This window comes from Lepidochelys kempii, chromosome 27, assembly GCF_965140265.1.
Source record: "Lepidochelys kempii isolate rLepKem1 chromosome 27, rLepKem1.hap2, whole genome shotgun sequence".
Taxonomy (NCBI): Eukaryota; Metazoa; Chordata; order Testudines; family Cheloniidae; genus Lepidochelys; species Lepidochelys kempii.
Genome location: NC_133282.1, coordinates 8908099 through 9196456, shown reverse-complemented (window position 1 = coordinate 9196456; position 288358 = coordinate 8908099). Strand labels below are relative to the sequence as shown.

The 288358-nt window shown below is 49.7% G+C and overlaps 1 protein-coding gene across 2 annotated transcripts; it reads right to left on the bottom strand.

Annotated features, from left to right (window-relative positions):
• Positions 1–144935: 144935 nt before the first annotated feature.
• Positions 144936–269408, bottom strand: LOC140903899 (corticotropin-releasing factor receptor 1). Of its 2 annotated transcripts, XM_073325842.1 has the most exons (13): positions 268624–269408; positions 243506–243590; positions 203599–203718; positions 194516–194601; positions 184380–184486; positions 181851–181971; positions 178168–178321; positions 176659–176719; positions 175436–175508; positions 166016–166101; positions 160971–161106; positions 160299–160340; positions 144936–151306 (listed from the first exon to the last, which is right to left on the bottom strand). In XM_073325842.1, exons 1-13 carry the CDS (start codon positions 268657–268659, stop codon positions 151166–151168), a joined length of 1248 nt encoding a protein of 415 aa, XP_073181943.1. In that variant the 5' UTR covers positions 268660–269408; the 3' UTR covers positions 144936–151165. The 2 variants fall into 2 exon arrangements, with proteins under 2 accessions (XP_073181943.1, XP_073181944.1); XM_073325843.1 differs by lacking the exon at positions 243506–243590.
• Between the last annotated feature and the right edge of the window lie 18950 nt (positions 269409–288358).

Sequence of the window (288358 nt, the reverse complement as noted above, 5' to 3'; positions counted from 1 at the left end):
CCAGGAGTGTCCCAGTAGCCCCTGCCCGGCTGCTCCCATCCTCCCCAGATGCAGGAGGCCAGAGAAATGCCGGATCACTGGAGGTTTGCAGAGCCAAGTCCCTAAAGCTCAGCTGCTTAAGGACAGAAACTCAGAGCCTTTTGCCCACAATGCAGAAAATGTTGGAGTGTCAGTTCCAATCCCTGCATCCACCCCAGAGGAGATTAAGGCCCTGGGCAGGGAAGGGGAAGAGCGAAGTTGGGAGAGAGAGAGAGAAAGAGAGAGATGAGAAGAGAGAGTGAGAGGCAGGGTGTGAGATAGATGGGCCAAAAGGAAAAACGGAGGGGAGAGGAGACAGGGAAGGGAGCGTGTGGGAGGGACAGACGGACAGGGAGGGAGGGGCTGTGGGAGGGAAGGAAATAGCTTCCCCGCACACCGAGCAGGCCTGGCCCCAGCACAATAATTTGCTGCAGATGCATTGAGATGGAAATGGGTTTCTATTTAAAGTGCCCAAGCGCCGTGAGCAGCCTTACCGCTCCCCACATGGAAACAAGCCGGGTCCCCTCCCTCCCGCCCCCAGCCGGAGACATCTCTGCACCATGGGCACCCACCGCCTGGGTGATGGGGAAGCTGCCTGTGCTCTGAAATGGGGCGGGGAGGGGCCCAGATCTCCCTACCCCCTATGAAGAGCTCAAAGCCCCATGGGGCAGCTTGCCGGCCACATGAGGACCAAACAAAATCAGCCCTTGTCGACCCCCCACGTTACCCCTCTGGCTGAAATGCTATTTGGACCTGGCAGCGAGCAGCTGTTTATAGGATCTGCAGGTGCAGTGTCCCCAGAGAAGCGACAGGGATCAGGGCGAAGGACTCCCAGCACTACCACCTGCCTCTTCTCTAGGGCTGGGCCCCCATAGATCACCAAGTCCTTTGCAAAGCCGGGCAGGATCATCCTCCCCATTTTACAGAGGGAGAAACGGAGGCACAGGGAGGGGTCTGTACTGCTGGCCCTGCACCACCAGAGAACCTGCTTGATGCTGCAGCTGTTCCCTGGGGCCCGGGGTAGGGGGGATGATACGCTAGATTTGCAGCCCCTGTACACAAAAGAGGGGCTGCGACAGGGCCAAGAATTTTGCCCAGGCACTTTGCAGCCTGGAACTAGACCAAGACAAAGGCTCATGCCTAAGTAACTCTCCACCAGGGACAGCGCAAATCACCTGAAATCAACTAAGCGGAAATCTCCTTGTAGTGCAGGCCACCCTGCTGGGCTCCTGGTCCTTCTCCTTTCTGTCTCTCGCCCCCCAGCAGGGTAGTCCCAGGGGAGGTGGGATATTTCAGTGGGAAGCTGGAAAGGGGTGGACTCACCTCGGGCACATCCCCTGGTGGCTGGGCTGGTGCAGCAGGCTCCCTTCTCCTAGTGCTCCCTGCAGGCCTTGGTTGCTGCAGCTTTGGGGCAGGCGGCCGGCCTCTTCTCAGGTGTGGTGATCAGCCCTCCCACTGGGCCACCCTTGCCCGAGGAACGGAAAGTCCAACAGAAACCAACATCCCATCCCTGTGTAGGGGATCCCAGGCCTGCCTGCTATGCTGGGCTCCAGCCCAGGGTTCCAAGGACAAACAGTCCAGGTTCACTCTTCACTGCCTCCTCCCTGGAATTCTTCCTACCGAGCCTTTCCCTGGGCTTTCTCCACCCCCTGCCAGATCCTTCCTGTTCCCTGCAGGTCTCTTTACACCCCACAACTGGGGGAGCAACTGCAGATTTCCCCCCTTCAGCCCATTCTGCACCACACTTCCCTGGCCAGAGCACCACCCAGCTGCATTTCATCACTGATTAGGCCTGGCCTGGCCCTCCAGGTGCAACCAAGTGGGTTAATTGGCCTCCTTTAACTCTTTCACCACCTGTTTGGGGTAGACAACCCCTCACAGGAACACCCCTCCCCCCGTTCAAACACTGGCTTGACTTCACTGGGGCAGGGTCTTCTGCTTGGGACCAGCCCTCTAGTGAGATGGGGCCCTCGGAAGAGGACGGGTTAAAACAGGAGGAGAGAGACCAGAGATGTAAAGATACAAAACCAGGGACATCTAGAAGCTTGCACAGCATAAACCATGCCCTGCATCGCCCCAGATAGCCCCCAACCCTACCTTTGCCCCTTCTCCCTGCAAATTCCCTATCTCAGCCTCTTGCCAAACCCCATACCCCAGAACGAGCCTGATCATAAGCCCTTGGGGCTCTCTCTAATTGGGCTGTCTCAAGACGGATGGTTTGAGATTGAAGGCTGGGAGGCAGCCAGAGGCCCTGTGCCAGTTCCCTGCTGCTGGTGTGAATGGGCAGCTGGAAGGGAGAGCTGGACTGAGCATGTCCGAGGCTCAGAGTCCAGCAGGATGGTGGAGCTCTGAATGGCACCTTCCTGTTCTGGTCCATTTGAGCAAAGCTGGCTCAGTGTGTCACTAGTGGGCAGCAGCCCGCAGTCCTTGGGGAGCTGGCCTCCACTGGGCTAATTTCTTTTCTGCGCAACGCCCCTGTTAATTCAGCCGCAACAGGCCAGGATAAATGAGATCAGCCAAGCGCTTGGCTCTGTGGAGCCATGCATTTCCTGGCCTTTCAGAGCGATCTGTCCTCCTACGCAGCTCCTACCCTCCAGCGCTGCTCACCCCAGAGAGCCGTGCGTGTAATTGACAAGACATTGGCACCGCAGGGCAAGAGGACAGATGTTTCTAGGAATAAAGGCCTGCAATTAAATTTGCCAAGATAAGCATCTGCAGGGCCTGATTCTCCATTGTCTTGCACCGTGTGTAATCATGAACCCCGGTGCAATGACGGGGGGAAATGGAGCCCTGCAAATAATGGATGTTTCCCATCACTGGCAATTCTGAAAAACAAAAAGCAAAAAAATCCATTTCAGGTCGACCCCAAAACACTTTTTTTTTTCAATTTTTTCTGCCAATGGAAAAGTTGAAACGCCCCAAACCCAAACAGTTCCGGTCGACTCCAAGCTTTTTTAAAGTTGCTATAATTTTTTTACAAATAAAATGACAGGGACAGTTGGAAACAAAGAAGTGTTTTGAAGCAAACCATGGAAACATCCTGTTTTGAAAATGTTTTGAAAACATTCATTTTTTTCTGATTTTTTTTTTTTGGACTGAAACAATTTGGTGAAATCAACCCAGATTCGCCAAAAGTTGCGGCGTCACCGAATCTGTGGGGTTTTTCCCCCAGAAAAATGCTTCTGTCAAAAAATGTCGTCTAGCTGCAGGGTAAAAAACCGTCGGACTTTAAATCAGTCTCTAATTCAGGATAAGGCCGAATGAGGGTGCAGCTTATCCCACATCTGCTCCTGCAGGGCTCTTATGCCTCTGAAACAGCTGACTTTGCCTCCCTGTGCCTCAATTTCCCTTTCTGTCATAGACATGATACTGGGCCAGACAGACTGCAGATCCGGCAGTCTGGCGATTCCAGTCTGTTCCAGCGGCAGCTTGGATGTAAATCTATTGGCTTCGACATATTTACTCCCGTGGGAGTGAGATGAGAACCAGGTATGGCTTGTTTCTCCTTGCTAGGCTGGAGGGCCCCTGAAAGGGTTAAATGACATCTGGCAACTGGGTGATTCTATGATTAATGCAACCAACCCTTGTTATTGAGCAACTGCAGAGGAGCCCAGGTTCTTTGAAGTCAGGACACAGGGCTCATGAATAAGTGACTGTCAGGCAGGGAGAGTCTGAAGCCATCAGCACAGATAACCTAAAGGCAATTGAGTGGAAATCTTGTATCGAAGAGCTCCTTGCACTGTTCCATCCCCCTCCTCTCTCCCTCATGGCTAGCAGAAATGGAAATGGGCTTTAGGGGGATTGAACCCTTGGCTAATAGCACCAGCCTCTATAGTGTGAGTTAAAAACAGGGCTGGGCCCACTGAGCTGGAAATAAGAGCTCTGATTCAGCTTTGCACCTTGTCTACTTCCCTTGACCACTGTGTGACGAAGGAGGGAGATGCTATAGAATCAGAGGTGGTGTTTTCACCCCGGCTTTGCACAGGTGTAAGTGACTGCCCAAGATGCAGGGCAGCAGAGAATTGGGCTCCAAGTTACACCCTGGGCCAAACCCAGTAGGCACGCTCCCCTCTGGTGTGGTGGGGCTTCTGGGTGGCTTCTGAAATGCCGGCAGGTTATTCGCTCAGCATTCCTCCTCCAATGCTGCAGCATCTGCACTCCGCCTGGATGTGCCGAATGCTGGGCAGCTTCTGTGCCTGGTTCCCTTTTAAGAGAGGTAGTGTGACCTAGTGGATAGAACCCAGAGGAGACTGACATTGGCCAAGTCACTTCCCCTCCCTGTGCCTCAGTTTCCCCTTCTGTAAAATGGAGGGATAGCTCAGTGGTTTGTGCATTGGCCTGCTAAACCCAGGGTTGTGAGTTCAATCCCTGAGGGGGCCATTTAGGGATCTGGGGCAAAAATTGGGGATTGGTCCTGCTTTGAGCAGGGGTTGGACTAGATGACCTCCTGAGGTCCCTTCCAACCCTGATATTCTATGATTCTATGATCTTGACCTCCTTTGTAAAGTGTTCTGAGATCTATGGTAAGTGAGAGTTAGGTGTTATCTGCAGACACTGTCCCTCTCCTAGTTCAGAAACTTCTCCCTAAGACGGAGGCCAGGGAGCGACAAACTGCCCCTCTGTACCCTGCCCCTGCCCTGAAGCAGAGAGAGGCAGCTCACATGCCAGGAGATTGCTCTTTAATGCCACCTGGAGGCTGGGATGAGATGGCCGAGCCCCCCCATGCTGTGTCTATGGCTCGCTCCTGTGTCTGCCTGTCTGCCCACCTCCCCCGGGCCTGCTCAGACCACCCACCCGCAGAGGGTGACACACACCTACCCAGAGGGAGCACGTGCCCAGCGCTCCGTGCTGCTGACGCAGGTTGGGCTTGGTGTTATTTTGGGACACAACCAGTGTGAGTAACGTACCCAGAGTTGCCAATCCCCAATTAAAATTTGCTGCCAATAATCATGAACCTTTCTCGGATGGACAGAATTTCATACAGGAGAAAAGGCCGATGGTAAATCCAGCTCGCTCATCAACCCCTGTGGCCCAGGAAATATAGAATGCAAAATAATGCTGGGGATTCAGGCAAATTGCCATCGATACATGTTCAGGCACGTCAGCTATTACAGGATCTTCTTGGAACAATTAATAAGTCCCCTTCCTCTGGCCTCCTCCTGAGCCTGCAGTAATGGACTGTCGCTGACGGCTGGCAGCAGGCGAGAGGCAAAGACAATCACAGGCCTCGTTAAAATCTGCAGGGGGCTGCCAAACACTCTTTTTCGGGCTCAGCAATCGAGCCCTTTCCCCTAGTAAAGACAATGTTGGCGGCAGCCCAAGGCAAGAGGCTACATAGTGGGTCTGTGTGGACCAAAGGGCTTCCCTGGATGCAAACACAGGGGCTAGGATCTCAGGTGCAGGCTGAGTGTGTTGGAAGCCGACGGCCAGGAGAAGGAGTTGTGAGCATGGTCCTGAGAAGAAGCAGAGAGGCAGGGTTTCTTCGGCACAGAGCCTGCTGGAGGGGCAGATGTGGGGATTTCTGAGCAAGGAAGAAGCTGCCTGCTGTTGTTTGTTTCTATTGTGTGCAGGGAAACTGGGCTTTGTGGATGTTCTTTGTGACTACACAAGATCACCCCAAGACTAGACAGGACTTGTGTCCTCAGTTTCTCCTCCGAACTGGAACAACCCTGCTAGGCCCTGAATATTGGCTAGGCCGCTTGGGCCAAAGGGGCAACCATACTCCCCTGCCCATGCCACTCCCTGGTGCCTCCTGCAGGAAGGTTTGGGGACAGTTACAACTGGGGAGGCTCTTGCAAGAGCCAGGCTTTCCCAGGGTGGCAGGGCAGCGGGAGGCGGCCAGGCAGCAGGCTGGAGACAGTTTTGTCTCCAGCAGATTCACCACCCACAGGGGTAACTGTTGAAACCCTCTGTCCTCTGCTGGGAGGGCAGCACTCATGGGAGAAGTGAGTGGACATGTGAGTGGATGTGTCTTCGCTGCAGATCGGGCTTGTGTGTAACCTACACACCGCCAGGGCATGGTGTTCTGTCCCATCTAGTGGCACCGAGACCACTTAGAGAGAAAAAACGAGGAGTCCTTGTGGCACTTTAGAGACTATCAAATGTATTTGGGCATAAGCTTTCGTGGGCTAAAACCCACTTCATTGGATGCATGGAGTGGAACATACAGAGCGAGAGATTATGAGTCTGCTCTACAGGCAGTTGGCTTTTAGCTTATGCAGTAGAGGCTCATGCACTAAGCTCCAGAGGTCCCAGGTTCGATCCCGCCTGCAGACAACCGGGGTCTGTTGGTGTTACAAGTGGGTGGCAACCACTAAGGGACCTCTGGAGCTTAGTGTATGAGCCTCTACCACACGAGCTAAAAGCCAACTGTCTGTAGAGCGGACTCATGAGCTCTCTCTAAGTGGTCTCGGTGCCACTAGATGGGACAGAACCCCACACCCTGGAGGTGTGTGGGTTACATGTGCTTGGGTGTTGCCTCAACCCCCCTCCCGGCCGCACACAAAACCCAAGTTAAGTGGTGTTTTCTTTCAACCCAGACTAACTGGCCCTGTTGGGGCTAGGTGCCGCTCTCACTCGGGCTGGCCAACTACTCACTTTGCAGTGAGGACGCAGGCAAAACCCTTCAAGTGCTGACAGTCAGTGCTTAATTTGTGCCCAGGGATTGCAGGGCTGAGCCCTGGCATGTCTAGACTTGGCAATTAATAGTCCTGGCACCTCTGGGCTTGCTGCATTAGTTATGAATGTAAAAAAATGCTTGAGTCCTGGCACCTAATTGCTTGAGCCCTGGCACCTGTTTCATCACAAATTAAGCACTGCTGACAGTCCTCCAACGCCTTCCCACAATTCCCCCCCAAAAGGACAGTCGGGTTCTCCCACCGTTCCCTGGGAAAGAATCACAGACCTACTGCAGCACTAAGACCTATGGGATACGTCCCCAGAAGTCCTAGTGACACACCAGGGAGTGCAGCACCAGTGAGGACAGGGGAAGACTTGGTCTACACTGAAGAATTAGATCAACCTAGCTATGTTGTTGCTCCCCCTGAGTGCTGTAGTTTGGTTGACCTAATCCCTGCTGTAAACGCAGCTGGGCTAATGGAAGAATTTTTCTCTCCACTGAGGTACTGTCTCTCGAAGAGGTGGCTTATCTACATCTGCAGAAAAACCCCTTCCATCGATACAGGGAGCGTCTGCACTATGGCGCTATAGTGACACAGCTGCAACCCCACAGCTGTGCCGCTGTAGTGTAGACGGACCCTAACTTGGGTAGGGCTTTGCAGCGTAGCTGCTCGTGCCCGGACGAGGCTAACCCAGGGACCAAATCTGCAGTGAAGACACATGCTGTGGGTGTCTGCTCCTGTGTGTCCCATCTGAGTCATCCCAAAGCAGGCTGGTCGTTCCTTTCGGGGAGACAGCAGCACCAGGTGTCTGGAGTTGGGGTGCGCTTCTCATGGAAGAGATTCAGGGAGAGACGACACACAGTCTTGCAGCACCGGATTAGTTAAACTGGTTTAGCTAAGGGCTTGCCTACATGGGATAGTTTTACCAGCAGCCTCCCTGGCCTCCAGGGTAGCACCGATTCAGGAGGACTCAAAGGGCTTAGCTTCATTGCCTCTGGGAATGAGCCTCCCAGCCTGGGCCTGTTAGTGGGGCTGGTGGGCTAAGAGCAGCTGTGGAGACGTCCTGTCTCCACCTAGGGGGAGCCTGTCACCAGCTCCCTGCTCTCTGGGTCCCCTCCCCAAGCCTCAACTGCCCGGCTGCCCAGAAAAGCCAGTTTCCTCCGCAAAAAAGGCCACCCACCACAGCTTGCGGTAATGGGAACAAATTGTGGTGCCCCTTTTGCCCTCCCCTTGGCTGCGAGGTGGAAGCCAGAGTTTTGGCAGGTGAAAATCCACCCGCTGGTGCAGCTGTTATCACTTAGTTAAATATTAATGATAAAAAAAGCTCCGTTTGAGCACAAAGGTTTCTTCTCCTGCAACTCTCCGGAATCGTGTGTGCACGTTACCATAGCTACGGTGCCGGAGTTATTGTGGGACCCGGTTTCATCTTCATCTTCTTGCTTATTTGGTGTGTGTGTATGTGTGTAATATAAGAATATATATATAACTCCATTCCTCCATCTGTCTGCTCCATCTGCTTATTTCAAAGTGAAATCCAACCTAGCAGTTCTTCAGCTACTGCTCCGAGAGGCTGCCTGGCCTTCTCCGTGTCTAGCAGGAGCCAGATTCAACTGAGCAAAAGGAAATGCAGAGAGATGGGGGAAAAGAGGAGTCGGATGGTGGGACTTGGTAGACTGTGGAAGGCTCTTAAGAAAAGTAGTGGGAGAGATTTAAAACTAGACCTGGACCTAACACACAAATATTTTGGGGCAGGGAACAATCCTTCACTTGCCCAGCCTGCTGGGGGATGGGACAGCATTCAGTCAAGTTCTTCCTCTTCTTGTCCACTTAGCAAGTGTGGTTTAATGGTCGGGCACTAGACTGAACCTTGGGAGCCCTGCGTTCAATTCCTACCTCCCTGTGGTGGAAGGCCCTCCACCTTTCTGTTTCCTCTCCTACCCTTTGTCCATTTCAGCTCCTTGGGGCTGTACATACAGCACCTAGCGTGGTGGGGCCAGATCTCAGTTGCCTCCAGGAATTACATTGGGAGAGCAGAATCTGGCCCTAAAAAGTTCCAAGCGTAGGAGAGGGGAGCAGCAAGCAGATGAACTCTTCTGCGTTTTGATGTCTGTTGGCTGGGCATAGATGGTGACTGGTTTTCATGCAGTTCCATCTGGGCAGCAGTGGTGAGTGTCCAACCAGGGGTCTACGGTGCAGTCATGTGCCCAGAGGGGATGAGATGCCATCAGGGCAGAAAGGGAGCGACTGACACCCATGTTGCACAGGAGTGAATGACAACACGAGGGGCAAAGGCAGGTGGGTGGAGGGGTGGCAATCGGGCCCATCACGTGTCAGGTCCCAGCACAAAGGGAATTTTTAACCGTCCGTCCCTGCAAGGTCCTGAGCAGCTTCAGATCCCATCCAAAGAGCGAGATGGGCGTCCAGCCCCTGCTGGAGTCAGGTCCTGCTGGAGTAGGGGGAATTCTCCCGCTGGTGTCAATCTGGAGGAAGCCCACTGGCATCAGTGGGGGTAAGTCAGAGTGCAATCGAGCCCCACATATTTGCATTATTCTGATTCATCTCTTCTCCCACCGACCCAGACATATTAGCCGGGCCAAGCTGCAGGCTTCTGGCCTGTCACCTCCCAGGGACTTGGGGTCGTTTCCATGCAGCCAGCACTTGTCTCCTTAACAGGGGATTCCACGTCACACCGCATTGCCTGCCTGGAGACTGCCCAGAGCTCATTACCAGAGCGCCGGGAGGGAGAGGACATCAGGTCAGCAGTGGTAATGGGCAGCCCCACGGGCCTTCAGAGATTTTCCTGGAATTATCCCATAGGGGCGAGATCGGCCCCATCTGCCTGGCTTCCTGCCTCAGACAGTGCTTTGGGGGAGATGACATTCTAATGAAGCTGGAATTCACCATGGCAGGCGAGGCAGGCCCTGGACGATCCCCAGCAATGAGCTGTTCCCTCCAGCCCTTGCAGATCCCAGTGGGAGGCAGAGGATGCCCTCCCCACCCCCCTTGTAGGGGCATCATCTCCCAAACTGCATAGTCCACTCATCACTGCAGTAGGATGACATGGTGCCAAGACTCCTGTGCTGAACAGAGCCTGCTTCTCCCCTCCACTCCTCTGGCATGCACCAGGGCCTGCTCCTGTGGGCTGGCATTGCATGTCCTCTGGCTCCTAGGACAGAGGCGCTGTTTGTCTTTAGGGCTTGTCGTCACGTACCGCGCTGCACCGGTGTCACTTGAGGGAAGATGCTCGTCTGTTGACGGGATGGATTCCTGCCAGTGTAGTTAATCCACCTCCCCGAGAGGGAGTCGCTGTGTTGACAGGAGAAGCTCTCCCGTCGCCGTAGCTCTGTCTACACCAGGGTCAGGTCGGTGTCACTCTGTCGCTGGATTTTTCACACAGCTGAGCCACGTCGTTACACCGATGTAGGTCTGTAGTGCAGACCTGGCTCCATCCCCCAAGACACCCCTCTCCCCCACACTGATTGGGTAAAGCAGAGCATCTACTTCCAGACACTGTCTGCTTGGCATTCCAGTAACATGCCTTCAGCCTGAGCTTTCCCAGGGCCCAACCAAGGCAATGAAGAAATTAAAAGCAGCTTCTGGCCAGATCTCTGAAGCTTGTGAGGCAGAAACATTCCCAAGCCTGGCTGCAAGAGAGCAGGGACTGTTGTCTTGCTTTGTGTCTGTCCAGTGCTGGGCGCCATGGGGGCCCAGTGCTGGATGGGGCTCCTCGGTGCTACGGCAACACAAATAATCAATCAGAATCATTCTGCAGGCTCAGGGTAGGGGTCCATGCCACGGCAGCTTCCTGAATGAATGGTCCTTTGCCTTTCGCCAGCACCGTTCTATCCCAACAGCTTCCTCAGCCTATCTGTGGGGCAGACAAGATGGGGAAACTGAGGCACAGAGGGGGGAAGAGACTTGCCCAGCATCACCCAGCAGATCAGAGGCAGGAGCAGAATGCAGGTCTCCTGACTCCCAGTCCCACTTGACAAACCCCCACTCAATCCGTTCAGACCCAGGCTACGGCTACGCTCGGAGCTGGAGCTGTGATTCCCTGCTCACGTCGATGTACTCCTGCGAGTGCTCTTTGCATGCTCAGTATAGCAGTGGAGCCACGGTAATAGTGGCAAGCAGTGGCCCGGGTCAGTCGCCCTGAGGGCTCACCCAGGGGGTCCAGGCGAGTTTGTACTCAGCGTGGCTAATCCCTGCATTGTAAACCTGGCTCCGGTGGCATCTAATGGAAGTGCTGCAGCTCCATCCTGCTGGAGACTGCATATCCTGACAGGAGGGTGCAGCCATGAGGCTCATGGCTCTGGGTAACCCACACTCCCTGCCTCCCTCGAGCAGCTAGATGGAGTATGGTGGGTTTATAAGTCAGGGCCTGCTTCCCAGCAAGCTCCAACAGTAGCACCTCCTGCTTTTGGATTAAAAGGGTCATCGGGTTACAGCATTTAAAGCCATGTTTGCTAACTACACCCAAACAGGCCAGGCCTAGCTATTTCCCCGCGGCTGCTCTCACTGCCTTTCTCCTGGCAGCTTCCAAACCATAGAACACAGTGAGCACCAGCCACTCGAGAGCTCACAAATGATTTAAAGGGGACCCCACCCTATTCCAGGGCCCTCCAGGACAGAGAGTGGGGAGGAAAAAGAAGAAAGGAGACATGCAAGCGCGAAAAGGAGAGAGAAGAGGCATGTCAGAGAGCCGGGAACGGTCTCTCCTTTTATTGTTACGAGAACGGATGGGTAGCTGAGGACAGATCTCGAGGCTGGGAGGCTGTGGTTAAGCAGTCACTTGCTCTGCCCGATTTGCATAATCAACCCTCTGTCATGATAATTCTGTCTTTAATAGGTGTTATTTTAATTGGGACTTCTCCCTCCCAGCACCGCAGTAATTGGCGCCATGACAAAGGAGTGGCAAAGCGTGGAGGGTGCCGACAGCTCTGGCCTTTCCCTCCTCCTGCCCCAGCACATGCCAGAAGGCAGCCCGGCTGCTGCCTCTCAATTGGTGCCCGTCTGGCCGCTGCAATGGGCTGGGTGGGCCGGGAACCCCCTGGGAGGTGCTTTTCCATCTCTGCACCTTACTCCTCAGCGCAGCTTGCAGAATATGAACAAATCACATGGGGTCTGAACCATCGGGCGGACTAACCGTATGCAAATACCCAAGGTCCAGCTGCGTCTACACCAGTGGCCCCAAACTTTTCATGGTCATGCTCCCCGCTTACCTCTGTCCGTGTCCCACCCGGGAGCTGAGCCGGGAGAGGAGCGGGGGGAGTGGGGCATGGACAGGAGTAAGGGGGTCGAGGCTGGGGCCGCAGCTGGGGATGGGTCTGGGGCCGGGATGGAGCCAGTTGTTGCTACTGTTGGAGCTTGCTGGGAAGCAGGCCCTGACTTATAAACCCACCATACTCCATCTAGCTGCTCGAGGGAGGCAGGGAGTGTGGGTTACCCAGAGCCATGAGCCTCATGGCTGCACCCTCCTGTCAGGATATGCAGTCTCCAGCAGGATGGAGCTGCAGCACTTCCATTAGATGCCACCGGAGCCAGGTTTACAATGCAGGGATTAGCCACGCTGAGTACAAACTCGCCTGGACCCCCTGGGTGAGCCCTCAGGGCGACTGACCCGGGCCACTGCTTGCCACTATTACCGTGGCTCCACTGCTATACTGAGCATGCAAAGAGCACTCGCAGGAGTACATCGACGTGAGCAGGGAATCACAGCTCCAGCTCCGAGCGTAGCCGTAGCCTGGGTCTGAACGGATTGAGTGGGGGTTTGTCAAGTGGGACTGGGAGTCAGGAGACCTGCATTCTGCTCCTGCCTCTGATCTGCTGGGTGATGCTGGGCAAGTCTCTTCCCCCCTCTGTGCCTCAGTTTCCCCATCTTGTCTGCCCCACAGATAGGCTGAGGAAGCTGTTGGGATGGAACGGTGCTGGCGAAAGACAAAGGACCATTCATTCAGGAAGCTGCCGTGGCATGGACTCCTACCCTGAGCCTGCAGAATGATTCTGATTGATTATTTGTGTTGCCGTAGCACCGAGGAGCCCCATCCAGCACTGGGCCCCCATGGCGCCCAGCACTGGACAGACACAAAGCAAGACAACAGTCCCTGCTCTCTTGCAGCCAGGCTAGGGAATGTTTCTGCCTCACAAGTTTCAGAGATCTGGCCAGAAGCTGCTTTTAATTTCTTCATTGCCTTGGTTGGGCCCTGGGAAAGCTCAGGCTGAAGGCATGCTACTGGAATGCCAAGCAGACAGGGTCTGGAAGTAGATGCTCTGCTTTACCTGATCTGTGTGGGATGGCCAGGGGCTGCAGCTGGGGGCGGGGCTGGGGGCAGGAGCGGAAGAGGGGAGCTGCAGCTGGGAGCTGGGTCAGTGGCAGAGTTGGGGGGTGGAGCATGGCTGGGTGGCCCCATGGGGGCTGGCTCAAGGCTTGCCACTGGGATTAGCCACTGGGCCAATAGAGCTCGTGCCCAAGGGACCCCGCCAATTGAGGGGCCCCCAGAAAAGTGGGTGCCCCTGCACCCCGATCCACTATACCCGCTCGCCTGGTACTCCTGCTGGGGAGTGGGGTTGGGGCATGGGTGCTTCCCCCACTCCCCAGCAGGAGTGTAGGGTAAGGGGTTGGAGGGGGACTGCAGTCGGAAGGGGTGGGGAGGTGCCCCCACTTGCTCTGGCCCAGGGCCTCCCAAATCTGCCTCTGCCTCCAGCCCCCCCAAACATTCCTCTGCACCACCCGGGGTGGGGTTGCCCCAGAGTTTGGAGGCCACTGATCCGCACACTGCTGCAGCTTGGGGCTCATGGCCTCTGTAATAGAACTCTGTGAGTGCCGCCCGAGGGCTCCCCCAGCATTTAAAGGGATACTCCCTGGTTTCTCCATACCACAGTACTGACCCAGCTGGGGGTTGTGCCAGGGCAAAGGCAGCCTGGTGCAGTGGGTACAGCGCCAGCCTGAAAGCAGGGCTCTGGTTTCAGCTCTGGTATGTGAGTGCAGCCTAGCTTTCGCCTTGAAATAAGGAGACTGGATTGACTGGCCAAGAGTTGGCAGAGCTGATGTCCAGATGCCAGCTCAAATAGCACCGTCCTTTCCCCATGGGGATGGTGTCTCTGGGCTGGGGGACGCCCCAGAAGAGCAGGGTACAATCCCTGTGGCCCTTGTGATTCTGAGAAGCTGAATTGTGTTGTTTGAAGAGGGGCCACGGGGTGTATTAGGAAAAGGGGAGAAGCCAGGAAAGCGTCTCAGCTGCTTTCCACCCAAATCCAGGGTCACATGCAAGGCTGGATGAACCTTTTGTGGGCCCTGGTGCTGGAACTGTGGCCCTGCCCTGATGCTCTGCCCCCACTCCGGCCTTTCCCCGAGGTTCTGCCCACTGCCTGCGGGGGGTGGGGGGTGGAATGGGTTGGAGAGGAGCAAGCAGGAGGCGGGGAGGGAGCGGACAGGAATGAGCAGCAGGTGGGGGGGTGAGGCGAGGAGCGTGCGGGGGTCGGGGGGGTGGAGAGGAGTGAGTGACAGGTGATGGGGGGCAGAGAGGAGCAAGTGGGGGGGTGAGGTGAGAAGGGGTGGAGAGGAGCGAGCAGCAAGCGGGGAGGGAGCGGACAGGAACGAGCAGGGGTTGGGGGGGGCGAAGAGGAGCGAGTGGGAGGCGAGGTGAGAAGGGGTGGAGAGGAGTGAGCGGCAGGTGGGGAGGGAGCGGACAGGAGCAGGGAGTCCCCCGAAAGGGCGGCAGCCACCATCTGCTTTACACAGGCCGCTCTGCTGCGTTAGCCCATGTGTGCCAGCCTGGCATGATCTGTCTTGATCAGAGCTCAAACAGGTGAAGCCAGTGCCGGAGTAAGGCATGGGCAACTCAGGCATGTGCATAGGGTCAACTTCAGGATGAGGGCAACCTGAGCAGGGCTGCAACTTCATGTGCCAGGTCGCAACTCCACTGCTTCAGGTTTGGCCCCCTTGCCCCAGTGGAGAGGGCCTTGGGTCGGGCAGTGCTGGGTCTCCTTGCTGCTGCCATGGGGCCAGCTCCTGCACTAGGGCTCACCCGGCATCTGGCTGCCCACATCCCCTCTTCTCTGCCTGCAGGACTCACTCATCAACAGCTTCAAGACCTGCTACAAGCACAGGGAGCTGCGGTGAGGTGCATGGTGGGTTGCCCTGGAGGGGGGGGGGGAAGGGGGCAGACATGAGGGGGTTTTGTCGAAGGGCCCAGCAATAGGTTCATCCAGCCCTGGGTGGAGCATGGGAAAAGTGTCACCAGGCTGGATTCCCCATAGCCGGGCATCTTGCACCATCATTTACACTGGGGCAGAGTGGGCATCCTTGGTAGCCGTTTGCCCCCACTGTGCACTGGTGCGAATGACCAGGTGCAGAGAATTGGGACCAGAGACTGGCCTCCCATGAGCCACCAGCCCTGCTATCGCCCTGATGGTCACGCCTTTGCTCCGTCGGGTTGTAAAGCAGCAAGTGTCTCTCCTCGGGCTCAGCCAAGATGAACACAATGGCCTCTTCTAGCCTTCAAATCCCTGAAGAGATCCAGGAGCACTTCTAACTGCTCAGCCCTGAGGGCCGCAGCCAGCAGCCTGGCCCTGCCAGCACTCAGATAATGAGCTAAGCGCGGGGAGGAGATTTAGCCAGGAGAGGCTCGGTCTGCTGGGGAATCTCTTAGCTAATTCCACCAAGGAGTGGCAGGCAGGAGCACTGAGGTCAAAAGCAGAGCCAGATCCCCTGTGTAAATTGGTCTGACTCCAGAGTCCCCATTCCTCTGCTCTAAATGCTGGACCATGCTGCCTCTCTGTCCACTTATACCTCATTTCAGGGTGGCCGGAGGCTCCAGGTGAGATCAGGACCCTAGGGGCTGCACAGACACACAGGAAAAGAGCCTCCACCCCCCGACTGCTGAGAGCTGAAAGAGACAAGACATACAATGCAGTGAAGCACCTGGTCCAAGGTCACGGAGCAGACATAGCAGCCAGGTCTCCCCCATCCTCGCCTCGCGCTCTACCCATCGGACCCCCCTGCCTCCTAGAACCATTCCTGTCTCCCAGCTCTCTGACCCTGCTGGAGTAGGAAGCCTGTGTCCGTCCTTTGATTTCTGCCTGAGCAAGAGACCAAGTGAGTCCTGTTTACCTGGCTCGGGCTGCTGAGAGTGGATGCCAATGACTGATCATTAGTGAGCTTGGGGGCAGTTGCTCACGGCTCTCCCTATGTCATAAATATAAAGGAAAGGGCAAACACCTTTAAAATCCCTCCTAGCCAGAGGAAAAACCCTTTCACCTGTAAAGGGTTAAGAAGCTAAGATAACCTCACTGGCACCTGACCAAAATGATGAATGAGGAGACAAGATACTTTCAAAAGCTGGGAGGAGGGAGAAAAAAAGCCTCTTTCTCTCTGTCTGTGTGATGCTTTTGGCGGGGACAGAACAGGAATGGAGTCTTAGAACTTAGTAAGTAATCTAGCTAGATATGTGTTAGATTCTGATTTCTTTAAATGGCTGAGAAGATAAGCTGTGCTGAATGGAATGGATATTCCTGTTTTTGTGTCTTTTGGTAACTTAAGGTTTTGCCTAGAGAGATTCTCTATGTTTTGAATCTAATTACCCTGTAAGGTATTTACCATCCTGATTTTACAGAGGTGATTCTTTTTACTTTTTCTTCTATTAAAATTCTTCTTTTAAGAACCTGATTGCTTTTTCATTGTTCTTAAGATCCAAGGGTTTGGGTCTGTGGTCACCTATGCAAATTGATGAGGATTTTTATCAAACCTTCCCCAGGAAAGGGGGGGGGGGTAATGTTTGGGAGGATTTTGGGGGGAAAGATATTTCCAAGTGGACTCTTTCCTAATAAAATAATACAGGTTATTATTTTGGTTTGGTGGTGGCAGCGAAAGTCCTAGGGCAAAAGGTAAAATAGTTTGTACCTTGGGGAAGTTTTAACCTAAGCTGGTAAAAGTAAGCTTAGGAGGTTTTCATGCAGGTTCCCACATTTGTACCTTAGTGTTCAGAGTGGGGAAGGAACCTTGACATAGTGGGAGTGGTGGTATTAATTTAAAATCATTTTGAGATCAATTTGAGATTTTTTGAACCAGAAGCACAGATTTTAAAAGGGATTTATTTTTCCTTTGGGCTGCTGGAAAGCAGGTTTCCAACTGAAAGCAGTTAGAGTTTTTTACCTAAGAGCAACTAGAGGGGTTTTCTATCTATTTGCCTGGAGACAAAGGTGTTAGTTTAGGGGTTTTTTTTAAAGGATTTTGATTTTTTGAACAAGAAGCACAGATCTTAAAAAGGAATTTTTTTTCCCTTTGGGCTGCTAAAAAGCAGCTTTTTGGCTGAAAGCAGTTAGAGGTTTTTTTTCCTCTGCTTTGGGGCCAGAGCAGAGACAAAAGGGAATTGTCTTTTGTGAGCTAGAGTTTTCTCCACCTAAAGGCAGGGTAGTTAACTTCCTGCAGGGAAATTCACCAGTCTTCACAGACCTGGAGAAGTTTTTTTTTTTTTACCTAAGAGCAACTAGAGGGGTTTTCTGCCTATGTGCCTGGAGACAAAGGTGTTAGAGGTGTCTTTTTTTTTTTTTTTTTTTAGGATTTTTCTGTAGGCTGACAATCACTATCAGAGAATATAGGTATCATATTACAGCACAGCAAAATTTTACAAGCCAAGTTTTTTTGTTTTGTTTTCTTTCTAACTCTTGGGTGTAAAGTTAGTTAAAAACAGAGAGGTTAGGATGACAGACTCCATGGTTCAAAAAAGGCTGGAATTAGCCAGATTTGAGGCTGAGGAAAAACAAAAGGAACATGAAAAACAGATAGAACTCATACGGAAAGAAATGGAGGCAAGGGAAAAAGAAACTGATTTATGAGAAGAGGCTGAGGGAACTGGGATTGTTTAGTCTATGGAAGAGAAGAATGAGAGGGGACTTGATAGCTGCTTTTAATTACCTGAAAGGTGGATCCAAAGAGGATGGCTCTAGACTGTTCTCAATGGTAGCAGATGACAGAACGAGGAGTAATGGTCTCAAGTTGCAGTGGGGGAGGTTTAGATTGGATATTAGGAAAAACTTTTTCACTAAGAGGGTGGTGAAACACTGGAATGCGTTACCTAGGGAGGTGGTAGAATCTCCTTCCTTAGAGGTTTTTAAGGTCAGGCTTGACAAAGCCCTGGCTGGGATGATTTAACTGGGAATTGGTCCTGCTTCGAGCAGGGGGTTGGACTAGATGACCTTCTGGGGTCCCTTCCAACCCTGATATTCTAGGATTCTATATTAGGAAAAACTTTTTCACTAGGAGGGTGGTGAAACACTGGAATGTGTTACCTAGAGAGGTGGTGGAATCCCCTTCCTTAGAAGTTTTTAAGGTCAGGCTTGACAAAGCCCTGGCTGGGATGATTTAGTTGGGATTGGTCCTGCTCTGGGCAGGGGGTTGGACTAGATGGCCTCCAGAGGTCCCTTCCAACCCTGATATTCTATGATTCTATGAAATGGAGGCAAGGGCCAAAGAAATGGAGGAGAAAGAAAAAGAGAGGAAGCATGCAGAGGAGGAGAAGGAAAAAGAGAGGAAGCATGCACTGGAGATGGAGAAGGCAAAGGCTCAGCAGAATATACCAACAAACCCGAGCAATCCTTCTCCAGGTACCACTTTCCATCCCAGAAAGTTCCCCACCTACAAGGCAGGCGATGATACGGAGGCCTTCTTAGAAAACTTCGAAAGGGCCTACCTTGGGTACAGCATCTCTACAGACCAATACATGGTAGAGCTGAGGCCGCAGCTCAGTGGACCCTTAGCTGAGGTGGCAGCTGAAATGCCTAAGGAATAAATGAACCAGTATGAACTGTTTAAAACCAAGGCAAGAGTCAGAATGGGGCTAACACCCGAGCATTCCCATCGGCGGTTCAGAGCCCTAAGGTGGAAACCAGACATGTCATTTATCCGACATGCCTACCACATTGTGAAACATTGGGATGACTGGATATCAGCAGCAAGTGTTAAATCTCCAGAAGATTTGCCCTTCCTAATGCAAATGGAGCAGTTCTTAGAGGGTGTTCCTGAGGAAATAGAAAGATACATCCTAGATGGGAAGCCCAAAACTGTAATCGAGGTGGGGGAGGTTGGAGCCAAATGGGTGGAGGTGGCAAAAAAGAAAAAAAACTGGTCGCAGTTGGAGTGGATACCAGAAGGGACAACCTCAGACCACACCCTACTACCGGGGGCAGCCCAAGGCCCCACCTACCCCCAAGGAACCCTCCAGCCACCTTATCGTCCTGCCAGACCATTCTCCAGCAACCCACCTCGCCCCAGTGACCCGTCAGCTGGATGATGTTTTAAATGTAACGAGCCGGGGCATGTAAAGGCCAACTGCCCCAAGAGCCCCAACAGATTACAGTTCATTGCACCGGAATCACACCAGAGGTCCTCAGGCCCAGATACCTCCCAGATACCCTTGGAGCGGAGGGAAACTGTGAGTGTGGGCGGGAAGAAGGTCACCGCGTGGAGGGATATTGGAGCACAAGTGTCGGCTATCCATGCTTCCTTAGTGGACCCCAATTTAATCAACCTGGAGATCCAAGTGATGATTCAACCCTTCAAGTCAAACTCTTTCAATTTGCCTGCAGCCAAGTTGCCTGTCCAGTACCAGGGCTGGTCAGGAACATGGACTTTTGCAGTCTATGATGATTATCCCATCCCCATGCTGTTGGGGGAAGACTTGGCCAATCATGTGAAGTGAGCCAAGAGAGTGGGAATGGTCACCCGCAGCCAGGCTAAACAAGCCGTCACATCTAGCTCTGTTCCAGAAACTTCTACCAGGACCCAGTCAGAGGTGATGGACCTGGACCCCAGGCCAATGTCTGCAACAGCAGTAGTGGATCCAGTCCCAGAGACCCAGACAGAGCCAGTCCCAGAACTGGAACCAGCGGAACAACCAGCACCAGACCCATTGCCAGCACTGAATCCAGTACTTGCAACCCCAACACCAGAGGGCCCCACCGAACCTGAACCGGCAGCAGCCGATAACCCTACACAAGAGGCTCAGCCGGAGCCTGAACCCCAACATAGTGCACCAGCAGAGAGCGGTTCACAGTCCACAGAAACAGCCCCATCCCCTACATCGCTTCCAGAGGGACCAAGCATAGGTCCACAATCCAATGACGAACTGATGTCTCCAGCATCAAGGGAACAGTTCCAGACCGAACAGGAAGTAGATGAAAGCCTCCAGAGAGCTTGGACGGTGGCACAGAGCAACCCACTGCCTCTCAGCTCTTTTAATTGATCCAGGTTTGTTGTAGAAAGAGGACTTTTATACAAGGAAACTCTTTCTGGTGGACACCAGGAAGACTGGCATCCTCAAAGACAGTTGGTAGTTCCAACTAAGTACCGGGTCAAGCTCTTGAGTTTAGCCCACGATCATCCTAGTGGCCATGCTGGGGTGAACAGGACCAAAGACCATTTGGGGAGGTCATTCCACTGGGAGGGAATGGACAAGGATGTTTCTACCTATGTCCGGTCTTGTGAGGTATGCCAAAAAGTGGGAAAACTCCAAGACCAGGTCAAAGCCCCTCTCCAGCCATTGAAGTTCCATTTCAGCGAGTAACTGTGGATATTCTGGGTCCTTTTCTGAAAAAGACACCCAGAGGGAAGCAGTACTTTCATGGATTTTGCCACCCGATGGCCGGAAGCAGTAGCTCTAAGCAACACCAGGGCTAAAAGTGTGTGCCAGGCACTAGCAGACATTTTTGCCAGGGTAGGTTGGTCCTCCAACATCCTCACAGATCCAGGAACTAATTTCTTGGCAGGAACTATGGAAAGCCTTTGGGAAGCTCATGGGGTAAATAACTTGGTTGCCACCCCTTACCACCATCAAACAAATGGCATGGTGGAGAAGTTTAATGGAACTTTGGGGGCCCTGATACATAAATTCGTAAATGAGCACTCCAATGATTGGGACCTAGTGTTGCAGCAGTTGCTCTTTGCCTACAGAGCTGTACCACATCCCAGTTTAGGGTTTTCACCATTTGAACTTGTATATGGCCGCAAGGTTAAGGAGCCATTACAGTTGGTGAAGCAGCAATGGGAGGGATTTACACCTTCTCCAGGAACTAACATTCTGGACTTTGTAACCAACCTACAAAACACCCTCCGAACCTCTCTAGCCCTTGCTAAAGAAAACCTACAGGATGCTCAAAAAGAGCAAAAAGCCTGGTATGATAAACATGCCAAAGAGCATTTCTTCAAAGTAGGAGACCAGGTCATGGTCTTAAAGGCGCTCCAGGCCCATAAAATGGAAGCATCGTGGGAAGGGCCATTCACAGTCCAGGAGCACTTGGGAACTGTTAATTATCTCATAGCATTCCCCACCTCCAACTGAAAGCCTAAGTATACCATATTAATTCTCTAAAGCCCTTTTATTCCAGAGAATTAAAGGTTTGTCAGTTTACAGCCCAGGGAGGAGATGATGCTGAGTGACCTGAAGGTGTCTACTATGAAGGGTAAAGTGATGGTGGTGTGGAAGAGGTGAACCTCTCCATGACCCTTGGGCATATGCAGCAACAGCAGATCCAGGAGCTGTGCACTAGCTACGTGCTGAAGTTCTCAGCTACCCCAGGACTGACTGAACGGGCATACCATGCCATTGACACAGGTAATGCTCACCCAATTAGAGCCCAACCTTACCGGGTGTCAAGCTAAAACTGCTATAGAACGGGAGATCCAGGATATGTTACAGATGGGTGTAATCTGTCCCTCTGGAAGTGCATGGGCATCTCCAGTGGTTCTAGTTCCCAAACCAGATGGGGAGATACATTTTTGCATGGATTACTGTAAGCTAAATGCTGTAACTCGCCCAAACAACTATCCAATGCCACGCACAGATGAACTATTAGAGAAACTGGGACGGGCCCAGTTCATCTCTACCTTGGACTTAACCAAGGGGTACTGGCAGGTACCGCTAGATGAATCCGCCAAGGAAAGGTCAGCCTTCATCACCCGTGTCGGACTGTATGAATTTAATGTACTCCCTTTCAGGCTGCGGAATGCACCCGCCACCTTCCAAAGACTTGTAGATGGTCTCCTAGCGGGATTTGGAGAATATGCAGTCGCCTACCTTGTCGATGTGGCCATATTTTCGGATTGCTGGGCAGAACACCTGGAACATCTAAAAAAAGTCTTTGAGCGCATAAGGGAGGCAGGACTAACTGTTAAGGCTAAGAAGTGTCAAATAGGCCTAAACAGAGTGACTTACCTTGGACACCAGGTGGGTCAAGGAACTATCAACCCCCTACAGGCCAAATTGGTTGCTATCCAAAAGTGGCCTGTCCCAAAGTCAAAGAAACAGGCTCAATCCTTCTTAGGCTTGGCCGGTTATCACAGGCGATTTGTACCGCAATACAGCCAAATCGCCACCCCACTGACAGACCTAACCAAAAAGAAACAGCCAAATGCTGTTATGTGGACCAAAGAGTGTCAGAAGGCCTTTAACCAGCTTAAAGCGACACTCATGTCTGACCCTGTACTAAGGGCCCCAGACTTTGACAAACTGTTCCTAGTAATCACAGATGCGTCCGAGCGTGGTGTGGAAGCAGTTTTAATGCAGGAATGACCGGATCAAGAATTCCACCCTATAGTGTTTCTCAGCAAGAAGCTGTCTGAGAGGGAAAGCAACTGGTCAGTCAGTGAAAAAGAATGTTATGCCATTGTCTATGCTATGGAAAAGCTATGCCCATATGTTTGGGGACGGCATTTCCACCTGCAAACCGACCATGCTGTGCTACAGTGGCTTCATACCGCCACGGGAAATAACAAAAAACTTATTCGGTGGAGTTTAGCTCTCCAAGATTTTGATTTCGACATCCAACACATCTCAGGAGCTTCTAACAAAGTGGCTGATGCACTCTCCCGTGAACGTTTCCCAGAATCAACTGGTTAAAATCGTCTTTGAGATGTGGAAAATATTGTTAGTCTTTATATACTTGGTAGTATATTTAGAGGTGCATGTGTCTTATTAACTCTGTTTTCTCCTAGAGCTCCAGGAAGAAATCCCAGCCAGTGTTTCACCCTATCTGTGATTTGGGGGTGGTGTCATAAATATAAAGGGAAGGGTAAACACCTTTAAAATTCCTCCTGGCCAGAGGAAAAACCCTTTCACCTGTAAAGGGTTAAGAAGCTAGGATAACCTTGCTGGCACCTGACCAAAATGACGAACGAGGAGACAAGATACTTTCAAAAGCTGGGGGGAGGGAAAAACAAAGCCTCTCTCTGTCTGTGTGATGCTTTTGCTGGGGACAGAACAGGAATGGAGCCTTAGAACTTAGTAAGTAATCTAGCTAGATATGTGTTAGATTCTGTTTTCTTTAAATGGCTGAGAAGATAAGCTGTGCTGAATGGAATGGATATTCCTGTTTTTGTGTCTTTTGGTAACTTAAGGTTTTGCCTAGAGAGATTCTCTATGTTTTGAATCTAATTACCCTGTAAGGTATTTACCATCCTGATTTTACAGAGGTGATTCTTTTTACTTTTTCTTCTATTAAAATTCTTCTTTTAAGAACCTGATTGCTTTTTCATTGTTCTTAAGATCCAAGGGTTTGGGTCTGTGGTCACCTATGCAAATTGGTGAGGATTTTTATCAAAACTTCCCCAGGAAAGGGGGTGTAGGGTTTGGGAGGATTTTGGGGAGAAAGACATTTCCAAATGGACTCTTTCCTAATAAAATAATACCGCTTAGACATTTGGTGGTGGCAGCAAAAGTCCAAGGGCAAAGGGTAAAATAGTTTCTACCTTGGGGAAGTTTTAACCTAAGCTGGTAAAAGTAAGCTTAGGAGGTTTTCATGCAGGTCCCCACATCTGTACCCTAGAAGTCAGAGGGGGGAAGAAACCTTGACACTCCACGTCTGCAGTGTGCTGGGATTTCTGCCAATTGCACCGCTGCTTCCAGGATTCCCCCGAGCACAGTTTAATGACACCGGAATTAATCTATCGTGACCAAGAGGTGCCCAGGAAGCAAGAAGGTTGTTTGCTTGGGTGCTGTCTCAGGCTTTGGCGAGGAGCCTCTGCCCTGGGGCACATGGGGTGGGTGGCCCTGTCAGCAGCACTTTTACAGGTGGGGGACAGTAGCCTGTGTCCACTGGACACAGCACATGCCATATGAGTACACTGTACAGTACACAGCGCATCCTCCCCAAGACACAAAACTTTTTTTGTCTGCAGCCACCTCTTACCTGGTCTTACCTCTTACCTGGTCTGCACCCCCCTGCCCCAGAAGCCATGGTTGGGTGCCACCGTCGGGAGTGGGGCCAGCGCTGCAGCTGGGGCCTTGGCCTGAAGTGGGGCCGCAGTTGGGGCCAGGAGCCAGGGGCCACAGCCTGCAGCAGAGCTGCAGCTGGGAGCAGGGCTGGAAGCCGGTGGCCGAGGCTGGGGCTGGACCTGGGGCTGGGATGGGGCCAGAGTGGAGCTGGGAACAGAGTGAGGCTGGGTGGAGCTCCCTCCCCGTCATGGGGGTGGCCCGGGCCCTGCCACGCCTCCCCTAAGGGGGTGCACCCCACAGTTTGGGGACCACCGCAGTAGTCCCAGACAACAAAAATTGTTGTTATCTTACAGTTAAGCTGATTCAAGTGTCTTTCCTACTGAGGAATCCACTAGTTAAGCCCATATTCACACCCAGCCCCATTTCAACCCACCCATCTTATCCCTGCAACAGATACCTGAGCCTCCCAGCAAGCTTGCTCTCCGTGCTAACCCAGAATCGCTCCATCTTCTTCTTCTTCTTCTTCTTTCGTATGGCTTGGGTAGGTAGCAACAACTATAAATTTATATCTAAGTTTGGCAGCCAGCACATTGGCACAGCAGTGAGCTAGTAAATGTCCTTCAGGTCCCCAGCAAAAGAATGAAGGGGCTATTCAGATAGGTTGTGCTCTATATTTTGTGCCTGGTGACCACAGTCACATACAGGAGTTTGCCTCATTTTCCATTTAAAGAGGGTTTGTCCACATCTCCGATGAGATGTCCTGATGCGATTCAATCTGCACCAGTCTTTCTGACATCAATCAGAGCCTGGTAGGTCCTCAACAGGATCAAAGATGAGCTGTTTGTTTTGAGCGGTCAAGTGCTCCATGTGACTCCTCACAGAGCCTCAGCATCAAAGTTGGGTGTAAGGATCTTGATACAATTCCATAGAGGGTTGCTGCATTTTAATCTCATCTTTGATGGGTTCTGCAGGGCTTGGGGCAGTGGGATCCTTGTATTTGCATTGACATGAGTAAGAAAACGAGATGTCTGAGCAGCTCTTCTCATCTGTGGAGGCTGGATGTGTGATAGGACTGGGAGCCAGTCAACTGGAGTAGATTTGAGCATTCCCGACACTATGCGCAGGGCATTATTGAGTTGAGTGTCAAGGAGTTTAGTGTGACTGCTCTGAGACCACACTGGTGCACAATATTCAGCTGCAGAATAAAATCATAGAATCATAGAATATCAGGGTTGGAAGGGACCCCAGAAGGTCATCTAGTCCAACCCCCTGCTCGAAGCAGGACCAATTCCCAGTTATACCAATATACCAAGGCAGTTGTGGTTTGTAAGATCCGTGGACTGGAGCCCCATGATGTTCCGCCAACTTTCTGATACGCGTGACACGAAACCTGACCTTATCACAGGTGTTGTCGAAAAGTCAAACTCCAGTCCAGGGTAAAACCAAGATACTTTGGATTAGCTTTGTGGCTGATGCTCTCACCGCAGAACTGCACATCAAGTTTGGTATTAGCCATTTTATTGTTCAGATGGAAAGCAGTTCTCGTGGGGTTTTTTTTTGGATTAGGCCTGTTTCCAGCATTGGAAATAATCAGCCATTGTGCTAAGATCTTGGGTTAGGGTGATGCACCCTAACAGTGCAGCCCCATTGAGTTCCACTCAGTCACCCTCAACACACAATTTCTGCCAGGTGGTGTGCTCCTGCTGCCACCAGGCCCGCTGGAGCAGAGTCTGTGCCAGGGGGCTTGAGCATGAGGACACAAGAGGTCAGGGTTAAGGTTTAGCATTCGAGTGGGATGCTTCAGAGCCAGCTGAAACCCCCTGGGTCTGGCCTGCTGTCCAGAAGATAAGCAGATGCCCTGAAACACATCACAGCTATGGGGACCTTGCTGGTTTTGAAGTGACCCAGTCTTTTGTTAAACTGACCCATAGGACTTGGTTCTCATGCAGCCTCTGTAGGCATCGACACCTGGACCAAGTGCTGCCAGCTCGGGAGGGCTGTGTTTTACACCCAGCTTGTGCCAACCACCCGTGATGCAGGGGCAATGGAGCCACAGCTCCCTCGTATTGGAGTCCGACCCCTTGAGGCAGTGAGTCCACAGTCTAACCATATGCCGAGTGCCTAGGTTGTTCCCTTTGGTTGGTTCTGCAGTTCCCAGCCATGCATTTCAGTGCAGTGCTCACACCACGGGATAGGGGAAGAAGGGCTGAAGGATCAGCTGGTTTGATACCCCCTTGTGAGCTTAGGGGAGGGTAAAGGGGCCTCTCTCTCCTACCCTCTGGGTCTCTTTCATCGGTACCTGTCTGGGATCTCCTGGCACTCATAAGGGGAACATGTGATTCTCTCTGGATGCCACAGCCTTGGTCATCAGACCCGCCTGCCCACTCGCTCTTCAGAATGCCCGTTCCCTCCAGGTGCTAATGTAAAGCAAGACACTAGTTTTCTCCCTATAAATCCGTGCCTTCCCTGGGGACTAGGGCAGGGGCTGTGCTCCAAGAGGGGGTTGGGAGAGAGTCTTTCATGCATGTCAGGTGGCTAGGCCCAACCAGCACAGACATCGACCTCAAAGGAGCTCGGGCAGCAACTTGCCTCGTTAGCGGAGCCAGCGCGCGCTGTGCCTGGGCGAGCCCCCTAATGAGCCGTGGCACGGGCCCAGTGATCCTGCTGACATTGCTCCGGGAAGGGAGATGGGCTTCAAAGGCTGCTGTTTGTTTGCTCTGTGCTAACGAAGCCTCATCCGCATCATTAAAATCAGCCCCTCGGCGAGGTTCAGGGTGTCAGCGTTGCAATGGGCCATGTCATCGAGGCTGGGGGGGGGGTCCTCCACGGAGTGGATAATAATGAGCAAAATTCACACTGGGGCTGTGCTTGGCGGGAGCTCATGGGGGGCAGGCTGCCTGCCTCATACAGGAATGGGATGTGCATGGGAGCCCGCCTACCTGCTGGGGTGGCTCATACAGGCGCCTGGTGGGACTCGCATGGGGGCCTGCCTACTTGGGGAAGCATGCATGGCGGATCACCTGCTTCGGAGGGGTGGCTCACATGGGGGTCTGCATGCCCGAGGTGGGGGTTGCACAGGGGCCTACCAGCTGGCTGGAGGGAGTGGTGTGTCACACAGGTGCAGTAGGAAATTTTCTGAGCTGTCCAGCTGGAGAATGTGGAGCCCAGGGAGGTGACACTGTTACCTCAGGCCCCACAGCAAATCTGAGTTTGACAAGGGCCCGTGCTGTGCCCCTTGGCTGGCGTTTCCCCTGACAAAAGGAAACGGGACATAAGAATATAGGAACGTCCATGCTGGGTCAGACCAAAGGTCCATCTAGCCCAGTATCCTGTCTTCTAACAGTGGCCAATGCCAGGTGCCCCAGAGGGAATGAACAGACCAGGGAATCATTGAGTGATCCATCCCCTGTTGCACATTCTCAGCTTCTGGCAAACAGAGGCTAGGGACACCATCCCTGACCATCCTGGCTAATAGCCATTGATGGACCTATCCTCCATGAATTTACCTAGTTCTTTTTTTAACCCCGTTATAGTCTCAGCCTTCACAACATCCTCTGGCAAGGAGTTCCACAGGTTGACTGTGTGTTGTGTGAAAAAATACTTCCTTTTGTTTGTTTTAAACCTGCTGCCTATTCATTTTATTTGGTGTCCCCTAGTTCTTGTGTTATGAAGAGTAAATAACACTTCCTTATTTACTTTCTCTACACCAGTCATGATTTTATAGACCTCTATCGTATCCCCCCTTAGCCGTCTCTTTTCCAGTCTGAAAAGTCCCAGTCTTATTAATCTCTCCTCATACGGAAGCTGTTCCATAACCCTAATAATTTTTGTTGCCCTTTTCTGAACCTTTTCCAATTCCAATATATCATTTTTGAGATGGGGGCGACCACATCTGCATGCAGTATTCAAGGTGGGGGTGTACCATGGATTTATATAGAGGCAAGATGATATTTTCTGTCTTATTATCTATCCCTTTCTTAATGATTCCCAATATTCTGTTTGCTTTTATGACTGTCGCTGCACATTGAGTGGATATTTTCAGAGAACTATCCACAATGACTCCAAGATCTCTTTCTTGAGTGGGCACAGCTAATTTAGACTCCATCATTTTAAATGTATAGTCAGGCTTATATTTTCCAGTGTGCAGTACTTTGCATTTGTCAACGTTAAATTTCATCTGCCATTTTGTTGCCCAGTCACCCAGTTTTGAGAGATCCATTTGTAGCTAGCTCTTCGCAGTCTGCCTGGGACTTAACTATCTTGAATAGTTTTGTATCATCTGCAAATATTGCCACCTCACTGTTTACCCATTTTCCAGATCATTTATGAATATGTTGAATAGGACTGGTCCCAGAACAGACCCCTAGGGGACACCACTATTTACCTCTCTCCACTCTGAAAACTGACCATTTATTCCTACCCTTTGTTTCCTATTTTTTAACCAGTTACCGATCCATGAGAGGACCTTCCCTCTTATCCCGTGACAGCTTACTTTGCTTAAGAGCCTTTGGTGAGGGAACTTGTCAAAGGCTTTCTGAAAATTTAAGTACATTATATCCGTTGGATCCCCCTTTTCCACATGCTTGTTGACCCCCTCAAAGAATTCTAGTAGATTGGTGAGGCATGATTTCCCTTTACTAAAACCATGGTGATTATTTTCCAACATATTATGTTCATCTCTGTGTCTGACAATTTTGTTCTTTGCTGTACTTTCAACCAGTTTGCCCGGTACTGAAGTCAGGTTTACTGGCCTGTAATTGCCGGGATCACCTCTGGAGCTCTTTTAAAAAATTGGCGTCACATTAGCTATTCTCCAGTTATTTGGTACAGAAGTTGATTTAAATGATAGGTTACAGACGGCAGTTAGTAGTCCTGCAATTTCACTGTTGGGTGATACCATCTGGGCCTGGTGACTTATTACTGTTTAGTTTATCAATTTGTTCCCAAACCTCCTCTAATGACACCTCAATCTGGAGCAGTTCTACAGATTTGTCACCTAAAAAGAATGGCTCTGGTTTGGGAATCTCCCTAACATCTTCAGCCGTGAAGACCGATTCAAAGAATTCATTTAGTTTCTCAGCAATGGCCTTATCATCTTGGAGTGCTCCTTCAGCATCTCGATTGTCCAGTGGCCCCACTAGTTGTTTATGAGGTGTCCTGCTTCTGATGTACTTAAATTTTTTTTTTTGCTATTACTTTTTGAGTCCTTGGCTAGCTGTTCTTCAGATTCTTTTTTGGCCTTTCTAATTATATTTTTTACACTTCATTTGCCAGAGTTTATGCTCCTTTCTATTTTCCTCATTAGGATTTAACTTCCACTTTTTAAAGATGACTTTTTGCCTCTCACTGCTTCTGTTACTTTGATGTTTAGCCAAGGTGGCACTTTTTTGGTTCTCTTACCATGTTTTTTAATATGGGGGATACATTTAAGCTGAGTCCCTATTATGGTGTCTTTAAAATGTTTCCATGCAGCTTGCAGGGATTTCACTTTTTGCGCTGTACCTTTTAATTTATGTTTAACTGACTTCCTCATTTTTGTGTGGTTCCCCTTTCTGAAATTAAATGCTACAGTGTTGGGCTGCTGTGGTGTTTTCCCCGCCACAGGGATGTTAAATGTAATTATATTATGGTTGCAGTCCAAGCAGTCCAGCTATAGTCACCTCTTGGACCTGTTCCTTAGGACTAAATCTAGAATTGCCTCTCCTCCTGTGGGTTCCAGGACTAGCTGCACCAAGAAGCCGTCATTTATTTAAGGTGTCAAGAAACTTTATCTCTGCATCCTGTCCTGAGGTGACATGTACCCAGTCAATATGGGGAAAGCTGAAATCCCCCATTGGGGGACCCATTGGTAGTTGGCACCGTTGAGCTGCAGAATGGCACAGATGTTCAATGCCACACGACACCGGGGGCCACATCCTCAGCTGGTGGAAATGGGCCAAGCATCAGTGATCTCTATGGAGCTATGTTGACTCACATCAGCTGGGAATGTGGCCTTAGAGCTGAGCCACTAGGGTAGAGATTTGTGGGCTGCAGGCCTGGGGAGGTGCCCCAGTATCTGTGTAAGGTACTTACACCGCCCCCAGTTCCTAGAATACCTGCTCCCCTCACAATCTCTTGTTTATTTAGCCTCATGACACCTCCTGCGAGGCAGGGCAGCACTACCAGCCCCATTTTACAGATGGGGAAACGGAGGCCCAGAGTGCCTGAGTGACCTACCCAATCTGCAGCAGCACCACGAACTGAACCCACATCTCCTAAGCACCAAGTGAGCACCCTAACCACCGGAGTAGCCTTCCCCTCTGGACTGCTGCAGGCAAAACTGTCCCCCAAACCTCCATGGGCTTCCTTTATTGAGTAGGCTTAAAAGCAGTTTATGAATCATCTTTAACGAGGGCTCTGTGAGGCTCAGCCACTTTGCTTCGCGGAGCACCAGCTGCGCTGCAAGGGAAGCCTGCTGCGTCTTTTGCTGCGCACATTAGTTTGGTAGTGTCCTAGGTTTGGTAGTGTCCTCGGGTAGTGTCCTAGGTTTTTTTCAAATGAGATGATTTTATCCCCCAGCCCCTCCTGCCTCTCTCTCACATCTCAGTTCAATGGATGTTCAGCGTCAGACTGGCACGATTCACCTTTTGGCCCACGACTCCGGAGGTTCTAGTGCAGGAGATTTCCACAGACCGGAGGGCAAACACAGTTCCCACGGACTCCCAGGCACTCTTGGGCCTGATTCTGCAGCGCTCTCCTCCTTGTGTTGTGCGTTGTACTGGGGTGAAGTGCTCCTGTGCCGGTCTGCTGCCATTCGACACTCTCTCCTGCACTAGTGTCAGAAGAATAAGACCCCTTAGCTATAAGTGTGTGGCACTGCAAGTGCCATGGGGCCAGATCCTGCGCCAGTACGCTGGTGTAAATCCAGACAAACAACTTGGATTTCACTGGAGTGATTCGGATTCACACTGGTCTAAGTGAGAGCGGAATGTGGCCTGTAAGGCCAACAGCCGTCCCAAAAGGAGAGCTGGTCATTCCAGGGAGCCACAAGGCTGTGGGCGCCAGGTTTGTATAATTTTTGGTGGTGCTCAGAACGGGTCCAAGCAGAGCAGTTCCGTCCATAGGATGGACCGGGGCAACTACCGGACCCTGTGCTTTGGTGGGCCCCATCTTTCAGGGGGATGCGGGGTCCAGGGTGGCCTGGGGAATTAGTGGGGGGTCCGGCCCCAGCCCATCCTGCTTCACTCTGCTCCACCCTGCCCTGCTGGCTCCCGGAATCGCTTGGGGGAGGGAGCGTAAGCTGGAAAGAGGTGGGGCAGGAGCGGTTGCTTGGGGGAAGGGGTGGAATGGGGGTGGGGAGGGGGGGAGCAGGGGCGGGAAGAGGCAGGGTGGGGGGTTGGGGAAGGGGTGGAGTGGGGGCAGGGGCAGAGCAGGGGCAGGAAGAGGAGTGGCGGGGCAGAGCGGGGCGGGCTGGGGCCAGGTCACTTGCTGCTGCTGGCGCCAGGCCCCACGCTAACCCTCCAGGCCACCCTGGACCCCACATCCCCCTGAAGCACTGAGCCACCCCAAAGAGCGGGGCCCAGGTCAGTTTTCCTGGTCCATCCTATGGACGGGATGGCTCTGAAAATATAAGCTTGAACATTGGTGGAGCACGGGCACCATGGTCCCATATAACTCGCCACCTGTACACAAGGCTGGGATCTGTTTTGATGAGCAAAGCTGATGGGTAAAGCTCATGATACCACAGAGCCGGTTCCTCCGGTGCTCTGGTGTAGATTGGTGTTCGCTCCATTGAGGTGAATGGTACGTGGCCAATCTACACCAGCTAGGTGGCCTGCGGCAGTTTGTAATGGCGTGGCTTGATGTAGGCTGCTGCTGTGCAGGAGCAATGCATTTTGGGTAGCACACGACCCAATGGGCCCTTTGCTCGGGGAGGGAGCTCCAGCTCCTGGCTCCGCCCTGTAAATGTGTTCACACGTGTGTCTGTGTGTTTGGAGGGGCCTGCATGGGTGCCCGTGTGCTCTCACGAGTGCCCATTTGCTTGCGCAGCTGCCCACAACATGTCATGTATTTTGGTCTGGTCAAAGATACTGGATTGTGGGCCCTGGAGAGCGCAGCCTCCACAGAACAGGGTGGCAGGGCAAACTCTCCCCTGCCCCCTCCCATTCCAGCCCTGCTCCTAAGGGATCTGCTCCATTCAGTGCCTGGCCCTTGAACATGGAGGAGGCCAATGCAGGGCTGGTCCGGGAGCAGTTTGTGATAAAGTTGCAGGAGCCGGATGCCAAGAATGCAGTGTATCATGGGAAACAGGTTGTGTACCAGCCTTCCCAGCACCAGCCAGAAATGGTCAACCCCACCCTGGGAGAGGCTGCTGGACATGAGCTTCCCAGAGGAGCTGAATGGCTGATGGGGACCTGACACAAGGAGAGGGGGAGAGAGAATGCCATCTGTGCCACCTGTGAAGGATTCTGGATTGCTTCATGAGCCCACAAGCCCATGCTGTGGCTGGTGACAGAAGCCTTTGTCATCACACAAAAGTTGCCCCATTTGAAAAAACATTAAAACAATTTTAATCCAGTTCCCGTGTGGATGCTTTTAAATTGATTTAACCCTGGCTTAGATCAATACAGCTCCAGCAAGTAAGGAAGCAGCATTAGGCTTTTTCTACACACTAACCTGCAAGGGGTTCATGACACCATTTCAGTTACACTGGTTTAGTTGAACTGGTGCAGATCCCTGTGTGGACATGCTTATATTGGTTTAAAACTAGAGATGGTTTTCCCATCCCATGAACAATTTTGAGATTTTGGAAATTTTTCCCATCCTGAATCAGATGAAAAGTTAAGATTTTGACATGTTTGGTGAACTGAAAATCTGAAAAAAAATTCAGTTAATTGATTTCGACCACTTTAGTTTTTTTTTTTAAAGTTGTACTGTAACATGTTTAAATTTCAAAAGATAAAGTCACTTTGAACTGGAAAAAACAACATTTTTCCAAAAATGTCAAAATGGGACGACTTTTGTCCAAAAGTTTTTCAAGGTGAGACATGTATTGAAATGGTCCCTTTCCTGAGAAGTTCCAGTTTGGCTAGATTAGCATTTTTCAATGAAAAAACATTTTTGCTGAAAAATTCTCGACCAGTTCTATTTACACCTGTTTATATTGGTTTCGATTTCATGTTGATGTAATTCCACTTCACATAGGACTCCATCAGTGTATGCTAAGTACCTTTTAATCTTCACTAGCAAGATCTACACAGAGCATGTAGAGTGGGACATGTTAGAGCATTCTACCGGTCACACTCCCGTAGCCTGGACTCTGGCACCGTGTAGACAAGCCTTCAGAATCTTTTGCTAATATACCCCAGGCAGGCTGGACTGGCTTAATAAAAGATGTCATCCAAATATGGCAGAGCAGCATGAGCCGGCCAGGGGGAGTTTGCACAGCAAGTGATATTGCTAGACCCAGCTCCCGTCAGCCCTAGCTCAGTATTACCATATGAGAGACATTTGAGAGACCATATGAGAGACATTTCCCTTCTCCTGTCGATGCATCTCTGTACCTCATCCAGTGCACAGAATGCCTCAGTAACAACCAGGCAATACCTAAACTCTCAAATGAACTCACACAGGAAAATGATCAAACACCCAATCACCTGGGGGCGACCACTTTTCACAAAATGATCACTCTACAGCTGACCTCTCAGGCCTCATCCTCAAAAGAAGCCTGCATGACACTTTCAAAGGCTGAGCCTTGGAGCTTAAATTCATAACTTTGCTAGACACTAAAAATCATGGTTTTAATAAGGACACTGGATCTGTGGCTTATTACAACAATCTGTAACCCACTGACCCCCTTTGTGTCCTGTGACTACAGGGGAGTTAACGGGCCACTTCACCTTGAATGGTCCGTTAGAATATGTGCTATCTTCTCATGCTAAACTATCTGTTTGATCTTGTATTTAGCTGTGATGCTCTGAAGAAGAGCTCTGTGTGACTCGAAAGCGTGTCTCTCTCACCAGCAGAAGTGGGTCCAATAACAGATATTACCTCACCCACCTTGTTTCTCTCATTGCATCTCTGTGGCAGCATTAACACAGCACTGCTGTGAACCCCCAGCTGCCCTATGTCTGCTGCTTGCCGGGGGCTAAGATTCACGATGTGACGGAGAGACTGCCGAGACTCATCAAGCCCTCAGGTCGCTACCCCTTCCTGCTTCTCCACGTGGGCACCAATGATACTGCCAAGAATGACCTTGAGTGGATCACTGCGGACTACGTGGCTCTGGGAAGAAGGATAAAGGAGTTTGAGGTGCAAGTGGTGTTCTCATCCATCCTCCCCGTGGAAGGAAAAGGCCTGAGTAGAGACCATCAAATCGTGGAAGTCAACGAATGGCTACGCAGGTGGTGTCAGAGAGAAGGCTTTGGATTCTTTGACCATGGGATGGCGTTCCAAGAAGGAGTGCTAGGCAGAGACGGGCTCCACCTAACGAAGAGAGGGAAGAGCATCTTCGCAAGCAGGCTGGCTAACCTAGTGAGGAGGGCTTTAAACTAGGTTCACCGGGGGAAGGAGACCAAAGCCCTGAGGTAAGTGGGTAAGTGGGATACCCAGAGGAGGCACGAGCAGGAGCGCGTGAGAGGGGAGGGCTCCTGCCTCATGCTGAGAAAAAGGGGCGATCAGTGGGTTATCTCAAGTGCCTACATACAAATGCACGAAGCCTGGGAAACAAGCAGGGAGAACTGGAAGTCCTGGCACAGTCAAGGAATTATGATGTGATTGGAATAACAGAGACTTGGTGGGATAACTCACATGACTGGAGTACTGTCATGGATGGATATAAGCTGTTCAGGAAGGACAGGAAGGGCAGAAAAGGTGGGGGAGTTGCACTGTATGTAAGGGAGCAGTCTGACTGCTCAGAGCTCAAGTATGAAACTGCAGAAAAACCTGAGAGTCTCTGGATTAAGTTTAGAAGTGAGAGCAACAAGGGTGATGTCGTGGTGGGAGTCTACTATAGACCACCAGACCAGGGGGATGAGGTGGACGAGGCTTTCTTCCGGCAACTTGCAGAAGTTACTAGATCGCAGGCCCTGGTTCTCATGGGAGACTTCAATCACCCTGATATCTGCTGGGAAAGCAATACAGCGGTGCACAGGCAATCCAGGAAGTTTTTGGAAAATGTAGGGGACAATTTCCTGGTGCAAGTGCTGGAGGAACCAACTAGGGACAGAGCTCTTCTTGACCTGCTGCTCACAAACCAGGAAGAATTGGTAGGGGAAGCAAAAGTGGATGGGAACCTGGGAGGCAGTGACCATGAAATGGTCGAGTTCAGGATCCTAACACAAGGAAGAAAGGAGAGCAGCAGAATACAGACCCTGGACTTCAGAAAAGCAGACTTTGACTCCCTCAGGGAACTGATGGGCAAGATCCCCTGGGAGAATAACATGAGGAGGAAAGGAGTCCAGGAGAGCTGGCTGTATTTTAAAGAATCCTTATTGAGGTTACAGGGACAAACCATCCCGATGTGTAGAAAGAATAGTAAATATGGCAGGCGACCAGCTTGGCTTAACAGTGAAATCCTTGCTACCTTAAATACAAAAAAGAAGCTTACAAGAAGTGGAAGATTGGACAAATGACCAGGGATGAGTATAAAAATATTGCTCAGGGCTTGCAGGAGTGAAATCAAGAAGGCCAGATCACACCTGGAGTTGCAGCTAGCAAGAGATGTTAAGAGTAAGAAGAAGGGTTTCTTCAGGTATGTTAGCAACAAGAAGAAAGTCAAGGAAAGTGTGGGCCCCTTCCTGAATGAGGGAGGCAACCTAGTGACTGAGGATGTGGAAAAAGCTAATGTGCTCAATGCTTTTTTTGCCTCTGTCTTCACGAACAAGGTCAGCTCCCAGACTACTGCACTGGGCAGCACAGCATGGGGAGAAGGTGACCAGCCCTCTGTGGAGAAAGAAGTGGTTAGGGACTATTTAGAAAAGCTGGACGAGCACAAGTCCATGGGGCCGGATGCGCTGCATCCGAGAGTGCTAAAGGAGTTGGCGGATGTGATTGCAGAGCCATTGGCCATTATCTTTGAAAACTCGTGGCGAATGAGGGAAGTCCCGGATGACTGGAAAAAGGCTAATGTAGTGCCAATCTTTAAAAAAGGGAAGAAGAAGGATCCTGGGAACTACAGGCCAGTCAGCCTCACTTCAGTCCCCGGAAAAATCATGGAGCAGGTCCTCAAAGAATCAATTCTGAAGCACTTACATGAGAGGAAAGTGATCACGAACAGTCAGCATGGATTCACCAAGGGCAAGTCATGCCGGACTAATCTAATTGCCTTCTATGATGAGATTACTGGTTCTGTGGATGAAGGGAAAGCAGTGGACGTGTTGTTCCTTAACTTTAGCAAAGCTTTTGACACGGTCTCCCACAGTATTCTTGTCAGCAAGTTAAAGAAGTATGGGCTGGATGAATGCACTATAAGGTGGGTAGAAAGTTGGCTAGATTGTCGGGCTCAACGGGTAGTGATCAATGGCTCCATGTCTAGTTGGCAGCCGGTATCAAGTGGAGTGCCCCAGGGGTCGGTCCTGGGGCCGGTTTTGTTCAATATCTTCATAAATGATCTGGAGGATGGCGTGGATTGCACTCTCAGCAAATTTGCGGATGATACTAAACTGGGAGGAGTGGTAGATACGCTGGAGGGCAGGGATAGGATACAGAGGGACCTAGACAAATTGGAGGATTGGGCCAAAAGAAATCTGATGAGGTTCAACAAGGACAAGTGCAGAGTCCTGCACTTAGGACAGAAGAACCCACTGTACAGCTACAGACTAGGGACCGAATGGCTAGGCAGCAGTTCTGCGGAAAAGGACCTAGAGGTGACAGTGGACGAGAAGCTGGATATGAGTCAGCAGTGTGCCCTTGTTGCCAAGAAGGCCAATGGCATTTTGGGATGTGTAAGTAGGGGCATAGCGAGCAGATCGAGGGACGTGATCATCCCCCTCTATTCGACATTGGTGAGGCCTCATCTGGAGTACTCTGTCCAGTTTTGGGCCCCACACTACAAGAAGGATGTGGATAAATTGGAAAGAGTCCAGCGAAGGGCAACAAAAATGATTAGGGATCTGGAACACATGACTTATGAGGAGAGGCTGAGGGAACTGGGATTGTTTAGTCTGCAGAAGAGAAGAATGAGGGGGGATTTGATAGCTGCTTTCAACTACCTGAGAGGTGGTTCCAGAGAGGATGGTTCTAGACTATTCTCAGTGGTAGAAGAGGACAGGACAAGGAGTAATGGTCTCAAGTTGCAGTGGGGGAGGTTTAGGTTGGATATTAGGAAAAACTTTTTCACTAGGAAGGTGGTGAAACCCTGGAATGCGTTGCCTAGGGAGGTGGTGGAATCTCCTTCCTTAGAAGTTTTTAAGGTCAGGCTTGACAAAGCCCTGGCTGGGATGATTTAATTGGGGATTGGTCCTGCTTTTGAGCAGGGGGTTGGACTAGATGACTTCTGGGGTCTCTTCCAACCCTGATATTCTATGATTCTATGAGTATGCCCTTGTTGCCAAGAAGGCTAACGGCATTTTGGGATGTATAAGTAGGGGCATTGCCAGCAGATCAAGGGATGTGATCATTCCCCTCTATTCGATATTGATGAGGCCTCATCTGGAGTACTGTGTCCAGTTTTGGGCCCCACACTACAAGAAGGATGTGGAAAAATTGGAGAGAGTCCAGCAGAGGGCAACAAAAATGATTAGGGGACTGGAACACATGACTTATGAGATGAGGCTGAGGGAACTGTGGATGTTTAGTCTTCAGAAGAGAAGAATGAGGGGGGATTTGATAGCTGCTTTCAACTACCTGAGAGGTGGTTCCAGAGAGGATGGTTCTAGACTATTCTCAGTTGTGGAAGAGGACAGGACAAGGAGTAATGGTCTCAAGTTGCAGTGGGGGAGGTTTAGGTTGGATATTAGGAAAAACTTTTTCACTAGGAGGGTGGTGAAACCCTGGAATGGATTACCAAGGGAGGTGGTGGAATCTCCTTCCCTAGAAGTTTTTAAGGTCAGGCTTGACAAAGCCCTGGCTGGGATGATTTAGTCGGGGATCGGTCCTGCTTTGAGCAGAGGGTTGGACTAGATGACCTCCTGAGGTCCCTTCAAACCCTGATATTCTATGATTCTCTTGCAAACATGCTCCACTAGGCATCATTCACTTAGGCCCCGATTCAGCAAAGCAGTTAAACATGTGCTTACTCTTAAACAAGTGACAGGTTTCAAAGTAGCAGCCGTGTTAGTCTGTATTTGCATAAAGAAAAGGAGGACTTGTGGCACCTTAGAGACTAACCAATTTATTTGAGCATAAGCTGTTGTGAGCTACAATGAAGTGAGCTGTAGCTCACAAAAGCTTATGCTGAAATAAATTGGTTAGTCTCTAAGGTGCCACAAGTCCTCCTGTTCTTTAAACAAGTGAGTAATCCCATTGAAATCTGTGGGGCTGCTTGTATGCTTAAAATTAAGCCTGGATTTAAGTGCCTCAAAGCGCATGTAAGTATTTATGCTGGATCTGAGCCTAGCTTCAAGCTTAGCGATCCAGGAAATGCAGCCAGCTGCTAAATATGGTTCTGCTGCAACAGAACCTTAAAAGGAATGTCTTAAAAGGAATCTTTCGGTGGCGTTTCACCCCCTTCCCCAAAAGGGTGGTGAGGAGCTGTCCAGGTGCTGAAATCACACCCCCACGCATCTCCAATAACTATAGCCCACTCTGCTGGGTGTGAGGGGGGTAGGTAGGTGACTCCCCACCCACTGCTCCTGCCTGGGGGCTGCTAATTGTGTTTGGCTAAAGATTAGTCAGATATAAACTGTTTTCTCCAGTCTGGGGTTTGCAACTTGCCAACCAGCAGCTGTTCCTGCCTCATCGTGCCCAACCCATGCCAAGGAAATGGCTTAATTATGCATCGCCAGGCCCCACTTCTACCCAAGTAGCCTCCCTGGGTCCAGTGGGCCTGCGTTGCCCTTGCTTCATTCACTAACCGGATTATCACATGGGCTGTCAGACATGCAGGCTGATTCAAAGGGGCTTGTGGAGGGTCCATTTACACTCATTTTAAAATGTGGTCAACTGATCTGCAAAGAGAAAAGGAGGACTTGTGGCACCTTAGAGACTAACAAATTTATAATACATCTGATGAAGTGAGCTGTAGCTCAAGAAAGCTTATGCTCAAATAAATTTGTTAGTCTCTAAGGTGTAGTACTTAGAAAAGTACTCCTTTTCTTTTTGTGGATACAGACTAATAACGGCTGCTACTCTGATTTGCAAAGCAGGCCGCTGATGCTTCTTCCCTGCTGGCATCTCCTGCAGCTTGTTTTCTGAAGAGCTGCAGCCAGAAAGTGAATTGAATTTTTAACATCCTCCGCCCCCCACCCAAGAATGCGGTTAATCCATGTGATCGTGCAGGAACACCAAGAGTTATCTCTTATGGAGTTCTTTCCCTGGTCCCCCCTCTGTCTATGGAAGGGAGAAACTGAGTCTCACTGCCTTCCCACTGAACCACTGGGAGTAGTGTATAGGCACTCTGCCACTGGTTTTTTGGGTGACCTTGGGCAAGTCACGGGCCCACCATGTGCCTCAGTTTCCCCATCTGCAAAATGGGGATAATGATATTGACCTTCCTTGTAAAGTGCTTTGCAATCTACAGATGGAAAATACACGTTATGATGCATAAGGGATGGGATTGTGAATCATATGGAGAATATTGTAATGCCTTTATAAAAATCAATACTATGGCCTCATCTGGGATACTGTGTGAAGCACTGGTCACCCCATCTCCAGAATGATATTGCAGAAGCAGAAGGGGTTCAGGGAAGGGTGATGAGGATGATCAAGGGACTGGAGAAACTCCCCCAGGAAGAGATTGAAAAGATTGGGATTGTTACCTTAGAAAGGAGACAAATGAGAGGAGACAGGATACAAACACATATAACGACTGGGGTGGAGAAAGTAGAGGGTAGCTTCTGTTCTCCTGTCTCTTAACACAAGACCAAGGGAACATCTGATGAAGTTAAAAGCTGGCAAAGTCCAAACTGATCAAAGGAAATACTTTTTTCACTCAGTGCATAATTAGGTGGTGGAACTCCCCACCACAGGATGATGTTGAGGCCAATATCCAGAGTTATGAATAGAAAACGATAACATTTTGTAAGGGATTAACGTCATGCATCAGGGCTTCAGCCAATCTCTAACCATTAGGAGTCAGAATGAGATCTAACATGGGGGTCAGATTATCCTATGTCTTCTATGGTGGGGTTCTCACACCTCCCTCTGTAGCAGCTGGTCTTGGCTACTGTCAGAGACAGGGCACTGGGCTTGACGGACTTTCTGATCTGGTCTGGCAATTTCTGTTTCATTGCTACTAACTCCACTAACAAGCAGTTCCCTGACAGCCCACAGAAATGATGGAGGCATGCATACACATCAGGTGCCCCTGGCAAATCCCCATCACAACCTTCAGGGTCATGGAGCTTGGAAGCTGCAGAGTCTGGGGAGATGGAAGCAGAACTGAAGCTGGGTGCCCCTGCTCCTTTCCCAGCCTTTGTAACCTCCCATCGCATCTCCAGTTATTTTCATCCCCAACAAACTCTGACCATTGTGGTTTCCGATGCCCTCCCTGTCACTCATTCCAGCCAGTGCCTGGAAGCCAGAGACTGAGAGCCACTCTGGCTTCCCTTTGCTTCCTCAGGGTGTCTGAGCTCTGAGACACTACACGGGTAAAGCAAAGGCAGGGGAATGAACCAGGGGGACCTGTTACAATGAGACTCCTCAGCAGCTGTCCAGCTTTCACAGGCACCATCCTCCTCTGGAAAACATTCATCTCAGCTCCCTGCTCTCCCTTGTAATAAATAACTCCCTGGCTTGCAGAGTAGCTAGGCAGAACAGAGGAACGAAGGGGGATTTCCTGTTAACTGAATTCCTATTAGCGGTGTGGCACAGCATGATGATGGGTAGGGTGACCAGACAGCAAATGTGAAAAATCGGGACGGGGGTGGAGGGTAATAGGAGCCTATATAGGAAAAAGACCCAAAAATTGGGACTGTCCCTATAAATTCGCGACATCTGGTCACCCTAGTGATGGGGGGCATTTGAAGGTCATCTGCATTTTGATCTTTGGATGTTGTCATTTAGGCTGGGGGAGGCAGGTGGGAATCACTGTTCTTTGGGAGCACCTGTCCAATTGCCAGAGGTCTCTCTGGCTCAGATCCAGCCCTCCCCCCCCGCACCCCCACAATCACACTCCGCCTTACTTATTCACAACCCTATCTCCACACTCCCGGGCCTCTCCCCCTAATTCCCTGTCCTAGCTTTTCTCCGGTCTGCCCACTGAAGCAGACAGACGAAGCCAACTCCCCCCATCACTCGACAAACGCAGAACCCAGCCCCTGACTCCTGCGGAGGGTGCCCTGCATTCCTGCCTGCACCTTCGGCACCCTGCACCCACTGTCCGTCCGGCTAGCGCTAGACCGGAGACTGGACTCGCTCTCCCTAACCCAAGAGGAACTAAACCTGCCCCGCTTTTGGATCGGGAGCAGACTGGGGCCTTCTCTGCTCCAGCGTGAAGTTTCTCCAGCTTAAAGAGTTGGCTGGGTCTCTCTCTCCCTTCCTAGGGGTGGAACTAACTTGGGCTTGTTGGGAGCAAACTTTGTACTATGGGCCAAGCCCCAGACTGTTATGCTGCTCTGCTGCCCCCTCCTGGTGTCTTTGAGAACGTCGGGCAACCAGGCCAAGGAATTTGCTTTCAAATAGAGAAGAAATTCGTCTTCTTGGAAGATCTGAAAGTGGGAAGCTGCTCTGGCTGAGTCAGTGTGGCGGCAAAGGCTAAGCCCAAAGGAGAGAGCAGGCCAGGTACTAAACTAAGCACAACCGTCTTCCCCAGTCCCCACCTAGCAATCAGTGCAGAAACCCCAAACCTCGGGACACCCTGTTCTCTGCCTGAGGGCTTGCCTTGTCCATAGGAAGAGCACCGTGTCTGTGTGCAGGGACCAGAGACATGAGAGCAGGCAGGATGCACCCGTCCCACTGGCTGCAGGGAAAGGATCCTGCCAGATACACTCACCTGACCCCAAAGAACAGCCCTGCTCAAAACTCAAACCTTCCTCCCAGTAGGGTGACAGACGTGTTTCCATGGTAACACTGCAAGAGTTGGAGTATCTTCAGACCACCCATGGAGAACACTTTTCAGTTTAAGGTTCTGCTCATATGCCAAGGGAGTGAGTCCTTCCCCTCCCTGCAGGTGGGGATCAGTTAAACCTTGCATGGAGTCCCACAAGTCCCATTTGGATCCAGCTGTGTCTGTGCTGTTGATCACCACTGTTTCTAACCTCACCCCCAAAGCCCTTTCGAGAAACACAAACGAAACGTCCAGCTCACTTCGCCCCCCCGTGCAGATGCAGGCCCCTCTGGCTGTGTAACTTGGTGTGGGAAATAGACTGGAGGGTCCCATCTGGAGGGGAAGAGGTGGGAGCTGTCTTTCAGCATGTGCTACCCTAGGGGTTTATCCCCCACCTTGGCTTGCCAGGCTTCGCCCGCAGATGCTTCAGCTACTAAGGAACCAGCTATTCCAACAGACACCGAGTAGCTCCATTTGCTGAGAGAGAAGTGTATTGAGACTGCAAATCATGAGGGACGCCTTGTGTTCCCATTGGAGCTGGCTGGGGAGAAGACAGGAGGAGAGGGGAAAACAAACTCCCTATCGCTGAGTTCCTCTGCAGGGGAGGGAGCAGGAGGGAGATCCTCCATGCTGGCCCCAGCGGAGGCCCTGGCACCCAGGGGGAGGGTCTCACTGACAGCTGCAGCACCAGGTGCCCCAGCAGTGTTGGGAGCTCTGGGTGTGTCCTCCAGGCCAGCCCCTGCAGATGGGCTGCTGGCCAGGGAGATGATCTTGCTGGCAGGTGCCGCAGTGTAGGGGGTCCCAGTAGTGTATGGGCCTCTGGGTGTGTCCTCCAGGCCAGCCCCTGCAGATGGGCTGCTGGCCAGGGAGACGGTCTTGCTGGCAGGTGCTGCAGTGTAGGGGGTCCCAGTAGTGTATGGGCCTCTGGGTGTGTCCTCCAGGCCAGCCCCTGCAGATGGGCTGCTGGCCAGGGAGACGGTCTTGCTGGCAGGTGCTGCAGTGTAGGGGGTCCCAGTAGTGTATGGGCCTCTGGGTGTGTTCTCCAGGCCAGCCCCTGCAGATGGGCTGCTGGCCAGGGAGACGGTCTTGCTGGCAGGTGCTGCAGTGTAGGGGGTCCCAGTAGTGTATGGGCCTCTGGGTGTGTCCTCCAGGCCAGCCCCTGCAGATGGGCTGCAGGCCAGGGAGACGGTCTCGTTGGCAGCTGCAGCAGCGTTGGGGGGGCTGGCTGCATAGGGTGCTTTGGGTGCATGTGCCGTGGTTGCTGTCACCGCTGTCCCTCCACAGGCCTGGGGGGGCTTTCTCCCTTTCTGGCGGCCGCGATGGCACCAGTAGCAGCCCCTGCATAGAGGAGAGAGAATCCCATGGACCCACGTGGGAGAAACGGGGGCTAATGCAAGGAACCAGCCGCACACAGAGGGTGGCCAGCTCCTGGACATGCATCTCCCCCGCTTCCCAGAGCTCCCGCCTACGCAGTGCTCACACGCTGGGCCAGAATCCCCAAGCCAAGCCTCCCCCCTGCCGCAGATTCACCCATACACCCCGAGCTTTGCCACACAGGAGCTGGGGAGAGGAAGGGACCAGAGGGAAGAGACTCCCAGGCTTCTCCCAGCTGGCTGCCCAGGAGACCCCAGGGGCTGCCCATGCAAGAGACAAGCCCTCTCTTCCTTCTTCTGCACTCCCAGATCTAGCCCTGTTGGAGCCAGTGGGTGAATAGGGTTGGGCATGGGAGGAAGCCAGCCAAGAGCTGCTCCAGGTGAGTGGCTGAGACTGGAGATGTCCAGAGTGAGGAGCTGGGGTGGGGGTGAAGGTTCAGAGCCCGGTAGCTTCTTTCTAGTGTCTTATGGCCCCCCTCCCCTGCAATGGCCAAGGCAGCTCCAAAGATTTCCCCACCCACAGGCCCTCAGTGCCCCTGCCTGGGATGGACCCCCCTGCATCCCCTCCCCAGCTCTTCCATTCACACACTCAGCTGTACGAAGACTCGCCAGCCCCCTGGTGCGAAAGGGAGATGGGTCCCTGGGTGGAGCTGAGGGTCCCACCCCCAAACAACCCCTCTCACATGCAGAGGTACACCCCGGCCCTCTGCCAGGAGCCTGAGCCCGCCCAGACTCACAAGATAATGAGGCAGGAGCAGCCGAGTGGTGGCAAGAGGATGATGAGAACCATGACCGGGATCCTGAGCGGGACAGGGACTGCAGGGGACAACAGTGAGACGTCGTTGGGGGGTGTTGCCGAGGGTCTAAACAGGGGCGATGCTCGAATCATTAGATTGAGGGGTGGGACAGGGAGAGCAAGGGGGTGGTGAAGGCCCTGAGTGGGGAAGCCAGGGTTTTGCTATGCATACTTTACAGACCGGGGATGAATAATGTTGGTAACATAATTAATGCCAGGAGGGGTGGTGAGAAATATCTTGGGGGGGGGACGCAGGCGGGGGATATGGTAACATTGCGAGTGGGGCCCAAGCCCCCCTGCACTCTCCCTGCTATGAGCCAGAAACGCCCAAGAGGTGACTGCCACCAGCATGGGCTCCTCGACCTCCTGGGCACGGGGCAGGGGGAGATGGCGGGGGGCCAGGCCCGCTGTTACCCCAGAGTCAGAGCTGCCACAGTGAGAGACTCCAGCGGGCTGGAACAGGGTTCCTGGGGATGAATAAAGAGCAGAGGCTTCAGCCGCGGCCAGAGGGCAGTGACAGCAAGAGGGAAGGGACTGGGGTTCTCTGATCCTGCTGGGGAATCAGCTGCCCTGAGAACGTTGGGGGGAAGACAGGAGTTATCTCTCGACAGGGGAACCCCAGGGGGTGCAGAATGGGACACACAGAGAGGAGGTCTCTGGCAGTGCCCCCTGCATGGGACATGGGATCTGCCCGCTGAATGGTGGGGTCTGATCGCAGTGTGGCCCTGTGGGGTCAGATGGGAGCACCCAAATCCTCTCCCATCCCAGCGCTTGCCCTGGGATCTGCCCTGCGGCTCGGGGTGCAGATACAGTACAGGTACGCACCTTCCTCCTCCACACAATCCCCTGCGGAGGTGGCACCTGTGGCCCTGGTCACCAGGCCCGCCTTGCACCGGCTGCATGCCGCCCTGCCGTAGAGTGGGTTAAAGGTGCCGATGGGGCAGGCGGTACATTCGTTGGTCTGGGGTGCACTGAAGGTGCCCGGCAGGCACAGGACTGGCAGAAGGAAGAAAGCACAAGGGCATTTCAGAGCAGGCAGGCACTGGGTACCTGGGGAGGGGGGGGGGTCACACCCGGGGTGGGCTCTGGAGTGCCAGGAGCTCAAAGTGGTCGCCCCCTGCCAGCCCTGGCAGCTGCAGGTACAGAATTACACTGCGTGGGGCTCCTAAAGGGACCAAGGGCATGTGGGGCAAACCCTGGGTGGGAAAGGCCAGGGACAGAGGGGCAGCCCCAGAGAGGGGGAGGAAAGGGGGTTGCGGGGCTCACTGCAGCAGTCAGGACATGTCTCCAGCTGCAGGGACAGCCCATAGCCTCCTGCACAGCGCTCAGTCTTCAGGAAGCTGGTGAAGCGGTTGTTGAAGATGGCGCGGGGGGCCCCCGCCCCGGTGATGGGGAAGGTCCCATGCTCCTCGAGGAACCTGGTCATGGCGAGCTTGGCCTGAGTGGGAGCAGAGCAGATGGTGAGGGGGAGGGCCAGGCTGGGGGAATACAGTAATGACTGGGAGGGGGAGGGCCCAGGTGGGGGAAAATACAGTAATGACCAGGAGAGGAGGGTTCAGGCGGGGGGAATACAATAATGACCGGGAGGGGGAGGGCCTGGACAGGGGGAATACAGTAAAGACACAGAGGAGGAACACACAGACAGAGGACAGGTTAACATTGTGAGGGGACCCCAATCAGGAGACACCATAACGACAGGGCGCTGGAGGGCCCAGGTGGGGGACGGCCTGTGTGTCCTCTACCCCCCACTCATCCCCCTGTCCCCAGCGACTCACCTGCAGCAGGTTGTTCCTGACCGCTGCGCGGTAACAGTTTATGACCATTGTCTGGTTGTAGGGGTCGCAGAGTTTATCCCACTCAGGCCCAAAGGGGGAGACTAGAGAAGAGAGATGGCCCGATGCAGCTCAGACTCTGGGCTAACCCGGCGGAACACTGTCCCCAGCTGACGGAGCAGCCCAGCCCAAGAACAACCAAGGGGACCAGTTAACGGGATAGATCATAGAATCATAGAATATCAGGGTTGGAAGGGACCTCAGGAGGTCATCTAGTCCAACCCCCTGCTCAAAGCAGGACCGATCCCCAATAAAATCATCCCACCCAGGGCTTTGTCAAGCCTGACCTTAAAAACTTCTAAGGAAGGAGATTCTACCACCTCCCTAGGTAACGCATTCCAGGGTTTCATCACCCTCCTAGAGAAAAAGTTTTTCCTAATATCCAACCTAGCTCTCCCCCACTGCAACTTGAGACCGTTACTCCTTGTTCTGTCATCCGCTACGACTGAGAATAGTCTAGATCCATCCTCTTTGGAACCACCTCTCAGGTCGTTGAAAGCAGCTATCAAATCCCCCCTCATTCTTCTCTTCTGCAGACTAAACAATCCCAGTTCCCTCAGCCTCTCCTCATAAGTCATGTGTTCCAGTCCCCTAATCATTTTTATTGTCCACCGCTGGACTCTCTCCAATTTTTCCACATCCTTCTTGTAGTGTGGGGTCCAAAACTGGACACAGTACTCCAGATGAGGCCTCACCAATGTCGAATAGAGGGGAACGATCACGTCCCTCGATCTGCTGGCAATGCCCCTACTTATACACCCCAAAATGCCATTGACATTCTTGACTACAAGGGCACACTGTTGACTCATATCCAGCTTCTCGTCCACTGTAACCCCTAGGTCCTTTTCTGCAGAACTGCTGCCTAGCCATTCGGTCCCTAGTCTGTAGTGGTGCATGGGATTCTTCCGTCCTAAGTGCAGGACTCTGCACTTGTCCTTGTTGAACGTCATCAGCTTTCTTTTGGCCCAATCCTCCAATTTGTCTAGGTTCCTCTGTATCCTATCCTACTCTCCAGCATACCTAGCACTCCTCCCAGTTTAGTGTCATCTGCAAACTTGCTGAGGGTGCAATCCACACCATCCTCCAGATCATTAATGAAGGTATTAAACAAAACCGGCCCCAGGACCGACCCTTGGGGCACTCCGCTTGATACTGGCGGCCAACTAGACATGAAGCCATTGATCACTACCCGTTGAGCCCGACAATCTAGCCAATTTTCTACCCATCTTATAGTGCATTCATCCAGCCCATACTTCTTTAACTTGCTGACAAGAATACTGTGGGAGACCGTGTCAAAAGCTTTGCTAAAGTCAAGGAACAACAGGTCCATTGCTTTTCCTTCATCCACAGAACCAGTTATCTCGCCATAGAAGGCAATTAGATTAGTCAGGCATGATTTGCCCTTGGTGAATCCATGCTGACTGTTCCTGATCACTTTCCTCTCCTCTAAGTGCTTCAGAATTGATTCCTTGAGGACCTGCTCCATGATTTTTCTGGGGACTGAGGTGAGGCTGACTGGCCTGTAGTTCCTAGGATCCTCCTTCTTCCCTTTTTTAAACTAGCTCTTAACACATAAGACACCGAGGTGCCTGGCATGTGACCTCCTCATAACTCAGTAATACAGGGCAATTATACACTGCTGAGCTCAGGAAGCTGGGGCTAGAACCCAGGAGTCCTGGCTCCCAGCACCGCCTGCTTTAACCACCCCTGCCAGAGCTGAGAAGAGAACCCAGCAGTCCTGACTCCCAGCCCCCGTGCCTCACCCCCTAGACCCTACTCCCTTTCTAGAGCCATGGAAAGAACCCAGGAGTCCTGGTTCCCAGCTCCCCTGCCTAACCCACTCAACCCCATTCCTCTTCCAGTGCTGGGGATAGAACTCAGGAGCCCTGGTTCCCAGGCCTGTGCCCTGCCTCCATCTTTCCAGGGGCAGTTCCCTGAGGACCCTGCCATGACAGTTCCTTCTGGGTTTCTACCTTGGAATTGTACCTGGAGATTGAACTCATCCCAGGGCTCCTGCAGGGTGGGGAAGCAGGAGGACTTGCTGAGCACAAGCCGGCAGTGCTGGGCAGAGGCCACCCGGTCCAGGGCCTCCTGCAGAGACCACAGGAGCCTCCTCTTCAACGCCTCCTGGCAGAGCCGGCTCCGGAAGATGAGCAGGGCCTCCAGGCCGCCGCGCACGTGGTAGGCTGCCAGAGGGAGAGAGCGCGGCACGGCGCCACGTGGGGTCACCTCTGGCCAGACAAGGCCGTCCCACAAGCTCCCCACCGCCCTCCTGGGCAGATGGGAACGGGGTTTGCAGGAGGACCCCGAGTCTCCTACGGCCTCCCCACCCTGACAGACACCAGCCCCCCTCCATAGAGCTGGGGTGCGGGGAGACCCAGCGCCCACCCTGCCCCTCCCCGTGGGCTTCTTCCCTCACTGAGAGATCTAAACCCCATCCTGCCCTTCCCCTTCATGGAGCTGACAAGGGCCTCCTGTGGCCACCCTGCCCCCTCTGCTATGGGGCTCAGTCCCCCCATTGCCCACTTCCCCTCCCCTCCGAGGGGCTCAGTCTCCCCATGGCCCACACTGTCCCTCCCTTCCATGGGGCTCAGTCCCCCCATACCCCACCCTGCCCCTCCCTTCCAAAAGCAGGTCTCACCCATGACCTTGTAGTGGAAGGTTTGAGCCCTCGGGTGTCTGTGCTCCTTGTAGGAGATGGTGCAGGAGTAATTCCCACTGCTGCCCCCCTGGAAGTGGCGGAAGGTGAGGGCTCCCTGGGCGCTGACTGAGAGCAACTGGGATTCTAGCGCCGGGGAAAGAGAGAGGGGATGAGCCCCAGAAAGGGGTCACCCCAGGCTGAGCTGCCCCAGGCCCTGCCCCAGGCCCCTGCAACGTATTCCCAGGGTATAGCCAGAGCCATGCCCTTCTCTGTATAAACACTCACAGCCAAAGCAGTGTCCTGAGCTGTCCCAGCCCCCACGGGCACCCCCAGGAGACCCCCCCCTCGACAGACTACTCAGCTCTGCTCTTCCCTGAGAGGATGGGGGGGGATCACCCTGTTCTGACCTATCCCAACCCCGCAAAACTTGTGGCACCTTCCCTCCACCCCTCTTCATCACACGCCCAGAGGTGGGGAGAGCTCTTGGGAGAACATGGCCCCATAGCCTCCCAGGACATGCCCTTTTCCCTGGGGATGTTTCACCTTCCCTCTCTCCAGCCGTCTCAGCTGCTCGCTTCTGACTGTGTGGAATGGGGCCTGGCGGGAAGAGAAGGGCCTCACCTCTCCTGTCCTGGGCCCACCGGTAGGTGGGGTTCGTCACATGCATCTCCCTTTGGCTGCAGGGCAGGGAGTATTCAGTGGCGTCCATGTGGATGAAGATGGGGACTAGGACAGAGAGATGGAGAGAACCCTAGAAAGGTAGGACTGGAAGGGACCTCGAGAGGTCTCCTTGTCCAGTGGTTCTCCACCTTTCCAGACGACTGTACCCCTTGCAGGAGTCTGATTTGTCTTGCGCTCCCCCAGGTTTCACCTCACTTAAAAACAACTTGCTTACACAATCAGACATCAAAATACAAAAGTGTCATAGCGTACTCGTACTGACAAATCGCTGACTTTCTCATTTTTACCATATAATTATAAAACAAATCAATTGCAATATTAATATTGTACTTACATTTCAGTGTCTAGTATGTAGAGCAGTATAAGCAAGTCATTGGCAGTAGGAATTTTAGTTTGTACAGTAAAAGCTGTGTTATCCGGCACTTTACCAACCGGAAGGCTCTATAAACCAGCATTGCTGATTTTCATTGACAGTCTGGTTTATAGTCCGGTTGGTGCAGGGCTGGCAGGTTCCCTACCTGGCTCTGTGTGGCTCCCCTGAAGGGGTGACATGTCCTAGGCGGAGGAACAGCCATGGACTCCATACTCTGTCCACTGCCCCTGCCCCGCCCCAAGTGCTGGCTCCACAGCTCCCATTGGCTGGGAACCATGGACAATGGGAGCTGCAGGGGTGACACCTGTGGGCAGAGCCACCTGGCTGTGCCTCTGCCTAGGAGCAGCAGAGACATGTCACTGCTTGTGGGGTGCCACCTGAGGTGAGTGCCACCTGGATCCGACACCCCAAAACCCCTCCCGTGCCCCAACCCCCTGCCTTGAGACTCTTTCCGCACCCAAACTCCCTCCCAGAGCCCACGCCCTGCACCCCATCCCATGCCCCAACCCCCTGTCCCGAGCCCCCTCCCTCAATCAAACTCCCTCCCTCCATTGTTAACCAGAATTATTTAACCAGAATTTTTGACTAACCAGCACCCCTCCCCATTCCTCCAACATGCTGGATAACAAAGCTTTTACTGTACTGACTTCACTTTTGTTTCTTATGTAGCCTGTTGTAAAACTAGGCAAATATCTAGATGAGTTGATGTACCCCCTGGAATACCTTTGCATACCCTCAGGGGTACACATACCCCTGGTTGAGAACCACTGATCTAGTCCAGTCTCCTGCACTCAAGGCAGGACTATATAATAACTAGACCATTCTTGACAGGTGTTTGTCACCTGCTCTTAAAAAACCCTGGTGACAGAAGATTCCACAACTTCCATAGGTAATTTGTTCCAGTGCTTAACCACCCTGACAGTTAGGAAGTTTTTCCTAAGGTCCAGCCTAAACCTCCCTTGCTTCAATTTAAGCCCATGAAGAAGTGGGGGTCAGGTGCATCGGGGTGATGGGGGCAGAACCAGGGCAGAGGAGACCAGGGCAGCCTCAGATGCAGCCCAGGGACAGAGAGGGGAAGGACATGGTCCATCCAGGACCAACCCTTGGGCCCAGACTGGTGCAGGGGAGCCACACCCATCGGGGCATGAGTGGGGGAATCTCCCAGGCTAGGGGCTACTTCTCTTTCCTGGGCTGCAGGGAAAGATCCTGCACTGTGTCAGCCAGTAGCAGAGCCGGGCAGGAACCCTGGACCCACTATGGGATGGGGAACTTTGCAGAGTGACTCCCCTTACTGGTTTGCCCTTCCACGCCGAACCCTGCTGGCTGCCTGGGCTCTTCCCTGGCTTTTGCTGCGGTGCCTCCGGTCCCTTTCCCTGGGAGGACGCCCTCATCAGGAGAATAGTGCTTGTGGCCTAGGAAGGAAGCTGAGAGACACAGGCAGTTCCAGTCTCATCTCAGTAACAGGCTCCTCGGGAGGCAGGGGGCAGAGATGCCGGCTTTGCCATGGTCTGGGGTAGGTGCTCACAAAACCTGAGACGAACACACTGGCTGCAGCACAGAGAGGCACAATCACTGCCCCAAGGTGGTTATAGTCTGGATCAGACAGGCAACAGTGGAGAACCATCACAGGGGTCTGCCTGGATGGGGGTTCAGGCTCAGTCCCAGCTCACGAGGGGGTGTCCAGTTGGGGGGGCTGTTTCAGCCCACCCCACAAGGTTTGTTCAGATGGGGTTACCATGTCAGGCCCGCTGGATGAGGGGCTGCCCAGGCTGGGGTCTGGTCTCCAGCCCACCCCACAGGTGGGGCTCAGATGGGGCTCCCATCTCCGCGCTGGGCATGCCCAATTCTGAGTGGCGCTGTTTGGATCCTTGGCGCCATCTCACAGGCTTGCTGCTCCTGCCCAGCAGTGCTCACACCTCCCCTGGGCTCTGCTGAGTCCCAGGCTACCCGGGGCGCCTGTAACGTTGCAGAGATGGGCGGAGAGGAGCACGTTGCTGAGTTCTCTGACCGGGCACTGCCTTGAGGGTGCTCCCCGAGGCTGGGGGGTCCCAGCTTGGCACCTCTCCAAGGGCACTTGGCCAGGCTGAGGCCCCAAAGTGTTGTGAACCCTTAAAGGGGAAAACAATCCCCATGCTACCTGAGCAATGGCAAAGTATCAGAGCCAGGATCTCCAGTGCCCCTGAGACCCAGGGGCCCCTGCGGCCCAGCCAGAACTGGGGAGCACAGAGCATCCCGCAGCCCCTCACCCCGTGCCGTGGCTCGGAGTACCTTGTCCCGGTTACCATGGTGATGAGGGACCCCCCCCCCCCTTGTGATGTCACAGAGTCACTGCAGCTTGTGGTGTCCTGCCATGCTGCACTCAGGGCCCCCAGCCTCCATCTCTCTGTGGGGATCAGTCCCCTCAGCCCCATCTCTCTATGGGGATTGGGCCCTCTGTCTCCTTGTGGAGACCAGCCCCCATGCCTCTGTGGGGATTGGGCCGCCTGTCTCCTTGTGGGGACCAGCCCCCATCTCTCTGTGGGGATCAATTCCCCTCAGCCCCCTTCTCTCTGTGGGGATTGTCCTCCCGTTTCCTTGTGGGGACCTGCCCCCAACCCCCACCTCTCTTTGAGGATCAGTGCCCCCATCTCTCTGTGGGGATCAGCCCTCATCCCCATGCTGGGGCTTGGCGGTTGAAATGCAGGTAGAATTATGTCCAAAGATATGGGGAGGCCCATTCCCAGGGAAGGGGGATGAAGAAGGGACAGGAACATGGAGAGGAGCTAGGCACACCTGGTGCGAGCCTAAGGCCCCAGGGTACATTATAGCCCCAAGGGGAGGCCCTCAGGACACCTCAAGCTGCTGGTGGAAGCCCTGGGGGAGGCAGAGGCTACCTAGGGAGTCATTGGCATGCAGAGAAACAGCAAGGGGCAGGTCGATGCACAGTGTGGGAGCTGGGGTCTCTGGGGGTCTCAGGCCACCTGAACAGGCCCAGGGAACACCTAGAAAATAGGAGGGGCTTGTTTAGACTTCCAGGGAGGGAAACTGAGTCCCTTGGGGAGCTCGTGGCCATAGAGGGAACCCAGAGACAGGGGTGGCAGGTTTGTAGAAATTTTGGTGGTGCCCAGAACACCCAGAACCCACCCCTGCAAACTCCCCCCTCACCTGCCTAAGGCTCTTGGAGGGAGTTTGGGTGGTGGAGGGGCCTGGGGTGCAGGCTCTGGGAGGGAGCTTGGGTGCTGAAGGGGTGAGAGGTCAGGCTCTGGGAGGGAGTTCATGTACTGGGGGTAGGCTCTGGGCTGGGGCAGGGGGTAGAGGTCCAGTAGGGGGGTGAGGCGTGCAGGCTCTGGTAGGGAGTTTGGGGACAAAAGTGGGTGTGGGGGGTGGGGTGCAAGAGGCAGTTTTGGGGGAGGGGTGCGGGGTGCAGGGGAGGGGGAGGGGTGCAGGCTCTGGGAGGGAGTTTGGGTGCTGGGTGCAGGCTCTGGGCTGGCGCAGGGATGGGAGTGGAGGAGGGCGTGAGGGCTTCAAGCTCTGGGAGGGAGTTTGGGGGTGAGAGGACGTACGGGGGGTGGGGGTGCAGGAGGAAATTTGGGGGCTGGAGGGTGTGTGTGGGGAGGGGGTGTGGGTGCAGGCTCTGGAAGTGGATGGGGGGTTTGGTGCTTACCTGGGGCACCCCCTCTGGCAGCGGCTCCTAGGCAGGCCAGGCTGGGGGGATCTCTGCGCGCTGCTATCCCCAGGCACCACCCCTGCATCTTCCCACTGGCTGCAGGGGCGTTTGGGGCAGGGGCAGTGCGCAGCGGCACAGCGCCCCCACCTCATGGGCTGGAAGGATGGGCCGGCCGCCACGTGGAATGAGTGCACAGGAAGCCGCTCAGCCCCGCTGCGCTGCCAGGTGCTGGCGGGAGCGCCTGGGCTGTTTTAAATCGCCAGGAGGCTGCAGGCAGGGCCGGGGGATTCGTGTGGGGGCAGGTGGGAAGTGTTGCTGGAGCCGGGCCCTCGGGCCAAGAATATTCCTTGTGCCCAGGCACCATGGGCCTATAGAATTTGCCACCCATTCTCTGAGAAACAGGTGAGGGGAGAGGTGACAGATGCATATGCAGACTGAGCTGGAAAAAAGAGAGGCAGACATCAGCAAGGATAGCTGAACAGTGAGGGGACTAGCCTAGGGCTTGGGAGACCTGGATTCAAACTCCTGCTCTGCCACAAACTCCCTGTGTGACCCATCACTTAGTCTCTCTGTGCTTCAAGTCCCTGTTTGTTAGATGGAAATTATAGCACGCTCCTACCTCCCAGGGGTGTGTGAGTGTCGATAAATGCATTAAAGAGCGTGGCTGGGGAGCAGAAAATGCCACAGAGAATAGGTAGGACAGAGAAACCTATGTGGGGGATTAAAGCCAAGGCGCATTACAGACTCATTGCCTTCTAAAAAACTCCTCTCCCCATAAACTTGTTACTAGTGACACAAAGTGAACACAGAAGCGATTGCATATGGGTGAACTTGCTCAAATCTGTGCTTTTTGTCCTTAACATTTAAACCCTAAGATGACATTTATTCGTTTATTTGTATCATGGCAACGCCTTGCCGTCTCAGCCATGGTCCAGGCCCCTGTGGTGCTAGGTGCTGTACAAACACACAAGAAAACGATGGTCCTTGCTCCAAATAGTTACATCTTCTTCCACCTTGACCCCCCCATATCCTCTCTTAATCCCACCAGCACCCTCCACCCCCTGACACTCCACACTCCCCTGAGAGCCTCACCCTCCACTCACCCCCCCTGTCCACACTGACCATCATTGTTGATAAATTGGAAAGCATCCAGAGAAGTGTCACGAGAATGAATACAAGACCGGAAAACATGTCTTACGGTGATAGACTCAATCTATTTAGCTTAACAATGAGAAGGTTAAGGGGTCACTTGATCACAGTCTATTAGTATCTGTGTGGGAACAGAAATTGGAAATTCAGTCTTGCAAAGGTCTAACAAGATCCAATGGCTGGAAGTTGAAGTGAGATGAATTCAGATGGGAAATAAGGCACACATTTTTAACAGGGAGCCTCATTAACCACTGAAGGAACTTTCCAAGGGTCATGGTGGTGGATTCGCAGGCAAATTTTAAACCATTTTAAAAATCAAGATTAGATGTTTTTCTTAAAGATCAACTGTGGTTCAAACAGGAATTAATTCAGGGAAGTCCCACGGCCTGCAGGAGTTCTGATGAGATCACAGTGGTCCCTTCTGGCCTTGTAATATATGAGTCTGCACCCCAACATCCTTCCACACAGACACCCCACTATTACACAGCAGTCGACATCTCCATCTGGACACTCCTCCACGCCCACTGATCCCTCTAGCCTCTGCAGCACCCCCACAATAACCCTGCTGATGTTCCTTTATCACCCAATCCAGATGTTCAGTACAGGGTCTCTTGCACCTTCTTGTAATGCATCTGGGACTGGCCCCTATCAGAGACAGACTAGGGAACCAGATAGAGCATTGGTCTGCGCTGGCCAGTTTTTGGTACTATAATAGCTGGCTGAAATGTTTCAAATGAAGAAGTTTGTCATTAAAAAAAAAGCCTTTCCTCCCCCCAAACCAAAAGAAATTCATTAAAAATTCCCTTCTTTAAAAATGCCCCCACTTTTTTTGGCTTAAGTCTTTTTATTAACACTTCGAAATGGTCTGGGTCTTTTCAGTTGTGAAATAGGACATCACTGAAAATCTTTAAAAATGATTTTGGAAAGAATTAAAAAAAAATCCAAAGCCCATCATGAATAAAATTTCTAGACATGCCCAAGTGACTTAGGAGTCACAGAGTTTAAGGTCAGATGGAATCAGCAGATCATGTAGTCTGACCTCATATATATCGCAGGCCACCAGTGATTTAGAGTCAGAATTTTAAAGGTATTTAGTCACCTAAAGGCACAACTAGGGGCCAAGTGAGAGTGTCAGAAGCACTGAAATAGTATAGGTACCTTATTTCCCATTGGTGGTTAGAGACCCATGGGTGCTTTTGAAATAAAGAGCAGAGGCCTCAGCCACGGCCAGGGGGCAGTGACAGCGAGAGGGAAGGGACTGGGGTTCTCTGATCCTGCTGGGGAATCAGCTGCCCTGAGAATGTTGGGGGGAAGACAGGAGTTATCTCTCGACAGGGGAACTCCAGGGGGTGCAGAATGGGACACACAGAGAGGAGGTCTCTGGCAGTGCCCCCTGCATGGAACATGGGATCTGCCTGCTGAATGGTGGGGTCCGATCGCAGTGTGGCCCTGTGGGGTCAGATGGGAGCACCCAAATCCTCTCCCATCCCAGCGCTTGCCCTGGGATGCGCCCTGTGGCTCGGGGTGCAGATACAGTACAGGTACGCACCTTCCTCCTCCACACAATCCCCCTCAGAGGTGGCGCCCGTGGCCCTGGTCAGGTGCCTCTCTGCATTGTTACACACCTAAGTACTTTTGAGAAGAGGAGCCTGAGGTATGGTCTATGCCTAAAATTTAGATCGACTAAGCTACGTTGCTCAGGGCTGAGAAAGATTTTGCACCCTTTGTGATGTAGTTAGGAACGTCTAACCCCTGGCGTAGATGCAGCTAGAGTTGACAGAAGGATTCTCCTACCAACCTAGCTACTGCCTCTTGGAGAGGTGGACTAGCTACATCGATGGTGTAAAGGGCTCACTGCGCTTATTGCAGGTGTGCCTCCCTGTGGACAGGTCTGGGAATTAACTCTCGCCCCATATGGCGCCCCCTGTCGTCAACTACTCATGCTGTAGTCCCTCTAGCACTTCGTGACTCAGCCCTCCAGCCAGGTCACTATACAGTCCCTGCTTCCAGGGTTTCAAAGTCCCACCAGACAAGCTATCCGGATGCCATCTCAGATGGTCTTTGTGCCTTCTCTCGGGCCTGTGCCACTTTCCTGTAGTGGGTAGGGGAACCTGGGCCCGCCTGTAATGTTGTGTTCTAGCCCAGGGACCCCATGACTAGCAATCCAGGTCTCCTCACTCCCTGTTGCTGTTTGCCTGGGCTCCTTTCTGACCCAGCTCCCAGTCTGTCTCTGGGACAGAGCTGCCTCTGCTCCCTGTGGCTACTTCACCCCTCTCTGCTTCTTGCCAGACTCCCTCATCTAGGGCAGGACCTGAGGGCTTACTCTCCTCCTGGACTACTTCCTCCTTGTCCCTGGCCAACTCCCTTTCCCTCTAGAGAGTGACCTCCGAGCCCTTTCCTGCAGCCCCCTCCTGCTCTCACTTCCTGGCTTTATCACCCTTGCCCAGCTCCTCCCCAGCTGGGCTTCGTCTGCAATTAGGCCTTATCAATCCCTGGCTCCCCTCCCGGAGCAGCATCTAAGGTTCATAGATTCATAGATATTAAGGTTAGAAGGGACCATTATGATCATCTAGTCTGACCTCCTGCACAACGCAGGCCACAGAATCTCACCCACCCACTCCTGCGATAAACCTCCCACCTATGTCTGAGCCATTGAAGTACTCAAATCATGGTTTAAAGACTTCAAGGTACAGAGAATCCTCCAGCAAGTGACCCGTGCCCCATGCTACAGAGGAAGGCAAAAAACCTCCAGGGCCTCTTCCAATCTGCCCTGGAGGAAAATTCCTTCCTGACCCCAAATATGGCGATCAGCTGAACGCAGAGCATATGGGCAAGGTTCACCAGCCAGATACCCAGGAAAGAATTCTCTGTAGTAACTCATCTAACATCCCATCACAGGCCATTGGGCCTATTTACCATGAATATTTAAAAATCAATTAATTGCCAAAATCATATTATCCCATCATACCATCTCCTCCATAAACTTATCGAGTTTAATCTTAAAGCCAGATAAGTCTTTTGCCCCCGCTGCTTCCCTTGGAAGGCTATTCCAAAACTTTACTCCTCTGATGGTTAGAAACCTTCATATAATTTCAAGTCTAAACTTCCCGATGACTAGTTTATATCCATTTGTTCTTGTGTCCACCTTGGTACTGAGCTTAAATAATTCTTCTCCCTCTCCGGTATTTATCCCTCTGATATATTTATAGGTTAATTGGTCCCTCCTGACCCATGTTAACATGCACAGGGCTCGTGAATACCCCGCTCCCAGATGGAAAAACCCTTCCCTTGCAGTAGGAAGTGTTTACACTAGAGTGCTGCAGCTGTGCTAGGGGTTGCCAGGTATCTGGTTTTTGACCGGAACACCTGGTCGAAAAGGGACCAGGCCATTAAAAGTCCAGTTGGCGGTGCAGCAGGGCAGGCAAGCTCCTCATCTGGCTCCGCGCAACTCCCGGGAAGCTCCCGGGAAGCAGCCAGCATGTCTGGCTCTGAGGTGAAGGGGCGACCAGGGAGGCTCCGCACGCTGCCCCCGCCCACTGGCGCCCCCTGAGTGCTGGCTCCGCAGCTCCCATTGGTTGGGAACCACAAATGGCCATCCCTCCATCACCTGGCTGTCCCATTGCCTAGGAGCCAGAGCGGGGAACATGCCGCCGCTTCTTGGGAGCTGCCTGAGGTAAGCGCTGCCTGGAGCCTGCACCCTCTCCTGCACCCCAACCCCCTGCCTCAGCCCTGAACCCCCTCCCGCACCCAAATTCCCTCTCAGAGCCTGCATCCCAAACACCCTCCCCCACCCTAACCCCCTGCCTCAGCCCTGAGCCCCCCGTCCCCAGTCCCAGCCCAGAGGTCAACCCCCCAGCTGGAGCGTGCACTCCGTCCTGCACCCCAACCCCCTGCCCCGGGCCGGTGAAAATGAGTGAGTGAGGGGTGGGGTAGGTGTAACATTTGATAGACCAGCTTTTTAAAGAATCCTTATTGAGGTTACAGGGACAAACCATCCCGATGTGTAGAAAGAATAGTAAATATGGCAGGCGACCAGCTCGGCTTAACAGTGAAATCCTTGCTGATCTTAAACACAAAAAAGAAGCTTACAAGAAGTGGAAGATTGGACAAATGACCAGGGAAGAGTATAAAAATATTGCTTGGGCATGCAGGAGTGAAATCAGGAAGGCCAAATCACACTTGGAGTTGCAGCTAGCAAGAGATGTTAAGAGTAAGAAGAAGGGTTTCTTCAGGTACGTTAGCAACAAGAAGAAAGTCAAGGAAAGTGTGGGCCCCTTCCTGAATGAGGGAGGCAACCTAGTGACTGAGGATGTGGAAAAAGCTAATGTGCTCAATGCTTTTTTTGCCTCTGTCTTCACGAACAAGGTCAGCTCCCAGACTGCTGCGCTGGGCAGCACAGCAGAAAAGGTACTAGTGGAGGAGAGGTGGAGGGAGCTGGAGGCCAGTGTCACAGTGAGGAGGCAGAGTTGGAGCAACAGATGCCTGCGGATCAGGACAAACGCAGGCAGCTCAGACAGAAGAAGAGGGTCAAGTCACTCCCATGCAGGAGGGACAGACTGGGGTGTCTGATCAGGAGCTAGCAAACAAGCAGAAGTGGGTAGATGGAGCCTGTAGCCTGAGCCATTATGGACACTAAAGATTATTCTGTGGATGAAGGGAAAGCAGTGGACGTGTTATTCCTTGACTTTAGCAAAGCTTTTTACATAGTATCTCACAGTATTCTTGTCAGCAAGTTAAAGAAGTATGGACTGGATGAATGGACTATAAGGCGGATAGAAAGCTGGCTAGATTGTCAGGCTCAACGGGTTGTGATCAATGGCTCCATGTCTAGTTGGCAGCCGGTATCTAGCGGAGTGCCCCAAAGGTCGGTCCTGGGGCCAGTTTTGTTCAATATCTTCATTAATGATCTGGAGGATGGTGTGGATTGCGCCCTCAGCAAGTTTGCGGATGACACTAAACTGGGAGGAGTGGTAGATACGCTGGAGGGTAGGGATAGGATACAGAGGGACCTAGACAAATTGGAGGATTGGGTCAAAAGAAATCTGATGAGGTTCAACAAGGACAAGTGCAGAGTCCTGCACTTAGGACGGAAGAAACCAATGCACCACTACAGACTAGGGACCGAATGGCTTGGCAGCAGTTCTGCGGAAAAGGACCTAGGGGTGACAGTGGATGAGAAACTGGATATGAGTCAACAGTGTGCCCTTGTTGCCAAGAAGGCCAATGGCATTTTGGGGTGTATAAGTAGGGGCATTGCCAGCAGATCGAGGGACGTGATTGTTCCCCTCTATTGGTGAGGCCTCATCTGGAGAACTGAGTCCAGTTTTGGGCCCCACACTGCAAGAAGGATGTGGATAAATTGGAGAGAGTCCAGCGAAGGGCAACAAAAATGATTAGGGGTCTGGAACACGACTTATGAGGAGAGGCTAAGGGAACTGGGATTGTTTAGTCTACGGAAGAGAAGAATGAGGGGGGATTTGATAGCTGCTTTTAACTACCTGAAAGGGGGATCCAAAAAGGATGGCTCTAGACTATTCTCAGTGATAGCAGATGACAGGACAAGGAGTAATGGTCTCAAGTTGCAGTGGGGGAGAATTCGGTTGGATATTAGGAAAAACTTTTTCACTAGGAGGGTGGTGAAACACTGGAATGTGTTACCTAGGGAGATGGTGGAATCCCCTTCCTTAGAAGTTTTTAAGGTCAGGCTTGACAAAACCCTGGCTGGGATGATTTAGTTGGGATCGGTCCTGCTCTGGGCAGGGGGTTGGACTAGATGACCTCCTGAGGTCCCTTCCAACTCTGATATTCTATGATTCTATGATTTTTGACATAGTGGGATTGCGATTATTAAAACTGTTTCAAAATGTTAAAGAAAATCATTTTTAAAAAATTTCCCCATAGAAAATGAAGAACGATTAGAAATGGAAAAATTAAAGTTTTTCGATTAAAAATACAGTATTTTTAGAGTGTAAAAATAAAATATGGTCAACGAACAAAGCATATGAAATATGGTAGAGATTTTTGATAAATATTTCCTGAAAAATGGAAAATCATAAAAACTCACACAATGAAAATGATTTTTAAAATGTTTACTCCCCCCTATGTTTCAACCACTTTTGAATGGATGCAGTGACCATGTCTGCTAAGGGCTGCCTGTGGGCAGGCGCCAACTTCCTCCAGGCCCTGCTCCACCCCAGGCCCCGCCCCCTTTCCCCAGACCCCGTGTGGCCTTAGTCACATTGAGCAGAATGGGAGATGGCAGCCATTTTGAAATAGGGCAGATCTTCCTGATTTTCTCTGTAAGAGGAAGATTATTCTTTAGCCTCTGCTCATAGAGAAAGGTTCAGTTATGAGGGGTGATGGTGAAAATTGTCCATTCAGCCTCACAATGTGATCAATTGTTCTCCACGTCCAGTAGGGTAGGACAAGAATTAATTGTAGAACCATAGAATGTGGGACAGGCAGTGACCTCAGTAGGACATCTAGTTCAGTGCCTTGCACTGAGGCAGGACTAAGTATTATCTAGACCATCCCTGACAGGTGTTTGTCTAACCTGTTTTTAAAAACCTCCAAAGATGGAGATTCCACAACCTCCCTAGTTCCAGCATTTAACTACCTTTACAATTAGGAAGTTTTTCTAAGCTAAATTTCCCTTGCTGCAACTTAAGCCCATTACTTCTTGATCTATCCTCAGTGGATAAAGAGAACGATCTACCTCCTGCCTCTTTATAATGACCTTTTACATTCTTAAAAATTGTCACCATGTCCCCCCTCAGTCTTCTCTTCTAAACAAACCCAGTTTTTTCAATCTTTCCTAAGAGGTCATGTTTTCTAGACTGTTAATCATTTTTGTTGCCCTCCTCTATATTTTCTCCAGTATGTCCATATGTTTCTCAAAGTGTGGTGCCCAGAACTGGACACAATACTCCAGTTGAGGCCTTATTAGTGCTGAGTAGAATGGAAGAATTACTGCTTGTGTCTTGGTTACAACACTCCAACTAATCATATCCCAGAATGATGTTTGCTTTTTTTGTAACAGTACATTAACTCCTCACTTAACGTTGTAGTTATGTTCCTGAAAAATGCAACTTTAAGTGAAAGGATGTTAAATGAATCCAATTTTCCCACAAGATTTAATGTAAATGCTGGGGATTAGGTTCCAAGGAAATTTTTTTTGGGCAGACAAAAGGCATTATATACTGTACAGTACTGTACTGTACTGTGGTTGGGAAGTGCCTCTGGCTTACCCTACACAGGCACAGCCCGCTGCAGGCAAGGACGCTAGGAAGCACCTTCGCAGCAGCAGTGGCAGCTTATCTGGAGAAGAACCGGTGCTGACTTTGCGGGGGATGCTCCAGGCCCACTTCTTCCTGTCCCTGCTCCACTCCAGGCCCACCTCTTCCCACCCCCACTGCATCTCCTCTCTGGAGCACACCACATCCCCACTCCTTCCTCCCCACACCGAAAGTCCTAAGTGCTGCCCAACAGCTGTTTGGGAGTGCTTAGGATTTTCTGGGAGGGAGGGGGAGAAGCAGAGATGTGGCGCTTCCCCACTCTTCCCCCTCCCTCCCAGAAATTCCTAAGCGCCACCAAACAGCTGTTTGGCTGTGGGGGAAGCGCTGGGAGGGAGGGGGAGGAGGCGGAGAAGAGGAACTTTTGCAATGCTCCCTTGTAAAGTTGCTGCTCTTCCACAAAATCTTACAAGTAGTGGACAGAGTAGGCAGCCAAACGACATTATAAGGGAGCATTGCACAACTTTAAACGAGCATGTTCCCTAATTGAGCAGTGACATAACTTTGAAACAATCTTAAGCGGGAGGACGTTAAGTGAAGTGTTACTGTATTGCATTGTTGACTCATAGTTAGTTCCTTGTCCACTATAACATAGGTCCTGTTCTGCAGGACTCCTTCCGAGTCAGTCATTTCCCATGTGTGCAACTGAGTCTTCCTTCCTAAGTGGAGTACTTTGCCTTTGTTCTTGTTGAATTTCATCCTATTTATTTCAGGCCATGTCTCCAGTTTGTCAAGATCATCTTAGTTTGCAGCAAGGGAGAATCAGGTTGGATATTAGGAGGAATGTTCTAACTCTGAGGATAGTTAAGCTCTGGAGCATGTTATCTAGGGAGATTGCCTCACCTATTCTTAAAAATCTCTGATGGCAGGGATTCCACAAACACCTGTCAATGATGGCCTACGAATATTTAATCCTGCCTCAGTGTGGGGCGGTGGACTAACTGACCTCTGGAAGTCCCTTGCAGCTCTGCATCCCTGTGATTCTATGATACCCTTTGCATTAGATCTACTCAAGTTTCACTTTCTGCTAATTTCTGAACATAAACCATTTGGGAGAAAAAAAACACTATGATCTGAGGCAGGGTGTGACATTTTTTAATTTTGACTCATTTGAAACTGAGAATTCACAAGGAAAGCCATTAGAAAACACGTCTGGCATTCACGGGACACGGCTGGAAGTCTGGGGAGAGGCTGGCTTATCCTTCAGCCATAACAGAGGGGTTGAATCCTGTTTTAAATGCAAACCTCAGCCTTAAGTATGAAGTGGAGACCGCCACCTCCATAGTAAAATGCTCTGTATACAGATTTGCTCAACACAACATTTGTTATTCATTTGCTTGCCTTGAAGAGGAGACTGTAGTTGCATGAATAAATGGGTTGGAAGATAGTCTTATTTCTCTGTGGATTCTGCCTCCCTCTGCTGCTGGGATGCAGGCACTCTGGATAGCCAAGGAGTTTTTGGGGACAAAGGCATCCTATTATGTCTCCAGCCCACTAAAGTCACTGTACATGGGGGTCCTCTGCAAGGCCCCTTGGAAGCCAGAGCTCAGTGCTCCTGCACCAGCCTCTAGTTCTTTCCTGGGTGCAATTCGAGGTCATAGAGTTTCAGGCCGGAAGGGGGCACCAGCTCATTTAGTTGGATCTGTCTATCCCAGGCCGCTACAGCCCACCCCGTACCCCTGTGTTGGATTAGACCAGTGATTCTCAACCTGCAGAGCGGCCCAGTCAGCACACAGCTGTGGCCCATGTGACATCCTCAAGGCCATACAGGTAGTATTGTCATTGGCCCACATAACCCATTGTGGGTTGCATGTGTTTCTCACAATGGTAAATAGGTTGAGAACTACTGGATTAGACTAAAGTATCACAGCCCTCAGGAGACTCAACTCTTGTGTGCCACAGGCAGTGCATAGGAGGGACCGAGGTGCACCAGTGCCCAGGGTACCTGCCCAGGTGTTGATATCTGCTCACAAAACCTTCTACGCTTTGGGTCCTGGCTAACGGACAGATGCCCTCTCCTCCTATGTCAGGGGTGGGCAAACTTTTTGGCCCGAGGGCCACATCCGTGTTGTGAAACTGTATGGAGGGCTGGGTAGGAAAGGTTGTGCCCCCCATACAGCCTGGCCCGCCCCCTATTCACCCCTCCCCCTGACTGCCCCCCTCAGAACCCCCAACCCATCCAAACCGCCCGCTCCTTGTCCCCTAACTGCCCCCTCCTGGGACCCCCCCCGCTCCCTGTCCCCTGTCCCCCTGCCCCTTCTCCAACCCCCCCTGCTCCCTGTCCCCATGCCCCTTCTCCAACCCCCCCTGCTCCCTGTCCCCTGACTGCCCTGGGACTCCCACGCCTATCCGACCCCCCCCATTCCCCATCCCCTGACTGCCCCCTCCAGAATCTCCACCCCATCCAACCGCCCCTGCTCTCTGTCCTCTGATTGACCCCTGGGACTCTCTGCCCCTTATCCAATCCCCCCCCCCCCCGCTCTCTTACCGTGCTGCTCAGAGCGGCAGGATCTCGCAGCCACACGGCCGGAGCCAGCCACGCCACCCCACTGCTTGGCAGGAGTGGCAGGCCAGAGTGCTGGTGGTGTGGCGAGCTGAGGCTGCAGGGAAGGGGGGACAGCAGGGGAGGGGCCGGACTAACCTCCCCGGCCGGGAGCTCAAGGGCCTGGCAAGGTGGTCTCACGGGCCGGAGGTGGTCCATGTGTAACCCTTCTGCCCGTCAGAGTTGGCAGCAACAAGGGCCGGGTTCAATATCTAGGGGTTCCATTCCAATAACACAATGCAAACTGGCTCGAGCCCCCACCCAGTGACCTGGGACAAATATATACCACCCCCGCTGGGCGCCTCCAAGAGGCAATACTTCCCCTCTCGCAAGCACATAGTCTGAGTGTAGCAAAAGTCTTTTAATAACAGAGAGAAACAATGTGGCATTATGTTGGGGAAACACCACCAACCGGATTCATAACACAACCCATGAGCAAAAACAACCCACCCCAGGCAAATTGGGGCATGCCCTTTTCCCTTTGGTTCTGGAGTCCAGCAACCCCAAAAGTCCAATGCCCCAAAAGTCTCTGTCCCTGGTCAGGGCAGCCCCAGAGTTCGAAAGTTTATCGGCGGAGCTTTACCTCCCAACCTGGGTGGAAATGGGACGGGGGTAAGAGGCACCTTACGTGATCTGAAGCTGACCGCCCCATAGCTCCATAGCGGCGCTCCGCTCCGCTCCGCCAGCCGCCCCACAAAACTCCTTCGCGCAGCTGCACTCCGCTCCACCAGCCGCCCCACGAACTCCTTCACTCAGCTGCGCTCCGCTCCGCCAGCCGCCCCACGAACTCCTTCGCTCAGCTCCACGGCCCACAAGCAGCTCCTGCCATCCACACACTGCTCCGTGTCGAACTGCTTCGCCAGCCGGCCCGCAAACTGCTCCACAATATATCTTCAGGCTCCCCCACTACTTAACACAACACTCAGTGATTTCAGCGCTTAGGTGAATTCAGCTTATAATAGGGGAGCCCCAGTGCTGGTGCACTGTCAGCCCAAAGTGAGCTCAGCAGCCTAGGGTTCAAACTCCTCCTCCCCAATAACAGAGACACTGGGGATCCCACAGCAGCCAAAGTGACCATTTGGGCAGCTATGGTCTCATTCTAGGCGTGGTGGGTGTGCCTATGCAAATGAGATCGGCCCCTGAAATTCTTTTCCACAACTTGCCACACCTCACCACCAGATGTCAGGGTGGAGCTCATCCTGACACTGCTTACACATGGGCCGAAATTTGCCCAACTCTGTCCTACATGTTGCTGTGAGTGTTGAGATTGGCTGAGCTGCTTTGCAAAGAGGCCCTAGGCCTGAGTGACTGGGGAGAGTGTTTGCAGGGGTTCTGGAACATGGCCCAGCAAAGCTGGAGTCTGTTACCTTTCAGAGCACAGCCTGAGGACAGTCTCATTTCTCAGGATGTCTCCTGGGGGGTTGCGGGTAGGGAACATGCTTGGTTTCTCCTGGGTGAAGGGTGGGGCTGCTTGTGGTCTCATTTAACTTGTCTTGACATGGGTGTAAGGCCTTGGCTTGCAGCGACTCCTGACTTACCCCAGCGTGTGAGAGGTCCGAGTGCAGGCTGTCTGCTAGGCACAGCATGACCCAGAGGGCCATTGATGGTTCACTACTCTGTGTCGGCGGCTCTTGTCAGGCCTGACATACATTTGAAGACACTCGGGGTTACAGGACAAGTGGTGACAGCTTCTCACTGCTCTGGGTTGAACCCCAAAGCGTGAGGTACATTGTCCAACAGGACTGGCACACAGCTAGCTAGTTTACCTGAGCTTTACACTTTAAGCACTGGTGAAATAGTTTTAAGTGATTCTCCAGAGAAAAGGCAGGGAACAGTCAGAGAAAGCTTCCAGGTCAGGTTTATTGTTTTCTGTTTGTTTATTTCAGGGAAACAGAACAAAGGGAAGCCAAGTGCAAAGATGAGTTAGCAGCTGAAAAGGCCAGGGAAGCAAAGAAACAGTGGCTGAGCTCTCCAAGAAGTTAGCAGAGCCGTGTGCACGGTGAGGTCCACCAACAGCTGGTTAGAAGCAGTCGGAGCTAGTGGCCTAGCTGCACTCATACGCCATGAAGCAGGTTGGGGCATCTGCTCCAAGCCAGAGGCCAGAGTGGGTCCCTTTTTCTCCCATGGGGCATGCAGGAGACCAAGCAGGTGGGTCCCCAAACAATCCAGCAGAGGTAGCAGCAATGGCAAGAGGTCCAGAGCTGCAGCAGAAAAGGTACTAGTGGAGGAGAGGTGGAGGGAGCTGGAGGCCAGTGTCACAGTGAGGAGGCAGAGTTGGAGCAACAGATGCCTGCGGATCAGGACAAATGCAGGCAGCTCGGACAGAAGAAGAGGGTCAAGTCACTCCCAAGCAGGAGGGACAGACTGGGGTGTCTGATCAGGGGCTAGCAGACAAGCAGATGTGGGTAGATGGATCCTGTAGCCTGAGCCATTACGGACACTAAAGATTATTCAGGGATTGGTAGTGCAGGAAGGGTTTTTTCTTTGATATATTGTTTTGATTTCTTGACGTAACAGGCTTGAGCCCCAGGGCTCAGGCACAAGCCTGCCATAGCCAGACTCAGCAGTCAAGGGGGGAGACTGAGTCAGTGCTGAATGTGTCTGTCAAACAGCTAAAATGTGCTGAAGCCCAAAAAGCTGCTGAGTGCGGTAAGACACTGGCACAACGGAGGGTAGCTGTGGGCCACAGCGCTGCTGACAGCAGGGCAGACTCAGGGTGGTAAGAGATCTGGTTTCACACCGTTTACTGGCCTGGGTGACCCAGATGGGGGTAAAACAACTGCTGGCTGGGTGTGTCCCGACGGGGAGCTACAGCAGCAGACCATTTTAAGGCACTCAGGGTTACAGGACGAGGGGTGATACAGGCCCTTACTGGTCTGAATGGAAACCCCAAAATGTCACACACAGGTTTTACACATCACACAATAAATGTGTAAGGTTTTTTTAACCTGGAAAGCATCCCTCTGCAGTAGATCCTTCTACAAGCTGGCTACTGAACTGGGTAATACAAGTACCCTATGCTGGCTAGCTCCTTCCTCTCCAGCTCATTCAGGGTCCTGTGTGTGTGTGTGTGATGCTAGCCGGTGCATTGTGTTACCAGTGTGTGTGTGTGAGTGAGATGCAAGCAGGTGCATTGTGTTACCAAAGCATCCTGCCTCGTTCTGTGTTTGTACACAGGGCCCTGCTCCAGGACTGGGGCTCCCAGGAGCCATCGCAATAAATAAGAATATTAACAGGTGTCCCTCCTTTTCTGCTCTCAGCAGGTCTGGCAACGAGGAAGCCTTTACTTCCTTGTGTAACCAACAAGCCTAGTTAATAGTCCCAAAGAAATTGTTTTCTTAACCCGATCCCTGGCCTAAAAACTACAGACTAGACATCTGCAGCCATCCTCAGAAGAGCAGCTCACCTCAGTGACTACATTAAACAAGTAATTTCAGAGAAGGGTGACTCCAAATTTCAGAGTTTAGCTTGAGTCTTTAGAACATGGTTCATTAGGAGTGAATTCTTTCATGATCCCTGTTAGCACACTACATGAGGTTTGCAGCCATACATATCCAAAGAGGGGGTCTGTGGAGAAGTGATTCCATTTAGTCTTTGAATCTGGGTGATTTCACACCATTCAGAAGGCTCCTGTTGAGCGTCAGTGATTGTTAGTTAATGGGCAAGCAGTATTGACTGTCATCACAATTAACCCTTATGATACCAGCCTGTACTCAGGTGTGTGCAGAAGGCTTTTTGGCTGTGACCAGTTATTAATTTGATTTCTAGCTGGGGGACCAGCAGGGTGCTGGGGATGGTGCAGGTTTAGAGTCATGAGAAAGGAAAGCATGCATACACCAGATTGGGCCGCTATGGGAAGGAAAAGTGGAAGAGGGAGGGAATCAGCCCTATGGGCAGGTTAGGGAGGGGATTGGCTACTGCTGGAGAGAGGGACCAACAGCTGGCAAGGGATCTGGGCACACGTGGGGGGAAGATGGAGGGCGAAGGTGGGCAGCAGGCTCAGCCAAGGGCTAACAGGAAAACCTCATCTGGTGTATGCCCTGTGATGCAAAGGTGACAATACCAAACCACAGAGGCAATTGGGTCAAGCCCTCCTTGGGTGCCAGGATGGGGTGACCTCATGCCAGGTCTTGGATAGAAAGGAATAAAGAGGGGATGCCTTCTCCTCCAGAAACAGAAGATCTCTTGGGAAGGTGCTACATGTGAGCTGAAATAGCAGAAGGTGCACAGTAGAGGGCAGCAAATGCTAATTTCTGAAAGGCATAGGAACAGCCTTGCTCTGTAGGGATGGTGGAAAATGTTCGGATGGAGGGTTTTCCCAGTGGGAAATCCTCTTTCATTGAAACAGACATTTCTGCAGGCAGGTGTCGATTTTGACAGAATGTTGTTTGAAAAAAAATGAAAAAAAGTATACTGACAAGATCAAACCATTCCTTATTGGCACGGAGCATTTTGATTGTTCCTGGTGGAAGGCCTTCTCATTTAGAAATGTATTTTGTTTTGTAAATTATAATTCAACATAAAAGAGAGAGAGGGCAAAGTGAGAACAAAACATTTCGAGTTTATCAAAACGGAATGACTGACCCAAAATGAAACTTAAAAAAAAAAATCCTTTGGCAGGAAATGTTTGTATTTTTCATTATTATTCCGATTCATAATGAAAACCAATTTGGAAATGTCAGAATTTCCCACCAAATGGAAAGGTCTGTGTTTCAACCAGTTCTGTTGCTCTGCAGTGCCTGCCTCTAATGCCATGGACGTGTTTGCACACCCAGAGTGAGAGGCTGTTACATTCGCCTGGTCAAGGGGAACCGGTGTCCCTCTGAATGCTTTGTGTCTTGCTCCACAGTGGAGCCCCCGTCCCATTTGCATGGCCTGGTCTCTCCAAAGCACAGGGTCAGTCTTGCCAGAGGAGAAGAAGCAGGCCCTGATATGCACCTATGGCAGCTGTGATGGCAGCACAGAGAGCTCCGAGCAAGTCAAAAACCATTCCAGTGCCCGCAAGGAGTCCCAGGGCTTTGCATTTCAGGACTGGAGCCTCGGAGCAAGCTTCCGGTGCCTCAACCCTGGTGCAAAACATGCCAGCACTGCCCAGCGCAAAGGGTCCCAGGGTCATTCCGGGGTGCTTTAGGCAGGATTGGATTCTCCCCATGGAGGGCGTATTTCAAGGGAGACATGGGGTATCTGCAGCCACGGGTCAGCACATCCTGCTATGTGTGATCTTTCCAGACTTCAGAGCAGAGTGCGCAGCGGGAAGAGGGACACGTGCCCCTCAACCCCAGCGCACGGTGGCTACATGCTGCATTAGCTACCCAAAGGAGAGGGGTGTGCTGTTGAAGTTTGCAGCTCCTGGCTGCCGGAGCAACATCCCATTGAGTGGCAAAAGGAGCAGACTGACTGATGCATCCTTTTGCTGCACCCCAGAGGAATGGAGGGCACATCTGCTGGGAATGACCCAGGACCAGCCCTGCAGAAGATCAAGCAACCAGGCAATCCAGCACGGCTTTTCCAGCTCTTACATCTGTGATTCTCATGAGCTGGGAGAAGCTCTGAGTTGAACATCGGTGCCTCCCCATGGACTTGCCCCCCTATCCCTTTTAAACCAGCCTAGCGGATCACTGTGTGTCTTGGGATTACAGCCCATGGCACTTCAACATACACAGCTGCCCTGGCGCATTCTGCAACATCCCCATGAAACCGTGGCTCCAGTTAGGCACCTCAGGACTGTTAGAGGTGTCATTAGCAAGGCTGGGGAGAATTCTCTGGCAATCCATTTCCATCCTCTTCCTGTTAAAGGGACCAGCCATATCTAATCCTTCTCATCAGCCTCAATACCCTGTATCCGCTCCTCAAAGTGGCCCAGAGAGAGCCCTGGTCACTGGTTGTATAATTGCATCAAATAAGCTAATTCATCTTCATCTGGGAGTTGCCCTTTTCCTGTTGTATAGGCTGACATGCTGCCTTACTTTGGTTAATAGGGGGCAACAGAATTGTTTCAGACATGAGCCAGCTCAAAAAGGAGGAGCCTTTATGTTAGTAGTGAGTGGTGGACAGCTGTAGCAATGTGTTCTCATTTGGCGCTGCACAGCAGCTATGGCTGCCAGGGCAGAGTTAAGGTTATCCTTGCTTGTTGGAGTTCTGTGCTTCTCCCCCAGGGAATTTTCTCATGCTGAAGTAAATGATAGAATATGCTAAATATCTGACACCTCTATCGTGCCTCCCAGCTGAAGATCTCACAGCGCCGTGGGTGGAGTGGTCAGATGTGCCAAAGTAGCTTAGGGGCCACTGAAAGCCAGTGGCGCTTGTGCTCCTCAATGACTCAGGGGCTTTTGAACATTCCACCCTTATGAATATTAATCAGTTGAACCCCTGTGAGATAGGAACATAATTATCCCCACTTTACAGCGTGGGGAACTAGGTACAGGGAGACAAAGGCCATTTTCAAAGTTTAGGCTCCTAAATATGGATTGAGGTACCTAGTTTAGGGCACCCAAATTTTAAAATTGAAGCTTAGCTCATTTGTTGACTATCAGAGAGTGAGTCAGTGACAAAGTCAGCAATAGGAGCCAGGAGTCCTGATTCCTCATCTCTTGACCTAACCACTAGCTCATACTGCAGCCCTTTTAGATTTCTTTTACACCTTATTTTCCCTTTGAACAATGAAGGGAATTCTCCTCTGAGCCCAGTATATCAGAGTCACTATCTAGTGTAGCAGATTACTAGTAAAGTGACAGTTACGGCTGAATAGTTACTTTCGAGTTAAGTGTCTCTTTCAGGAGCTTATAACTTTTTGAAAGAAAAAATGACTTCTTGCATGACGTTTCTCATGGCTTGGTCTCCACTGAAAGGTGAGTTATTTCAGAAATATGGGGAATGATCTGCATGGCTGAGTGATATGGCTTTTTGCAGATGATTTTTTCCTGCCCAGGTGATTGAGAAACATCTTCTTATATTTTGACTTCTGATCTGAATTTGGTGCAGTTCTATATTATACTTCATACGGAGAGAAAATGATGAATTGATCACTAAACTAAATAGGAAGGCGTCACAGAGGCAGGTGAGATGATGGTTGAGTGGTTAGGCACTAGTTTAGGGTTTAGAAAATGTGGGGTCAAGTCTGTGCTCTACCTCTCTCTCTTTTCCATTTCTACAAGGGGGGTAATTGCCATGTCTCACACGGGTGTTGTAAGGATGAATGAATTAAAGATTGTGAGGTGGTCAAATATTATGTGTAGGAACTCAGAGGAAGGAGCACAGGTGCCCTAGAGAAGAATTTAGAGGAGGCACCAGAAAGTCAGTCTCTGTGCACATGGCTGGAATGTTAGGTGCAGTTTCAGCATCTCTGTAAATAGTTCTCTTAATAAGGAACTGGTTTCATTTTAGAAACACAGAGTCCTTGCCTGTTATTGCCCAGCATATGGAACGTGAAACACAATGGTAACGGGGCCCATCTAAGGCATGGAAATAATGCACCAATCAGAAATTCAGGGACAAAGTGTCTGGAAGATGGGAAATGCCAGCACCGTGCGGTAGGGGGCTGGACTAGCACGAGAGCTATAAATCCTCTTCTGGGGTGCATGAAGGGGCACTGAAATGTCTCTGTATATATATGGCCCTCTTCACTGTGGCATCTGAGGACCTTCTAAAACTGCCTTGATTCTACATGAGTGGGGGGTGGGTGGGAGCCAGTGATATGGCTCCAGGAGTGAGTTGAACTCTGTAGTTACCTCAGTGGTGGTCAAAGAGTTTTTGCTCCTGAAGTGCTTGCAAGAATAGAGTTGGGCATCTTTCATCCCCACCCCCTCTGCAGGCTGGGTCGGTTTCATTCATGCCTGGCTCAGCGCAGCTGGACGGAGCTCTTATTATTTTCTCTCCAGTCATGTCTCTTGACATCAAGGCCTTTTGCACCTGTAACTGGCTGCATCTAGCAAGTGCTGACACCTGAGTGCTTCCCCCAGATTGCTGCTTCTGAATCTTTGATTTTTCTGGCTTCCAAGGGGACCTGCTTCCAACCTTTGCCTCTGTTCTGGAATTGAGCAACTTTGCCCTTTTCCTCTAGTTCTATCTAGTGACCTGCCCACCTGGAGCATCAAGTCATCTTACACTCCAGGGCCGGGGTATCGCAAGGGATTCTGAGCTGCTTAGCTTGGCCTCGAAGAGCTGACGCTGGAGGCAGCCCACTGACCCAAACACCGGCCTTTGCTGTACCTGCCCAGTGGGGAACAAACTGGCAAGGTGTGACCGGCATGATGGATCTGTGTCTGTTTCCATTCCTGGGAGGACTTGGAGGTAGATTGAACCGTAATCAGGGAGTACAAGACCAAGACTTTGAGACTAGTATCTCCTATCCGTAGGCACTGCAGTGTGAGAACTCACCAGAGCTGTACTATAGTGGCCAATGAATGAATCTAAGGTTTTCAGGGGAGTTGTCTCTCCAGTGAGAAATAGAGTTTGTGCAGTATAGAGGTGGAAAAGCCTAGAAGATCTCTCTCTCTCCCTCCCCCAAAGCAGGATTGTTCGACACAGAGAATTCACTAGTGTTTTGTCCAGTTTAGTTTTGGGATGGAGCCACCTCTCCTCTTGGAGACTGGCCCACAGCCCTACACCTTTCATTGTCAGGAACCTTTTCCTGATATTCAGCCTAGATTTTCCCCTCTTTATTTTCATCCAGCCAGCTTGATCCTGCTGTCTTTGAAGTCAATGATAAAAATCCCATTGACTTCAGTGGGAGAAGATTCCACTCCAAATTCTAATTTTAACCTGCTTGTACCACCATGAATAATTCCTCGTCTTCCTTGGTGCTGAGACCTTTTGGATATTGGTTGGTTGCAATTCACTCTCCCAACCTTAGTCGTCACTCAGGCAAAGCTAGACATATTTGCTTCTTTGGAGCTGTCCTCCAAAGTCATTTCCTCTTTGTCGCTGATCAGTTTTGCTCCTCTGTCTTCTGACCACACTCCATTTAGTCAACGACCTGAACCGAACATCCTATTCCAAGTGTCTCTTCCAGGCTGGCAGCCACTCTGCTAGACCCCCTGTTGGCTGCTCACAATGCTGAGAATCAGTCACACATCAAGATGACCCACCATTGTTCTCTTTCTCGGTCAAGACTTCAGTTTGGTGTCCGCCTTATATCCTGCACGACATCGTGGTGCAAGGTGGGGACGTGGCCGAAACAGGAATCGGTCCGTGATATAGTGGCACAGCTTTGCACCAACTCCAGAACAGTATCTGGAGCAGCCCTGCAAGGAGTGGGGAGAGTCCGTGTCGCTGGGACAGGACTACCCCACAGAATTTGGGGTGGATTGCATGCTGTATGAAACACTACCTGTGGTTTCACTGGTTGTGTTTGCCAAGCTAACAGCAGAGCCCATTGTGTGTGGGTTAATTCCTCTTCTTCATTACAGGAAGAAATACCAATTGAGAGAGTCAGAGGGGAGCTCATGGGGATAGATGGATAGAAAGAAACAATCTCAGCAGATGCCTGAACCATAAAGGAGTGCCAAGGAATGTCTTTGGGATTTAGTGGCTCTGAGCTGTCGCTAGAATTGATGCTAATTTTCTTTGCTGTTTAATTACCGCCTGAAGGGCTGTGAATTGCTGATCCCCAGGAAGGTGGGGGGGGGGAGGGGAAAGACGCCTGTGTCTTATTTAGAAAAGTGAGACGAGATAGTTTGCCATGTCGAAACAAAGCCAAAAAAATGGTGGAGAAAGTGAAACACAATCGATTCACAGTCTCCTTCCCTTCCCATGAGCCTCTCCCCCATCGTGACATTGCCGTCCCTTCCACCTCTCCACTCCATGAAAATGCTGCCCTCAGTGGCGTGGGTAAAGGACAGCGAGTTCAGCTGAACTCTGAGTTCTTGGCCCTGCTTCAGTGGAAGCCCAGCTCAGTATGTTACTTGCACAGCTGACTTTCTGATGCTTAAGATTTTGCTTGAGCATGTGACAGATATCAGTCACGTTGTTTAATGCGTTACTGGAAGATGTGCTGATACTACGGTGATATAGGGTGACCAGGTATCTGGTTTTCAACTGGAAAACCTGGTTGAAAAGACAGCAGCACCGCTCACTGGGCCGTTGACTGTCTGGTTGGCAGTGCTGTGCAGTGGGGCTGGCAGGCTCCTTGCTAGCCTCCACGCCGTGCAGCTCTCGGGAAGCAGCAGCATGTTCCCCCCCCAACCCCCGGCTCCTATGCATGGGAGCAACCAGGGGGCTTCGCACGCTGCCCTGCCCCAAGTGCCGCCCCACAGCTCCCATTGGCCGGGAGCTGTGGCCAATGGGAGCTGCGGGGCCAATGCCTGAGGACGGGGCAGCATGCTGAGCTGCCTGCCTGCATCTCCGCATAGGAGCTGGAGCGGGGACATACTGCTGCTTCCAGGAGCTTCTTGAGGTAAGTGCTGCCTGGAGCCTGCATCCCTGACCCCCCTCCCTCAGGCTCCAACCACCTCCCTCTGAACCCCTCATTTCTGGCCCCACCCCAGAACCCACAACCCCAGCCCAGAGCTCGTACCTCCTCTCACACCCCAACCCCCTGCTTCAACCCCAAGCCCCCTCCTCTACTCCAAACTCGGCTCCATCTCCACCCTGGAGCCCACTCCTGCACTCCAAACCCCTCATTCCTGGCCCCAACCCACTGACTCAGCCTGGAGCCCCCTCCCGCACTCTGAACTCCTAATTTATGGCCCCACCACAGAGCCTGCACCCCCAGCCAGAGCCCTCACCCCTTCCTGCACCCCAGCCCCCTGAGCCAGCCTGGTGAAAATAAGCGAGTGAGTGAGGGTGGGGAGAGCGAGTGACAGAGGGAGGGGAGATGGAGTGAGTGGGGGCATGGCCTCAGAAAAGGGGCGTGGCATGGGAGGGGCCTCAGAGGAGGGGCAGGGCAGGGGCGGGGCAAGGGTGTTCAGTTTTGAGTGAGTAGAAAGTTGGCAACCCTAAGGTGATGGGCATAGTGTAAGGCTCTATATAGAATAGACTAGGACAGGCTCATTTAGGTTGTCAGGTGTATCCAAGATCTGCCTACACATAATCATAATGAACAAATCCCATAGTACATGTGTACACAGCCTGCATCATAGCACCCCCAGGGAATTTACAGAATGGCTGGAAAAGGCTAACAACCAACCTTGCTCATGTCTCCTCTGTTTCCCCTTCTCTTTTTATTACTACCTCCAAACTCTTTGTTCAGAATAATTCTCTTTAGAAATATAACCTTGTAAAGGTTTGGACTTACCCCTGTGGCGCCTCCTGCTGGTCGTTGCTGGGAATCAACTCATCCAGCCACCGGAGCGCCCTCTGCAGGCCGGTGATCCACCTTACCGCCAGCCCCCCATGTCCCTTTCTCTGGACTGCTGCCCCCCTGGCAGTACCCCCACACTCAGGTTCTGGGTCTTCCCACCCAGGGGAAACCCCACCCTCTAACCCCATCTCACCTCAGTCTGGGCTACTGCCAGTCCCCACTTAGCCCCTTGTATCGGGGGCAGACTGCAGTGTATACACCACTCATCATAGGCAGGGGGGTTTTGGACCTGCTGCCTCCGCCTACCCGTGGGCTGCCCCTCTGCAACCCTGCACCTATTCGGCCTGTAGTCAGGCCTGCAGCGTGAGGCTTTCCAGGCCGGAGCTCCCAGCTCCGCTGGCCCTTCCACAGACTCCAGTCTAGGCGTCCTGCTCAGCACCTTGCAGCCAGACCCTTCCCCCTCTCCAGGCAGAGGGAGACTAACTGGGCCCCTGGCTCACAGCCTCTTATAGGGGCCAGCTGGGCCCGATTGAGCTGTCCACAGCTGCGCCTGCTCCCTTCATCAGCCTGGGCTTTCCCCACAGCCCCAGCCCTCTCCTCGGGCCAGCCTCAGCACTAAACTGGGAGGAGTGGTAGATACGCTGGAGGGCAGGGATAGGATACAGAGGGACCTAGACAAATTGGAGGATTGGGCCAAAAGAAATCTGATGAGGTTCAATAAGGATAAGTGCAGGGTCCTGCACTTAGGACGGAAGAACCCAATGCACCGCTACAGACTAGGGACCGAATGGCTAGGCAGCAGTTCTGCGGAAAAGGACCTAGGGGTTACAGTGGACGAGAAGCTGGATATGAGTCAGCAGTGTGCCCTTGTTGCCAAGAAGGCCAATGGCATTTTGGGATGTATAAGTAGGGGCATAGCGAGCAGATCGAGGGACGTGATCGTTCCCCTCTATTCGACATTGGTGAGGCCTCATCTGGAGTACTGTGTCCAGTTTTGGGCCCCACACTTCAAGAAGGATGTGGATAAATTGGAGAGAGTCCAGCGAAGGGCAACAAAAATGATTAGGGGACTGGAACACATGAGTTATGAGGAGAGGCTGAGGGAGCTGGGCTTGTTTAGCCTGCAGAAGAGAAGAATGAGGGGGGATTTGATAGCTGCTTTCAGCTACCTGAAAGGGGGTTCCAAAGAGGATGGCTCTAGACTGTTCTCAATGGTAGCAGATGACAGAACGAGGAGTAATGGTCTCAAGTTGCAGTGGGGAAGGTTTAGATTGGATATTAGGAAAAACTTTTTCACTAGGAGGGTGGTGAAACACTGGAATGCGTTACCTAGGGAGGTGGTAGAATCTCCTTCCTTAGAGGTTTTTAAGGTCAGGCTTGACAAAGCCCTGGCTGGGATGATTTAACTGGGAATTGGTCCTGCTTTGAGCAGGGGGTTGGACTAGATGACCTTCTGGGGTCCCTTCCAACCCTGATATTCTATGATTCTATGATTCTAAGTAAGGAGTTGATACTGATTTTCGTCCCATGCCTTTAGTCGCTGAGTAATTTGTATCAGCTCATAGGATGCCTGCAGCCTGTGTCCTGCGAGTACTCGCTATGTGTGGTGGGGCTGGTCTTCTGAGTCACATGGTATCTCTTTTGTGTGCTGACTGGGTGATGAAACTTTGTAAATGGAAGAAAAATAAATAATATTAAATAGCGGGTAACACCCAACTCTTGTTCAGGCAAGAATTTTCAGATGAATAATCACTCATGTTAAAGTCAGTGAAACTTTCAACTTCATAGATTTAAGGCCAGAAGGGTCCATTAGATGATCTAGTCTGATCTTCTGTATAACACAGCCTCAAGCATTTCACCCAGTTACCTTGCACCAAACCCAGTAATTTATGTTTGGTTAAAGCACATATTCCTGAAAGGCCTCCAATCATGATCTGGAGACTTCAAGAGATGGAGAATCCACCACTTCCTTTGTAGTTTGTTCCAATGGTTAAGCACTTCAAATGAGGCAAGGTACCTTCATTCATTTGTAGATTACATTGTGTGGGGGAGTGGGCGTTCTGTTGTTTTCTAGCCACGCCATTCCATATTAGGGTCCTGGGTTTCCTTTTTTTCCTAAAACATAAAGCCCAAGGAAATTCCTCCAAAACAACTACTATGAGAATATTAACATTATGCGGGAAATTTTGGCATTTCCTGATTAGTTGGGTGCTTGACTTTGCAACCTAAATAACTTGTTTGAAATGTAATTGTTGGTATGTATAATAGATATAAACCTTCATGCTCCATGACACACTAAGTGTGAGAGGTCAGGAGGAAACTTCCCAAATGGTTGGTGTTAGTATATAGGCTTGTTTGCCAGCCTGAGATAGAATTTTAGGTTTGACTTTTTGAGACTCTTATGTCTTATACTAATCTATGTGAACAAAGGGACCCTTACTAATATGCGTAAACAAAGAACAAAGACACTGTGTATGTCACTTCTGCTTAGCCAGATGGGTTTGTTAGTATAATGGAAACAGGTAAGAACATTTAAAGTGTTACTGGGCACGGTGGGTATATAATATACAATCATACACTTGAAGACTGCCTCAATTCCTATCTCAAGGCAAGGTCAAGCAACCAGTTGGGAGGGAATGGGGGGAAACAGGCATAAGAAACACTAAAAGCCAAAGGAAAGCCTGGCCTTGGCCAGAACATAACCTCACTCCTTACCCCTCCCATGGGATATAAAAGAGGTGGGATGAAAACCCCAGACTCATGACCCTCCAAAACGGAACATGACCATAAGTTGTAAAGGGTGGACAGGGAGGTGCATTGCAGGTATATCTGGGCCTGCTAAGAAGGAAGAGGTAGGACTGGGGAATGGGGAACAGGGACACAGGCAAGGCTCTGTGGCATCGGAGCAGGAAGCGGGACACAGGGTAAATGCTCTGTGGCATCAGAGCCGGGAATGGAACACTGGGGAACAGACTTTGCCGACGTGTAGAGAAATGGATATGCTTGCTTGGAACTAACCCCAATAAACGTCTCATTGGCTGCACTTTGGACTTCTGGTCTTCTGCTTTCTGTCTCTGTGACAAGAACCAGGGGAGGGGGTGAAGGGAAAGCCCTCTAATAATTTGGTTATGCCATAACTGTCCATTTACACTTCCTCTGCAGCAGCTGATACAGGCCGTTGCTGGAGACTGAATACCGGACAAGATGGACCTTTCATCTGATCCACTATGGCAATTCCTGTCTTCATGGCATAATCCCACGTCACTGGGGGACAGATTGGACTGTGGGGGAGGAAATCATGGGAGCTAGATCCTGTTGCTGATGCTGTTGCTAGTTTGCTGAGTCACATATTGGGAAAGTCATTTGCTCCTTCTGCTCTTTGATTTCCCCAACTGGTGATAATGAAACTTAACTATATGGAGTACTGCTCTCTGCACAGCTGTACCCACCCGGTGCTACGGGTGAGTTATCAAGATTCCCTGTGCATATCACCCACCCGAAGCTGTGAAGGCATTCTAGCATGCAGTGAAATGCTCCCTGGCGCTTTGTGAAATCCCCTGTGTTCACTGCTTTTGCCATTCAGAGCTGTAACACCCTGCCGGCACTGTCAGTGTATCAGCAAGCAGCTGGGATCCCAGCTCTAATTAAACACTGTCTGCTATTGGGGTAATGAAGCTGGATATCAGTGTGTCAGCAGGTTTGCTGTAAGAGAAACAAAAGGCAAGCATAAACCAAAACTGTGGACATGTAATTGGCAGCACCGAACATGGGGAAAAGGTGGGGAAAAGTGGGGAATAGGCCAGTGCTTAGCACTCCCTATGGGGCCTGAGCTAGAAACTGATCAGGGTGGGAAGTTTATTTCCAGGTGGAAGCACCAGGCCCTAGATCAGTGGTTCTCAAACGTTTGTATTGGTGACCCCTTCCACACAGCAAACCTATGAGTGTGACCCCCCCCGCTTATAAATTAAAAACACTTAAAAATATGTAACACTATTATAAATGCTGGAGGTGAAGCGGGGTGGGGGTGGGGAGGCTGACAAACTCACAACCCCCCACATAATAGCCTTGTGACCCCCTGAGGGTCACAACCTCCAGTTTGAGAACCCCTGGCATAGATGAACCCAAACTCAGAAGCAAGTTACACCAAGGCCCCAGTTTAGGGTGAAATCTTGGTCCCGTTTAGTCAATGGGAGTTTATCATGTCTTCGGTGGCAGGGTTACTAAAGGGTAAATGTTCATCCCTAAGCAGACTCCCCCAAGCCTTTGCACTGGGATGGTGCAGGCAGGGCTGTCCTTAGGCATACGCAGCATACGCAGCTGCGTCGGGCACCATGAAATTTGGGGCACCAAATTGACCCAAATTTCATGGTGCCTTGACAGCTGTGTGCTGCATATGCGGCAGCCCCAGCGACCAGCCCTATCCCTCGGCTGGTCCCCCCGCAGGCTGTGCCCACTGCAAGGGGCAGGGCTGTCCCTGGGGGGTGTGGGACCCCGGACAACTCCCTCCGCCCCACCTATTCCCCTTCCCCGTCCCCGGCCTGCCCCCATCCCACCTCTTCCCCCAGCAACCCCGCACTCACTGGCAGTGGCGGGAAAAGGAGCAACCTGGCCCCAGCCCGCTCTACCCCACCAGCTCCCAGCCGCTGCGCTGGGTGCAGGGTGTCCACACTAGCCATCCTGCAATGGGTGCACCAGTGCAGCATGTGCCCATGCAGTGCCCCTGCACCTGTTGCAGGACCCTGAATTGTGGGTAGCTATCCCACAGTTCCCCTTGCCACTCCTGGAAAGGCTGAAGCCCAGGTGCGTAAAGGAGATGTGATTTATGGATTATCATGTATCTGTTGCAGTTTCTTGCATGGCACAAAATTTTTTCCTCTGGTTTCACTCAGCTGCAGGTCGGTATATTCACGGTGCTGCAGGAAGTGGTGGTGGCAATTTTGTCGGTGGGACTCTCCCCATGGAGCCAGGACTGCTCCAGACTGATATTAGGGGAGCTGTGACGTGGTAGGCCCAGTCTTTGGAAGGCTGGCAGGATCCAGCCTTGCTTAGGGATCTGAGCATACAGCAGAACTAGCCTCCAGCATGTGAGGAATGCAGGTTAACTGAATTCACGTGTCAGCAGACCCCTTTCCTCCTGGAATCACCCATCTGCCAGAGCTCCCTCATCTGGAGTGACATTCATCCACAGGGCATTCATTTTCGAGACAGTTTTAAAAGTGCCACTCTGCTCGTGGCAGAGGATTTTTGCATTGCGATTCAATGAGACATTTTAAATCTCACTCCTCATTTTTGAACTCTCACTCATTTAAATTGTCACAACTTGGGATCACCTGTCAGTCCTGTCTCCTAAAGCTAATGAATAACAGATTGGTCTGGCAGTGGGTTTTTATAGTACACAAGCATCTGGAAAATCGGAAGGGGGGGTGTTACAAGCTCTTTTAGCAGTGACTGATATTTTCATATCAAGCCGTGGGGGGAGCTGGTTGGAAAATGGGTTTTTTCTATGGAAAATTTTGACAAAAGCAATTTTTTTTCATTTTTTTTGGAGGGAGTGATTGAAGTGTTCTCCTACTGGTTTTTGAATGTTACAATTCTTGATGTCTAATTTGTGTCCATTTATTCTTTTGCCTAGAGACTGTCTGGTTTCCCTGGGCATTCAATAACAGACTTAAAAGTGGCAATTCTTCAACAAAAAAACTTCAAAAGAAGACTCCAACGAGAAACTGCAGAACTGGAATTAATTTGCAAACTGGAGACCATCAAATTAGGCCTGAATAAAGACTGGGAGAGGCTGGGTCACTACAAAAAGTAATTTTCCCTCTGCTGATACTCACATCTTCTTGTCAACTGTTGAAAATGGGCGACGTCCACCTTGATTGCATTGGCCTCATTAGCACTACAAAAGTAATTTTCCCTCCCTTGGTATTCACCCCTTCTTGTCAACTGTTGAGAATAGGTCACTTCCAACTTAATTGAATTAGCCTCATTAGCACTGACCCCCAACTTGGTAAGGCAACTCCCATCTTTTCATGTGCTATAATATATATTCTGCTTACTGTATTTTTCACTCCATGCATCTGATGAAGTGGGTTTTAGCACACGAAAGCTTATGCCCAAATAAATTTGCTAGTCTCTAAGGTGCCACAAGAACTCCTTGTTGTTTTTGCTGCTTAACATACTATTCCTTGTTCCTGCCTGAGTCCCTGGGCTAATGTGTTGCCAGGCGATAAGACAGGACTTCCGCCCTGCCCCAACTCCACCCCTTCCCCCAAGGCCCCACCCTCACCCCCCTCTTCCCACCCTGGCTCCGCCCCTCCCCTGAGGCCACGTCCTCACTCCGCTTCATCCCGCCACCACTCTGCCACCTCCCCCTTAGCACCTGTTGCTGAACTGTTGATTGGTGGGTGGATGGTGGGGGCTGAGCACCCACTAGTTTTTTTCCATGGGTGCTCCAGCCCCAGAGCCCCCACAGGGTCGGTGCCTGTGCCTGACAAGCTCCCTCGTCCAAGTCTGTTTGCCTTATACCACATGGTGTAATCACGCCCCAAACCTTCTTCAGTAGCAGGGTAGGGTGAACTTGGGGCTAAAGCAGCTGACTGGGAATCAGGGCTCCTGGGTTTTAGTCTTACCTCTGGTACTGGGTCCCTGTGTGGAATCAGGCAGTTACGGCCCTGCTCTGTTCCTCAGTTTCTCCAGCTATAAAAGAGGGCTAATGATACTGACCTGCCTTTTGGGGGTGTGGGGAGGGTTAACTCACATTTATAAGGCCTTGGAGACCTCACATAGATGAGGCTAGAGAAAGGGAAAGTTTCAAAGAAAATGAATTGCATGCCACTCTCAAGAACAGATAGCCTCTGCGGAAGGCATTTGGGACAGAAAACATCTTTGGTGGCATTCACTTTGTGATCCTGGAGCAGAAGTCATTTGTAGATTCATAGATGTTAAGGCCAGAAGGGATGCCTGTGATAATCAAGCCTGACATCCTGTATAACACAGGCCATAGGACTTCCATGAGTCAAACCCTGTTTCAGCTGGAGTAGATCTCTCAGAAAAAATGTCCAATCTTAATTTAAAAGCTTCCAGTGATGGAAGACGCACCACAGCCCTTGGTAAGTTAGCACTCTCTCTCACCTCACAGGGGACCTGACACTACAGTCAGAGGCTAGGACCTTATCCATTAGGCTACTGGGGTCAGAGCAATATGACATGGGAAGACCAATAAGGCAAACTAATGCTTTTGGAATTGCTGTGCCTTCTTTTGCCTCTACAGCAGCAAAACCATGCTATGCTCACGGGTTCTTAGACTTTGTCCAACCAAGGGCTGAATTGAAAACTTCCCCGAAGACCACACAATCTCCAGATAAACTGGAGAAGGTTGCAGTCGGCCTTACCTTTAATCTGCTTGGAGCAGGATGGAGACTGCCCTGTAGGGCTGGCAATTATTGCAAATTGGCTTGGCACATAAAATAAAGGTAGCCTCTGGCTGTATTGTGAAGCCCCATGGGGAAGCTCCTCAGCTGATGAGAATGGTGCTAGCCCCATGGAGTTATAACAATTTACCCCAGTTCTGTGGGCTACATTTTGGGTCTCTCCCTTGGGGAAGTGGCATGAGGCTATTGTAGAAGGAAAACATCACTATAGCCAAAATCTATTGACCCAAAGCCACGAAGGTCACAGTCAATTGAGAACAAAGTCTATTGAAAATGTCACCATAATCCATAGCGGTTGATATGAATCACTGTACTGGCTTTGCACAATAAAGCAGCTTTTCTTTTCAAAGAAAGATCATGCAACTCACATGTCAGCCTGACCTTTCAAATAACACCAATGACAGGTCATGACTGAGCAGAACACTGAAAGACCCAAGCCAAGAAGCTCGGCAAAGATAAAATTGTGCTCAGGTTCTTCCATGCTATTCCTGTCCCAAGCTACTACTTCCCTCTATCCTTTTCAAGAGTGCTAAACTCTCTTACAACTGTGAAACCCCCCCCCACTTTTCTTAATTTGTTTTAAACTGCAGAATCAATACAGGCAACAAAAAGAGCAGGAATTATTGACGAAAACCTTGCTCGGCCACAGAATCTAAAGCCATGTAAATAATTGAAAAGGAGTACTTGTGGCACCTTAGAGCCACAAATACTCCTTTTCTTTTTGCGAATACAGACTAACGTGGCTGTTACTCTGAAACCTGTAAATAATTGAATCATTTAAGAATTTTGGAGGCAGGGAAAAGTTGTACCTAATCAACCGGATTCAAACTAAAGCTTCCTGCAGGAACTATCAAGATCACCAATCTGCCCAAAAACTGAGTACATCCTTGACGATATTAATAAGGACAGAGAAAAGAGGAACAGTCGGCTCTTCTGATGGGTAAATCAACCTATAGAGCGAGTGACACAAAGGTCAGGAAAATACTGACTCATCAATTTTGCAACAGACTAACTAGAGATGGGTCTGAACTAAAGCCTGGATCTGAACATTAGGGAAAGGCAGACTGGAATCTGGATCCAGACTTTACCCTCAAAGGGATCAGCCTAGAACCTTGAATAAGAGCCCCAGAGAACTTTGGGACATCTTTGAACGTTGTCAGCTCTGGCCCTCCTCTACTAATATTCCTGTCCCGAGAGCTCATCTATGAGGGAGTTGGTAATAGGATACAAAGCCCAGGTCAACAGTGATGGAATGTCATTGCCATCTCAGATCAACCTCTGGGCTTATGTGAAATGAATTGGGTGGGTCACAGTCCACTTTCGAGGGAACAAAGGCCACAGCATAAAAACCACCATCCCAATTGGTCCCCAGAAGCGTGTGCACAATGGATCAATTGTTGTTGTTGATGAAGGTGATTACAGTGATGAGTGCCTACTGGCCCCAAGCTAAGCTCAGGTCCCCATTGCATTAAGTGCTGGACAGACACATAGGATAGGCCCTCTCCTGAGCAGCTTACAGTCCATGTCAACAAGATACACCAAGGGTGGGAGAAAAGAAACACCATTGCCCCATTTTACAGATGGGCACTGGAGGCACAGAGAGGGGATTGCCAGAATTATGCTCAGTGTGTGTGAATGCGCACGTGTGTGCATGCGTGTGTGTGTGTAAGAATTTACCATTGTTCTCAAGGGTGTGTTGGGAAGGAAGGGTGAATACTCCATTGTTCCCAATGGGTTTAGGGTGTATGTATTCTCCATTGTTCTCAATGGAAGTGTAGAGACTTCTTCCATTGTTCTCAAAGAGTGTGTGTGTGTCAATGGGTGTGGGCCCACTGCTTTACTTGCAGGTTTGCTCTGGATTGCTGGCTGTGCACTTTTTGCTTTTACTGCTGTGTTTCTAATGAGTGCCGCACGGCAGATTCTGATTTGTTATGGTAGGATGGCTCATGAGCACTGTTCCGCAAACACTGGCTTGTTAATTAGAAAATCTGCCTTATAGTGATCGACTCCAGGAGCTCACTCTATTTATCTTAACAAAGAGAAGGTTAAGGGTGACTTGGTTACAGTCTATATGTACTTACATGTGGAACAAATATTTAATAACGGGCTCTTCAATCTAGCAGAGAAAGATACAACAGATCCAATGGCTGGATGTGTAAGCTAGACAGATTCAGATTGGAAATAAACGGTAAATTTTTAATGGCGAGTAACTAATAATTGGAACAATTTATGGGTCAGGCTGGCTTTTCCATCACTGACAATTTTTAAATCAAGATTGCATGTTTCTCTAAAAGATCTGCTCCAGGAATTATTTGGGGGAGTTCTGTGGCCTGCGTTGTACACGAGGTCAGACTAAATGATCCCTTCTGGACTTGGAATCTAAGAATCTATGTTTTTAGGACACTGGGATATTCACACTACCTATTATTTGGTTGTTGGTTAAGTGCTGAGCTCTGTACAATGGCTTGTTATTGTAGGCTTGCACAAATTGTTTTTTTATTCCAGGGCTGGCAGTTATTTTTATGGGATTTTTTTCATATAAAAAGCGAGTGATTGAAATAGTTCAGTTGGAAAATCTTTTATGCTGCAGAAAACGGCATGGATTTAGCAAAGAAATAGAACGGGGAAAGCTCTTCAGCTGATGTTTGGACTGGCTGACCTTGGCTGTCTCCTTTCAGCTGGGCGAATAAAGCTCTGTCCTCTTTCCTCCTTTATAAGCATCACAGAGGCCTCCTGCATTCAGAGTAAACTCTGCAGTGACTGCTTGTTTTTATTAGTGCAGGCTTTATGTTCTACGCATTAAACAAAATATATATGGCGGGCCGGCTCCAATGCTGATTTGTGCCAGCTGAGGATCCAGCCTGGCAATTTTAAAGGATTGTACAGAGCACGTCACAAAGAAATTAATGGCAGGCAAATGCTGCAGTGGTAAAGGGCTGCGCTGGCTCCAGACTGGATCGCTGACATGGGTGAATAAAGAACAAACAGCATTCTGGCACGAAGGGCCCGATCCCGAAAGATGCTGGGCACCTTGCTGAGAATCAGCTCCAAAGCCGGCAGGGAATTTTCTTTTGAAATGATTTTTGTATGGAAAACACAGTTGCTGCACAATCAAAGTCCTCCCCCCGAAAATGTTGATTTTTCAGAAATGTTTTGATTTTCCCTTGGGATCATTTTTGTTTCAAGTCAGATTGACGTGAAGCTGCATTTGCCTCGGGTGCTGGGATGCCTCCTCGGAGGTGTAGTTCGGGTGCTTCATGCCCCCATTCTCTCAAATGGGCAGGGCTCCTTGGCTGGACTGTGCCTCCCATCATGCACTGTGGCCCTTGCCCCGACTGACCTGCGTGGTGCATCATGGGAGAGGCACACAAGAAAAGAAGTGTCAAGATTTGGGATTTTCCTCTAGGAAGGAAATTCTGAGTTTCATTCAGATCGAGTCAACTCTTACTGAACTGAGGGCTCAGCTTCTTGCTGGGCTGGGTCAAGGAGGACTGTGTCATTGTAGAGAAGCTGAGACTCACCGGCGTGGCGCCTCCTGCTGGTCGGCTGGGAATTAGCTCTTTTCCAGAGTACGGAGTGCCCTCTGCAGGCCGGTGTCTCACGGGCCGCTGGCCCCATGTCCCGGACCCTGGTGACCCTTTACCTTGCGGTTCTGCCCCAGCAGTGCCCCCACACTCTGGGTCTTGCCTCTCAGGGGAACCCCCAACCCTCTCACCCCCCTTGCCTCAGTGACTACTGCCAGTCATCACCTAGCCCCCGCTCACTAGGGCAAACTGCAGTCTGTCATGGCCACTCATCATTAGCAAGAAGGTTGGACCAGCTGCCTCTGCCTATCTCTGGGCTGCACCTCCCAGCCCTAGTACCTGCATAGGCCTTTACCAAGGCCTCAGCCTGGGGAGTTGCCAGACTGGAGCTCCCCAGCTCTGGTCTTCCCCCAGCCCTGCTCCACTCCAAGGACCCTTTTCTCCCCACAGCCAGGTCTTTCTCTCTCCACAGCTAGAGAGAGACTGACCCAGCTCCTCCCTGAGCCCTTATAACAGGGCCAGGTGTGGCCTGACTGGGGCATGGCCCCCGCTGTGGCTACTTCTCCAATCAGCCTGGCCGTTTCCCTCAGGAGCGGGGTAACTGCCCCACTACAGTCATGCTGGACTGGTGTCTCCTTCTGGTCGCCCTGGAGGCCAACACCCCTGTTCACAGTCTGCAGCCCATCACTCCTTCTCCATAGTCTGCCTGCAACCCCTCTTGCATCATCAGGAAATGCAATATCAGGAACTGCAGTGTCCTGTTTGTGGCTCGGCCCTCCAGATGTGTCACGGTCTGTATCACCCCCTTCCAGGGGAGTTTAGTGCCTCAATAGTTCAGCCGCTTCCCCAGCGGTGAGTGGGGGGGCCAGGGAGCAGCTCAGGGACCCTGCTCAGGGACCCTGTGGATCACAGCCTCCTGCTATGCCCTTTTTTTCTAGTATCACTGCATTTTCCTGAGCCACTTCCCCACAGTTACAAAACCCTCCTTAATCTCAGCAGCGCATCCAGAGCTCCTTCGCGTCTCCCCAGGTTCCTGCCTCCACTGCTGTCCAAGGTGCTGCAGGGTTGTGGCCTACCCCAGACACTTTGCTTCCTCCTCAAGCTTCAGGCAACTACCTACCCTGCTCTCCCTGATGCTCTTTTTATATGGGTCTGCTGGGCCGATTGGCTGCTCCTCACAGCCCCTCTCCTATTGGCTGCTTTCACGCAGCCTCCCTAGGGCTCTATTAACCCCTTACTGCCCATTGAAGGGCAGACGCCCCATCACAGACTGTAATGTCAGGTTTGCCAGGACGAGAGCTGGGTGAAGACTTTGCAGCAAATAAATCTCCCTTCTTTCTGATCTTGAGTGGACCCTGAATTCCACCAAATGTGTTTGTTATTCCAAATTAGTTATCAGATGTTTCATCTGGACAAACTACACTCTATTGAATGCCCATGAACTGGGTTTACCATTGGTTACTGCTCTTTGATTGGCCACTTTAGTCACATGGTATATTTCCTGTTCCCTGATTAGATGAGTGTAACTAATAAAGATGGGGAGGCCATGATGAAGTCTCTGTCTTTTGAATCTTTCAGGGAGAGGCAGTTATGGGTTATGAACAGTTAGACCAGCAGGATTAGGGAATGTAGGGGACACTTTAAACCTTTTCCTTCCTGGGTCACTTAAGTCAGGCACTTGAGTCACTGAGACATCACTTTGAGAAAGATTAGGAATACTATAGACTGAAGTCCAATTTAAAATGATTTTACTCTGGTTACATTCACACCAGTCATGGTGCGTGGTGCATACATATGTATTTCCAGTTCTGAAGGGTGTAGCCAGACCCCAGACTGGTTTCTTTAACTGCCTGTGGGGTTAACTGCCTCTAGGCTGGGGTCTTGCTAGTCCTAACTATTCAGAGTACATTCATGTTCTTTTGTCCCACCAAGACACTGGCCTGAGGATTAGGAATGCATTCCCTCTCTGTGATGCTGAGTTGAGAGAACATAAGAACATAAGAATGGCCCTACTGGGTCAGACAAGGGCCCAATCTAGCCCAGTATCCTGTCTTCCGACAGTGGCCAGTGCCAGGTGCCCCAGAGGGAATGAACAGACCAGGTAATCATCAAGTGATCCATTCCCAGCTCCTGGCAAACAGAGGCTAGGGCCACCTTTCCTGCCCATTCTGGCTAAAAGCTATTGATGGATCTATCCTCCATGAGAGAGCTGGGCAGAGAAAACCAATTGCTTTTCATGGACAATTAGAAATCTGGTTTCATTCCAATTCGGAACGAAAACCACATTTTGAAATTCTCAGCCATACAGAATGACCATGCTCCGCCCTGCTCTCCTGGGACCTTCGACTCCGGGGCAGTCTGCCTGGCGGGCTGCCTTAGACCCAGGGGCCCCAGGAGGTGTAGGAGCCTGGGCTGCCAGGGGGCCCTGGTCCGGGGAGCTGGGGCTCTAAGAACGTCCAGAACCTCAGCTTCGATCCACACGCTGGACGAGCTGCCGAGAAAGCAGCAGGAGTGGAACCAGGTTTTGTAACTAAATTGAACTGTGGGTCATTGGTGGCCATTTTTCAATTGAAAAATAAGCTTGAAAAGGCACCATGCCTAGACCCAAAGAGCATTGGGAGTGGGCAGGGGAAGGGACCACCCCTTCTGCCCCCACATTGGCCCCGCCACTGAGAGCCAGGTGGGTGAGCTGGCAGGAGAGGAGGCAGGATTCTAACCTGTCCTGCTGGCGGGGCTCCACGAGAAACCCGCCTGACTTCAGGAATTTTCCCAAAATTGACACGGCCCAGCAGAATGTTTTCATTCTGATGCCTCGGCAAATCCCAATTAAAAAAAAGTGTCACTGACATTTTTCTGCTCACCTCTGGGTGCGCTGTTGGTAAGCCCCAGGTGTAGGGTGAGCATCCCACACCCCCTAGAAGCAGAAGAGAACAGCCAGAGCAGAACAGCATGCCCGTCCAGCTCCACTCCGAACAAACTCCCTACACCAGGAGAATGGATGGGGTAGCCCCTTTCTGCTGGTGGGATCCAGGGGGAATTATTTTGGTCCTTTATGCTGTTGGTGTATCACGGGGCTGGAGTGCAATTCAATTGGCTTTGCAGGGCTTTTGATGGGACTAAGTAGTCATGAAACTACTCTGAACGTTCATAAAATCACCAAGAAAGACTAGAGCATGCCAGTTCTCTGGCCTGGTGAGGGATGTGGCCATGGCTGCGTCAGAGATGGCACACGGCAATGGAGGCCATTGGGAAAGTGGGACTAATGCAGAGGCCCCGCCTGGCTGGGGAATTTCTGCAGTGTGACTCTTGCAAGCCAGGAGGGACGTTTTGGAGCAAAGGGCTGGATCCAGCTTGCTAATGCAAATGGCAGGAAAGGACCCACAGGGGACATGGTGTGTGTTGAAAGGTGACTTGATCAGTGCCCAAGGGAGCTGTGGGCCATCTTGCAGTGCTCCCCAGTAATGCAGACAGGGAGGAGAGTGTGAAAAGCTCTGGTTCTTAGGAAAGTGATGCATGAGGCGGATAAAGCAACTGAGCTGGGAGATGAAGGGAGAAGTTATAGGGTGAAACTAACGTGAGAAAAGCCAAGGAGGGCAGGAATGTACACACGGCGTGAGGTGTATGATGAGACAAAAACAGGGGCAAGGAAGAAGACCTAGGGGGCATCACCAGACAAACTTGCACTGGTTTCGTTAAGTCCCTGTGCGGACACTCTTAATTCGGTTTAAACCTGGCATGTAGTGCCTTAGTTGTTCCCTAACTCAATGCTCACTAGTAAAGCAAGGGCTTTCCTTCACTGGAGCTGCACAAGGGGTACTGGCTTCAAAAAATGGTCTCAGCCACAGCCTGGGAAAAGGTTGGTTTTCTGATGGAAAATCAAACATTTTCGAGGGAGACGGACACAGTCCATGGATGTTCCTTGTGTAGCCGAAGACCCCAAATTTCCATTGGCAAAAACCATCAGTGGAAAACTTTCAGCCATCCTCAGGCATGAGGAGAGAGCTGGGTGAGAGGAAGGATTAAGGACAAGGAGGGTTGAATTCAGCTGCCCACTTCTGAGCGTGGTGATGCTGCTTGTCAAGTTCCTGGCCTCTGGGACATTCACACACTGCCCTGACCTCACTCACCCCGGTGCATGTGAAGCACAAGCCTGGAAGGGGTCTGGACAAGCATCCGCTAAGATTTAGTGACACACTTCAGAAAACCTCTGCCCGGCATGCTGGCTTGCTGCCCCGTGGTCTGATATAACTCACTTGCCAGATGAATTATGTTCAGAGGCCATGATTAGGCTCGAACATGCCCGGCAGGGGGCTGGATTTCAGAGGGGCTTTGGGTATTTCTTTCTCTCTTGTATTTTCACAAAACATTTTTCTGCCTGGGCTACCAGCATCTTTCCATCTCTGCTCCCTGCAGCTGTTAAACAATGCTGCAGCGCGGCCAAACTCGCGATGAGCTGTTTGTTATTAGCTAGCCTCCGACACTGCTGGATGGCCCCCCACCTCTTTCCTCATTCCTCCCCCCTTCTGACAATCTCCAGAGAGTTTCAGGAGCTTTATTAAGTCTGTTGCATTTATTTAGTCTACCCAAAGTGTCAGTTGCTCTCTCCCTTGGGGGCGTCGAGCACTGTTACATGCTGGCTCAAATGCAATTCATTATTCAGTTAACAGAGAAGCTTCCATTTGTCTGATAGATGTAGTCAACATGTAGACACAACAGCTCCTATATGAAAGCACATAGCACATACTGTGCCAAAACACCCGCCTTTGCACAACAGAGCAACACATGCATGCTCACATAGTACACACTGGCATCATGCAGAAACGCAACCTCCCCCAAACCACACACAGAATATGTGCACGTGCACCATACACACCCTCCTGTACGTGACCATCCGTCATGCACCCTGCTGACACAAGTTCAGCCACAAGGGCATACTCACCACGCACACAGGGGGAGACACTGGCACGCAAGCAGCACTCACTGGCTCAGCTCACACGGAGCCACATTCACAAGCACGCATGCACGCGTGCAGACACGGGTACAGCTGTGCACACGCAGGTGGAAATAGGCGGCATGTTGGATATTGTGCAAGTGCGTGCCAACAGATATTTCAGTCCCAGCCCATCTCAAAGCCACATGCAATTCCTCCTGAGCAGAGGTCCTTGGTACCTAGAATGGAATTAGTCATGATTGTGGCCACTGGGTGACGTGTACCAACCTAGCACAAACAGGTACGGCGCATTTTTCTGTCCCGCTCCTCCGGGAAATATTATACATGAGAGTATGAAAGTGCACCTGGCAGCTCCATTCCTCCCACAAGCTGCTTTGTGACTGACAACAATGAATTATTTGCAGGCCTATTTGACTGGGGTCACAAATTACTGCACCAGATCTCAAATTCTGGCTCCTTCTCCTCCTGTCTGCTGTCTCGTCATTGTCAACAAGAGGGAAGATTGATCATTTCAGGTCTTACCCTGGCATCTGAAGGCGTCTTAGTTCCAGCAGGGGCTATGCTGCGGTTTTCTTAAGTCTTTTGTGGCTGGGAAGAAGCAGCAGTGGAGGAGGCAAAGCTCCCTTAGCAGGTTTAAATTCTACAGAGAAGCCGTGGAGTTCGTTCCTGGTGTAAACAAATGCCGGGAAGACAGCACATGTAACTGTTACTTTATAAATCACACAGTGCCTTGGAAACTGGGACTAGAACTCTGCCCCGCCAGTCTCAAACACAGCTCTGCCGCTGGAGTGGAGATCTGTTGTAGCAGCTTGCATTAGCAAGTCCTTTTACCTCTCTGGGGCCCCAGCCACTAAAGGGAGACATCGCTCATTCAACTCATACAGAAACAGAAACAGAAATTCACGAATGGCGTGGAGAAAGTGAATGAGGAGGTGTTATTTACTCCTTCACATAACACAAGAACCAGGGGTCACCCAATGACATTAATAGGCAGCAGGTTTAAAACAAACAAAAGAAAGTTCTTCACACAACACACGGTCAACCTGTGGAACTCATTGCCAGGGGATATTGTGAAGGCCAAAAGTATAACTGAATTCAAAGAAGAATTAGATAAGTTCACAGAGGATAGGTCCATCAATAGTTATTAGCCAAGTTGGTCTAAGACACAATCCTATGCTCTGGGTGACCCTAAACCTTTGACTGCCAGAAGCTAGGACTGGATGACGGGGGAAGGATCACTTGATAATTGCCCTGTTCTGTTCATTCCCTATGAAGCATCTGGCACTGGCCACTGTCAAAAGACAGGATACTGGTACCATTGGTCTGACCCAGTATGGCCGTTCTGATGTTCTTAAGCCCCAGCAACATGCAAAATCTACTTCTTGCATCTCTGTGGAGGGGATTCCATGAAGGAGGTACCAATGCAACACTTCCTCAGGCCACATTCCCCTCTCATTTCCACCCCTTTGCCTCTTGGAGGCAGTAGGGGTGGCCTGCCCCAGCATAACTAGTGTGGCTAACGTACCTGTATAGAGTGCATGGCCTCGAATCAGTTTTGCAAAACCTTCTTAACCCTCCTAAAATAGGCAGAGACCCTGGAACCTCACTGAGTTTGCTCATCTCAAGGTCTGACACGACCAGGGGCAACTCGGTGGGGTTGGGTGATTTTGCTTTGAGGGTATTAAAGCCTCAGCCAGGTTGGGCCCCATGGTACTAGGTGCTGCACAAACCCATCATAAGTAACAATCCCTGCCCCAAAGAGCGAGCGTTCCTTCAGGCCCTGAATTCAGGGACAGATGAACTGAAATCAGAGAAACCTTTTTTTTAAAAAGAAAAGGAGTACTTGTGGCACCTTAGAGACTAACCAATTTATTTGAGCATAAGCTTTCGTGAGCTACAGCTCACTTCATCGGATGCATACCGTGATAATAGTATGATAATAGATAAGCTATTACCAGCAGGACAGTGGGGTGGGAGGAGGTATTGTTTCATATTCTCTGTGTATATATAAAGTCTGCTGCAGTTTCCACGGTATGCATCTGATGAAGTGAGCTGTAGCTCACGAAAGCTCATGCTCAAATAAATTGGTTAGTCTCTAAGGTGCCACAAGTACTCCTTTTCTTTTTGCGAATACAGACTAACACGGCTGTTACTCTGAAACCTTTTTTTTAAAGCCAGTGCCTCTCCAGTCAAGAAAAGGCCTGGTTCTAATAACGAGCATTGAACTGTTAAATGCAATCATCAGCTTCTCTGCCTTTGTCCTGGAGTCCGACTCTCTGCTCAGGTCAGAATCCCTAGCAGCAGAAGAGCTCCAGATGATCCAAATTCATTTATTAAATAGATGTCTAAGTGCTTCTGTTAATTAGTCAGATGGGTGATAGAATCAGAGGCAGGAGCAAGAGCGGGGTAGTGGTTTAGCTGGAGATTAGATGTGCCAGCAGTATGCTTAATTCAGATCCACAGCAAATGCTCTGTGGAAAAGTAATCCAGCTGCACTTTGGATCCAGATCACTGGGAGGCAGATAACACAAAAGTCAATTAGGAAACAGTCCGACACCCTGGCTAGATCCTGATCTGTTCCACTGGAGTAGCTTTGATTAGACCCATGGAATTATTCTGGGCCTGAGTCTCAATTATACTAATTCTCCTTTACACCACCCAGGCAGTACAAAGGGGCCTTCAAGTGGATGTAATTGTCATTGACTCTGGCAGAGTAGCATAAAGTGGTTTCAGCATAAATGAGAGCCAGGCCCATAGATTTCAAGTCCTATTAAGCCAGGTGGACTAACTGTTCCCAACATTATGTGACCCTATTGAGCCAGACGACTCAAAGCGATAGTGACCTGGGAAGGCTCAAATCCCGCCTGTTACGGGCTGGCTGGCGCTAGGGTCTGGAGAGCCTGGGGCTGATCCAACCTACAGAATGAGCCATATGAGGGGAATCAGGCAAATTTGCCGTAAAGAGCAGAAGGGGAGTAGGGCAAGGGAAACAAAAGTCCGGCTTAGGGGGTAATAAAGCCCAGCTGGGGAAGGGGCTGGGTGAGCCCTGGAGGAAATCAAGGAAGGCTCAACGAGAAAGGAAACGTCTCAGGCAGGGCGGCCTGGGGTAGGCCGTAAGAGGCTGGGTGGGAAGCGGCCTAGGGAAAACTGCAGCCAGGTAGCAGAGCAGACACATCAGTTCAGTACAGGGCCCTGAGCTGGGACCTGGAGTAGAGGGTGGGATGGGATTCTCCTACTTGCCCCAGGGCGGGGGCGGACAAGCCTCCCATAGGGGTTATCGATCCCAGCAAGGGGACCACAGGCAGAACCGAGGACAGGCTGAGGAAGAGCCCCAGAGAGGGGGAAGGATTTTTGTTTGTGTGTAAGACATCTTTGGGACTTTCAGTTTGGACAACTGTGACCCCAGAGGGGCTGGGTTTAAGATGGTGATCTCGCTGGAGAGTTGAGTCACTGAAGAGGAACCACTGGAGTGACTGCCAACAGGGGGTGCTACCTCAGCAAGAGAGCTGTTATGCCATGCCTAGCCACCAGGGGGCACCTAAAGGTGAATGAACGCGTATACACTGCCCAACAGCGTGAACAAGAAAATTGTGGCGATGTGAATCTAGCTAGGCTAACAGCTCAATAAACTGCCATGGCCTCCAGAAAATTGGACCCACACTTTGGCCCAAACTACCCTTCAGGGTGAGGATGGAACCAGAGATAAAATAAATTCTTCATTGTCAATGAGGCCCACTGAAAATAATCCAGACTTGGGAGCCAGATCATGAACCAGAAAGCCTCAGGATGGAGACTTCAAAAACACCTAAGTTATTTAGGAGCACCGCTTGCCATTGACAATCCCCTTCATTAGGAGTGGAAGAGCCCTGGAATAAGTATGGCTAGCCAGCTGCTTACCAAAGAGACTTTTCTGTGTTTACCATTAGTTATTAAAGCTGGGCAAAATCTTTTGGATGAAATGTCTGATTTTTTTTCCAGCTTGAAATGACTTCATTTTGACAAAGTATTAAAAATCAAAAACACTTAAATGGTTAAAATTGAAACCAAATGTTTTGCTCAACCTGAAACAATTTTCTTAAAACTTTTGGATTTGCCATAAATGTAACAGCTCTAGTGTTATTTGTGTTGTGGTAGCATCTAGAATCCAGGACCCTAATGCTAGGTGCAGTACAAACACAGAGCAAAGAGCCGGTCCCTGCCCTGAACAACTTACAATCTAAATGATTATCTTTGAATTTTTGTAGAAATCAGATCTAACTTTAACTTGAGAACTATCTCATGGTATTAGTACCTCCAAGCAAGGCATTATAGGTACACTTGGAAGGATCAGATTTTTTATTGGTAAATGTTGGTGAAAAATGATTTCACTGTACACATGCTGCCAAATTTTTTTTCCATTGACGATCACTGAAATTTACAGGCAGGCGAAGTAAGAAACATGCTGCTTGAGAACTTCTTAGAGTTTGATTTAAGGCTATTTCCTTTGTAAATTTTGACATGGAATGTTGACAAATTGTGTTTTAATGGTTGTGAAGCTTTGACTGTTTAAATCTCGATGCCTGCTATCGTTGAATAATTATTGTCTGACCTCTCCACCCCCCCAATTTCTCACAACTCTGAAAACTTATATTGATACTCGGGGGTGGAAAAATACTAACACCCCATAATTTGGTGCATCTGTGAGACTGTAAACAGATAAACGGAAAAAAATTGGTAAAAATAAGCCTCTATTACCCACTGAAATTATAGAAAAATCAAATTCCGCCAAGCCTAATTATAGGTAACGTTTTCAAAAGCACTTAAGTGACTGAGGAGCTTAAATTCAGTTTTCAAAAGTGACCTAGGTACTCAGGCCCAGATCCTACAAGATATTTAGGCTTCTAACTTACAGAAGTTAGGAACCTAAATACCTTAATAGACTAAATCTCATTGAAAGTCAATTTGATTTAGGCTCCAGAAATGGGACTTAGGCTCCTCAATCCGAGTTCCTTTTGAAACATTTGCCCTATGTTGTTCGACTTTCTGGAAAAGCTGTTTTATACCAAAACCTTCCTTGAATAGATGCAATGGCTTAGGGCTGCAGAGAAAAGAAACAAACAATAACTAATTTGCATCAGTCTTTGCTGACAACTACCCTGACAGTGAAATGTCTGTTAGGAAAAGTATTTGGTTAGACACATAACCCTAGAGGAATGGGGTTTGATTTGGAAAAGACAACCTGCAACTTCAGTTTGCAGCATAATAACATTTCTTTAAGAGACTGTCTAAATGGTACCTTACACCAGCCAAGTTGTTATTGTTATTTATTATGTGTACTTCCATACCACATTGGAGCCCCAGTTATGAACAATGACACCAATGTCCTAGGTGTAGTTAAAATTTGCGTATGGATTGAGGGGAGGAATTACTGGACACTCTGTGGGGAAAGAGGTAATTTTAAGCATAGATGGCAGATGTGCAGTTGTTACAGGGTATTAGCATGCAACTCATAGTAGAGTATTGCAAATAGTTGGATATTTATTGCCAAAGGATTCTTTTATAACTCCACTGAGGCTTCCTAAAATAAATGATCACACTTGTAGAAATGAATTAGAAATTAATAGTATATAGCTGCTAGATTCTTGGTAGCCTGTCATTGTGAAAAGGAAAATAAGTTAAAATTAGATATGGTAGGTTATTGTTATGGAATAATTAATGCAGCAAGTACATACCCAGCAAAACAGTGAGAAGAGAAACATAAATAAGTACATATTTGGGTGCCGTGTCTTCAGTCCTCAGACAGAAATTACTTGCCCTCTGAAAAATCATAGCATTTTGAATATCTCTGGAGTCTTAATAAGCTTGATAGACTTTCCTGGGTTTGTAAATATGAATAAAAGTAGAATTATCACTGAGTTTAAGAAAATAACCAGGGAAAAATGTACTCAGTGGGGTAAAGAGATTCATCCTGTTTCATAGTATTTCCATGCCAGATAGAACTGTCTGATAACTATATCAAAGCATAGAATCATAGAACATCAGGGTTGGAAGGGATCTCAGGAGGTCATCTAGTCCAACTCCCTGCTCAAAGCAGGACCAATCCCCAACTAAATCATCCCAGCCAGGGCTTTGTCAAGCCTGACCTTAAAAATATCTAAGGAAGGATATTCCACCACCTCCCTAGGTAACACATTCCAGTGTTGCACCACCCTCATAATGAAAAAGTTTTTCCTAATATCCAACCTAAACCTCCCCCACTGCAACTTGAGACCATTACTCCTTGTTCTGTCATCAGCTACAACTGAGAACAGTCTAGAGCCATCCTCTTTGGAACCCCCTTTCAGGTAGTTGAAAGCAGCTATCAAATCCTCCCTCATTCTTCTCTTCTGCAGACTAAACAATCCCAGGTCCCTCAGCTTCTCCTCATAAGTCATGTGTTCCAGTCCCTTAATCATTTTTGTTGCCCTCTGCTGGACGTTTTCCAATTTTTCCACATCCTTCTTGTAGTGTGGGGCCCAAAACTGGACGCAATACTCCAGATGAGGCTGACCAATGTCGAATAGAGGGGAACGATCACATCCCTTGATCTGCTGGCAATGCCCGTACTTATACATCCCAAAATGCCATTGGTCTTCTTGGCTACAAGGGCACACTGCTGATTCATATCCAGCTTCTTGTCCACTGTAACCCCTAGGTCCTTTTCTGCAGAACTGCTGCCTAGCCATTCGGTCCCTAGTCTGTAGTGGTGCATGGGATTCTTCCGTCCTAAGTGCAGGACTCTGCACTTGACCTTGTTGAACGTCATCAGATTTCTTTTGGCCCAATCCTCCAATTTGTCTAGGTCCCTCTGTATCCTATCCCTACCCTCCAGTGTCTCTACCTCTCCTCCCAGTTTAGTGTCATCTGCAAACTTTCTGAGAGTGCAATCTACACCATCCTCCAGATCATTTATGAAGATATTGAACAAAACCGGCCCAAGGACCGACCCTTGGGGCACTCCACTTGATACTGGCTGCCAACTAGACATGGAGCCATTGATCACTACCCGTTGAGCCCGACAATCTAGCCAACTTTCTATCTACCTTATAGTCCATTCATCCAGCCCATACTTCTTTAACTTGCTGGCAAGAATACTGTGGGAGACCATGTCAAAAGCTTTGCTAAAGTCAAGGAACAACACATCCACTGCTTTCCCCTCATCCCCAGAGCCAGTTATCTCATCATAGAAGGTGATTAGATTAGTCAGGCATGACTTGCCCTTGGTGAATCCATGCTGACTGTTCCTGATCACTTTCCTCTCCTCTAAGTGCTTCAGAATTGATTCCTTGAGGACCTGCTCCATGATTTTTCCAGGGACTGAGGTGAGGCTGACTGGCCTGTAGTTCCCCAGATCCTCCTTCTTCCCTTTTTTAAAGATGGGCACTACATTAGCCTTTTTCCAGTTGTCCGGGGCCTCCCCCGATTACCATGATTTTTCAAAGATAATGGCCGATGGCTCTGCAATCACATCCGCCAACTCCTTTAGCACTCTCGGATGCAGCGTATCCGGCCCCATGCACTTGTGCTTGTCCAGCTTTCACTAGGTTGCCTCCCTCATTCAGGAAGGGGCCCACACTTTCCTTGACTTTCTTCTTGTTGCTAACATACCTGAAGAAACCCTTCTTGTTAATCTTAACATCTCTTGCTAGCTGCACCTCCAAGTGTGATTTGGCCTTCCTGATTTCACTGCTGCATGCCTGAGCAATATTTTTATACTCTTCCCTGGTCATTTGTCCAATCTTCCACTTCTTGTAAGCCTCTTTTTTGTGTTTAAAATCAGCAAGGATTTCACTGTTAAACCAAGCTGGTCGCCTGCCATATTTACTGTTCTTTCTACACATCGGGATGGTTTGTCCCTGTAACCTCAATAAGGATTCTTTAAAATACAGCCAGCTCTCCTGGACTCCTTTCTCCCTCATGTTATTCTCCCAGGGAATCCTGCCCATCAGTTCCCTGAGGGAGTCAAAGTCTCCTTTTCTGAAGTCCAGGGTCCGTATTCTGCTGCTCTCCTTTCTTCCTTGTGTCAGGATCCTGAACTCGACCATCTCATGATCACTGCCTCCCAGGTTCCCATCCACTTTTGCTTCCCCTACTAATTCTTCCCGGTTTGTGAGCAGCAGGTCAAGAAGAGCTCTGCCCCTAGTTGGTTCCTCCAGCACTTGCACCAGGAAATTGTCCTCTACACTTTCCAAAACTTCCTGGATTGTCTATGCACCGCTGTATTGTTCTCCCAGCAGATATCAGGGTGATTGAAGTCTCCCATGACAACTAGGGCTTGCGATCTAGTAACTTCCATTAGTTGCCAGAAGAAAGCCTCGTCCACCTCATCCCCCTGGTCCGGTGGTCTATAGCAGACTCCCACCACGACATCACCCGTGTTGCTCACACTTCTAAACTTAATCCAGAGACTCTCAGATTTTTCTGCAGTTTCATACCGGAGCTCTGAGCAGTCATACCGCTCCCTTACATACAGTGCAACTCCCTCACCTTTTCTGCCCTGCCTGTCCTTCCGGAACAGTTTATATCCATCCATAATATTTCTATAAACAAAAAGTGATACATTCATTTCTGTTATAGTTAATATTATATATCTTATGCTTTTATGGTAATGATTAGTAAACTTATTAAGATTTGCTAGGTGAGCAGACATTTTTTTAAAAGAAAGAAATTAATATATAACAAATGGCAAAAGGGAAAGTAGGTGGCAATGAATATGGATTCGATGTTAAGAACTACAGGCAATTGATTAGGGAAGCTAACCGTACTGATGAAATATCTACGGATAACAGAGATAATGATGATAAGAAGGAATATTTAAAATATATTAGCAATAAATGGTAATTGAGTTTTGGTTAAACATATTTTAAAAATGCTGATTATTTCTGATATGTTGTGAAAAAATGAAAAATGTTAAAATCCAAATAGAGCAAAAGGGAAAAAGGAGAGGTAGATGTCAATGAATAAAGGTTAGCTATTAAGAAATGCATCCAGTTGATAAGGAAAGCTGAAGGTATCAATGAAATAACTCTGGACAGTAGGACTGAGAATGATAAGGAGGAATGTTTTAATTATACCAGGTGTGATGGGGTGCCTACCCCACCCATGCATAGAAGGGGTAAATCATGCCCTGCCCCAGAAGGAGCAATGGAGGTGAGTACTTTGAGGGGCCCAGAGAGAATGTGTGATGCACAGTCAATCTGGGTGGAGCTGCAGGGAGCAAATAATCTGTGACACTGGGAGCAAATGGTCACTGAATTTTGGCTAAAGAAACCATTGCAATAAGGTTTTGATGGTGACTTTTGATAAAAAGTTCCCTAAAAATGTTGTGAAACTTGTTTGAATTTTTTTTTTCCCAAAAATGTCAAGAGCTTTGTGTCATTTTTGAAAAAAGGGCCATTTTTGACCCCCCCCACAAATCCCCCCTTTTCATTCAAATAATTTTGACCAGCTCTCATGCCTCTCCCAGATGCTGCTTTTGTGCATTCCCCCAGCAACTGGGCAGGTTCTTCTGCTCCTTCCTACTTGCCGGCCCCACTCAGCACCAGGAGAGAAGGTGTCAACCAGCACCTGCAGAGAGGAGCCTGCTGCAGTGAGGGATGCACTCACGCTGCATCCTCTGCTGGCAGGAGGGCAGACGAGCAGGGGTTTTACATGTTGCCTCCTGGGAGTGCTGTGAGGAGTAAATGGGGAAAGGGTACCCCTGTGTGGCAACAAGCTGACTTTAGCCACCTCATTTAACTCTCAGGAGAAAGACCAGGGCTGATCAAAAATGTTCCATCAAAACTTTTTTTTGACAGAAAATGGAGTTTTTGACACTTTGTGGAAAGTGTCTGATTTTTTTCTTCAGGAAAAAAAATCCAATTTTCCTACAGGTCATGGAAATGGTGAATTTGAATAAAGTCGGTGAAATCTTGGAAATGGCTGTAAAAAACAAAACAAAACAACCCCCCCATTTAATTAGGCCCCCAAACTGAGTGGTGGTGTGACGTGGTGCACGGGGTCTCAGTGCCACACCATGAATGACACTGTATCACCGTCTGCCAGGTTACAAGCCCTGGAGCAGGAACCGGGCCCAGACCTGCAAGACACAGGGCCGGCTCCAGGCACCAGTGTTCCAAGCAGGTGCTTGGGGGGCAATCTGCAAGGGGCCGCAGTCTGTGTGCCGTTAGGGCGTTCCTGTGGCGGTGGCAATTCTGCGGCAGCTTCTTCAGCCGCTCACGGTGGGGGCAATTCGGTGCGCTGCTTGGGGTGGCAAAAAGGGTAGAGCCGGCCCTGGCCAGACAGGAGCTGTCACTGTAGGGTGAGTGCGGGGAAGGCTCCCCCTCTGACCTGCACACCTCCACCTCATCTTTCAGCACCTTCGCTATACTCTTGTGTACATCGGTGAAGCCAAAACGACATTACTTAGTGACCTTTGGGGGACTTAACTCTTTTTTCTGCATCTTTGTGGTGAAATTTTCTAAAAACTTCCAAGCCAAAATCCTCGCTTTAAGGATGTGGTGTGCTGGTTTAGTACCAGTGCATCTCCAGCAGGGGGAGCACTAGTGCACATCGGGGTGGGTGCTGTCATCAGAGCTCCATCTTCACCTGCTCTGAGGACAGTCATACAACATCTGTCAAAACTCTGGCGTGTTGTCTACACTATGGCTGCCACCTGTAAAGCCGCATCCCGGATAGATCGAGGGTGTACAGCACCTAACCTGGTGGGACAGCCTGGCCTGTGACTGAGTCTTCTGGGTGCTACTGCAATATAAACAACTGGGTGAACTCAGGAAGGCCTCGCGCTCAGCTTGGTGGCATTTCTCTGCTTGGCTGCAACATGCCAACTTTGAAGAGCTGCGTCGGATCAATTCCAAACGTTCCAAGTGACAGTGGCCAGAACTTACTGACTTTGGGGAAAAGGGGGGGCACACGGAGTCCCTGGAATGTATTCAGCATAGATACAGCCTCAGGCACCTCTGCAACTGTCGATAGATCTAACAACTGGGCGATGGTCCCCATTAATTCCCTCTAGCATAGAACACCCCATCTCTGGTGCTGGAGGGAAGAGAGGACTGTGTCCCCTACCATGAGGTTGTGTGAATGGGGGCCCTGCTATGTGGGGCGGAGAGAGTGGCACACAGGGAGTCTCTGGGTGGGTGGAGGATGGAGAGATGAAAGGAGCCCCTGGTGTATGCAGTGAGCTTGGCCAATGCAAGCTACCTGGTGTGCCACCCTCTAGCAGTAATCAAGGTGGAAGACTAGCTTGAAACTCTGCAAAGGCAGCTGCAGGGCATTCGAGCTTTGAGGTCAGGCTGGGTGGGAGTGAGCTACGGGCAAAGGAATTTCCTCACTTTTCCTTACCCTGAGCAGTGCCCAGCACAGGACAAAATAAACTGGCCCTGGTCCTTTGTTTTGTTTATTTGTTTGTTTGTTCTTAGAATCATAGAATCATAGAATCATAGAATATCAGGGTTGGAAGGGACCCCAGAAGGTCATCTAGTCCAACCCCCTGCTCAAAGCAGGACCAATTCCCAGTTAAATCATCCCAGCCAGGGCTTTGTCAAGCCTGACCTTAAAAACCTCTAAGGAAGGAGATTCTACCACCTCCCTAGGTAACGCATTCCAGTGTTTCACCACCCTCTTAGTGAAAAAGTTTTTCCTAATATCCAATCTAAACCTCCCCCACTGCAACTTGAGACCATTACTCCTCGTTCTGTCATCTGCTACCATTGAGAACAGTCTAGAGCCATCCTCTTTGGAACCCCCTTTCAGGTAGTTGAAAGCAGCTATCAAATCCCCCCTCATTCTTCTCTTCTGCAGGCTAAACAATCCCAGCTCCCTCAGCCTCTCCTCATAACTCATGTGTTCCAGTCCCCTAATAATTTTTGTTGCCCTTCGCTGGACTCTCTCCAATTTATCCACATCCTTCTTGAAGTGTGGGGCCCAAAACTGGACACAGTACTCCAGATGAGGCCTCACCAATGTCGAATAGGGCGATGGTCTTAGGACTTAGGGCTTAGGAATGCCCCTCAAACAGGTTTTTTTTAAAGGCTTCTTTCCCTTATTTGTTTATGTCAGCAATTCAGCTCTGATCCACCCAGCTGTTCCTAGAAGACTCTCTGGCTGACAAGGGAATTAGTAGGTAGATGACACCACAAATGCCAAGAAATGTAGCTGGCATTCAGACACCAGTGATCAGCATGGTGTAACCCTTAACCACTGCCCCACCCCATCTTTCCGCTTCCTTGCTCTCACGCAACTGGGTAAGGGATACAATTGGTGGAAAGAGGATGTGATTTTTGGTTCAGACTCCTTAAAACCTTTCGTGTTTGCTTGGTTTAATACCCACTTCACTCAAATGCCCAATAAACCTTTAGCAGAAAAGCTCTCTCTGCTAAAGATTAACAATTCTTGTGGGGAGGGAATTGTGGACAATTTTTGCATCTGTATCACAGTGCATCATGCAGATGGATCCACAGTGGTTTTTGCATGACTGGTGCACTATCTCTCTGCCATGCACCCTTCATCTGCTGCAGTTCATCTGTGAATTGTGGTGATCTGGTCAGTCGGCTCAGGACCAGGGCATCACTGGTAATGGCCATCAGGATCTTGTACTAACTTATCAGTGCCTTGGACTTGTATTTCAGTGGCTTATTCTCCAGAGCCGAGTTGAAAACCTAGAGGTTGGGTGTAACCGGGTGGCTCGCCCCTTCCGGGCTGGATGGCTGGGGCCAGCTAACCTGGATTATGAATGAGGCATAAGAGCCACATGGGGCTGCAAGGAAAGGAGAAAGCTCAGGACTTTATGGCAAAGTTTGCAGAGAGGAAAGAAAGCTCTCCAGGCGGGGGGGCCTGGTAGAGACCCTGGACTACAGAGGCCCCAGGCAGGAAGGCCTAGGTGGGGGAAAAGAAGACTGGGGGTGATAGTGTGGACTTATGAATGGACTTTGTCTGTGGGGGTTGAGGTTTATTTACAGTTTATTTTATATCAGCAAACCTAGTATTTTTTGACCAAAGAAAAGCCTGAAGCAAAGTTGATTTGAACACTCCAAGAGGGGAAACTGAAGCGGGCTGTCTGTAGCATGGCCCTTGGCCATGAGGGGGTGCATGGGAGGCACCTGGCCCGGTCATAGTGGGGCTATTCCCTGCTGGCTGGGAACATCTCGTAGGTTCCCAACACACCTTCTCTGGGTTGTTCAACTCCCAGCTGCGCCGTTGTCACTGGCTGTCTCCTCTGCGCCTACGTGAAGGGAGCTGGGGGGATGGAACACGCCACTGAGAACAAACGTTGTCGTCCTGCACAAACAACGAGACAACTGGTTGCGAGGGCTATTTGTCTCAGCTGTCAGGGAAGCTGTCACGGTGTCGCCCACCTAGCCCGTTGCAGTCTGAGCCGGCAGAGCCGTTAAGATCTCAGTGACAAGGCAACTTCTCTCTCTCTCTCCCTATTCAACGTCCTCCCTGGATGCCCTGGTGCCAGTCCCAGAGCAGGCCCAGGTGTTGCATCCCTGCAGATTGGTGCAAAGATCCAGCCTCCTTGCGAGATGGGTCTGTGCCCCTTGTGGAGGACAGAGCTAGCGAGGCCAGAAAGGCTGGTTCCTGGGCCCTTTCCCAGCGCTCTCGCAGGCAGTGGGACAGTTTAGGACAGGAAGTGTGGCGACTCCAGCTCCCCCAGCAGGTACAGATGGCAGAGCGGCACAGCTGCAACTCCCCAGCCTCAGCAGCACTGGTCTCACAACTGTTCCCGGGGTGTGGGGAAGGGGAAGGGATGAGGGCAGAGTGGGCTGCTGCGGAGGGTCCACACGAGGGGCCTGGGATTTGAAATGGGATCCTTCTGAACTCCCCCTCCCCCCTAAGATACAAGAGATCTCCCTTAGCTCGTATTCTGTGCCTCAGTTTCCCTATTGGGGCGAATAATGCTTTCCTTTCCTTTCAGAGACATCAGAGGGGAAATCTGTTAATATATGGGCAGCGCTTGGACATCCTGAGGCAGGAAGTAACATGAATTTGCCTCTCAGTGTCATTTTGCTACACTCTCCTCTCCTGCCTTATCCACCAGCTGTGGCGAGAGAGAGAGGCTGTGTGGGAAGGTGGCCCACAGGATCTGAGAGCCGTGGGAGGCTGGCTCGTGCTGAGACTCCAGGTGTTCGGCTGCTTTCAGCTGAGCAGCTGTGGTGAGTGGGAGGCTTGGGGATATGTCCATGAGGCTGCACTGCTCTAGCTGGCAGAAAGCAGCGGACTTTTCCCAGGGCGGGCGGTGCTTCCTCTCCGAGAAAGATTCGGATCCTTGTTGAAAAGCAGCAGTTGTGGAGACCGTGTGGAGGAGGGACAACTGCCTGGCACCTGCAATAATGGCAGAAGCATTCACCCCGCAGCTAAACGCTGATGGGCGTTCAAAGTGCAGTTGCTCCTGGAAAGCAGGGACGGCCCTGGCAGGGAATATTTCATCTTTGCTGCTGGATAGCCACTGAGGGCTCATCTCTCTCCTTGCACTGAGCTGCTGCACACATTCATGTGGGCCAGGCAGCAGACCCTGCCCTGAGTTCAGGATGGAGGGAGCCCAGGGCGTAATCCCGGCTGGAAGCAGGAAAGTCAGAAAGAACCACAGGGGCTCTCTGCATCCAGCAGCCTCCATCTGGAGTCCTGCTATGGAGTCCTGCCTCTTGACAGCACAGTTCATTACTCCAGGGAGCAGCGTGGGGCCTAATGGGGCAGGAGGAGGACATCCCTCCTTGCGCTCCTAGCCCAGGCCTTGGGTGCAGCCCGCAGCATGTCAATTGTGCTTACCCAACAGCTCTGACTGGCTTTGGTACCGGCGGTTCTGCCCTTCAGGAGTTGTGGTTCAATACAGTTACTCAAAACAACTTTCCCAAACCAAAGTGCTGTTTAATCTTAACAGTGGGAATAAAACAAAGCATCTGAGGAAAAGGGCTTTCAAACAATGGAAGCATGTCTGTCTTCTCCAGAGTCCTGCTGTGCCTCAATAAAGACATAGGCAGGCCTCAATGTCTCAAGCCTCTAGGGTCTGGGTCCCCCTCCCTGCTTGAAGGAGTGTGTCCTTTTAAATCTAGACAGGGTCTTCGTTTGGTCAAGTTTGGACCTCCCTGGGACAAGCCAGTCCGGTGAGCATTTCAGGGGGTCTGAGGTAGAACAGCGAAGTGGCTGACTTTTGCATTGCCTGTTACGTGTTAGTAGGTGGGTGGCTTACTCAAACCGTCAGGTTGCCTTCCTGTTCATTTCTGCAGTGGCCTGCTATTAAACCAAACCAACGTATCCAGCCAGCGAACAGCCCAATGACTAATTCATGTAGTCATAAATTATTACAGAGCAGGCCCTGGTCCATCCCCATGAGCACAGCAACTTCTGCACTGGGCCTAGAAGAAAGGAGGAGATAAGGATGGATAGATAGATTAGATAGGAGGGGATGTATGGGGATAGATAGGTAGGTAGATAGATAGATGGGGAGATCTACCTCCTGTTAGATATGATCCTAGGAAGATTCACAAGCCTTGTGGGGGAGTGAGGATGCTGAGCTACCAATGGCATGGAAGGCAGAACATTGGACCCCCAGGGGTCTCTGAGAAGCTGCAGACAATTGAAGAGCCAGGCCTGTGTCTGCTCAGTGCCTTGGACTCAGAAGTCCCCACCCTGCACGAATGGAACCACGTTGACCTCATTTAGAACCGAGAGGCTGGGGTCGCTGCCTGCAGGATGGGGATATGGAGACCCGGGCTGCCCACAGAAGTTATGCTCAGTTTAATTAATGGTGTAATGTTAAACCGGTGCGGCTGTGGGTGCGGGCACTCTTCCATCGCATTAGCCTGTCCTGGTAATTTACCAGTGTGAGTGTGCACAGACAGCTGCACTGGTTTAACTGAATGGTTTAAAGTGGCACCTTTACAGCCTGTGTGGGCCATGGTTTGTTGTGAGCATGTTATCCTGCAGAACGGAGCAGGTGTAACTGATGGGGGATTATCTTTGCGCATTAACTCAGCTTGCAAAGATAATTTCCCTGCACAGAGTTAATGAATCACCTTGGCACAAAGAGGTCCTACGTAAAGCCCACTGCCTGACTGTAAATCTAGAGGAAATTACTTTTCTAATGACACCTGCCATGATCTTCAGCTTGGTGTCTCTTCTCTCTGTCCCTCTTCAGTGTGTGTGATGCTGGTGTTAGAGCCTTCTTCTCTGCCCCACTGACTTGCCATCGCATTTTGGAGCTCATCTGCCAGCATCTTTCCTCCCTTCCTTGCCTGGGTTTTGAATGCCTCACTCCCTCTGCTATTGATTATTTAAGGCTGTCAGGCATTTTAGGATATATATATCCTAATGAAAGGTGCAATCCAGCTCTCTTGTGTAGCAGTCACATGCTTTTAGGCGTTCATGTCCAAGATTAAACTTGAAAAGTTTATGGAGGAGATGGTATGATGGGATAACATGATTTTGGCAATTAATTGATCTTTAAATATTCATGGTAAATAGGCCCAATGGCCTGTGATGGGATGTTAGATGGGGTGGGATCTGAGTTACTACAGAGAATTCTTTCCTGGGTATCTGGCTGGTGAATCTTGCCCACATGCTCAGGGTTCAGCTGATCACCATATTTGGGGTCGGGAAGGAATTTTCCTCCATGGCAGATTGGCAGAGGCCCTGGGGGTTTTTCGCCTTCCTCTGTAGCATGGGGCATGGGTCACTTGCTGGAGGATTCTCTGCTCCTTGAAGTCTTTAAACCATGATTTGAGGACTTCAATAGCTCAGACATAGGTGAGAGGTTTATTGCAGGAGTGGGTGGGTGAGATTCTGTGGTCTGCGTTGTGCAGGAGATCAGACTAGATGATCATAATGGTCCCTTCTGACCTTAATATCTATGACTCTATGAGTCTAACTGTTCATACATCAACACTGACGGTATATACATGATTACATCATGGCGCATGGTCTGAGGGTCTTCTGTGGGAGATTCCCACCCTAATACATGTGAGCACGCACACATGCACACGCACACACACACACACACACACATTTTTATCCCATTCAGAGGCCACGATCTGGCTCTTTAAAAAGAGGAACAGATGCCGGCTTCTTTTGGCTGCATCTCAGCAGCTTGTCGGTTGCTGCCATGGGTCAGTGGCATGGTCTGTGACTCATTTTTCATCAGTCACGTTGGTTGAACTGGCGTGGGGGGGCTTGTTTGCCAAGGATACTCGTACGAATCCCCAGTGGTGATTTCCTGTCTCTGCTCAGAATGCAGCAGATTCTCTGTGCTAAAGGGAATGGACTTTCTTTTTTCAGCACAAAGGACAGATGCTTCCCCTAAGAACTGCCACATCCAGAACTCTACAGGAGATCTAGCTTGTCCAGAAGCTCCTAATTGCAGGTGTCTCAAAATACAGTGTAACACCACAGAGGGCCAGGGGGAAATATTCCCTGACCCCAGCTACTGATCATCTTATGCTCTGAAAGCACAGAGTGTGGGAGTCCTGGTTCTATTCCCACCTCTGCCGCTGGCCTGCTGGGTGACCTTGGGCAAGTCACTTCTACTCCCTGTGCCTCAGTTTCCCCTTCTGTAAAATGAGATAGATGATACTGCTGTCCTTTGTAAAGCACTCTGCAATCTGCTGACAAAGAGCACTATATAAGAGCTAAGTATTGTTTCTATAATGTTATTAGCCCTTGTCCCCATGACCCAAGTGAGTCACGGCAGTTGATATTCATATAACACAACGGTTCTCAAACTGTGGGTTGGGACCCCAAAGTGGGTCATGACCCTGTTTTAATGGGGTTGCCAGGGTTGGCTTAGACTTCCTGGGGTGCAGGACTGAAGCCCGAGCCTCACCGCTCAGGGCCCAAGCCCCACAGCCCAGGGACGAAGCTGAAGCCTAAGGACTTTAGCCCTGGGTGGCCAGACTTAGGATGTAGGCCCCTTGCCCAGGGCTGAATTGGCTTTGGCCCAGGCAGTGGAGCTTGGGTGGGTTCAGGTTTCAGTCTCCCATCCTGGGGTCATGTAGCAGTTTTTGTTGTCAGAAGGGGATCGTGCTACAATGAAGTTTGAGAGCCTCTGATATAACGGGTACATATGCCAGTCTTGCTGTAGTGGTTTCTAATTGCTTTTTGCATGTCCATTCGGCTAGCTGAACAGCTAGTTCCTGTTGTGTGGCGGGAGCACTGAATGCCTTGGGGATGTTCTCCCAGCTCGCTGTGGACAGCTCCGAATGACTATACAAACTACTCTCAATGTGAGTGTCACAAGATCTCAGGCAGGCATCACGTCAATTACAAAAAGCAAGTTTCCTCCCAGTGACTGACCTCAGCATCTGGCATCCAAAGATCCCAGCATGCTCAGTTCCTACAATCCATTCGCAGGGGTCACTTTACTCATGACTGAAAGGCAGCTGCTTCTGGGGTGGAGTGTGGCAGCTGATTTATGGGCACAGTGATACTACACTTGTTCTGTCTTGTTTGCAAGGCATCTGTTCTCCACCCTCCACAAACTGCACCCTCTTCTGTACATGGGAGGCCCTCCAACAGAAGGGACCAGAACTTTCAGGGCAGCATCTTAGGATATGTCTACACTGCAGTGGAAGCCCAGAGTTTGAACTCAGGCTCAAGCCAAACTCCTGTTCTGTCTACACATACATCGCGCTAACCTTGGGCTCCCAGGGGTGGAGGGTCGGAGCGTCAGTCAAGCTGGGACCCAAGGTTCAAGCCCAATTGCTTTGCAGTGCAGACACAGCCCCCCCCAGCCTGTGCTCTGGGAGTTTGCCAAAAGTATCCCACAATCCCATGGGCAGACTCACTTTGTCCTCTGGACAGTCAAGTTTGGTGGACAATCAAATTTTCCCACAGTACACCATGAACAAAGGGTGGCCACATTTTGGGCAGGTGCAAGGAAATCTGGGATATGGGTGGTTGGACTTGGGCCTGCATAATGCAACGTAGATGCTGGAGCCCCAGGCTGGGACCCAGGGTTCACCAATTTCTAACCTGGGCTTACAAACGAGTGCAGACGCTCAAGCCCTAGGTTAACACTGCAGTGTAGACAGACCCGTATCAAACAACACATTTTTGTGGGACTTTTCGGCAATAGGTCTTGAACCTTGGGTGCTGTTTTGACTCAAGCTTGAACCATCCAACCCCTGGGTCTGAGCCCTGGTTTAGCGTGATTTGTGTGTAGACAGATGGGGGTTATTTGTGAGCATGCGTTACATTGCCGGCTCAACACCCTCCCTTCAAAGACTGGGTCGTGGGCATCACTGACTGTTTTTAAAACTAGGTTTATTTAGCCTTTTCCTGCAGAGAAAGGGGTTTGGGTTTTCTTTTCCCACCCTTCCTGTGTTTTCTACCTTTGCCGTTACTTTTTCTTTGCAAAGTGCCTGTCACCTTCCTACAAAGAGCAACTGGGGGGTCCGGGGCAGCACAGAAAGCAAGACAGGGACAGATAGTTGCAAAGATCTAAGCAAGCCAGGGACAGAGTGGGAGGTCCACAGCTCCCTGATATCATCTCTGGCTTCTCCACAGGGAATGCTGAGGCGAAATGGCAATTGAATGTCCTACATGCATCTGTACAAGTGCCCGAGCTTCAGGAGTCTCTCTCTCTCTCTCGGTCCTTAAGCTCCAGATGGATGGCTTGGAAATGGCCTCTTTGGCTGTTCAGGGTCAACTGGGTTTCTACAAGGTCACCACTTAACCCTGCAGCTCTTTGCAGACGCTGAAGTCAGGGCACGTGCTGTTAAGCCAGCTAAATGCACTGAAGCAGGAGCTCTTTCACAGACCTGCTGCTGCTAAGTGAGTCTGAGGCAGCTCCTGTTAGTCAGCACCACTGGGGAAAGCATCGACTTCTATTAGCAAACTTTCGGATGCTGAAGTGAAACCATTCTAACCTTTTCCCCCTGGGAGGGTTAGAGAGAAAAGAGAATGCAAGGGACTCCTGAACTCCTCTCCAGGCAGTGGGACACAGCTGCAAATGCTGCACTGGGCCTTCGTGGAATGAATCAGGCGAGGACAAGGCCCGTTAGATGCGTGGCTAAGAGGAGTCTGTCTTGATTGGGGCCTTCTCGGGTGAATGCAACAATACGCGCGTGATTGTGGATTGAAAACGGCTCTCCCTATGCTGTGTCCAGTGACTTTGACACTGAAGTGTTCGAACCAATCCTGGTGCTCCGGTTCGGGGCCACCGCCCACGGCTCTCCTTCCCTTTTGGGGACTGTCAGGTGGGGAGCTGGGGGACATTCACAGCTGGAACAGAAGAGTCTCAATGGGCCCCTTGGGGAAGCCTATCCCCATCTCACGACCTTGGCTATTTGGGGGCAGGGGCTGGACCTTCTCCCTCTTCTTTGAGGGTAACTCACCCCTCAGCCTCCTGCTCAGGAGGAGACCCAGGAGTGGGGCACTGCAGGGGAAGCCATTGCCACCCCCACTTCACCCGCTCTGTAGATAAACAGAGGCATTTAGTCTCCAGGGCCATTGTTATTATTTGTGTTATCATAGGGTCTAGGGTGGGTCTATACTGGGGACTTACATCGCCAGGGTGACAGCTCTCAGGGGTGTGAAAAATCCACCCCCCCAAGCGACCTAACCCCTGGTGTAGACAGCACTAGGTCAATGGGAGAATTCTTCCGTCACCCTAGCTTTTGCCTCTCGGGGAGGTGGATTAACTACAGGGTTGGGAGAACCCACCCCCTCGGCTGGCATAGGTTATGTCTGCACTGAAGCGCCGCAGCTGTGCTGCCATGGCAGTTTAAGTGTAGATATGCCCCTCGTCATGGCCTCTTTTTCCCCCCTTTTCTCTTAATAAGTGAGAATAAAATCTCCCCAGTGCAGAGATACTGATGTTCAGTCATTATCTTTCAATCCAAACGCAGTCGAGCTTCTCGGCTCAACCTAGCGACATGTGGCTTTGTGCTGTGCTGTGAATGTAAATGCTGGTGTCAGCGGTGGCACTGATGTGGTGTCTAAATGTCTCTCTCTTGGGGAGGGGAGTGGAAGCCTTTTATGAGGCGTTATTAAAAGGGGAAATTGGCAGCTCCGTGGATTTAATTCTGGCTTGCGCAGCAAATGAGGCAAAGAAATGAGCAAACAAACCAAGAGCTTGCTTAAAATTCAGACTAGGAGACCTGGGACTTCATGGGATCAGGCCTAGCCTAGCCTAATCCCATGAAGTCCCAGGGTAGATTGCAGAGGGAATGCAGAACATTTCAGGCTGATATAATAATAATATCTGGCTCTTATCTAGTGCTTTTCACCTAAAGTACTTTACTAAGGATCAGAATCATCACCAGCATGCATAGGAGGGGGTGAACCCACAAGTCTTGTTCTGCCACATGAATGACAGTTTTCACTGTAGCTCATTTTGTTTCCTACTGCTGGTGGGAGGTGCCAGAGCAGAAGGCTCCAAGTTATACACAGCTGAATCAGCGACTTTGAAAAAGATTTGGGGGTCATGGTGAATAAACAGTTGAACATAAGCTTCCAGTGGGACTCTGGCCAAAAGAGCTAATGTGATCCTGGGAGGCCTGCTGCTGGAGGCTTCATGGCCCTGCCACACCCAGCCCCAGAAAGGGCAGTATAGAGGTCCTCCAAGCTGCCTAGAGTAGCTGTGTGGGAAGCAGCCAATCCGGGCCCAGCAGGCTAGTATAAGAAGAGCTGCAGGGCCAGCCTGAGATCAGTTTCTGGCCAGACCTGGAGGTGTGTGGAGGGTGTACCTGGCTGAGGGAGCAACAGGACTTTGGACAGAGCTGTGCTGGCAGAGGTTGAGGGGAACGTGAAGGAGCTCTGGGCTGGCTGCTGGGACTTCACCAGGAGAAGGCTCTGAGGTAAGGGTGAAGAATGTGCTGGAGCCATGGGGAAGTGGCCCAGGGAATCATAGCAGCAATGTGGCTTAGTTAAAGGGACATGGCAGATGGCTGCTATCTTTAGGGTCCTTGAGCTGGTACCTGGAGTAGAGGGTGGGCCTGGGTACCAGCCACCAGGAAAGTGGCCTGGACTTTGATACACTGGAGAAGGGGAACTGAACTCTCTTTTTTTAGTTGTCCAGCTGGGGCCAGAGAGGTGAAGAGTCTCCAGGGAGGGAGCCCTGGGTGACATGGTCCCAAACCAGGACTCTTCAAGAGCAGGAACAATTTGAGGGAGCCCAGATGGGGCTAAGACAGTTTGTATCAGGGTGCTGTGATAGGCCCTACTGGACTGATTGAGGGGCAAGCACAGAGAGGGCTGCAGATCGAGGGAACCTTACAGAGGGTGCTGAGATAGGCCCCCTGTTGGACTTGTATCCTGGAAAGGGTTTGGTTTTTTGTTTGTTTTTAATCTCGCATACAGACTGCGTGACTTAGCTGAAGGGCTGAGGCACCGAAGATCCACCACAAACAGAGAGAGCATGCAGGCACATGCACTGAGATGGGGGAGCTCACCAAAGGTGAGTGCACCCCATTCTGGAGTGCTGTGTCCAGTTCTGGTGCCCACAATTAAGAAGGCTGTTAAGTTGGAGAGGATTCAGAGAAGAGTCACAAGAATGATCAAAGAATTAGAAGAATGTGCTTTATATCGATAGACTCAAGGAACTCAATCTATTTAGCTTAACAAAGAGAAGGTTAAGGGGTGACTTGATTAGTCTGAAAGTATGTACCTGGGGAACAAATATTTAATAATGGGCTTTTCAATCTAGCAGAGAAAGGTCCAACACAATCCAGTGTTTGGAAGTGTAAGCTAGACATATTCGGACTGGAAATAGAGAAAATAGGGAAAAGAGGCGTGTGAGCCTAGCAAACTGAAGGGTGAGAGGGCATGTGATTGCTCTCTATAAATACATTGGGGGGGGGGGGGGTGAACGCCAGGGCGGGAGAAGAGCTAGCAAAGCTAAAGGGCTATATTGGGACAAGAACCAATGGGGACAGACTGGCCATAAATATTTCTGTGATGGAAATGAGGAGAGAGGCTCTAGCCATCAGAAGGAGGGAGGTTGTGGAACAGCCTCTGGGGGCTAAACAACCAAGCTCATTTTTAATATGGAGCTTGGTAAGTTTGTGACCAGATTATACGACCGTTTGTGATAACAGGAGGCTGGTCTCAATGTTCCTTACACAGGCCTTGCCAACGTGCTATACTGCATCTGATTTGGCTCGTACGTGTGAGTGTACGGATAAAAGGAAAGTGGAAATTAGGGGAGGCTGGTACAATGGAAGAGGATGTCAGAATGTATTTCCAAGCGCACACAGTAATGAACACAAGCTCTGCCAAGGAGGCAGAGGAGCTACCAAGGAGATGGCAAAAGCAAGCTATGGTCCGAGGCGTGAGCGAGCCTGACATCTACAGTAACTCGAGAGCTAGTCTGAAAATTGCATCTCTTCCCCTGTGGACAATTTCAGTGAAAATGGTTTTTGTTGAAAGGTTCAATGGAAACATTTGAATGTTTCAAAATGTTCAGAAACTGAGAAACTTCTGCGGAAAACTTTTCCAGATCTGAAAAATGTTCTGGCTTTTGATTTGTCTAATGAAAACCTACAAATTGAAGGAAGCACACTCCCCATGAAAAGCTTCATTTTGCCAAAACCTCCTTTTCCCATTTATTTAAAGAGTTTTGACAATTTTCATCTGGCCCTGACTAATTCCTCCCCTTCAGTGTGGAGAATAGCTTTCAAAAGAGGCATCAATTACCCAAGGGAAGAAGAAATGCAGTCAAAAGCCAGGGTCATAGGAGAAGTGATCACTAACTTAGTAGCATGTTTTTTGTCACCAGTCCAAAGGGCCGGGTGAGCTGCATTCTGGAGGAAATGGGAGTGCAAAAGGTGTGTCTAAAACCTTGGCTGGGGAGGGGTAAATAGACAGAGCAGTGAATGCTAAGAAAGGATTGAGTCTCTGCCAAACTGATGCTCTGAAGTCCATCTTAATAAGAGCACGAGCATAAACAGAAGTGACATCTATTGGATTTTTCCCCCCTCTGCAAACTGCATACAAGAGACTCTTTGCCAACCCTGAAATGCAGCCAGTTCTGAGCGGGGGTGGGGGCCCTGGCAGCATGCAGCAACCGTTGTAACAGGAGTGACGAATGCTGTGTGCAGCCGATACTGCAGGTGGGATTTTAAAAAGGCAGAATGAGTTAGCCACGTTGGCGGACATCCAGGGCTCCGTGCTCTCTCTGTTCTGAGCAGCAAGACCTTGCGGCTTTCAATAGGCAGCTCCTCTGTTTTAGATGAAATCCAGAATCCACCCCAGCACTCCCAGGCAGCGTGCAGCAGGCATGGGGCTTGGCATGGTCCCTGTGAATCTGTGCCACCTGCCGCATTGCCAGGACTGTTTCCTGCAGTGTCCCAGTTTTCTTAGCCCATAGTATTAGCCAGTGCAGGGTCTTGGCAGGGAGTCTGGGACTTACAGTATCAGGGGGCAGCTCATTACTGCCATGCCCGACAGAATGGGGGTAGCTCTTCAGGGCAGAGGACAGAGTCTAGGACAGAGTGGCATCGGCAGGGAAATCTTAGTAGCAGCCACCCTGAGGCTCAAGACTTATCTGCACACGAAAGGTATTTGGATTAAGGTAGAGTGGGACTTTGGAGTGCAGCAGCTATTCCTGAATAACTCTGCATGTGGACACTCTTGCTCTAGAATCAGAGTGCCTTTTTCTGGATTTGCTTACTACACTTTTAAAGTGGGTTAAGCTAAACAGGAACCAGGCACTTCTTCTATAATAAGGGTGTTCACACCCACTGTGGCTCTGGAAGACTTATTCTGGAATAGCTGTTCCAGAATGGGTCCCTGTGTGAAACAGTCCGAAAGTGTATGATTGTATTACTGCTCTTGGAGTCTCCATTAAACCAAACCCAAGGGAAAGGGGCTGGTTTGCACTAAATAGACTGGCTGTAAACTGTTCAGAGAGCAGGGGGCATGCCCCCTGCTCAGTCTCTAATCTAAATATTGCCCTGACACAAACAAGCTTTCCCTAGCACAGTAGGTAAGCTCCTAGTCTGGCATGCAGGGTGTCTGCAGCCATGCTTGCCCTAGGGGAGGAGTTCACAATGGCTCATTTCTCTGAAATTTGATCTTCTCGCTCAGCGAAGACCAAGGGGATGTTAAAACTTGCTGAAGGGCACATGGGAGGGAGCAGAGAAGGTGGAGGGGACAGAGAAAGAGGATCACTAAGGACATCTTTATGTAGATAGTAAAGTCTTTAGGGGTAGAGGATGTCTTTTTTGTTCTATTTGTACAGGACCTAGCACCTGGGGCTGTTAACTCTATTGTCATTATTATTCACTATTTGTATTAATAGGAGGAAGTGTTTAATCCAGGTATACATCCAGATGTGTGCAGTTCTGGTCCCCCATGTTGAAGAAAGATGAATTCAAATGAACAGGTGCAGAGAAGGGCTGAGAAGATGATCCGAGGAATGGAAAACGCACCTTACGAGAGGAGACTCAAGAAGCTTGGCTTGTTTAGCCTAACCAAACAAAGGCTGAGGGGAGATGTGATTACCCTCTATAAATACATCAGAGGGATAAATACCAGGGAGGAGTTATTTAAGGGCCAATGTTGGCACGAGAACAAATGACAATAAACTGGCTGTTAGCAAGTTTAGGCTTGAATTAGAGGAAGGTTTCTAACCATCAGAGTAGTGACATTCAGGAGTAGCCTCCCAAGAAGAGCAGTGGGGACAGGGGTGCTGGAACAGTTTTTATAGTGGGGGAGGGTGCTGAGAGCCACTGAACCAAACCGTAAACCCTCTACGTGATGGAAACTGCATCCATCCAGGGGATGCGGCAGCATGCCTATTTCCAGCATCTGAGTGGGGGCAAAAAAATCTAACTGGTTTCAGGACTGAGCTTCATAAGTTTATGGAGGGGATGGTCTGAGACTGCCTGGGCTGATGGAATCAGAACATTCCCCAGGAACATGTCAATTCTGTTGAAACTTCCAAAGGAAACCAGGCATTCTGGGCTCCTCAGCTCCCCAAGCAGATTTCCCCTCCCATGATATTTTTTGGGGATCCCAATCTGAGAGGAAATGCTTTTCCAAAAAGCTTTGAAATTTTCCAAGGGAGGGAAATTCCATTTTCCACTCAGCTCTAGTCCACACAGATGTGCGATTAGCCTCTGAGTGGAATTTAGGGTGTTGATTTTTATTCTCTAAAGTCCTATACACCCTGGGTCTGTGCTGCTTCAGAGAGCTTCCCATCTCCCCCTATGATGCTGCCCAGAGTTGTGATTGGCACAGGCCCACATGCTAACAGCTGTCTGCTCGCAAAGGGCATGGGCTCATGTCAGGGCTTTTTTAGGGATGGGCCTTTGACTCTGATACCCAGTCCCCTTTGGGTCTCGGACAGCCTGGATTTTCTGAGCTTTAATGCATGCATTGAGGCATATCTGTTTCTTTGGTGTCCATCTAAGAGGCGGGTTGAGGGATAGATAAGATGTAATGAAGTCTTGTTATTTTGGAAAAAAGTATTTTTCTAGAAGAGCCAGGTACCTTTCTCTGTTCTCACATGCAATCCATGCTCTGTGTAGAATCCAAACTCAACCCCTCCTTGGGGTTTGGATTTATCAGTACAGAAAATAACAAATTACAATATTCAGCTCTCGTAAGGATCCTCCCTCAGGGCTGCTCAGCCCACACTCTAGGTCTTCTTTTTCCAGAGACCGACTCCCACCTCCTTACTATCCAGGTGGAGTAATGGGCTGAGATGATGGGAAGAAAAATGTTTCTTCCCATTTTTTTCCTGATGAAAAACAATTGATTTTCAAAGAAACTTTCATGAGCAATTTATCTTTCCATTGATATTTTTGATGTTTCAACAAAATGAACTGAAATGGAAAAAAATGCATGTTTTTGTTTTCCCCGTGGGCAGTACTTAATATTTTTTGATCAACTCCAAGACAGAGCCATCTGCCTCAGTGAGTAAGCAAAACCCACTTGACCCTTTCCTAGCTAACTAGGTGGGATATTTCAGGCAAATAGTGCCAGATAGTTCCCTGCATTTCTGAATATTTGTCTGTGTATATTTTAAATATTTGTAACTGCACCAAGAGCCTCTAGGAACAGGAGCTAGAAAGCAATCTCATTGAACTCAGTCAGATCAATGCTATGAACACATGCATTACAGTTTGAGCAATCCTGGGCCATACATATAGGTAAGGCCCATATGGTTGTAGGAGCAGGGACAGTCTTTTTGTTCAATGGTCATACAGTGCTGACCACAACGGGGTCCTTGAGTCATGCCTGGGGCTTCTGGGCAAAACCACAATACGAGGGTTGATTTGTATTTATGTCATTGCTCTTTCCAGCCTAATCTGCATCCATTGCCCTGCGGGCTGTTCTTTGCCAGCAGTTATAACCCCTGGCCTAGGTACAATGGATGTGGCTATAGAAGCTCTGTTAATGCTGTGCAGTCACATTGCAAAGACAAATGGACTCGGTGACCTTCTAATTCAAGTGAATTGCAGAATGGCAGCAGAAAAGCAAGTCCTGCTGTGATGGGCTGAGGAGATGGTGCTCCGTTCATGAAGACATTTTAACAATGACACTCCGAGGTGATTTGTCCTCACCCCTCTGAGACTTGATGGGCTGTGGGACTCTGATTTCCAGGCATCACACCTGGGGCGGCGCTGCTGATGTGCTTGGGGTAGGGGTGGAAATGAATGAAGCAGACAAAGTGGGGGATCATTTAACCGGGCATCTTGCCTCTGCATTCAGACAAACCAGTGAGGGATGGGAGCAGCCGAACACCCCTTCTTCCCGGTTCTCTAGCAATTATCCAGCCACCACCTCTTGGTGCATCAATAATGAACCACAGATCTCACAGCATGTTACAAATATTCATGAAATAAGCCAGGGGTGGTGGGTTGGTTTATTATTTTTATTATACTAACATTATAATGGGTAAACTGAGGCACGGGGAGGCTGAGTGTCTTGCCCAGGGTTAACAGGAGAGTTGGAGTAGACCCCAGGAGTTTCCACCCAGCAGGCTGTGCAGCAGACAGCCAGCTGGGACAAAGCTGCTTCTGCCAGATTCTGTCACCAATAAAGCACCAGCTGCTAAGTGGTGCTGACAAAGCATCTCTAATTGCCTGTTCAGTGACAGGAGCAGCTCGGCTTGACATTCCCACCCACATGGCATGTTTAGCACCAGGCTGTGACACCCTCTTGGGAAGAAAAGGCCTGTTCGGTGAGCGTGAACAGCCAGCTCAGCTTTCATGTGCTGGAGGTGATCAGATAATGGAGGAGCTCAGGGGTGAGAGGGGCTGGTTTTAGCGAGTCCCTGCGAAAGGCAGGTAAGCAAGGAACACCTGCCTATCTCTGGTGTGATCCAGGCTGTGGGTGCTGTTCAGGACCTGCTGGAAGACGCTGCACAATGGGCTGTCAACAACCTGCAATCTTCTTAGCGGAGGCGGAGCCTGCCAATCCAATCCACGTCTGCCTCCTCAGCGAAGTGTAGAGCCCTGGCATGGCCATGAAGTCTGGTATGACACTGTCTTTTTGGCCACAGACGCAAGCGGGATCCTCTCATTGGCCCCAAGGTGCGGCGGCTAGCTGTATGTAGACCCTGGCCTGTTCCAAAGCACTTCAGAAGGGCCCATGACTGGGTATACACATGGTCGAGTCACTTGTAAGACTCTGGTTTCTGATGTCAGACTATTCTTCACAGCACCTCAACGTTCCAGAGAAATCTGGGCAGGGCAAGTGGGCCCACAACAGGTGCCTGGACTGCAAGCTTGCTTTTGGGTGGTAGAAGAGGTCTGTGTACTGCAGTGGGCTCAGGTTTGCCCTGATCTTCTCAACTATTCTGGTTGTAGCATCCTCATGATGGACTTGTGGAGGAAGGATGTCGCTTAACGCGGGGCGCCAGGTCAAATCGTCCCACTTACAGTGAGCATGGCTGAGTATAGCTGTGCATCAGATTGCTTGATGTGAGCCGAATGGAGCCAGATCGGCCCACAGTATTCTCTGCAGGGTAACAGAGGGCTAAGCCAGATGATCAGAGTGTTTGAGCGTTTGCTCCCCAGGAAGTCCTCCCAGTTTGCTTAGAAGATTGTTACACATCCTCTGCTTAGCCCTCAGCTGCTTAAGACATGTGAGAGAACTCTCTAGGGTTACTCTGAGGTAGACTGGGTGGGATTCCAGTTTCAAGTGATGACCACTGAGAGAAAAAATGTCAGTTCTTGATCTGCTCTGGTGTTGTAAAGATGGGAGACACTCAGAACTGTCTTGGTCATACTTGGTTGTAATTGCCACTGGCTCCAGTATTCGACAATCTTAATCAAGTCTGCACTGATGGTGTCTTTAAATTCTGGGAATGACTGTGGTTGGACACCTTCGCAAATGTCATCTGCGTATGTGAACTAGCAGGAATGGCTGAGCGGAACTTTCCTTCCCTTTCCTAATGTTCTGGTCACTTTTTTGTCTGCTGCTGCACATTGACAAGATGTTTTTCAGAGAATTATCCACAGTGGCTCCAAGATCTCCTCCTTGAGTGGTAACAGATAATTTAGACCCCATCATTTTATATGGATAGTTGGGGATTATGTTTTCAATGTGCATCACTTTGCATTGTCAACATTGAATGTTGACATTCTGCAGAAAAGGACCTGGGGATTACAGTGGACAAGACGCTGGATATGAGTCAACAGTGTGCCTGTGTTGCCAAGAAGGCCAACGGCATATTGGGCTGCATTAGTAGGAGCATTGGCAGCAGATTGTTGGAAGTGATTATTCCCCTCTATTCGGCACTGGTGAGGCCATACCTGGAGTATTGTGTCCAGTTTTGGTCCCCCTACTACAGAAGGGATGTGGCCAAATTGGAGAAAGTCCAGTGGAGCGCAACCAAAATGATTAGGGGACTGGGGCACATGACTTAGGAGGAGAGGGTGAGGGAACTGGACTTATTTAGGCTGCAGAAGAGAGGAGTGAGGGGGGAATTTGATAGCAGTCTTCTACTACCTGAAGGGGGGCTCTAAAGAGGATGGAGCTCAGCTGTTCTCAGTGGTGGCAGATGACAGAACAAGGAGCAATGTTCTCAAGTTGCAGTGGGGGAGGTTTAGGTTGGATATTAGGAAACATTATTTCATTAGGAGGGTGGTGAAGCACTGGAATGGGTTATCTAGGGAGGTGGTGGAATCTCCATCCTTAGAGGTTTTTAAGGCCCAGCTTGACAAAGCCCTGACTGGGATGATTTAGCTGGGGTTGGCCCTGCTTTGAGCAGGGGGTTGGACTAGATGACCTCCTGAGGTCTCTTCCAACCCTAATCTTCTATGAATGTCATCTGCCATTTTGTTGCCCCATCACCCAGTTTTGTGAGATCCCTTTGTAACACTTCACAGTCAGCGTTGGACTTAATTATTTTGAACAATTTAGTATCCCTGCAACTTTGCCACCTCACTATTTAATTTTTCCAGATCGCTTATGAATATGTGGAACATTACTGGTCCCAGCACAGATCCCTGGGGGACACTGCTATTTACCTCTCCATTCTGAAAACTGACCATTTATTCCTACCTTTGTTTCCTGTCCATGAGAGGACCTTCCCTCTTATCCCATGGCTGCTTAGTTTGCTTAAGAGCCTTTGGTGAGGGACCTTGTCCAAGGCTTTCCAAAAGTCCAAGTACACTATATCACCCTTGATCCCAAACTAGCTCGACAGGGACCCCTGTGGTCAGGAAAGGAATTGTTGCTGCTGAGCTCAAATGGCGTCCTGCGAAAGGAGGGAACCTAGGATTGAGATCAGGAGTTGTGTCTGGGGAAGAGAAGCACAAATAAAGCACTGAATTCACATTGGAGCAGAACTAAACAACCCCCCTGTATCCAAATCTGTTGACCTGACTCATCCACTAGCCAGTTGTTTCCTAAATATTATTTATTGCAAGGCAGACCTATAACTCCTAATTCTTTGTTTGATCTCAGTGCTTTTGACTCACTGGCTTCAATCAAAGGGATTTGTCAGAGCTCCCTGTGTGCCTACCTGAGCCTGTGCTCTCCATCTTCTGCAAGGATGAGATTTGCCTTCTCTCTCTCCCACCGTCTCTCTTCCGCTCCCTCAGCAAAATCATCCTGGAAGGCCCTTTGCCTTTCCATAGCTAGCCCCCATGCAATCTGTCTGTCCACTCCAAGGCTTTGGTACTCAGGAAAATTACTGAGCTGACAGTCCCATCTCTTGTAACTGGCTAGGAACTACTCCCAGTGGGTATGACTGGTATATCTTGGGTGTGAACCTCTCTCCAGCAGGAGAGGTGCAGTGAACCACAGCTGCATACAGAGAGACACCATGGTGTAGTGGGGATCCCACCTACAGCGCCCCCCCCCCCAGCGACTGGCCTAACTTCAGTTAAAGAGCCAGGTCCGGCAGCTGTATGCAGTAGGTTGTTGTAGTCCAGGGGTTGGCAACCTTTCGGAAGTGGTGTACCAAGTCTTCATTTATTCACTTTAATTTAAGGTTTTGGGTGCCAGTCATACATTTTAACATTTTTTTAGAAGCTCTCTCTCTACAAGTCTATATATTATATAACTAAACTATTGTCGTATGTAAAGTAAGCAAGGTTTTCAAAATGTTCAAGAAGCTTCATTTAAAATTAAATTAAAATGCTGATCTTACGCTGCTGGCCCGCTCAGCCTGTTGCCGGCCTGGGGTTCTGTTCACCTAGGCAAGGGGCAGGCTGGCAAGGGGCAGGCAGCCAGAACCCCAGACTGGCAGCAGGCTGAGCGGGGCCTGCAGCTGGGACCTCGGCTGGCAAGGGGCTGGCGGCAGGGACCCCAGACTGGCAGGGGGCTGAGCGGGGCCTGCAGCCGGGACCCCGGCTGGCAAGGGGCAGGCAGCCAGAACCCCAGACTGGCAGCAGGCTGAGCGGGGCCTGCAGCTGGGACCTCGGCTGGCAAGGGGCTGGCGGCAGGGACCCCAGACTGGCAGGGGGCTGAGCGGGGCCTGCAGCCGGGACCCCGGCTGGCAAGGGGCTGGCAGCCAGAACCTCAGACCAGCAGCGGGCTGAACGGGGCTGGCGGCTGGGACCCCAGATCGGCAGTGGGCTGAGCGGCTCAGCCCGCTGCTGGTCTGGGGTTCTGTCCGCCGGCTCCTGCCAGCCAGGGCCCCACTCAGCCCGCTGCCGGTCTGGGATCCCGGCCCTGCCCACATAGACTGGGTACCTACCTTCTCCCTGGTTTTAGCCCATTCTCTTCCTCTCTCTGCACTGAGATGAGGGTGGGAGTGTGCTGAGAACAAGGCTGGGGGTGAAGGAGCAGGCTGGGGGTTGAGGTGTAGGGTCTGGCCAGGAGCTAGAATGAGGGAGGGGGCTCAGGGTTGGGGCAGGAGGTTTGGGTGTGGAGTGCTTACCTGGGCAGCTCCCATTTGGTGCGAGGGGTGCAGGTAGGAATGTGGGGGTAGTGGTGCAGGAGCTCCCGTTTGGTACTCAGGGTGGGGATGAGAATGTGGGGGGTGCAAGAGTCAGGGCATGGGGTGTGGGGGGGCTGGGTATGTGTGAGGGGTACAAGAGTCAGAGCATGGGGTGTGGGGGGAGTGCAGGGGTTAGGGTAGAGGGCTGGGTGTGTGTGAGGGGTGCAAGGATCAGGGCAGAGGGGTGGGGGTGTGTGAGGAGGGTGCAGGGGTCAGGGCAGGGGGCTGAGGTGTGTGTGTGTGTGTGGGGGGGTGTAAGGGTCAGGGCAGAGGGCTGGGGGTGTGGGCTAGGGTTGTGGGGGTGGTCCCAGCCCTCTGTCCAGAGTGGCTCACGGCAGGGGGCTGGAGGGGATATGCCCTGATTCCACCCCTCTTCCCCAAGGCCCTGTCCCCACCTCTTCTCTGCCTCCTCCCTAGAGCAGCGAGCGCGCTGCGGCTCCGGCTCCGCTTCTCCCCCTCCCTTGCAAGGGCCATCAGCTGATCTGCAGCAGGGAGGGAGAGGAGGAGGGGCAGGACCCCAGCAGGCTGGGGGAAGAGGCAGGGGAGGGGGAGAGGAGGAGGGGCAGGACCCCAGCAGGCTGGGGGAAGAGGCAGGGGAGGGGGAGAGGAGGAGGGGCAGGACCCCAGCAGGCTGGGGGAAGAGGCAGGGGAGGGGGAGAGGAGGAGGGGCAGGACCCCAGCAGGCTGGGGGAAGAGGCAGGGGAGGGGGAGAGGAGGAGGGGCAGGACCCCAGCAGGCTGGGGGAAGAGGTGGGGGAGGGGGAACTTGCCTGCCCTGCAGCAGCCTCCGGCAGGATCAAGCTTCTTCACCCTGCCCGCGTGGGGGCGGAGAAGAGTGGGCCGGGGCGGGCAGGATTTTTAATGGCTCTCTGCTGCCTGCCGGGGTCCCGGCCTTGGTTTGGCAGCGGGCTGAGTGGGGCTGGCGGCTGGGACCCGGCAGGCAGCGTGCCATTAAAAATCGGCTCCCGTGCCATCGGTTGCCGACCCCTGTTATAGTCAGTGGGGTCAGTCACTAGCAGGCCCCTCTGTACTAAGCCAGCATGTGCCACCAGTGTCCCACATGTTCCCCCACCCCTGGTAGGACTGTCCAGGGTTCTGTCTCCATTCCTGTTCAGTCCTTGGCCTCTGGGTTATCGAGGAAGCCAATCAGCACCACAGAGATGGTGATTTTTTTGTGACGTGGACATATCTGCATCCATGAAGTCATTCCACTTGAGCCTCCTAACTGCCATCAGACAGCCATGTCTCCTGCTTGCTTCTTGCTCTGGGATGGATTTGAACTGGTGACCTAGAAGCGAAATGCTCCATAGCCTAGACTTTGAGCTATGTTTGTAGAGCACACTGCCTTTTGTGGGTTTGCTTCTCAAGCTCACTAATCTCAGGTGTGAGATGCCCAGCCACCGCCTGGAGGCACTGTCTGTAGAGTGATCCTTGAGACACTGAGGCCATTCACACCTAGTGAGTGAACACTAGCATCCTGGCCAGATCCCAACTCGGGCTGTTCGGACGCCAGGACTGGATCAGGTCCGTGTGGTCCAGCATCTGGTTCCAACAGTGGCCGACCCCTGATGCTACAGAGCAAGGAGCAAGAAACGCCCTAATGGACACTGATGGAATAACTTGCTCTTAGGGGAAGTTCCTTCCTAACCTGAAGCAATTAGGCCCTGATCCTCAAAGGTATTTAGGTGCCTGACTTAGGTGTCTAAACACCTTTGAGGATCTGGCCCTCAGTGGCTGCCTTATGCCCCAAAGCAGGAGGGTTAATAGAGACATAGGGTTGCTACCCCTGAGATGCAGAAAAACTGGCCATCCCCTACTATTAAGATGATGTGGCCTTGGCCATTGGGAATGAAGAAAAAAAAGAAATTTTAAGGGGGAGGGATAGCTCAGTGGTTTGAGCATTGGCCTGCTAAATCCAGGGTTGTGAGTTCAATCCTTGAGGGGGCCATTTAGGGATCTGGGGCAAAAATTGGAGATTGGTCCTGCTTTGAGCAGGGGGTTGGACTAGCTGACCTCCTGAGGTCCCTTCCAACCCTGATATTCTGTGATTCTACCAACTAAAAGGGTTCTAGAGTTGACCCAGTTGCTGAATCTCAGGTCTGTCCTCCTTTCAGAGCCCTTGAGGGAACCCCACTACTGTCCCTCCCAGCTTTCTCCGCCGCACTGCTTATCCCTTCCTGCTGGCAAGCTTCAGGCCCATCCTGCTTCCTGGGCTCTGACACTGAGAGGAGCTGCCATGGTTGTGCAGGCGAGGGGCCAGCACGCAGACCCAGGTGCTGGCTGTGCGCCCAGCCATGTGACTTGCATCGCCGGTTGCATGCACAGCTGTGCCTGTGCACAGCAAACAAACGTCCCAGCATATTACATCTTTTGACCAGCAACCAGCAAGGCAGTACAAAAACCAGCCAGGCTGCTTAAAAACCAGCCAGGTGGCCACTATAGCATCTGCAATGCAGAGCAGAATTATGCCTGTAGATGTTGAACTTTACAGTTTCCTGTGCTTGCCATTTAGAGAGATACAACTGCATGCACAATGAGCCGGGCAACCTTGAAAAACACCCGGTGCTGGAGCAGCGTTGGCCGTGGGATGTAATGAGACAACCCCAGGCTTGCAGCAAGGACAGTAATTGGTGCAAAAGCACTTAGCAAAGGCTAATAGCTCTGCGAGAGGAGCTGTAGATCTGAGTGTCGGGTTGGGTAATTAGCTCCTGATTACATGGCCCAGGTAGGAGATTAGTTTTTTATTAATGCAATTAATGCCATAGCATTAGTTTAAGTATTTAATTGGCAGACAAGGAAGCCGCAGCTCCAGGCAGACAGGTGTAGCTCAGGTGCTGGGCTGAAAGAGCAGGGGGTTCTCCCAAGCAAGGCGGGGTTCTCCCAAGCAAGGCGGGGTACTGAGTGGGGAGGAGAAGGCAGGGGAATTATTAGATTCACCTCTTTCTCTTTTAGCAGAGGCGTGACTGTCTCTCTCTCTGTCCTTTAGGGAGATGAGTGCACTGAACCACATTCTGGTTGCCGGGGGAAGTGCAGTCACTCCACTGAAGTGAGTGACTCCCACCCCAAGCTATTCCAGAGGCTCTTGTGGACCCCGGACCAAACACCCCCAAATGTTGGGGGAACTTTGCAGCAGGATCCTGGCTTTATGCTTTCTGTCTCTCATCAGATCCTGGCTCTCGATCCTGGCCCGCACTAGGGTGATACCATGCTGCCCTGCTCCAGCAGGGAGTGCTGGGGGTGCAATATCTCCTTGCGCTCCCAAGCGGGAAGGAAGGGCCAGGTTTTAAAGGCATGTAGGCACCTAACTCCAATGGGAACCAATGGGAGTTAGGCAGTGGTGAGCTGGAGCCGGTTCGCTAGAACCGGTTGGTAAATTTAGAAGCCCTTTGAGAACCGGTTGCTCCGCGAGGGAGAACCGGTTCTAAAAGGACTTCTAAATTTAACCGGCCCAAAGTGGCGCCTTAGGCGCCGACTCCAAGGGTGCTCCAGCCCTGGCGCACCCAAGGGGAAAATTTGGTGGGTGCAGAGCACCCACTGGCAGCTCCCCGCCCCACCCTCGACTCCAGCTCACCTCCAGTCCACCTCCGCCTTCTCCCCTGAATGCACTGCCCCACCCTGCTTCTCCGCCCCCCCAGGCTTCCCGCGAATCAGCTGTTCATGCGGGAAGCCAGGGCAGGCTGAGAAGCAGGCGGTGGCTTCGGGCTCAGGCCCAGGGAGACAGAGCGGAGGTGAGCTCGGACGGGGGGGGGGGGGGGTGAGGAGGGCCACCCGCGCCGCAGCAGGTAACCCGGGGGGCGGGGGGGCACTGGGGAACCACTCCCCGCCCCAGCTCACCTCCGCCACGCTCGGCCTGAGCGGGAAGCTGCCGCCTGCTTCTCAGTCCTCTCCGGCTTCCCGCCGAACAGCTGCGGGAAGCCAGGGAGGGAGGGAGGCAGAGAAGCAGGGCGGGGCGGCGTGTTCAGGGGAGGAGGCGGAGGTGAGCTGGGGCCGGGCGTGGGGCAGGGTGGGGATCTGCTGGTGGGGGCTCTGCACCCACCAAAATTTTCCCCATAGGTGCTCGAGCCCCGGAGCACCCAGGGAGTCGGTGCCTAAGGCGCCACTTTTGATGTGATCAGTGGGGGGAGTGGCCGCTCCCCCTGCTCCGCCCCTAGCTACGCTCCCCCACCCCTAGGAGCCAGAGGGACCTGCCGGATGCTTCCTGGAAGCTACCAGGTAAGCACCGCCGGGACTCCCCACCTCGCCCCCCGGCAGGTCCCTCTGGCTCTTAGGGGTGGGGTGGGCACCCACTTCGGTGGCCCACGAGACCCTCCTGCCCAGTTCTGGGGGCAGTCAGGGGACAGGGGAGGGGGGTGGATGGGGCAGGGGTCCTGGAGGGGGTGGGGGGCGTCAAGGAGCGTGGGGGGGTTGGATGGGGCAGGAGTCCCGGGGGGCAGGGGTGGGCCACGACCCCCTCGTGGGGTGAGGAGGGAACCCATTGTTAAGATGTTGGCAGCTCATCGCTGGAGTTAGGTGCCTGCATGCCTTTAAAAACCTGGCCCACATTGCCTGCCTGCTGTGCAATTCCTTCGGGCGCACCGCATGCCCTTTGGGCAGCTGGCCACCTGCTTTGCTGGCCATTGGAGAGGAGGGTTTAGGGCCAAGGCCTCACATCGTTGCTAGTCGCGAGGGGGGGTTGTGCTCCTGGGGGCTCTTGCCTGTGTGTGTGGAAGGGGATCAAGTCCCGGCTTGTGCACTGGGCAGAGCCACTGCTGGCTTTTGCTGAGCAGATTGGCCCTGAGCACAGGTGCTAGAACTAGGGGGGCTGCAGCACCCCCTGGCTTGAAGTGGTTTCCATCATATGCAGGGTTTATGGTTTGGTTCAATGGCTCTCAGCACCCCCACTGTACACATTGTTCCAGCACCCTGGCCCTGAGCCAGGAGCAGCTTTCTGTTCTGCTCAGGAGCCTTCGCCTGTATTTTTGCTGTGCTGGAGGCTGAGGTTTAGGATCCTCTCCCAGGGCCATCTCCATAGTGCTGGCTTTCTGCTGCTCACCGTGGTCTTAAATCACCTTGCTGGGAGGGTGACTACCGATTTACAAGCATGGGCGCTGCCCGCGTTGCCTCTGACGCTGCCCCGCCCCCTTAACGATGGCAGAACCCTGCCGGGTTTGCAGGCTGCTCGCTCGGGATGCGCTGCCCTTTCCCTTTGGCACCTTGGCTTTGCAGCAGCCCTCTCTGTGCCCTGTGACCGGCAGCGCAAGGCATATCTGTGGGTGCATGGGGGCAGGACAGCGTACTCAGCACCGGCCAGAAGGTGGGGTCTGTGACCAGGGCTCCTGGAGGAGCTGTTTGCATGTGGCTGGTAACAGATGTTTACACAATACATGAGCCTTCGTCGGCCCACAGCAGCCAGCCTTGGACCAGTGTGTCCTTCTCCCCACCCCCTGCTGCAGCCCCTTGGCTTGATCCAGCTGTTTTAATTTGGCAGGAGCTAAAGCCAAGTGCCCGATCAGCAGGAGCACATGTGTATTTCCCTTCCACCCTTTGCAGCCCTGCTCTGCAGCTACCATTCATAGCCTCACTCCTTCTCCCGTTGCTCCAGAGCTGTGCACGGCTGGGGCTGGGAGCGACCGATGCCCTGCCCCAAAGGGCTGCACTAAGACACACCACAGGCAGGAGAATGTAAGAACGTCCAGACTGGGTCAGACCAAAGGTCCATCTGGCCCAGTGTCCTGTCTTCTGACAATGGCCAATGTCAGGTGCCCCAGAGGGAATGAACAGAACAGGAAATCATCAAGTGATCCATCCCGTTGCCCATTCCCAGCTAGGAGGAGGCAGCAGATAACGCTTGTAGGCTTGTTGGGGTCGGGATGCAGAAATGATGGAGGGGAAGTAGTTGGAGGAGGGGAGACCTGGAAGGCTATAAACCCCGTATGCTGCCCTCGCATTGACCTTCTTCCTGGGCCAGGCACTGAGCGGATTCAGCCTGGTGGTGTGCGTGCCGCTCAGCTGGCTTAAACAGAATTGTGCCTATTTACACCAAGTCTAGCATTTGACCCGTGCCTTAAAGGTCCCTTGGTTCCAGGGATAAGCTGAACACAACGGAAGCTCTGACTCCCTGTCTCAGACCCCCGTGCTGGAATCTCATTCACATCCATAATATGTCCAGATCAGCTGTGTCTGTGGGTCACAGGTTGAGCTGCAGAAACTGATCCTTCAGCACAGACTTAGGCTCCAAAGCTGAGTTACTTTGCAGAATGTTGTTTGCCTCTGGAGACCCAGGCATATGCCTGGAGGACCATACGCAAGGGTGTTTCTCACCGGTACAGTAAGAGAGGAGCTACAAGCTAGAATGGAGGTGCTCTGCAGACTGTGGTGGACGTAGATGAGCAGAGCCAGGGATAGATTCTTCTATAGTGTCTGTCTTCATTATATCTAGCCAGGGAAATTAACTTCCAATCCCGAGCAAGAACTATTCATTCCTCCCCTGTGTAAATAGCAAAAGATGTCCCCCTTCTCCAGCCCACATTTCTGTGGCTAATATCAGAACAGATGAGGCGGAGGCAGAGAGCGAGAATGGGACCACTGAACCATGGTCTGTACAAGGATGTTCAGCTTTGGGAAGGCATCTGACAATCCTGATTAACAGCCTCTTCAGCTGTTGGGTGCAGGGAAACGCAGTGGAAGCGCTGGGCCATGGCAGCTTTAGAATCAAGAAAGGTGAAAGAAGCAATTTTCCCCTCCTGCAATCCAGTTAATTCTGATTTAATTGCTCTTTTTGCATAGGTTGCCCAGTATTTCTACTGTCTCCTTGCCTCTGCCATCCAAGCACGGGCCCTGCTGCTGACATGAATGCTGCTCTGGCTTGGATCATGTCTGGAGCCATTTCACTGCCCTCAAATATTTCCTTGTGATTAAGTAGTCCCAGGGCCGAAATGCACTTGTAAAATCGGATTCTCGGGGAACAGTTTATTACAAAGTGGCAACAAAGAACAGAAATGAGTTTATTGCGTTTTTGCAAAATCTGGTCTGAATTAGATGCTGATGCAAGATAGATCTGGCTGGGTATCTTCCATCCAAACATTTATTTTTGACAGAAGATGTGGTTTCTGTGAAAATATATATTTTCCATGGTTTCCTTCGCTGAAACTTTTCAGGTTTCCATTGGGAAACATCAGAAATGAAATATTTGGGTCACCCGGAATCAAAACAGCTCATTTTGGGTCAGCTCAATGCTAATCTGTGCTCGCCTGAGCTGCCGCAGTTCCTGGTGGGAGCTGTAGTTTGAGTACTTCCCGATGGGCCAGGCTCCTGAACCGGACTGCATCTTCTAGGCAATGTCAAGAGGTCAAGTACTGAATGGGCATTGTGGCCTGAATGCAGTCTCGCTTCCTCTGACCCACAGACGTCCCACTCTCTGTATCTCCAACAGCTGGAGATGGGACACTTGATGGGGAGGGCTCTGAGTTACTATGGAGAATTCTTTCCCAGGTGTCTGGCTGGTGGGTCTGCCCCACATGCTCAGGGTCTAACTGATCACCATATTTGGGGTGGAAAAGGAATTTCCCGCAGGGTAAGATTGGCAGAGACCTTGGGGCATAGGTGGCGAGTGAGCCCCCACCAGCGCGCCAGTGCTGAGCCACCTGCCCCAACACCAAGGCAAGCTGCTGACCCTCTCAGCGCTAGGCTGGCCCCAACGTCACCCTGGGCCACTGGCCCAAGCTTCTCCCCGCCCCCACCAGGCTGGCCTGACTTCCCCTCTCCCCGGCCATTCCGAGTGCCACCCCAGGCCTCTGGTGGGCCTGAGCTCCAGGCTATGGGCTGGAGCCTGCCAGCTTAAGGGTCGATGGGGCGGGAGCGTGGGGCCTCAGGGCAGAACATGGGGGGGGCCATGCCTGGGTCAGGGGAGGCTTAGCCTATCCTGGCCGTTGATATCTGCAGCCTATGCCCTGGGCATTTGTCGCCTTCCCCTGCAGCTAGGGTGACCAGATGTCTCGATTTTATAGGGACAGTCCCCATTTTAGGGTTTTTTTCTTAAATAGGCACCTATTACCCCCCCCCCCCCCACACACACACACCCCCCGGTGTATGGCTCAGTTGCAGGTTTGAACTAGAATAAATGGTGGATTCTCTGTAACATGAAGTCTTTAAATCAGGTTTTGAGGAAGTCAGTAACTCAGCCAGAGGTTCTGGGCCTGTTTGCAGGAGTGCGTGGATGAGATTCCGTGGCCTGGGTCATATGGGAGGTCAGACTAGATCATGATTGTCCCTTTCTGGCCTTAAAGTGTCTTAGTTGTGTGCTAAGGGTATTTGGCCAGACTGCAGCACTGCTGAATCTCTGTCCCCATTCCGTAGCTATCAGAGGGATTCAGTTTTCAGAACTGCTAATCCAGCACCTGTTACTTGCATGGAAGCAATTTAAAAAAAAAAGAAATTGCTCCCTAGCTTTGATTAGACAGGGAATTTCAAAAGCACAAAGATCAGAGGAGAGGCCAAGTGGTTTCCCCTGCTCTCTGGGCTCGAATTTAGACTGCAGTTCTCTCTGCTGTCTCTGCTTGCGGGGAGTAGTAGGTTGTCAGTGCTGAGTGCTTGATACGATGATCAACTTATTGTTCTGTTCCCTGGCCAAGAAAATAAATGGTTCTGATTGCATTCTAGGACTAATATTTATAACTGCAATTTAGGATAATAGCATTGGTGATGTGTTGCACTGTCCTTCTCCCTTGGCAATTTTCTTCAGGTAGTTGCCAAGAAACCTTGATGGCCTAATGGGCCTGCACACGTTTGCTACCTGCTGTCATACATGAGCTTTTTCTACCGCCCGCGCTTTGCTTTTGTCTAATGTCGCTGGTGAGACTCCTGCAGACGCAAGACACTGAAGGCCTGAGGTGGATGAATCTGCCCTGTCTTCTCGTTTTTATTGATCTTTATGTATGCGTTCCCTGGGGCTATGATTCTCCTGTTTAACTGGGATAGGCCTGCTCAGACCTTGGAGATGAAACCTCCAAGGAGAACCCTGTTTCTAGTTCATTATCCCATCTGATGCTGATGCCAATGTGCCATCATAGCACTAGGGGGCGATATGTTGTGGGAGGTGCCATCTTCAAAAATGGAGTCAGGACAGTGGTAGTTATAATCTAGGTGGGGCTGGTAGTGTTAAGGTTGCTTGATACTTCCCATTACAAGACCCTGTTTTCAGTTACTTAGAACTTTGCTGAATTTTATCTGTTTGATTGAAATTTTCCATGCCAGGTGTCTCCCACTGGCTGAATATTTCTGGAAAATTTCAGTCAGAATGGTTGGTTCAGCTGTTTCTGAGAACAAGGTGAGGGGGAAAATACATTGGTTTGCCCATGTAAAAAACATTCTGGTGAACTTTTTTTGAGATGATCTAGCACCCCAGTGCTTTGGAGCACAGCTTTAAAATTCGGCCCGGAGGTGGCCTTTAGGTCAGGGATGTGCCTTTTGCTAAGCCCATGAAAATCTGTCCACCTTTGGCCAAGTTACAAGCCTATGAAAAATTGCAGTTTGCACACATTCAGTAGAGACTTCTACATTCACAGCTAAATTCCTCAAAGATCCCAACAACTCTGGAGCCAGGGTAGGGAGATTGGGACTGGGGGCCAGTGGGAATGGGAAGCATGGGTGAGGGAGGGGGGTGACTGGAGGCAAGATCAGAGGAAGCAATTTTTTGGGGGCAAAAATTGGGGATTGGTCCTGCTTTGAGCAGGGGGTTGGACTAGATGACCTCCTGAGGTCCCTTCCAACCCTGATATTCTATGATTCTAAGAGAGGGGAACTGAGATTGGCTGACCAAGGGGATTGACTGGGTGTGGGGGGACAGACTGGGGGAAGTCCAGAGGGGTGAGACGAGGACTTGCTGGGCAAGGAGACTGGGAAGAGAAGCTGAAGGAAGGAGACTGGAACTGGCTAGGTGAGGAGAATGGACTGTGCCAGGGACCTGCTGGCGGGTGGGAGTGTGGGAGCAATGGGCAGAAGAGTCTGTGCCTGGTACAGCATGCTTCCCTCCAGAGGAGCCCGAATCTTACCATTCCTCTGTTGTCATCAAATATCTGTGAAACCCACCCTCTCCCTCTAGTGCTGGGCCACCTAGGGGATGGCAACCTAGTGCTGCTACCGGTCACTCTGTTAGCTCACGTGGCAGAGGTCTGGGTGGTGGATCTAAAGCTTCCAACCCTGCAGATGACCCTTATTGATACGATGGAATTTCTGTTTTGTTAAAAGCCTAGAAAATTGCCCACAAGAAAACTACCTTAAAGAGCTCTCTTCAGCAGGAAAAGTCAAGCACCCCAAAGCTAGGAAATGCCAGAATTAAGGTGGCCTGTGCAATGTTATTTTGCCCCCTTTGTGCATAAGCATTAAACCACGGACTTTAATTAGGTGATCACACATTGGAGTTTTTTTTTCTGGAGGACCGTGGTCTCGTTCAGTGCACAGGATGGACGATGGTCACTGAATGAACAGCTAGCTATTCAATATTGTCTTCTCCTCATTGTTCAGTGTGTGGCCCCATGCCTTATTTACTGCACGCTATTCCTATATTTATCATTAGAATCAAAGACCAATGGATTATGACATGTGTTTACCAAGGGATGCTGTTACATGGCCGGCAATCCGATGGTTGCCAGAAGCTGTGGTGGTGCGATAAGATCGCCAGTGATGGACATAGATTGAGCATTTAGCCAGAATGTCTTAAGGACCTAAGTAGAAATGGATCCAGGAGGTTCTCAGTCTGCAAGCAAGCTGCTTCTCTCTGGGGTTTGCGCGGCTGCTGATTCCTATATATGCCCTGTATTTTGTAAACACTTTGAGATCTTTGACAAAATGCACTATGAAAATGTGAGAAATGATTATATTAGTAAAGCTTTTTTCTCTTTTATAAGCTAAGTCCAAACTTTAACTCAGAGCTGTCATGATAATTACCCCTTTTATGCAATCCTTGAACAATAGTCTAATAAATTTGGTATTGTGCTGTCCTCTAGCCAGCTACTTATCATCTACTGTTGCTAGAGGAATTCAGGAGCTCTAGTGAACCAGTTGTCGGAGAGGAAAATTCCATAGTAAAAGTCAGTTTATGTTGTGAAGAGTTGGTAAATAGGGAGGGTAGTGAACACCCAAAGAGTTCAAGGTTCAGTGTGGATAATCACCCTACGTTTTACATGCTCCTTCAAACCTTAGAAAGATCTGAAAAACTGAGTGAGATGTCTTGCAAGGGAGAGTTTTCCAGTAATCTCTGTTCTTGGTGGAGCCAGATAAAATATTTAGCTTCCTTACAGAACCTTCCACCTGAAGTTCTCCAAGTGCTTTATGTACTTCAATTAATTGAATCTCTACATCGCTCTCTGAGGTAGACAGTTGGACCAACATCTGTTGGTGGAAGAGACAGGCTTTCAAACTTAGAGCTCTTCTTCAGCCTGGGAAAGGCAATCCGAGTGTCACAGCTAAATACAAGGTGAGATGGATTGTTAAGCATAAGGAGTTAACACATATTGCAAGAGACCATTCCAGGTGAAGTGGGCAGGTATCATCTCTGCATGCATAGGCCAAAGGAGGGTCAGTGGGTTACAGGTTGTTGTAATGAGCCATAAATCCAGTGTCTTCTCTGAGTCCATGATTTTTAGTGTCTAGCAAAGTTATGAAATTTAAGCTCCCAGGCTCTTCTTTTGAAAGCATCACACAGGTTCCCTTTGATAGGTCAGATCTAGAGTGAGCGCCTTGTGAAACGTGTTCACCCACAGGTGATAGGGTGTTTGTACCTTTTATCATTTTGCTGTGTGAGTTCAGCCAAGAGCGTAGGGATTGTCTGGTTTCCCCCATGTAATTGTTACTGGGGCATTTAGTGCACTGGATGAGGTATTGTCCAAGTGCCTCAATTTGGGTCAAATTGTGGGTCACATTCTGGGACCGGTCACCTCAGTGGGTCACACCTCTATACGGTGCCATCTGGAAGGATTCCAAGCCACTCATGGCTCAGGCTTTGACCTCGTCTCCCTTCCAGCTTCTGAAGTTTGCTGAGGGCCCAAGTACTTTCTGATGAAAGGTGCTGTGTAGCAGGCCTTGCTAGCCCTGAGGGCATAGTGGTGAAAGCCCAAGCCTGAGAGTCAGGAGACCTGGGTTCTCTTCTCACCTCTGCCACTGCCTGGCTGCACGACCTCAGGCAAGTCACTGTGCCTCAGTTTCCACATCTATAAAATGGTGATAATGATCCCACCCCTCCATTGTAGAGTGATGAGGGCTAGGATTTTTTTTCTAGCCCCTGGCATGGAGAGCAGGAAAGGCTAACATGTCTGAAGCTGCTTGGGTAGCTCTGAGAGGGCAGTGGTTGATGACTTAGGCCTATCCATCATGCTGGCAGGCTTAAGGATCAGAGGGGCTCCTGCCACCTGTAGAAGACAGAGAAAGAACATAACTGTGACAACAGCCAGTGTCTGTTCCCCTCTCCCTGCCATGCACAGGAGACTTGATGCTTTTAGAAATAGGTTTCCTTTCAGCTAGTCCCCGTAGAGTGCTGGGGTGGTCTCAGATGCAGGGGAGCTGCTTCTCTGAGCCTCCTGCCTAGTTGGGAGCAGACCCCAGTGACACAAGCCAGAGGCTCTCCTTTGTCATTGTAGCCCAGAGACAGGGGCGGGAGGGGGTTGCTGATGACTCAGTGACAGGAGTGGAGCAAGGTGTTGGGTGGGGGGAAGTGGTTTGGAAATAGGGTCCATGCTTTGTGGCATGGAGGACATCAGCCTCCAGCGCTCTCCATCTGGCATGTTTTACCAGCCCTCTAAAAAGTCTCTTCAGACATACTGATCTCCCAGGGCCGTGTCCGGACTGTGTCTCCTGCCTTTACGTTTCCTCCAAACGGGCACAATCCGGCCCTTTGAAAATTTCATGAGAGCAGTAAAGTGCTGCCATTTCCCTGTGACCGCTCTGACAGATGTGAGCGGGCTCCGTCTGGGGAGCAGGGAAGACAAGCGCGTGGGAATTAAAGGATTAAATATTAATTTGAGAGTTTCATGAGGTCAGAATAATAATACAGGGGGGAGGGGGAGATGTCTCTGGGCAAACGGCAATAAAAATGCTCAAATTAGACATTTTCAGCTGTAACAGGAAATGAGATTTTCCCCTTCCCCTGCAGCCTGTAGGGATGAACTTAACCCCTGCTTGCCCTGATTGTGGCCGCTGTGTACCAATGCCATTTACATCTTGGTTTTTTTTTACTAAGCAGGGGACTCTATAGAGGCAATGAAGTTTGAGAACCTCTGTAAAAAGCTGAATAGACTGTGATAGAACTCGTCTCACATGCCTTCCACACCACTCTAATCGCCTAGAGGGTGTCAGCAGAACTGGCTGGCATCATTTGACTGGGATTTTAAAAAGCCCTCCGACAAAGTCACATTCTGGGACCAGTCACCTCAGTGGGCCACACCTCTATATGGTATTTCTCCCCTCCTCCTCACCCAGGAAGCTACACTGTTAAAAGGAAATATGTTTTCATACGTAGCCTGCGGAACTCACTGCTACTGGACACCACTGTGGCCTGGAGCTTAGTAGGATACCTAAGAGGCCTGAACACCTCTCGCATTTCCTATATTACTCTGGGTATTGGTTCCCAGGGCAGTTGTACTGATGAGAGCTTTGAGAGAGAGAGCTGAGCCCTTTGGTGGAGTGTGCAATCCAAGTGCCAGCTCTGAGTAAATGATGGAACCGCTGGCTGGGTGGGGCCAGGCACAGGGCCCCAGAATGGGCGGGGGGAATTGTGGGGGGTTTCCATTCCTGACTAACTCACCATGTGACCTTCAAGCCCCTTCTCCTTTCTCTGTCCTGGGGAGATAATGACTCACCTTGTGCTGTGCTGGGGAAATGCTAACCACTGGGACGGGGAACGCTCTCTGTCCCACACCAAGCTGAGACATTAATTTGGTGTTTCTCCTCCTTCCATCACCACTTTTCTGTGCACCCCTGCCCAGGATCCTGCCCTAGGGCTGTCACTTCTCTAGGTCGATGTCTAAGCCTTGTGCAGCCTGCATTGTGGATGCTGGGAAGCTGGGTTGGCCCAGACATGGGTGCAGGCTGCAGTGTAGACATCCCCTTTGTAGCAAAGCCGTTGCAGAAGCAGAGCTGGACTGAATGCCCTATATGAATCTGCCACAAGAGACTGTGCGACCGGGGGCCACCATCCTGCCTAGGTGACATTGTGATCAAACCCAGGCTCTAAAATAGGGACAGTGAACATGTGCAGTGCCTGTCGTGGTGGCTGGCCTCTGAAGAACACCCCAAAAAACCTGCTATATCCTGTCAACGAACTCTCCTCTGGTGCCATATTGAACCAGGCTCCCCTGCCCTCTTCACTTGGGTGGAATAGCCCACATCCGTCCCAGCAGTGTGTGGGGCTGATTGAATGGTGAACTCCATGTAGAGCCTGGTTCTGATGTTGCTACCACAGAGCAAGCACCATGAAGGAGACTGTGGCCAAGCTTAGGCCTTGGCTCGGCATGGAGACGCGTCCTGGATGACCCTGCATTCAGGAGGTGTGGCTTAATTCATAGCACAGAAGGTATAGGCACTTTTTTGCAGCCTGGTGAATCAGATTGGGTGTGTCGGGAGACTTGAGTTCGATTCCAACCTCTGTCACGGACTGACTTCCTGACCGTGGGCAAAACGCTTGACTTCTCTGTACCTCCATTTCTCCGTCTGTAAAATGGGGAGGTTGACCCTGGCACACCTTGACGGAGAAGGGATTAGTTGGATGATGGGGTTCCGGCATGGAAACAGACTTCTTGGAGCACGGGGGGTTGGAACCTCTGGCTGGGTCCCGGAGAGATTTTTTTTCAAAGGTGAAAAATAAATGGGAGGGAAACAAAGTCATGTGGACACTTCAAAGCCTTTCCATGGGTTTGATTGACATTCAGATCTGGCAATGAGCAAAGGCTCCAGTGGAGAGAAGGGTCTTCCTTTCTCCGAGCAGGGCCAGCCACTCCTAGACCCACTGGGCAACCCTGAGTGATCTGTGGGTCCTGCTGCGTGCTCCTTGGATTATGGAAGTCTCATGCTGCTAGGAAGGCTGGTACAGTGGTTAGGGTACTAGTCTAGCACTTATGAGCCCCAGATTCGAGTCACTGTCTGTGTGTGTAGTCATCTGGCCTCTGTTCCCATCTGGAAAATGGGAATAATAACACTGTCCTACTCAAAAGGCAGCGATGAGAATAATGCAGTGAGTGGGAGATGTCAGTAATAGGGGGCTGTAGACGTACTTAAGATAGCTAAGTAGGGTGTGTGTATTTTGTCCCTATCAAGTAGCTGGGCAAACAGAGAAAATAAGGGATTTATTGTTCATATCAGCTAGGAGAGTACTCCTTTAGCTCAGAGACTTGTGTGTTTGGAGCCAAAGCCCTGGGTTCTAGTTTGGCTCCCCAAGGTTTATACAGGATCTGGAATTGCATCTGTTATCTGCAGATGTGGCCTGTTAATAGTAGAGGGGTGCTGTCAGCAAAGGAGTAAATTCCAGCGATGGACAAAGAGTTCTGGAGCTCTTTACTTTCCTTTCTTTTGGTTCTTGTAACTACTGTAAATGAAGGGCTGTCTTCCAAGATCTCAGTCCCCAGGAGACAGAGAGCAGTGTGATAAATGTCACCCTGACACTATCCCATATGGTGAAGGCTGAGCTGGCGCGATTTGTGGGGCAGGAGGCAGCCCCTGGAGAGGGCTTTGTTTGTTAATCAAGGGAGCAAAATGAAATGCCACCTGCCATCTGTGTCCCCACGTTGCATTCTGGGCTTTGTGCTGTCGTCCCATTGAAGGAATTCATGGGGGTTCCTGGTTTTAATCTGCCTCAGCCCCCAGCCAAAGAGGGACCCCAGGATACCCCTGTCCTGCTGAACCTCCTCCCACATCATTCTCTGGCCTCGTATGGTGCTGGGGGAAATCATTAAAGTCTGCCACTCTGTAAAATGCTCCATGCTCCGATGCAGTCAGAGGATGAATTCAAGACCTGGGCATCCAGACGCCCAAGACAGCATTTACAATAACAGGAGGGGTTAATGGCTGGCAAGGGTCTGGGGAACTGGGTAGCCCAGGGCACTAGCAAGACCCTACGGAGCTTTTAACCTTTAGGTGTCTGCTTTAAAGCCACCCTGGCTGGGTAGCAACTGCAACTCATCACCACCTGCCTGCCAGCTGCTTGGCTCATGCAACACGACTGGGGACCTCAGCCCAGCTCTTTCCTAGTGTACTGGGCCCCTCGGCCCAGTTCTCCAGAGCGCGCCACTCCCGTTTAGGCAGTGAAATGGGGTGGCCAGATTTCCCAAGTGTTTGAGGTCAACGGGGAGCCGCTGGGGAGCTGGGCACATGAAAACTGGCCATGGTTGGCAGCATCGGTTAGAGGTTAAGGATGAAGTGGGCCATAGAAACTCACCTACCAGCTGACCCCTCCGGCTGAGGCACATTGATGGGTGGGGACAATACCTGCCCAGGGGGAACATTCAAAAGAACCTAAGTGATTTAGGTACCTATGTCCCATTGACTTTCAGTGGGATTTGTGCACTTTGGAAAGGTTACCTCTGGTCTCCAGGGCTCAGTCTGGCCCCGTCAAAACACCCCCTTTTCTATATAAAGGAAGCCGGCCAGGACTGCACCTTCTGTGACTTCCACCCAAGGAGCGTTTCACAGCGACTCCTGCAGGCATCTCTGTTGTGGGGGGGGGTCACTTACCCAAGGGGAAAAGGACAGCGCTTGTCCCTTGTCACCACTTGTCACCGAGCACGGTGCCTCCTTCTGCCTCGTGCTGCTAGTGTTTTCAGCTACGGGAGCCTCCTGCCAGAGCGTGCCGTGCCCACACGGCAGGCCCGTGTGCTAGGGCCGTGTATCATTTGTGGCTGGGCTGAAACCTGTGGGAGGAAGGGGAGATATGGGAAGACAGCGGGGGCGTGTGCATGTGATAAAGGCATGAGTCCACATGGAACTGAACGGGTACCTGTTAGCTCAGCCTAGGTTTGGGGAGAGTCCCTCACCGCCGGGGAAGGATTTTGCTAGTCATCCACCTGCCTACGCTCTTCAGAGTGGCTGTGGAGGTTTTCTCTTCCTGTGTGTGTTTTTTTTTTTGCCTTCCTTTGGCATAAAACGATTAAAAAAGCCAAAGGGTGGCCCATAGAATCATAGAATATCAGGGTTGGAAGGGACCCCAGAAGGTCATCTAGTCCAACCCCCTGCTCAAAGCAGGACCAATTCCCAGTTAAATCATCCCAGCCAGGGCTTTGTCAAGCCTGACCTTAGAAACCTCAAAGGAAGGAGATTCTACCACCTCCCTAGGTAACGCATTCCAGTGTTTCACCACCCTCCTAGTGAAAAAGTTTTTCCTAATATCCAATCTAAACCTCCCCCACTGCAACTTGAGACCATTACTCCTCGTTCTGTCATCTGCTACCATTGAGAACAGTCTAGAGCCATCCTCTTTGGAACCCCCTTTCAGGTAGTTGAAAGCAGCTATCAAATCCCCCCTCATTCTTCTCTTCTGCAGACTAAACAATCCCAGCTCCCTCAGCCTCTCCTCATAAGTCATGTGTTCTAGACCCCTAATCATTTTTGTTGCCCTTCGCTGGACTCTCTCCAATTTATCCACATCCTTCTTGAAGTGTGGGGCCCAAAACTGGACACAGTACTCCAGATGAGGCCTCACCATTGTCGAATAGAGGGGAACGATCACGTCCCTCGATCTGCTCGCTATGCCCCTACTTATACATCCCAGAAAGCCATTGGCCTTCTTGGCAACAAGGGCACACTGCTGACTCATATCCAGCTTCTCATCCACTGTCACCCCTAGGTCCTTTTCCACAGAACTGCTGCCTAGCCATTCGGCCCCTAGTCTGTAGCGGTGCATTGGATTCTTCCGTCCTAAGTGCAGGACCCTGCACTTATCCTTATTGAACCTCATCAGATTTCTTTTGGCCCAATCCTCCAATTTGTCTAGGTCCTTCTGTATCCTATCCCTCCCCTCCAGCATATCTACCACTCCTCCCACTTTAGTATCATCCGCAAATTTGCTGAGAGTGCAATCTACACCATCCTCCAGATCATTTATGAAGATATTGAACAAAACCGGCCCCAGGACCGACCCCTGGGGCACTCCACTTGACACCGGCTGCCAACTAGACATGGAGCCATTGATCACTACCCGTTGAGCCCGACAATCTAGCCAGCTTTCATCCACTCCTTATAGTGCATCCATCCAGCCCATACTTCCTTAACTTGCTGACAAGAATACTGTGGGAGACCGTGTCAAAAGCTTTGCTAAAGTCAAGAAACAATACATCCACCGCTTTCCCTTCATCCACAGAACCAGTAATCTCATCATAAAAGGCGATTAGATTAGTCAGGCATGACCTTCCCTTGGTGAATCCATGCTGGCTGTTCCTGATCACTTTCCTCTCATGTAAGTGCTTCAGGACTGATTCTTTGAGGACCTGCTCCATGATTTTTCCAGGGACTGAGGTGAGGCTGACTGGCCTGTAGTTCCCAGGATCCTCCTTCTTCCCTTTTTTAAAGATTGGCACGACATTAGCCTTTTTCCAGTCATCCGGGACTTCCCCTGTTCGCCACGAGTTTTCAAAGATAATGGCCAATGGCTCTGCAATCACAGCCGCCAATTCCTTCAGCACTCTCGGATGCAACTCGTCCGGCCCCATGGACTTGTGCATGTCCAGCTTTTCTAAATAGTCCCTAACCACCTCTATCTCCACAGAGGGCTGGCCATCTCTTCCCCATTTTGTGATGCCCAGCGCAGCAGTCTGGGAGCTGACCTTGTTAGTGAAGACAGAGGCAAAAAAAGCATTGAGTACATTAGCTTTTTCCACATCCTCTGTCACTAGGTTGCCTCCCTCATTCAGTAAGGGGCCCATACAACGTCTCTGAATGAATGTGACCCCATGGGCCGCAGGTTTAACTAAACCAAGTCAAAGACCCATCTAGTGACCACTACAGAGCCCTGTCATAGAGACACTGACTTCTAAGCCTTGCTTGCTTTGATGCGGAGGGCTTGGGGAAAACCCCCGTGAGGGAGGAGAGGTACTGGAGCTAAAGGACAAGACTGGCACAAGAACAAACAGGGATCAAGTGGCCATGAATAAAGGTAGGCTCGACATGAGAAGAGGGTTTCTAAGCAGCAGCAGAAGGAGGTTCTGGAACAGCCTGCCAGTAAGAGCAGTGGGGCCAGGAGACCCCAGGAGGCTGGACTGGATGGTCATCGTGGTCCCATCTGGCTTTAGAATCTGTGACGATGGAGCTTGATAAATTTATGAATGGGATGATATGATGGGGTTGCTTCAGTTACCCTGGAAGTCCCTTCCAGTCCTACGCCCTGTGTTCTAACAGTGCATCTCTTGTTCCCGAGACATACCGGGACATGATTAGAGGGTTACCATAGGATCATCTCGCCCTGCTAGAAGCTTGTCAGGAGATCTGAGGACCGCAAGCAACAGCTCATTAATCTGGGAATCGATAACTTTAGTGATAATTGTTTGGAGAGTTGTGGTAGCTGTGTTGGTCCCAGGATATTAGACAGACAAGGTGGGTGAGGTAATATCTTGTATTGGTCCAACTTCTGTTTGTGAGAGAGACAAGCTTTCGAGCTTAGACAGAGCTGAAGACCTGTAGAAGAGCTCTGTATAGCTCGAAAGCTTCTCTCTCACCAACAGACGTTGTTCCAATACAAGATGTTACCTCACCCACCTTGTCTCTCTTAAAAATAATCATCATGTAATCAGTAGGAACCTATAATTATTATTAATAATATAATTAATATATTTATATATAATTTATATTTATGTGCCTAGTGCTTCTGCTCCTCAAGCTCGGTGCAACGCATGAATTAATTCCGCATAAGACTAACCTGACCAGAAAGAGATGTTTGGGTCTGAATTTCAGCAGTAAACAGAGATCTGTGGCATGACATTCAGTTTTAACTGGCCTCGCCCCGAGGAACTGCATTGCAACGTTATTGTAGCTTGGCCCAGCTAGTGAGGAACAGCCTCAGAGGCCTCATGCAGAAGTTCAAATACCACTGTGGTTTTCCAGCCCTACCACCTCAGCCTGTGAACTTGCTCACAGTCTAAAAGGGAGGCAGGGGGAGGGAGGCCAAGGGTCAACCTGGTTTCTGCCTGAAATGGCGTTGTGGCTACTGCTCAGCCTCCGAGTTAGTTCTGAACCAATCTCCCCACTAGATTACACTCACTGGGGGCACTGTTCTGCAGGGAGTTGTGTGGGGGATTCAGTAGGGGGCGTTCTCCTCCCTTTAAAATGCCCCAAAGTGGTGATAGGGGGGATGCTGTGCTGCAGCGAGTGGTGTTGGTGTCTCAATAGGGGGCAATCTGCCATCTGAGTGCTGAGCCCAGTGCAGTGCTAGGTGGCTCTGTGAGGGGGGGAAGTGGTAGGAGGCGCTCTCCCCTACATGTAGAAATTGACAGCTTGAGATGTGTAATATTTTTTCAAACATAGAATAGTAATAACTGGCACTTCCTGACTGCAAATCACACCGCTGATCCCACCCAACTCTCCTCGCATATCGTGACCCCCATAACAGATGGTGAACAGAGGTGCAAAGGGGGCTGGCTGTGGGAGCTTGGCCCCTCTCACATTAAAGTGACAAGAATAGTAATACCCACAGAGCACTTGTTAGCAGTAGATGTCAACGGAGGTGAGTCTCCTTATCCCCAATCTGCAGCTGGGGAAATGGCAGCATAGAGCGGGTAAGTGACTTGCCCCGGGGCAGAGCTGGGAAGAGAACCGAGGTCCACTGGGCCACACTGCCTCCAAGTAGCCAGGTTAATTCTACAGATCACCACCCAATTTTAGCTCATTTGGCACCCAAAAATAAACAGCAGGAGCAGGTTCTGCTTTGTATTTTGTGCCCTGGCTTCAACCCCTGATGCTTTCTGATGACCATCTGGGGCTGGAACCTGGAGACCACGCCCTTGGATCTGAGGGTATTCAGCCCCTTCCTGGCTCTGGTCTTTTGGGAGCAGTCCCTCTTGAGATATCCTAGACGTGGGGAGAAAAGGCAGTACTCCAGGGTCCCATCCAAGAGGTGCGAAGATCCCATGACTGAACCAACCCTTCCTTCTCTGGGAGACAAACGCAAAGTCCCCATGAAATAATTAAAAGCCATTTTAATTAAACAGAGTTGAGAGTACACAAGGCAACACACAGATTTTTTTAAAGCAAATTGTGCACATCTGAACAATCGTAAGACAGGAGGATGAAGTAAATAGTGACACCCACACAGTGCTGCTTTTGTTGTCGTTTTGCTCCTCCACATTGGCCACATTGGGCATTTTGTTGTCGTTTGACCCCTCCACATTGGCCACTGGCATGCGCAGAGCGCTGGCTCTCCTGGGAGCTGGATACAGGGTGAGGGAGAAAGGGATCAGTCAGCCAGCTTGAGGTCTTCCAAACTAGCATCATCCTGCATCCATTCTCCTGGGCACCCAAGGGCATTGGCCTGCAAGAGGGGAACCCAAGGAGGGAGCGCACTGGTCCCTCGGGGCTGATGGATTTCCGTGTTGAAGTGTATCCCGATGGGTGGGAATCACTGGAGGTGATGGTTTGTTTACGCAGCAGTTTTTATAGCCTGTGGGATGGCAATGATTGTTTAGTTTATTTGACAAGGTGTTAGGCTACAGGGCAAAAATATGATGAAGGTGCTGTGAAATCATGGGGCACCATTCCACACTGCACTGGCAGAGAGCTGGCAGGACGTAGGGTTGACAGCAAGTTGGGCATCGCACGTTGGCTTCAGTTTCACTGAAATCTGATGAATGCCATTCCTGGTTCTGCTTGCGTTTGTTTCATTCTTTTTGGAGTTCACTTTCCATGTCAGATCCCTTCACACCCTGGAGCAGGTGAGCATTGTTTGACTCTGTCTATTGTAAAGGGCTTTGTTTGAATCAGGTGTTCTACACGGCAGCCCTAGTGCAGTGAATCCTACCCGGCTGGAAACAAGGAGTTCCTGGGTCCCATTCCTGGCTCTGACATGCCATCGGCAAAGTACCGAGCCACTGCCTCGTTCCTGGAGCTGGGCTCCAAGTTTTTATTGAAATATTTTTTGCCAATATCAAAATGCTGAGAAAAAGTGTCAATTTGACAACAGCACGTTTCGCAAAACCTCCCGCAACGAAGCGATTCGATATTATCCTAGCTCAACATTTTTGGTGTGGACTGCTGTGATTTTTCAGTTTGAAATGATTTTTGACATGAAATGTATTTTTAAAAAAAGTGAAAGGGTTTCCAAAGGTTGAAATTGAAATGAAATGTTTTAATTTTACCAACATGAAACGTTTCCGTGGGCACAAAGTGATTTTTCCTCCCAGAATTTCCCTTTCGCAGGAAAATTCAATTTTTTTGTTTGTTCCAAGTTTGGAAGGGAACAAATTTAGAAATTGGGGAATTCCTTTTGAACTGGAAAATCCAGGTCCTGCCTAGCTCTACTCATTTCTCCACAATGCTGCAGCACCTAGGAATTATTTTGGGGAAGTTCTAAGGCCCGTGTTGTACAGGAGGTCAGACTAGATGATCACAATAGTCCCTTCTGGCCTTGGTATCTATGAACTTCTGTGTCTTCAGTTAGTGATATGACTTGGATGCCATGACATTGCTGCATCACCATGTGTTAGTGAATCACCCCAATGAGAGAGCAACGTCTTCAAATTAGGACGTGGTAACTATGACCCTCAGCATTGATTTAGGGCTCTTTCAATGACCTGTGGGTCATGGAGCAATTTCTGGACATGTGACAGCTGGTCATGGGTAGAGTTCAGTTCAGGGAACATCCTGAAGGTTGGATGGAGGTTTTTGTAGTGTGTTTTCTCCTTCTCCCCTCTAGCAGCTTTCATTCCAGGATAACAAAGTGTTTTATGCATATTAATGTGAAGCCTCAAAACTCCCTTTTGAGGAAGTATCATTAGCTCCAATTTATAGTGGAGAAAACTATAAAACATAAAGGTGAAGTGACTTGACCAAGGTCCTACAGTAAGTCAGTGGCAGAGTGGGGATTAAAACCCTGGGGTACCCAGGAATGATGCATCTCCTAAAGCAGAAGACAGCTATTCTGGTCAGTTCTTTAACCATCACACCATCCTGCCCTTTAACCATTGCGTCATCCTTGCCCCTATTAGAACTGTTTGTTCATCTATAGTGGCAACACTGATGAAATCTTGGCCCCAGTGCAGTCAATAGCAAAACACCCATTGACTTCAGTGGGGGTCAGAATTTCACCCATCCATCCGGGAAATATTCTGCTGTGAGAACTGCTGGCTCACCAGCCATGTGGAACCATCAGACACAAATGTGACGTGTGTGTATGGAGCATGGGGCAGTTCAAACAAGCACAAAAATGGCCATCAGGGGAATTGGCCAGGACCTCAGAGAGAACCAAGCCCGGTACAGGGTCACTCTGTCCCCTGCCCAGAGTGTTACTTCCTGGAATGAGACATGCTGCCTGGTTAGCATTGGGTTACCAACCTCTGGTTGTCCTTCTCTGAATGGCATGGCCTTGTAATGTCATAGATTTTAAGGCTTGAAGGACTCTGATGATCAGCTCATCTTACCTCCTGTATAACACAGTCTTGAAAACATCACCCTGTGATTCTGACAGTAGGATGGCTGATCTCCATTTAAAGCCTCCCGGTGATGATGAATTTGCCAGGCTCCTTGCTGATCTGTTCCAAGAATTAATTCCCCTTGGTGCTGCTGGTTGCCCTTTTGAACTTTCCTGGCTGCAGCTTCCAGCTGGTGGGTTTTATTCTGCCTCTGCCAGCTACCTAAAAGAGCTCTCTAGGACTGATATATTCTCTTGGCATAGGTATGGATGGAGAGGGCTTCTGATTTTAGGTTTTAACTGGTAAACACTGATAAAACATCCCGGATACAGAACCCCAGAACAAACCAGTGTTTATCCAGTAAACACCAGAAATGTTTTCTCAATTCATGTGGATTTCACCCCTTTCCCAGCTCTGTGTGTTTACAGAGGTGATGTCTCCACTCACTGGCTTGTATCTCTATGGGCTTGTCTCCATGGAGCACCAATGCAGACTACAGGAGTATGACTTCTAAAGCACACTAGTGTGTTGTGCATTAATTGGTCCATGTAGACCTTGCTGGTGTGCACTAGTTTCCCTACTGCACTTGAACATGGTGCAGTTTGAAACTGTATGAGGTGAATATCCAAAGGGAAAGCCCTGGAAATAACCCAGTTTTTGGACATCTACACAGAACTCAAAAATGGCTAAAAATACCCCTCCCCAATGAAATTAATAAACCCTGAAAAATAGAACCCTACTCAAATAAATTGCCTCTTAATCATCTTAGATAAACTAAGCCGCTGGAGCTCCATTAGATTGTCACTGGAAGGCAGGTTTTGCGGACCTTGAATAAACCTTATAGTTTTTTTCTAAACCCTTCCCAGTTGTTGAACATCCTTTCTGAAGTGTGGACACTGGCTCTGGATATAGTCTCTCCAAGGCCATAGCTGGAGGTAGGGCCATGGAATGAGAGGGGTATTTCAGAGGAGATGCTGGCACTCCTGGTAGAACTTAATAGCGCTGAGCAAGGACCATCGGAGGAAGGTCAGTACAAGGAGATGGGTGCAGATTTGTCACGTAGGGCTGGATGGGAAATGGATTTTTCAGATTTTGAACATTTTTCCCATCCCAAGTTGGGATGAAAAGTGGAAATCTAGAACATTTTCATGTCCCTCCCCCACCAAACCTCCCTCTCCTAAATTTCACTTTGGGCCGATTGAAACATTTATTTCAATTTCAATCATATATTTTTAAAAATGTTGTCACTCTAATTAGCTTTAATTTCTGAACAAAAAGTCCTTTTGACTTGGAAAACCATTTAGAAAACGTCAAAATGGGACCTTTTTGGAACTTTGAAACTTGCTTTTCAACAATTGAGGAATTAGTCGTAACCCAGCCATTCCTGAGAAAACTTGCAGGTTAGAAAAATGGACATTTTTGGAATTAAAATACGAAAGATTAAAACATCGAAAAATTCCACTGTCACTGCCATGAGTTTACGGGCTGAGAAAAACAGGATTTGCATTTCTTTGTTAGTCATCTGCAATCTTTCTGTAGAGAAGGCACAAGCAAACCCTGCCCACAAACGAGTTGTTCCCTGGCTCTCAGCTAAAGCAGTTCAGGGCAGCTGGGAATGTTTGCCACACAGTTCTACCCACCAGAGGGTATAGCCATATAAGGCCGAAGATCCAGAAATCTGGAGGGTTTATGCAAATGATCCAATATCCTCATTTGCATACTGGATGAATATGCATAAATATGCAGAAGTCGCTGGATTGTAAAACTGCAGGTTTCAGAACACGCCACCCACGACCTACTGGTCTCTCCTCAGTGCTTTCTGTAGTTCTCCATCTCAGCTGTACACCCTCTGGAAAGAAAGCCCCAGAGGAGCAGCTTGAGACCAGGGGGCAGCTCAGCCCCATGTCCCCTTCTGCACCCCGACAGTGATCCTGCGGGAATTGCGGCCTGTAGACAACGCAGCAGAGTTGGGCCAAATTTTGCTTATCTTAGAAATAAGTACATCAAAGCTGTGTTGTCTGATGAGGCATAAAACCAAGGTGCTGTGTGTGTGTGTGTGTGTGTGTGTGAGTTGCATGTATGTGAGTATGTGTGCATATGAGAGTGCATGTGTGGGTAGGGTGTATGTGGGCATGTGTATTTGGGAGAAGTTAAAAGATTTTTTGTGTAGCTTTTGACGCCCTCTTCCCAAGGATCCGGGTGTGAACCCAGGTGTCCTCCAAATCCTTGTCTTGCCATGGGCAGAAGCCAACCCCCCCCCCATTCAATGTTTTCCTGGGGTTTCAATGGGAGCTGCCTTCCTCTTCTTCACACCCACCCCGGGGCCCTATCATGCCAGGTCTCTGCTCTGGGAGGAACCATCTCACCCCCCACTTGCCGTATCTCCACTGGCATTGCTCACCTGGTGTTCATTTACTGAGTGCCAGTGACCCACTCCCTCCCCTGGTGTCTGATCTCCCTGTTCCCTACAGGATCTGGCTCTTGCCACCTTGGCGCGAGTGCAGAGGGGCTTTCCGCTGGCGTGGGCTGGCCTGGCGGGGTCCTGCGAGCGTTACCACAACGTGTCCGCAGCTAGCATGCCCACTCTCGAGCTGGGCTAACGCCAGAGGAGCGAGTGCGAGGGCCGGTCACTGGGGCGAACGCCGCAGTGAAGACTCAGGCTCAGGCTACTCTCACAAATGCTGCATTCACTCAGCGACGTGCAGGCCTGGCTGCCGCGGGGCCTCGCCAGGCGCCACATGCTGGGGTTGCAGGGGGCAGCAGGGCGACCCCAGCTCTGCAGCAGACTGCATGGCAGGGGCTGCCGCGTGACCTCGCCAGGTATCCTGCTTGGAGCAGGGGGGCAGGGTGGATGTGGGGGGATGAATACTCTCAGGGTTGTAATAAAACGGAGGCATAAGGCAAAGCACAGAAATGGCACCAGGCAAACTACATTCACGGCCCAAGCAGCTGGTCTGTCCTCTGGGTTAACGCACATCAGGGCATCCCTCCCCATCACCGCAGCTTGCAGAGGTTCTTCAGGGCATCTGCACTGGCAGCAGGAGCCTGGCAGCGGATTTCCCAGGCTTGCCCCCCCAGAACGGGTTAGCAAGGCCATGTGGTGGCAGTGGCTTCTGACAGGGTTGTTCCAGAGATGCCATCGCCATGTGCCGCAAACGGAGCTTTCACGACACCCTTGAAGGCAGTCACTCCAAAGCGACCTGCCGTGCAGCCGCTGAACCGGAGCGAGGAATTTATACCCCAGAGGGGCAGTGACATGCATGGGAATGGGGAGAGAGGCAAAAATGCAGACTGGCCACATCCCATCCATGTGACCAGTGCTAGCAGGACCAGGGCTCTCACCGGACAAACAAAGATTTCCACTACACCGGCTGCTAGGTCAGGATCGGGGCGGGTGCTGGACTCTGCCATATCTCCAGCACACCCGGCATTGCTCGGGGAATTGCTCTGCCCGCAGCCGACCCTGGGATAATGTGAAGTCCTCAATGGACCGTTGTCCTCAGTTGCTGTAGGCCTTGCCAGGGCCACCAGATATTGCCCAGACCCACAGTCCTGGGCAAGGGAGGTTCTGGCCTCACAAGGGCTTGGGAGAATAAGAAAGAGGTGCTCTGAGAGCTGGTCTCCCAGGGTGGACGCTGGCAAGGGGTTTCTTTGGTGTCAGACAGTCCCTGCCCGGGCTCTGCTGGGCTCGTGGGCTGGGGTTCCATCCTGGAAGTACATGGCCCGCACGCCGTGTGCAGTACAAGCAGCAGAGGCTCTGCTGCAAACCTTGGCTCCCGTCCCGTGCGACGGCTTCCTCCCCTCAGACAGCCGTTGACTGCTTGATGCTGTGGAAGCTGACGCGCGTTGGCGACGTGGGGATGGACATGGCTCTGGCCACGCGGGCGCGGATGGAGTGCTTGTCCTGCCACCGGTGCCATCGCTTCCGGACAGCAGAGCGGACCTGCCAACACATTGCAGAGGACACAGGGCATTTACAACCCATGCTGCTGGCGAGGGCTTTCCTGAGACCTGCGGCAGAACTAGGGCAAGATTTCCCTCTCCCGTTGCACAGTACTGCAATACACTTTAGAGCTAAGGGGCTGAAAGCAGGTTACAGACATCAATGAACTAAGCCCTCAAATTCCCCAGGAAGGAACAGTTCCTGGCATTATTCTGTATTTGTAGATGGGGAAACTGAGGCACAGAGCAGGGACATGACTTGCCCAAGGTCACCCTGGAGTTCTGGGGCTTGCCTTATGCTGGAGGTCAAACTAGGTGATCAGAGTGGAGCCTTCTGATCCCCCCAGAGCCTATGAATCTGTGAAACATTCTTATCCCAGTGTGACGGGGAGAGAGTTGAGGCAGATGCAGGGACAGGGCATTTGCAAAAGGTCACCCCACTGGGTCATTGCAATGGGAGATTTGAGCCCAGCAGTTCTAATTCCAAAACCTTTGCTCTAACTGACAAGGCAGCCTCCTTCCCAGAGCCAGGAATAGGTCCCACTAGTCCCGACTCCCACTCCCGGCTAGTCACTCTCCATTGTTGGACACCGACCTCAATAAATCCTGTCTTTAAAGGTCTGACAGGAAAGGAGAGAAATGAACCCGGGTCCAGGAATGTGAAAGAGCGAGCAGGAGGAGATAAATCTGGACTTCAGCTATAAAAAAGAGCTAGCGTCTAATAAACCTGAGGCTGCCTAGTGTGTGATGGAGGGTAAGCGAGCGATGGGCTCACAGAGTTTCTTTATTACTTGTCTGGTCCGCATCTGTGTCAGTTCAAACTTACAGCAGTGCAGATGCCTTGGGTGGCTGGTAAATATCATAGATTCACAGATTCCAAGGACAGCAGGGCCCATTGTGCTAATCTAGTCTGACCTCCCGTATGATGCAAAGAATACTTCCTGGAGTTACTGCTGAAGGACGTTTTATTGACCGCAAGGTGCGAATTCCACCAACGGGTGCTAGGGTGGATGAAACAGCTGCGTGGGAACAGATTTCTTAGTGTCCGTCATTAGCCTTCCAAATATCTAACACCCAGACAGCTGGGGCTGCTGAGTAGCTGGCTCTGCCCCCTTTCCATTCCCCTGGCTCCGAGCTGTGTCCCGAGTTAGTGCAGGGGACGATTGTTTCCCATGGAGCCCCCCCAGCAATCAATCCAGTCTCAACGCATTGTTTGCCTGCGCTGTGGGCTCTGCAGCAGAACCAGGCCACACACTCTGTGCAGTCCAGCAGCGTGTCCTGTCTGACAGTGGAGCTAGGAATGGGATCGAGGAGCCTGGTCTATGTAATGGCTACTGGGCGTGTCTGCATCTCAGCGCTTCATGGCCCTGGGCGAGCACGGAAATTCTGGAGGGCTCTGAAATTCCCAGGTTGTCTCCAGCGAGGTCCAGTCCTAAGCTGCCTGTTATTTGCTCACTGGGGCAAGCGCCAGCTGCTAGCCCGGCTTGCCCTGCTGCAATCCTATGGGAGGCCCCGACAGCATGGTGATGAGATGGAGAATCATAGAATCATAGAAGATTAGGGTTGGAAGAGACCTCAGGAGGTCATCTAGTCCAACCCCCTGCTCAAAGCAGGACCAACACCAACTAAATCAGCCCAGTCAGGGCTTTGTCAAGCTGGGCCTTAAAAACCCCTAAGGAAGGAGATTCCACCACCTTCCTAGGTAATCCATTCCAGAGCTTCACCACCCTCCTTGTGAAATAGTGTTTCCTAATATCCAACCTAAGCCTCCCCCACTGCAACTTGAGACCATTACTCCTCGTTCTGTCATCTGCCACCACTGAGAACAGCCGAGCTCCATCCTCTTTGGAACCCCCCTTCAGGTAGTTGAAGGCTGCTATCAAATCCCCCCTCACTCTTCTCTTCTGCAGACTAAATAACCCCAGTTCCCTCAGCCTCTCCTTGTAAATCATGTGCCCCAGCCCCATGATCATTTTTGCTGCCCTCCGCTGGACTCTCTCCAATTTGTCCACATCTTTTCTGTAGCGAGGGCCCCAAAACTGGACGCAATACTACAGATGTGGCTTCACCAGTGCCGAATAGAGGGGAATAATCACTTCCCTCGACCTCCTGGCAATGCTCCTACTAATACAGCCCAATATGCCGTTGGCCTTTTTGACAACAAGGGCACATTGCTGACTCAGATCCAGCTTCTCAGCCACTGTCACCCCTAGGTCCTTTTCTGCAGAACTGCCACTTAGCCAGTCGGTCCCCAGCCTGTAGTAGTGCATGGGATTCTTCTGTCCTAAGTGCACAGTCCTGCACTTAGAGACACAAGGAAGCTGCTGCTGATGGTGTGAGCTGCAGAAGAGAAGGCTCTTGCACCCACAGTGTCTATAGGGTTGGGCAGAGAGGACGCCAATGCTAAAGGAAGGGAGTGGGGAGGGCAGTACAGGTCAAAGGCAGAGTGTGGGGTGGATTTTGAACTGGGTCTAAACGGTGCTGGTGAGTGGGGTGTACGGGGCCATGCTTCTTTGAAGAGGGAGGCAGCATTCTGCACTTGCTAGACTCTGGAGAACTGTGATTGGGGAGGCTGCGGATGTGGCTGGACAGCAGCCGCTGCAGAGGAATAGACTTGTAGGAACCAAGGAGGAAAGAGGCAGATGGGAAGTTGTAACATATGTGGGAGGCTGCAGAAGGAAATGCCAGGCAGATTTGCAACATAGGGGAAGGGGAGTTCAGGGTCAAAGATCACAGCAACAGGAGGTCAGAGAAAGGAGCTTTTTATCTGATCCATGTGGAAAGAAATAGCCTCTCTCCACCTGCTACAAATTCAGTATCTGGCAGCATCTTCCCCTTGTTCTGGGCTTTGTGTTTCTTTATGACTTAGACAGGAAACATATGCTTTGGAACACACATCTCAAATAATATCAGTGTTATCTCAAATAATATTATTGTTATATGTAGCCCTGCCATTGTTATCAGATGGCAGTGCAACATATAGACCTACACATTCTTTTTCTTAGTGTGTGAGGAAGTTTTTAGTCTTGGAAGAAATGCTGTGTTGTTAGTTTTCAGATGCGGTTTCCTTGAGGGGAGCTGTTGCAAGTAGCAGGAGAGTTTGCTCTCTGCCTTAACCTCTGTAAGTAGAGTCTGTTCCAGGGATAGAGTTGGGAGCTGGCATTGGGATTTGGGCTGAGTGTACTGAAAAAGGAGATGGCCTGTGTGCTATCTGTGCCCACCTCTGTTCCAGGACTGGTGAATATACAGTAAATAAACAAATTACACCAATATCCCCAGCCTCCACATTACTGATTTCTCCTCTAACAGGAAGCGGACTTGCATGGTCCTGATATCTGCAACCTCTCCGCAGAGGGGTGCTGGTATTATTTACCACACACTGAAAGCCAACAGGGCTCAGGGCACACAGAGGAGTCATGGCTCTGCCCCAAGGGGTTTACAAGTCAGCCTGCAGGGAAGCTAATAACAGAATCACACATCGGCTCCCTGGTCTCCAACACGCTGCATTAAAACCCTCCATGGGTAATCTGGAAAAAAGAGCCCCGGCTTTCCTTTGTCTCCATCTTGGCTGCCCCCTGCTGGGCTCAGGAAGGATTCTGAGATGCTTCCCAACAGGCCCTCTTGGAAGTCCCACTTTCAGTTCCTCTGCTGCCCTGGCTAATTTGCAGCAATGCATCTTGTCACCAAGATGTCTGTCCCTTCCCCTCCATGCATTGCAAAGCCCCCTGGATTCCTAGTTCATCCCATCCCACATCTTCCCTCGGGGTTTCAAGCTCCCCGGGAGCCAGTCCAGCCCATTTATCTTTTCAGCCCCTTTCTAGCTAATGTTCCTTCCCTGTTGGGAGTGGCTGTTGGGGCAGGAATGCTGTCAGGTGATTAGAGGAAGGGACTTGCAGTGGGACTTGCTGGCTCTGGGAGAAAGTGCTGGCTAGTGGTTACAGCAGGAAAGTGGGCATCAGGACTCCAGTTGCACTGCAAGCTCTGCCACTGACTCACCGCACAACCCTTGGCCATGTCACTTCTCTGCCTGGGCCAAGTGCCCTCTCTGTGAACAGGGGCCACGCTAATTCTCCACGAGTGTGTTGTGAGGATGAATTGGTAAATAGCTGAGCTCTCTCTGAGTGCCCAGCATTATGGCCCAAATCCTCAAGTACTTCCTCTGGAAGTTAGGAGCCTAAACACCTTTGGGGATCTGGGCCTATTCAGAACATAAGAATGGCCATACTGAGTCAGACCAAAGGTCCATCTAGCCCCGTCTCCTGTCTTCCCACAGTGGCCAATGCCAGGTGTTTCAGAGGGAATGAACAATGATTTGCTCCCCTGGTTGCTCCTTGGTCAGTTTTAGCCTGACTGACCACAGCAAACTGCCTGTTATCAAAGCATAAGCCATGAAGGGGCTCAGAACATCACTCAGCCTCAGTGACTGAACAAAACCTCACGCCTTGGTGACGGGGAGGGCAAAGCCAATCTCATCCTTGAATTATTAACTAGATTATTTTGCTGCTTTGCAGAAGGTGGGAAACAGTTTTAAAAAGAAAGTTTTTAAAAATAATCATAATAAAAAAAATCCATCCACAAAGATCCCAAGACAGAAAGCAGCCCTGGTGGGTGAGTTCTTTAGCAAACACCAGACTGTTAGCTCACAGAATTGCTGGCTTGGGAGCTGTCTCTCCCCAAGGGAAGGCTATGGACGGATACAGAAAAGAGATGCTGTGTTTTCCTTCAGCGTCGGAAAAGGCTTTTTATGTTCCCCGTCCCGCGGGATCTGCTGTTTCTGTCCTGTACCCAGCCATCCATTCTTACAGCTAGCAAAGGTGTGAAAGCAATTACAGGGAGGCATAATACTTAGCCCTGCCCGGAATGCAGGGGACTGGACTAGATGACCTCTTGAGGTCCCTTCCAGTCCTCTGATTCTGTGTGAAACACGGAAACACAACCGATCAACCCAGAGAGGGGCTTTTGTTTGGCTATACATGTTCCGTTTCTCTTGGGTCACAATGCAGTAGGTTTGGTGAAATGATCCCTGTATTCAAACAGATGGTGCAACCGACACTGGTGTGCTGCCCTGGCAAACTCTGCTCTTCTTAGGAAAGGGTTTACAGGGACACTAACTAATGGACAAATTGGACTGGGGTCTTGTTGCGGAAGTTTTGCCATGCACTGCATCAAAATAGCCTCACGCTCCTTCGGTCAGCCCAGCAGCACCCTTTCTCTGGTCACAGGAGCAGAGCTGGCTGAAATGTCCTCATCGAAAAGGATGTTGAATGAAAAATGGGGCCAAACCGAAAATTCATATGGAAAGTTTTGTTCCGGCTGTAATTTCCCAAGACCGAATCATTTTGGTGACGTGATTGGAATAACAGAGACTTGGTGGGATAACTCACATGACTGGAGTACTGTCATGGATGGTTATAAACTGTTCAGGAAGGACAGGCAGGGCAGAAAAGGTGGGGGAGTTGCACTGTATGTAAGGGAGCAGTATGACTGCTCAGAGCTCCGGTATGAAACTGCAGAAAACCCTGAGTGTCTCTGAATTAAGTTTAGAAGTGTGAGCAACAAGAGTGATGTAGTGGTGGGAGTCTGCTATAGACCACCGGACCAGGGGGATGAGGTGGATGAGGCTTTCTTCCGGCAGCTCGCACGCCCTGGTTCTCATGGGTGACTTTAATTTTCCTGATATCTGCTGGGAGAGCAATACAGCGATGCATAGACAATCCAGGAAGTTTTTGGAAAGTGTAGGGGACAATTTCCTGGTGCAAGTGCTAGAGGAGCCAACTGGGGGGGAGCTTTTCTTGACCTGCTGCTCGCAAACGGGGAAGAATTAGTAGGGGAAGCAAAAGTGGATGGGAATCTGGGAGGCAGTGACCATGAGTTGGTTGAGTTCAGGATCCTGACACAGGGAAGAAAGGTAAGCAGCAGCATATGGACCCTGGACTTCAGGAAAGCAGACTTCGACTCCCTCAGGGAACAGCTGGGTAGGATCCCCTGGGGGACTAAATGAAAGGGAAAGGAGTCCAGGAGAGCTGGCTGTATTTCAAAGAATCCCTGTTGAGGTTACAGGGACAAACCATCCCGATGTGTCGAAAGAATAGTAAATATGGCAGGCGACCAGCTTGGCTTAACGGTGAAATCCTAGCGGATCTTAAACATAAAAAAGAAGCTTACAAGAAGTGGAAGGTTGGGCATATGATGAGGGAAGAGTATAAAAATATTGCTCGGGCATGTAGGAATGAAATCAGGAGGGCCAAATCGCACCTGGAGCTGCAGCTAGCGAGAGATGTTAAGAGTAACAAGAAGGGTTTCTTCAGGTATGTTGGCAACAAGAAGAAAGCCAAGGAAAGTGTGGGCCCCTTAATGAATGAGGGAGGCAACCTAGTGACAGAGGATGTGGAAAAAGCTAATGTACTCAATGCTTTTTTTGCCTCTGTCTTCACTAACAAGGTCAGCTCCCAGACTGCTGCGCTGGGCATCACAACATGGGGAATAGATGGCCAGCCCTCTGTAGAGAAAGAGGTGGTTAGGGACTATTTAGAAAAGCTGGACGTGCACAAGTCCATGGGGCCGGACGCGTTGCATCCGAGAGTGCTAAAGGAACTGGCGGCTGTGATTGCAGAGCCATTGGCCATTATCTTTGAAAACTCGTGGCGAACGGGGGAAGTCCCGGATGACTGGAGAAAGGCTAATGTCGTGCCAATCTTTAAAAAAGGGAAGAAGGAGGATCCTGGGAACTACAGGCCAGTCAGTCTCACCTCAGTTCCTGGAAAAATCATGGAGCAGGTCCTCAAAGAATCAATCCTGAAACACTTACATGAGAGGAAAGTGATCAGGAACAGTCAGCATGGATTCACCAAGGGAAGGTCATGCCTGACTAATCTAATCACTTTCTATGATGAGATTACTGGTTCTGTGGATGAAGGGAAAGCGGTGGATGTATTGTTTCTTGACTTTAGCAAAGCTTTTGACACGGTCTCCCACGGTATTCTTGTCAGCAAGTTAAAGAAGTACGGGCTGGATGAATGCACTATAAGGTGGGAGAAAGTTGGCTAGATTGTTGGGCTCAACGGGTAGTGATCAATGGCTCCATGTCTAGTTGGCAGCCGGTGTCAAGTGGAGTGCCCCAGGGGTCGGTCCTGGGGCCGGTTTTGTTCAATATCTTCATAAATGATCTGGAGGATGGTGTGGATTGCACTCTCAGCAAATTTGCGGATGATACTAAACTGGGAGGAATGGTAGATACGCTGGAAGGCAGGGATAGGATACAGAGGGACCTAGACAAATTGGAGGATTGGGCCAAAAGAAATCTGATGAGGTTCAATAAGGATAAGTGCAGGGTCCTGCACTTAGGACGGAAGAACCCAATGCACAGCTACAGACTAGGGACCGAATGGCTCGGCAGCAGTTCTGTGGAAAAGGACCTAGGGGTGACAGTGGACGAGAAGCTGGATATGAGTCAGCAGTGTGCCCTTGTTGCCAAGAAGGCCAATGGCATTTTGGGATGTATAAGTAGGGGCATAGCGAGCAGATCGAGGGATGTGATCGTCCCCCTCTATTCGACATTGGTGAGGCCTCATCTGGAGTACTGTGTCCAGTTTTGGGCCCCACACTACAAGAAGGATGTGGATAAATTGGAAAGAGTCCAGCGAAGGGCAACAAAAATGATTAGGGGTGTGGAACACATGAGTTATGAGGAGAGGCTGAGGGAACTGGGCTTGTTTAGTCTGCAGAAGAGAAGAATGAGGGGGGATTTGATAGCTGCTTTCAACTACCTGAGAGGTGGTTCCAGAGGGGATGGTTCTAGACTATTCTCAGTGGTAGAAGAGGACAGGACAAGGAATAATGGTCTCAAGTTGCAGTGGGGGAGGTCTAGGTTGGATATTAGGAAAAACTTTTTCACTAGGAGGGTGGTGAAACACTGGAATGCGTTACCTAGGGAGGTGGTAGAATCTCCTTCCTTAGAAGTTTTTAAGGTCAGGCTTGACAAAGCCCTGGCTGGGATGATTTAATTGGGGATTGGTCCTGCTTTTGAGCAGGGAGTTGGACTAGATGACCTCCTGAGATCCCTTCCAACCCTGATGTTCTATGATTCTATGATTTCACAGTAAAAGCCTTTGGGGAAAATGTTCAGTTTTCAGGAAAATGTTTGGTTTTTGATTTGCAAAATCTGACCCTTTTAACCAACCCCCCCCAACTTCTCCACCCCCATAAATGTTTTCAAGACACTGAAAATGTTTGTTTCCAGTTTTTCTTTTTTGTTGAAAAAACCCCCGAACCCAAGAAATTTTAATGGGAAATTCTGATGAAAATGATTCAAGCCTGAGGTTTTCCCATGATGAATACTTGCCATTTTTTGACCCACTTTCCCCAGAAGTGATATTAGGAGGGTGTGTGTGTGTGTGTGTGTGTGTCTCCTGCTGACACAGTTTCGTACCTTAGAAATTAATCCCAAGGAGGGCAACAAACCCAGAATCTGTTCTGCACAGGCAGGGAATGTAGCAACTGCACACAGCTGTGACCGTCTCTTGGCCTTCCAGAGGATGCAGTGCTCAGTTTGTTGCTGAAATGCAGGGCAGGGAGCTGGCGTATTTTTGAGTAGTGCCGATTACAAGCTCTGCGGGAACAGATCTGACATTGCTGGGAGAAGGTGGCTCCCACTGATGAGTTGACTCCTGCCCTTCCAGTCTTGGAACCACACCCAGCTCTGCCGATGCACCTTAGTCCCTGGTCTTTACTACCCCTGCCAGCCGATTTGGACACAGAAATACTGGGGACCAGGTTAAATCCACCACACTTGTTTCATTATGGCTCCAAGTGTCAGGAAAGCCCAGGTCTCCCAGGGTGACCAGCCCTGGGCCCATCTCCCCATCCATTAATACAGTCATTAGATTGGGCAGGCAGGGCTGTTTCATTTGTCAGGTACAGCGGGAACTGCCATGTGGAAGCTGTACAGATGAGAGATCCCCCTCCATCCCCTCACCTCACAAGGAAATGCTCACCTCGCTGTTCAGGAAGCAGTAGAAGACGGAGACAAAGAAGCCCTGGAAGAAAGAAACACAGTAATTATGAACTGTATTAAGCAGGGACCAGGGCCCACAGGCTACTCTGGGGCTGACAGCCACCTGCGTTGCATTGATCAGACATGTCCATTCTTGTCACAGGTGCTTTACTTAAAGCCCGAGCTCCTGGAGTCAAGTGATGGAGTAAGAATCTTGGCTGCCATTAAACAAAACAGGAAGTTTCTAGCCCTTGTGGTTGCAGAGAAAAGCTGGAAATGTGACCGGGGTGTGACTGACAGGCCCAGAAATCAGAAGGCAAAGAAATAGACTCCCCCTCAATTCATATCTTTGATCTCGTGATTTTTAAGTCAATCTCCGGTTTGTTGGGTTGTGGGGCCAGCCTGGGTAAAATCTTGCCATTTCACAGGGTTTGGTTTAGAACCCAGCAGTGACGTCAGTGAGGGTGGCCACCGGTCTCGATACGGCCGGGCGAGCTCAGCATCCCCAGGATGTGCGTCTGATGCAGCTTCAGGTACATTTTCCAGCTGGGTGACATATTTCCTGGCTATGGTTCTGGCCAGGGGCATGGGCTGGTAAAGCAGGGCCTGCCGGTGCATGCAGGGTTCTGGCCAGGAGGGGATGACGCTGGGCGCATACCGCCAGGGCGCATACCTGGAAAGATTCCAGGAAGGAGTTGAAGTAGATGAAAACGACCCGGGAGATCTCATCTTCCCCTGGATTCACAAAGAACAGCATGTAGGTGATGCCCAGCAACGGCAGCAGGACTAGCGTGGCCTTCACTGCTTTCCTGAGGAATGAACACAGGGTTGAACCACATCAGCACAGCAGCTGATTCCTCCCCCTGCCACTACCCCAGGCAGATCTGAGCAGGGAGGCTGGGATCAATTTCTCTTACTGGACAAAGGTACGGCAATCAGATTATTGTGAGCAGGGGAGTGGGGAAGCCACAGAAGCTTGCTGGAACAATGATAATCGATGAGATGCAGTAATACTGGGGTACAAAATGTCTAGGCATGACAGAGTAGGTTGCGCTGGTGGGGGAGTGGCACTGTATGTGGCTGGGAGCTGGGATTGTTTAGCCTGCAGAAGAGAAGAATGAGGGGGGATTTGATAGCTGCTTTCAACTACCTGAAAGGGGGTTCCAAAGAGGATGGCTCTAGACTGTTCTCAATGGTAGCAGATGACAGAACGAGGAGTAATGGTCTCAAGTTGCAGTGGGGGAGGTTTAGGTTGGATATTAGGAAAAACTTTTTCACTAAGAGGGTGGTGAAACACTGGAATGCGTTACCTAGGGAGGTGGTAGAATCTCCTTCCTTAGAGGTTTTTAAGGTCAGGCTTGACAAAGCCCTGGCTGGGATGATTTAACTGGGAATTGGTCCTGCTTCGAGCAGGGGGTTGGACTAGATGACCTTCTGGGGTCCCTTCCAACCCTGATATTCTATGATTCTATGTGAAAGAAAGCACAGAATCAAATATTGGAAACATCTTAAATGAATCAAACTGTCCCATAGAATCTCTCTGGATAGAAGTTTCATGCTTGAATAATATGAGTACAGCAGTAGGAATACACTACCGACCACCTGACCAGTCTGGTGACAGGAAGAATAGGGAGGATAAACAAACAGAAAACCCAATAATAATGACAGGTTTCAGAGTAGCAGCCATGTTAGTCTGTATTCGCAAAAAGAAAAGGAGGATTTGTGGCACCTTAGAGACTAACCAATTTATTTGAGCATAAGCTTTCGTGAGCTACAGCTCACTGCTCAAATAAATTGGTTAGTCTCTAAGGTGCCACAAGTTATCCTTTTCTTTTTGCCAATAATAATGGGGGATTTCAGGTAGTCCCATAGTGACTGGGTATGTGTCACCTCAGGACGGGATGCAGAGATACATTTTCTAGACACCAAACTTTCTAGACTGCTTCTTGGAGCAGCTAGTCCTGGAGCCCACAAGGGGAGAGGCAGTTCTTGATTCAGTCCTAAGTGGTGCACAGGGTCAGGTCCAGGAGGTGAAGATAGCTGAACTGCTGGTAATAGCGCCATCCTGCAATTAATTTAACATCCTCGTTGGGAAGAAAAAGTCAAAGAAGCTCACCACAGTAGCATTTAACTTCAAAAGGGGAACTACATAAAAATGAGGAAGCCAGTTAAACAGCAATTAAAAGAAACAGTCACAAGAGTGACATGCCTGCAAACTGCATAGAAACTCTTAAAAACATCGTAACAGAGGCTCAAATTAAATGTGTAGCCCAAATTAAAAAAAAAAAGAGGACCAAAAAATGCCACCATCATTAAAAAATGAGTAAAAGAGGCAGTTAGAGGCAAAAAGGCATCCTTTAAAAACTGGAAGTCAAATCCTACAGAGGCAAATAGAAAGGTCCATAAATTCTGGTATGTCAAGAAGGAAAGTATAATTAGGCAGGTCAAGTATAATTAGACAAAAAAGAATTTGAAGAGCAAGTAGCAAAAGACACAAAAACTAACAGCAAAAATAAAATTAAGTACATCAGAAGTAGGAAGCCTGCTAAACAATCTGTGGGGTCACTGGATGATTGAGGTGCTAAAGGAGCACTCAAGGAAGACAAGGTTATTGTGAGAAGCTAAATGAATTCTTTGCATTGGTCTTCGCTGCAGAGGATGCAAGGAAGATTCCCACACCTGAGCCATTATTTTCAGGTGACAAATCTGAGGAACTGTCCCAGATTGAGGTATCAATAGGAGGAGGTTTTGGAACAAATTGATAAATTAAACCATCATAAGTCACCAGGACCAGATGGGATTCACCCAAGAGTTCTGAAGGACCTCAAATGTGAAACTGAAGAACTACTAATTCTGGTATGTAGCCTATCACTTCAATCAGCCTCTGTACCAGGTGACGGGAGGACAGCTAATGTAACACTGATTTTTTAAAAAGGCTCCAGAGGTGATCCTGGCACTTACAGGCCGCTAAGCCTGACTTCAGTACTAGGCAAGTTGGTTAAAACTATAGTAAAGAACAGAATTATCAGACACATAGATAAAAACTATACGCAGGGGAAGAGTCAACACAGCTTTTGTAAAGGGAAATCATGCCTCACTAATCTATTAGAATTCTTTGAGGGGCTCAGCAAACACATGGTGAAGGGTGATCCAATCGATATAGTGTACCTGGACCTGGAACTAAAATGATGAGGGGGTGGAACAACTTCCATATGGGAAGAGATTAAAAAGACTGGGACTGTTCAGCTTGGAAAAGAGAAGCCTAAGTGGGGGATATGATAGAGGTCTATAAAATCATGACTGGTGTGTCGAAAGTGAATAAGGAAGTGTTAGTTACCCCTCCACACAAGAACCGTGGGTCACTCCAATGAAATTAATAGGCAGCAGGTTTAAAACAAACATAAGGAAGTATTTCTTCACACAACACACTGTCAACCTGTGGAACTCATTGCTAGGGGACGTTGTGAAGGCCAAAAGTATAATAGGGTTCAAAAAAGAACTAACTCAGTTCACGGAGGATAGGTCCATCAGTGGCTATTAGCCAGGATGGGCACGGACACAACCTTGTGCTCTGGCTGTCCCTAAGCCTCAGAAGCTGTCTAGATAAGTACAAATCCATCCTCATCTCAACCATGTGCTAGGTACAATCTGGCTCCTCTCCTGCAGGGGAAGCATCCCCCAATAACGTTGAGCTCCTGTAATAGAGGCAGTCCCATGGGAATGAGCCCACTAAATATTTTTAAAAATCTGGACCAGCATCCCTGCAAGACCCCTGGAATTTTAGGACTTGGTGATTGTCTCTTTTTGGAAAGTGCTGCTCAGCAGAGGGAGGGTTAAATTTTCTGTGCCATGTGCCGGCAAAAGCTCTGGCGGGCAGGTGTTTGAGCTGCATCGATTAATTCCTCCTCATTAGTCCTTTGCTTTGCTCCCAAGTGGCAATTTAATTCTCACCTCCGTGCCGGGATTGGGAGGGCCAGCTTTGGGGAGCAGAAGGTTTGCTCCCATGGCGGGAGGCTTCTGCAAAGGCCGTTACTCAGCTGCTAATTGCTCCCTTTAGTGGAGGACCTAGCAGCTCCAGGTCTCTGGCCTGGGCTCTCTGGCTGCCTTTTCAAAAGCCTTGAGTGATTAGGGTGATTAGGGTTAATGGGGGCTGTGCTTTTCGAAGGTAGACCCCAGCCTCTGAAAGCTTCACACCCCATGACCCGTTGCACTGTCCTTTTTGCCTGAGTCCCCTTCAGTGTGAAAGTTGCCAGCCCCCCTTGGGGCCACAATGCACCTGCAGGAACCAAAGGAGATCATTCATTAATGAGAGTTCCAGGCGGCTTCAGAGACAGTGCTGCCGAAATGCAGCCACCTCTGGGGTGGGGAGTAGCAGAGTACGTGGGAGGAATGGGGAACGTTTGGCCAGGAACAGCAGGCAAAACCAGAGCGCTCTTATAGCCAGGAGCAAGGATCTTTAAATAGGGTTTCCAACGTTCTATTCACACAAAACCAAACACTCTTGCCCTGCCTCTTGCCCCGCCCCTTCCCCACCCCTTCTCCAAGGCTCCCCCGCTCACTCCACCCCCGCCTCCCCCCCATTGCTCACTCTCTCCACCTTCACTCACTTGCTTATTTTCACCAGGCTGGTTCATGGGGTTGGGGCACAGGGCGGGAGAGGGCTCTGGCTTGGGGTGTGGGCTCTGGGGTGGGGCCAGGGATGAAGGGTTTGGGGTGAAGAAGGGGGCTCCGGGATGGGGGGTGGAGTCGAGGTGTTCAGAGTATGGGAGAGGGCTCTGGGCTGAGGCAGAGGGTTGGGGTGTGGAAGGGGGTATGGGCTCTGGGCTGGGAGTGCGGGTTCTGTGATGGGGCCAGAAATGAGGGGTTCAGGGTGTGGGACGGGGATCTAGGCTGGGGCAGGGGTATTGGAGGGCTCTGGCTGGGGGTGCAGGCTCTGGGGTGGGGCTGGGGATGAGGGATTTGGGGTGTAGGAGGGTGCTCTGGGCTGGGAAAAGGGGTTCAGAGGGCAGGAGGGGGCTCCGTGCTGGGGCAGGGGGTTGGGGTGTGGGAGGGCTCTGGCTGGGGGTGCAGACTTTTGGGGTGGGGCTGGGGATGAAGGGATTTGGAGATGGGGGGGAGGGATGGATAGCGAGGAGGGCAGGGATAGCTCAGTGGTTTGAGCATTGGCCTGCTAAACCCAGGGTTGTAAATTCAATCCTTGAAGGGGCCATTTAGGGATCTGGGGCAAAAATTGGGGATTGGTCCTGCTTTGAGCAGGGGTTGGACTAGCTGACCTCCTGAGGTCCCTTCCAACCCTGATATTCTACGATTTGGGGTGTAGGAGGGTGCTCCGAGCTGGGACCAAGGGGTTAGGAGGGTGGGAGGGGGATCAGGGCTGGCGCAGGGGGTTGTGGGGCAGGAGGTACTAAGGGGTGCAGGCATTGGAGCCGGAGTTATTAGATTAATGAACTCAGGGAGCCAGTGTCCAGGGCCCCAGTACAAGGAGCAGCCCGTGGCAAAGGTAGACCAGGGAGGCAAGGCCAGGGCATTCCCATGCCATGACTCCTGCCCAGCTTTTGAGAGGCCCAGAGAGGCCTTGGGCAGCCAGTGGCTAGTCAGGGCAGCTCTCCATGTTACTTTATTTAAACGCCAGGAAAGAAGTGAATTGGGGCCCCCCTCAGCCAATCTGTCCCTCTGCAGTGCGTCCCGCCAGTGGCATTCTGGCGGGCATGCTGCTACCTGTACTGCATGGTCTCCGAGGTGGTCGAGGCTCGGAGCTTAGTCATGAGGATTCGGACGATGTTGAATAAGAAGATGAAGTTGATCTGCAAGAGACAAACGGTGGAAAGTCGCCAGTGTTCACACGTCTCCCACGCCTCACCCCGCGCGCCACGGAACAATCCTGAAAGGACTCCAGAAAAAATAAAATCTAGTGCCCAGAGAACCACTGCCGAAAGCCTTGCAGAGCCTTTTCCCATAGCACTCGCCTTCTGCTGCTGGACACCTGCGCTGGGTCCTGATTTCACGCCCACGGGAAATGAGGTTGGTGTTTCATTCCATTTCCTAGCAGGCATCTGTCCATAGTGTTAGGATATAGATATTCAGGCCTGTCGGTAAAGGCCTGTATTCGAAGAATTTAGGTGTATTCTTATCACTTGGCTAGTTAGGGGTATAAAAGAAAGAATCAAAATCACTGTCTGCCAATGTAAGGTCCTTCTCTTACTGTGACAGTCTGAGGCCCTGTTCTTAGATTAAGGCCTTTAACAGGCAGCCATAAGCTGGGAAGCGACCGGTCACATCCTCACATTCCAAACTAGTCACATTGAAATAAGGTGCTATTGGGCTGTTAGGATACAATCCTGTCCTGATAGTGCCTATCACCTCCAGAGAAAGGGAAGTGCCTAGAAAATGTAAAAGGAAACTTAGTTTGATAGCATCCTGCCTGGCAAGAACTCACTTATCAATAGCTGGGCTGTGAAATCCTCACTTCTGTATTGTTTTGTCATTATAGTTCCCACTTTGCTATTGTTTGTCTGTATAATCTCTGTCTGGTTCTGTGATTGTTTCTGTCTGCTGTATAGTTAATTTTGCTGGGTGTAAACTAATTAAGGTGGTGGGATATAATTGGTTACATAATCATGTTACAATATGTTAGGATTGGTTAGTTAAATTTCAGGAAAATGATTGGTTAAGGTATAGCTAAGCAGAACTCAAGTTTTACTATCTAGTCTGCAGTCAATCAGGAAGGGGGGTGTGTGGGTGGGGGAGATGGGAACAGGGAATGTGGGTAAGGAAATTGGAATCATGTTTTGCTAAAGGGGGAGATGTGAACAGGGAATGTGGGTAAGGAAATTGGAATCATGTTTTGCTAAAGGGGGAGATGTGAACAGGGAATGGGGGTAAGGAAATTGGTATCATGTTTGGCTAAGGGCAGGAATGGGAACAAGGACACAGGTGTAAGGCTCTGTGGTGTCAGAGCTGGGAAGGGGGACACTAAGGAAGGAAACTGGACTCATGCTTGCTGGAAGTTCACCCCAATAAACATCAAATTGTTTGCACCTTTGGACTTCGGGTATTGATGCTCTCTGTTCATGCGAGAAGGACCAGGGAAGGAAGCGGGTGAAGGAATAAGCCCCCTAACACATAGCATTACATTCCCTTCGAAGCTGGCACAATTGGTCCCTCCTGACTGGATCGGGAGCGGACTAGCAAGCAGATTGGGGTTTATGGACAGAGCTGCAGGTTCGGAGCTCAGGGCTGTAACAGCAGGGGATGGGGTGTCACATCTCCTAAGCCTACTGGATTTTGCAGGATGTGCCCTGCGTTTGGCTGTCAGGCACAAGCTCCTCCCCAAACACCTCGTAGCCCAGGGGACAACAGAGCTCAGAGCCAGAAGCCAAGGCGCTTAATTCTCACCTCGCCTGGCTGCTGGTTCTGTTTCTGTGCTGCTCCCAACCCTTCTACTGACCCAGGCCTCAGACCCCAACTGAGAGCTGTGGATAGCACCCAGACCTCTCATGCGGCAGCTCTGCAGCTAATCCACTCAGTCCCGAGGCTTTCAAAGCCAACAGGCTTTGGTTAGTCTGTCACTAATCGGCACCAACCATTAGGCCATACTCCCCACCCAGAGTCTGGACTCCTGCTCGCCACTGTTCTCCTGTAGGCTAGCAGTAGTTTGCAACCCACTGGCCAAGCGCGCATCAAATCCTCCTCCAGTGGCTAGTCTAATAACATATATTATTTATTGCATTTCTTATGGTCATGCCTAAGAATGGGGCCCCACTGTGCTAGGTGCGGTACAGACATGGGATAGTTGCTGGTCCCTGCCCCAAATTGCTCACAATTGAAACAGAGCAGCTAGACCTGGGGTGGGGGTAGAAACACACTAGCTGTGGGATGGCAGCAAGTGGCATGTTAGTGCCATTATTTTTGTGGGGGGTTAGTTCGGAGCGGATCAGCTGAACAGAAAGAAAAGGGAAGGGGAGGAGGGGGACAGGGCAGGGGCAATGGAAAGTTCTCTGAATGTCCCAAAGTTCCTGCTTTGGCTGCTTCTACTCTGAACAGCTGGAGTCCCTGGCTGGTTCCTCTCCGCACCTGTCCCCTCCAGCCATGGCTACGTCTGTCACTCAAATGCTTTGCCCCTCAGGCTTCCTGAGTGTTTCTGGGGCCTCTTGGTCAGTCTGTGAGGAACCTCCGGCCGAGCGGTTTTTCCTGCGTGGGGCTGCGCAGCTTGGCTGCCTCCTTGACCGTGGAGAAAGAAGGTTGCTTGGATCTGGCTGCAGGTCAGGCCCAGGCATGTGTCCAGAGAGCCAAGACTGGCTGCCAGGAGAGGTGGATGGCTAATGCTTTAGTCCAACACCAGTTGCTGGGCTCAATGCAGGCATCACTGGGTGAACTTTAAGGGCTTGTGATATACAGGAGGTCAGACTAGAACAGGGAATCAAATAGCCCCTCTATAAATCTTTTGTGACAGAGCCCCTCCAGTTAGAGATGCAGCCAAGCTCCTGTCTCTTGGGGTTTGGTCACCAGACGAAGCTCAAACCTTAATGCTGTTTCTCTTCTGATGGTGGGAAAAAGCACAGCCCCCCTCCCCCCCACTTCTCTGTTCCTACTCCCGGGGTAGTGACAGGACCTGGCTGGAGAATGCAGTTACCTTGATGGCTGCTCAGTGCCATCACATCCGGGGGGAAAACCATTCCCCAGGGGCAGAAACTTGCAGAGAAAGCTGTGGTGCCAGGGAGGCGTCGATTCGAGCCAGCCTTGCCCGGCTGTGCTGCTCTGCCTCTGTGGCAGGCAGGGGATGAAAAGGCCTCTTTACCATATGCTGATGGGAGACGAGTGCTCTCTCCCCGCGGGCCAGTTCTGAGCAGACAGGCTCTGCTGCCCAGCCATCCAGATCCCCCTCTGCCTTGAGCTGTGTGTCAGTGATTGCCCTGGCATAAGGCAGGCATCAGACTCACTCACTGCACACAGGAGTAGATGCTGCTGCATGGCAGGGGGAACCAGGCCCTAGAGGGGAGCAGACCCTCTGAGAGCCAGGCCACCTGCCCTATGCCAGCTGGGTGCCCAGAATTCATCTCAAGACAGCAGGGCTGATCTCAAAGGACCAGGCTCAAGTCTGGCATAAGCAAGCATAACGTGCCCCAGGAGCCAAGCCGGACTAAGTGCGGCATGCCATGGGTAAGGTGGAAAAGCTGGTGCATGCTCTGCTCCCACTCCTCAGATCCCCAGGGCTGCTGGGAGCTGGTTTAGCCTGTGGTGCAAGTTATGAGCATCCTCAGAGCGTCTCTGTTGTCTGCTGGCTGCTAATGACCCTCAAGGGGCTGTTGGGTTTCTGGGGATGGCTGGAGCACAGCATGTCCCCTGAGTCATGCACCCTACCTTGGGGTGATGGTATAGGGCTAGCTACACTACCTCCATAGTGATCTCCCTTGCACTGGGGGGACCATCAGCTTGTTGCTGCTAGGAACCTGGTAAAGCCAACAGAGCTCTGGGCAAGTGAGCTACAATCGATTCCTTCCCGTGCCTCAGCGACAGGACTAAGTTCCAGTCAGCCTCTCCTGTGCTGGTGGAAGCTCCATCCTTCGAGCTTTTTAAGGCCTGGCTTGACAAAGCCCTGGCTGGGATGATTTACTTGGGGATTGGTCCTGCTTTGAGCAGGGGGTTGGACAAGATGACCTCCTGAGGTCTCTTCTAACCCTAATCTTCTATGATCCTATGAAACTCACTCAAGCCCCTAGGGCTGGCCAAGTGTATAAGACTAGAACTTAGCCAACAATTCAGTTGACATACAACCGAGGGCCTCATTTATTCCTGGGGATGCTGAAGGAGAAGGAAAAGACCCAGCTCGACTCTTAGATCCCAGTGGGTGTTTGCAGGAAAACGATCTTTCTGATCTTAAATGGGGCCCATGTGATGTGGCATCACTGAGTTGCTCCAGTCTTGCAGTCTCACATGGGCTTTATTACACACACTTATAAACCCTTTCTCCCTCCATGTTTTGGGAAATTCATGGAGTCATTTCAATATTGTAAAATGGGGGGGGGTGGTTCATCTAAAAACCTCAAAAATAACAATGTATTTTTTATTTAAAAAAAACATTTTTTGCTGGAAAAAAAGCTTTGATGAAAAAAATGTCAATCCTGCTCTAATTCTGATGGAGTCTTTAATGACTTCCATGATTTCCACAGGCCCCCGCCTCGTTCAACACACAGGCTGGATGGCACTTGGGGAAGGGGGCAGTTTCATTTAGCATCTTCAAAGCACTTTATTAGCAAGACATTCGGGGGTCAACTTCAGTGTCAGATCTGGACTTTGTTCCAGGGGAGAAGAGAAGTGGTGGGAGATGGAGATGGAGAGCTGGAAGGGAAGGGTTAAAAGACAGAGGGGTGGAGAAAGGGGCGGAAGAAAGAAAAAGAAGGAAAAGAAAGAGAAAGGTGAATAAGCTTCTGAGAGTCCTGGAGGCAATCAATCCATTGCCTGGCAGCTTTCCTAATTGCTGTTCCATTAATGAGGTCATGGGGGGAGCCGCAGACAGAGCCAAGCAAAACTGACACAGATTAAAAACAGTCTGGCTACCTAAAGGGCTTGGAAATGAGAAGCCAGGCCCAATTATACAGAGGAATCGAGGGGAGGCCAGTTGATACCGGTGATTAAAAGCCCTGGGTATTATTACTGATCGGCGGGAAGGGAGGAGTAGCCACGGGGGCCTTTCACATGGCTTTTCCCCTCCTGCCAACACATCCCAAGTCCCACCACAAAACCAAGTCCCAGTGTGTCACACTCCTTCACATCTTCTGTTTACAAGGGTCGGTCAGCTGGGCAATGACCAGGTTGGCATCACAAACACCTTGCAAAGACATGGCATTTTGGGCTGTATAAGTAGGGGCATTGCCAGCAGATTGAGGGACGTGATCATTCCTCTCTATTCAACATTGGTGAGGCCTCCTCTGGAGTACTGTGTCCAGTTTTGGGCCCCACACTACAAGAAGGATGTGGAAAAATTGGAAAACGTCCAGTGGAGGGCAACAAAAATTATTAGGGGACTGGAACACATGACTTATGAGGAGAGGCTGAGGGAACTGGGATTGTTTAGTCTGCAGAAGAGAAGAATGAGGGGGGATTTGATAGTTGCTTTCAACTACCTGAAAGGGGGTTCCAGAGAGGATGGAGCTTGGCTGTTCTCAGTGGTAGCAGATGACAGAATGAGGAGTAATGGTCTGAAACTGCAGTGCGGGAGGTTTAGGTTGCATATTAGGAAAAACTTTTTTACTAGGAGGGTGGAATGGGTTACCTAGGGAGGTGGTGGAATCTCCTTCCTTAGAAGTTTTTAAGGTCAGGCTTGACAAAGCCCTGGCTGGGATGATTTAGTTGGGGATTGGTCCTGCTTTGAGCAGGTGGTTGGACTAGATGACCTCCTGAGCTCCCTTCCAACCCTGAAATTCTATGATTCTATGAATCCCGTCTGGTGAGTCCCGATTCATTTCCTCGCCAAACGCACTCAGATACCAACAGGCCTTGAGAAGCCAGGGCTGGTCTGACGCGTGCTGTTTGAGCTGTTTAGCAAAGATGAGGTGGAACGGATGCTCCTTTTGTGACCATTTTAAAGGTGAAAAAGGAACTTCCCAGGCACGGGGAATATTTTGGCATCCCTTCAGGATCAGTCCATTCAAACAGCATCTCCCTGGCATGTCATCACAACCCCTCTGGGACGGGGTGGGACGGCGCACCCTCTGCTTGGCACAGACCTATACCACTGGGCAGTGTTTCACTCCACCACCTTCGACATACTAGTGCAGGGGCTGGATTTACAGTACCCCCCAGTTTTACTGCCCCTTGTCCGAAGGTGGGCGGAGCAGAGGTGTCTCCTCCTTCTTGTCAGACCTACTAGCCTTTCTCTCTCTTCTGCTCCTTCCCCCAACACGGCCTCCCTATGATCTTCTATGATCTTCTATTGGCGGCTGTGATTGCAGAGCCACTGGCCATTATCTTTGAAAACTCGTGGCGAACCGGGGAAGTCCCGGATGACTGGAAAAAGGCTAATGTAGTGCCAATCTTTAAAAAAGGGAAGAAGGAAGATCCTGGGAACTACAGGCCAGTCAGCCTCACCTCAGTCCCTGGAAAAATCATGGAGCAGGTCCTCAAAGAATCAATCCTGAAGCACTTGCATGAGAGGAAAATGATCAGGAACAGCCAGCATGGATTCACCAAGGGAAGGTCATGCCTGACTAATCTAATCGCCTTTTATGATGAGATTACTGGTTCTGTGGATGAAGGGAAAGCAGTGGATGTATTGTTTCTTGACTTTAGCAAAGCTTTTGACACGGTCTCCCATAGTATTCTTGTCAGCAAGTTAAGGAAGTATGGGCTGGATGAATGCACTATAAGGTGGGTAGAAAGCTGGCTAGATTGTCGGGCTCAACGGGTAGTGATCAATGGCTCCATGTCTAGTTGGCAGCCGGTATCAAGTGGAGTGCCCCAAGGGTCGGTCCTGGGGCCGGTTTTATTCAATATCTTCATAAATGATCTGGAGGATGGTGTGGATTGCACTCTCAGCAAATTTGCGGATGATACTAAACTGGGAGGAGTGGTAGATACGCTGGAGGGGAGGGATAGGATACAGAAGGACCTAGACCAATTGGAAGATTGGGCCAAAAGGAATCTGATGAGGTTCAATAAGGATAAGTGCAGGGTCCTGCACTTAGGACGGAAGAACCCAATGCACAGCTACAGACTAGGGACCGAATGGCTAGGCAGCAGTTCTGCGGAAAAGGACCTAGGGGTGACAGTGGACGAGAAGCTGGATATGAGTCAGCAGTGTGCCCTTGTTGCCAAGAAGGCCAATGGCATTTTGGGATGTATAAGTAGGGGCATAGCGAGCAGATCGAGGGACGTGATCGTTCCCCTCTATTCGACATTGGTGAGGCCTCATCTGGAGTACTGTGTCCAGTTTTGGGCCCCACACTACAAGAAGGATGTGGATAAATTGGAGAGAGTCCAGCGAAGGGCAACAAAAATGATTAGGGGACTGGAACACATGAGTTATGAGGAGAGGCTGAGGGAGCTGGGATTGTTTAGCCTGCAGAAGAGAAGAATGAGGAGGATTTGATAGCTGCTTTCAACTACCTGAAAGGGGGTTCCAAAGAGGATGGCTCTAGACTGTTCTCAATGGTAGCAGATGACAGAACGAGGAGTAATGGTCTCAAGTTGCAGTGGGGGAGGTTTAGATTGGATATTAGGAAAAACTTTTTCACTAAGAGGGTGATGAAACACTGGAATGCGTTACCTAGGGAGGTGGTAGAATCTCCTTCCTTAGAGGTTTTCAAGGTCAGGCTTGACAAAGCCCTGGCTGGGATGATTTAACTGGGAATTGGTCCTGCTTTGAGCAGGGGGTTGGACTAGATGACCTTCTGGGGTCCCTTCCAACCCTGATATTCTATGATTCTATGATTCTACCCAGCCTCCTCGTTAATGGGCTCATTTGCTTCCCCCCCCAATCTGATCTGATCTCCTCATTCAGGCCCGAGTGGGCTCGCCAGTGACCAGAGTGCTGTCTCTGTTGCTGATTCCCAGCACTCTGCCCTGGGGCCCCTCAACTGGCCTGCCCTTCTCCGCTGCATGAAACACAAACCGCTCGTCTTTGCTTTCATGGCCTATTCCCGCCTCAGCTCTCGTTCGCTACCCAGATGCTGACGCCCCACTCTGCTTGGCCAGAGATGCCAGCCTCCGGTGCCTGTTTGTGCCACTTTCTAACAAGCACCTTCGTGCCTTCTCCAGTGCGGCCCCTCTTGCTCCCCATAAACATCAACAAAACCACCTTCTTGTCCTCCTCACAACTCCCCTTTGCCGTGAGCCTGAAAAAAACTAGGCGCCAGTTAGGCAGCGGGTGTGCTGATACCACCCGCTCTCTGTTCTGCTGACCAGGGTTGTCTTGTATTCCCCTGTCTGTCGCAGACACCTGTTGTCTTGCAACGTTATCCTTGGGGGATCCTCTTTGGGGCAGACACTGTCATTTGGGTCTGTACTGTGCCTAGGCCAATGGGGCCCTGATCCATGCCTTGGGCCTGGAAATGCTACAAGAATACAACAAATAGATAATGTTACTAATCTGGGCAAGCCACTTTGCCATGGAATTCAGGATGGTGCCCATCTGGGATGGTTGGTAGATGTCCATTGTGGTCAGTGATCTGTCTACACTGTACAGCTGACCTGAGTCAGACACAAGAAGGAGTTTGGCAGCTGGATGAAGAGGGGAACAGTGATAAACCTGCAAGGTGGGGGGAGTTTTGGAATTTCAGGGGCAGGAATGGGAGGGACAGACCCGGGGTTACAAGTGGGAGGGTGGTTTCCGGCTGGGAGAGGAATCAAGCAGGTAGGGTCTCCTACCAGCAGGGTGAAAAGGTGGGAGTTGGAAGTTGGGGTGAAGAATAGCTTGGGGGTGCCGAAGCAGGTGCGGAAAGGGGAGCGATTTTCAGTGTGATTACCTGTTATGGTTTATATGGTGGGAGCACCTGGAGGATCAGGGTGCAAGGAGCTGTACAAACAGAAGACAGCCCAAGATGCTTAAAGAGTTTTTTAGCTGAGAGCCAAGGGAGTCAGATTTTGGAGGGTGGGGGCTTAGCAGCTGGGTTGGGATCAAACGGTTTAATGAGGGCCTTGTCTAGTTAGCCGCTCGACTGCACTGGATGGGACGTCCAGTGCTGACCCAGGCAGTTACATTACGTTCTAACCCGTCCTTCCTTGCTCAAAGCAATGCTGGCTGTCTAGCTCCATTCCTGCTCTGCTTTTTCTTTATCCTTTGCTCTCTCCCCTCACGTCACCCTGTCAGGGGGCTGCCAGCAATCACAGTACAACGGCTGCCATGGGACCTGCAGGCTTTCCCCAAGGCACCCCACAGAAGCAGCTGAGTGTCAGACACCCTGACTGGCTGGCTTCGGCACATCGGGGTGAAACACTGATGGGCATTTCGGGGTTGTGGTTATTTCCAAGACCTCAGTCTGCTGAGGCAGATGATCTCCTAAGAAATGTTCCCCCTTCACCGATCCCATGGGCAGAGCAGCTCTCCCTGGCTCAAGAGGCTGGAGCAGCTTAGGAGAATGTGGCCACCACAATCAGAACAAGATTGAAGCTCATCAAGTGAGCAAGAACATCTGTTCTTACCAGGAGCACCAGGATCATGGGGCCTTGGTAGATGTAATCGGTATAGACTCCTGCTCGCTTCCCGAACCAGCATCTGCAAGTCAAGCGAATGGGGCGGTCAGCATCAGGGCCTTGAATCTAGGCACAACTTCCTTGGAAGAGCCCCTCCTAAGGCCTTGTTTACATAGGAAGTTATATCGGTGTACGGTAGGGTGTGAATTTAAAGCACAATAACTAGTTGGGTATAACTGCCCGTGTGGAGACTCTTAATCTGGAATAGAGACTTGTCTACACCTGGATTTATTCTGGAATAGCTATTACTGATCAGCAACATGTGTGGATGTGCTTCTTCTGGAATTAAAGGACCTTGCTCTGGTTTAGTTTAATTTAACTAAAGAGGAATCAAGCATGCTTATTCTGGAAGAAGGGGGCGTACACATGGAGTTAGTCAGGAAGAGCAATGCACTTTAAATTCTCACTTTACCCTAATCTGAATTAAACTGAGAGTGTAGGCAAGCTTTAAGAGGGCCTTTTGCTGGGTTAGTTTATGTTGCTTTGGAAGTTGTCTAATCTAAACTGAAGAGACCCTGGTATTCAAGAATTACAGCATCCACACGGGCAGTTATAAGGGTATAACCAAAGCAGTATAAGTATACAAGTCTAACATCCCATGGGGACAAGTCCTGAGAGTGTCTCCCTGGCTTTTGCCACACATCTCAACCGGTGCAAATCGTGCAGGAGTGGGAAAGGTCTTAGAGTCACGAGGCAAAACCGTAGCTGGAAAACAAGGCAAGTTATCAGGCACCGAAATGGGCTAATTTTAATGCCACTGTTCACACAAAGAACACATCATGTTCCAGCTAAGTCCTCCATTAGCAGGTCTCTGTGAAAGTGGCCCAGGTGGAGTCAATGTATAACTCTGCTGGCAGATTAAATCCCAGCTCCATTTAGCAAACACTTTGTAGGATCCCAGGCTCAGGCTAACGTCTCCCCTTCAGTCCTCACTTATCACTTCACGGGGAAAGCCCAGCAGCAGCCAGTCACTGAGCAGGACTAGGGCTCGTGCACCAAACCAAGGAAGGAGCTTGTCTGTCTTTCCCCACCCTTTGCATGTAGCCGGCCTTCTGTGAACTCTTTAGAGTGGGAACATATCCACCTCTTTGTTTGTTCAGCAGCCATCCTGAGCAGTGCATCCATATCAATATTTTCCCAATGCTAATAGATGTGGTAGAAATCAGGCTTACTTCTCATTGTCATAATACAGCTTTCCCAGGGCCCAGGCAATAATGATGGGAAAAGGGATACCTGCGAGGAAAGAAACATATTGGTCTGAGTGGCAGAAGTACAGATGAAGGTCCTGGGAAGATCTACTCCAGATTTGTGACCAGGACTTGGGGGGCACTCGCAAGACGTTGCCCCCAAAGCGTCGGCTCTGGTTGGAAGATGGTTTCTAATGAAATTTACAAATTCAAAATCTGGGAACAGGGGAAAAATGCTGGCGATGTTTTCAGGACCTGTCCCCCTCCGCCTCCTTGTTTTTCAACCCAATATTGGGGTGGCCAAGGCACTTTGGAAGTGTGAATGAGGAAAAAAATGAGGTGAAAGTTTTGAAACAAAGACAACGCGACTGGGGAAAGGTTTCTCCTTTGCTACGGCCAGCTCCGGTCCTGGATTTTGCACTGAGCTTGGTACATGCTCGTGCAGGATGCTGCCTGCCCGTGCAATGCAGATAGACGCTAATTGCCCTGAATATCCCCAGTGAGACCTGGAGCTCGGATTCCGGGAAAGCTCTGCCCCACACTATAAGCTCAGGGGCTAGGCAGGAAGAAATACCTCCTGGTCTGGGGCCCTCCCCTCTGCCGCCCACAGGATGTTCTGTGGCTGAGCACACACTGCGGGCTGCCCCCGGGGGATTGAAGATCATTTGTGCCAAGCCCTGAGGGAATCTGGGTCCAATGCGGGGTTGATCCACCAGTGGGTGCTGCCTCCAAATGCTCCAAGTTCCTGCTGCTCTAGGAGCCACGAGGAGGTGTGGTTCAGCTGTAGGGCAAGGCAGCCGGGCCTACCAGAGCTGGGGCCTCACGACCATGAGAGAATCTATCCAGCCTCATCGTGGCAAGACTGGCAAGAGGTACCATGGGAGGGGCTGTTACATTCCCCTTTGGGGGAAAGCTGGCAGCTTGTCTGCTCTGCACGGATCCCCCGCGTGCAGCGCTGGCGCCCACCCCGGTGTCCGCACGGATCCCCCGCGTGCAGGGCTGGCGCCCACCCCGGTGTCCGCACGGATCCCCCGCGTGCAGCGCTGGCGCCCACCCCGGTGTCCGCACGGATCCCCCGCGTGCAGCGCTGGCGCCCACCCCCGTGTCCGCACGGATCCCCCGCGTGCAGGGCTGGCGCCCACCCCGGTGTCCGCACGGATCCCCCGCGTGCAGCGCTGGCGCCCACCCCCGTGTCCGCACGGATCCCCCGCGTGCAGGGCTGGCGCCCACCCCGGTGTCCGCACGGATCCCCCGCGTGCAGGGCTGGCACACGCCCCGGGGCACACATTGTGAGGTCTGAATTTTCTGCACTGATTTCTCTCCCATCTGTCTCTGCCCTGCAGGACGCAATGATGCACTTGGAGAGTGATGGTGGTGGTGCAACTCGCACTCAGGGCCACTGCTCACCAGCCGGCCCCAACCAGCAAAGGGCTTGCACAGAAAGTCAGAACCGCAGTGAATGCCCCAGTCTTGCCCGTGCTCCATGGGACTTACACCAGCCGATGCAGATGAACATCCACTTGCGGAGCTTGTCGGTGGAGTAGGTGAGCACAATGGCCGTGTGGAGGTAGCAGCCCTCGCCGAACATCCAGAAGAAGTTGGTGACATGGAAGTAATTGTAGGCGGCTGTGACCAGGCGGCACCAGGCCTGCCACGGCAGGGAGGGATACAAAGGAAGCAGGAGAGGGTGTGCGTTAGGAACAGACCATGAAGCAATAAAACAAACAGCTCAGCCATTTCAGAGTTTCTTCTCCCCACTGGGCTGCTTGATTCATCTGGTGCTGAACAGAGACAGTACTCTTCCTACAGGAGCTCAAAGGTAGGAAGCCCCAGCAGCTCCATATTACCGAGGGGAAACAGAGGCGCACAGAGAAAGTGACTTGCCCAGGGAGACCCACTGGGTCAGTGGCAGAGACCCCATATCACTTGAATCTACGTTAGTTCTTATCTAGTCCCCATTATTGTAGCATCAAAGCTTCTCACAATCATTCATATGTTTATCTTTACAACACCCCCTGTGAAGCTGGATGCTGCTATTATCCCTCTGGGGCACATGGGAAACTGAGGCACAAACTAACCCAAGCGCTCAGTGGGAAACACAGATTTGAACAAAGGTCACGTAAGTCCCAGGCTAGTCCCCTGCGCCTCTCGGGGTAGTTCTATGGCCTTCCACATACAGTAAATTAAAGCGAGGTGCGACTTGCTTGCATTGTGATACCCACCCCCAGGGCTGACTGCGCATAGTGCATAGTGCAGAGAGGCCCCTGGCACAGGCATATTCCAGGGGTGGCCTGGGCATGGACATGGCTTCTTCTCCTCTGCTATGCTTCCATGCCCCGCTTTCCCCTCCCCTCACAGAGACCATGTAACCCCTCAAATCACCGCCCCCAACGCCAGGCTGGAGCCGGGCTGACCTGGAAGTGAAGGTTGCTGGGAGAGGGTTAGAGGGGCCGGTCCTGCTGGACACACACCAGCCCTGGGTGCAGCTGCGTGAACTTCGGCTCAGATCCCCAAAGGCATTTAAGTGCCTAAATCAATGGAAGTTGGGTGCCTAAATACCTTCAAGGATCTGAGCCCTCATCTTGTCAGACTGCTGTCTGGGACGCTTCTTCCTCCCTGGCCCCCCATTCAGCAGGCCTCCACTCCCATCTATTTCCTCTTAGCCGCCAAAGCCCCCAAGTGACATTGGCTATAAAAGCTAGCAAGCCCTCTGGAATGCTACAGAGCAGACCCTGGGTCGACGGTCAAGTCAGCAGGGCTGGAGCAGGAGCCGGTGCTGGGATTGTGGGATGGAGCGTGCTCCGCACAGGGGAGGGGGATTAGCAGGAGGCGTTGGCACAGTACACCTGCCTCCCTGCCACTGGCCTATCTTGTCCCCGCTTCTCTTGCCAGGCGGCCTGCTGGCCACCAGCTTCCCTTCCCTGATTGCCTGGGCCCGGTGCCGTGCGCACGGCCCTGCAGCGCTGGGTAACGCCAGCAGCGCCCAGCGCCGTCTACGCCGCCCCCGGCAGTGAGCAGCTGTGGAGACAGCGCAGCTCGGGCTGGAGCTCAGGCTCTGAAGCTTAGGCAGGAAGGAGGGTTCTGGAGCCTGAGATCCAGCCCCGCAAACGTGACTCTGTTGGCCTGTGAGCTGAGACTCGCAGCCACGGGCTGCCACTCACAAGGGACGAATTCTGGGCTGACTTACTCTCGGAGCAGAGTCAGTGGGGTTTGTGTAGGGCAGAGTTTGACCCCTGGCCAATTATGTTTGGGCCAAATTTGCTTCTTCCGCCTCTGCAGTACGGAAACTCCAGCCTCAGCTTTCAGACTGTCCCGAACTCCCTCCCAGCCTTCCCATCTGACTCTACATGTCCTGTACCCGCTCGCCTCTCCCCTCTTCACCTCCCCCTCCCGTGGCGTTAGACCTGGACTATTGTGCAGCAAGGCCTGTGCTGGGGAACGCTGCGCGGTGATGCCGGAGGATGGGGGAGAAAAGGAGCTGGGTGCTAAGGGTCATGGACACGGACCCCCCACCTTTTGTGAACCATATCATGGGGGTGAATTTCCTGCTCCAGGAATGGAAGGAGCTAAAAGCACTGGGCAGAGCCAGGCCTAACAGTGTGGGAAGGGCCTGTGTATCCTCGCCCTGCAAGGCTTTGCCAATGCACCTCAATCTTGGCATGGGCACAGATTCGGGGTGCTGGGGACGGGGGGGCTGTGAGTCAGGCATGAGGTGCATTGGCAGAACGCTGTGTCAGGAGCCCAGGGCTGGAATAGCAGGGGGCTGTGGGTCAGGAGAGAGGTGCATTGGCACAGCTGGGGGGCAGCCCAGGGTTAGAATAGCAAGGGGCTGTGGATCAGGCATGAGGTGTATCAGCAGAGTGGAGGGCAGGGGAGATTGCCCAGCACCTACCCGCATTCTCAGCTCTTTGCCGGCTGTGAAGAATCCGGCGCTGCCACAAGAAGCAAAGCACTGGAGTGCTAAGGGATCCACTCTGTATCCGTTTGCAAGGTGGCTTCTCACCGTGGGTGCTGGTGGGAGCTGGTGATAGTTACACCTTGGCCTGCAGTCCTGGGGGACCCTGCTGGGGGTCCAGCTGGGCCAGCCAGGGCAGCCTGAAGGGTTTGAACCCAAGGAACTGCAAATCCGCCTGCAGAAAACTAGCCAGGTCCGTGGGGGTGGGGGGCAGGTGGAGGGGCCCTGGGGGCTCAGAAGCAGATCTATGGGCTAGGGGTGAGTAGCACTTGGTCTAGGCTATAGACTGACTCTGGTGCCCCTGTCAGCCTCCCCGGGCAAAGGTCAGGGGCACATGTCTCCTCCCCTCCGCACTAACTTGCTGAGGTTCTGATGACCCCGTGGGGCCTCGGGGCCGGGACGTCTCCCGGAGGCCAAGCGCCAGTTTAATCACATCCCGGAGCCAGGCTGCTCCAGGGGATTAACTCACACGTGAAACCACACAGCAGACACAGGCCAGGGCTGGCACCACCTGCCTCTTTGGTTAGTGCAGCTCTGACTGCAACGGCACCTACTTGTCACTCTGACAGCTCTCGGCTCCAAGGCCCACAGCCCAACCCAGCTGGGCAGCACCTCGCTCATGCGCCGTGCTACGCCACATGGGCAGCACCACCCCGTATGGCTAACCTCAACTTAGCACACTGGGTATCACACACCACCCTGGGCAGGGCCTGGCATGCTGGGTGTGCAACATGGCACCCTGGGCAGTGTCCGGTATGCCAGGTGTGCAACAAGACACTCTGGGCAGTGCCCATCACACTGGGTGTGCAACATGGCACCCAAAGCCATGCCCGGCACACCAGGAGTGCAACGTGGCACCCAAGGCAGCGGTGCCCGAGACGCCAGGAATGCAACATTACACCCTGGGCAGTGCCTGGTATGCTGGGTGTGCAACATGGCACCCAAGGCAGTGCCCAGCGCCCTTCGGGTATGTTTCCACTGCACCTCGGGTGTGTGACTGCAGCCCGGGTGACCATACCAGCACTAGCTTTAATCTAGAGAACATGTCTAAAAATAGCAGCAAAGATGTGGGGCCGGGAGCTTCCGTGGAGGCTGCCCACCCTCCCCTGGGGCCACTTGACTATCTCGTGCTGCTGCAGCGTCACTGCGATTGTGACTTGAGCTGGGAAATGCCCGGCACACTGGGTGTGTAGCCACCCACACTGGCTGCTGCTGGACTCACCACGTTGCTTTCATGCACGGTCGGGTTCATGGTGAGCTGCACCACAAACCAGGTGGCATTTCGTAAGATGAAGGCTGTGATCAGGTTCCAGTGGATGATGTTCCGCAGGCACCTGATGCTCCTGTGCACACAAGAGGGGAAGGGAAGGGGCTGTTAGGACACCTTTGCGGTTTGGAGTCAAAGCAGTACCATCCTCTGCCCTATCCAATCTTTTCCCCGCCTCCCTGATGTCCACCTGTGGAGCTGGCCAATCAGTGCAAAGCACGGGGGTGAGTTTGTGATGAGGGAGCTGGAGCTGAGGCCCACCTAACTCATTGTGACCCTAAGAGCACCCCACTGCCAGAGGACAAGGGGCTCACTGGTGGCAGATGATGAGTTTCAGCTGGCCTGACCAATTCAGTGAACCCCAACACACTAGGGGTTATACTCTGTATCTAAAAGGGTGACACAACCCCTTCCCCATCTGGATATCACCCCAAACACTGTGACACTCATCTCAACCTTCTACTAGGTGGGAGCAGCTCTTTATCCCCACTGAGCTGGGCTGGAGTCAAACTGGTGACCTACAAGGGACTTAAGGGGGTCCCAGAGCCCAGGCTCCAGCTCGAGCCCGAATGTCTACACCACAGTTTTACAGCCCCACAGCCTGAGCCCTGCAAGCCTGAATCAGCTGACCCGGGCCATCTGTGGGTGTTTAATTGTTGTGTAGAGGTACCCTAAGTCCCTGTAGAGAGGGGATTTAGTGGTGCCTCTCCACAGTGCCCTGTATGTGTGTTTGTGTGTGAGAGCCAGGACATGCTGGCCAAATCTCCTTAGCAAATCCTCTAGCTCTGTGTCTGTAAGACCCCTGCTCGTGTGCCTGCGAGTGTGTGTGTGTGTGTGAGTCAGGACAACGTGCCAGCCAAGTCCCCTTAGTAAACCCTCCTGGTTCTTGGTTCATGCCGGCGGTTGTTTCTGTGGTATGGGGGCCTGCCTCCTTCCCTCTCCGCACCCAACTCATTTCACGCAGGCCACCTAGCCACCATCACTTTCAGTTGATACCAGCCCGGGGCCTTAGTCTCTTACTGCAGGTACAAGTAACGCCCATTGGCTTGAATCAGGCTGTGTTTGCTGGCCTGGCTCTGAAGAGTAAAAGCTCCTGTACTCAGGTCCCTGAGCTGTCCTGCCCTGTGCCGCACAGAATGTCTCCCAAGCTGAGCACCTGCATCGAAGTCCAGCCCAGTGCCTGTCAGAACCCGCTTACCCAGCTCAGGGGTGGAACTGGGCAGGAAACGGCTCTCCTGTCCCATGAACATTTTGCAATTTTGAAAAATTTTCCCAATTTGGGACAAAAAGTCAAAAATTCCAAATTTTCCACCAACCGAAACTCTAAAAGAAAATTTCAGTTGGGGTGTGTGTGTATCAATCAAAATATTTCATTTTAATCATTTTAGAACATTTCAACCTTGTTTATTTATTTATTTGTACAATAAATGAGCTTAAATTTTGAAATGAAAAGTCATTTTCAACCTGGAACTTTTCATTTAGAAAATGTTGTAATGGGACGTTTTGACAAATGTGATTTTTTTTTTTTTTAGAAAAGTTTTGAAATGGGAACTTTGTCAAATCAGACTCTTTCCCGCTAACAGTTTGGGTTTCAAAGAATCGGAATTTTCCAACAAAAATTGTTTTGTTGAAAAATTGTCCACCAACTCAACGGAGCGAAAAAAGACACAAGCAGTTCGCTCTTCAGGCACAGAGGTCGTGATCCATTCCCCAAGCTCTCTGAGTTATAGGTCTGTGTGGAGTGACTGTTGGGGAATATGGACAAGATGGGAAGTGCGGGCAGGGGCTCAAAACAGTGCTTCCTAGAACTGCTTGGAAATTTCCTGTCTAAACTGTTTTTGTGTCAGAAAATTGGATTTTAACTAAACAATTTTTTGTGTGAAAAATGCCTGCTTTCCTTGGAAATTTTGTTGTTGAAAAATGAAATGTACCCAAATCAAAATATTTCATCCAAAACCTGAAACATTTCAGTTTGGATTTGCTGCAGCAATGCCTCATGGGAGCTGTAGTTCAGGTGTCTAATGTCCCCATTGTCCTCCGTGGGCCAGGCTCCCCAGCTGCTCTACATCTCCTACGATGCACCTTGGGATGGACTCCCATAATGCATCACCCTTCATCCCCAGGGCTGTGGTTCATCTTGGGAGATGTAGTCCAACCAGACAGCCTGGCCTACAGAAGAGAATGGAGGCATGAAGGCCAGAACTACAATGCCCGTGAGGCATTTCCAAATCAAAATATTGAGGTTTTTGGTCAAAATTTGTTGGTATTCAAATTTCTGCTGAAATACTGAAATTTTCCATGGAAAATGTAGATGGAAACAAAAATGTTTCTTCCCTATTTTCTGACCAAGTCTAGTTCTTCTGTCTCAATCCCAGTGAGCTGCACAAGAGAACCTGTCTCTGGCTGCTTACTGGCAGGAGAAAGGAGGAGAACAAAGCCTGGATGCCACTCGGACACCAGCCCTGGGCTTCTTGGGTCTCTTACCTCAATCGCATGAAGAGGACGAAGGCAAGGAGCAGGGCTCCTAGCGAGACGCAGTGTCCTAGGTAGTTTATGATGACGGCAATGTGGTAATGCAGCTTGCTCTTCCTCTGTGGGAGAAAAGACACAACGAAGGTGGATCAGCTGGAAGTTCGTGGCCGCTGAGGGTCACTGCTTTGTAAAGTACTTTGGGATCTACTGATGAAAGAGCTCAGTATTGTTATTGTAGTCACTGCCCTGAGGAGCTTACAGACTCTGTAAACAAGACAGGCATAGGGCAGGAGGAAGAACTATAGTAACACGTGAGGAGAGTGACGGTTTGCAAACACCATGCTAGATTCTCGCTGGGTTTTTCAGTAGCGTTTCTAACCACACTATCCTACTGCCTCTCTCCATCTGGCTGTGGGGGGTTGGGTTCCCCAAGCCTCTTTTCATCCATCTGGCTGCCCTTCTTTAGATTCCAGTCAGCTGCTTGACATCTTTTTTATAGTACAGGGCTCACAGGTACCTGCAGCTGTCTTCTTCCTGGCCTGGAGGAGCCCGGGGCAGAGGAGCACAATGAATCTGCAGGGGGAGCTGTTGGCCACAAAAGCCCTGCAAGGAAATGAGGCAGCCGATACCGAATGTGCATATGAGCCTGCGCTCGATAACATCTCAGCCCTGCTTCAGGAGTCTCATTTTTTAATTTCTTTTTATTAAATCTTTAAGAAAGCAGCAAAAAAAAAAAGGAAAATGCAAGATCTCAGCACAGACCTCACAGAGCCAATCACCAGGGTATCTCAAGACAAAAATTCATGGGCCTTGATTTGCATCGATGTTAAGTCTCTGACAGTGTGGAAGACATCCAAACAAGGGTAGACAGAATTCACTCTTACTTGCAGGCCCCTTTACGCAGTGCAAACTGTCCTTGATATCAATGAAAATCAGGCCTGACATTTTTTAAAAGCTCCTTCTTGGTTTCACATCTAACACCCTCAAGCATTAAATAGAAAGGCTAGTCAAGTGTTTCAGAGGTGTCTAGTGATTTGGGGTCCTTGAAGGTGGGATGCTTTGAAGTAGACAGTTGCCTGGGACCTGATTTCCGGAGCATGGGCGGTTCAGTACGTTCTGAACATCCAGCCCGTAGCTGGCGTGTCAGGTTGAGAACCTGAAGTCTGGGGCACCCCCCGTATCTCAGGCCACTTTTGAAAATCTGGGCTAGAATCTCAATCTACAGGGGAAGGCTGGTCAGAAGACCATAAGAGCTGCCACGCACCTCAGATTATGGTCCATCTTACCCAGTATCCTGTCTCTGACAGTGGCCAGAGCTTCAGGGAGAGTGCATAGAGCAGGGCAATTTGGCATGATCCACCCCATCTTCCTCTCTTGGCTTCTGGCAGTCAGAGGTTTAGGGGCGCTCCGAGCATGGAATTGCACCCTGACCATCTTTGCTAATAGCCGCTGATGGACCTATCCTCCATGAACTTATCTAGCTCTTTTTTGAACCAAGAGCTCCTATAATTAAGAGTGGTGCAGGTTGTCATATTTTCAAAGGCACCAAAGGCCCAGATTCTCAAAAATATTTAGGCGCCTAACTGCCATGGATCTGGACTGAAGTGTCTTAGGAACATGAATCCTGTTTTCGAAAGAGACTTAGGAACTTGGGATCCTGAGCCCCACTGACAAAGTCCCTTGAGGTGAGTCAAGGAGCCCAGCGAGGCCTGATGCCTGGTGTGGAGGGAAAATTCAGTGGACCCAAGTAGGCCTAAACTTCCCAAGTAGGCCTAAAACTTTGGTCAGGCTAACTGTGTATATAAAGCATAAGAAAAGAGTGTGAAAAATTCCATTAAGGGGTGATTGCAAACAGCACAGCTTAAGAAATGTAACCATAACTGTTAGAAGTTAGAAAAAAACCATTAACTGCAAAGAAAACACCTGTCAATAGCAGGAAAAGCTTGTTTTTCCTAAACTCCAACTAAGGCAAAGCTACTGTTGAAACTTGAACTATATGACAAATAAGGAAAATGCTGTTAAAAGAAGTGGATTTAACAAATTGTGGTTTTCAGCAATGTAAGCTCCTGTATTTTCTGTATACGGCGGGGCAGCTACTTAGAGCTGTTACCTCCCTGCACTTGTAATCAATAAAGGAGCCTCAGGCTTGGTTCTGATCCAAACACAACGCGTGGTTAATTTTTCCACCACAAATCTTGGTGCCGTGACTCGAATAGACAGCCGACCCCCAGAACTGGAGGACCACGAGCAGTTCTCCGCCAGACCGAGGGCCCATCTGAAAGGTAAGAGACCTTTTGAAATCTCTGTTTTGGGTTTCTGGTGGAGGACTGCCCGTAGGCTCTGGGCTTGGGTAAGTTGTACACTCTATCTGGACTTTTGCTGCCAGACATGCCTGATGCCCTTGGGGTGGGTCAGAGTCCCATCCAGGTTTGGTTTCCCTGGGAAGAGCCACTGAGGGTGGCTGGGCAGGTTGTGGATAGACCTGGTTCCATGTGCCAGTGTGAAAGTGAAGGTCGATAGACCGGTGTGAGTGTGAGTCACAGGAAGACACCCCGAGCACCCTGCAAAGCTGGGCTCATGACCGGTGAGGGGCCTGTCTGGGTCTAGGAGTGTGTGATCCCATCCCTTCCATCCTCGGACAGTCTGTTTCTGTACCCTCTTTCCTCCCCTGTCTCTGGTTTCTGCCTGGAGGCGGTTTGAAAAGCCACTGACTGGTCTGATCACCTCACCCGAAGCGACAGAGTATGCGGTGCCAGCCGATGCTCTTTGCTTAAGGGTGGCTGTAAGACAGTCGTGGAGGCCCTACGCAAACCTTCTTTTGTTTGTTTACTCAAGTGGGACGAGTAAAAGATCTGTAGGGATTCTGGGAGCCGGGGGTCCAAAAGGGATTCCTGCACTCGTCAGCTAAAATGGGGGCCGATGAGTCAAAAAGGATCACCGTCCTGCCAAAAGGCACACACTAGTTCACTTGCAAGTTTCTGGAAAAATTGGAATTGGTATACCAGGGATTGGGATAATTTAAAGTTATGGTTTCCCTTAGAGGGAAAGCTTCGACCTTGACAAGATTGTGCACCTCAAAAGTGTGCTTCTGGCCAGTGTCAGTGTGAGGCATATTTCTACTGGCATGAAAAAACAGAAGGAAAAAACAAAACAAAATAAAAAACAGTGCCGTGAATCTCAAATGAGGAGTAGGAGAAACTTACAACACAATTAAAAGAGATTAAAAAAAAATTGGCAAAGAATTTAAATCCAAGTAAGCCGGCAAAAAATATTAAACAACAGAAGCCCCTTACGTTCACCCCTCAGACAGTGTCTCCCTGTACTGAGAAAATGTTCCCCTTGCGCCAATTCCCAGGCATTGGTGCTTCGGGTCATAAGACCTCGGTGTCTGCACATGCACCTTGGTCTCCTACAAAATTGTATAATTTACTTTAAAATTTTCCAAAAATAAAAGAGGACCCTGTTAAATTAAAAAAGAAATTGAAAACTGTTATAAACTGTTAGAACCCTACATGGGCAGATGTAAACCACCTTCTATGAAGGGTCATGCCTAGGGAAACACTGAGTTGCCTTTGTAAAAAAGCTCAGTGGCCCAAGCAAAATCCAGGCCAAAACCAAAAAAGGTTAAATAAAATCAGAAAAAAGCTGTTAAATAAAATTCTCACAGCCTGCCCAAAGAAAGCTGACTGGAGCAAAAATTAGCACCTGTAAACAAAGTAAAAATAAAAATTTAAGTAAAACCCAATACTCTCACAGCCACATTAAAACTATGTTAATGACCTTCCAGCTCCAGAACATACAGGGACCCCTGTAATAGTTGCCCATTGCGGGGGGAGAAGGGGAAGGCCAAGCCAAGGTTCCCACCGTCCACCTCCCCTAGGGACCCAGTGATGGTGTGTGTTACTTTTGCAAGTAAATGGACCATTGGATTCAGTAATGACAGGTTTCAGAGTAACAGCCGTGTTAGTCTGTATTCGCAAAAAGAAAAGGAGGACTTGTGGCACCTTAGAGACTAACCAATTTATTTGAGCATAAGCTTTCGTGAGCTACAGCTCACTTCATCGGATGCATACTAACCACATAAATTGGTGGTTTATGTACTCCTTTTCTTTTTGGATTCAGTAAATGTCCCTACCACCCTGGTCGATCCAAAAGTGGTAGGGGTGGGCAATACTCTTATTCCCCACTCCATCTCTTCACCTCTGTCCATTTCTATCGGTCCTTTGTTTGACCGTCATGCTTTCCTCCTAAGCCCTTGTTCACCAGCTAACCTTTTGGGAAAAGACTTGCTGTGTAAATTAAATTGTATAATCTGCTGTACCTCAAATGGAGTGTATCTGGACGTGCCTGATCCCACTCACAATGAGGTCCTGGCAGTTTACAGGAGAAGTCCAACCTCAGCCCTTCCTCACTGCAACAGGAACTGCTGGCTAAGGTCTCTCCCTCCTTGTAAGCCTTGTGAGCCTATCATGCCAATCAGGTTGGGTGCATTGGGTTGGCCCAACCCATTAAGATTTGCCAAAATCTAGCAAGACCCCTTCCCAAGGTGCAGCAGTATCATAGAATATCAGGGTTGGAAGGGACCTCAGGAGGTCATCTAGTCCAACCCCCTGCTCAAAAGCAGGACCCATACCCAATTAAATCATCCCAGCCAGGGCTTTGTCAAGCCTGACCTTAAAAACTTCTAAGGAAGGAGATTCCACCACCTCCCTAGGCAACGCATTCCAGTGTTTCACCACCCTCCTAGTGAAAAAGTTTTTCTTAATATCCAACCTAAACCTCACCCACTGCAACTTGAGACCATTACTCCGTGTCCTGTCTTCTTCCACCACTGAGAATAGTCTAGAACCGTCCTCTCTGGAACTACCTCTCAGGTAGTTGAAAGCAGCTATCAAATCCCCCCTCATTCTTCTCTTCTGCAGACTAAACAATCCCAGTTCCCTCAGCCTCTCCTCATAAGTCATGTGTTCCAGACCCCTAATCATTTTTGTTACCCTTCGCTGGACTCTCTCCAATTTATCCACATCCTTCTTGTAGTGTGGGGCCCAAAACTGGACACAGTACTCCAGATGAGGCCTCACCAATGTCGAATAGAGGGGGACGATCACATCCCTCGATCTGCTCGCTATGCCCCTACTTATACATCCCAAAATGCCATTGGCCTTCTTGGCAACAAGGGCACACTGCTGACTCATATCCAGCTTCTCGTCCACTGTCACCCCTAGGTCCTTTTCCGTAGAGCTGCTGCCTAGCCATTCGGTCCCTAGTCTGTAGCTGTGCATTGGGTTCTTCTGTCCTAAGTGCAGGACCCTGCACTTATCCTTATTGAACCTCATCAGATTTCTTTTGGCCCAATCCTCCAATTTGTCTAGGTCCCTCTGTATCCTATCCCTGCCCTCCAGCGTATCTACCACTCCTCCCAGTTTGGTATCATCCACAAATTTGCTGAGAGTGCAATCCACACCATCCTCCAGATCATTTATGAAGATATTGAACAAAACCGGCCCCAGGACCGACCCCTGGGGCACTCCACTTGACACTGGCTGCCAACTAGACATGGAGCCATTGATCACTACCCGTTGAGCCCGACAATCTAGCCAACTTTCTACCCACCTTATAGTGCATTCATCCAGCCCGTACTTCTTTAACTTGCTGACAAGAATACTGTGGGAGACCATGTCAAAAGCTTTGCTAAAGTCAAGATATAATACATCTACTGCTTTCCCTTCATCCACAGAACCAGTAATCTCATCATAGAAGGCGATTAGATTAGTCAGGCATGACCTTCCCTTGGTGAATCCATGCTGACTGTTCCTGATCACTTTCCTCTCATGTAAGTGCTTCAGGATTGATTCTTTGAGGACCTGCTCCATGATTTTTCCGGGGACTGAAGTGAGGCTGACTGGCCTGTAGTTCCCAGGATCCTCCTTCTTCCCTTTTTTAAAGATTGGCACTACATTAGCCTTTTTCCAGTCATCCGGGACTTCCCCCGTTTGCCACGAGTTTTCAAAGATAATGGCCAATGGCTCTGCAATCACAGCCGCCAGTTCTTTTAGCACTCTCGGATGCAACTCATCCGGCCCCATGAACTTGTGCACATCCAGTTTTTCTAAATAGTCCCTAACCACCTCTTTCTCCACAGAGGGCTGGCCATCTATTCCCCATGTTGTGATGCCCAGCACAGCAGTCTGGGAACTGACCTTGTTCGTGAAGACAGAGGCAAAAAAAGCATTGAGTACATTAGCTTTTTCCACATTCTCCGTCACTAGGTTGCCTCCCTCATTCATTAAGGTGCCCACACTTTCCTTGGCTTTCTTCTTGTTGCCAACACACCTGAAGAAACCCTTCTTGTTACTCTTAACATCTCTCGCTAGCTGCAGCTCCAGGTGCGATTTGGCCCTCCTGATTTCATTCCTACATGCCCGAGCAATATTTTTATACTCTTCCCTGGTCATATGTCCAACCTTCCACTTCTTGTAAGCTTCTTTTTTATGCTCTATCAAAACAGGCCAAGGGAAAATCCAACCTGTTCTTACCTCCTGCATTCAGCAAGGAGTCATTATTCCTATGGTCAGTGAGTGTAACTCCCCCCTTTTTACAGTGCTGTTAATGCTGCTGTATTCCCTACCTTTCCCATTGTCCCTTGTCCTGCTACTATCCTTTCCTGCAAAGCACCGGTGCTGAGTGGTTGTTACCACCTCAAATAAGGAAAAGGTTATATTAAGTCCAAACGTAAAAGAATTAAGGTTATTGTTAAATAAGATGTATCTAGATGTAAAAAAATAAATGTGTGTGTATGTAAATAGGTGTGTATAAATAAATAAAAGGGGGGTTAGTCAAAAAGCCCACTCTCCTTGCTCAGTTGGTAGTAAAACAATGCCTGTGCCCATGAAAAGAAATAATGCAACAACAACAACAAAAAAGGATCAGGCCCAGACACGCAGGCAACCGCAGTTTAAGAAAGTTAAAAGAAAAGAAAGTGAGAGGTTAACTCTGGAGTTACTGGTGGAAATTAAGCAGTGAAACTTTGTACAAATGTTAAAGAAGGTGTTATGAAAAGAAAATTCTTGGTTTCTTTGCAGCCATTCCTTTGAAGAAAGGGCGCATTTCTCTGGAAGAATCCAGGCAAACGGTTATTTAAGTAAAATCATTTAACTATAAACAAGTTAGGCAAATTAGCTAAAAACCACTCCTGGTGAATACAGTCTTTGTTTTATAAGTTTAAAATAAATAGGTGTTGTTTTAAAATTGTAAAACCAAAAAAATACTTTTGCCAAACAAAAGAAACGAGTGTTGTTTAATTTTGGTATTTAGCATTTAATCCTTAAGGTGACTTAATGCTTTACAAGATTTAAAATGTTTTTAAATAAAGACCAAAGCTGTGGCTGCAGCAGGGCAGTCAAAGCCAGGAAAATGGAAAAGGATTTTAAATCTGTTTTGGTAACAAATGGCAGATAAAAGCTGTTGTGGGTGCCCCACACTAAGTCTTAAGGTGGCTCCGTGTAATCAACAGGCACTTTGCCAAAGGGGAGCCAAAATGGGTCGTGTTTTCCTTTTCAGATTAATGTGTGTTTAAGAGCAAAAGTTAAAAGTTAAAAGTTAATTGTGTCCTTTTGAGACAAAGTCTCTAAGCGGCTGATAACTTTGAATCCAAAAGCAAGCCAAGAATGTCTGTGTTAATGCAAATCACCTAAATAATAAAAATAGAAGCCATTAAAATCTAACCTGCCTATAAAACAAATACAGGAAAATATGGGGAGTAATTCCTCAGTTTTGCCTGCAATCAGCAAGGGTATTTGTAAAGAAAGGGATATTTTAACCAATACTGCCAACAGTGTGTAATCTGTCAGCAACATAGCGTTGGTAAAGCTGTCAAGGTTAGGCAGGCAGCACATCCCCCTTCCTGGGGACTTTTTGTAAATACTCAGATTGATTCAAATGTTTAAATGTTGTAATTGCAAGTATGTGTTAGTTTTAGTAATGTATTTCCCTGTAAAAAAGGCAGATGCCAAAACTGTTGTAAAATTTTGTTTAAGGATTTTGTACCACAATTTGGCATATCTGTGAGTAGCAACACTGATACTAGATGACCTTCTGGGGTCCCTTCCAACCCTGATATTCTATGATTCTATGATAGTGGACCTAGTGACAGATTTCAGAGTAGCAGCCGTGTTAGTCTGTATTCGCAAAAAGAAAAGGAGGACTTGTGGCACCTTAGAGACTAACCAATTTATTTGAGCATAAGCTTTCGTGAGCTACAGCTCACTTCACGATGAAGTGAGCTGTAGCTCACGAAAGCTTATGCTCAAATAAATTGGTTAGTCTCTAAGGTGCCACAAGTCTTCCTTTTCTTTTTAGTGGACCTAATATTATTGGAAAAATTATAACAAGTTATGTGCAGCTTTACAGATCCAACACAATCTCCACTGCCCCCACCACCCGCAGTCTGCCAGGACAGTAAAACGTCAAAATGGAATTTTGAAAAATATAACTGGCCTGTGCTAAAACAAATTTAAAGTGGCCAAATGCCCTCCCATTAGCATTAATGAATATGAGAGCCACTCCCAATCAAAAGACTGGACTCAGCCCTCATGAATTCTAACAGGGCGCCCAATGCGACTACTGGCTGCGCCCCACTGATCCTGGCTCAGATGGGCAGTCATTTAATAAATAACACAATGCTTAATTATTGTCAGGCACTAATGAAATGTGTTAGGTCTTTTTATATACAGCAGCCCTGTCACTCGCTGAAACCAGGAGACTGGAGCTACATAGAGGTCCATCAGCGAGGAACCGCCCTGGCCCCATGCTGAAAGACCCTTATCAAGTCCTGTTAATTATCAACACCACTGTGAAGTGCTGAGAATTGACTACCTGCCCATGTTTCTCACTGTAATGGCTCTCCGACTGATGATCAATCTATCTTTCCTTCTGGTATTGTTGCTCCTTCTGAACAGCAGGAGTGAAGGACAAGGTAAAAAGCCAGTAACCTCTCCTTTGTCTGCTGACAGACCCACAGTGCCTTTAAAGGCACAACCTCTCCACCTGAAGAAAACAACCTCTCCACCTAAGGACATAATAAAGCCTCCAACCAAGCAAGGTGATTGTGCTAGTAACCTCTCCCTTGCTGCCTCATTGCCTGACAGCTAAGTAAATTAAGACTACAAAATCTTGAAGAATAGCTTGCGGAAGCTAGCCAAAACTACCTGAATTAAAACTTTTAATATTCCTCAGCCTCTCCTTCTTAACAAACTTAGGGTGGGAATGGAAAAGTAATATTTTTCTAGATCTTGACCAATCAGTAGCCTCACTAGTAAATAATCAAATGTATACCCAAAAAGTTTGTTCTGCCACCGGAAATTTTGCCTGTAGTGAAATTATCCCAGTAACTAATAATTTAACCTGTCCCCTATTGTAATAGACCCCTTCTGAAGCCATTGATGCTGATGGCTCTCAGCCTTTTTGTGAAAGTCTTTAGCCAACAGTTGTGCTGAGCCCTCTACAGAGTCAGCAGGCCGGCCTGCGGCCTGCAAGGCACCATGCTTGGCTGGGCTGGTGCTGGGCCCAAGAAGGCGGAGGCACCTAATGGCTGACAACCACATCGTGCCTCCAGCAGCCCCACTTGGTGGAGAGGCCTGTGTGAAAATCCCAGAGCTCTCTGGTGTAATTAGAATTGAGCAAGGGTGCCTGGAAATTTGATACATCCAATATTTCAAGTGATTCCTTTTCCCTCCCACCCTTGAGGGTGGTGGTGGGTTTTGGCCAGAGCAGTATGGGCTCAGGAGAAGACATGCATGCTAATTAAACTAATTATTTCCCCTACTGTCAGGCACTCATCCAACCTGAGAATCATCAATTAACGTGGTGAGAAAGCCCTTCCCAGCAAGAGATAGCAACACAGAATCATAGGACTGGAAGGGGCCTCAAGAGGTCATCTAATCCAGTCCCCTGCACTCATGGCAGGACTAAGTATTATCTAGACCATCCCTGACTGGTGTTTGTCCAATCTGCTCTTAAAAATCTCCAATGATGGAGATTCCACAACCTCCCTAGGCAATTTATTCCAGTGCTTAACCACCCTTCCAGCCACTTCCTTCCAACCCCATGGAACAAACATGACCTGGTTCAAATGGTCTGTGGGCCCGTACCTCCTCGTCGAGAATCTCCTGGCACTGGGAATAATTGACGCGGGCTGCCCAGCTCCCATTCATGAGGCATTCTCTGAACCCGTTGTCTGGAGGAAAGAGACACAAACACATCGAACAGTTAATGGCACAGGATTAAAAAAGAGATTTGGAAGTTGCTATGGCGAGATTTTCAGGTTGCCATGGCACCAGGCCAACTGGATTTTTTTCCTGTAATACTGACTCATTTACTTGATTATTATTATTTCAACATGGAAATCCAGTTGCCACTTAGTAAATGCCATGTTTGTTCTTTCAAAAACTTTCTTTGCAAACAAGGATGAAAGCGGGAGCCAAGAAGGAAAGAAAGAAAAGCAAATCTAGCGCAAAGGGCTGGTGGTAATGTTCCCTTCATACTGGCTGTTCGCCCGTATGATCATTCACTGTCTGTTTTAACACTATCTCAGTGATAATGTGAAGTTGGCGCCTTATTTCCTGCAATAACAACTTCCTTAGCATATCGGCAAATTTCATTGTCACGGGGATGACTCTAGGCATCACGAGCTGAGAAGACAGCTCCCGTGGCAAGCCCAAAGCAACATCCTATTAGCATTAGCGCCAGAGGAGTGATAGAGCGATGGGGACATTGCAGGTCTATTATTAGCAAACAGGCCTTTGTGCCCTATCAGAGAAATTGGATTCAGAGATTACAAGCCCAGAAGGGCCCTGTCATAGGCCCAGGCCCTGAGCTGTGCCTCAGTTTCCCCTTTGGCTATATAAACCAATCTGAGTCAGACTTTACCTTCAATAACCCCTTGTTCACGGCGGACATTAGTCACCGATAACCAACAAACTAGCCTAAGGAAATAGCCCCAGGCTTCAGTTTCCTCCTCATCATCCGGAGATGCCCTCTTCTCCTTGCTCCCTCTCATCGGTACATTGCCAGCAGCTCTCCTTGTCCCCCAGACTCAGCTGCTTCATCCCCAACCACACTGGGGCCCAATCTCTTGTTCTGCTCTTCCCCGCATGGAGTCGGATTCATCAACAGTCTCAGAGCTTGGGTTAACTGACTCGGGCTGGCAGGGCTTGGGCTACAGGGCTAAAAATAGCAGTGTAGACAGACGTTCAGGCTTGGGCTGGAGCCTGGGTTTCAGAGCCCAGAATACTGGATGGGCCAGTACGTCCAGGAATGGCGTGGCTTGCCCCCACCTGCATGACCCTGCCCCCGCTGGCATGACCTTGCGAGCCTGGTGCAGGTGAGGCCATGCTGCATGGAGGACGCTGTTTCAACGAGGGCGCCGCACTGCCCAGCATGACCTCCTCACATGCGTGTGCACATGGTCACACAGGTGGAGGCGGAGTGGCACGCGCTTGCAATGGCGTCCTCCATGTGGGATACCAGACAAAACCACACGTTTTGCGGAGCCAGGGGGTGCTGTGCTGCAGGCAGTGGATCAGGTCGAGTAACAGGGGGTGATCTCCCTTCAGCCTCAGGGCTGGCCCCAGGTGGGGGCACCCTCTCTTGAATGAAACACGAAGCCGATACCTTTCCCACGCCGGGATATGGTTAGCTCCCTCCTGCCAGCCACCCTCCACTTCCATAGTGCCGGCTTTGCGGTGGGATGAAGACACAAACCCTTTGCCATTTGGTGTGAATGCACACAGAACACCTTGGTACCCTGTGGCACCCTCCCTGCCTCAGCAGTAAGGCACTCAGATAGCCCAGTGATGAGCGTGGTCTCAATGTGCCCATAGCTAAATGGCTTAGACAGGGGAAATTGGCCTTTCACCCCCCTCTGGAGGTCTCTGGCTGCTAGATGTGATCACGCGCCATTTGTTTCTCATGCACACTTCACACACAGCATCAAATGGGAGGGTTAGATTAGTGATTAGAGATCTGTGAATGTGAATTAGAGACCACACATTACAGTGCCAGCCATGGAGAATTCACAGGGGACACAGACAGCCCTTAGATTGTTTGTTAAATAAAACAAACAACCCCCCTCCCCCCAGAGTTATTAATGGTGTAATGATTTCATGGCATCTTCCTGCACATCACCTCCCCTCGGATCAATTTATGCCCTTAAATGCCATAGAGCTGCGACAGGCAGTGCTGATCCCAAACTGAAACCTGAGGTTAATTTATTGCATTCATCACTCGTGTTGCCCCTCCGGTCAAACGATTCTAAAATATAATCGCCATTAATTGCAAGATGAAACAAAAAGAGTCATGCTTAACCACAGTTTTATTGCACTGTTTAGCACTAATAGAATACTCATTTACATTTATTATAAGTATTTGTGGATGTTTCTGTACATTTTCAAATATATTGAAAGTGAAAGTGCAGCTTACAAATGTCGAAGCATGAAGGGGCATACGAATGTTTAGCACACCTAGCACGGAAATACCGTGCAACACCGGCTACAAGTGTACCATGCGAATGCCTGGTTCTCACTTTCAGGCGACATTGTAAATAAGAAGTGGGCAGCATTATCTCCCGTAAATGTAAACAAACTTGTTTGTCTTAGCGGTTGGCTGAACAAGAAGTAGGACAAGTGTAGGCTCTAAAGTTTTATATTGTTTTGGTTTTGAGTGCATGTGTGCAACCAAAAAAAATCTACATTTGTAAGCTACACTTTCATGATAAAGAGATTGTACTACGGTACTTGTATGTGGTGAACCGAAAAATACTTGTGGCACCTTAGAGACTAACCAATTTATTTGAGCATGAGCTTTCGTGAGCTACAGCTCACTTCATCGGATACTGATACAACTGTCAGAAGCCAGTGCAATGCAGCCGATGAAGTGAGCTGTAGCTCACGAAAGCTTATGCTCAAATAAATTGGTTAGTCTCTAAGGTGCCACAAGTCCTCCTTTTCTTTTGCGAATACAGACTAACACGGCTGCTACTCTGAAACCTGTCATTATGCAAGGCACTGAATTTAGCCGTATGGAATGGAAAAAGGAATGCATCAGATGAAGTGAGCTGTAGCTCACGAAAGCTCATGCTCAAATAAATTGGTTAGTCTCTAAGGTGCCACAAGTCCTCCTTTTCTTTTGAAAAATACTATTTCTTTTGTTTATCTTTTTACAGTGCAAATATTTGTAATCTAAAATAATAATATAAAGTGAACACTGTACACTTTGTATTCTGTGTTGTAACTGAAATCAATATCTTTGAAAATGTCGAAAAGCATCCAAAAGTATTTATAATAAATTTAAATTGGTATCCTATTATTGTTTAGCAGTGCCATTAAAACTGTGATTAATCATGACTGTTTTTTAAAAAAATCTAGTTAATTTGTTTTGCTTTAATCGCATGCATTTAACTGCAATTAATTGACAGCCCTAATGGCAACATTTCTCCACTAATGAACGATGGTGTAGCTGGTTTGTTCACAGCATAATTCAACACAGGAGTTGAAGTCAGTCCAGGAGAGGTCTAGGACTGTAATAACCAGGTACTGTGGATCAGATTTGTATTGGCAGAATTGCCTGGGGAGCCCAGGACTGGAATAGCAGGGAGTACTGCAAGTTAGGGGTGAGGCACTTTGTCAGCAATGTGTGTGTGTGTATGTGTGTGCCAGCTCTCTCTCTCTCTCTGTGTGCATGAGGGGTGCTGTACTGATACAACTGTCAGAAGCCAGTGCAATGTTACTGTGTGTTTCACAGCCCACTGGGGTAATAATTAATGCTACCTTTTGCAAGACTGGGACTAGTCTACACCTAAAACAGCCTCTCAGCTCCTAATGCCCTGGGCTCCGTGAGGAATCGAAACTGGATGCAAAATCTGGAGAGAACCCATGAAACTGAATTGGACTCAGGACATGGCCAACACTGAAGTAGATTGGTGTGAGGTACAGAGGACTCTTTCTTATGTGCCTGGCTGGTGTGTCTTGCTCACATGCTCAGGGTCACACTGATCACCAGAGCGGAGTTGGTAAAGAATTTCCCACTGGCCACAGATTGGCACCTAATCAATTCCATGCCAATGCAGGGGCCTCGGGCATGGACTCTGTCTGTGGCATGCAGCCGGTTAGTCTCATGAGGACTTAAATGCTTCAGTCTAGCCAAAGTCATTGCGCTCAATACAGGAGTAACTGGGTGAAATGTACAGATCTGTGCTATGCAGGTCAGACTAGGAGAGGTAAAGGTTTGTGGGACGCTTGGATGGTGTCTGTACCACTTTCGCTATCGTGAATTCTAAAAGTCCCACAAAAAGATAAACAAACAAAAAGTGGGGCCTCCAAAGGGGGTCTCAAACAGCACTGCAAATTTGGAGCCACCTTGAGCTTCCTGGTTGTCACTATGCTGCACAAGATGGCTACTCAGAGCTTAGTGGTAAGAGTGGGCTAGGTACTCAGCCTGTCACACTTTCAATGCCCAGGTCCCCTGACACTGAGCTGTAGGAAAATCTTCATTTGCTAGTAGCAGCGTTGGGCCTAAGACACACAGTTGAGTAGCTCTGATTCTACTCTGTAGATTGCAGTGATGCACGCACACACACACACACACATGCACAAGCACACACACACAAAACCAATTCACAGGCCCATAAAAGGATTCAAGGCAAAGTGACTTGCCCAAAGTCACACAGCTGGGCGTGGAACTCAGGTCTCCTGACGCCCACTAACCGAACCAGGTCAATAGCTGTGATTGCAAAGCACTGGGAGATGGGCACATTAATTCCGAGAGTGCCAGGTGCCGGGATGTGGTGAAGGACAAAGTGGCGGAGGAGCTATTGTGTGGGAAGGCTGCTGAGTGGGAGAGAGCGGAAGCGAGTACGTGGGTGTAAGCACCAGCTGTCAGAACTGACACCCTCAGCTCTGCAAAGGATTCCTCTTCATGCTGATTGCACCCATTGAGGAGCTACAAAATGCCTGGGCCACGGGTCCTGCTATCTGCTTCAACAAGGCAAGACTAAGGGCTGGTCATGCTGGAAGCTCTTTGGGGCAGGGACTGTCTTTTTGTTCTGTGTTCGTACAGCACCTAGCACAATGGGGTCATGGTCCATGATGAGAGCTGCTAGCCGCTACTGCTATAATAGATAATAATAAACAACCAACACACAGTGCCGAGGCTAGGACAGTATTGCTGCAGCGAGAAAGGAATTGGGGGGAAGCTTCTGTTAGAATAAAACCACAGTGATTCCCTCTTAAGGAAGGATGGACCAGTGGTTAAGTGGCTAGCTTATGACTTGGGAGTGTTGGGCTCTGTCCCCTCCTGGGTCACAGACTTCTTGTATCACCTTGGGCAAGTCACATAGGATAAATCTACACAGCTCACGGCAGCGAGCCTCCCAGTCTGGGCTGGCAGACTGGGCCTGGTGGGGGCTGAGCCAGCGTTGTAAAAATGGCCGTATAGATGCTGAATTCAGGCTCTGAAGCCCACCCCCTCCCTAGGCTTCAGAGCCCAAGCCTCAATGTCTACACAGCTATTTTCAGTGCGAGCCCGAGTCTGTCTATCTGGGCTGGGAGGCTTGCTGCTGTGGACTGTGTGGATGGGCCCCAGATTTTTAAAGGTACTTAGCGTTGCTGTGCTTAGCATTGCAAGACCTAACTGATTTAGGAGCCTAAGTTTAATTTTCAAAATGGGATTTAGGTGCTCTCTAACCACTCACATTTAGAGCTGGTGAAGAAATGGCCTCTTCCCACTGCCCCCCATGGGAAATGTGGACTTTTCCTCCAAAAATCAAATATAAGAAAACATTCCACGTGCTGAAAAACTACAATTTTCAGCCCAAAAGTGTTTGCGATGAGATTTGGAAATTTTCTGTGGAAAGCACTTCCTTGTGGTGAAAGAGCATCATTTAGCCAAACACACAACTTGCCATCGAAAAATAGTTTAGGTACAAGATTTCCCACCAGTCCTAGTCCCATTTTGTGGGCCCGACCTGGCAGCCCTGGCACAAGGCAAGAAGTGCCAGTGATGTGCGATCTGCTCTAGGAATTATTTTGGGGCAGTTCCCTGGCTTGTGTTATACAGGAGGTCAGATTGGTTGATCGGACTGGTCCCTTTCTGCCTTAGAATCTATGTCCATGGGATCATATGATTAAGTAGGGGCGACTCGTGTTTGCTGGATCGGGGTCTAACTCAGGCTGACACACAACATGCTAGTCAGACTCACAACAGTCAGGAGATCACTTTTTGAATACATGTGTCTTACTTGGCTGGCTTCTTTTTCAAAGGCATTACAGAAGAGGCAGCTGCACTGGGAGATCCCGTGGCCTCCTCACCTGAGCAGAAGTTGCAGACCTCGTGAAAGATTTCCTGCCCTGCTCCGCAGACCCAAGATGCTCAGAAATTTTCAAATGACGGGTATGTGGAAGGCTGGTGCACTGGTCAAGGCTCCAGCCCCAGACTTGGGTGGACCCAGATTCCCAACTTTAGCCTTCCATTTTAAGCAGTGTTAATGAGGAATCTCAATATGTTTGAGGCCTCTTTTTTCCATCTGTAAAATGGGGATAAGAGCACTGCCTGACCTCACAGGGGTGTTGTGAGGATGAAGATTGTGAGAGGCTCTGATACTAAGATAATGGGGACCTCAGATAAATAGATAGCTCTGAAATGACCGAGGCTCACCCTATTGCTCAGCCTCACTTAGTATAAATGTAGCTCATGAAATTGTAAGGAAATGGGAACCCAAAGGACATGAAAGTGATAGGAAAATGTGACCAGCATCCCTTACATCTTTTTGCACAGTCCTTTGTCTGTGAGCTCATCTCCTCTCCTAATAAACTGAAGAGGATGGCTAGCGGGGCCTGGGTTGCAAAGCCACCAGCGAGGCACTATAATATGCTTTACCAAACAATGAAGACATCAAAGCAGAGCCAGGCAGGAGGAAACCAAACCTGCTCAATTTCACTGAGCAAACCTACCTTCCCAACAATGAAGTCACCCCAGAGATCAAACAAACAAATCTATGTGGCCTTGCAAAGAAGCATTGCCAGAAAGTCCCCATGACAACTAGCTGACATCACAAAGGTGGCCTCATCATTAAATCATTAAAAATAACGCTGTGTGTACAATCATGATAATCAGCAGCTTAAGAACATTAACAAAATGTAAACCCACTATCCTGTTCCCTGGGAGAGCTGGGGATAATTCATCTTTCTGATGGAGTTTTTTTTTGGTTGACAATTATCAACACTTTTATGGGGAAAAAAGATACCCTTCTCCATGCCTTAGCTATTAACCAGACTTGAGGTTCCCCCCACCTCCCAATCTGTGGTGCTCAGCAAACGTCATCAGCCATTTTCAAGCAATTTTCGTTAAAATGTCATGAACAAGAATAAGCAGAAAACAATTCCCTTCAGGCCCCTTATGTCCGGGGGAGCTTGGAGCATTTACACTTTCCTTTTCTCTTTGGAAGGACGTGACCAATCATAAAAACAGGGGGACAGACCAGCTTTCTACCCATATATTTGCTCCTGAGGCTGATCCGGGCACTTTAGATAATAACTTACTACTCTTTCTCTCAAGCACATTGATATGGACCTGCAGTGCTTATTTCCCACCACCATGATATCTGAACACCACACAGTCTTTAACTCCTCATGACCCCTCGGTGAAGTAGGACAGTGCTCCTATCCCTAGTTTACACAAGGGGACCTGAGGCACAGAAAGACTAAGTGACTTGCCCAAGGCCACAAGAGAAGTCTGTAGTAGAGCAGTGACTCAATGTTCTAACTCCAGGACCATCCTTCCTCTCTCTAAGTGTAGAACTGTAGTGCATCAGAGTGTCAGCCTCCCAAAGGAGTGTAGCAGCATTAACCCCATGTTACAGGTGGGGAAACTAAGTCTTTCCTCCTAACCCATCCCCTTTCTGGGGAGTCATTCCTGCAGAAGCACCTGAGAATGAACTGCACCCCAGAAGGGATGGGTTAGGAAGAAGGACTCAGTTTCCCCATCTGTAAAACGGGGATAATGCTGCTGAACTCCTTTGTCAGGTGCTTTGAGATCAATGGACGAAAAGGGCTATATAGCAGCGAAGGAAGATGATGTTCATCCCATGCAACAGAAGTTGCCAATTTGGCTAGGACTATCAGAAGCATTGCCACTGCCATGCCCTCCTGCCCCCACACGCCATTCTGGTGGGCTGTAATATTTTGGTCTCATTTTGGTTGTTGGGTTTAGTGTGCCAGTGCTGGGTGGTGCTGGTGGGCTGTGCTGTGCAGGAGGTCAGGCTAGATGATCTGGTGGTACCTTCTGGCTGTAAACTCTCTGACTCGTAGCCTCTTGCCTGGTGTCCAGCAGTGGCTAGCACTGGCCAAGTGTCAGAATGTGGAGGCCCATTGTTTACACAAACGGGATGAATGGGCTAGCAAACGTAGAACTGGGTGCCTCTGTTCTCCCGGTCTCCTCACCCAAGGACAAGGGAACAGTCAATGTAATTGAAAGGTGGCAAATTCAAAACAGGTCAAAGGAAATATGTTTTCACATAAGGGGATTAGCCTGTGGAACTCACTGCTACATGATGCTTCTGAGGCCAAGATCTTAGCACAATCCAAAAAGGATTGGGCATTTACATGGTAACAAAGCTTCCCAGAATTACCATATTTAATGCTAACAATAATTGGGAAGAGATGTTAAACCTCATGTTCCGAGGTTTAAGACAATCAGTGACTATTAGATACCAGGATGAAACCTAATGTGGGGGGCACATCTACCCACTGCAGGCTTTCTTGCCTCTTCCCCTGAAGCATCTGCCAAAGACAGGTTCCTGGACTAGGCAGGCCTTGGGTCTAAGCCAGAGTGGCAATGTTCCCATGTGGTACCACACATTGGGTGACCGGGTTCCCTCCTCACACCTACAGCACCCAACAGATGGCCTGAAACATCTGACTGAACTGCTGTTGCTGGGCTTGGCACAGTGAGAACAGGGTGCGGCCCCACCTTTCATGTGCTGGGCAGGTGCCAATGCCAACCGCAAATGAAGCAGAAGCTCTTTGGTAGCCAGGAACGGGGTTTTCTTTTTGCCCCATTGCCCTGTCATAGCTCAGTGTGTGTGCAACTGATGCCAAACTCAGCCCTGGGGGTCAGTGACCCTGGTGCTGCTGCCCCCTTCCTATTCCCTCCCCTGCCCCCTCAGACCCACATGCCTTACTTGTGGTGTTGTATCGGACTCCGTAGAAGTATTCGGGGCAAGGACGGGCCACCAGCTGCCCCACAGCACTCCGGGGCCAGCATGTACCAATCAGGTCTATTGAGGCGTTGCACTGGAGACCTGGGAGAGACAGGGGAGAGGGTTAACAGAGATCCCAAAGTGAATGGCATGGACCTCCCACCCGCAGCACCCCTTGGTCAACAGAGCAAAGGGACTGAACCCTGCAGAGCCGGGGGTATGGTGGGCCAGGGGATTTGTTGCTGGTGGGATACAGGAGCTTCTCACTGTATCCCATTCCCGTTCCCAGCTGCTTGCTGCATCCCATTATCCCCTAACACACTGAGAGCTTTCTTCCTCTGAAGCAGTCATTGTTGGCCATTGTCAGAGCCTGTTTCTTCACTAGGAAAAAAAGAGGTCTCTCTTAGGAGATAGCTAACTTGAAATAGCCACAGCGCTGCAAGTTCTTATTGGAGACGAGGCAGAGGGAAGTGTTACCTTGCTGTAGCTGGTTGTGGTTAAACCCCACACCACTGGCTCTGAAACTGCACCAACCTTCTTAAAAACTTGTTGTGAAGCAAATGGGTGGAACATTAAGCTCATGTACCACAGTGTGGGAACTCCTGCCTTAAACCCTCCTTCTCCATCTCAATCAGCTACACTGAGGTGCAACTATCCCTCTATCAAGGTTGCTTTGTTTCCACTCAGGTTTTACAGCAAGACAGCTAATGTGCGAGTGCTTATCTCACTGTAGAAACATACTTCTTTCCCTAGTGAAGGCGAGCCCAGGAACTGGACTATCTTGACCATAGGTGTGACCGGGAAAATGCTTGCCCTATCCTGGGTCTGAGTCTTTCTGGGGATACCTGTGTTTCACACTCCAGTGCAAAGTGGATTATAATAAGCGGGCCTGGGTGGACTTGCAATCGGAGAGAAGCAGCGGAGACTTTCAGTCTCAGTTGGGTGGTTCAGCTCTCCCGGGTGAGAAGGAACCAAAAGTTGTGACAATAAATGAGAGCTTCCTGCCAACTTATGTATAATGAATTGTTTAGTTATGTTTAGAGCTGGCTGGAAAATGGGGTGTGTGTGCGTGAATACCAAAATATTTCAATTAGGAAATTTGCTGCAATTGCCTCATGGGAGTTGTAGTTCACTTGTTTCATACTCCCATCCCCCTCTACAAGGCAGGTTCCTTGGTCAGACTACATTTCCCATGATGCAACATGGTATCCCCCCCCAGAGTGAAAAAGGCAGTTGTATCTTGGGAGTCCCTGGATATGGTGCATCATGGGAGATGTAGTCTGACCATGGAATCTGGCTCATGAAGGAGAATGAGGACACGAGGCAGCTGAACTACAGCCCCCATGAGGCACTACAACTACTTATCTAAATACAGATATGTTGGGTTTTTGACAAAAAAAAAACCCACAAAATTTTCAAAGAAGGCAGACACTTTTCATGACAAATTTTGTTTAGCTGAAAAGCCAATTTGCTGTTAAAAACAGTTTGGATGAAAATTTTTCAACCAGCCCTAGTTGCAGCACCTGTTATAAAACCCACCCTGAAAACATGGCCCATCTGCTGGTCAAGAAAGGACTGAATGGGCCAAGGAGCTTGAAGTGGGGTCTTTCGAGGCTGAGCCCCGGTGGAAGGACATGCACAGACTGTGGCCTTCAGCCGCCATGTCTATAGAACCAGCAAAAAAATCATTTATACACTGAGAGAATAACAAGGTATTGGGGGGTTTCCTGTGGCACAGAGTTTAAGTTAAAGTAGGGGAAATTGGCAGCTTCATGGTTAGCAGGGTATAACACATAGTTATATTAATTCTTTTGATTCCAGTAGTTGTTTCACAACCCAGCTCAGAGCTTGTACTGAGAAAAATCAACAGCTCTTCTTTCTGTGGGACCCGCCTCCCTTCCCCATTACTCCTTTGCAACCTCCCCATCCCTCCAGGGGTCCTGCGGTTGGTCCCTATTCAGTTTTCAAGCACTGAGTCCTCTCGAAGAACCTGGAGGGAGTTTGTGCTTCATGCTGCCTTTGGGGCAGCAAACGAGGCAGGATTTGGCTCACAATGTTTTGGGCACATGTTCATTGCTGGAGTCTATTCATGGTACCCGGGATTAAGCATGTTTCTTGGTGTGGGTTTAGCGCTTAGTAAACTGTGATACTGTACAGGAAATCAGCTCTATCTGGGCCATGGCTAATACGGCTAATGAAAGCACAGTGTGTTAATTTAGGCTTTATTGAGGCCAGATTGCAGAGTTATTTACATATATTTTTAACATAGTACAGGATGTTCTGTAGCAAAATATGTCTTTGCTACAGCTGAGGATTAGATACAAAACGGATTTCTCTGTGTCATGTCAACATAATTCAATAATTAACATTCTGCAGTTTGAAGAGGGGTGTACAACAGACCTTGAAAGGTGTTTGTGTGGTTTAGTGCAAAGCACTTATAGTTACTGAAGATACAGCAGCACTTTCTGGGCTGAAATGAGTGGTTTCATTCTTTTCTAACTGGCTTTCAGGAACTCCGCATCTCAAATACCGTGGGCCTGAATCTGAGCTCAGTTACATCAATTCTACATAGGACTTGAATGGAGTTACTCCATACTTTTGCTGATGTAGAGCAGAATAGACCCAAGTTTATCTTGGTAGCTGCAGTGCATTGTGGGGGAGCTATGGTTGCAACTGGACATTTTAATGTTCATGTTTATATGTCTAACCAATTTATTTGAGCATAAGCTTTCGTGAGCTACAGCTCACTTCATCGGATGCATACTGAGGAAAGTACAGAAGACGGTTTTATACACACAAACCAGGAAAAAATGGGTGATTATCACTACGAAAGGTTTTCTCTCACCCCACCCCACTCTCCTGCTGGTAATAGCTTATGTAAAGTGATCACTCTCCTTACAATATGTATGATAATCAAGGTGGGCCATTTCCAGCACAAATCCAGGTTTTCTCCCCCCCCCCCCCAAAACCCACTCTCCTGTTGGTAATAGCTTATCTAAAGTGATCACTCTCCTTACAATGTGTATGATAATCAAGGTGGGCCATTTCCAGCACAAATCCAGGGTTTAACAAGAACGTCTGAGGAAGGGGTGGGGGGGGAGTAGGAAAAAACAAGGGGAAATAGGTTACCTTGTGTAATGACTTAGCCACTCCCAGTCTCTATTCAAGCCTAAGTTAATTGTATCCAATTTGCAAATGAATTCCAGTTCAGCAGTCTCTCGCTGGAGTCTGGATTTGAAGTTTTTCTGTTGTAATATTGCAACTTTCATGTCTGTAATCGCGTGACCAGAGAGATTGAAGTGTTCTCCGACTGGTTTATGAATGTTATAATTCTTGACATCTGATTTGTGTCCATTTATTCTTTTACGTAGAGACTGTCCAGTTTGACCAATGTACATGGCAGAGGGGCATTGCTGGCACATGATGGCATATATCACATTGGTAGATGTGCAGGTGAACGAGCCTCTGTTAGTGTGGCTGATGCGATTAGGCCCTGGGATGGTGTCCCCTGAATAGATATGTGGGCACAGTTGGCAACAGGCTTTGTTGCAAGGATAGGTTCCAGGGTTAGTGGTTCTGTTGTGTGGTATGTGGTTGCTGGTGAGTATTCGCTTCAGGTTGGGGGGCTGTCTGTAGGCAAGGACTGGCCTACATTTGCTCCAACCCCTCAGACAGAGACAAAAACCTACAGGATCTCTATCAAGCATTCTTACAACTACAATACCCACCTGCAGAAGTGAAGAAACAGATTGATAGAGCCAGAAGAGTTCCCAGAAGTCACCTACTACAGGACAGGCCTAACAAAGAAAATAACAGAACGCCACTAGCTGTCACCTTCAGCCCCCAACTAAAACCCCTCAAACGCATTATCAAGGATCTATAACCTATCCTGAAGGATGACCCAACACTCTCACAAATCTTGGGAGACAGGCCAGTCCTTGCCTACAGACAGCCCCCCAACCTGAAGCGAACACTCACCCCCTTCCTCAGATGTTCTTGTTAAACCCTGGATTTGTGCTGGAAATGGCCCACCTTGATTATCATACACATTGTATGATAATTGTATGTGGTTAGTATGCATCCGATGAAGTGAGCTGTAGTTCACGAAAGCTCATGCTCAAATAAATTGGTTAGTCTCTAAGGTGCCACAAGTACTCCTTTTCTTTTTGCAAATACAGACTAACACGGCTGTTACTCTGAAACCTGTTTATATGTCTACATTTCTCCTTCATTGCGTATGAATAAAGCTGGCCAAAAAATTGGCCAAAAATTGGAGTTTTGATAAAATGCAAATATTGGTGGGAAAAGATTCTGTTTTCACAGAGGACCGTTTGATGAGTCCTTTAAAAACAATGTGCTGAAAAAATGTTGTTTTCCTCAAAAAAATAATTGCAGGAAAAAAATTATTTCCCAATAGTTCTACATATGAATTGTGAAAGTCTTCAGAGTTTTGGGAACAATTCCATATTTTTTGTGGCAAGGTGTTTTTAATTGTAACTCTATTTTTGCTAATGTTTATGTTGCTGTAGCAACCTTAAATTTCCCATTCCTTGGGAAATAATCATGGTGGTAATTCTGACTTGCTGTGTGATCTTGGGCAGATCCCATTTAACTACATGTGCCTCGGTTTCCCCATTAGTAAAATGGGGCTTATCACCCACCGACATCACAGGTGAGCTAGGAGGTGTGAAGTTTGCAAAGTGATGCAGCATTGAAAAATGAGAATTCATTGGCTACTGAATGAAGCAGAATATTTATAAAGGGTAAACAGAATGACCTGAATAACTAAAGGTTTATTAGCTTGACATTGACCCCAGGCATAATAATGGAATGGCTGATATGGTGTGCTATCAATAAAAAGTGAAAGGAGGACAGAAATATAATTAATACCAGCCAACATAGTTTTCATGGAATTTAGATCTTGTCAGACAGACGTGAGTCGGTTCCAAGTGTGGTTGATAAAGGCAGCTGTCTTGATATAATATACTTACATTTCCAGAAGGCATTTGACATCGTACCTCACGACTTTCTGATGAAAGAATTAGCACTACACAAAATGAATGTGGGCCCAAAACAAATGAGTTAACAACTGACAGATCTCAATAGAGAATTATCAACTAGCAGGAGATCCAGCGTGCTCTGCCAGACCGATACATGCACTTTGGAGCCTGCGGTTTCTACTGGGAGAGGGGACTGGGTAAACCTCCCCGCACTTTTCTACCATTTAATATCTCCCCATATTTATATGTCCCCTGGGTAGTACCTGAACACCTTCGACTCTTCATTGTATTTAAGCATCCCAACGCCTCTGGGACGGAGGGCACTGTACAGATGGGGAATCAAGGCAGAGAGACAAAGGGACTTACCCAAGGTCACATAGGGAATCTGTGGCACAGCAGCAACTTGACCCAGAGGCTGCTAAGCCCAAGGCGAGTGATCTACCTATTGGCCCATCCTTCCTCTCAGGGTCCTCTAATGCAACCACAGCGATTCAGGATGAAATAGGCCCCTGCTTCGTCTCCAGCCCTGCCCCGGGCCCAGCATGCAATGGGCATTTGTCCAGTGGTTCAGCTCCCCGTTCTGCCAAGCAGTCAGCTCCCCAATCTTGACCCTGAAACAGAGTGGTCATCCGGGTCCCGTGTCTCCGCAGATTAAAGATTTACGGTGTCAGGAAATAAACAAACCCCATAAATCAATCCCGCTGCTGGAGCTGCCCCTCTGGCCCCATCACCGCGGCTGGTCTACAGAGAGCTGAGAGCAGCTGCCTTTCTGGGACTGCTTCTCTATAAACTGCACGTCCGGGCAGTTGGCAACGGCCAGGTGGGGATGGGATGTCCCAGCAGCTGGCCTGAGGCGGAGCACCTAAGCCAGTGCTGTGGCCAGTGGCAGATCAGTTAATGTCCAAGCTCAGACAGTGGTGGGGACAGACAGCTCAGGGGGGATTTGGAAGGAACTATGGAGCCTTTTGCCTCTAGGTCACCATCCTGAGCAGCTCTGGGGGAGCTCTAAAGTGAGCTGGGACCATCCCATCTCCCAGCCTAGAGCTCCCAGCTCTGCAGCAGCTCCTCAGCAGCTCACCCAGTGACCACCTGCCGCATTGCAAGAAAGGGAGGAGGGCCACTGTGGCTGCTCCATTGGCTACTTCCCAGCTGGACTGCAGGAGTCCAGTGAAAGCAGGGAAGGAGCCCTGAACCCAGGGGGCTAACACAGGATGGCTCCACTCCTTCAAACAGCCCCCCTGGGCAGCCCAGGAGCAGGGAAAGGAGGAAAATATGGAAAATATGGAACCCAACAGCCATTTGTGGCCCCTGATTCGCTGCCCTAGCTCTAGGGGTTGTTCTAACTTCTACCTGCTAGCAGAGGTCCCACAGGGACCATGCACCATCTCTGGATAGCTGGAGTCCAGGGAGCGGCCGTTACTCCCCCTCCCAAGCCCAGACTATGCCAGGGGCTGCAGGGCGGGGGGCTAACCGGTTATGCTGGCTCAATGCCCACAGGGCCCTCCTCCAGCAGGGGACTCGCAGGTGGTGTCTGCCCCCTTCGTGTTGCCCAAAGGGCTCAAGGGGATCTGCCCAAAGTAGGGATTGTGGCCCCTCGACCCTGCTTCAGTGATAGGCTGGAGCCCTGGCTGGAACAGCCGGATATCCCTGGGGCAGGGTTCGCCTGGGATGCTTGACCTGCCCAGGCAGTGCCCATTCTCTGCCAAGATGGCGTCACCCACAGAGACATCAGTCTGGCACCCTTCACGTGCGCTAAATTCAGCTTTGTGTGTGTGTGACGCACAAAATGAGCCCGCTCAGCAATCGGGGCGGGGGAGGAGGCAGCAGGTGGCATGGGAAGAAAGAATCTGTCTAGGCCCTAAACGCGGGCTGGGCCCTCCCTGTCCTTGGCTCCTGTAAGTGTAATGGGTGTGACTGGGAGGCTGGATCCTGTCTGACAACACCTAGGCCCAGATCCTGGGAGTTTGGGGCCTCAATAGCTGTGAGGAGCTGGGCCTTGCCCCCTTGTCAGGAGGTTGCCAAAGGCTGAAACTGGTCACCAGGCAACTCCCGCTGAATGTGAACAGGACCCTGGAGCAGGGCATGTGGGGAGGGGGCTGACATCAGGGACTGGGGGGCCCAGACCCACTCCCAGTTAGCCGGAGCAGAATGGAATATGAATCTAACCTAGAGCCACCTGGAGGGCATTTATCACCCAGGGAGCGGCAGGGCAGCAATGGTTAGTGATCCCTTCTGATCCCCAGCCCCTGGTCTCTTGCTTTGGGATGGGAATGGGGCTGGGAGACAGGGAGTGATGGGTTTGGCTTTGTGCATCTCACCCTCTCGTGGCTGCTGTTAGGTTCCTAAACACCTCTGGGGCTGTGGGCTTTTGGTCTCTTTCTGCTCCAGTGTTAATGGGGCTGGGATTCTGGTGCTGAAGAGCCAGGGGTCAGCCATGCATGGGGGTGAGGTGCAGGAGCTTTCTGCAGCATGCATGTTTGGGACAAGTGCTGCACGTCTTTCTGTTGTAACCCTAATAACCAACGTGGGCGGGTCACTGATGGAGCTTGAGGGTGGGTGTCCCAGGCTACCCTCTATGGCCAAAGAAATGGGGCTTGGAAGGCTGGGGTGAGTCCTGGGCCGAAGAACAAAAAAATGCCCCAGCTCTACTTCCAGCACTGGGCAGCAGCTGCAAGACACGTGTAAGACATAGGGAAAAGGATAAGCTGGGAAAACCCAGCCCTGGATGCCAACGTGTGAGAGAGGCAAGTTCCCCAAGTGTGAAAATCCTCTGGGAGCGTCTGCATCCCAGTCATGGGAACAGGAGACTTCCATGGCAGCCCAGCATGCAGCAGGAGGTGTCCTTCCTTCCTTCCAGATCATGGCTCTGCCAGCGCCCCAGCTATGGGCAAGCCTCCTTCGTTAGGGAGACATGGAAACAAACGCCCTGATTAGAGCTGGCTGAAAATTTTCTAATGGAGCAGCATTCTCCGGGGAAAGCTGTGACGTAGCGGGAAGTCTCGATTCTGTCGAAACTTCCGATGGAAACCAGGCAGGGAAGCAGGCTGGCTGGCATGTCAGGCTCCCAGACAGACAGCCCAGAGTCCAGGGATCCCAGGTTGGCCAGCACCCTGGGTGGCTGGTTCTCCGGCTGGCCAGCTTCAATCTCCTCAGAAGCTATCGAGTTCTATGGCTCCCTGGCAGTCCAGGGTTGGGTCTCTTGCATATTTTCTTTCGGAAAACTGAAATGCTCTCTCTGCGGGAACGTTTCCGCATTTCTCAAATGAACTATTGTGGAAATTCAATACCGGGACCAAATTTGAGTTTGGGGTGGAGGGTTCGTCTAGATTTGGGAGGAACAGTTTTCTGGAAACTACATTTTTTCATGGCACTGAAATTCCACATCCTGGCCAGTTCTAGTCCTGACTGCTGTGATCCTGCACCCGAGGCAGGCGTGTGACGATGGAGCTGGGTCTGGGGAATGGGTTACAAAGAGAGCAGGGATGAAAGGGATAGGGTGCATCTTGGCTGAATAATAGTCTCATGGCTCTTTTTACTAGTAGGGTTGATACGCAATGTTCAGGACAGATTGCATAAATTCCCCCAGTGGTTTTGCCTGGATACATACTTGACTTCTGTTGTGGACAGTTTCTGTTCACTCTTACAGTGGTGTAGAGTGATACAACTTTCTCGAGGCATGTGCCAAGGGCTTTACAGTGCTTTACAGTGTTGCACACTGATGGGGCTAGAATTTACAAGTTCTCCCCTCTGCATTGTGCTGAACAGAGGAAAGAAAATCACCTGCCATGCATTTAAGGAATCTTTTTGGAGGGATGGCTGTATCCCAGAAACCCCTGAGTGAAATGACCCCAAATTTGGATCTCTAACCCAAGCGAGTGTCCCCATGAGGCACACCAGTTTTCAAGGAAATCAGATTAACTGTGCAGATTTTACAATCTAAACCTTAACTAGAGCAGAGGTTCCGTCCCATTTGTCCCTCATTACTAGCCACCATTGTAGCTGTTCAGTGGCTGTACCCGGCTACTAGAGTTTAGACCACTGCTTAGCATGGAAATTACATTGATCAGATACTAAATGCATTCATGTTTTCTTTTCCAGTCCATCCATATTTTAGAGGGAATTATTTTGCAAGCTGCTTTCTGCAAACATCTGCTCTGGCCTTGGCAGAATTGTTTATAACAGGGACATTGTTTATGTTCTTCGCAGCATGATAACAATAAGCGTCCGAGAGGGTCTCTGCACACATGTGAGTCACACTGGTGCACCCCCCTGTGTTCGGGTGTAGAATGCCTTTCTCCACATTTAGCGTATGCTGCTTTGAAAGCAGCACAAACTTGATTGGAAAAAAGCACTGTTATCACCGAATAAGGGTACCCACACAAGGAGTTACACAGGCATAACCACAGCAGGATAATGAGACTGTTATAGATACGCTGGTAAATCTCACCATGTTGACAAGCCCTATTAATAAATTTAAACCTGTTCCTAACTGACTTAAGATAAACCAAAAATAAGTTGGATTTAAACCAAAGTAAGAGCGTCCACACTGCCTTTGGCAGCGCAGTTTACAGTCACCCCTTTGCTTAAGCTGGTGCAAGTCCCGGCCCTGAGCTGGAGAGCATGGTCCTGTCTCTGGGATGGATGAAAGGTCCAAAACCAGATACAATTCTCCCCCAACCTGAGTGGCGGGCTGGCAAGGAGCACAAGGAAATGTGGGCTTGCCATCAAGAAATAAGATTCCTGATCAACTCCCTATGGAGGCAGTGGAAACACCAGCACTTGAGTTATTTCAAACTGGACTGGAGAAAGACCCCCAAGAATATATAGCAGTTTAGGGGTTATTTCTCCACATGCCGGTAGGTCGGTTTAAAATTGGTTCCAGCTCTCGGATCCATGTTTGCTGCTCCCTTCTGTATCTCGAGTTGCTCACAGATCTGGTATTACATTCTGATGAAGGGCTGTGCGAGGAGCACATCGGTGAGAAATCATATGCACGTGGCTAGCAACACACCAGGTTTACCTAAGGTGGCAACACCATATACGTCTCTTTCTTCTTCCTTTTTGCAACCCTAGGGCAGAAATGTGACTTTGACGTGACTACATGGTGTCTGTACGACGTAAATATGAGACACACCGTTCTGGCATTTCACAGCCTCTCAGTCTCAGCCAGTTAAACACTGATGATGTCTTGTGAGCCCAAACTCTGAACTATTCCTCAGCTCTTACCCAGCTAAACTCTCCCTAAAGCGAATTGTTATAGACAAATTGTAGGACTGAGCTAAAAGAAATCTGATGAGGTTCAACAAGGACAAGTGCAGAGTCCTGCACTTAGGATGGAAGAATCCCATGCACCGCTTCAGGCTGGGGACCGACTGGCTAAGCAACAGTTCTGCAGAAAGGGACCTACGGGTAACAGTGGACGAGAAACTGGATATGATTCAACAGTGTGCCCTTGTTGCCAAGAAGGCTAATGGCATATTGGGCTGCATTAGTAGGAGCATTGCCAACAGATCAAGGGAAGTTATTATTCCCCTCTATTCGGCACTGGTGAGGCCACACCTGGAGTATTGCGTCCAGTTTTGGTCCCTGCACTACATAAAGGATGTGGACAAATTGGAGAGAGTCCAGCGGAGTGCAACAAAAATGATTAGGGGGCTGGGGTACATGACTTACGAGGAGAGGCTGAGGGAACTGGGCTAATTTAGTCTGCAGAAGAGAAGAATGAGGAGGGGATTTGATAGCAGCCTTCAACTACCTGAAGTGGGGTTCCAAAGGGGACAGAGCTCGGCTGTTCTAAGTGGTGGCAGATGACAGAACAAGGAGCAATGGTCTCAAGTTGCAGTGGGGGAGGTCTAGGTTGGATATTAGGAAACACTATTTCACTAGGAGGGTGGTGAAGCACTGGAATGGGTTACCTAAGGACGTGGTGGAATCTCCATCCTTAGAGGTTTTTAAGGCCTGGCTTGACAAAGCCCTGGCTGGGTTGATTTAGTTGGGTTGGTCCTGCTTCGAGCAGGGGGTTGGACTAGATGACCTCCTGAGGTCTCTTGCAACCCTAATCTTTTATGATTCCTACCACTCCTCTGCAGTAATCAGCACATGCACCAAATTGTGACACTGAAGATGCCAAACCCCATATGTTACTATCGGTCATGAAACTACCCCGTTTCAGTTGCAGTGTTTGACTCAGTGACCTGCTGAGACATGGAGTCCCACAGGCTGGTTACATTCTGCGTGAGGAAGTATTTTCTTTCATTTTCCCTAAAATTGTTTGCTTTTTGACAGAGTCACCCTTGGTATCATGTTATGGGACGGGGGGAAGAAAGAGAAGGCCACTCAGTTTACCTTTATCTTGCTCCCAGTCTCCTGGCACCTGCTTCTCAAGCCCCAGGTCTTTGGATACGCTTAGCTTATCACCATATGCAGACCCAAAGGTGGCCACTCAATTGTTCTGTTTTCTTTTCGACCACCCCATGTCCCAGCTCACACCCAAAGCAGTCCTTGGATGATAGGAACACACAACAGCTGTCCGGAAAGCTGCACAGCCTGCTCCTTAGAGATGCTAATTCACCCCTTTTCACCTGTTTCACATCCTAATTCCTCTCCATTACTTCCCTCGGTGCCCCGCTGTTTGGGTCTGGAAAAGCAGTTTATAGAGTATCATAATTCAGGGACTATCCTAAGATTTAGGAGACCTGGGTTCTAATCCCTGCTCCACCTAACTTCTGTGTAACCCTGGGCATGACACTTAGCCTCTCTGGGCCTCAGTTCCCCATCTATACAATGGGGAGAACAGTGCTGCTCTGACTCCCAGGGGGCTTGTAAGGTTAATTACATTAAAAGTCCTGGAGTGCCTTGAGGTCTACTGCTGAAAAGGGCTATAGAAGAGCTTGTTGGTGATGCTCTTATTGGGACAGGGCGAATGGAAAGCGTCTGATTGAATGGAAAGCGTCTCTAGCCCAGTCATTATTCTGCGTATCTCCAGGATGTCCTTTCTTAGGTCTGGTGTACACCCAGCTTTTATATACCTCTGTAAGCCACAAGTGTGACGCACAGTTAGAGCAGTGCAGCCCCTAATGTGGACGCAGTTACACTGGTATAAAGGTGCCTTGTACTGGCATAGCATGTTGTTCCCTTATAGGGAAAAAGCGATATCAGAACAAGCTCTTTACTCCAGTATAACTGGGTCCACCTTAGGAGGTGTGCTGCATTAAATATACCAGTCTAGTTAAAGAGGTCAAATTTTTGTGTCTGGACAAGTTCTTATTCATCTGCTCTCTACACTAAATGGTTCCAATATGCTCACTCTATGTTTGGATCGAATTTTTTCCAGACTTCTGATCATTTTACATCACACGTCTCTGAAATCCCAGTTTAGTTCTTCGGCTTGTTATGTCTATATCTGTGTGAAAATGTGCGAGACTGAAGGGGAAAGAAATGCTGATGTTGTTAATTTGACCTTTATGGATTGAAATTCCAGCAGCACCCCTAGGGAATCGTGTATGACTGAGAAAGCAAGTGCACCGAAAGAGATTGCCTCAAGGTAACATTCTCAGGGATCTCAGCTCAGGCTGGGCCAACATTTTTTATCAAAATGTGTGTTTTTTTTTAATGAAATGCATTTCAAATAATATCAAAGTATTTGTAAAAATATCCATCTTATCTCAACAGTGCCAATTGTTTGACAAAACACAAATTTTGTTTGGATTTAAAACCAACATTTTGTTGGTTTTTGGTTTTTTTGATGACACATTTTAAAAACAAGCTCAAAATCTAGATAAAAAAAATCACACGTTTGTTTTGATTTCTATTGGATTCAAATCAAAGCAGGCTTTTGTTTAGAAAAAATCCATTTGCTGAGTTTCTCTGAAAATCTGGCACTCCCTGGCATGAAAGTGGGGAAATCTTTGGGAAATCTAGCCCCCGTCATGGCGCTGGGCCCTTGGAAATCTCACATTGAGCAATTCTGAAAATGTGGTCCCTAGAGGCCAAGGGCCCAAAGAGCTTTAAACACTGTTTTGCTTCAATTGCTTCTCCCAGCCCCAGAGAGCAAACTACGAATGAATTGTGCATATCGCCAATCAGAAAATTAGTGGGGTTTCCACTGGAACTTTCCATGAAAATGAAAAATAACCTTTAAAATTTTGTGGATGTGTGTGGGGAAAAATACCAGAAACCACAAAATGTTCATCTGAAAACTGTAAAAAATTTTAGGTTGCAGAGGTTTGATTTTCTGACAAAACACCGGAAGATTTCTAGGAAAAAGGAGACAGTCTGTGAAAAGTTTTGATAGCCTTCTGTAACGAGGCTGGTTCTGGCGGGACCCAACTGAGAGTGCCAATTCAGGACAAACTGCTTCAAGCAGGGCAGTTACAGCCCAAGGCTGGGGTTTCTGTGCACACCAAGGAAACCAAACCAGCCAAACAGAGAAGACTTTGGTTTTACCGCACTGGCTAACCACAAGTCACACAAGCAATTCCCTTAGACACTCCAGTTTCCCAGTATCACCACAAGTGCCACTCGTTATGGGGACAAATGGTTATGAAAACCAATATCCCAGTGAAAGAAAAAAGGTTCTCTTGATCCCAAAGGACCAAGCCACAGACACAGGTCAATATACAAATCAGATCTTACCCACAAATCACGCTCCTGCCCATCCTTTAGAATCTAAAATCTAAAGGTTTATTCATAAAAGGAAAGAAATACAGATGAGAGTTAGAATTGGTTAAATGGAATCAATGACATACAGTGATGGCCAAGTTCTTGATTCAGGCTTGCAGCAGAGATAGAATAAACTGCAGGTTCAAATCAAGTCTCTGGAGAACATCCCCGGCTGGGATGGGTCTTTCAGTCCTTGGTTCAAAGCTTCAGCGTAGCCAAGTCCCTCCAGAGGTACGAAGCAGGACTGAAGACCAGATGGAGGAGCTGCAGCAGTTTTTTATAGTCTCTTGCCATGTGGTCTGTCTTTCTTTGTTCCAAAGACAAGCTGTCCATCACCTGGCCTGGAAAAACCTCAGAGTTCTGTCCATAGGCATGTTTCTGCATGCCTTGCTGAATCCCTAGGCCTGTCTGCCTTCTCCCAATGGGTCAGTTGTATAGCTGATGGTCCTTAATGGGCCATCAAGCAGGCTAGGCAGAGCTGACAGCAACTTGTCTGGGGAGTTACCCAGAAGCATAACATAAGTTTGAAATACAGACCGTATAGAGCCAATATTCGTAACTTCAACTATAAAAATGATACACACATACAGATAGCATAATCATAACCAGCAAACCATAACCTTGTCTTAGACACCTCATTTGACCCCCTTTATATAAGATTTGGTGCCTTAGTTGGACAACAGGACCTTGGTTGCAACAATGATCTATATGGTCCCAGTTCAAGTCAATAATGTCACAAGGTCAAAAATCCAATTTATGCAAAGTTTTTGGATCAGTCCTTGTGGTGCTGCTCCCCCAAGCTCCCACCAGTCTGCCCAATCGAGAAACTAACACAAGATGCCAAAAGGAGGCAGCTCGCTCTCAGTGCACGGTGCCGATCTCCATGAAATGATCGTCCCTCTATCTCCTTTTGTGTTTGGATCAGCAATGGAATAGCTACCAAAGTTGCTGAAATTTACATTGTAGCCATTCAGCTTCAGTGTTAACAACCTGATGATCAGGATGGTTCACACCTCTCTGACTCACTGTTTCAGGCTGTTTGCAGGCTCAGGCAGCACGTGTGTAGCTGGCCCAGCAGCAGCAGGACCAGAACAATTGAGGGTCTGATCTCCCCGAACCTTTGGCCAGCAGGACTAGCTGGGGAGGCCACTAACTGCTTATATTCCACCAACTGCTTCAGCTGGTAGAACCAGAGGAGGAATCAATTAGCAGGCAACTCCCAGATCCTCTGACAAACTCCAGTATTTGCCAGAGGACAAGGCAAACACAGCCCCTTCTCCTCCCATGACACCCACCCTAATAATGCCTGGATCACCATAATGTTAAGGTCTACTCTATTTATGTCATGGATCTGGGTAATAAGTAAGTCTGTCCGCACAGTCATCTCAACTTCTTACTCGGGCTGTGATAAATGAAGCGGGGAGGGAGTAGCTCCCTTTTATGGACACCCAGCCAGCCAGTAGCTGTTCTCTAATTGCTCTACCTGTAAAGAATTAAAAAAGTCTCATTGCTATGCATAGGTAAAAGGAAGTGAGTGGGCACCTGGCCAAAAGACCCAATGGGAAGGTTAGAACTTTTTAAAATTGAAAAATGACTCCCCTTTTGTCTGTCTGTTGTTGTTCTCCTGGGGAGAGGTGGACAGGGCAGAGCTATGTTGTGAAAAGCTTGGGCCAGGTATGAAAAAATTATCAGTATCATACCTAGAAACTACTCATTTGAAACCCCAGATGTGTAAGTAGATTAGGAAATGTCTAGTAAGAGTTATCCCTTTTATTTCTTTATGGCTTGTGGATTCCTCTGTGCTAATCCCTGAGGCTTTTGCTTTGCTTGCAACCTTTAAGCTGGACCTCAAGAAAGCTATTATTGGTGCTTAATCCTTGTAATTGCTCTTTTAAAATCTAGCAATAGCTGAGTTCCCGGAAGTATTTTCTTTCCTTTTTTTAAAATAAAATTTACCTTCTTTAAGAACAGAATTAGGTTTTTGTGTCTTAAGAGGTTTGTGCACATGTTGTTTAATTAGCTGGTGGCAATTCTTCATCAACCTAGCTACAGCCTCTTGGGGAGGCGGGTTACCTTTGCCGATGGGAGACCCCTACTGGCGCATTACAACACTGCAGCAGCCTACACAGGCCCTTAGGTCGGCCTAACTATGTCGCTCCAGGGTATGGAATTTTCACACCCCCAAAAAATGCAGGTGGGTCAATCTAGTTTGTCTGGGCAGAGCAGCCCTTGGTAGGAAAAGCCTTGTAAGGTCTCCATGTCCATCCCCTGACAGAAAATATTGCTGACCTGCCTTTTCAAACCCTTTCCGTTCTACAGACATAGCACCTCAGAGCCCCAGTCACGGGCCAGGACCGTGTTGCGCTGGGTGATGTTCAAACATAGAACAAAGAGGCGGCCCCTCCCCAAAGAGCTTCCACTTTAAGGAGAGCTCAACATCATTTTGTTAGAGCGAGTCCCAAATTTTGCACTGAGAAAGTTTTCTGCCAAAAATGATATTTTCTGCAGTAAACTATACAAATGATATTTTTTGGCAAGGACACAGACACTGAAGATTGTGAGGCACTCACATACTACCATGACTGGGGCCAGGTAAGGACCATAGATATTCTCCCACCTGCCTATGTTTTGATCCTAAGCCTGGAAGTCCAGTCTCTGTTCTCCCTTGTCTCCCATTTTCGCCTTCCCACCCTCCCGTAGCATGGGTTAGTATCCTCTTTGGTGCCTTATTTGTTCTGCCAACCCTCTTTGCCCCACACCGACCAGTTCCCGATGTGTTAAAGGTGACTCCGTGGCAGGGGCATCATTTCAGAAAAACCGGGACAGGTGCACAGTTGGATCAGCATAGAGAACAATTATGATAGGCAATTATATTATATCCTGCAAAGTCTGGTTGGGGGAACAAAGGTTTGGGGCCCGCAGTTGCACCCCTAGGCCCATAAGCAAATGACACCTGTGCTCCGTGGCTTCTCAGAGGGCAGACCTGCCTTTAGAATCTCTGCAGTGCTCAGGATCAAGGCTTAAGTGGCTTCCTGCATGCAAAGAGGGTCAATTCAAATTAACATCCTTGGTGCAATTGCCACAATAAGCCATGGAGAGCTCTACACACAATTCCACTTGAGTGGCTGCTGCTGAGCAGCTTGGAAAAGCATTGCCCCCTTAATTGGAAAGCGGCTTTTAAAACGGCAGTGATTTTTCCCTAATAAAGGGTCAGGGCTGAAGAGGTCCCACTGGCAACATTCAGATCTGTGGTTTGCACCAGGACTTAGAACGAAGGCTCTGTTTTGAGCAAAATGCCTGACCCGTCTCATTGCAAATAGCTCTCCCGTAAGAGCAACTGTAAAAAACCAGCTGCCTGGTGCTTCCCCGGGGGGAGAATAAATCCGAATAATAAGGCATAAAGCCCCACTCCCACTGTACTTTCTTTAGACCAGCATTACTCAAGCTTGCCAGGTTAGCAACCCTTCATTCTAAGTCAGACATTTTTGCAAACCTCTGACATTGTATTTGATCTTTTGTTTATGCTAACGACGCTAAGCCGGGTGTGCGGTTCAAGAGGCTGGCATAGAACAGTTAACCTTGCAGGGGAAGGGTGCATGGGCAGTGGGACAGTGTGTTTTTCTTTGCTTCCGATTGTAATACAAAATCTAATGCCTGTTGTCACAACCCCCCCAGACCTCCTGGGGTTGTAACCCACGAGTGGAGAAACACTGGTTTCCACTGTAAAGCCACTGGGGGCAGAGATCATCTCTCCTCTGTGTTTGTACAGCACAGTACACAATGGGGCCCTGATCCCTGTTTGATTTCTTTTAAATTTAACCTTAACTAGCAATTTCCTAGGTTTCTAATGCTCGATATTTGGATAATTATAACATTCCAAAAGGTATTTTACCCGAAATTATTGCACTCTTTACATCAGATGCCCAGAGGCCGTGGTGATGGGCCGTGACAAAACTGCACACACTGACAATGGGACAGCTAACATTTTAAAAAATATCCTTTTGGGGTAATATTCAGCATTTAGGGTCCAATTCACCCCTGTTCAGAGCCAGCACAAGAAAAATCGCACTTAAGATCAATGAGCATAAGCTTTGTGCTGGCCCTCTGCCCAGGGGTGAAAGATGGGCATGGATAACTACTTATCTCACAACCCTCTGGACTCTGCGATTTTCCACGGGACTCAGAACATGCTACTTAAAGTGGAAACTTGGCACATGAGGTTTGAATTTTCAAATGAGCCTAGGGGAGTTAGGCACTTACTTCCCACTGACACTCAAAATCCCAGTCTGAGTGCCTGGTCTGCAGAGCTCTTTGCGGAGGATTCTTGTCTTTTCTACAGCTGGTGAGGCCAGAAAACTGGGATTATTTTATTATCATTTATTGAGCACCTACAGTGCTCCTCGTGCCTGGACTCACATAGAAGGAGATATGGACCCAGCCCTGTGGCGCTTACAATCTAAGATACACAAAGCAGTTCAGGTATGGATAACACAGAGGATCATATACACCCAGTAGGGCAGATCTCACACACCATGGGGATATAAGACATGTTTAAATACAAAATAAGACACATTAGCTAGGCAGAGTCAACCTTAGGCTTCCTCCTAGACTGGCCATGATCATGTAACATGTTATTAAACGTGACTTGCCCTGCCTAGATCAGGTACAAAGTTGTCTTTAAGACCACGTTATTTAAAGCACATTCATTAATGGCTTTTCGGGCACAACTTATGTTCCCAGACTAGACAAATATCCCAGAGAGATCGTCACTGAAATGTAAGGCTGATCAAAAATTTTCCATCCAAAAATGGGGTTTTCCATGAAATGAAAATCCTAGCTACCAGAAAATGTCTGCTTTCGTTCAAGATGTTTGATTTTTCACTGGAAACTGAAATATGTTGACAAAAACTGATTTTTTTGGCCAGTTTTTGACCACAGATGTTTGATTTTTGTCAGATAACTGGTGGGTAAGGGGTGTGTTTGGGGTTGCAGGCCCATTTTTGGTTTGTTTTCAAGTTTTCTATGAAAAGTAGAAATTTTGCCTGGGGAACCCATCTTGCCCATTTTCTGAGCAGCGTTACTGAAAGGGTCTGGTTGCAGGAGTGTGATATAAAGAGGGGAATCAAATGAGGATGGTGAGGTGGCTGTCGGACCCAGAGATATGGAGCTGAGTGTGTAAGAAGCACCATGGAAGAAGGGATGAAAATCAACACCTTAGCACAGTGCCATTTTCAAAATTGTGGCAGACTCTCTCTGAATGCAGAACCAGCAACTACAGAGGTGGAAATTGGGAGACACATCATAAACCGCAACATTTTGACTTTATAATATAATATATTTAGGGCTGTCAAGTGATTACAATATTGTGATTAATCGTGCTGTTAAACAATAATAGAATACCATTGATTTAAATATTTTTGGATGCTGTCTACATTTTCAAAGATATTCATTTCAATTACAACACAGAACACAAAGTGTACAGTGCTCACTTTGTATTTATTTTTTATTACAAATATTTGCACTGTAAAAAACAAAAGAAATAATAGTATTTTTCAATTCACCTAATATAAGTACTGTAGTGGAATCTCTTTATCATGAAAGTTGCACTTACAAATGTAGAATTATGTACAAAAAATAACCGCATTCAAAAATAAAACTATGTAAAACTTTAGAGCCTACAAGTTCACTCAGTCCTACTTCTTGGTCAGCTAATCGCTCAGATAATCAAGCTTGTTTACATTTGGAGGAGATAATGCTGCTCACTTCTTGTTTCCAATGTCACCTGAAAGTGAAAACAGGCGTTCTCATGGCACTTTTGTAGCCGGTGTTGCCAGCTGCGCTAAAGATTCATATGTCCCTTCATGCTTCAGCCACCATTCCAGAGGACATGTGTCCATGTTGATGACGGGCTCTGCTCGATAACCATCCAAAGCAGTGAGGACCAACACATGTTCATTTTCATCATCTGAGTCAGATGCCACCAGCAGAAGGGTTGATTTTCATTTTTGTGGTTCGGGTTCAGTAATTTCTGTATTGGAGTGTTGCTCTTTTAAGACTTCTGAAAGCATGTTCCACACTTCATCCCTCTCAGATTTTGGAAGGCATTTCAGATTCTTAAACCTTGGGTTGAGTGCTGTCGCTATCTTTAGAAATCTCACATTGGTACCTTCTTTGCATTTTGTCAAATCTGCAATGAAAGCATTCTTAAAACAAACAACATGTGCTGGGTCTCATCCGAGACTGCTATAACATGAAATACATGGTGGAATGTGGGAAAAACACAGAGTAGGAGACACATAATTCTCCCCCAAGGAGTTGAGTCACAAATTTAATTAACAGATTATCTTTTTAAGGAGCGTCATCAGCAGGGAAGCATGTTCTCTGGAATGGTGGCCAAAGCATGAAGGGGGCACACAAATGTTTAGCATATCTGGCACATAAATATATTACAACACTGGCTACAAAAGTGCCCTGCGAACGCCTGTTCTCACTTTCAGGTGACATTGTAAATAAGAAGCGAGCAGCATTATCTCCCGTAAATGTAAACAAACTTGCTTGTCTGAGTGATTGGCTGAACAAGAAGTAGGACTGAGTGGACTTGTAGGCTCTAAAGTTTTACATTGTTTTGTTTTTGAGTGCAGTTATATAACAAAAAAAATCTACATTTGTAAATTGCACTTTCATGATAAAGAGATTGCACTATAGTGCTTGTATAGCGTGAATTGAAAAATACTATTTCTTTTGTTTGTCTTTTCAGTAGTGCAAATATTTGTAATAAAAATAATAATATAAAATGAGCACTGTACACTTTGTATTTTGGGTTGTAATTGAAATCAATATATTTGAAAATGTAGACAAACATCCAAAATATTTAATAAATTTCATTTGTTATTCGATTGTTTAACAGTGCTATTAAAACTGCTATTAATGGCGAATCATTTTTAAAATCGTGATTACTTTTTTTAGTTAATCGCATGAGTTAACTGCGATTAATCGACAGCCCTAATAATATAATATAATTATAATTAATTTATTATAATATAGATTGGCCATGCAACCTTAATTCATCCCCTTGTGTGTATGCCTTTAATTACATCATCACAATATATTTCCACATGGCATTATAAACATTAATAAGCACTCCTAATTAATTAATTAGCATTAATTACAGCACTCCTGTAGAGTAGATAATGGAACTGTAGGGTCACCGTACCCACTTCCCCTGGGTGAGAAGATCTACAGGTGTGGCTCCCACAAACTCGCTGTAGTGAAATGTGGCAGCTGTTTAACAGCACACAGCAACGCTACACAGTGAGCGAAGGGCAAATCTCATATGTAGCTGGTTTTATCCTGGTGAAACTGCACTAATGCTAATAGAGCCACTCCTGATTACTTCCGGGATAAATGAGCAAAGTGAAGAAGAACCCCAAATCTAACCAAAGCTGGCGGGGGAGTTAGGGAAGCGCAGTGGAATTGCCCCAGTTGGAATTCGGCTAGGACACCAACCTTAACCCTTATGGGATCTTTAATGGAGGTTTTAGGCCTCATCTGAAAGATGGCACCACCACAAACACGGACCCCGTTGGCCCTAACGCTAAGGGAAGTGTGCCAGTTACCACATCACCAGCAATGCTTCCTGCTTTCACCTCGTATGCTTCTCTGGAGGAAATGTACCTTCCCACCCAGCATCCTTGTAGAACAAACATTAAAATGCCCCCGAACCTCAGGACTTGCCTGAAGCTGGGGGTTGTCTGGGTGCGGGGCTCTGGTTTGGGCCCATCTCTCACGGACAGCAACAGCTGTGACACTAGATCGTTCTGTCGTTCTCTTTGAACCACTCCCAGCAAGAGTGAGACGGGGCTGCCTGATAACCCGAAGCCAAGCTGACATCTTAATGCCTGGCTTTCTTGTGCTTATCACATATACAAGACAGAACTGGAGCACCTCATGGCTTAGCTCTTGGGAATGCATCCCCCTGATAAGATGTTCCAGGGGCCTGACCTATCAGAGCCACCCAACAGGCTTAGATGACTGCAGTGCATGCTGGGAAGCACTGGGGATCAGTGAGGGCTCAGAGTTTAACTGCTCTGGAATTGGGACTCTTATCTCTGTGCTGAGCGGGATCCGGGGATAACCAGAGGCGGCTTGTTTGTGCGTTTGCCTTAAACACAATCATTTTCATCCCCTCGAAGGGAGGAGCTGGAATCACAGGGGGCCTGGCACTGCAGATGTATCTAGGGGCATTAACAATGTGTGGGGAGGAACAAATGTCCCAAACCCTTTCTTGAAGGTTTGCCACCTTTACAAAACCACCCCCAGGGACTTAACACTGATTGATCCCTCCAGATACTCAGCCTGCTTTCCTCCACCTTTAGTGTTGCGATCTCACACTGATTTGTTGCAAATCTTGTGCTATTTGGGGTTTTACTTAAAGTCCCAGCTCCGAAAGTCATCGGATTAGGTGAAACTCTCAGCTTTCATTAACTCTAGCTATTCCTAGTGGAGGAAAAAATGAAAACATGATCCCAAAAGGCTAAAAACCCAGAAGACAAATAAAACAAACTCCACATTTATGGTTTGTAAAAATCTCATGATTTTAAGACAATCTTGGGATTTTGGAGGCCTGAGTTTTAAACACTTAGGGTTGGCAATACTATGTCTACAGAAGAAAATTCCTCATTGCTATTGCTTTGCTGAAATGTTACTTTCAGAGGTGGGATGATCCAGTGGTTATATCATGAGCGTAGGACTTGGGAACGGTGCGGGGGGAAGGGGGTTGACAAGGCCCAGCTCTGCCACAGACTTCTTCCATGACCTTGGGCAAGTCACTTAGCTTCTGTGTGTCTCACCTCTAATGATACCGCTGCACTTTGCGCTGGGGATGTAATCCCAGCTGGAGAAGACATACCCATCCTAGGTCTGGTCAATCTAATGTGCTAAAAACAGTGTAGCTAAGTAGGCAGCCCTATGAGATGTTAGTTATATACTAAATGTTCTCATTTGAAAGGCAGCCACTACCTTTAGCAGATTAGCTAAAAGACCATGGAACATCTCAAAGCTGACTATCAAGACCAAAATGCTAGTGTACCATGCCTGCATCCTCGGCACTCTCATGTATGGTGGGGAAATGTGGACAACTTATGCTCATCAGGAGAAAAGGTTGAACAGTTTCCACCTATGTTGTTTACGCCACATACTCAACACCAAATGGCAGGATAAAGTCACTAATGCAGAGGTTCTTCAAAGGGCAAGTTTACAAAGTGTGACAACCCTGCTCAAGCGAAGATGCCTGCGCTGGCTGGACCATCTGAGTAGGTTGGAAGACAGACGCATACCCAAGGACATGCTATATGGCGAGCTATCAAAGAGAACAAGAAAAACAGGACGTCCCAGGCTTCACTATAAAGACACGTGCAAGTTAGATATTAAGGAATTTGGAATTGATCCTAACCAATGGGAAGTCTTGGCAAGTGATCATAACAAGCGGAGTCATTGCCTCCATCAGGGTATCAAAGTCCAGGACAGGAACTGGCTCCTGCGGCTTGAAGAGAAAAAAGCCCTAGGAAGCAAGCAGCTCCTAACCAAGATACAGGCATTTGCAATAACTGCCAGAGATCATGCAAATCTCTGATTGGAGTATTCAATCACATGAGACATTACAAACCATCTACATCATAGGCTGTAATTCCCACTGTATCTCGCAGATGAAAGGATGCCAACACATTACTCCAGCCAACTAGGTACCCATCTGAGATATTAGTTATATACATGGTACAGCTAGCCACCCCCACTGCTGCAGGTATGTACTTAGTGCCTTGGACAGGCACATGCTTGGCTACGCTCTATTTTTAGAGTGATTGCTTGATCAGAGCTAGCATGGGTATGTCTCCTCCAGCTGGGAATCACACCCCAGCTCTAAGTGTCGACATACTCAGAAACATGGAGAATAGCCCTGCCCTGCCTCACAGTGGGGTTAGGGGAATAAAGCATTGAAGATTGGGAGGGGCTCAAATGTGCCCTTGTTGCCAAGAAGGCCAATGGCATATTGGGCTGTATTAGTAGGAGCATTGCCAGCAGATTGAGGGAAGTGATTATTCCCCTCTATTCGGCACTGGTGAGGCCACACCTGGAGTATTGCGTCCAGTTTTGGGCCCCACACTACAGAAGGTATGTGGACAAATTGGAGAGAGTCCAGTGGAGGGCAACGAAAATTATTAGGGGCCTGGGGCACATGACTTACGAGGAGCAGCTGAGGGAACTGGAGTTATTTAGTCCACAGAAGAGAAGAGAGAGGGGGGATTTGATAGCAGCCTTCAACTACCTAAAGGGGGGCTCCAAAGAGGATGGAGCTTGGCTGTTCTCAGTGGTGGCAGATGACAGAACAAGGAGTAATGGTCTCCAGTTGCAGTGGGGGCAGTCTAGGTTGGATATTAGGAAACACTATTTCACTAGGAGGGTGGTGAAGCACTGGAATGGGTTACCTAGGGAGGTGGTGGAATCTCCATTCTTAGAGGTTTTTAAGGCCCGGCTTGACAAAGCCCTGGCTGGGATGCTTTAGTTGGTGTTGGTCCTGCTTTGAATCATAGAATCATAGAAGCGTAGAATATCAGAGTTGGAAGGGACCTCAGGAGGTCATCTAGTCCAACCCCCTGCTCAAAGCAGGACTGATTCCCAATTAAATCATCCCAGCCAGGGCTTTGTCAAGCCTGACCTTAAAAACTTCTAAGGAAGGAGATTCCACCACCTCCCTAGGTAACGCATTCCAGTGTTTCACCACCCTCCTAGTGAAAAAGTTTTTCCTAATATTCAACCTAAATCTCCCCCACTGACACTTGAGACCATTACTCCTTGTTCTGTCGTCTATTACCACTGAGAACAGTCTAGAGCCATCCTCTTTGGAACCCCCTTTCAGGTAGTTGAAAGCAGCTATCAAATCCCCCCTCATTCTTCTCTTCCATAGACTAAACATCCCCAGTTCCCTCAGCCTCTCCTCATAAGTCATGTGTTCCAGTCCCCTAATCATTTTTGTTGCCCTCCGCTGGACTCTTTCCAATTTTTCCGCATCCTTCTTGTAGTGTAGTGTGGGGCCCAAAACTGGACACAGTACTTCAGATGAGGTCTCACGAATGTTGAATAGAGGGGAACGACCACGTCCCTTGATCTGCTGGCAATGCCCCTACCTATACATCCCAAAATGCCATTGGCCTTCTTGGCTACAAGGGCACACTGTTGACTCATATCCAGTTTCTCGTCCTCTGTAACCCCTAGGTCCTTTTCTGCAGAACTGCTGCCGAGCCATTCAGTCCCTAGTCTGTAGCGATGCATTGGATTCTTCTGTCCTAAGTGCAGGACTTTGCACTTGTCCTTGTTGAACCTCATCAGATTTCTTTTGGCCCACTCCTCTAATTTATCTAGGGCCCTCTGTATCCTATCCCTACCCTCCAATGTATCTACCTCTCCTCCCAGTTTAGTGCCATCTGCAAACTTGCTGAGGGTGCAGTCCACGCCATCCTCCAGATCATTTATGAAGATAATGAACAAAACCGGCCCAAGGACCGACCTTGGGGCACTCCGCTTGATACCGGCTGCCAACTAGACATGGAGCCATTGATCACTATCCGTTGAGCCCGACAATCTAGCCAGCTTTCTATCCACCTTATAGTCCATTCATCCAGCCCATACTTCTTTAACTTGCCGGCAAGAATACTGTGGGAGACCGTGTCAAAAGCTGTGCTAAAGTCAAGGAACAACATGTCCACTGCTTTCCCCTCATCCACAGAGCCAGTTATCTCGTCATAGAAGGCAATTAGATTAGTCAGTCATGACTTGCCCTTGGTGACTCCATGCCTACTGTTCCTGATCACTTTCCTCTCCTCTAAGTGCTTCAGAATTGATTCCTTGAGGACCTGCTTCACGATTTTTCCAGGGACTGAGGTGAGGCTGACTGGCCTGTAGTTCCCAGGATCCCCCTTCTTCCCTTTTTTAAAGATGGGCACTACATTAGCCTTTTTCCAGTAGTCCGGGACTTCCCCCGATCGCCATGAGTTTTCAAAGATAATGGCCAATGGCTCTGCAATCACACCCGCCAACTCCTTTAGCACTCTCGGATGCAACGCATCCGGCCCCATGGACTTGTGCATGTCCAGCTTTTCTAAATAGTCCCGAACCACTTCTTTCTCCACAGAGGGCTGGTCACCTCCTCCCCATGCTGTGCTGCCCAGTGCAGTAGTCTGGGGGCTGACCTTGTTCGTGAAGGCAGAGGCAAAAAAAGCATTGAGTACATTGGCTTTTTCCACATCCTCTGTCACTAGGTTGCCTCCCTCATTCAGGAAGGGGCCCACACTATTCTTGACTTTCTTCTTGTTGCTAACATACCTGAAGAAACCTTTCTTCTTACTCTTAACATCTCTTGCTAGCTGCAACTCCAGGTGTGATTTGGCCTTCCTGATTTCACTCCTGCATGCCCGAGCAATATTTTTATACTCATCCCTGGTCATTTGTCCAATCTTCCACTTCTTGTAAGCTTCTTTTTTGTATTTAAGGTCAGCAAGGATTTCACTGTTAAGCCAAGCTGGTCGCCTGCCATATTTACTATTCTTTCTACACATTGGGATGGTTTGTCCCTGTCATAAATATAAAGGGAAGGGTAAACCCCTTTGAAATCCCTCCTGGCCGGGGGAAAGCTTCTCTCACCTGTAAAGGGTTAAGAAGCTAAAGGTAACCTCGCTGGCACCTGACCAAAATGACCAATGAGGAGACAAGATACTTTCAAAAGCTGGGAGGAGGGAGAGAAACAAAGGGTCTGTGTGTCTGTCTATATGCTGGTCTTTACTAGGGATAGACCAGGAATGGAGTCTTAGAACTTTTAGTAAGTAATCTAGCTAGGTATGTGTTAGATTATGATTTCTTTAAATGGCTGAGAAAAGAATTGTGCTGAATAGAATAACTATTTCTGTCTGTGTATCTTTTTTGTAACTTAAGGTTTTGCCTAGAGGGGTTCTCTATGTTTTTGAAGCTAATTACCCTGTAAGATATCTACCATCCTGATTTTACAGGGGGGATTTCTTCATTTCTATTTACTTCTATTTTATTAAAAGTCTTCTTGTAAAAAACTGAATGCTTTTTCATTGTTCTTAGATCCAAGGGTTTGGGTCTGTGGTCACCTATGCAAATTTGTGAGGCTTTTTATCCAACATTTCCCAGGAAAGGGGGGGGTGCAAGTGTTGGGAGGATTGTTCATTGTTCTTAAGATCCAAGGGTCTGGGTCTGTAGTCACCTAGGCAAATTGGTGAGGCTTTTTACCAAACCTTGTCCAGGAAGTGGAGTGCAAGGTTTTGGGAAGTATTTTGGGGGGAAAGACGCGTCCAAACAGCTCTTCCCCAGTAACCAGTATTAGTTTGGTGGTGGTAGCGGCCAGTCCAAGGAAAACGGGTGGAATATTTTGTACCTTGGGGAAGTTTTGACCTAAGCTGGTAAAGATAAGCTTAGGAGGTTTTTCATGCAGGTCCCCACATCTGTACCCTAGAGTTCAGAGTGGGGGAGGAACCTTGACAGTCCCTGTAACCTCAATAAGGATTCTTTAAAATACAACCAGCTCTCCTGGACTCCTTTCCCCATCATGTTATTCTCCCAGGAGATCTTGCCCATCAGTTCCCTGAGGGAGTCAAAGTCTGCTTTTCTGAAGTCCAGGGTCCGTATTCTGCTGCTTTTCTTTCTTCATTGTGTCAGGATCCTGAACTTGACCATCTCATGGTCACTGCCTCCCAGTTTCCCATCCACTTTTGCTTTCCCTACTAATTCTTCCTGGTTTGTGAGCAGCAGGTCAAGAAGAGCTCTGCCCCTAGTTGGTTCCTTCAGCACTTGCACCAGGAAATTGTCCCCTACATTTTCCAAAAACTTCCTGGATTGTCTATGCACCGCTGTATTGCTCTCCCAGCAGATATCAGGGTGATTGAAGTCTCCCATGAGAACCAGGGCCTGCGATCTAGTAACTTCTGCTAGTTGCCGGAAGAAAGCCTCGTCCACCTCATCCCCCTGGTCCGGTGGTCTATAGTAGACTCCCACCACGACATCACCCTTATTGCTCACACTTCTAAACTTAATCCAGAGAGTCTCAGGTTTTTCTGCAGTTTCATACTTGAGCTCTGAGCAGTCAGACTGCTCCCTTACATACAGTGCAACTCCCCCACCTTTTGCCCTGCCTGTCCTTCCTGAACAGCCTATATCCATCCATGACAGTACTCCAGTCATGTGAGTTATCCCACCAAGTCTCTGTTATTCCAATCACATCATAATTCCTTGACTTTGCCAGGACTTCCAGTTCTCCCTGCTTGTTTCCCAGGCTTCGTGCATTTGTGTATAGGCACTTGAGATAACCTGCTGATCGCCCCTCTTTCTCAGTAAGGGGGTTGGACTAGATGAGCAGGGGGTTGGACTAGATGACCTCCTGAGGTCTCTTCTAACCCTAATCTTCTACGATTCTATTATTCTACTATCAGAAAGGGGGCCAGATAAGAACCTAAGAGAAATAAATTCCATCTCCAAAATATTTTTTGATGAGAAAAGTGATTTCGCTGCAAAATGCCAGGAAGCCCTTCCTCTGTATTCAGCAGACACTGTGCTCAGCAGCATGTGGCTCTAGATGCTAATCATTCTCATGTTATTAGCACATGCCAGTTCCCAAGTGTTGCACAGACATTAGCTAATTACATTTCACGGCCCTACTGGGGCTCTCGTTAGCTTCATTATAAAACTTCTAATTTAAAATTACCCCGAACAAAGGTTTCATAAATTCCCCTGCACGCTGAGAAAAAGAGCTGCAGCTGAAATCTACTTATCTAGTTAGAGGTGAGAGTGGATTAATCCAGTTATCCTGATCTAATCTACCCAGAGGCTGGATTCTGCTCCTGGTTCTAGCAGTAGAAATCCTGAAATCAAGGGAGTTGGGAATGGCACTACAGGGGAGGTGATTCTGCTGTGTTTTAGGGCTTGTCCACACAGAGTGGCCTATAGGGGGTGTGAACTGTGGAGCGCTCTACCGTGTTATGCTCTGACTGTCCTGTGTAGGCCCCGCTGGCGTGAACTAAAAGGTATTGAGTTCATGCTGATGTTGTCCCATTTAAACAGGGCTCTGTTAATGCACACATTAGCTCATTCCCACAGGGTCTAGATGGGGCAGTTAGGGTGCAACATGTTGGAGTGCTCTGCCGTTCACACCCCTGTAGTCCGAACTGCAGCGTCATGTAGACAAGCTCTCAGACAAGTGTTGACCCCAGCAGGAATTGCATCCGTGGAACTGAGGCCAGAAGAGAGCCCCCGCTGTTTATAATGCACACATCACAACTGCCGCCCATCGAGGGACCGTACATTTGATTTATAAAAAGCCAGTGGGGCTTAAAAAGCCTTGGATGAAAAAGACAATAGATTGTTCTTATTACTCTGTAACACATCGTGGACTTTGCTGTCACTACGCTGCCCCCACAGCCACTCAGGGCTTCAGTTAGGCAACAGAGAGAGAACTCAAATCCTCCTGCTCCACAAGCCCAGGCCCCTGCCACTAGAGCTAAAGGAGAATCTCCGTTAGCTGTTAGCAGTATGAGGCCCATGACACACAGTTGAACAGTCCCACTTTCACTCAGCGGAGGGCATTGACTTTCATACGTCCCAGCCAGTTCGTTCCAGTATTTGTTTTCCCAAACTCTCAGCTCCTCATCAGCCAAAGGATTTGGGGGGCACATTGTCAGAGGAAAGCAACACAAGTAGAACAACTTGGGACACACCCCCACACAGCAGGCATTAGAGAGGAACACGGCATTTGCAGTCTTTCCTGGTGCAGCTGAGTGGAGAAATTCCCACTGCCCTGGGAAGGCAGAAGGGGAAATTTGTTGTTTGTGGAAAAGTATCAAACAATTCCTATTCTAAGCTTACACCTTTCCCTATGAAGCGGTGGTTTATGCTGACATCAAACTGTAATTCCACTATAACACCCCTCCCTGCTCTCATTGGAGCATAGGAATTGCTGGACTGGATTAGACCAGGATTGTGTCTCTGATGATAGAAGCCAGAACCAGATGCTTCCAAAAATGGTGCAGAAAGCCTGGTGGTGAGCAATAATGGATTAACTTGAGACAATATCAGAACAAATCAAAGAGATGGAGTGCATCTGGCTCTCTGTGTGCTCCGATTAATGATTAACAACAAAAGCAACAATGTAACTCTCCCCTAGCATTTCTCATCCTCCAAGGATTAGGAAGCACAGTAAGGATGGATCCTTCCTCCCACCCCCCTTTAAAGGGGTAGATAAGTATCAACTCCAGCTTGTACACGGGCTGCAAAGCAGGGAGGTCACACAGCTAGCTGGAGGAACAGGCAAGTCTAGAATTCAGGAGCTCCCATCTCCCAGACCTCTGCTCAGATGGGCTGTCTTCCTCCAGATGAAATGGGCACTTTTCCAGGATCAGGGCTTTACTAAGGACACTCCCAGTAAAACTCTACATGACCAAAATCCAAACCCTGGAGGAGGAGTGTCCACTTCTTCATGGTGGCAACATTTCCTGGTAGCCCCCACGCTCCTGGATGTTAGAGTCACACTTTTCTCAACAACTGTGTTCCCCCCCACCAGCCCCATCTTCAATTCTGACCTGATTTTAGCAGCAGCTCTCTGGTGAGATGACAGAGTAAGTGAATGAGGCTTCCTGCTGCCTGAAAGAGTCTGCTTTTAGAGAGCAAAAGGAATTGGTTTCTCGCTCCACCTTTGATAGCCTGGCTGCTCAGATGGGAAAGGGAAGCAAGAGCATGTCCAGTGTTCCAGATACAGCCGAGCAGAATGCCCCTACTGTGCTGCTGAACATACCAGGCAGGCCATAGTGCTGAATGCAGCAGGTATATTAAGGTAGAGTAATGTACTGGCTGGCTTGCTGAATTGGTCAGGGATGCCCGCACATTCCATTTCACTGGGTGGTGCACAGCGCTGAAAGGGTTACTGTTTTCCCCTCTCCCTGTGACAGCCAGCCAGCCCTCTGTCCCAGCCTCTATCCATCAGTCTGTCTTTGCGTGTGTCTATCAATCTAGGCAGCTATGCAGCAGAAGGCAGACAAATAGCCCCTTATCAGTAGACTATCGGGAATGAAATAGATCAAGAACCCACAAAGCCAGGCACACTGCGGATCAGGGAAGATGAATAAGAGAAAAACAAATGCTATTTATCACCGCCTAACACTCCCAAGGACAAATGACACCTGCACTAGCAAGGTAATGAAACCCTTCAGGGAGGAAAACAAATGAATTATGACCCTGACTCCTGCTTGCCCTGCGTCCCAGCCAAGGCTGGGCTGGCATTTCCATTACACACCTTGTTTTCACCCTGGGCTTCATAACTTCACATCACTTTGCTGGAGCGTGAGTGTGAGGGGGAACCTGGTTCACAAGGAATCTCCATCCCAAAGGCCTAGGCCAGGTCCACACTACAGAATTACTTTGATATAAGTACGTGGCTCAGGGGTGTGAAAACGTAGTTCTACCGACCAAAGAGCTGGTGTAGACAGATGTGGATTAACTCTGGCGGAGGTGGATTAACTACACCGACAGGAGAGCTCTTCACTAACACGCTACAGCACCACCGATGCAGCATTTTAAGTGTAGACGTGCCCTTAGAATGGAAGCTTTCTGGGGAAGAGACAGTCTTTTGTTCTGAGTTTGTACAATGCCGAGCATCACAGGGTCCTGGTCTGTGACTGGGGCTGCTAGACCCTCTCACAATACAAATAACGTAACAATAATGATGGAGAACTTCCGATGGTGATGCTAACAATGGACTACCCTCTGCTTTCAGCCAGGCTGGCGACCCCTACAACTGGAGCTGGGCGAAAAACAGCTTTTTGGGGTTCATGGGCCATTTTAAAAAGTCGGGGAAAAATTCAGTTTGGGTTAGACTGCGAAAACTTTTCAGCGAATTGAAAATTTATTTGAAAAAAAAAAAAAGGTTTCAGGTCAAACAAATTATTTTGTTTCGATTTTGACCATTTTTAAACATTTTTGAATATAAATAAAAATAAAATTAAAGAAACTTGAAATGAAAAGTTGTTTCAAACAGAAAAATTGAAATATTTTGTTTCAAAAACATCAACAATAGATTTTGGGGGGAATTTTTTAGGGTTTTTTTTCTAGATGAAAAATTAGGTGAAATCGACATGTATTCATTCGATACACCTTTTGATGTCCCTGAACCTTCACTTTTTGCCAAAAAAAGCTGTGTGTGAAAAATTTGGCCCCACTCAACCTGTGACTACCAAGAGCCCTCATTTACACCTCACTTTACTCAGACTTTGTCCTATTTCTCCATCCTCTTTTGTCTGTTTCACCTTGTCATAATCCTGAACTGGGAGCTCTCTGGGGCAAGGACTGTCTGTTTTCATTAGGAACATAAGACTTGCCAGACTGGGTCAGAACGCTGGTCCCTCTAACCAGTATCCTGTCTCTGACTGTGATGCTGGTAGACCAGGTGCCAACTCCTCCCAAGGCTGTAGCTGTCAGCTGAGCACTGACAAACTCATTGCTGGAAACCAGACCAACCAATATGTGAATATTGTTCAAGATAGGTGTTGGACTTGTAACAATGTCTTTAGTGGTTAGACTCTATAGAATGCTTGTAAATTGCTGCAAGGGTTAATCTGACTTGTAATGTCTGTATCTCATGCTCTAAGGTAATAGGTACATTTTACTCTATAACTGTACAAATGCCTGCTCTGAACCTGTGAACTCAGGCAGGAGGAATGGCTGCCCTGACCATTAGGGAGGATTATCCGAACTAAATGGGTCATTGTGGCACATCACATTAGAAAAACTTTGCTAATTGCCCCTACGTAGGCTATGTGCAGAGGGGCTCGTCTCATCTGTTTGGATTTCAGAAGAGCAAAATAAAAATAGCTGACATGAAAATTTTTCATCTCTTTGCTGTTTGGACTCTCACGAGGCTGAGAAACAAAAGCAAAGATCCCCCAGGTCAACCTGGGTTAGCCCTAAAGCACATTCAGTGCTGACAGATTGCTACAACTCAGTCACATTTTGGAACCATAACTCCTTTGTAAGATACGTTGCTTGCTTTAACGGTAAATAACTCTCTCATTTCTTTTTCCTAGTTAATAAATCCTTAGTTAGTTTAGTACAGGATTCGCTACAAGTGCTGTCTTTGCTGTGAGATCTAAGGTACAAACTGACCTGAGGAAAGTGACTGGTCTCTTGGGATTGGAAGGAACCTGAATATTTTGTGATAGTTGGTATAAGCAGAGGTGAAAATAAGCCGGTCCAGTCCGGTGTGGCGTACCGGCAAGAGCAGGTACACAGCCAACCGTACCGGCAGAGGGCAGCTTCCTGAGGCTCGTGATTTAAAGGGCCCGGGGCTCCCAGCAGTGGCTGGAATCCCGGACCCTTCAAATCGCCACCAGACCCCCGCTGCTGGAGCCCTGGGGTAGTGGTGGTGGTGGCCGGGAGCCCCGGGGCTCTGGTGGTGCTTTAAAGGGCCTGGGGCTCCCAGCCACGGCTACTGCAGCCAGAGCCCCGGGCCTTATGGGAGTTGGGTCCTGGTGTGGGGTTCAGAGGGAGCAGGGGCCCATGGGAGCTGAGTCCTGGTATTGGGCTCAGAGGGAGCAGGGGCTCATGGGAGCTGAGTCCTGGTGTGGGGCTCAGAAGGAGAAGGGGCTCATGGGAGCTGGGTCCCTCGAGGGGGGTATGGGACAGAACCCTAGATATGAGGGGAGAACCTCAGGGGAGAGTGCTGTGCCCTAGGGGAAGCTGAAGGGGGCAGTGGATCCTCTTGGTTTCTCAGGATATTCATTCTGTTGACACCACTCCATGCCCTGCAGAGCAATGCAAACCGCTGGCACCTTCTTCCCAGGAGCCACCCATGCTGTCTCGGGTAGCCGTGGCACAGCGAGTGGCAGGAGGGGCTGGCCACCCTGAGGACATGCCTGGGGTCTCGGACAGGTCCCCACGCGGGGTGCCTAGCCCCTCCCGCTGCTTGCAGTGCTGTGGCTACACTATTTTTAGTGCATTCTCCTGATCAGGGCTAGCGTGGGTATGTCTCCTGGAGCTCCAAGTGTAGATGTCCCTCTGTGTTTCTCCCAGCTCCCATCCCACTCCGGACACGCACAGCCTGAACTCGGGCTCACAAAGGAAGGGGCCAGCTGCTGACACAGCAGTACACCTAGTGAAATCCACACTCTGTGTTTCCTGCTGTGCCACTGGCCCTTCCCCAACAACTGTGCTGCAAGCCGCGATCCCAGGGTGCAGCCTTACGGCTCGCTCTGCGGCCAGCTCTCTTCCCAACCTGGCACTGTTGTGGGGTTCTCGCCCCCCCCGCTGTGTGAGGCGTGCAGAGTGTTTGCTTTGCCGGCTGGAGGCTCGCTACTCTCCGCCTGCCGGAGAGGGAGGGAGTCACCCTGCGCCGGTGCCAATATTTAATTTCCGAAAGAAGTCTGCGAGGTGTGCTAACTGGAGCTGTGTGGCAGGGATTATCCATCAGCATGGATCCTCTGAGTCCATCACTCACCCTGACAGGTCGCCGATTACAGGGGGCTGGGTCAGGCCAGGCGATTTCTCAGAGGCCACTGTTTCTTTCATGCAAATTGGAAAATAAACCTTTCCAGCATTTTCATGCAAGAGACCAGTGAGGATCTTGCTTTCCTTTGCATCCTCTCCGAGTCCTGCTGGCTACGTGACACAGGGATGCTATTGTTCTCATGGGAAATATTGGCTATTTTTAATTGCTGATAGGGAAAATAAAAAAAAAAAAAAAGACCTTGATTTTAGATGGGAACCCAGCGTGGCAAGAGGTGCCAGACAGGCCTGCAGGGCACTGAATAGGCACAGCATGGAGACTGTGACCCCTAACCCCATTGGGAAGGGGTTTCATTCCCCATGACCTATTTCACCTCTGGCTTCTCTGTGCAGATATCCAACAAGAAGGTCAATTTGTGTCCAGTTGTGATGGTGGGTCCGGATTGAGACCTGCCAAACTCATTTCACCTGGGAGACCAAAGGTCCATCTAATGGCAATGACTCTCCTGCGCTTGAAGCGGATGCAAACTTGCCACCTTGTTCCAATGGCACAGCTCAGGATCTACCCAGGTGCTGGAGCTAACTATGACTCAGCTCACAAATTACAGGCCGTGTTTTGATTCCTACACAAATCTAATGCAAGAGGAAGTAGTGCAGGAGAAACTCTGTCAGTAAAGCCCATGCCTGGACTACCCGTGAGTATTTAATTCACAGAAATGAATACTGATTATTAAATGCAGCACTCAGAAGTATTTGTCAAATAGACACAGTGTTCCTTCCTCATGGCCTTTGCTTAGCTTATGTATGCTTTGTCCTCGAGGTATAATACTAATAAGCAGACTGCGCTCTCCTGGGGTGGGCGAATGACTGTGTGTCTGTGACTGCCCTCTACTGGCTGGCAGTGAGTGTCATGGTCTCTCACAGAGTAACAGAGACCAGCATCTAAAGGCTGGTCTACAATGAAAGGCTACACTGACATAGCGATGTCGCTCAGGAGTGTGGAAAATCCACACCCCGAGAGACATCTTTAAGCCAACCTCACCCCCAGTGTAGACAGCACTAGGTCAATGGAAGAACCGAGCTAAGGCCTCTCAGGTAGGTGGATGACCTACAGTGATGGGAGAACCCCTAATGTCACTGCAGTGAGTGTGTACACTGAATCGCTAGAGTGGGAAACACAGAAGGTGAAGCCTAAATGATTTCTATCTGGGGACTTTTGAATAGAGCAGGGTAAAGTTTTTTAGCCCAAACTCCCCCCCCCGCCCACAAACAATGCAGATTTGACAAACTTCCGTCAATTTGTGTCAGTTTCATTGACTTGTTCGTGTTGGAACCTGCCCCCCCCCCCAAAAAAAAACAACACCCTAGAAAAAGGCAAAACAGCTCATTTAATCTGTTTTCAAATGATTTTTCAGTCTGAAATTACTTTGTTTAGAATCATAGAATCATAGAATAACAGAGTTGGAAGGGACCTCTGGAGGCCATCTAGTCCAATTCCCTGCCCAGAAATGTCCTTTCATTTGGAAGGCCAAGGCACAATTGGAGTTGCAGCTAGCAAGGGATGTGAATGGTAACAAGAAGAGTTTCTACAGGAATGTTAGCAACAAGAAGAAGGTGAGGGAAAGTGTGGGAGCCTTACTGAATGGGGGAGGCAACCTAGTGACAGAGGATGTGGAAAAAGCTGAAGTACTCAATGCTTCTTTTTACTCTGTCTTCACAGACAAGATCAGCTCCCAGACTTCTGCACTGGGCAGCACAGCATGGGGAGGAGGTGACCAGCCCTCTGTGGTGAAAGAACAGATTAAGGACTATTTAGAAAAACTGGACGTGCACAAGCCCATGGGGCCGGATGCGCTGCATCTGAGGGTGCTGAGGGAGTTGGCTGATGTGATTGCAGAGCCATTGGCTATTATCTTTGAAAACTCATGGTGATTGGGGGAGGTCCCAGATGACTGGAAAAAGGCTAATGTAGTGCCCATCTTTAAAAAAGGGAAGAAGGAGGATCCGGGGAACTACAGACTGGTCAGCCTCACCTCAGTCCCTGGAAAAATCATGGAGCTGGTCCTCAAGGAATCCATTTTGAAACACTTGGAGGAGAGGAAGGTGATTAGGAACAGTCAACATGGATGTGGGGAAAGCAGTGGACGTGGTATAACTTGACATTAGCAAAGCTTTTGATATGGTCTCCCCAGAGTATTCTTGCCAGCAAGTTAAAGAAGTTTGGATTGGATGAATGGACTATAAGGTGGATAGAAGGCTGGTTAGATCTCTGGGCTCAACGGGTAGTGATCAATGGCTTGATGTCTAGTTGGCAGCCAGTATCAAGCGGAGTGCCCCAAGGGTCGGTCCTGGGGCCAGTTTTGTTCAACACCTTCATTAAGATCTGGATGATGGAATGGATTGCACCTTCAACAAGTTCATCGATGACTCTAAATTGGGGGGAGAGATAGATGTACAGGAGGGTAGGGATAGGGTCCAGAGTGACCTAGACAAATTAGAGGATTGGGCCAAAAGAAATCTGACGAGGTTCAACAAGGACAAGTGCAGAGTCCTGCACTTAGACAGAAGAATCCCATGCACTGCTACAGGCTGGGGGCCGACTGGCTAAGCGGCAGTTCTACAGAAAAGGACCTGGGGATTACAGTGGACTAGAAGCTGGATATGAGTCAACAGTGTGCCCTTGTTGCCAAGAAGGCTAACAGCGTATTAGGCTGCATTAGTAGGAGCATTGCCAGCAGATCGAGGGAAGTGATTATTCCCCTCTATTTGGCAATGGTGAGGCCACACTTGGAGTATTGCATCCAGTTTTGGGCCCCTCATTACAAAAGGGATGTGGACAAATTGGAGAGAGTCCAGTGGAGGGCAATGAAAACGATCAGAGGGCTGGGGCACATGATTTACAAGGAGAGGCTGAGGGAACTGGGTTTATTTAGTCTGCAGAAGAGAAGCGTGAGGGGGGATTTGATAGCAGCCTTCAATTACCTGAAAGGGGGTTCCAAAGAGGATGGAGCTCAGCTGTTCTCAGTGGTGGCAGATGACAGAACAAGGAGCAATGGTCTCAAGTTGCAGTGGGGGAGGTCTAGGTTGGATATTAGGAAAAACTATTTCACTAGGAGGGTGGAGAAGCACTGGAATGGGTTACCTGGGAGGTCATGGCCTCTCTATCCTTAGAGGTTTTTAAGGCCCGGCTTTACAAAGCCCTGGCTGGGATGATTTAGTTGGGGATTGGTCCTGCTTTGAGCAGGGGGTTGGACTAGTTGACCTCCTGAGGTCTCTTCCAACCCTAATCTTCTCTGATTCTGTATTGTATTTTTTTTAAACAAGTTTAGAATGGTCAGAATCAAAATGGAATGTTTCATTTGACCTGTGTTTTAACTTTTTGATTTGCCAACGCTTGTGGAACATTTCATTTTCAGACTGACCCCCAAATAATTGTTTTTTTTAATGGCCAGTGAATGGAAAAATTGTGATTTCAACAGCTCTGCTTTCAAAATTGATTGCAGGCTATAGAGAGGAGAATCATATGGCTATACAGCAGGCCCAGTTAGCTGGCACTCTCACCTAACCAAAGGTTAGCTGTGTCCCCTGGAGAGGATTTCTCAGTGACTGAAGCGGGAGAGAGAGACAGGAGACCCTTCCCTGGTGTAAAACAGTGTCGCTCCATTGACTTCACTCAAGCTATGCTGAGTTATGCTGGCTGAGGATCTGGCCCAAACTCAATGTTGCCAGCATTCCCAATGTTATCACAACTCTCATGATGTTGAGTGGTTTTTTTTGTAAAGCCCCAGCTCTTGGAGTCATGGGATTAGGTGATAATCTCGGTTTTTATTTTTTATAGAAGTACATTTCCAACTTGCAATAGAGCGAGCCCTCACCTGAGGCACCCTCCAGCATCAGGCCATAGCACAACAAGTGTGCCTGCCTTAGTTTCCCCTTTTGTTTGCCTAAGAAAGGAACATAATCTCTCTGTGTCCAAAACAAAACCTGCCTCTGGGCATAACTTATTCACACACAGTGCAGTAACTCCCCTGCCCCCCCAACCTTGTAATAAAAACCATTCTCCAATTCCCACAATAAAAAAAGATACTGCAGGGTTTTTTTCCATTCCCCTCTACAGGAACATCAAGTCCAAGTCACCCACCCGAGGTCAATAGCGGCACTTTGTTCCCAGTTCCTTTTGACGTGATTCAGGGCCCCATTGTCCAGTACCTTCACCCAGGCAGACCCCGCTCCTTCATGCCTGTACCCCTGCTCAGCAGGATCCACTCTCCCACAAGAACCCTCTGACTTCTGGGCTTGGCTTCTGCTGACCCAGCTGGAGCCTCCCCTTTCCGAGGGGCCACTGCCAGAGCCTTCTGCTCCCTGGGGGTACCCAGCTTTGCTCCGTTCTCACCAACAGCTTTCTTCCAAGCTCCTGGCTAAATTACTGCTCTCCCTTCAAACTCAGCTCCTGCCAGCTCTGCTTGCTGCTTCTGTCTCTGAATCCTCTCTGGGGCTGACTCTCTGGGTTTCTGCGGGTATGTCTACACTGCACCCCAAGCCCGGGTCTGTGGGACTTGGCGTTTCCAAGCTCACACTTGGATGTCCCTGCTGCATGGTAAATCTGGGTTTACAATGGCAGGATCTGGGTCTCACAGCCGTGCTCATGCATCCGCGCTGCACTACATAGACCTTCTGACTCGTGTCTGTTGCTTTGCCTGCGTCCACACTGCCAAATGACAGGGCTTGGACCTGAGTCACAGCGGGACTTGGGCTCTGATCCACGGCCCGAGCGGGATCCTAGGAGCCGGGTTCTCAGTGCCAGTCAGAGTGACGGGTGCGTGGATGGAAGGGGGAGCTTGGACTTGAACCTAAGTCACAGCCCAGGCTTAGTGTGCAGTGTGGACACACCCTGTGTCTCCTGCTCTCGAACAGCTCTCACCTGCTGATCACCTCCTGTTGTGCCTAGAGTTTTCTACTGACAATGAGGCTGATGAGCAATAGTGCAGGACGACCACCCGAAATATGAGTGATATAATGTGTCTCTAACATTGTAGGGAGCTCTCAGCAGACACAGGGGGCAGGAGGAAGCGAGATGGAACATGTCTGCACTCTGCCAGTTCTCAGCTGGCAGGTGGTCCCCTGCGTACAAGGACCAGAGCAGCGTAAAGGAGCTTAAAAGCCCCCCACGCGGCTGGGGAAGGTTTCCTTTGGTGCAGGCAGCACTACGGGGGGCAGACATAAGGCTGTGTTGGGAGGAGGCCCACGTGCGGGTAGAGACCAGGTAGTGCTGCAGCCATGGGGCTGGCTGAGGTACACTCTCCGGCCCACAGAGCATCCCAGGGCTAGGAGGGCATAAAGGTGAATTAAAGTCTCCAAGCCCCCGTCCCCCTCAGGCTGGGAGTTCTGTGCTCCACCACTTAGAGACACAGCACAGAATCTGTCTCGGGGTGTCCTTGTAACTATTGGGGTGAGGTCTGAGCCAGAGCTGGGAGTCAGGTTTTAATACCCAGGAGACAAACTCCCTGAAGTTTGCAGTATGGGCGATTTAACCCCAGCAGAACCGCAGAGCCCTTCAGCCTGACTAGCCCTTACCCCTGTGGAGAACCAGGTCGCTAATGTCCATTCAGCAACTCCAGAAACTAGCTAGGTGGGACGGGGAGGCTGGTGCAGGGGAAGGTGGGTAGCGTGCTTACCCGTGGTGTTACTGATCGGAGGTAAATTCTCACAGTATTGATCCTGGATGGAAGCCGAGATGGGGCTAATCCAGAGGATAAATACCTGCAGACAGAAGTGGAGGAAGCAAACACTGTTAGGGCTGCGGGTGGCCATCACAGCGGGTGATTCTGATCTCACGTACATAGAATTATAGAATATTAGGCTTGGAAGAGACCACAGTATTTCCTAGGAAGAACTCAGGTTTGCTTTGGTCACATTGTCCCAGCTTCCTGATGGGGCCTCAGGGACCTTCCCTTGTGTCAGCTCTCCCTGGGTGAGAACTGTGCACAAAGGCACCCGATCCTGGCCCAATGAGCTGCTCAGAGCCAAATCCATCCCCAATGTAATGCCCCTGGAGCCAGAGGAATTGCTCCTGGTATGAATTTGGTCCAGTACATCTAATTCCTAACCCCCCTGCCTGCTTCAGCACAGAGCCATTCCCACATTCAGGTCACAATGAGGGTTGTGAAGCTCATGCAAATTCTGCTTCCTACAAATTCTGCTCCGGTTGTTAGAGAGGCCTGACTCTCGGAGACCCAGGCCCAGAGCTATCTATGAGTATTATTATTGTTATTTATTATTTATTATTCTGCGTGAGACTGTACAATAAACTCCCTTTGCTCCACTAAGGGGCTGATTCTCATCTACACTAATAATTAATTAATAGCTGGCATTTTTATAGCATTTTTCATCAGTAGCTCTCAGAGCCCTTTTCAAAGGAGGTCAGTATGATTATCCCCATTTTACAGGTGGGGAAACTGAGGCACAGAGCCAGGAAACCGATTTGCTGAAGGAGCCTTCAGTGAACATACATTACATTCACACTCACTTTAAGAGCCCTCTCCATACCCAGAACCATATAAAGTGGCCTTAATGTAAATGAAAATGAGGCTGGAGGTTTTTTAAATGTATCATATTTATTCTGCCCCTCCTCCCACAAAAAAAATTTGTGCACAACTTTCCTAGGCACCAGAATGAAAACTAAGGTTGCTCAGGTGTATTTGCTCAAAATGCATACTCTAAGGGTCTGTCCATACTGCAGCTGGAGCTGTGATTTCAGCATATTGGGGGGAGGGATAGCTCAGTGGTTTGAGCATTGGCCTGCTAAACCCAAGGTTGTGAGTTCAATCCTTGAGGGGGCCATTTAGGGATCTGGGGCAAAAATTGGGGATTGGTCCTGCTTTGAGCAGGGGGTTGGACTAGATGACCTCCTGAGGTCCCTTCCAACACTGACCTTCTATGATTCTATGATATTGCCATACCTAAGCTAGCTTCGCTCTAGCGAGCCCAGGTATCAATAGCAGCGAAGCTGTGGCTGCATGGCCTTCAGTTCAAGCTAGCCGTCCAAGCAAAATAGCCAGGAGCCTGGGTGGGCTTGTATAGCCTGTGCTGAAACCCATGCTGCTGCAGCTTCACTGCTATTGGCACCCAAACTAGCGAGATCCCAGCTAGGTCAGGTAAATCTACATGAGCTGCAATCACACCCCCTGACTGACGTGTAGACATACCCTGAAAGCAAGGAAAACCCAAAGTAAGGGGCCATTCCAACCCAACACAATAGCAGTGTGCAAGAGTTAGCCCACTGCCATCCTGACTTTCTATCACAGCAATGCACAACACCCTCTCCAACGCAATCGCTCCCAACTCATGCTCAGTGAAGACACCACAGCCCCAGGAAACACATTGCAACCTGCTCTGACCCACCACAGCCCCAGGAATCACTTTGCAACCTGCTCTGACCCACCACAGCCCCAGGAATCACATTGCAACCTGCTCTGACACACCACAGCCCAGGAATCACATTGCAACCTGCTTTGACCCACCACAGCCCCAGGAATCACATTGCAACCTGCTCTGACCCACCACAGCCCCAGGAAACACATTGCAACCTGCTCTGACCCTATTTAGCAATGGCACCATAATTATCATCTTCCTTTCAGCCTTAGCAGTTGCAGGTACCACGGAGCCGAGAAAGCGTGCAAACCTGTCTTTACGTTCAAACCCTGTTACCTTATGGAAGACAAATAATAAATACTCTTGCTAATAAAATCACAGACTTTTACTACATTGTTATGCTGGAAGCTGTTAATGGCTTCCATCAAGTAGGTCTTTGATCTATAGACAGTCACAAACCTGGTTAAAGTTGATGGATGTACAAAGCACAGGCCAAGGACTTGTCTGATGGGGAAATCAACCAGAATTGCTCTTGTAGCATGAGCTATTCTGGCACAGTTTACCTGTGTGGATGCTCTAATCTGGAGTAAAAGTCACTTTTATTCTGAAGTGATTAGTGTGCTTCCAAAATGGAGTAATTATTCTGGAATAAAAATCACCCGCCCACAGTCAGACAGAGAGTATGTAGCACAGCGGGAGTGAAACCCAGGTCTCCTAACACACAGGCTAGCCCTTCTGCCACTGACTCCTCTGTCCTCCCTAGCCTTATTTATGGGCCCCTGGGAGAATTCTGGCCTTAGTCACCAGGCAGGTGTTAAAGCAAGATGCCAGGCAAGCGCTGTACTTCGACTGCAGCCACTGGTGGAGAGAGGCAACGCCTCTGATTTCTTCAGGTGCAGTGTTACATCCTGATGTATTGTCGTGTGTTGTTATGATGAGATTTGAGCTCCAGGTCCCTGGAATAAAACCGCCTCCCTCTGATGAAAAGAAATAATTGGGCAGAAATGGCCCGGAAAGCTCATTTAGCAAGCCCTCCCTTGCCGCGCGCTGCAGGACATTCAGCGGCGGGCTCTGCTAATTGCAAGCCAGCATGGGCTCAGTCCTCAGTCACTTGCGATGAAGGGGGTTGTCCAAGGACATGTGTTCTTAAGTCATGTTCCGTTGGGAGCCCCCAGCATGGGTTTGCCTAGTGTTAAAATGAGGGAGTGGAAGGGTTTAGTGCTTAGAGCAGGGGAGTCAGGACTCCTAGGTTCTGTTCTTAGGTCTGGGATGGGAGAAGGGACTAGTGGTTAAAGCAGGGAACCAGAGTCAGAACTCCTGGGTTCTATTCATAGATCAGGCAGGGGAGTTTAGTGGATAGAGAAGGGACTCCTGGGTTTTATTCCTAGTAAGGTCACTGTGTGACCTTAGGGAAGTCACTGGGTCAAATCATCCCAGGTGCAGCTGCACTAACCAGAACAGAATTTGACTATCTGTGCCTCAGTTTACCCACCTGTATAACCAGGGTGATAATTATTTGTCTCCCTCAGAAGGTTGCTAATTAGGATAGGTAATTAATGCCTATAAAGTGCTCTAACAAAATGCTGTGTATGATAAGCACCAAGGATCTGTCTATTTGCTTCTTGCCCTAAATTCTGGTTCCGGGTTGTGATGCTGCCAGATGTTCCACCCCAGAGGCGGATGAGGCACTCCCCAACTCTGGTTTGTGTGTCACTCTAAATTCTCAGGGTCCCTTCAGGATGAAAAGTGCCCGAGGCATGTGCAAGACTACTGTTACTGGCTGTTCTACCAGGCCACCGATGGGAAAGGCTCCAAACTTTTATTACAATCCTGATGCTCTGGCTGACTCTCCTTTCCATCAAGTCTGTCCTGGGTAATTATAGGCCTGTCAGCCTGACATCAATCCAGGGCAAGATAATGCTGCAGTTGATTGGGGACTCGGTTAATAAAGAATTAAAGGAGGATAATGCAATTAATGCAAATCAGCATGGGTTTATAGAAAATAGATCCTCTCAAACTAACTTGATATCTTTTTTTGATGAGATTATCAGTTTGATTGATAGAGGTAACAGTGTTGGCGTAATACACACAGACTTCTGTAAGGTGTTGGAATTGGTACCACTCGATACTTTGATTAAGAAACTAGAACAATATAAAATTAACCTGGCACACGTTAAAAGGATTAAAAACTGGCTAACTGAGAGGACTCAGAATGAAACCATCAGTGGAGAATCATCATCAAATGGATCTGTTTCTAGGGGGGTCTCACAGGGATCAGTTCCTGGGCCTAGGTTATTTAACATTTTTATCAATGACCGGGAAAAAACCATAAAATCATCACTGATAAAGTTTGCAGATGACACAAAAATTGGGAGAGTGGTAAATATCGAAGAAGACAGGACACAGAATCAGAGCGATCTGGATTGCCTGGTAAACTGGGGGCAAATAAACAAATGTTTGTAGCTAGGAACAAAGAATGTTCAGGATGGGGGAACTCTATTCTGGGAAGAACTGACTGAAAAAGATTTGGTGGATGATCAGCCGGACGTGAGCTCCCAGTGTGACTCTGTGGCCAAAGGAGCTAATGCGACCCTTGAAGCCATAAATGGGGCAATCTTGTATATTTGGCACTGGTGCAGCTGATGCTGGAATCCTGTGTCCAGTTCAGGTGCCCCCAGTTCGAAAGGATAAATTGGAGAGGGTTCAGAGAAGAGCCACAAGAATGATTCAGAGCTTTAGAAAACCTGCTTTATAGTGATAGACTCAAAGAACACAATTAACAAAGAGAAGGCCAAGGGAGGGATGATGTGATCACAGCCCATAAGTATTGTATGGGGGAACAAGTATTTAATAATGGGCTATTCAATCTAGCAGAGAAAAGTATCACCCTATTCAATGCTGGAAGCTGAAGCGAGTATAATTCAGACTGGAAATAAGGTGTAATTTGTTAACGGTGAGAGTAATTAACCATTGGAACAATTAACAAGGGTTGTGGGGGATTCTCCATGACTGACAATTTTTTAAAGCAAGATGGGCTGTTTCTCTAGCAGTCCTGCTCTCAGAATTATTTCGGGGCAGGTCTTTGGCCTGTGTTACGCAGGAGATCAGACTAGATGATCACAGTGCTCCCTTCTGGCCTTGGAATGTCTGAATCTCTGAATTGCTCCCACTACAGCGGGGCTAGGGAATGCTGCCAGTATTTGGCCCGAGCCTGGTCACTCACACCATACCTCCAGCACTGGGAGTTATTTCGTCAGCTAGGGAACCATGCTACCAGTCTGTGAGTTGCTGGCAGAGAAGGGTAGCTCTGGCCATCTCAGTCCCTGTCTCCTGACCCAGCTATTTTTTTAAAATTCGTACAGCTTTTGGCACAACTGCAAAAGTCCCTGCTGCCCCAGTGCATGCAACCTCCTTCTCCCAGCACGGCTCAGAACACTCGCTGTCCTCTCCCAATGATCCCACTACTGTCACCATCTTCAGTCCATCCCACTGGACCCCTGCCTCTCTTTGTATCAGACTTAGCTCCTGTGTGGCACACCAGGCCTGCCATAACCTTCAGCCTCTGGGATCCCGTTCCAAGCCAAACATTCCTAGCTCAGTCACATCAAAGCCAGTTTCCTCCAGGGGAAGGCTGTGCCAGGCTCCGTCCTGAGGGCTTGTTTCCTTCAATTGCAGTGTTCAGCCCTTCACTGCTTTGGCTTTGGCGATGGCGAATAAATGGCAAGAATATTTCTCAGAGGGCAAAGTGTCCTTTCTCTTCTCATGCTCCAGGATGGCAGATCCACTTCACTGCTGGGCAGAGACTGAGGCCCATGCTATCCAAAGTGGCTAGTGGTCCTGGGGGCTTCAGGTTGGGGGCTCCTTTAAAAGGGGTCTGATTTTCAGGGTGCTACATGTTCTGCCCTCTCTTAAAGTCTGGCCCCCTTCGAGGAGTCTCCTGTTGGGCCCCTGTACGCTGAAGACTTTCCACCCCCTAAAAATAATTAAAAACCTCCTATCAAAATGAGACCCTCCCCTGCACGCACTTTTAGGATAAGAACAAACGCATGACAGAGGTCAGGCCCGTCTCCTGGGAGGTGCTCAGATACTGCGGTGATGAGCGTGGGACAAGAATCTGGACAGAACAGAATAGAAACCCCCAGACTCACTAGTAACTTTGGAAAATGTAGGCCCAGCCACGGGCAATTGCAGACTGGGAGTCGGGAGCAGAGGGTTAGAATGGCGTTTACTCAGCAGCCTTACTGGAGCCAGCAGCCAGCAAGGCCCCCTCTAGCCCTGGTTCCTGCCCTGGTTTCCCCAAGCTGGGGCTCAGATGTTCCTCCTGTTTTACCAAGGGTGGGGGGGTGGGGTCAGTGCTAATGAGGCCTATTCAATTAAGGTGGAAGTGGCCTATTCTCAACAGATGACAAGAAGGGATGAATATTAACAGAGGGAAATAAATAATAAAAATAAATTTGTTAGTCTCTAAGGGTCCACAAGGACTCATCATTGTTTTTACAGGCACTTCAGCATTTCTGGCGCTTTTACCCAAAGTCTCAGTCTTCCTATCCAAAAGCAGCACGTAAAGGGATCGGTCTGCCCACCATGGAGATGTCACCACTTACGGAAGTGCGTTTGCCAATTCTGCACGGCAGCTTCTTTTGCAACACGGTGGCTTCCTCCAGCACGGCCTGGAGTGGCAAGTTCAGGTCCCCAGCAAAAAGGGAAAGTGCCTCTGAATACTGGGGTAGCAGACTTTCCGGAAAGGTGGGTCTGGCATTTTGGCCAGAGGCTGGGAGATTTCCCTGTGTGAGCTGAGCTGATTTGCCCTAGCAATTGATTTCCTTTTTCTTTTTCTCCGTTTGTCTCCAGGATACCTTTCCAAGCCAGTGGGTTTGGGGGGAGTGGAGCCTGGGACTCCCATTAAAGCCACAGCTGCTTGACACTCAAGAAGGACATACCACTACCTCCCTGCCCCCAAAGTGCCGGACCTAATAACCTGAACATTGGCTCTGAGAACAGGGTTGATATTAATATCGACTGTGTAGGCTGAATCCACCTGGATGCTATCTGATGGCTGCTGCCGCTGCCCGGATTTAATCGGAAAAGCTCATTGTCTCCTGTCTAAAAATAAGTGATGGCACTTCGGAAGTGGGAGGTGGGAGACAACCCACTCCATTTTTCAAAGGGACAGCCCTGGCCTGTCTAGCTAGCTAGCTGGAGGGTTACAAATGGGAGGAATGTAATATCTAGGCTGGGTCAATCCACCAGCTAGATGTGTCATGGTTTCAAAGCAGGGGCACCTATAAATGAATATCTCATCTATCCTGCCTCGAGGGATCCAGCTTAAGACAGAGAGGCAGAGCCCTGGGATAAAACATCCTCCCCACAAGGGAGCCGAAGTCCCTGGTCCACAGGGAAGTTATCCCAGTGTCAAGGATTTACAGCCATTTCTGTCTCCTAGAGTCAAGCTGGAATGCAGCCATCTCTGGGGTGGAATGTGGCTGCTGTTTAACAGCACTACAGAACAGAGTAGGACTGGAAGTGAAGAAGAAGAGGGGCAAATCCAATTGAAAGTATAAAGGGAGATTTTAGGGAAGCGCATTTTAGTCAAGACACCAGGGCTAACACCTTGTTTCTTATTAAAAGTGCCAGGGGCTCTTCAATGAATATAACCGGCCAGGACCTCACTTTTACCTGGGGACTGACAGACAGCACCTCCAGCAGCACAAGAGGAGTCACGCACCGTTTAAAAGTATACGCCCCAATTCCGCTACACACCACTGGGCTATTTGCGTTCATCTTTAATCCGATACAAACTTCCTGTGTAAAATGGATCTGAAGTGGGCGCGCAATTTCTAGAATTTGCACCGCCTGGCCAGCTGGATAACACACCAGCCTTTGAGCTTTGTTCTTGACACCGAGAGCCTCCAGCCAGGACTCTGGGCTCTGCTGTACAAGAGGGGCCTGTGAATTTCAAAGCCTCTCCATTCACTGGACATCAGCTCTTCCTTGCTGGAGAAGGGGAATGTTTATGTAATGCGGCACCCCTGGGCCACCGTCCAGAGCAAGGACTGAACCCTGGATCAGTCCTACAGGCTCTAGTGCCTGGACTAAAAGGGTCCACTCTGGTTAGCGCAGAGGCAGCAGTAGAAACATAATGCTCCATGTGGCCACTAGAGGGGGAGAGAGAGCTGCATTGCGGGTGCATGAGTCACAGAGTCTGTCTACACTGCAATGGAAGACCTGCGGTTGGCCCATGCCAAGTGACTTGGGCTTGCAGGGCTTGGGCTAAGGAACTGTTTCACTGCAGTGTAGACTTCTGGGCTCCTACTGGAGCCTGGGCTCTAGGACCTGCAAGGGGGAGGGTCCCAGAGCTTGGGCTACACGGCATATTAAACATCCCCTTAACCCGAGCCCAAGTCAGCTGGCACGGGCCAGCAGCAGGAGTCTAACTGAATTGTAGACAGACCCACACGGACTTCAGAACTAAATAAAACCCGAAACAACCCCACCTGAGGTGCGCTATCTGGTCTCATGTCACCACCTCCCCGCAGTGTAAATCCACTGGCTGCAGTAGAGTTACTTACTCCTCTTTTACGCCCTCCGATGCGACATCAGGATCAGGCCCTTCTGCCAGCTAGAAGTCAGGGCTTCCATGGTGACCGCTGTTGGGTTTTATAAAGTCCTCTGTGCAACACACTCTCTGGCACTGTCCCCCTCATGGAGTTTAAGGCTGGAAGGGAGCACAGATCATCTGGTCTGATCCCCGGGATATCACAGGTCCACTAGCCCCACCCTGAACCCACGCACACTAAACCCAGCCTCTTCACTCTGGGCAGACCATTCCTGGGTAGGACACATCCCAGCCTGGTCAAGGTTGGCATGCATCTCTGATTTTGTGTCACTTTTCCAGTTCCTCCCAAGCCTCAGAGAAGAATCTGGCCTTGACCACATGCTTTGTGGGCTGGTCTCCTCCCTGCTGGAGAAAGGCGGGTTGAGAGATAAACTGTCAGCACTTGTTAGCACGAAGCAGCTCGGAGGAGAGCCCTGGCGGTGACTGCTGCTAAGAGGTGTGTGAGCGGTGGATGTGGAGACATGGGGTGTGTCAGCCCACCCCTGACCCGCCAGTGACCTAACTGTGAAATCCTCATTCATCATGATTAACACTGAGTGTTGCTCCATCTCCAAAGTGTTCCAGAGCCATTAACTAATTAATTAATGTCCACGTCCAACACCAGCTCCCAGGGCTGCAAATGTGCAGGCATTTTCCAGCTCGGACAAGATCTGAGCGGTATGACAGGAAGGCCTGCAACAGCTTCGGAGCAGAAAGATGGACGGGCAGCTGCCTAATTAGCAATGGGAGATGGAGCTCAGGTTTCCCCCTCTCAACGGGGCTGAAATTGGAGAGCGAGCCGCTAAGCTTTATTAAGCAAACTATTCCATGCGTTTCAGAACAAAGACATGCCGGGCAGCTGCATTAGTGTCTGTGTTCTCGGCAGCGCCTTGTGGGGTGTCAGTGACAAGCACTGGGAGACGGAGGGCAGTTTAATAGAATCATAGAAGATTAGGGTTGGAAGAGACCTCTGGAGGTCATCTAGTCCAACCCCCTGCTCAAAGCAGGACCAATCCCCAACTAAATCATCCCAGCCAGGGCTTTGTCAAGCCAAGCCTTAAAAACCTCTAAGGATGGAGATTCCACCACCTCCATAGGTAACCCATTCCAGTGCTTCACCACCCTCCTAGTGAAATAGGGTTTCCTAATATCCAACCTAGACCTCCCCCACTGCAACTTGAGACCATTGCTCCTTGTTCTGTCACCTGCTACCACTGAGAACAGCCGAGCTCCATCCTTTTTGGAACCCCCCTTCAGGTAGTTGAAGGCTGCTATCAAATCCCCCCTCTCTCTTCTCTTCTGCAGACTAAATAACTCCAGTTCCCTCAGCCTCTCCTCATAAGTCATGTGCCCCAGCCCCTGATAATTTTTGTTCCCTTCGCTGGACTTTCTGTAATTTGTCCACATCTTTCTGTAGTGAGGGGACCAAAACTGGATGCAATACTCCAAGTGAGGTCTTTTCACTGCTGGAAGGGCGAGTGGGAAGTTCTCTGCAAAGAGTTTGGTCCCTTCGCTGTCAGACGTGGCTCTGACGATGCCTCCCCAATATCAGCTCACTTCTCGCGTGCAGGTGCCCAGCCAACGATGGCCTAGGCACTTTTAATCATGATGTAGCATTCGGGAGTCAACACAATTTGTTTTTAGGGGGAAGCAGAAGTCACCCATAAAGGATTGTTCGTCAAAACAGAGAAAGAAATGATGCATCTTCCTCGGGCATTGGGAGACTGGGGTTCCATTCCCAGCCCTGACACTGGTTTGGTAGGTGACCTGGAGCGAGGCACCACCCATTCCTGTGCCTCAGTTTCCCCATTTGAAATCTACTCATGAAAACTGCTGTAGAACAGCTGGCAGTTATTATCAAGGGATGGGCCACACAGCTTAGAGTGAAGGGCAAACACTTGCAGTGAATGGTTCACAAACAGCTTGTAGCGTCTGGCTTTGCAGTAATAACCATCAAAGGGATCCTGTATTGAGGCTGGCTGGACACGGACAGACTCGGGTGCTTTCTAGCTCCCAGCCAGGCTAATGCAGCCTGTGGAATGAATCAAACCAATCAAAACCCAGCCCTAAACCAGAGACTGTACCTGCCTGGAGAATCAAAGTCATTTCCTACCCTGCGATCGAACCTTCTTGGTTAACTCCCCTTCCCCCTTGCACTGTCTAGGATCACACACCTCTGCAATTCCTGATTGCAGGGCATCCCTCATTCCTTGCTAGCAGGGTGGATTCCCACTCCCTCATGCCTGGTGTCTTCACTTATCCCTTTGCAACAGCCGTGTGAAAAGTTAACCAAGTCAGTGATGCCATAAAGTGAGGCTGAGGCCCAAGGGCTTTGCTTCGCTACAGTCCATGTCCTGCCTCTTGACCCGGTGAGCTGCAATGCTACGGAAGAGGACTCAGACTTTAGCCTGGCAGGTACAGCGCCATTTAAGGAGCCTGTTGCAAACCCCTCAGACGATAACAGACCAAAATCGGGGGGGAGGAGTGACACAGACACAACAGCACCATCTCACTTGCTCTCAGTTCCATCTAGATCCCAGGGATCTGCCGCGCTGCCTTTGCACAGCAAGGATTTTCACCAGCCAATCGAAGGCAGACGGACCTGACCGGCGGTGCATGCCAGGGTGACTCCCAGTTGCCTAGGTGGGGCTGCCAAGCTGAAGGCCGGGAGACTTCCTTTCATGGCCCCAGATGCACAACAACTGCCCTGGGCTTTGCAAGTCAGCAGGGGCCCTGGCTGAGAGAGCCCCTGAGAACAAGCAGAGTGAAAGGCCTGCCGGGGCTGCTGCTGTATTACATTTCAGTTGGTCATTCCCTGGCATATTCAAGGGAGGAAGGAGTGCCCAGGAGTGATATATATAGGGTTAAGTGAGCAGAGTGGGGCAGTGGCTCCACTCCTGCTCAGGAGTTTGCTGTTTACCCACTAAGTGCCCTAAAGTCCACATGCATGCTCAGCTTGTCCCCAAAGTTTCCATGCTTCATCAGGGGCCAGGGTAGTTTTAGTGACACAAATTTGAGGCCATTTGGCCAAGGGGTTCCCAAGATACAGTGCCCCTAAATAAAACAGGACAGTAAACGTTTCCGGTCCTTATCAATTATTTTTGCACACACCAGGGCTCAAGCTTGTTCAGTGATTTCCCGTCCCCCTCCCTCCCTCCAACCTGACATCACCCCATGCGGTTTGATCTCACGCACTGCCATTTCAGCAATATTTTACCCATTTTTAAATCAGCTGTATCTAAGCTGGGCCCACAAACTCCAGCAGCCTTAGCCACAGTCCTATGGTTACGGCATGGTGTTAGCTGTGCCTTTCCGAACCAGACCATACGTAGGATTAATGGCTGCCAGGGGTCTGGCTAATAGGGTCCTGAGGTCCAGATCAGTGCATAGATCCAGTCCTGTGTTTCTGGTTAAACCTGTAGCTTAATGCATGGCCCTTGATGTGCTAAGGCCTGGTTTACACTACGAGTTTATGTCGGATTTAGCAGCGTTAAATCTGAATTAACCCTGCACCCGTCCACACAACGAAGCCATTTTTTCGACATAAAGGGCTCTTAAAACCAATTTCTGTACTCCTCCCCAACGAGGGGATTAGCGCTGAAATCGACATCACTGTTTCGAATTAGGGTTAGTGTGGACACAATTCAAAGGTATTGGCCTCCAGGAGCTATCCCACAGTGCACCATTGTGACCACTCTGGACAGCACTCTGAACTCGAATGCACTGGCCAGGTGTACAGGAAAAACCCTGGGAACTTTTGAATCTCATTTCCTGTTTGGCCAGGCGAGCTCATCAGCACAGGTGACCATGCAGAGCTCATCAGCACAGGTGACCATGCAGTCCCAGAATCGCAAAAGAGCTCCAGCATGGACCCAATGGGAGGTACTGGATCTGATCGCTGTATGGGGAGAGGAATCCATGCTATCAGAACTATGTTCCGAAAGACGAAATGCCAAAACATTTCAAAAAATCTCTGAGGCCATGAGGGACAGAGGCTACACAGTGCCGCGTGAAACTTAAGGGGCTCAGACAAGCGTACCAGAAAACCAAAGAATCAAACGAACGCTCCGGGACAGAGCCCCAGACATGCCGCTTCTACGCTGAGCTGCATGCAATTCTATGGGGGGCCGCCACCACTACCCCACCCCTGTCCGTGGACTCCGATGATGGGGTACTCTCTGCCATGGCTGAGGATTTTGCAGATGGGGAACATGAGGAGGAGGAGGACGAGCTTGGGGAGAGCAGACAGCACACCGTTCTTCCCGATAGCCAGGATCTTTTTCTCACCCTGACTGAAATACCCTCCCAACCCAACGACGTCAGAGAAGGGATCTCTGGTGAGTGTACCTTTTTAAATATAATACATGTTATAAAAGCAAGCGTTTTTTAATGGTTAAGTAGCCCTGAGGACTTGGGATGCATTCATGGCCAGTACTGCTACTGGAAAAGTCTGTTAACGTGTCTGGGGATGGAGCGGAAATCCTCCAGAGACATCTCCATGAAGCTTTCCTGGAGGTACTCTAAAAGCCTTTGTAGAAGGTTTCTGGGGAGAGCAGCCTTATTCCGTCCTCCATGGTAGGACACTTTACCATGCCATGCTAGTAGCAAGTAATCTGATATCATTGCATGACAAAGCCTGGCAGCATATGGTCCCGGTGTTTGCTGGCATTCAAGCAACATCCGTTCTTTATCTCTTTGTGTTATCCTCAGGAGAGTGATATCATTCAAGGTAACCTGGTTGAAATAGGGAAATTTGATTAAGGGGACATTCAGAGGTGCCCGTTCCTACTGGGCTGTTTGCCTGTGGCTGTAAAGAAATCCTCCCCGCAGTTAGTTATGCGGTGGGAGGGGGGGGCATTGGCGCTGAGCTGTTTGCATTTGGCTAGCAGGGATCTTCCCTGATGCCAGCCATGCGGTGGGGAGAGGGGTAAAGCAATCATCCCAGATAATTGGATGGGGGGAGGGGGTTAGTTTGGTTTCTGCTGCTGCACGTTAACAGGAAAACTGCAGCACTAAATGGCCAACTCAATGGGCTTTGCTTGGTATGGGAGAGGAGGGCGCTGCTGTTATGAAGGTTGCAGAAGCCAAAAGACTATGGCTTACCATGGCTGCCTGCAAGCCAAATTCTGTTGCCCGGCCCTGCATGTGTGATCTCTAACACCAAAGCCGCAGGCACTCAATATAAGATGCAAAATGCGACCTTGTACCAAAATCAAATGTGCTATGTAATGTGATAGTGTTGTTCACCGTGAAAGAGTATAGCCATTGTTCTGTAAAATGTATCTTTTAAAATACTTCACTCCCTTTTTTTTCCTCCAGCAGCTGCAAATGTTTCAAGCCTCCCTCCTCCGTCCCAAAGGCTATCTCAGATAAGGTGGCAAAAAAAACGCACCCGCGATGAAATGGTCTCTGAGCTCAGGCAGTCGTCCGGCATTGACAGAGCTGTGTGGAGGGACACAATCGCAGAGTACAGGATGGTGGCCGATGAACGTGAGAAGAGGTGGAGTCAGGAAGATCAGAGGAGGCATGAGGAAATGCTGGAGCTACTGCGGGATCAAACGGACATGCTCCGGGGTCTGGTGGAGGTTCATGAATGGCAGCAGGATCACAGACTGCCACTGCAGCCCCTGTTTAACTGCCCTCCCTCCTCCCCAGGTTCCATAGCCTCCTCACCCAGACGCCCAAGAACGCGCAGTGGGAGGCTCTGGGCACCCGACCACTCCACCCCAGTGGACAGCCCAAGCAATAGAAGGCTGGCATTCAACAAGTTTTAAAGTGGCATTTTCCTTCCCTCCTACCCTCCTCCCACACCCCACCTGGGCTACCTTGTGAGTTATCTCCCTATTTTTATAATCAATTAATAGAGAATACATGTTTTTTAAATAATTGTGACTTTATTTCCTTTGCAAGCAAGCTGTGATCAAAGGCGGGAGGGCGGGTGGCTTACAGGGAATTAGAGTCAACCAAGGGGGCAGGTTTTCATCAAGAGAAACAAACAGAAGTGTCACACAGTACCCTGGCCAGTCATGAAACTGGTTTTCAAAGCTTCTCTGATGCGCACCGCTTCCTGCTGTGCTCTTCTAACTACCCTGGTGTCTGGCTGCGCGTATTCAGCAGCCAGGCGATTTGCATCAACCACCCATCCTGCCATAAACGTCTCCCCCTTACATTTACCAGAGCTCCTGAAGACGCGAGCATCATGAACCTTTCGCGGCCCTCCCACGTTGATGTTGGTGAAACGTTCCTTGTGATCCACCAGTGCTTGCAGCACCATTGAAAAGTACCCCTTGCGGTTTATGTACTGGCTGCCCTGGTGGTCTGGTCCCAAGATAGGGATATGGGTTCCGTCTATGGCCCCTCCACAGTTAGGGAATCCCATTGCAGCAAAGCCATCCACTATGACCTGCACATTTCCCAGAGTCACTACCTTTGATAGCAGCAGCTCAATGATTGCGTTGGCTACTTGCATCACAGCAGCCCCCACAGTAGATTTGCCCACTCCAAATTGATTCCCGACTGACCGGTAGCTGTCTGGCGTTGCAAGCTTCCACAGGTCTATTGCCACTCTCTTGTGAACTGTGAGGGCTGTTCTCATCTTGGTATTCTTGCGCTTCAGGGCAGGGGAAAGCAAGTCACAAAGTTCCATGAAAGTGACCTTACACATGCGAAAGTTTCGGAGCCACTGGGAATCGTGCAGCACTATGCGGTCCCATCATTCTGTGCTTGTTTCCCAGGCCCAGAATCGGCGTTCCACGGCATGAACCTGCCCCATTAACACCATGATCTCCAAATTGCAGGGGAACGCGGTTTTAGAGAAAAGTGTGTCCATGTCCTCATCACCACGCTGCCGTCACCTCCTCGCCTGGTTTTTCAGGTGCTGGTTCTGCATACACTGCACGATAATGCGCGAAGTGTTTACAATGGTCATAACTGCTGGGGTGAGCTGAACGGGCTCCATGCTGGCAGTGCTACGGCATCTGCTCCTGCTCGGGCAATCCAGGGAAAAGGGCGCGAAACGATTGTCGGCCGTTGCTCTGGCGGAGGGAGGAGTGACTGACAACATGGCTTTCAGGGTTGGCTTAAAGGGAATTAAAATCAACAAAGGGGGTGGTTTTGCGAGAAACAGAATGGCCCCCTCAAGGATAGAACTCAAAACCTCACGAAGAGAACTCAAAACTGGGTTTAGCAGGCCGTTGATTTCACGGAGGGAGGGAGGAGAAAATGAATACAACACAAATCTGGTCTATTTCTTGTTTTGAGCCACTTCATCTATCTTTATACATCTTGCTGGCAGCAGACTGTGCAGCACGACCGCTAGCCATCGTCATCTCCTGGGCTCGGCAGAAGACGGTGCCGTATGACGGCTGGCCATCATCTTCTGCTGGCTGCTGATTAAAAGACAGTGCACTGCCGGTAGGACTCAATCGCCATGAGATGAAACTTAAAAGGGAAATGACCTGGCTGAGTCACTCCCATGTTTGCCAGGGCGCCCCTGACCTCATTGAGGTCAGTTAAAAGAGCACCCAGGACTGGCTACCAGTCATACTGCACTGTCTGCTGCCAAAAGGCAATTTGCTGCTGTGTAGCAATGCAGTACCACATCTGCCAGCACCCAGGAGACGTACGGTGACGGTGAGCTGAGCAGGCTCCATGCTTGCCGTGGTATGGCATCTGCACAGGTAACTCAAGAAAAAAGGCGCAGAACGATTGTCTGCCCTTGCTTTCACGGAAGGAAGGAAAGGAGGCCTGACAATATGTACCCAGAACCACCCGCGACAATGTTTTAGCCCCATCAGGCACTGGGATTTCTATCCAGAATTCCAATGGGCGGTGGAGACTGTGGGAACTGTGGGATAGCCACCCACAGTGCAACGCTCTGGAAGTCGACGGTTGCCTCGGTCCTGTGGACACACTCCGCTGACTACATGCACTTAGAGCATTTGTGTGGGGACACACACAATCGACTGTGTAAAAACGCTTTCTACAAAACCGACTTCTATACATTTGACCTAATTTCGTAGTATAGACAAAGCCTGATCAGCCCTGGTCTACACTAGGACTTTAGGTCGAATTTAGCAGTGTTAAATCGATGTAAACATGCACCCGTCCACACGATGAAGCCCTTTATTTCGACTTAAAGGGCTCTTAAAATCGATTTCCTTACTCCACCCCTGACAAGTGGATTAGCACTTAAATCGGCCTTGCCGGGTCGAATTTGGGGTACTGTGGACACAATTCGACGGTATTGGCCTCCGGGAGTTATCCCAGCTTGCTCCATTGTGACTGCTCTGGACAGCACTCTCAACTCAGATGCACTGGCCAGGTAGACAGGAAAAGAACTGCGAACTTTTTAATCTCATTTCCTGTTTGGCCAGCATGGCAAGCTGCAGGTGACTATGCAGAGCTCATCAGCAGAGGTGACCATGATGGAGTCCCAGAATCGCAAAAGAGCTCCAGCATGGACTGAACGGGAGGTACGGGATCTGATTGCTGTATGGGGAGAGGAATCCGTGCTATCAGAACTCCGTTCCAGTTTTTGAAATGCCAAAACCTTTGTCAAAATCTCCCAGGGCATGAAGGACAGAGGCCATAACAGGGACCCGAAGCAGTGCTGCGTGAAACTTAAGGAGCTGAGGCAAGCCTACCAGAAAACCAGAGAGGCGAATGGCCCCTCCGGGTCAGAGCCCCAAACATGCCTCTTCTATGATGAGCTGCAAGCCATTTTAGGGGGTTCAGCCACCACTACCCCAGCCGTGCTGTTTGACTCCTTCAATGGAGATGGAGGCAACACGGAAGCAGGTTTGGGGGACGAAGAAGATGATGATGATGATGAGGTTGTAGATAGCTCACAGCAAGCAAGCGGAGAAACCGGTTTTCCCGACAGCCAGGAACTGTTTCTCACCCTGGACCTGGAGCCAGTACCCCCGAACCCACCCAAGGCTGCTTCCTGGACCCGGCAGGCGGAGAAGGGACCTCCGGTGAGTGTACCTTTTAAAATACTATACATGGTTTAAAAGCAAGCATGTGAAAGGATTACTTTGCCCTGGCATTCGCGGCTCTCCTGGATGTACTCCCAAAGCCTTTGCAAAAGGTTTCTGGGGAGGGCAGCCTTATTGCGTCCTCCATGATAGGACACTTTACCACTCCAGGCCAGTAACACGTACTCAGGAATCATTGTACAACAAAGCATTGCAGTGTATGTTTGCTGGCGTTCAAACAACATCCGTTCTTTATCTCTCTGTGTTATCCTCAGCAGAGTGAGATATCATTCATGGTCACCTGGTTGAAATAGGGAGCTTTTCTTCAGGGGACACTCAGAGGAGCGCGTTCCTGCTGGGCTGCTTACCTGTGGCTGAACAGAAATGTTCCCCGCTGTTAGCCACGGGGAGGGGGGAGGGTTGAGGGGGTAGCCACGTGGTAGGGGGTGGCAAAATGCGACCTTGTAACGAAAGCACATGTGCTATGTATGTAATGTTAACAGCAAGGTTTACCCTGAAAGAGTGTAGCCACTGTTTTATAAAATGTGTCTTTTTAAATACTGCTGTCCCTTTTTTTTCTCCACCAGCTGCATGTGTTTCAATGATCACAGGATCTTCTCCTTCCCAGAGGCTAGTGAAGATTAGAAAGAAAAAAAAATGCACTCGTGATGAAATGTTCTCCGACCTCATGCTGTCCTCCCACACTGACAGAGCACAGACAAATGCGTGGAGGCAAATACTGTCAGAGTGCAGGAAAGCACAAAATGACCGGGAGGAGAGGTGGCAGGCTGAAGAGAGTAAGTGGAGGGCTGAAGACAGGGCTGAAGCTCAAATGTGGCGGCAGCATGATGAGAGGAGGCAGGATTCAATGCTGAAGCTGCTGGAGAACCAAACCAGTATGCTCCAGTGTATGTTTGAGCTGCAGCAAAGGCAGCTGGAGCACAGACTGCCACTACAGCCCCTGTGTAACCAACCGCCCTCCTCCCCAAGTTCCATAGCCTCCACACCCAGATGCCCAAGAACGCGGTGGGGGGGCCACCGGCCAACCAGCCACTCCGCCACAGAGGATTGCCCAAAAAAAAGAAGGCTGGCATTCAATAAATTTTAAAGTTGTAAACTTTTAAAGTGTTGTGTGGCATTTTCCTTCCCTCCTCCACCACCCCTCCTGGGCTACCTTGGTAGTCATCCCCCTATTTGTGTGATGAATGAATAAAGAATGTATGAATGTGAAGCAACAATGACTTTATTGCCTCTGCAAGCAATGATTAAAGGGAGGAGGGGAGGGTGGTTAGCTTGCAGGGAAGTAGAGTGAACCAAGGGGCGGGGGGTTTCATCAAGGAGAAACAAAGAGAACTTTCACACCGTAGCCTGGCCAGTCATGAAACTGGTTTTCAAAGCTTCTCTGATGTGTACCGTGCCCTCCTGTGCTCTTCTAACCACCCTGGTGTCTGGCTGCGCGTAACCAGCCGCCAGGCGATTTGCCTTAACCTCCCACCCTGCCATAAACGTCTCCCCCTTACTCTCACAGATATTGTGGAGCACACAGCAAGAAGTAATAACAGTGGGAATATTGGTTTCGCTGAGGTCTAAGCGAGTCAGTAAACTGCGCCAGCGCGCCTTTAAACGTCCAAATGCACATTCTACCACCATTCTGCACTTGCTCAGCCTGTAGTTGAACAGCTCCTGACTACTGTCCAGGCTGCCTGTGTACGGCTTCATGAGCCATGGCATTAAGGGGTAGGCTGGGTCCCCAAGGATACATATAGGCATTTCAACGTCCCCAACAGTTATTTTCTGGTCTGGGAATAAAGTCCCTTCCTGCAGCTTTTGAAACAGACCAGAGTTCCTGAAGATGTGAGTGTCATGTACCGTTCCCGGCCATCCCACACTGATGTTGGTGAAACGTCCCTTGTGATCCACCAGAGCTTGCAGCACTATTGAAAAATACCCCTTGCGGTTTATGTACTCGCCGGCTTGGTGCTCCGGTGCCAAGATAGGTATATGGGTTCCGTCTATGGCCCCACCACAGTTAGGGAATCCCATTGCAGCAAAGCCATCCACTATGACCTGCACATTTCCCAGGGTCACTACCCTTGATATCAGCAGATCTTTGATTGCATGGGCTACTTGCATCACAGCAGCCCCCACAGTAGATTTGCCCACTCCAAATTGATTCCCAACTGACCGGTAGCTGTCTGGTGTTGCAAGCTTCCACAGGGCTATTGCCACTCTCTTGTCAACTGTGAGGGCTGCTCTCATCTTGGTATTCATGCGCTTCAGGGCAGGGGAAAGCAAGTCACAAAGTTCCATGAAAGTGCCCCTACGCATGCGAAAGTTTCGCAGCCACTGGGAATCGTCCCAGACCCACAACACTATGCGGTCCCACCAGTCTGTGCTTGTTTCCCGAGCCCAGAATCGGCGTTCCACCGCATGAACCTGCCCCATTAGCACCATGATGCATGCATTGTCAGGGCCCATGCTTTCAGAGAAATCTGTGTCCATGTCCTGATCACTCATGTGATCGCACTGACGTCGCCTCCTCGCCCGGTATCGCTTTTCCAGGTTCTGGTGCTGCATATACTGCTGGATAATGTGTGTGGTGTTTAATGTGCTCCTAATTGTCAAAATGAGCTGAGCGGCCTCTTTGCTTGCCTTGGTATGGCGTTTGCACAGAAAAAAGGCACGGAACGATTGTCTGCTGTTGTTCTGACGCAGGGAGGGGCGACTGACGACATGGCTTACAGGGTTGGCTTCAGGGAGCTAAAATCAACAAAGGGGGTGGCTTTACATCAAGGAGTATTTCAGGCAGGACTTCACAGAGGGTTCCAATAAGAAATGGTGCGCCTAAGTTATTGTTCTTATTGGAACAATGAGGTTAGTCTGGCCTCTGATTGATACATGGCTAGATTTACCTCGCTGCACCTTCTCTGTGAGTGACTGCAGTGTGATCTAGAGGAATGAGGCCCCTAGACAGGGGAGGGGGGGAAAGCAAATGAGTACAAAACAAATCTGGTCTATTTCTTGTTTTGATCCACTCCGTCTATCTTTTACATCTTTGGCTAGTAGCAGACGGTGCAGAAGGACTGCAAGCCATCCACATCTCATGGCTGCTCGGCAGAAGACGGTGCAATACGACTGCTAGCCATCCCCATCTCTTGCCTGCCCGGCAAAAGATGGTACAGTATGACTGCTAGCAATCCGTATTGCCTGCCTGCTCACCATAAGACAGTTCAATAGGACTGACTGCAGGACTAAAGAGAATGACCTGGTCAAGTCACTCCAAACTTAGTCCCTGTGCCCATGTCTGTCCAGGCGCTCCCGGCCGATGCGGCCAGGAGCACCTCGGACATGACGACGACGGCTACCAGTCATATTGCACCGTCTGCTGCCAGAAGGCAATGGGTTGCTGCTACTGTGTAGCAATGCAGTACTGTGTCTGCCAGCACCCAGGAGACATACTGTGATGGTTACCTGAGCGGGCTCCATGCTTGCCGTGGTATGGCGTCTGCACAGGTAACTCAGGAAAAAGGGCGTGAAACGATTGTCTGCCCTTGCTTTCACGGAGGGAGGGAGGGAACGGGGGCCTGACGATATGTACCCAGAACCACCCGCGACAATGTTTTAGCCCCATCAGGCATTGGGATCTCAACCCAGAATTCCAATGGGCAGCGGAGATTGCGGGAACTGAGGGATAGCTACCCACAGTGCAATGCTCCGGAAGTCGACGCTAACCTCAGTACTGTGGAAGCACTCTGCAGAGTTAATGCACTTAATGCATTTAGAGCATTTTCTGTGGGGACACACACACTTGAATATATAAAACCGATTTCTAAAAAACTGACTTCTATAAATTCGACCTGATTTCATAGTGTAGACATACCCTCAGTCTCCTCTCTAGTCACTGTCACTCCAATGAACCTATCGATAAACTGAAAACTGCTCTGGTTCTCACAGCAGCTCCCCTTCCCAGCCTGTTTGTAGCTTAATTTCTGTTATTTTCACAGTCACTGGCTTTTCCCTAGTCCAAAAATCAGTATGTACATAAATGAAGGCAGAATTCTGATTCTAAGGGAAAGGAGCCAGCCCCAAATCCAGGGCAACCTTTCACTGCACAGAAATAAGCTTCCAAGGAGGATTCAGTCACAGTTTATCGAAGGTCTTTTTAGTGTTGCAGCGTTTCAAAGAGAGAGACTCAAAGTGGGCTAGATGCTCAGAGCGGATGTGCTCTGTACAAAGTGCCTGAGGCTGACCCCGCAGGGACTGGGAGGGCATGAATTCATAGGTTTTTAAGGCCAGAAAGGACAGCTGTGATCACCCAGCCTGACGTTCTGCATCACAGGGGCCAGAGAACCACTCGCAGTGATTCCAACATGCGGTCCATAACTTGCAGGTGAACTAACGCGTATGTTTTAGGAGGACATCCAGCTTTGATGTAACGACTTCACATGATGGAGAATCCACCTTGTCCTTAGTTAAGGTGTCTCAACGGTTAATTGTGCTCACTGTTAGGAATTTGGGCCTTGCTTTGAGTCTGGATTTGCCTCGTGTCAGCTTCCAACCACTGGATCTCATTATTCCTTTGTCTGCTAGATTCAGTCTTTCCCTAGACTTGCTGAAAAAAATGCTGGTGATGCATAACTGCCCTATCTCTTCACTCAAGACGAGCCGCTCAGGAGAGGCTTTTAGGGCGCAAACCTTCCAATGGATCTCCGTAACATATGCAGGGACTCTACGCAGGGTTTCTGATTTTCCCATTGGCTTCCCAGATTGTGTTTCTGCACATCCATCTGATAGCAATGGAACAACTACTCTCAGTACTCATTGCACTATTATCTCGTTCGCTGGAGACATGAAATGATGCAGGTGATTAGTTCACACACACACACACAGTTCCCTTGGGCTTTTGAGCAGAGGTGTCTGAATTTTGTATTTCATTATTACTATTATTAGAGCTGGGCAAAAGATTTGCAGCAAAAGGTTTCTTTCCCCCCCCTCCCTTCCCATCAAAACATGTCAATTTTGTGGCTGATAAAACAATTTGGAAATTGCAGTAATTGTATGAAATGTCAACATTTCCTGACAAAATGTCACATGAACAGTTCTGGGTTTTTTAATCACTTGTAGGATAAGGGTGAACTTTTTGCAGCAAATTTTCACATCTCTTTCTGGATTTTTTACTGCCACCTATCACCATAGGATCTGCGCAAAAAGGATACCAATAGCGAAGTCCCTAGTGGATTTCATGGCATCTCTGGCAGTTCTCTCTTTTTGGAGCAAAAACTCTGCTTGGAGGAGGGGTTTAATTTTCTATTTTTTTTTTTAAGTTTAATTGACTCGTATTTCTTTTTAGGTTGATTTCTTTCAGGCTGGGTTGCATGGTTGTGATTGGTCACGTAAATCACTTGACATTGGTTCTGGTTCCCTGATTGGTTGAACTCACTTGGGGGGTCAACAGAGTTAGCAGAAGCCATACTGTCTCATTGGCTTAGGGGACCTGGTTGACTTTTGAGCCACTCGGAGCATCTCTGTTCCACTCTGTTGCCACGTAGGAGGGACTCTGAGTTCTCCCAAGCCCTGCAAAGACTGCCCAGAGCTTGAGCAACACAGAGGCCTGAAGACACTGGAGAACAGTTCATCTATTCTACATAGACAGAGGATGGTAGGAAGCCACCAGCCTTTCCCCAGAGAGGCCCCACTTGGGAGGAACTGATGGGCGGTGCTGAGAGGAAAGTATTTGTGTGGGAAGGGAGCTATGGGGCATAGTGTGATCCATCAGAGGTGAGTACACTGTATGTTAGTTCAGATAACCATCTAAACCAGGGCCCTAGTGAGGGAGATTTAGGTCAGATATTAGGAAAAACTTTCTAACTATATGGATATTTAAGCTCTGGAATTGGCTTCCAAGGGAGGTTTTGAAATCCCGTCTTTGGAGGTTTTAAAGAACTGCTTGGACAAATACCTGGCAAGGATGCTCTAGTTTGCAGTGTTGTTGTAGCCATGTTGGTCCCAGGATATGACAGAGAAAAGGTGGGAGAGGTTGGACCAACTTCTGTTGGTGGAAAGGACTTGCTTCCGAGCTACGCACAGCTCTTCTTCAGGTCTGGGGAAGGAAGCAAAGTGCCTGATGGTCTAGGGATGGGCGAGGTTTACTTGGTCCTGCCTCAGCACAGGGGCTGGACCTGATGACTTCTTGAGGTCCCTTCCAGCCCTGCAGTTCCATGACCCTATGAGGTGCGTTGACATGTACATTTATTATGGTGAGTCTGGTATATTACTGATTATTTTACACACACATTATATACTAGGACAGCTCGAACCCACAGTCGCTAAGGCTGCTCAATTACTTCCGTTCTCATCCCTCTACCCCACTTCGTGAACTGATCATAATTTCTAAAATCATTTGGGATGGAATTCTGCAGAACTGATCTCTGCCCAAGGGTGAGTTGTGCTTGGAAAGAATGATGGCGGAAAGGTTCAGCTATTTTTGTGATCAAAGACAGTGAAAGTATAGAGGACCATTTAAATGCTAACTCGAAACAGGCAATATTTCCCATTATTTTCATAAGCAAGACCATCACAGAATTTCACTACAGAACACTCTGTTCATGCCGTAGTACGGTTGTACAGTTAAAACAACAGAAACTCAGGTCATTCAAGACAGAAGCTTCCAACAGCCTATTAATACTTATGAACAATTATTAGCAACTGTTGGCACTTTTGACTCCTAGTTTTTCTGCTTAAAATGAGTATCTAAAGACTTCTCACTGTTCCTGTTGTACAAGGTGCAGTATAACCTAACACACAGACACACAGCATGCAAACGACCACTGTGCTAAAAGGGATGATCGAACTTGAACCTCTGCATTTGCTGACTGTCATTTGAAGGATGCGGACTTTACTGCCATTAATGCAGCGTTTTGCATAGAGCTGGTCAAACACATTTCTGTCAATACATTTTTTGTCAAGAAAAAGCTGGCATTTTTCAACCCACATGTCCGGTTTTGTGAAAAACGTTCAGATGCTCATCGAAAAACAATTCCCCCTCTTCCCATTTGGCAACGGAAGAATGTTCAGTTTGTAAGTCTTTGGTTTCTCAATGAAACCTGGAACATTTTCATGGGAGAAAAAGAAATGTCATTTCCCGAGCAGCTGAATTTTGCATTTTCTTCGCCTCTGAAAAATGAAAGGCGGCTACCGCTTTATTCAGAGCAATTTTTTTTGGAAAAAAGTATATTTTTTTGAAAAGAATGTTTATTTCAAAACTCAGGTGGGGAGGGCATGACATGTATTTGCCATGCCTGCTTCATCCCAGCCAAGGCAGAGGGGGACTTTCCTCTCCTGCAGTTTAAGGAAACTGGTGAGCAGATGGTTTTACTAGGAAATGAAGCAAGAGAGGTGTGGAGCATCATGCCAGAGGATTTGCTTGGAGGAAAGATGGGCTGACACTCTCTCATTGCCGGCTCACTCTCTATGACACCAGAGTGTGTCCTTTAAGCCCATTTCCTTGCGGGTGCCCAGCTAGCAATACTGAGATTGGGTTTTCTAATCTGCGTGAAAGGAAAGCCAGGCAGAAACTACCTCCATGTAGCTCCTCCACTTCTCTCTGCTTCCAGGCTGGAAGTTCATCTGCTATGTGCACCGATTTCTCTTTTCATGGTGCTTCTATTTATAAACAGAAATATAGCCACTCTCCCCAACCACAGTGTCACGCAGCAGAAGGATTCCCAGCACAGATTTTCACTGTTCCCTTCACTCCCCAATCAAGGGATATGACATCCCAAGGGGACCTTATCTCTGGGGCAGGGGACAGGGCTGACAAACCCAGCAGGAGAACTGGAGTGGCTCTTACCTGAAGGAGGATATGAGGACATGTCCACAGCACCATCCTGGGGCTTTTAATTCCTATCTGTCCCAGCTGTCCCAGGCATGCTTTGAGGGGGAGCCCTTCTGCTGGCTGGGAGCAAGGCGCTGGGCTGTTTTCAGATGCTCTTGTCAAGGAGAAGGAGTTGGGAGGAAGCCAAGGTTTCCCACCCTGGGGAGCAAGGTCTCTGGGAGCAGGCACTGTCCCTCTGCTCTAGCCTGTGTCCTCCTTTTATAATCTTGCTCCGCTCCGGCTCCTGGATTGCCACCTTCCAGCTCCCCTGTTCGGATGGGGCTGGGTTACAGCTCTCTCCTCGCCATCCTCCCACCAGCTTCTCTCCTCCTCCTCCACAGCCCTCCCCCTCGCCTTTCCACTCCCCCGCCCTTTGCAACAGTTACTTCCAACCTGCCCAGCAAAGGGGAGGACCCGATTCTCTGCAGCCGGCTGCCTGGAAGCCCGCCCGAGACAGCGGCTCCCTAAACCCTCGCCAGTCCCGGCTCCTGCCGCAGGAGTTCAGCCGGCGGATGCCAGCAGCGAGGCTGGTGCTGCAGAGGCTTGAGCCCGGCGCATCGGCTGCAGGGGGGAGCCTGAAGCCGGGGGAGGAGGCAGGATCCTGGGTATTTTTAACTCACTCCTGCAGCGTTGCAGGCGCGGAGCCTGTGGGGCGCACGGCGCGGCCGGACATGGCACTGGGCAGCTCTCCAAGGCATGGACCGTGCGCCCCAGGGAGAGGAGCCCGGCTGGAGCGCACCAGGCAGGCTGGGGCGCAGGGCGCACGCCGGAGGAGGGGGGCAGCAGGCTGCTGGGGGGGGGGGGGGTGCTGCAGCGAGCGGGACAAAGGCTGGGGGGTGGGGGGTGGAGCTGTCCCCGGGTGGGGGTGGCTCTCTGCCGCCTGCCACCAGCCAGCGGGGCTGGGATCCACGCCTGTGTCAGCAGCCGCCTCTGGTGTTTCTGGGACGGTACTGCGGCCTGGCGCCTTCCCCCCCTCCTCCGGCGCTGCTGAAGGAGATGAAGCTGGGCAGGGGATTTTAGGACAGTCCCAGCAGCCCAACGCTGTCGGACTCTTCCCCCCCGCCGCCCAACTCCTAGGACGATTATCTCTCCCCACGCCCCCGCTCTTCTGTCTCCTTCTGTGACAGCTTTGAGCTAATCTGGCACCCCAGGTTGAATTCACAGGTGTCTTTCCAGGGACATGGCCCATCTCCCACCCCCCAGTCCCTGTCTGACTCCGGAAACGTGAGAGCTTCAGATCAAGTCCTGTGAACTCAGACTCCAAGAACTTTGAACCCGTGTTGAAATCAGTGTAATTTATCCCCATTTTACAGCAGGGGAAACTGAGGCACAGACAGGTGACGTGACGTTGCCCAAGGGGACACAGCAAGTAGGTGGCAAAGCCAGGATTAGAATCCAGGAGTCTTGGCTCTTAACCTCCCCTGCTCTCACTGCCACTCCAGGGGAGCTTGGGAAGTGCTGTCTCACCCTGGCAAGGAGGGAGAGCCCCCACGGGTGACAGCCCCCACTGTCATTTTCCCTGGGATCACTAGGGGATAGAGTCAGGACAAAATAGCTGCCGCTTCTTGTTTTGTTTCCTGGCATTCCTGGACCCAGGGTACAATTTTCAATTTGTTTCCAGGACAGGAGGAATAGATCTGGTAGATCTTGCAAGGTAATTCCCTTCTCTTCATTTGCCAATATATATTTATGCCTGTATCTGTAATTTTCACTCCATCCATCTGAAGAAGTGGGTTTTTTACCCGCGAAAGCTTATGCCCAAATAAATCTGTTACACTTTACGGTGCCACCAGATTCCTCGTTGTCGATCTGGTAGAGGATTTTATTCCTGGCTGCCTAGTGTGCCTGGACAGAGTCATTTCCAGGGGAAGCTGGCAGAGGAAGGGGTTGCCTTTATAAAATAAGGTAAAGCAGTTGTTCAAAGCACTGCAATACAATAACGTTGCTGCAATTCTGGGGGCCATAATACTCGGGCTACCTGAACTGATGTAATATTCCCTAATGGTCCTAGACCCTGTACCTTACTGAAGTGTTCGGGGCTGTTACACTGTAGCCTTTTTCCTATGGGTAAATCTCTGCTAATGGGACCCGGGGTTATCCTTCCTGGTGTAAAGTGCACCCCAGCATTCTGCAATAAGGACCCTCCACACCACTGCTTCCAGAACTGCTCCTGCAGGCTTTGGCAGGGCAATGGTGATAGAGTATGGTGCAGGTTTGCAGAAGGATTGCTGTCTTCTAGAAGGGGATTGGGGAGTGCCAGCCGCAGGGAAATGAACTGGGAACATACCTGCCTGGAATGACTCAGCAGGAAAAAAACCAGCTAGACAGCAAGGTCCTTTTCTGTAAGCAATCACAAGACATCAAGGTAAGTGCACGTGGCATGAGCAAAACGGAGTTAATGGCAAACTCCCTGCCTGAAGGTTCACCCCAATCCTATCACCCTACACGTGGGGACCAGCGTCCCCTGATTCCCTGCACCGGCTGACTACTGTCCCTTCTCCTGAACTGGAGCAAAGGGAGCAGTGCCTGCACTGACATTCAGCCTTTATTCGCTAGGAAGGGGGTAATAATACCAGCAGCAGCAGCTTTTAGTCACTGCTTTTCGTCAGTGGATCACCAAGCGCTTTACAAAGGAGGGCAGCAGTATTATTCCCATTTTACAGGTGTGAAACTGAGGTACAGAGAAGTGAAGTGATTTGCCCAACATCACCCAGGAGGCCAGAACAAGGAACAGAATTCAGTGCTTCTGAGTCCCAATTGAGTGCTCTGTCCACTAGGCCACACTGCCCCCCAGCTCCCTGTCTTACTCCCACTTAGTTCTATGGGTATATTCCAAAGACAAGGCATTTACTTCTTATTGAAGCCATGGTGGCAGGAGTCAGCGTCCCACAGAAGCAAGAGAACATAAGAACGGCCATATTCAGTCAGACCAATGGTCCATCTAGTCCAGAATCCTGTCTTCTGACAGTGGCCAATGCCAGGTGCTTCAGAGGGAATGAACAGAACAGCCAATCATCGAGTTATCCATCCCCTGCCATCAGTTCATATGGCAGATTCCCGTCAGTTCAAACATCAGATCCCCATCAGTTCAAACACTGCTTCTGTTATTGTGACCAAGAGCAACCCTGAGGATCAAAATATCCTGGACAGATAAAGAGGAGGTCAGTACTGTAAGAAAGCTAGGGTATAAAACAAACCTTAGTTAAGCAACTGCTTATCTGATTCCTTGTACCACCATTCTTAGGGTTCTTTGAATTTCATTTCCTTAACTAAAGAAAAGAACTCAAGAGTTGAATTTAGTTTTATAGAGTTTTGTAAAATATCCCTAACAGCAGTAACTCATAGTATAGGATATAAGAAGGCAAAAATGGATCACTCTCCATGATAAACTGTTCTGTTAATTCCCTGTGAAGCACCTGGTGTTGGCCACTGTTGGAAGACAGGATACTGGGCTAGATGGAGCTTTGGTTTGACCCAGTATGGTCATTCTTATGTATTGTACCATGACTTGGCTAACATCAACTAGAAAACTGGTCAATATAACCATTTAGGTTTTTCAGAATCAAATTACACAACCACCGTAGAACATATGTCTTATATTCAGTCGCTATGGAGGGAAGGTGCCTTTGTTTACATTTTTGACTGAGTCCCTTAGAATAGGACCTCACTTGTGCCAGCTGGTTATCAGCTCTGGGGTTGCTAACACACTTTAGGAAAAACAGTCCAGTGCTAGGTCACGGACAGTTTGGTCAGTTACTGCCAGTTTACCAAGGTCTCCTTCCCAGTGGATCTCTAGTATTCAACCCTTGTTACCTATTTCCCCATGATTTATATTAGCCTCAGCATCTAACACTCCTAACTATCTAAACTAAACTCGTACATTTATTACAGACTTACTGCAGTTCAAAAAGCTTGCACAGTTGGTCTCATTTTATGTCTCTATACCCCTAGATCGTGACGGGGCAAGGTGAGACCGTCAACCACAACAGACACATGTACAGCATACTACATTCTTAGTTAACAACAGTAACTGGTTCAGTTTTACAACAATCTTGACTAGAACCTGTCACAACACAAAGACACAGTAATTCTCTGACAACCTTTAAAATGCATAAACAAGCATATACATGTCCTTACTAATAAGGTACTCAGTTTCAGAAAGCGGTCAATTGACTGATTTGGGTCATCACCCAAGAGAAAGTTTCTGTGATGCTTATCACCAGATCTTTGCTCAGCCATCAGTTTCAGCTCAGTTATTGTTCACAGCAGGAGTTGCCGCTGCAAACAAGGGTGGAACCAAGAACAGACACGACTATAATCTTTTCCCAGTGTGTTAGTGGGCAACCTGAATTGATGGAAAATAGAACGAGACAGTAAAAGGTGTCTATCTGAGTATTTGATGTCACTAGGATGCCCAGGTGGCTAGCCCAGGACCTCAGTTGTCTCTCTTCCAGATGTCTTTGGCTTTTGGGAAGTGATGTGCTGAAGGGGTAGGCTGTTTTATCCTGTTTCTGCTGGGTGGTCCAACTTGGTTCTTCTTCTTGGAGATGCAGGCATGGTCAATTGTATGGTGACCCATACATCTTCCGAAGATTCAAAATGTCCAACCAAAATGATAGCCGTCCTCTCTCACCAATCCAAGCTGGGAAGGAGACATCAGCTTTTGAGATCTTGCAACACCACTTCGTGTAAGGCAAGGAAGGCTGGAACTGTTGATACAACCATCTTAGAACGTAACTGGAACTCCAGCAGCTTTGCTCCAGTCAGCAACTTACCTCCACAAGTCACTTTTTGTGGGCCCCTTTGTGGTACATCCCATGCCCAAGTTTGCAGTAATGCTTGCTCACGTTGCAGTGTTTCCATCAGCACTGAAAGGGCCAGTTTAAAGTTCATATAATTTATACAAATTCTCTCCGCATTCTTTGATGCTCTTTAAACTCGTTTTAGCCATCCTGCAAAGTCACTTCAAGAACTGGTGTTCTCCATCCAGCTGGAACAACTGTATAAATCTTCCATTTCTGTTCTCCTTGTTCTAACAACAATGGTGGGACCTTGGTATGTTTGGCTAAGCTGTGTCTGTGCATTATTAACCAAACATTCCCGTCTGTGGTCAAGTGTTTAAAACCACATTATTTGGTTTCAGTTCCTTTTATTTATTCCCTCTCTCAGCACAGGTGTATTTCACTAACTTGACAGCATAAGCCTGCTTGATTGCAAAGATTAGTGTTAACGTCTTCCCTTTATCACTTAAACTAAAAGAGACCCCTATGGATGCAGCCCCTTTCTTTCCTAATCCAGATTGCCCCTGAGGTAAAACCTGTCATTAACGTTTACAATATTTGTCCCAAAGCTGTATCAAAGAGTTGACTTCCCTTTCCTGAACATTTTAATTATAATATTAGAGTCCATCAGGTTCCCCATTTTCCTACTTTACCTGGCACATCATATAATATCAGTATTTGCTGTTCATTTAACAGGATTTAAAATTCTTTTACTTCTGCACAGAAGGGGGAAAAACGGCGACGTTTAGCGGCACCAGTGGTACCTTCTTGCGAAAGGCTGCAGCAAGAGAGAGTTCTCTCAGACTAGAGACGAGATCGAGCCATTAGATCCTAAGTTTTTATTTGTGTAGCCCACTGTTCTTGCTGTCTAAAAGGCCTTGATGCCTGAGCAATTGTGAAATAGAAACAAGTCATCATTCTGGGGCCCTAGTTGCCCTTTGATCTGTTCACGTCTCTTGCCTTCATCTGGCAATCCTTTCCAAGCGTAGTTGGGGGGAAGATGACCTGCCAACACGTTTTCAAATCTGGCAGCCCCACCCATGGTCACGTTTCCATGGCAATTGTCCCTCTCAGAAACCCCAGGGTTGGGGCTACCAGACATCATTTCCCAAGCATGGCAGTGGGGGCTGATGCGTCAGCGGATTGACATGGGACGCAAAGAGCAACACTTGGCCCTCGCCTGTTATCTGGCTCCCTAAGCCCTTTGCTGACTTCAGCCTGACAGCTCCTCTCCCTAGGGGCTAAATCGGGATGATTAGCTTCATTTTGTAGGTAGGGAAGTGGGACGCAAAACACAAGTGGCAGAGCCAGGATTAGACCCTCAGAACTGCCAGGAGGAAACTAAGGCCCTTTTGGGGCCCCCGTCTCCATGATACCTGAGCACCGCACAATCTTTAACACACTGAGTCTCACAATCCCCTTGTGAGTCAGAGCAGTTCCATTATCCCCATTGTACAGCTGGAGAATCAAGGCCCAGAGAGGCAAAGTGACTCTCCCAAGGTCACACAGGTTGTGGTAGAGCAAGGAACAGCCCCAGTTGGTCACCCTTGCTCTTGTCTCATGCTACCCGCCAGACTGCAGTTCCTCCTGAACCCAGTTACTTTCCACATGGCTTATCATTCTAGGGAAGCTATTGCTCTTCTTGCATCTCTGCTTCTGGGGGCAGAACCTGGGGCTGGGCCCCACAGCCCTTTTCCCTGAGCTTTGTGCTTTCTAAGGGTCAATGTCTTGCATCCCGAGCTGAGGTGTTTGTAGAGGGAGAGAGGCTGTGGGAACCCTTCCCCCAACGGTGCTCCCATGGGAGAAGTGGTGCAAGAAGCCACCCCTGGGCAGAGCATGTCTGAGTGGAGTAGGGGCTCTGTGCACCCCTCTAGCCCAGCTCAGCACCAGAAGGGAAGCACATGGGTACATCTGGCAGGTGCCACGGGGATGTGGCTGAGCCCACTGCCCATCAGTGGATAAGCGCTGACTTTTACTTGTCCCTCCCCACACTCCACCCAAGACCCCATCCCCCACTCCACCCCTTCCCCCAAGGCCCTGCCCTCGCCCGCCTCTTCCAGCCCCTGCACTGCCCCCTCCCCGAGGCCCCCGCCTGCCTGCCACTTGCTGCTCTCTCCCAAGACCCACCCCGAGCCACCCAACAGCTGTGGCTGCTGGGTACAGGTGCTCCAGCCCCAGAGCACCCATGGAGTTGACACTTATGCAGCAGCGTACCAGAGTCTGGGTGGGCCTTACGTGGCTCCAGACCTTCACACGTCTACCCCTCAGCCACCTTCCCCAGCGCCACAGGACTTAGTCTTCCCTACCTTTCCAAAGCGGGGTTTGCAGAACAGCGACAGCTGATGGGGCAGCAGAAGCGGAGGATCACAGATATACCCAAAGCCTGATTCTCCTCTCACATGACATGCATTGACTTCAGTGGATGACTTCCCCGCAAGGTACTGGAGAATCAGGCCTAGTGTTGTCATAATAGAACAATAAGGCCCTTAGATGCTAGGAGGTTCTGTGATGGATGTGACATAAAACCAGCAGAGTACCAAACATGAGTGATCCCAAGACACCTTACTCAAGAAGAAGGAAAAATGTAATATCTGATGTCCTGGTCAAATTCCAGCCTGGGTAATTACAATCCATCCACCTGAATTCTGCCTGCATTTGGAGTCAGAATTCCTCTTTGCTTCCTGAACAAACTCTTGGGTAGTTTTGCTGTGCACTGATAAAACACCTGCTGCGTTCCACTCCAGTGGTGGCTGCATTTCAGTGACAAGTGAAGTGATTCCTGTCTATATTTGTAGGCTGTTTTGGGATTGTTGGTATGGAAGGGACTGTAGGAATAGAACAGATTCTTTCAATTCCTGAAGGGCACATGCTCTAGGCGCTTTCATTAAAACATATAATACAAACTAAACTCCTCAAATATTATTAGGTGTATTTAGCCAAGAAAGTAGTTGAAAATCATTAAAAGCCTTAAAAATTCAAGCTGTTTATTTTTTGTTTCTTACGTCTCATAACATCCCAGAGCACCAACAGGTGGTGTAACAAGACAGCAGTCTTTACAGTACAATGCTGTTTTACCTTCAACAGCTTCCATATCAAGATTATATAAACATATTGTCATAAATATAAAGGGAAGGGTAAACACCTTTAAAATCTCTCCTGGCCAGAGGAAAAACCCTTTCCTGTAAAGGAAAAACCTGTCAAAGGATTAAGAAGCTAGGATAACCTTGCTGGCACCTGACCAAAATGACCAATGAGGAGACAAGATACTTTCAAAGCTGGAGTGGTGGAGAAACAAAGGCTCTCTCTGTCTGTGTGATGCTTTTGCTGGGAACAGAACAGGAATGGAGTCTTAGAACTTAGTAAGTAATCAAGCTAGTTATGCGTTAGATTCAGTTTTGTTTAAATGGCTGAGAAAATAAGCTGTGATGAATGAGCTGTAGCTCACGAAAGCTTATGCTCAAATAAATTGGTTAGTCTCTAAGGTGCCACAAGTACTCCTTTTCTTATTCCTGTTTTTGTGTCTTTTTGTAACTTAAGGTTTTGCCTAGAGGGATTCTCTATGTTTTGAATCTGATTACCCTGGAAGGTATTTACCATCCTGATTTTACAGAGGTGATTCTTTTACTTTTTTTCTTCAATTAAAATTCTTCTTTTAAGAACCTGATTGCTTTTTCATTGTTCTTAAGATCCAAGGGTTTGGGTCTGTGTTCACCAATGCAAATTGGTGAGGATTTTTATCAAGCCTTCCCCAGGAAAGGGGGTGTAGGGTTTGGGGAGGATTTTGTGGGGAAAGACATTTCCAAGCGGGCACTTTGACCAGTTATCTATTTGTTATACGCTTGGTGGTGGCAGCAATAAAGTCCAAGGGCAAAAGGTAAAATAGTTTGTACCTTGGGGAAGTTTTAACCTAAGCTGGTAAAAATAAGCTTGGGGGGATTTCATGCAGGTCCCCACATCTGTGCCCTAGAGTTCAGAGTGGGGAAGGAACCTTGACACATGTACATTAAGCCTTGGAACTCATTGTTGCAGGATTTCATTGGAACTAGCAGTTTGATATGATTTTTTAAAAATGTTCGACTCATAGGAATAAGAAGAGCCTCCACACTGGAATTATACTAACTAGGATAAAATTACATTGGGTAGAAATCCTCATGCTTCATGGCATGAGTAACTCCCAACTGAGGTCAGGAAGAAATGCCTCAGATAGTTATATACAATAAGGCCCATTACGTTTGGTTTTGTCTTTGAAAGCATTTGGTATTGGCTACCTTCAGAGCCATGAACTTGGGTTATAATGGGAGCAGAGCTGGTCAAACATTTTGAGAGGAAACCATTTTCTGTCAGAAAATGCTGATTTTTATGAAATTGAAACATTTCACAGGAACGGATCCATTTTTGGGGCATTTTTGCAGGAAATTATTGATACGTTTTGTTCTGACTTTATTATTTTAAAAAATAATATAATATATCATTCTGATAAAGTCAAAACAAAATATTCGCTGTATATAATTGAGATTTTCCCTTTTGGTCCCAATTTGGGATGAAAGCACATATTGGAATTTCCTCTGGGATTGAAATTCAGAATTTCAACCAGCTCTAAAAGGGAGTTGTGTCTGAGTAAGGGCTGCAAGACTGAGCCATGTATTTGTCTCACTGCACCTCTTCTTACATGGCCTACATTAATTCTCATTAACGTAGTCCCAAGCAGGCTTAATTTTGCACCTTGTTTTCACTTTGGTGTCATTCAAGTGACCCATCCATAAGCTGGGAACAGGGACAACACCCACCACTATCAGCCTCAAAGTACAAGGTTGTAAAACCAGAGCCAAAGGAACACCTAGCTTGGTTAGCTGCTAATATTGATAAGCTCTTATCCATTATTTGATCCTGACACTGCAGGGCTACACAGCCTACTTTAGCCAATGTTTTACACCGATGAAATGATTGAGCCCAGCCTGCCCCTCTTGCATCCCGCTGCTTCCCCCATCCCTGCCACTCCAGACCCTTCCCCTGGCCCCAGCGGTAAAGGGTTTCGTTACCAGGCCTAACAGAGTGCCAAAGCAAGCCCAGCAGAACAAGGAGCCATGGTCTCATGTTGCAGTGGGGGAGGTCTAGGTTGGATATTAGGAAACACTATTTCACAAAGAAGGTGGTGAAGCACTGGAATGCGTTACCTAGGGAGGTGGTGGAATCTCCATCCTTAGAGGTTTTCAAGGCCCAACTTGACAAAGCCCTGGCTGGGATGATTTAGTTGGGGATCGGTCCTGCTTTGAGCAGGGGGTTGGACTAGATGACCTCCTGAGGTCTCTTCCAACCCTGATATTCTATGATTCTTCTATGATCTTATGATTCTATCCCATTCACCTCTCCTCCTCCTGCTGCTGGCCTTGGAACAGCTCAGCACTGACCGGTGTCATGATAGGGCAGGGTGATGCTTTCCAGGGGCCACATGGTAACCTCAGATGTGACCACACCCCAACTTTAAAATCATCTAGCAGAACGATGATTTGCTTTTTCCCCTTCTCCCCCACCATAAGGGATCCCTGTCCCGCAGAGAGGCACAAGCGCTGGATCAACACAGCATCAGGTTGGAGGCAGAAGCCGGGGTTGGACCCCACAGTCCTCCAGCCACAGGTCTCTTTCCCTGAGCTAAAGCAGGGCTATTTTAACAACCCTCACTAGCAGGGTTTAGCCTTCCTCAAGGCTCACCCACAGGAGGGGATTGTCATCCCCACACTCCTCCACACAAAGCCAGTGCACTATAGCCATTGCCCCCTGGAATGAGGATTTTCCAGCACCGCATATTGTCTGTTCATACAAACGACAGCCTGCAGCAGAGTGGATCCCATTTAGGTCTGGGTGTTAACTCTTAGCCATCCAACCTGTCCATAAGTCCCAGGGAAGGAGGACCTCAGTGACAGTGCATCTGAGATGCCAGGAGAAAGGCGGGAGAGGCAGGGGAAGCAAAGCCAGCTCGCAACTATTTTTAGTCAAGGAATTGACTGCCAGGGACATTAAGCTAATTCCAACCCCATACATCAAGGAAATGACTGCAGAGCTGTTTTAAAGGCCTAATTGATGGGATTTATGGCAAAATGCAACTTGTCAGATGCGGCAGAGGAAAAATAAAACAGTCCCTGAGAAAAGGAAGTCAGTACATTCGTCATGGTTAATCTCAAATTCCTTTACATGACGGAGAGGCTAAAGCAGGAGCTGGTATTAGGGAAGGGTAAAAAGAAGAGAAAAAGATTTGCTGAAAGATCACACTGGGGGAAAGTTTGAACTAGACTTTTATGCCTTTAAACTCTTCCCCCCCACTTCTGTAAGTGCTCCTGATGTTTCTGGGTCCCCAGCAGTGTCCTCCCAAAGCCCATTATTTGCAGCGATCATTATGAAACCCCAAAGTCAAAGCTCATGTCGTTGTCTCACTCAGCAAAGCTGCCCCCCCATGTACATCAGAGTCGGACCTGCTGGATCTAGTGACTAAAATGACTATTGGCCTTTGCTCCATACTGCTGCGCAGTTTGGCTAAGGGCGAGGAAGATGGAGTCTATTTCTGCTTGGTTATTGTCTGCAGAATTATGTACTGACATCCAATCAATGACACCTGGGCATGCCAGCTGACAGTAACAGGACTGCACTGTGGGCCTGCTTTGCCCTGCAGATTTTTTATTCCTAGTGATGATGTATGAGATGGGAAGTGAGCAGTTTGAATTCCAGAGCCCAAGTTGAATTCGACAGAATTTTAGTTGGCAGCTGAGCACTTTTGTTCTGGGATCACCAAAAGACAATAAACATGGAGCCCCACAGTGCATTGGGGCAGGCATAGAAAACAGCATGTTAAGGTGAGAAGTCAATTCAGTGCCTCAGTTTCCCCATCTGTACATTGGGACCCTTTATAAAGTGCAATGTGCTGTGCGGATTATATGCCTGTGGTGAGTGATATTGTGGAGTGCTGGTAATTACTCCACAGAAATGGGTCTCAATGAGTCTCTGCCATGAGCCTCTTACTGGCCCTGTCATGAAAATCCGCAGGCAAAGACATGTTGAACATCGAAATTGATCAATTAGGTCTGAGGCAAAGGTTGAATTTTTCTCCCAGGTCTGAAGTTTACTGAACAAGGTGTTCTCAAATCCTGGCGGCTAAGGAACACAGGCTGCTCCCCAGAGTTCAAACAGGCTAATAGATTTTGCCACTTGGTTGCAAAACAACTTGAGAAGGAAGGAGAGAGAATGTCATGTATTGGACTCATCTGGGCGTGACCCAGTGTGCAAGGCTGAAGATTAGTTGATTTAACTTGTAGTTTTAAAGTTAAGATTTCAAGCAGTGAGGTCGGAATGGCTTGGTGGCCTTAAGGAACAATGAGCCCGTGAGTTGGTGCAGCCGGACACCTGGGTCCGTGACACCCAGTCTGCTGGAGTAGCATTTGAAGCCCACTCTTGCACAGCTGCTGTCTGTCTAAGGTGCTGCTCCGGCCTCTTTACCGCCCCCTCTGACAGTCGCTAATGCATTCACCTTCACAGCATCCCATTGAGGCAGGCCAGGGCTGTTATCCTTACTGGGGAACCAAGGCTCCACAGTCACCCAGTGAGTCTGGGGCACAATAAAGACTCTGGCGGGTCTCTGGGGACACAGGCTAGAGCCCTAACCACTGGACCATCCTTCCTCCTTGTGACACTTCCTGAGCGTTGGGCAGCACCTCGCTACCACCTGCCCTTAGCGCGAGGAGCCTTGTCTGGGGCTGTTATGGGTCAGGTCTCTAGCTACAGCAGACACAGGTTCTCCTCTAGGCTGAGGGAGGTCCCGCTATCTCTCCCAGCTAGCCACAGGCATCTGGAGCTCTGTGGTTGTCTCCCTGGAGCGGCCAGCCCCTGTTGCACCGGATGCTCATGGTATTTGCCAGTTTGCGGCTTCCAAAATAGCAGTGCAGCCCAGGGTCTCCATTCCCCTCCATGCCCGCTCCACTCGACACACAGCACTCTGACGGGCATCCAGTGAAAACACAGAAATGCGGATTTGACAGTTGAGAGATTCCAGGGATAGTGAGGAGGAGGATTGGAGACAAATGGCTCCATCTAAAATGGAATCCTAGGACGCATTCTCAAACCTAGACTCCCTTAATGGGATAGTTTCATGTCTAAAAGAGCAATGCTCAGCCAGTATCCTTCCTTCCAGCATTTTGCAGCCAGACTCAGCAACAGATCCCGCATGTCTTTTTACACCCCCAGACAGATCAGAACAATCCATTGGCCTCATTCATAAACAGGACACCCCCTGAATGGTTGGTTTTTCCTCTATACACCTTCCAGGTAGATTTTGCCATCTCTTAATCAGAATCTTGCTCAGTCTGCAAACAGGCCTCCATGGAAACGGACAATACACAGAACACATATGACCAGGCAGGGCGAGATGCACCTATTACCTCCTGCCTGAGAGTGGCCTGTCCGAGGCATATCATCTCCTGGTGACCTATTTACCTTCAATACCTGAAGAAGACAATTTTTAGTGTAGATACATATCTGCTTAAATATGATCCTTACCTGCATTTCACAATGATTATACTGACAAGCAGGCTACTGGCTCTTGGCAGTGATCTTACATGCCACTGTTGGTGAATTAATATGCATATATCTGATCCCTGTAAAATCCTATGCACCCCTGTGCCCTCTGCCTGGTGGTATTAGGAAGCCCTTGGATCACACTCCTGCAAGCCAGTGGAGAAGGTGGCCCTAGATGCTTTCATTATTTTGATATGTATGTTGCTTTCTAGCCCTTTTCCTTGGAGGGACAGAGCTCTCCACATGGGAGCTGAGGAAGGGCGGAAGTCTAGTCAATGGGAAAAGGAGACTTTCCCAACCAAAGCTGAAGTTAATCAGACAAACAGTTTGCAAATGAATTGGCAATTTAATCAAAGTGCCAGGTGTGAATTCAGACCATTCCCTGACACCTTGGCCAGAGGCCCACATTGACAGCAGGCAGCAAGAGTCAACTGGGATGAAATTTATTGGATTCTCCTGTTTGACAGGGTGCTCGAACGCTGCAAATCTGTTCACCCTGGTACCCCTCTACTAAGCAGCTTACTTCCTTAGGAGGTCTGTGGGGGCAGCATAGCAGAGAGGGTGGGAAAGGGGGTGCATGGGGGCAGCAGAGCAGGGGGAGATGGAGATGCCTGCCTGGCTCATTTGGTCCTCAACTACTAGTTGGTGGCTGTTGCGATGAGCCTGTAGCTGCAGGGTGGCTGGCCCATTTTCAAAGGAGTTCCAGGGCTCTTCTCTGGGCAGCCCAGAAGTAACAGGAACAAGCCCTGTGCCTGAGAAGATTTTAAACCATTGCACAACGGAAAGCTTGTTCCTGAAGCACGTGGCCAGGCAGACTCAGGAAGGTCAGTGCTGTTCAAATCCCCATGGAAACACATCAGTCCCAACCAAATCCCAGGGCCCCAAACACGCCTACAAACATGCAGGAGAGAAAGTACATAAAAGCCATGCCCACTCAGTGCGGTGTGTTGTCCCCTTCCAGAGCGGTGGCTGGCCCATCTAGAGACCGAGGAGCCTGCTACAGCAGGGGTTCTCAAACTGGGGGTCAAGACCCCTCAGGGGGTCGCAAGGTTATTACATGGAGGGTCGTGAGCAGTCAGCCTCCACTCCAAACCCTGCTTTGCCTCCAGCATTTATAATGGTGATATAAATTAAAAACACTTGTTTATATATTTAAGGGGGGGCCACACTCAGAAGCTTGCTGTGTGAAAGGGGTCACCAGTAAAATAGTTTGAGAACCACTGTGCTATAGCATTTCCACACAGCACTGGGGCTTTCAGCTCAGGCAGTAGCTGCTAATGGATTAAGATGCAGCGGTCCCAGGTTCAAGCCCCGCTGTAGATGACCTGCATAGGGGTGTTAGGTTGCATCCCTCTTCCCGTACTCTGCAAGAGGCACTTTGCTGTCTCAGGGAAACCTTACTTGTGTTCTTCATGGATGACCCAGGTCATGGAAGCATGAAAGACGAAGGCTGCTCCTTGTGCATGGGGGAGAAAGCAGCAAGATTCAGGGGTTGGAAGGCTGAGAAGAATCATCAGGGTTTCTCAGTGTTAAGGGGCCTGGGACTGGAACTGCTGCCGCGCACCTGAGCCTTGAACTGTTGCTGAAGGCGGTGCATTGAAAATGGTGCTAAAATTACAAGTGATGCTTTACATTCTAATGTGTCCTGGTCCTGCAGGCCAGCGTGGGGGCTCTGAAGGGAAGCATGCGATCCGAGTCCTTAGCCAGCCTGGAGGAAGGTGGGCTGAGTTCACAGCTTGCTTTGTTTCTCTCTGTCTTTGGTGGCTGTATGTTGGATTTCTGGATTCTAAGCCATGAAGTAATGTTACATCAGAGCCTTTCTGGAAGAGTGTTTCTGTTTTGGGTCTTACTCTCTGTGTGTATGGCATGAACATAACACCCAGGACTGGATGAATTGGAAGACCTTTGCCCTACTAGCCAGGGGACAATCCAGCAGTGACCCCAGAGTCCTGGAAACCAGGTGGGTAAGGAAAAAAGGACAAGGGTTTTGTTTTCTTAGAGGATCTATTTCAAACAGTCCAGAAGTTTGAAATCAACCTTCCTGCCATATAATCCCTGCAGGCTCTGGAAAGGAGATTATAACTGATGGGTGCTATTAATTCTTCCTCTATATACGTACCTTTGCATTGCAGGGTTTGTCAAGATGCATCACATGCGGACTCCATACACTGCAAGTTTATTTTTTAATAATCCAAATGCTTTGCCCTCTCTTGAAGCCTGGCTTAGAAGCATTAATTAACTGAGTCTCATCAGAGCTGTTGGAGATAGAGAAATAGTGTTTGCCCCATTGTATGTATGGGAAGGTTGAAACACAGAGAGGGGAGGTGGCTAACCTAAGTGTACCGGCCTAGCATTGTGTGAATGGTTGTAGCAGCTGAGCGCCTCACAAACATAACACATTTATCCCCACAACGTACTCTGCAAGATCGTTAAGTGCTATTCCCATTGTACAGATGGGGAAACTGAGGAACAGATGAATGTATTATTATCTATGTTGCAGCAGTGTCGAGGTGCCTCAATCATGGATCAGGATCCCATTGTGCTAGGCCCTGTATGGAGAACAAAGAGATGGTCCCTGCCCCAGAGAGCTGACAATCTACATTGCTAAAGAGTAATGTGACATCCAGTCAACCTGGAGCAGTGGAGGGTTCACCAGTGAACAGAGAGGTTGGTCACAGCCACACGCAAAGCAGTGTGGGATAGCTGTTGGAGGACAGCCAAACCAAGGCAAATGAATGATGTGTGCATACGAACATTCGGCCGCACTAACTCAATCCAGAGTGAATGCACTATGCTGGCCAAGCCTATTACACTATACACACTAGGTGTGGAACTGCTGTGCATGAAGGGTTTGTGTCAGTGTAGGCAGGTCATTTCAATGCATCTGAACCACAGTCAGTGAGTCACAACCCCTGCCCCCGTAGACACCAGGTGGACACAGACAGTCCAGAGAGCAAAAGGAAACAATGAGCCCATATCAGTCAGGACGCTGGGCAATGGTCTCCGAGCACCAGCACCCTAATCTCTGGCAAGTTCATGCCCGAAAAAAGGACTCATTCGAGGTCTCACAGGGAGACCTGGGAAATTAACCCCAGAGCTCCTGCACCTCAACCAGTGCCTGGACCATGAAAGTTGTCATGGCTGGGCTGCCACAGAAAACAAAAGATGTGCCAAGGTGGATCCCTCGCTCAGGGGACAGACAGCTGGCTTTTTAAAGGATGGAGAAGGGCTCTGGTCGCCACTTCCTGGGTGGGCTTGACATACGAGCCCTCAGCTGCAGACAGGGAGCGGCCATACAACTCCATGTGCTATTTTCACGCATTGGCTAACCCCCCCTCCCCAAAGGAACATTGCTTTCTGCTCCACGTAACATGACTCGTGGCATAGTTCCCATTGCTGTGCTGATGGCAGATCTGCTATGTCCAGTTCATTATCACTGGGTGGCCAAAGGTGTAATCTGAGTTCTGTGTTCCAGTCAGGCCAATGGGACCTGTGTGTGTGGGGTGTGGGTGTGTGTGTGTGCAAATTCTGCACCTGCCCGAGGGTTGCAGTTTGGGGGGGGGCAATGCCCGTCCACCCCCGTGCATGTGACTTATGTATAAATTACCCCCCTGCCGCCCCATTTGTCTAACAGGTGCTGCAGTGGGTCTACCAATAGGGAGGATGAGAAACCAGGGACCTGACTGTCCCCACTCAGGTCCCTGACTGTCCCCACTCAGGGAGTCAGCAAGCACCTATTGGGATTTCTGCAGGGTGGAAACATAAGGACTCAGGAGTGTTTTCTCCTAGTCCTCTGCTCACTGGGCCACACTGCCTGCCAGAGTGGGGGGCAGAGCCCAAGGACCCTGTCTCTCAGTCCCCATGCACTTACCCTGGGCCACGTGCACCCACGGGGAGAAAGGTGAGTTAGGTCACTAATGAGGGAGCTCCCTGCTGGAAAGAAACAGCCCAGGCTATGTCTGTGTCCCCCCTGGGATGCGCCCAGGTTGGACTCTGTGCTGCATCCAAAGCAGGATGGATGTCTGCTTGACATGCGCGTGAGGTGTCACCCGCCTTGCTGAGGTTAGACCCATGCTGCAGGCTCCTCTGTGCCCTGTCCATTAACTCTTCGGCCCAGAGGATGGAAAGAATGTGGCATTTAAATCTCCGTGCCAGCTCGTATTTACACAGCACTGTTGCCATGGACAGGGTATATAGGCTGCACCTGTGCCCCCGGGGAACTTCCATTAGTACCAGTGTGGGGCCTTATAAACACATTTGATAAACTGGCCTATGTGCAATGGACCCAGGCTTCCCGGAGCAAAGTCAGAGAGAAGGGGCTGGAGGGGGTTAGCAGGTGCATTTGAAACGTAGGCATACCACAGAGGGGCCAGTAAATATACACAGGCAGCTTGTTCTGCGTACACTACATTCACAGCTAATCTCTGCTGGCTGGCTCTGGCCGCTGCTCGCTGCTGGCTGACTCTTTCCTTAACTGCCCCTTTGCTCTCACGCACTTTGTATGAATTAAATGCTCCGCTCTCAGCTGCCAGGCTAGCAAAGTGCTCTTGGCCTGCCTGCCTGCCTATCTAGTCAGACGGTCTTCTACATAAAATCAATAGCAATAGTGAAATCCCTTGTAGATTTCATGAGTCTCTGGCCTGGCTCCCTTTTTCGGCTAAAAACACTGTTTGCAGGAGGGTTTTTGGCTGTAGATTTTATTAATTTAATATTAATTAATATAATAGGTAACAGGTTTAAAATAAACACAAGAAAGTATTTTTTCACACAATGCACTGTCAACCTCTGGAACTCCTTGCCAGAGCGTGTTGTGAAGGCCAGTACTATAACAGGGTTCAAAAGGGAGCTGGATAGATTCATGGGGGATAGGTCCATCAATGGCTATTAGCCAGGATGGGCAGGGATGGTGTCCCTAGCCTCTGTTTGCCAGAAGCTGGGATTGGGTGACAGGGCATGGATCACTTGATGATAACCTGTCTATTAATTCCCTCTGGGGCACTTGCCATTGGCCACTGTCAGAGGACAGAATACTGGGCTTGGTGGACCTTTGGTCTGACCCAGTATGGCTGTTCTTATGTTCTTAATTTCCTCTTTGGATTGGGAAGGGATCTAGGGGCAGGAGGGCTGTCTGAGTTAGGGTTTATAGATTAAAAGGGGTGTCAATGTTGTATTGTTCCTCTGGTGGGAAAATTTTCCCAAGAGGAAGGTTGTTCAGTGTCACCTCTGGATTCACTTGCTCTCCCCCAGGAGTGGTTCTGTGGCTGGATCTGCTTGGGTGAGAAGGTTTTTTTTGCCAGCTCTCACCTGCATCACCCTGGCCTCAGATGTGCATCATCCCAGGGACACCCACTCTTTCAGGGGTTCATGGATCAAAATGTGGTCTTCGATGGAGCAGGGGCTTGGTCCATTCTTTGCTATGAAAATTAGGACCCAGCTCTTAAACTGGCATCAGAAGTGACAGAGAGCCAGTGGAGGGACTGGAGCATGGACCTGACGTGCTCATAGCAGCTAAGTCCTGGAGAAGCGGACGGCCGCATCCTGTACTGGCCTGTGCATTGCCATCCTATTCAGGGAGTGACAATGATGCAGTCTGGAGGTGACACATGCAAGGATCGCAGTGGCCAACTATTCATCTGGCAGGAAGGAACCAAGTTTCCTGGCAAGTGGGAGGAGAAAGAAAGCACTTTTAGATATTGATGCTACTTGATTACCCAAGCTCTAAGTGGGGAGTCAAGCAGACGCCAGAGGCTTCCACTACGCTGATGCACAATGGAAAGGAAAGCTAATTTCCCTGATGGTTCTTCAAAGCATTTCCCCTTTCCCAACAACGTCCCTTTGGTTTTGCCCGGGTTCCACATGAGCCAGCTGCTCTTTATGTCTTTGCCACCCACCCAGCTTTTCATGCGGTAGGGATTAGTAACATCTGACCTGAAAACCTCACCTTGAGACAGTTGGTGCTGGGGAGGAGCATGGGGACCAGGCGATGACAGGTCCCTGTGGCATATATTGTTACTCTCCTCAGGCTTTATGCGTGGGTAGGAGTTCAAAGGCAAACTAAAAAAGTTTGCAAATGCTCAGGGCAACCAGATAGCTCCAAGTTGTGGTAATAGGATCAGAGCCTTTCCCTGCCAGAGCACTAGATGAAAGCAAGCCCAGGAATGTTCTAAACATTGACCATAATTGATGGATATTCAGTGACTCATCGGACATGAGTTTGGAGGGTCTCAATTCAGATTCCAGTGGACAGGTATACATCCATCTCTTGAAAATCACCATCTCTCTCAGCTTGAGGACACCCCCTTGTTGGCCATGTCCATCTTGAGGCCAAAGACTTAATGGACCATGGAGATCAAACTCACCCCTCAGCCTCA

Coding starts and splice junctions, on each gene's coding strand:
- LOC140903899 (XM_073325842.1), bottom strand. CDS start 268,659: ATGGTGCTGTGGACATGTCCTCATATCCTCCTTCAG. Junction 194,602..203,598: donor AGTCCGATACAACACCACAA/GTAAGGCATGTG, acceptor TCTTTCCTCCAG/ACAACGGGTTCAGAGAATGC. Junction 178,322..181,850: donor CCGTGCATGAAAGCAACGTG/GTGAGTCCAGCA, acceptor CTGCCGTGGCAG/GCCTGGTGCCGCCTGGTCAC.